This window comes from Watersipora subatra, chromosome 8 (assembly GCF_963576615.1).
Source record: "Watersipora subatra chromosome 8, tzWatSuba1.1, whole genome shotgun sequence".
Classification (NCBI taxonomy): domain Eukaryota; kingdom Metazoa; phylum Bryozoa; class Gymnolaemata; order Cheilostomatida; family Watersiporidae; genus Watersipora; species Watersipora subatra.
In genome coordinates this window covers 20704205-20965950 of record NC_088715.1, presented here as the reverse complement: position 1 = coordinate 20965950, position 261746 = coordinate 20704205, and the positions used below count along the sequence as shown (strand labels likewise).

At 36.3% G+C, this 261746-nt stretch overlaps 8 protein-coding genes and 1 long non-coding RNA gene across 16 annotated transcripts; 3 read left to right on the top strand and 6 right to left on the bottom strand.

Annotated features, from left to right (window-relative positions):
• Positions 1–16026: 16026 nt before the first annotated feature.
• Positions 16027–55988, bottom strand: LOC137401542 (putative choline-phosphate cytidylyltransferase). Of its 4 annotated transcripts, none has more exons than XM_068087953.1 (9): positions 55869–55988; positions 28082–28215; positions 27270–27375; positions 26551–26667; positions 24368–24519; positions 22911–23019; positions 22622–22734; positions 20994–21128; positions 16027–16615 (listed from the first exon to the last, which is right to left on the bottom strand). In XM_068087953.1, exons 1-9 carry the CDS (start codon positions 55897–55899, stop codon positions 16511–16513), a joined length of 1002 nt encoding a protein of 333 aa, XP_067944054.1. In that variant the 5' UTR covers positions 55900–55988; the 3' UTR covers positions 16027–16510. The 4 variants fall into 4 exon arrangements, with proteins under 4 accessions (XP_067944054.1, XP_067944053.1, XP_067944055.1 ...); XM_068087952.1 differs by lacking the exon at positions 55869–55988 and adding an exon at positions 39044–39263; XM_068087954.1 differs by lacking the exon at positions 55869–55988 and adding an exon at positions 36881–36963.
• LOC137402093 (uncharacterized) lies at positions 43439–51006 on the bottom strand. Its single transcript, XR_010979453.1, has 6 exons — positions 50914–51006; positions 50663–50753; positions 50261–50377; positions 47235–47328; positions 44805–44921; positions 43439–43658 (listed from the first exon to the last, which is right to left on the bottom strand). It is a non-coding gene; the product is annotated as an uncharacterized lncRNA (long non-coding RNA).
• A 260-nt stretch (positions 55989–56248) lies between the features above and the next one.
• LOC137401760 (GTP cyclohydrolase 1 feedback regulatory protein-like) lies at positions 56249–100250 on the top strand. The gene is made up of 3 exons (XM_068088239.1): positions 56249–56381; positions 96548–96642; positions 100111–100250. The coding sequence occupies exons 1-3, from the start codon at positions 56346–56348 to the stop codon at positions 100232–100234; spliced, it is 255 nt and encodes an 84-aa protein (XP_067944340.1). The 5' UTR covers positions 56249–56345; the 3' UTR covers positions 100235–100250.
• Positions 100251–104645: 4395 nt separating this feature from the next.
• LOC137401478 (myosin essential light chain, striated adductor muscle-like) lies at positions 104646–119895 on the bottom strand. The gene is made up of 6 exons (XM_068087844.1): positions 119796–119895; positions 118431–118458; positions 113936–114082; positions 110727–110894; positions 106622–106708; positions 104646–105047 (listed from the first exon to the last, which is right to left on the bottom strand). Exons 1-6 carry the CDS (start codon positions 119796–119798, stop codon positions 105010–105012), a joined length of 471 nt encoding a protein of 156 aa, XP_067943945.1. The 5' UTR covers positions 119799–119895; the 3' UTR covers positions 104646–105009.
• Positions 119896–122414: 2519 nt separating this feature from the next.
• LOC137401555 (zinc finger HIT domain-containing protein 1-like) lies at positions 122415–135445 on the bottom strand. Of its 2 annotated transcripts, none has more exons than XM_068087973.1 (6): positions 135420–135445; positions 131634–131682; positions 130021–130194; positions 126542–126621; positions 125212–125381; positions 122415–122860 (listed from the first exon to the last, which is right to left on the bottom strand). In XM_068087973.1, the coding sequence occupies exons 2-6, from the start codon at positions 131659–131661 to the stop codon at positions 122839–122841; spliced, it is 474 nt and encodes a 157-aa protein (XP_067944074.1). In that variant the 5' UTR covers positions 131662–131682; positions 135420–135445; the 3' UTR covers positions 122415–122838. The 2 variants fall into 2 exon arrangements, with proteins under 2 accessions (XP_067944074.1, XP_067944073.1); XM_068087972.1 differs by lacking the exon at positions 135420–135445 and adding an exon at positions 135383–135407.
• A 91-nt stretch (positions 135446–135536) lies between these two features.
• Positions 135537–198913, top strand: LOC137401446 (tetratricopeptide repeat protein 28-like). Of its 3 annotated transcripts, none has more exons than XM_068087788.1 (26): positions 135537–135625; positions 137429–137509; positions 140062–140098; positions 148075–148093; positions 150276–150403; positions 153789–153813; positions 155175–155203; positions 160495–160538; positions 163482–163520; positions 165052–165564; positions 167154–167255; positions 169674–169780; positions 172419–172479; positions 175396–175614; positions 177291–177425; positions 178884–179051; positions 179523–179613; positions 180080–180091; positions 181733–181848; positions 184319–184447; positions 188320–188506; positions 192173–192372; positions 193453–193542; positions 193952–194059; positions 195591–195690; positions 198778–198913. In XM_068087788.1, exons 2-26 carry the CDS (start codon positions 137507–137509, stop codon positions 198909–198911), a joined length of 2796 nt encoding a protein of 931 aa, XP_067943889.1. In that variant the 5' UTR covers positions 135537–135625; positions 137429–137506; the 3' UTR covers positions 198912–198913. The 3 variants fall into 3 exon arrangements, with proteins under 3 accessions (XP_067943889.1, XP_067943888.1, XP_067943890.1); XM_068087787.1 differs by having other exon boundaries at positions 135570–135827; XM_068087789.1 differs by lacking the exon at positions 180080–180091 and having other exon boundaries at positions 135570–135827.
• A 1135-nt stretch (positions 198914–200048) lies between these two features.
• On the bottom strand, positions 200049–235518 carry LOC137401447 (mitochondrial substrate carrier family protein ucpB-like). 2 transcript variants are annotated; one of them, XM_068087790.1, is made up of 8 exons: positions 235340–235518; positions 223111–223252; positions 218087–218234; positions 209537–209676; positions 206204–206341; positions 205973–206040; positions 205674–205839; positions 200049–200238 (listed from the first exon to the last, which is right to left on the bottom strand). In XM_068087790.1, exons 2-8 carry the CDS (start codon positions 223187–223189, stop codon positions 200057–200059), a joined length of 921 nt encoding a protein of 306 aa, XP_067943891.1. In that variant the 5' UTR covers positions 223190–223252; positions 235340–235518; the 3' UTR covers positions 200049–200056. The 2 variants fall into 2 exon arrangements, with proteins under 2 accessions (XP_067943891.1, XP_067943892.1); XM_068087791.1 differs by lacking the exon at positions 235340–235518 and adding an exon at positions 235086–235126.
• LOC137401448 (uncharacterized) lies at positions 210295–211515 on the top strand. The gene is made up of 3 exons (XM_068087792.1): positions 210295–210635; positions 211045–211198; positions 211329–211515. The coding sequence occupies exons 1-3, from the start codon at positions 210490–210492 to the stop codon at positions 211416–211418; spliced, it is 390 nt and encodes a 129-aa protein (XP_067943893.1). The 5' UTR covers positions 210295–210489; the 3' UTR covers positions 211419–211515.
• A 4358-nt stretch (positions 235519–239876) lies between the features above and the next one.
• On the bottom strand, positions 239877–240984 carry LOC137402365 (uncharacterized). The gene is made up of 2 exons (XM_068088865.1): positions 240082–240984; positions 239877–239888 (listed from the first exon to the last, which is right to left on the bottom strand). The coding sequence occupies exons 1-2, from the start codon at positions 240982–240984 to the stop codon at positions 239877–239879; spliced, it is 915 nt and encodes a 304-aa protein (XP_067944966.1).
• Between the last annotated feature and the right edge of the window lie 20762 nt (positions 240985–261746).

Here is a 261746-nt window from a genome sequence, read left to right as displayed (position 1 = left end):
AACAGCAGGTTCTGAGATCAATTCTTCTGTGATACGGATTTATTATTGCTAGATTCTAACCGCTACAGCTGGACAGACCAAACGACTGACAGACAACAAACTTTGCAATTTGAAATTCATATATATATATATATATATATATATATATATATATCATCACTGGCATAGTCAAGTGAATACGAAATCAATTGGTAATATAGTATTGTAAAAGAAACCAGAAAAACTCCTTTACTATGCACTACACCAAATCTTTATTAACAACGAGCTTGAGTTCAAAATAGATATACATCTACATGTGTGTATATTTGCGTATAATGATATAGAGCTGTTACATGTGTATTATTGATCTTAAATGTTAACTGTTGCTTACAAGGTGTGAATATTAAATCACAAATTCAAAGGGTGCACATTATTTCTTAGAGAAGCATTAGTATTTATAGAGAGGCACTTGGGCACTATATTTGTTGAAACCAATGCAAATTGTGTTTAAATTTTAAATCATAACTAGGACTTACCTAAAGTTGTTCACGTCTGCGGTGCCAAGCCTAACCAATAGTCCTGACTCAGGTACACACTCCCCTTCCTCCTGTATAAAATATGTTATAGAACAAAGGCTCAAGATAGTATAAAAGAGTTATTGATTAGCTGCTAGTATAAATATTCTGTAAACAACTCATATTTGTACAATCTATGAATTCTGTTAGAGCTCAGTCTATACAAGTTAGTACATGTAATATTTGTACAATCTATGAATTATGTTAGAGCTCAGTCTATACAAGTTAGTAGTTGCTTGTTTCTGCTAACCTGGACAAAGTGAATATAACCAAAGAGATCTCCATAACAATACACTTTTTATTACGGTCTGTAATCACATGTTAGTGAGGATGCTAAACCTCTAAATTTAATAATCATCTGGTAAAGTATTGACATGTACTGCATGACCTAGATGTCATTGAACTTTTCCTATAATCTCCGATAGTAAAGTGATACTTTTAACTTTGTATGTTATGCTGTGTGTACTTTCCAACAAGCTTCTGTTTTGTACATGTGACTTTCACACCTCATACCGCAAGTTTCTCCTTTGGAGTTTTAAGTACCAACTCAAAGTGATTCAAAGTAGAATTAAACAATTTCCAAAAATTCCCATACAATTTAAATTGATATAGCAAATGACTGACAATATATCGCGATGTTGTTGTTATGCAATAAACTTGTAAAGTTTTATTAATATTTTTTATGTATTTTAACTTTAAAAATCTGCTTTGTGTTTGCAATAATTTAAAACATTTATTTAATAAAAGCCTTTGTGCATGGAAGGCCATGGAATAAGTTTATTATAAAACTAGAAAGTCTGCGTGTTTTAGTTCCAGTATCGCTCACTCTGAAAGTTATCAGGTGTGAGATCAATCGCCATTACACAATTATATCGTTTATAGGATGGGCGATGTCTTTTTAAATAATGGCCATTTTCAATCATTTACCTTCAAAATCACTATCAAACTGTTAAATAGCCATTTCAAAAAGCTCTATTTCAACACTATAAACAATAATGAATTGTAATATAATAATATAAGAATAATATATATAATGAATAGTAATATACCCGAGCAGTAAGCTAGACGAGGCCTAATTTATTTTTATTTTCCATCATATCACCTGTTTGAGGTCATTTGAGGTTCACAGGAATCAGATTGAGTTTGAAACTAAATATTGTAACAACTTGACAGACGGCATGCAGTATATGCAAGTGGAGATTGGACAAAATCGGTCAAAACATGTGGACACGTACACATAAGACATAACTCCACATTTTTCCGTTAATTAGTTATTCCATATAGACGCGTGGTGTTTATTTTGACTAACGGACTCACACACAATGACAAGTTAGGATTTATGAATATAGATGATAAAATCATTATACTAAATTCATTTTATTAAACAGCTATAAGTAATGAACGTTATCATGTAACAGCAAAAGGTTACACTTATAATATTTGCTGTGGAGATAACTCCAGGTAGAATTCTATTTTTGTGTAATTTTAAAACTTTGACTAACTTTTAAAAAGTCGCGTTTAATCAGTAAGTTTGAAGTTTTACTAACTGTACTTGTGGTATTTTACAGCAACAGAGATTAAAGAAGGACTTGCTTTGAGATATCAACAATTAAACTGTTTTATTTTAGCATTTTAAGACCACAATTTTGATTCATTACTTTTTGTTTCATTTCTTAAATAAATCAGCATTTTGAGAATATTCGCCATGACCAATTTTACATTGCAATTTTTAGCCAAAATATAGCTTTGCGATTTTAGCTCAAAATATTGCAAACATAATAATGTGAGTGTTGCAAATCCTAATACTAACATGTAAACCAGCTTTTACGATGGCTCTCAGAATGTGATTAGGGTAATTTAAACTGGTTGAGATTCCTTGACACGCTCCATTGATGCTGGTTTGTCAAATTCTTTTACTAACCAGAAAATCCCTTACCAAAATAGTAACAGTTTAAAATTTATGTTATCAGAAGTGTGTAAGTGCAGTGAATTCACAAACTCACCCTGGGCTCAACCCGTAGAACCTTTCCACATTCTAATGAAAGGTGGTTTGAAGTTGAGTTGGTAATTTGTCTGACAGCTGGAGAAACAACCTTCCATATAAACACATTGTCATGAACACTCACATCAGTTTCATAGAAGGTACTTACTGGCTGAAGCACGAAGTCTGCAATTACCAACAACAAAGAGTTTGACACAAGTTAAAGCATGGAATATGCCAAATTTTGGTGGATGCCGTAAGCCGTATCTATCTATCTGCTTGAAAAGCTCTGAACTTACTTTTCCAGTTGCACTGAAGACATAATATAAGCGGTAAAAATGTGCGTTGTACGGGTCTCAAACTTAGGATACTGATGGCATTCTATCATACATTTAAGTATATACATGTAGATACTGGTGATATTGGTGGTATTCTATCATACTGCTAAGCCCCAAACAATGTTGGGCTGAACTGGCAATTTTAGAACTTTTGTTTTCCACATAAACGTGCCATGATCTGATTAGCGACTCTAGTAGTCTAGAGTGCCTTCTAGTGTGCCTTCTCACGCATTTAGAACAATTGCCTTCAACACACGTGTTCATGAGTTGTTGTCATAAAAGCAGTTTAGCGTACAATAAAATCAATGGAATTGAGCAATGCCAAACTTACTATGAGGGTACACTAAAAATTCACGAAAGTAAAGTTGTTGTTTGCCACTAAAGAGTTCTTCCTTCAACATTGGCTCGTCTCTAAAGGTGAGGTTAACTTTGTCAACTGGTTTTTAAACCACAGCAGTAAAACTCTAGACTTATGATAACAGTCAAAGTTTTTTAAATTTTGCATATTGAATTAACAGGTTTATGCAATGATTTCAAAATTCGGCAAAAAACTGTTTAAAAATTAAATAAAGATATACAATACACATATCTCAAGTTATAAATTGTGTTATGTTACCGGTATCTTGTGTTATACATATGGTATATTATATATTATCTCACTGTTGAGATTTATGTTTTAAAGAAAAATATTCACTTGAGTAAATATTGCATGTAAATGTGTTGTAATGTGCTTATCAGAGTCCAAAGCAGGTGTGAGACTGTTACGTTTTCACATTATTCTAACAGAAGAAACAAAAAATCTCGGAGCTTTCCTAGTTTCCTAACAGAAATTGTTAAAGTACACTCGCTTTTGGGTCACAGTCAACTTTTGATTCACGATTTGGATACTTCCTTTTGATTGGATACTTCCTGCTCTAACTCAGCCAAGATATCTGATCAGAATTTTTGTATTAATAATATTACTAATATCCCTCTATATTACTAAACAACAACAGAATTTACTACTTGCTATACAGTTATTACGTTTATACAATCTATACAATCGTTATGCTCAGTTATTTAATGAATAAGATAACAAAATAAATAAAAAGATAATTATATTATCTTAGTCGTAAAAGCAGCCTATCATTGGCAATAATAGTTAAAGTATACTAACATGGTAGTGTGATGTAATGAGCTGAAATTTTTACCTTCACTGCGAAGAGCTTAACTGGGTATTATTGATTTGAATTCATCCGCAGTGAGCATTTTTGTAACACCGAGTAGTAGTCTCACTGTGGATACCTTTGCACAGATTTGGAGTGGAAAAAACTCTGAGTTCATTTCAAGCATGGAAACCAAAGTTACCCAAAATTTTCAGGAGTTGAACAAAGTCTCTAAATTATTATTGTTTCTGTTTTGTTGTTTACTTATTGGCATCACACCGCTCTAGTACCATTTTTAAAGATGACCATATTCAAAATTGTATTAGATTTTACCAGAATTTGTCAACAAGCATCGCTGTTTTTTATCATTTGAGATTGTATTTGATGTTTGAGGTGATCTGACTGCCAAGATCTTTCAATATTAAAATCGACAAAACTTGATCGGTATTAAAACGCTAAGAATCAAAATACATGCAAAGTGACGTCACTAGTTGATATAGCCTGTTGCATCCAAGTTGCAGCGTTAGACATCATTGTTTTGATTGCACTTTCAGTTGATTTAAACATTTTAATCACGATCAATCTTTTTTATATTTTTATCTTGAAACATTCTGGCAATCAGATCACCTCAAGAATAAAAAACTCACAAATGATGGAAAAATATCGTTACTCTCGAGTTTTTCTTTAACAGGTGTTTCTAAGTAGAATACATGCCCATCTAACTCCTGAAATTTTTTTTAAAGTAAATTTGTGCTCACCATGCAGTGTTCTCCTGCCTTCAGACATTTCTGCAACTTTGATTTCTCCGCTGTCGGTCATGCCAAGATGTTTAAAATCATGGGTAGTTAATCGATAGCATTCATCACTCTCCGTCGATAGGCGGGCTCTTGAGCTGTATTGCGACACCTGACAGTGGATGCCACTTCCAAGAGGTTCTCCATAAGCGATTCTTAGAATAACCTGTAAAAATACATGTTTTGAATGTTCCATGAGAGTCTGACAAAAAACTTTAAACATTCTTGCTTTGAACATATAACATATTTTTTTTGTGTAACTAATATATGATATAAACTAATATATGATATAAACTAATATATGATATAGAAAATTATTTTTGTGTTTAATTAACACAAATAAATGGTTAAAAAAATTAAGGCTATTAAGTGCAACTAAGGCTTCTGTGGCAAAACTTGTTGAAAATTTTATGGCTATATTTATTTTTTATTGGTAATTTTCTTTTTCCAAAGTTATTTTTTTGAAAGCATGAAAGTTTACATTTAATTTATATTAAAATAAAATAGCCATGAAAATTTACACTATTGAAGTTGTCTTATAAAATTAGTATGCTACTCTCTTTATTCTGGTAAAACTGATATTTTACTATGATTTATAATTTTAATTAATTTATAATTTATTGATATTATATGTTCGTAGACAGGCAATTTGAATTTCGGGAGTTTAAATCCTTTGCTAAGTGAATTTTTCACTGCTAGATTTTAATTGCTACAATTAGACACAGGGATAGAAATAAAAAAAACACCAACAAAAAGACAAACAAACAAACACTGAAATTTATATATATATAGATATGCATTACATATCTATAAAGTTGGGAATGTATTGCTTCTATAGTTAACTATATAGCAAGGCAATAACTAAAAAATAGTGTGGAGCTGGCCGCTAATCTTAGTTTTAAAAGTTTCTATTTATTCCAAAATAATTAGTAGTTACATAATTTAAGAAAAAGGCATTCAATTTGGAAAAAATGAAATCAACTTACTCTCAGATTAATGATTTGTTTTTTGAGGTTGATGTAGATTTCTGACAATAAACAAAAAGTATATATTAAATCGTGTTTTGGTGAATAATTATTACAAAACTTTATTATAATATGTGACCAAATGTAAATAAGGTAGTAAAAATATTCAAAATTTAACAGGAGATGAAGAGGAAAGAGGTTATATGTACCAAATAATACTAGTAATTTCTGGTTCATTAAAATCTTGTTGATAGCAAAGTTTTGGATTGATTAAAACATTTTAAATACATATTTTGCAACATCTAAAAAATGATACATTCTCAAAATTTCATGATCATCAGAATGGATGCTAAAATTACACAAAGAAAATGAAAGCTTTTACTTTACCAGAATCATCAAAGTCATCATCCCTATTGTCAAGTGATGTGTCATGGTAATATTTCTTCTACTTAACTGTAACCACACAGTATCAATTGTATCACTGAAGATGTTGATGCTCGTGAGATATCACCACTCTGTGTCTTTCCACTAGGCATCAATGCCCTTATATAGCCTGCTCGGGAATAAACTAATAGTCTCAGCACCTAGTATCTTGCTTACCACCTACCAAGGGAGATAACTGACTGCTATAGCAAAAACTACCTCACCGGAAATTTTCTTTTAAAGCAAAAAAGGGAAATTCCCAAAGTTTAGAGTTATTCCTCACACCTGACCATCAACAGTTGTGTGTTCAGGAAGTGTGTCTTTCTACCCGCAGGCAATCAATCTCCTTGCAGCTGAAAATAAATCACAAATCATGTGTAAAGAGGTTCAGTGGTAACGTAGTCTGTTATATTACTAAACAGGCATGTTTCTCAGTGTCATATCACCTACTAATTTTATCACTGTTCAGTTATTGTTCAATGAAAGGAACCTTTCATCACTCAGCTACACAAATTTGTGGTCAATAGTGTTTTTGCTGGTATTAAATGCTTACTATTTCTAAGCATAAAACAACTTTATGCTTATACTTATAGTACTGTGTTAGAGAATATGTATGTTTTGACAATATGTCATATATATGTTTCTGTAAGTATTCTTTAGTATAATAAGAGCAGTTCTGTTTGTCTGTCCGTTTGTTCGCAGCCATACTAAGAGCATTAGGAAAAAAGATTTCTTCGGTCAGGAATCGAACCCCTAACTCTGTGTGACAGCTGTGTATGTATTATTATATAATCTCAAATAATATTTGAGATTATATAATATTACAAAACACAATATAATGTTGTGTTATTCTTTGCTATATTATATAATGTTGCAGCATACTACATCGTGTTAAACCACAGGGAAGAATTATTTTCTAGTGTAGTATATTATGTTTTATTATTTTCATTTGTTAGATCTTACTAAAAATCCTTTATATTATATTTTACATTTTATGTTATTATGCTAACTTTATTATGTTATATTATAATATAGCAATTTAAATTGCACTATAATGTAGTTCATTATAATATATTACCACATATTAAGTTATGTTGCATTACACTATCTCGTAGTTTTTGCACCGTATTACTACTTATTATATTATTATATTTTGTATTATACCATATTATGTTAAATATATAGCGTTAGCATACATTTCAACGTATTATAAATAATACACTTATATTGTAGTTTACTATACTATATCATTATATACCTTATTTTATATACTACACAACTCAGACAGCATAAACCTACTTTACTTGTAGATTTCTTTTACCTAGCTGTCTAAACTTGCATGGCTATTGTCAGCAACTAAAAAACTTCATTTCAAGTACATAACAGACTTACTGATAAATTTGGAAATGCTTTTTGTTGCAGTTTTATATTTGGGGAAACCATCAGAAGCTTCTATCTTTCGTGTATTATGGCACTTCTCTACAGACACCTGACCTGTAAAATTTTTGTAAAATAAATGAGATTTCAGATTCTTTGAACAGAAGATTAGGCCATCAAGGTACATTTAAGGGCTACCCCATTAGAGTGGACATTAGGGTTACACCATTAGGTGTATATTAGAGCAACACCATTAGGGTAGGAATTAGGGCTACATCATCGGGGTGTATATTAGGGCTACACCATTGGAGTAGAAATTCGGGCTACATCATTGGGGTACACTTTGGGCATATTCCGATATACCCAATATTCATATTCCAATCTATACCCTCACAATTGTGAAAACAGTTGTGGTAGGCATTTGACACGCAGGGCGTAGACATGCTAGAATGGAATTACATTCTGCCAACAGCCGCTCTTGTGTTTATTGAGAAGAGTTCATGATAAATGAGTGATGAAGCAGTTATTTCTATCCAGCAATGTAATATCTAAATAGAAGTGAAAGCTTCACTTCGATTGATTATAGATTGTATATAGAAGATGACTCGATGATTAGATACCATAAGTTGTCTCTGATGCTATTCATAGCTTCATCAATGACTTATTGAGCTGACAGTATTTTTTATTTTGTAGACTGTAGTGGTCTGCCTTTGGCTCCCTTATTATAGCTCAACCTGTACTTCATGGTCAAGTGCTAAAGCTCAATATTCCATCATTTGGTAATTATAAAAGCTGCATATAAATATAGGTTTGCTATCACACGAATAGAATGTGTTATTAAAAAAAACTTGGACAAAAAGGTTAGTAAATTTTATCAAAAAGTATTAGTAGTTTTCTATCATTTGCGATTTTTTTTGATGTTTGTGGTTGATGTGATTGCCAGGATGTTTTAAGATAAAAACTGACAAAACTTATTTGACGAAACTTCTAGTAGGCATCACTGCTTCGAGTGCCAACCACTACAATGACAGGGTAGTAGAAAACGAAGCTTAGACAATCTTATGGATCCGTATGGACATCTGGGTTTATACTGCTAAACTGTGGCCACCATTCCCCGTTAGCCACTAAGAAATTAGCCTAGTGTTACCGATTCTCACCCTTTGCATGTGAAGATATTATCGTTGAAATTGTGTTCTAATTCCAATCGCTTTAAAGCCACCCTCTAAAACCGCCCAGAGGTTACTCATCTGAAAGCCTGGAATAAGCAGCAAAACGCTATCAAAGGCTGTAGCCAGAAATCGAGCCACCAAGATGGTATTCAACAGGTTCACGACTTCCTTAAGCGAGTCTGAGGTTGAAACGCTCAGACAAAGCGAAAGTGCAATTATGACATCTATAGTGGCAAAGGCACCAACGAAATAGAGACTCGTAACGCCGCAACTCGATCGTAATAGTTGATATCAACTATAGCAATAGGAACAACTAATGATGTCATTTTGCACGTATTTTCCTTCTGAGCATTTTAACCGCGATCAAGTTTGGTCGATTGTAGTCATGAAACATCCTGGCAGTAAGATCATCTCAAACATCAAAAATAATCGCAAATGATAGAAAAATACCGATACTTTCTGATAAAATTTGCTAAAATTTTGCAGAACTTCATCCTTAAGGGTTGAAATCTTTCTGCATCAATTATGGATATGGTAAATAACAATGTTAAATAAACTTATATGTAAATATATCGTTTAAAGCCTGCAACACGTGATAATCAAGTTGTGTAGACTCTGTTACAGCAGATAAACACATATCTGTGGACGCGTCATCAAAGTTTCAGTTTGAGATCTTTGCAAAGGATTAACATTTGTTGGCTGCTATAATGAAATCCTCGCTTTATAAAAACTCTTTGATGTACATCAAAAATATTTATTAGATTTTTTTGGAACATTAATAGAGTAAGTACCTCATCAGTTTGATATCACTGAACAAATCTTATAGATTGGGACTAAATCCTAAGTTATAGGTACAGGTGGGAATAAATAAAATTTTATTGCGTACTTCATTTCAGGATAAATATGGTTCAATTATTTACACCTTATTTGACTTTGGTAACCAGTAAGGAATACAAAGATCCTATTCTAATCACATGCCGTTGTGCATAGCATTACATATTGCAATATATGTTGCATTGCATACATCTGCTGCCTTATCACATCGAGTTATCATACTATCTTTCGTGACAGCTTTAAGGATGGTCCGTGACTCAACCACATCCTATTGTGACAGTCTTATGAAACATCTCAGATGTTTTGTTTACTAGGAAATACAGAGATGAACAGCGGAGAAATGAAACTTTCTTTAAAATCTGAGAATCTATTGTTTTTATTTTCTGGCAACCCCTCATCTAACGAATGCTATTACCTTACCACAATGCTATTTGCCACTTACCTACTATAAGCTATTACCTCTTGTCTACATGCTATGTAGTGCCCTCCGCTTTCCTGATAAATCTGTCTTTCCAAAAAAGTGAATTGTTCATAAATAGTGGAAAATAAAATAAATATAAACACATAGTTAATTTTACTGTTATAAGAGCTACTATGTCCATATGTCTGTTGCCACAGTTGATGGTTGGGAAGGAAATATTGCTTTGTAAGAGATTCAAACCCGTGACTTCCGGTTCAGTATCCAGTACTATATGCTCTAATCATTCGTTTGCTAGTGCAGAATATTTGTGCACACACTTATTTTTTGTACTTTATCAACAGACCTGACATTTTCTCATGGCACACTGGATTGTCAGGGTGCTAGTTCAATTGATTCTCATGACATTTCTCTGCTAAAGGATTTTCAGCATCAAGTGAAAATTCATTATGACTAAAAGCCTATGAGGCTACCACAAGTATTATAAAAGCATGCGTTATATTATAGCTATTATGTATTATATGTACACGTGTAATACAATTCTAATATTACTCAGATCTGGCAAACAGAAACAGGGTAATTTTAAAACAGTGGTCAATGTCAAAAGCTTGCCTTTGCCTAAATTCTTTATGACTAAGACTATGATTAGGAACTGACGGCATTTTATAACAATTAAACCTTCACCTTTGTTTTATACAGAGTCGATATCGACAGGATATCTTGGCATAGCTCTGGGCTAAAAAGCAAATGTGGGAACTAAATCTGTCTGTTTTACAAAACTTTGGTGGTCTTCACTGTTCTTCATGTGCGTGTTTTAAATAATTTGTTGCTGATTTTTTTAAATTTTATTCAAGATTTTTTATGGTGAATAAAGATGCAGCCAATATTTTTTTCAAAACAATAATAATCTATACACATAAATTTTAAGTTTCCCACCATCCATTGTTATTTGGTTTCTGCCCATTTATAGCAATTATAATCTAGCAATTAAAAATCCGTATTGCACAAGATTTGATCTTGGAGCCTCAGGTGCACAAAGCGGTAAGCTAACACATTAGGCTACCCAGGATGCAATAGATTCATCGGATGATGTGAGTTATTATCTGGGTTAAAATACGCATAGCACTTTGCGTTACACACAAAGTCACTAAGGCTTGCTCTCACATTTCTTATTAGTAATTCAATACGGATACTAGCTTACTCAAACCAACCAACGACAGCTACAGTACCTGCCACTGTTTATAACCTGTTTTAACAGTCGTGCAACGCTAGGAACTTGGCAAATAAAAACAAAAAGAAAATGTAAAAACATTTTTCAAAACTTTTTTCAAAACAATGGTACTTCTTTTAAAAGCCTATTGTTTATCTTTAATCTCAACTTAGATTTTTGATAGATGTATATTCCATAACCAGAAAAAAGGTTTGTACCACACGGGATTCAAACTCATGACATTCAGCTTTGCCACTCGTCACACCACCACCTTGGCCAATCATCCTTCTTCCACAAGTTCAGGATAGTTGTAGAGATACTTATTCTCTGTGCTTAATATTAGAAAAAGTCAGCAGAAGTCAGATGGAGTTCGTAAAATGGCTATTCAATAACAATTTCCCACGGCGCTCCTGACAATCTTTAACAGATCACTAGACTAGACTGGGTTAATATGAGGTTAAAGTAAAATATAAAGTATAAAACATTTTAGCAATTTAGATAGAAGGTTGAATTTGTGACTCGATGAGTGCATTTTATTAATAAAATTATTTTATTTTATTGAAGTTTTATATAAATATTACTAAATATTATAAATATAAATACACTAAATATATTTATAAACATATTATAAATATCAATTGTAAATAATATATTTATTATATTATTAATTTATGTTTATTTATGTTTATTAATTAATTGTTATGTATTATTTATTATAAATATATGATAGGTATACATGAAATACTATACATTTGATATTTATAAATAGTTTTATTATCACATTAACAAATACTAGTTTTACATTATTAACAATTGGCAAGGGAAAAAATGCTAAGAGGACTTTTATAAAAGGAAAAACTGGTAAAAAGTCTATTTTTAAAGACCAGTTGAGTTTCTTATAAGATTTAATTTGTGTTTTGTATTATTTCCGCAACACAAAAGGATAAACTGATGCAAGGGAGTAGCTGAAGCCTACAGCTCTCTTGCAGCAAATATTTTCTAAATCAGAACTAGTTGGTATCAGACAAGTATGTGTTCCTTTAGGGCAGGTTTGATAATCTACACCACCCCAACAGCAAGAATATAACTAAGTACACTACCATCGTCACCATAATCTCCAGTTGCATTTTTTTGTTTCGTAAAATGCATCGCTTCTGTTTCTCATTTAATGAGTTTGTGAAGCTGGTTCAACTTTGCTTCACAGTTTGAATTTATAAACAATACAAAAAGTAGTGTTAACTTACATGATGTTTTTCTCTTATATATATGAAACTACTACTCTGACAGTACATCGTTCCGTTAGAAATCACCATGTGTGCTGATAATGCTTAAAAAAACAGTATCTTTGCAATTGATCCTCACAACCAGAGCATGAGTTGATTGGTGCAGTTATTAGAGTATTGAGAAGCTGTGCTGGAAGTTGGGAGTTCAAATCTTGGTCGGTGCAATTCTTTTTTCAACTTCCCACCTCTTTATACTAAAGATTAAGAAGCTTTGTAGCTGCATTACATACATACGTATACTAGAGCTTAGTGGTTTGTTTACTAAAACCTTCAACCAACAATTTGGTCAATTTTACATAAAAAAGCCTGAGGCTAGTGGTAATAGGAAGGTGGTATAGAAGGAGAACTAAGAAAAGGAGGCACCCAATTTATAAAATTCAGTCACAAGTACCTTTATGGAATGCATGCAATGTGACTAAAAATAATTTTCTTAGCCTTGTTTCTTACAATGGTACAAAATTGAGAAAATTTAGTAGATGTACATGTAAAACGAATATCAGATGATTTATTGTGTGCTGGATTATTGCTTTGTTCGAAGCAATGTTGTTCAGTCATTGTGTTCAAACAAACTCAATTCACTTTCGCGTTCTTTCAGCTTCTCTCGTGAAGAAGGCCCCACCATAAACAATCTTTCTCGTAGTGTAGTTCTTGTTGTGACTATTTGCTTATGAGATTTGAAACAGAGGAGATTGTAGCTGAATGTCCATCCCACCACCATCATGGTCCTTGTGTGACTCAAATGACCAACCTGTTGATCATAGGCAAGTATCCTAAAGACTGCTTCACACTATATCGCCATATCTCAGTGTTGAAGCCAAAATACTTTGGCGATCGTCGATGATATGTTTGCACAATGTTCGACAATGTTCACACTATCATAAAACTATTTACGTTTGCATCAACAAATACTCCATGATGCAATGTTCTCTTTTTTCTTTTTAGTTTTTCACAAAAATACCTTTTAGTTTTTGATTGCTAGAATCAAATATTAGATTCGCAGCAACTATCGTAAACAGAAATAACTCGGTCACGCCATCCGTTACCGCGAAGTGTTTTTGCCAAAATACTTCAAGCGGTCATCGATGCTCAGCGAATCATCGGGAAAATTTGATGGCTGCATACATTCCAGATGTATCTGCGTTGCTTTATCAATGCCATCGATTTACGTTTCACGTGATCAACGATAAAAATGAAAGGACAACAGCTATTGATATGATGATGATGATATTGTGATGATAGCTGATAGGTGATGATGATGATAGCTAATGATATTGTGTGAACGAGGCTTCAACCACTGAACTACAGATGCTCCCTGACACCTGCTTAATTTAATAATAGTAAGTTATGTAATATAAATGTTTGCCTCAATAAAAGATGAAATTTAAATAAAACTATTAGACTGAATTTTCCCGCTTAGTGAAGATGTCTTCATTAGTTCGACTATATTGATAGCAAACAAGTCGTCGAGATACACTGCTAACCCTTACTTTCTCTCAAGCCGGTTTTCATTTCATTTCCAACCTACTCCCTCGATATGTTCATTCCTATTGGCAGCTTGCTAAAGGGAAATTTTCATAATTTATCGTTAATTCCCCTGCGACGCTGTGCGTATAACGTATTTGGTGATATTGACATTCTCAAAACAAACATAGAGGCGCGCTTTCTTTGAAAAGTATATCTTATCTCCGACCATACCCATCGCTATCTGCCGAAAACACAAACAATAATCTTGGCGCACCAAGAGTTGCTTCATAATAATCCCCATATTTTTAGGGAATTTTTACATTCTCAAGAAGCGTTTCTTGCCACATGCGGAAAAGACATCGGTTCCGTTGTTTTTAAAATGCTGATGACTTCATATAAACTCCAAGTTTTGACATGATAACAACAGTTGTTGTACACAATTATTCACTGTATTATATTTAGAAATTGTACTCAAAATGCTCTCTTCACATATTTCGGTGTCTTTGTTTCAGTGTATCTGTATTTATGTATTCATAGAAGCTACACAAATGAAATTAATTAGCTAGCATTATCAGATGGGGAGTTATCTGCTCAGTTTTGTCAACAACAGTTGACAAAACTGTTGTTGACAAAACAACAGATTTCAAATTTCAGATTTCAGATTTCATTTCAAATGCGATTTTCATCATATATCATTTTGGCTTGAAAAATAGTTTTAGATCTTTGTTGGATAATTGGAGAGTATATTTAAAATGTCTACTGAAATTAATTGAAAAACTCGGCACTATCTGTTGCTAAAATTATGTACTTTTTAGTTTGTATCTAGGAGCTGCAATTGTACGATGTTATAAAGAAAGGCTGCCATGTTTAATATTAAATGTTCATTTCATATTTGGATCAACACTTTTTGACAGGCTGATAAAATATTTTGGCAACAATATTAACAATTGTGATAATATAAAATAACCCAAACACGTAAAAATTATTAAGGCATTAAGGCACGTAAGGCATTATACTGTATATAAACTGAACCCTACACAATTTATTCGCTGTATTAATTTAAAGATTGTACACAAAATGCTCTCTGCACATATTTTGGTGTCTTGTTTCAGTGTATCTGTATTTATGTACCCATAGAAGCTATTCAAAATGAAGGAAGTGAGCTAGCATTATAAGGTGGGAGTTATCTGCTCAGTTTTTTCAAGCAGCATCAACCAAATTCGTCTGCTTGATGACGGTCACAGCATCATTCTCTATTAGCTACTCTGTCATCTAGAGTTTAAATGATTGAACTAAATGGTAGTACAAAAAGGTATCATTGTAAGTGAAAACCATATGACTCTGTTTTTATATGTACACTGTGTCTAATAACCATATGTGAAAACCATATGACTCTGTTTTTATATGTACACTGTGTCTAATAACCATATATGAAAACCATATGACTCTGTTTTTATATGTACACTGTAACTAATAACTTTACTATTGTCTAAGGTACTTGGCAACTTTGATTATATATGTCAGCAATGAAATTGAGCAATCATACAAGACAGTTTTAAAATCTACATGCTTCCTTGCTGACGTATATTAATACATGTAGATAGCTAAATATGAATTTTTTTATCACCGGTCAAGGCCTTTCAAAGAATTAGACCATGGGATAAATTAATAAATAAATATTGTTGAAACGATATACTTTGGTGCAAGAATTCTGGCAATCGGAGAAGATAATTTTAAGTTCTGACAACCATTTACAAGAGACACCACTTAGCAGCAGTCAATTACAGGTAGCTCTGACCTTGTTGTCAATATGATAACAAGGTCAGATTCGACTAGCTTAATGTTAGCTATCAAATAAGATGAAAACCATGTCATTCAACACACGAATTATAACAATATAATAAAAATCTCAGACGATCTCAAAAAGCGTCACTTCAACAATAACCAAACACCGGGTTTATTGGCTAATTACATCGCTGTTTGTCCCGGCACAGCGTAGTTTTGTAGTCAAAAGCAAAATGCTAAAACAGTAAAATCAGGGATATTTTATAAACCTCCATAGCTGATAAAGTGTTGGTAGCTGAATTAATATTTTATTTTGAGATCTGCATAGGATCCATTAAATACATCGTATTGTATTCCAGACTAGATAAGAATATAATATATTAAATTGTAACAAAAATATCTATAGATAATCAGAAATATATCTAGAGCTTCTTTCAAAATGGCAAAAAAATATCTTGTTTATCTGTATTCTCATAACAAAAGCCTTTGTACCAATTTTTCGACATTTCAGCTCAGGAACAAATACTACTGTCTACAGCTATGACAGTGATTACTAAATACATAATTCTCACAGCATAGCCTTAGTAAGCTGTTCATGCAGTGACATGTGTTTCTATGTTAATTCCACCGCAGTGACTCTTTTAATTACTAGCCTTTGTAATGAAATAGTCTATTCATTGTAGTCTGTGCAACATGATGCATCCAGCGATGAGTAAATTATATATGAACTAGCGTAAGGTGAACAGGAACAGAAGCTAATAGTATGTAAACTAGTCAGAGAAGTCATCCTCATTCTCCTCCTCTTCAGGTGTCGGGCTAGTGGAAGGAGAAAATGCATCTCTCACTCTTCGGCCTCCCTCCATTAGCCAGTTGTTCTGAAACAATGCAGAAACTCTAATAGGAATGCAACAAATAGCCAACATATGAACATGGAAAGACAAATCCTCAACTTAAAATGGACTTTTTTGCTGATTGGCTGGTAGCAGATTGTGTGGCCATGCCATATATTGTATGGTATGTCAACAAAATCGGTTATTGGCCAGTCAATTTTAAGTTGTGGAGTTGTCTTTACATGTATTTAAAAATGAACTTGCATAAAATTTTTGAAGATTTTATCAAGAAGTATGGGTATTTTTTATCATTTTCGATTGCTTTTGATGCCTGATGTGATCTGACTGCCAGGAAGTTTCAAGATTAAAATCGACAAAACGTCGTTAAAATGCTCATATCAAGCAAAAGCGCTATTATGGCGTCTATAGTTGCAAAGCGACCGACAGAATAGAGACACGCTGCAGCGCTGTAGTGTTGCAACTTGAACACAATAGCCAATATCAAAGATCACAACTATCGATGACATTTCGGATGTGTTTTTTTTCTGCGCATTTTAACCGCGACAAATTTTGTCGATTTTAATCTTGAAAGATCCTAGAACTCATATCAACTCAAACATCAAAACAATTGCAAATGATAAAAACATACCGATACTTTCTGAAAAAATCTAATAAAATTTTAATTAAGTTTATCTTTAAGTACATGTAAAGACAACTTCGCAACTTAAAATGGACTTGTTGTCAATAACAGATATTGTTGCCATGCCACATATTGTGTGGTATGGCAGCAAAAAACCTAAGCACACTGAAGGCAGCATTAGAAACATTGCAAATAGCTAGAATTTCATTGCAGATTCCCAAATTTCTTGCGTAATTTTGTGTATTTCTTAATCATCTTCCCTCGAAGGTCGATTACGATGTCTGCCAAGCTTACTCAAACCTCTTTTCGGACAACAAAGTTCTTAAAAACATGCGCAGTCTCTGTTTACAATAAGCTACTTAGACATCATATTTAATCTTTGAGGGACGGCTCACAAAAAAACCGATCACAGATGATCAAAACACAAAATACAGTCAAACATGGATAACTCGAACTTCACGGGACCGAGCAAAAGTGTTCGAATTATCAGAGCATTCAAGTTATCAGAGCACTGTCACAAGTCCATGTATTTACTTATTTATTAGTAGATACATGTACATATGCAAACTATAATATAAATCAAAAGCACAAATGGCTTGTTTCAAATTAAATGCTTCTAATGTAAAGTTTAAAACGTTTTTATCAAAAAGTATAGAGATTTTTCTATCACTTGAGATTGGTTTGTTGTTTGAGGTGATGTTATTGCCAGGACGTTTTTTTTAGATTGACATTGGCAAAACTTGATCGTTGTTGAAATGCTCAAAAGAAAAGACATCTTTTTCTTTTGAGCGTTTTACCCACGATCAATTTTGCCGAGTTTTCTTGAAGTTTATGCAACTTCAAGAAAAAGTTACCAAAGAAAAATCCCTTACTTTACCTGGGATTCGTTAAGAGCAACACTCCGAGGCAGTTCAATTAAAAGTTTTACGAGGTTTAACGGTACATTGTATATCACTTACGCTTTTTGAATGGATAGTTATTGAATGTACACACGTATTCTGTGTTTAGGTCAAACGATGAATAGTTTTTTAGCAATGACAACGTATACGTTTAATAAAAACAATGTTAAGACGTTTTAAACATTCAACACTCCGACGTTGATTCAACACGGAATCAACGTCGGAAAACTATTCGTCACGGGCTAGCCGGGTCACGCACTCAAGGATTTTCGCCACGCACATACAAAACAACATGCTGTTTTTGTTTTGTATGTGCGTGGCGAAAATCCTTGCGCGCGTGACCCGGCAAGCCCGTGCTATTAATCGTATAGCAGTATAAATCAAATTTGACCAAACCTTTAGAAAAGTCGTTGACAAAATTATTTTGCCGATGGTGGTAATAACAACGCTTATGAATTACGAAAAGATGAGGTTTACCTCTATGGCTTTGAATAAAGTGATTTTCTAAAGCGATAACAACTGTTTCGGTAGCCGTTGGGCAAAAAAACAGTTCGAATTAACAGTGTTGAGTTCGAGTTATCTATAGCAATTTATCATTACGTGGGAACGGACCAAAGAAACCGTTCGAATTAACCATGTTTTCGAGCTATCCGTGGCCGAGTTATCCATGTTTGACTGTATCACCAATAAAAGTTTCATAACCATATGCCAGCGCCTTATTAATTTGAACCAAGTCAACAAATGCACAGCTGATTTGACGTGCTTGTAACTCCTTTCACCGATTGCAAGACCGTCTTTGTCATTACTGAAATTCACTAATGACAAAGATGAAGAAAGTGTATTTGTGATTAGTGCAAGACCAGCCCAGCCCTCCAATAAGACCTGACAGACAGACTTGTGATGACTTACACTAGTGATAATGCTTTTGTAATTTATGGAAAAGGTACTAAAACATCAAATCCCTGCCGAGGTGGGTTTGGAGCACCAGGCCTGAGCTGACAAGCTTGGCATCTTGGAATTTTAGGTATTATCTTCTTCTGGCAAGCTGAACAAGATTACTCCTATCTAGTTAATGTCTTTGTAATTTCTGCTAAACAAACTCTGCGACACTAGATCATCTTTGTCATGTGATCAGAGTAAATGAAATTAACTACCTCGCTACTATTTATCCTTTGCTCTGAGTATGTCACTCACCCCCGCCAGGGCTACATTTATGCCGATTCTCAACTATGTTGGTGCTGTTTCAACACCAGAATAGTTATAGTACAAGAGGGTTTGTGTCCTAAAAATACTCTTCTTCAATTATAAATACATACATAAATAATTGTTAATTATTTAGCAAAAGTTGAAACTGTTACAACAATGTATAATTTATTAGAAAATATGACTTTAAATATGACTTTATATTAAATTACAACTGACTTTCCAGAACTAATTGTTATTCATAAATATTACGATGAGTTACAATTGATAGTGGCAAGTAGAGAGGTTTATGCTAAGCGACCGACAGTGAGAGCTCATTGAATTACAACTCATTGAAAATTACTGTAAACACTATCGAATTATGTTTGAACAAGTTGTTTCGATTTGCCCTTCATGCAGACGTTTATATTAATAAATCTCACTTTGTCATTGTTTGTCTGTTAGTCTGCGTGAACGCTATCTGTTCACACATTTTTGGCCAATTTTATCCCAGTTTCACATTCATAGATACATTGTATAGCAAGTTTGCAAAATTGAATCGAATTGTGATATATCGCAAATCCTCTATTTATAGACGTTTCGTGATACATGGCAAATCCTCTATTTATAGACGATTCGTGACATATCGCAAATCCTCTATTTATAGACGATTCGTGATATATCGCAAATCCTCTATTTATAGACGATTCGTGATATATCGCAAATCCTCTATTTATAGACGATTCGTGATATATCGCAAATCCTCTATTTATAGACGATTCGTGATATATCGCAAATCCTCTATTTATAGACGATTCGTGATATATCGCAAATCCTCTATTTATAGACGATTCGTGATATATCGCAAATCCTCTATTTATAGACGATTCGTGATATATCGCAAATCCTCTATTTATAGACGATTCGTGATATATCGCAAATCCTCTATTTATAGACGATTCGTGATATATCGCAAATCCTCTATTTATAGACGATTCGTGATATATCGCAAATCCTCTATTTATAGACGATTCGTGATATATCGAAAATCCTCTATTTATAGACGATTCGTGATATATCGCAAATCCTCTATTTATAGACGATTCGTGATATATCGCAAATCCTCTATTTATAGACGATTCGTGATATATCGCAAATCCTCTATTTATAGACGATTCGTGATATATCGCAATTCCTCTATTTATAGACAATTCGTGATATATCGCAAATCCTCTATTTATAGACAATTCGTGATATATCGCAAATCCTCTATTTATAGACAATTCGTGATATATCGCAAATCCTCTATTTATAGACAATTCGTGACATAGGCCTATCGCGATATTATTACAAAAAACTTTTAAACTTTTGTTTATATTTATCTGTTTATTTAATATTAAAAAACTGTTTTGTGTTCATGATAATTAGAAACATGCATTTAATGAATGCCTGTGTGAAGGCCATGAAATGAGTTTATTATAAGACTAGAAAGTCTGTGTGTTTGAGTTCCTGCATCGCTCAGTCTAAAAACCGTCAGATGTGAGAGAATCACTGTCATACAATTATATCGTTTATACGATTGGTGATATTTCTTTTGAATGTTGGCGATTTTCAAATTGTCTACCTTCAAAACCGGCATCAAACAATTAAATTATTATATGCGCAAAGCTCTATGTATAATATAGACAGAGAAGCTACTAACCAGGGGCCCTGTGCCTTGGAAATTAGCCATGAAGTTCTGCACAAACTCCCCGCTCCTCTCTGACCAGTTCTGAATAAAGTCTGTCGTTTTACCCTTCCATGCATCTAACTTACCACCAACTTCAATTCTTTTCGCCTGTAAATTCAGTAAGACTTCGAGTCAAGAAGTTATCTCGCTTTGATAAACATGCAACACTCATTACCTAGTCGTGAAATCAGGTTAACATGGGTAAAATTGGCACTAGTTTGAAAATAACTAGACAAACATCTGAATATTCTCCAAATAATGGTGTGAGAATGATATAGCAATAAAAAATGGTCTAGCATGCTTATCGATGGTAACTGCACTTTCTGATTTGACAGATGAACCGAGCATTCAATTGTTTAAAAACGACATTAGAAGCGGAATAAGAACCAATTCAGAGAGTTGACAAGTCTGCATAAATCTGTGGATAAATAAATATAGAGACAGAGAGAGCACGGAATCAATCTGATTTTAGATAACAAACTCCACCAATTATGCTAGAGAGAAAGAGGGAGAGAGAGGGAGAGAGAGGGAGAGAGAGGGAGAGAGATGGAGAGAGAGGGAGAGAGAGAGGGAGAGAGAGGGAGAGAGAGGGAGAGAGAGAGGGAGAGAGAGGGAGAGAGAGAGACGGAGTGAGAGAGCCACCAGATAGTGTTTTGAACCACCATATAAACATATTCCAAGGTTAAAACATTTAGACTAGTGCCTGCCGAACAAGGGTGCCCACATTCATGAGGGCATGAATGTGGGCATTTTATATGTTGCTGTTGTGTGAAAACTGACTTTTATTAGAATGACCTTGTAATAACATATTGTTTTCATTTTTTCCAAATGGCTGTTTTATAGTAGGTTTTGAGCCTTTCCGTTTCATTCAAAGTAATCGGCCGAGAGATTGCCCTTGTCAGTCGTAGAAGGTTTGGTGATGAAAGCGAATAGGGAAGAAATACCTTAGGGCATTATTCAGATGGTGCAAGAACCATTTCGCATCACTTTCATTTTAGTGCCAAGCTTTCTTAGAGTCAAACTAAATTTTACAGGCTCAACATTGAAAAGAACTGCTGCTGACAATCCATTGACATCCAAAGAGATACAAAACTGTATTATAACACAAAAAAAATTTGTCCATCAAAAAAGTGAGAAATTGTCCCTCATCACATCAATATTATTGATGTAGTACTCAAGGCTATGACCAGTGCTGGAAATGTCGTAACTATCTCGTCCAACGCCATCTACTAAATTACTAAATTACTAAAGTACTAAATTAAAACAGATCAATCGTAGGGAGAGCTTAACTTTTACTCAGGTTGCGCCAATAAAAACTGAAACTTGCTATTCAAGATCAAAGCCAAGGTAATACCGGCTTGCTTATTCTGTGTTGACCACTAGTAATGTTTTCTAGCTCTAAACATTCTATGTATAACTTTAAATTTACTTAGACAACCGTAAAATATGAAAGAAGACATGGTACTTTCAATTTAAATTTAGCTCCACGTGTCTGTTTCAACCACCCATTCATGCATAATAATAGATTTTCACTTAGCTCAAAAATGTGGCTTTATCTTAAAAAATGTCAGTAACTTGTAACATTTGACATGAAAACTCACTCGCAAATATCCCACATTAAGTTCCTCCCTTGAATAACCCCTAGACAGATTTCTCCGTACATAGACGTCATAGTCCTTTATGATACGGGCTATGACATCGGTTGTAGAGATCCCTGAAATCGTTAAATACAAATTATCTGTCAAATCATAAAATCAAAATTCAAAGCTTCATTCAACTGCATAGTTGACATTTTCAAAGGGATAGAATTAAACAGCATACACAGGCTACCAAACTACCATATACATGGAAAAAAAACCTTCGGTAACGGTCTGCGAGATAAACTCATACCTTCTGTCCGCTGCGTAGCGAGAAACATTCCTCGCTCTTTAGCGAAAGCATAGACATCGTCACTGTCTTTTGACACGTATGGTGCATCATCGTGTGCCAGGAAGTCAAACTGTAAACAAAAGATTGGCAAGAAGCACATAGAATACGACTTTCAGTTTATATAATTCATGAACATTACAAGTTAAGTTAAGGGAAGTTACAACTATTTTGCGCCCAGGCCACGATATGGTAGTTCATATTAATTATAAGCTCATTGGCATCGAAGTCAAGATAAAACAAATAACTCCAATCGACCGATAATTTGATGTTTTATCTCGAAAATGGTTATCACAAGAGTAAAATTACAGGGGGAGTTAGCAACTTTACGTTTTATTTATTCTATTAATATATGCGCAATTCTATGGAATTACTTGCAAATATTTAGTTGACAAACATGAGAGGGTAAAACTAACGCACCTCAGCATCCTTTAAAGATCGAACAAAAAAATATATATTATTGTATTATAGCATTATAATACAGCAATAATATATTACTATTGAACTCTTGCAAAAGTCAGCAGAGTTGAACATTGATTAAATCTTAATTCGTTTTTTGTTAAATTTATATAATTACTAGGTGTGCCACCCGGCGTTGCCCGTGTAATAGAAGAGTATTTGGACAGAAAATTGATTTGTTTTCAACATATTACAACATTTGCCATTCTAACTTTCAAACTACATATCATGAGAAAAGTTTTTTGCCTTATAAACAATGAGAAGTAGTGAGAGTTTTGCTATTAGGCAGTTTAATAATGTGAGTGAACAGCTTCTCGTGACATGCTATGACCCGCGTCACACGTAAAGCAGTAAGGTATTGCTCTCTTATAATGCCTTATATTGGCTGACTATCAATTCCACGTCCATAGTCCAGTGGGCTAGGTGTAAGAGTTGTGAACGGCTTGGTCCGAGATCGAATCCTCTTTGGTACGGAATATTTGTTTAAAGATTTTAAGATCTATAGGTGGAAAACCGACATATATACGATACACGATATACTTTGAGAAATATACATATAGATGGTTAACTGGTACATACAGAATCTTTCATGTACAGCTAGACTAAAAATACAAAAAAAAACAGCCCATTTTCTCAACTCTTTCTATTCGAAGGTATTCAGACCTATTGAAAGTGGAAAATAAAAATTGGGCAGCATTTGCGCGCGCTTGGGACAAAGGATCAATCAAGAAAATCAAATATAATATTGACTTAATATAAACTACACAAAATTAAAAAACTCTCACTTGAAGCTAAGTTTTATTATGTATTTTACTAATGTATTTTATTTTTTAGAAGTAGTAAATTATAGTAAGTGGCTCCAAATATTTTTACATGACTGTTATTTAAAGAATTTTTTAGTAAAAAATCTGTCACAAATTGTTTTATTTCCACATTGTATTGTATTACATGAAAACACTGACCTTATTGGCTTTGAGAAATTCATCGGAGCAACACCATGGAGCGTCTCTCTTCACTTCATCAACGTATCGACAGTGTCTGACAGCCTCGTACCTCTCTGTCTCATTCATCACCGTCCTTCCTTTCATGAACTGCGTCAGCTCATCGTTGACCACTAAAAGCCAATGTAGAAGATCAAGTACGATGTCTACTTAGCTTACTGGAAGCAGAGGCTGTGTATGTTTTAAAAGTTTTGGTACATAAACAATGGCTCCGTGATTTTGGTTAGACGTGTCTGAGTCCAGTAGCTAGGGAATCTGAACAACTGGAGACATGCCCAGTTGCAGAGAACAATTCAAGGTTGGATATCACCTAGCGGATTTTTTTGTTAATTTAACCAAACCTGTTGTTTGCAAGTCCATCGTCAAGGCCACTAGGCATCGATACAGAAGTCGGTAAAGAAAAGCCACATAAAAAAATAACTGACCGCATGTTAGAAGGACATTATCAGTGGCGGATCTAGGAAAAAAGTGTGAGGTGCAAAATTTGTGTAATAGATCTAGAGTGAAAGGGGGTGCGCGGGGCCACCTCCTTACCTGGCCCTGCGTTAGCAGAACTTTTTGAAATTTAGGCATCTTACAATGAAGGAGAGGCGTGTTTGAGCCCAAAAAAGTGTAATCATTTATTTGCAGCAAACAGCAAGTTTAGAGGTAAAAATTGACATTAGATAAGATTAATTAAATTGGTGTTTTATAATGTTTCTTATACTATGTATATCAAGATTACATGTAAACAAAAAGTTAACAAACATTTGTGCAATAAAATAAAATCAAGACAAAATCAATCACAACACCTCAACAGCCATTCGGTTTGGCTGTACAGAAATTAGCCATCATTTCTGCAAACTACCACAAAAAATGTTTCGTAGTATTAGCTACATAACGATGCTATTATAAAACAGACATATTAGGGCATACTTTTTTGAATTAATGTTTTGTCGTCGAAAGAAATGATCCAAAGTTCGTTCTTGACCTTCCTTTTGAGACATTTTGCTTTTAAAATTGCTTGTAGTGCTTCTTTCGAAAAAGTTGTGGCTCAATTGGGGATGTTTATTGGGACCGCTCTCATTTGTTTATAAGCTAAACAAATTCAGGTCAATGTTATTAAAACTGGTTCATTATAACGAGCTCTACTAGGCTGTTTTTGTTCATTTCCTCCCAAAGCAAGTTCTCAGTGAAATGAATTGTAATTTACTCAATTCTTGATGGATTTTAAATCTTTTTTTTTTAATTTTTTGCCATATTTATGGTGGTGCATTTGCACCATATGCACCACAGTAAATCCGCCCCTGATTATCATAGTAGAATCATTGATTGTGATTCAATGATTTAAATCATTGATTTGCAATCAATGATTTAGATGTTAGAAAAACAAAAAAGACATTTTTGGAAAAAAACGCAAGCATGCTCCAAACTGTGAAATATGGCGTTAATTATTTTGGCACAACACGAATCTATGAATTACAATGGCAAATCAACAATTAGCAAATGCGTGAATGTGAGACAAAAGTACTTTTGTTGGTAGCCATTCTTAAACATTTTTATCCCGTGTAGTCACCACACGATGTTGTTATGGTTACCCAACATGGCAGATATTTGTAATGCAAAGTTAGAGCAGATAATAATGAAAAGTCTGCATTGTATTCATATGCCCCACATTAACTTTGGAACAGTGATTGTGATTTGAGGTGTAAAATATGCTTTCAAACATTGTTTTCTAGACTTGCAATAGATTAAAATCATTTACGTTAACTATACTGTAAAATTAACTTTGGATTTTGCACAAATCGCTTTTTGAACAGCCTTTGTGGCAGATTAAAGTCATTAACCAAGGTTTGACTTTGTTATTATTATTAATATATTTATATAATAATATATATAATATTATTATATATATATTATTAATAATAATGTATAATATATTATATATATAATATATTATACATTATTATTTTTATTTTATTATTATTGTTTATTATTAGAGATCAGTTTTATTAATGACATTAATAATTTAATGACACTAGTAATGTCATTCAGCAATAACACCCTGAATAACTCTGGCATGCTTGACATCTATATGCCTACAGATCAATTTGCGTTCTACCGGGATGCAAGAATCACTAGTCTAACGAGTCTGAAAAAATTACCTCCGACAATGAGATAAGCGTTAGGAATGAGTTCCTTGACTTGTTTGAGCTGCCGAGCGTGTCCAGAGTGAAACATATCATATATTCCATCAGCATAGACTCTGACCCGTCGAGGTACTGTCGAGTATACAAGCACACAGATTTTAAATTTCGATATATAGATATACTAGTGAACCCCGACATTGCACGACTAATAAAAAGTTTTTGTAGGGAAAATTTATTTTGGTCAACATGTACAACATTAACCATTCTAACTTTTAAATAATAGTGTTTATTTATTTTTGTATGTGCTATAAATTTAATTAATTTTACGCTATACATAAATATATTTATAGTATTTTGGGAAGTATGGGCACATATTTTTCTTCTAGTAGTTCAAGCAGCTTGCTGGATGAAGTATGCGTATTTTAACCAATCGCCATTAAAGATTGGCATGTGTAATAAATATGACCACAATTATTCCATAGTATGGCAAACTAGAAAAACTTTTTCTTTCCTATTCCTAAATTTGAAAAGTTAAAATCATTCTTTAGAATGGCTCTAAAAACATTAAATACCATTTATTAAAAACCGTAAATTGATTCAAAATAATTAAGGTCTGAAAAGCGAAAGGTCTGTCAGTAAACTGAATTGAAAAAACCAATAGGAGATTAAAATAGATATTTGTGGAATTGTCTAATCTTACACACAGTGACTAACTCATAATTTAAATTGCTTACCATTGCCAGCCTTGGCGTCTTTTAATGATATTTTGATGCTATAATCTGTCTGTAAGTTTGCTTGTATACCTTCAGGATCATCTGAGAATGGAGCTGCTCGTGCTTGCTGCAGGAAATATATAGCTGTTGCACAGACACTAAGTAAAGAGAAAATTCTGGAAAATAACTATCCGATAAATAAACAAGAGAGAATCGTTCGTGATAGGTTGGTAAATTCGTTGTCAAGATTGCGATTAGCTACTTCCTGTTTACAAAACTACTGGATAAAATATAGTTTGCTTACATTGGTCAAATCGTTAGCTAGTCCAGAAGACAAGTTGCCACATCAGCTACGCAGGTAAAGAAAAAAGGATGGTTACAATTAGTAAGCGATAAGGTGACATTAATTGAATTTTCATAAGTTCCATATACTCCGTATAATCCGTAAATTGGCGTCCTCCGCAAGAAGAAAGTGACAAAAAGTTAACCAATAGAACAAGTTTTATTACTCAGTTTTTTTCCAAATGTCTCATGTTTGTAAAAAAAATAGAAACGGCAAGAAATGCTGCGCAAACTATTCCATTTTAAACATTTTCCACGCTTCAATCGTTTTTATTTTTATTTGAGCAGTTCCAAATGTGTCACTATGACCTCTAGCTTAGAAATCTTTACCTTTGTCAACAGTACTCGCATTAATCCGCATCACGCATCATGTCCATTGAAACACTTATTGCACAGTAACTCAACGGGTACACAACTCCAAATCAGTATAATCTGCATCATGGAAACAGTGATACACAACCAGAATATCAAGTAGCAAACCCTAACTTTACCTTGTCCACCATAGCTCGGAGCATCTCCAGCTCAGCTAACAGCTCTGGGGTGTTCATATGCTGCCCGTTCATTGTAACCTGAGGACTAGGAACCACTTTTCGTCGTTTAGTGCTCATTGTTCCCTCATCTGAATCTAAGAACAGTAGGTTAAGTATGAGGATAGACTGATGGCTTAGAACTAGGCTGTTATTGGCACTCAAGGTTGTCTTCTCTTGCCAATTATCATGACATTTAATGTATCATAGCTGCAAATTACTTAAAAGTTTATTTGTACTATCTATGTGTATTTTTAATGATTATGTTCAATTCTATGTAAACTGTGTTATTACATGTTTCCACACAATTACCATAGAATGCTCAATGTGTTAATGTGTGCAATGCTTTCTAAAGACTTTTTAGTTGGCCCAGTTTGTTGCTAACGCAGTTAGAGTGTGTTCAGTCTAAATAAAGCCAGTATTCACTTGTTAAAAATTGTCTCTTTTGTTAACTCGATAGAGAAGAAGTTTTGAGTCTCTAACTAATGTTGAGTTTATTTGAATTGCGTAGTTAAGACAACTCTAAATAGGACCATCGCATACTGCATGTCTGGGTGCACATGCACAACTGAACCCATTAATATATATTCTATTAGTTTATATACATATGGTTATATTTTGATAAAGAATTCTAAGAAACGGGGCAGGTTTGAACTAGAGCTCTGGGCATCCATCAGAATGAGATGACGGGAGATAAGATGAGTGCATGACCTCCGGTTTTTCTTAGTCGAGCATTATTTTCCAAAAAGCGTAATTTATCAGAGATTATTAGAGAGAATGATAGAAGGCATGAAGCATATGCATGTAAAGTTTGGATGAAATCGACCAATAAAATGAGGAAGCCCAGAGAGTTTACACGGACTAACAGACAGACAATGACAAAGTGAGATTTATTAATATAGATGCTTGAATGAAAATCCGAACATAATTCGACCGTTTTTACAGAAAATTGCAATGAATTGTCACTCACACTAAAATTAAAAGTAATTTCCTTCGAACAATGGGGTAGAAACTATCTTCACGCACAATGATCATCTACTAAGACTGACTCACAATGCTGCCTTCTCAGGAGACCGACTCAAAGTAGAACAGAACGTAGTTGAAACAATGCCGCTTTCCTGAGAAGGTAGCATTGCTCCTACTACAATCTGTTCTACTTTGAGTCATATTGTCTTCAGCAAATACGCAGAGTGAATAAATAACACAGATACTTTAATAACTAGTAATAAATTGTACAAACAGTGAAATGCAGATGTCATGGTGCCTGGCCAAACCAAATTAAGGGCAGCAAAGCATATTAACATTGATGACAATAGCTCCTTCATGACAAAACGTTAAAAATGTTTCACAGAAATCATAAAAAACAGGCGTCTCTATTTTAAAAAAATAATTTACTACTTCAAACCTTTAGTTCCGAAATTAACAATGCGTTTGCCTCACAAACCAACCTACCATGACAATATCTCATTTATTGAACGGTGGAACAACCTTTAGCATTCCCTATGGACACCTTTGACAAAATGTCAGAGGAATATTCACCATGGAACGAGGTATGCAGTAATCATTTATTTGGTAATATGCTTATTTATTAAATTAGACCTAAGTTCTACATACGGCGGTCAGCTGCTGTCACTTACAGTGGTGTCCGAAATAAACTGGACTCTTTTGTCAGAAAAATAAAATTCTCATTAACAACATTGTTACACAATGTGAATTTAGTAAATAGCCATAATTTATATATTATATAAATCATCATTTTGTACTGATTTCAAAATACGTAAACCAAACAGCTGTAAAAAAAATTTGAATGATTTTCTAGGCTAAATTATCAACATACAATTTTTAATGGTTGAAGGTAACAGTTCACAATTGTTGGTTCAACAATCTGTACAAATATAATCCCCCACATACATTGTTTTTGCTTATTTCATGTCATCTACAGCATGTGGTCTGATCATATCTGTCACAACTATTTGTTAACTGTTATCTTCAACTATTAAAAAATGAAATGTCTAGAATTTAGCCTACCTAATCATTTAAAAACATAATTTTACGGCTGTTTGCTTTACACATTTGAAATCAGGACAAAATGAGGATTAATTTAATATATAATTTATGGTTATTCACTAAATTCACAATGAGTAACAATGTTGGAAATGAGAATTTTAGTTTGTCAACAAAGGGGTCAAGGTTATTGTGGGCCAACAAATGGGTCCAGTTTATTTCGTGCCACATTGTAATAGCTGCTTTCAGCATAAATGTGACCAACACAGTAGGGGGCCTACTTATTGTATTGGAGATCTGTAAACAAATACAATAAAGAATCTTTAACATGCACTAAGCCCATTTGTCATAAGACAGGCATTTGATTATCGTACCCAAAAAAATCAAAATATTAAGAACGAGCTACAATTGTCTCATGATGCGTGGCCAAGTATGGGCTTATTCACTACCAATAAACACAACTTGACTTGGTAATTGCGTATCACCAGGTTCCCAAACCAGTTTGTCCTAAAGTTGGGAAAGATGCGTAAGAAATCTGAACGGCATGAGTGTTTTCCAGACAGCAACCCTTACGCAAGGGGAATCCCAACGTACCCAAAAACCTGAGCAAGTACTGCATGAGAAACTCTAGCTAAATATAATGGTACATGAAATATGTAGATGGTGAATAATTTGTGAAACAGCTTCAACGCTTCTGAATTAAGAAGTTTAAACTCACTGGTTAAACCTCGCAACACGTCCTTCTAGTAGCAAAAAAGACCGAGTGAAGAATTAGCCAATGAGAGGTTTGGTGAGTGCAGAAGTAAAGTTTTTATTTGCTTTCACGCAGAAACCACCAACCTTAAAAATTAGCATGCATCATTAATTTCTGTCCGAACTCACTGATAGTCATCGGATTCTGATTCTGATGTGACTTTCTCTCACAGCAACAGGCCTATCAAGCGTGCCTAAATATTTCCACTCGTTGCGTAGGTGATAATGACGGACTATTGCTTGTCACCTTTGACTTTTGGTGATAGGCCCGATTTCGATCAGATCGTTAACGGATGACAAACTCTAAGCAAACATTGAGCAAATTACCGCAACAGCTGATGCTTTGAGCTAACACACGCATGAATAGATGCCGTAAGCTAGATGCAAACTGCTTCCATAGAGCAAATAAATGCATTATTAGACCCTTAGAAATCATACAAGTCAACTTCTGAGGCTCCTTCCTATGCTTAATACTCAAGCTATCCTCTACAAGTGGGCTGGTTTGGTCTTGTACAAATTTCGATGTTTTAGACCCTCTGTGTGTTGTGGTGATATTTGCTTACCCCTGCTTTACACACTGTCAATAATATCAATGTTTGCTGTATTTTTAACGAATTTTTTCGATTTTTCATCTATAATGAAAATAATTCCTTGCTTAACCTTCCCAAAAACAAAAAAGACCAACAGGATTAGCCAACGAGAATGCTTGCTCATCAACAGGATTAACCAATGAAAACCCTTACAATTAATAAAATCAACCAATGATAATTAACAGGTATGAAAGGGTTCAAACAAAAATAACATCCATGATCTAGCACGAATTTCATCATCAGCAAGTTCCGAACACATAAATGACTTCTAAGTTCTAATAAGTGTTGATCAACTTAAAAAGGTAAAGGGTGCATAAAACAGGAGTTGCGGTATTTTACAAACAGTAAATAGATTGATTGCTAGACACAGCAGTGCTTCAATTCAACCTGTAGTGATTCAACCTATTCAATACCTGAAGTGCTCAAACCAAAAATGTGCAGGCGAGAGAGAAAAGGAGAATCCACTTACTTGAGAAAAGCGCTTACGAAGGATGCGAAGTTGCAACTGAGAGAAAGCCAGCGAGAGAACTAAATATCAAGAGCTAGTGATCCAAAAAGGCAGGTTGAAAGTCTACAAGTGGTGCTATTGGGTGTTACAGAGGAGTCGAGATAAGGGCACGTAAAGGAGTGTATGATAATCGGGGAAAGAAGCTCAACAGCTGCATGTGATACAAAGACTATGGCCTTTTGGTTGAAAGGTGGAAATTAAATTTTACCGTCAGACCAGGATTTCTTGGTGGCAGACAAAAAAAATTTTAAAAATCGGGAAATATTACTTATTATTATGTAGAGTAGGCACTGGCACTTGAATAGTGCAAAGTAAATAAAGCCGCAAGGTCGTAGTACAATATCATCAGCTGATTAGAAGCGACAAGTGCTTGAACAGTTGATGATAGTGAAGGTGAAGTATGATGGTGTATAGGGTCAATAAATCATGTTGGACTTTAGGCGTAAACATGAACTCATGGCCGAGAGTTAGCTTATCCTCAGTTCATTCTAACAGTCGCCATAGAAACAAACAAACAACTGAAAGTAAATTTAGTTCCTATTTGTGGTCGGACAACCACGATAAAGTACGAGTACCACAGTTAGCTGTTAGCGGGATGATGAGAGGTAAACGCTGTTTAAGCCTGGTTCACACTATATCGCCGTATCTTGGCGTTGATGCCACAATACTTCAGTGATCGTCGATGATAACGATGTTCACACTATCACAAACCCATCCGCGTTTGCAACAGGAGATACTTCGTGACATAGTGTTCTCATTTCACATTTTAAATTTTCGCAAAGAAACCTCTTCGTTTTTCCGTGCTGGAATCAAATACTAGTCCCGCAGCGACTATCATAAACGGATATGAATAAATCATGCTATCGGCGACCGCAAATTACCATCGCCGAAATGGTTCACATTTGAAACGCGGACGTCGATGCTCGGCGAAACATCGGGGAAGTTTGAGAGCTGCATACTTTCCCGAGGTATCCGCATCGCTTCGACGATGCCATCGGTTCACAGTTCACATAATCGACAATGAAATCCGAAAGGAAAACGCTGACAAACGGCAATATAGTGTGAACCAGCTTTTAACCTTTGTAAAGGAATCACAAACAAGGCCTTCGCAAAATGCACTGAACATGTGAAAGTCGGCCTGGGAATGCCGTCAGGGTATTGTGGCTGGTATAAGAACCATGCTTAGTAACTTCCGTTTTCTGTGGACAACACCTTGATAACTAGCGATGGCACTTTATGTGACCACAGAGTACTGCCCGAGTTTCATGGACACGGGAGGGGGGAATCCATGCTTTGAAGCTTGTAACAACATCAAGTTTTACAAGAGAGCCACAGAGTCCCGTAGCTCATTTTCTGGAACTTACTATCTATATAAATCTCAAAGTTCGTTGTCTGTCCAGTTTGATCTGTCCAGTCATAGCGAATGAAATCTAGGAATAAAGATTTCGCATCGCAGTTGATTTGATCTCGGACACAGCGACCTAACCCACCTACGTTACGATCGCCAAACAGTCGATCACTACTTTCCATGATGCGCAGTACTCCGATGCAGCCCCCTTCGAAGTCGAGAAGATTGTACATTTACATGCTGCGCAGTGGTTTTCAGCAAATTAGCCAGAGAAGAGAAATTGTATAAATCGAATTGCTTGATGGATACATGGAATCGATCATGCATACCGAACGTCAGAAAAGGTCTTTTTATGCTTTTGTCATCATTATATTTTTATTTACAATACACATTCACAAGGTTTTACAAACCTTAACACAATTTTTACAAAAAAATTTACTTTTAATAAATATTTAGGCCTATTTAAGTAATATATTATTTAAATGTTACTTTAGGACTTGCCACCTATTTTTCAAAAAGTGTTGGTATCGATAACAAAGTCCAAGAAAGTAATCACTTCATCATCCTCGTAGGAGCAGACGATAATTAAATTTAAGGGAAAAATGATCGGAAGAATAGCAAAAATAAGATAAGCAGGATAACTTCTGTACTAGTTTATAGCGCTCGAAGAATCTGTCTCCACGGCGTGAGAGCAACTGCGCAGCCACTGCGCAATTGCTGTTTCCTTGCTGCGAATTTGCACTGGCTTCGCACTGATCAGTGCGCAGTGATTTTCAGGGCGAAGACGTTGTTTCCATGATTCAGAGAGAGCACAACTCCGAAGTACTGCGCATCATGGAAACATAGCGATTCATTGCATCGGTTAGAAGCTAAAATAATAGCGCTTGAAGCTCTTGGAGTCATTAACTAGCATGGTAGACAGTTATGCATAACTGAACGATTATTAAGCTGTCTGCAGACACAGTAATTGTCTTAGTAAACATAAGCTTACCTTTACTGGCTTATCAGGTACGTTACCTAAGTTCATTGGTTGATAGCTTAATTACCTTTGTAAAGTTGGGCATTCATCTAGTTTAACATACCTATATTCACAAACAGTATATGTTTATATGTGAATATATAGAGATCATCAGAAAAAATTGCTTCTCGTCAGCAAGCAGGCAGGAATGTGATGCTACTATTGAGCTATTTACTGTGATGGTTTTAGTTTTAAATCACTTGAAATAAAAATGATAACATAAACAGTAAGTGGTGCAGCAGACCAGCTGATCCATAAATAATCATCAGAAGTTTAATATAGTTATCATTATTAACAGAAGTTTAATAGTTATCATTATTAACAGAAGTTTCATACAGTTATCATTATTAACAGAAGTTTAATAGTTATCATTATTAACAGAAGTTTAATAGTTATCATTATTAACAGAAATTTAATATAGCTATAAATATTAACAAAAGTTTAATACAATTATTACTAACAGAAATTTAATACAGCTATAACCATTTACAGAAATTTAATACAATTATTATTAAATGAAATTTAATACAATTATTACTAACAGAAATTTAATACAGTTATCATTATTAACAGAAATTTAATACAGCTATAACCATTTACAGAAATTTAATATAGCTATAAATATTAACAAAAATTTAATATAATTATTAATAAATGAAATTTAATACAATTATTATTAACTGAAATTTAATACAGTTATGATTATTAACAAAAATTTAATACTTATCATTATTAACTGAAATTTAATACAGTTGTAATTATTAGCAGAAATGTAATACAATTGTAATTATTAACCAAAATTTAATAGTTATAAATATTAACCAAAATTTAATAGTTATAAATATTAACCAAAATTTAATAGTTTTAATTGTTAACAGAAATTTAATACAATTATTATTAACTGAAATTTAATACAATCATCATTATTAAAGGACATTGTTAGTACAGATCACAAGGGTCGTACTAACTACCGGTAAGTCTTCTGAGGCATGCTACAGACAACTCCCCATTTGCTCAGACTAACACAGACTGCACCATATCAGGACAGCAAAAAAGAACAGACATAGCGGTTATTCCGCTCGTTTTATCTGCGTTAAAAACTTTTCGTTTCTATAACTTTATCGCTATAACTAGACATACGGACAACAAACGACAAGCTTTGAGATTTACATCTGTATATATCGAGATATTTGAGATACCGGCTATTGCAATCAGGTGGCATGGTTATACGTCTCTATTATGTCGGTCTCTTTGCAAATATAGACGTTGTAATTGCCGTTGACCTTGACCGTTGACCAATTGACGTTCGCCTAGTGTGAGCGCTTTAACCACGATCAAGTTTTGTCGATTTTAATCTTGAAATATCCTGGCAGTCAGATCACCTCAGGCATAAAAAACAATTGAAAATGATAAAAAATACTGATACTTTCTAATAAAATCTACTAAACTTTTATGCAAGTTTATCTTTAATGGTGAACAAGCTCAAAAATGTTGCTGGCACTGTGAACTAACTGACAGGCATACATTGTGTATGTAAAATACGCTGGGTGTTCATTAGTTCAGGAGCCTATTGCAGTTTTGGCATGACAATCGATTTGAACTTGCAAAATTCGGGTCCATAAGATCTTTTTGACCATGCGAAACTGTCCCCCTCCACCCTCGACCTTATCTAATTCCCACCTCCTCTTCCTCTATCCCACACCCACTCCCCACCCCCACCCGTCTGCAACTACTTCTTTGAAGGATGAACGACTGCTACGAAGAATGTTTTTAATGCACTGAAAGAAAGTGATTGGCTGGCTCAGAATGTACGCATACAATGTATATACATAAGCAAACACAGTTGCTACCTACCAAAGTAGCAAAATCGCACGAAACCATATGGTGCGTCAATACACTAAAGGTCTATAGAAGAGACCAGATCGATATATTCGCTAGAGCAGCACTACCAAAGAGATCACCTTGAGTAAGGCCTTATGGTCAAGAGACGGAGTCTTGACCCAGTCTAGTAGCGGACTGCCAGCTACTAGCAGTCAATCAGCCAGTCTTCAGTGTTTGTACAATCAGGTATTTAACTGGAGTAGCTCCCATACATGATATTGATCGGGAAGTCATTAACCTCTTCACGAGACTTAGTTAGTATTGATTAAAAACCTATGCTTACATGCCTATCAAGGATGCCCAGGCTATGCTATTATAAAACAAAGTTCTCAATACAATGAGAAATGTTAACTTGCCAGCTAGGCAAGTGGAGCTCTGACGTCACTGTTGTACTAGGTGAGCTTTCTTCAATGTACAGTAAGACCTCTACTTATGGCCACCTTAGCTTACAGTGTAACATCCCAGAAAACATTTTTGATGTCAGATGTGGAGAAAACGGCATGGCTATATTTCATGACATCTAGACAGAATTGTACCTTCATATCTAGATGTAAGAAAAACTACGCTTACAAAGTTGCATTCAATGCTAGGACACCAGAGCACGACCAATAATTCGCATGCAGCAGTTTTTTAGCAACAAATATTCTACCATTAATTTTACATTCACTAATGATGTCACACAGTAGATGTGGTGACACCCCGAGTTCTTATATATGACCCCTTGTGCGGGTCTATCAAGAAAAGATTCAAACTTTTCATTAGACGATGTCTTTATTGCAAGTGAATAAAGAATGAATCAAGCAAGCAGCATGTCAGTCCTTATATACTAAAAACATAATTCCAGTATTTTCCAGAAAAACAGGATTATTAGTCAGTTGCTAAAAATAGAATATTGCGTAATAACTGAGTAAGTGAACTGTGTCAATAAAGAAATAGTATGACTCAACCATGGATTGCACAATACTACATCAGCTGTTCAACGATTGCGCAACATGCATGTACAAAGTTAGCAGTCTGATGCAGATTATATTGACAAATGACTTTTCCAGGCTCCACTTTAACTGTGTAATCAGGCATAGTGATTATTCACGTTGCCGGCCAGTTAACAAAAAATACTGCTGAAATCTAACAGCAAGTTATCAGTAATTATTACATAGCTATAAAATGACAGCAGTGCATAAATGCATTGCGACTAATTTGCCTCGAGTGTTTTCTGCCAAACATAATTATAGTGAGTTTAGTTGAAAACCTGATAGAGACAATCCTATGATATCAAAAACTTGTCAGCTCATGTTGATTGCAACATATAATGATAACAAATAAGGCAAAAAGTTGACTCGCTATTATAACTAGGCATTGAATCTATGTACTAGTTTACGTAAAGCAGTGGTTCTTAACCTTGTTGGACATAGTGAACTCGACCAGGTTCATATGCACTTTCACTCAACCGCTCTTTCTGGAGAGATAAGATACGATTTCTTCTTATTCAAGACATAGGTGCACGAAATGAACTTTGCACTAACATGACTGTGTTCAAAGAACAAAAACATCTCTTCATATAGACATGATCCGGCAAATCAGTGTGACTTCTGCTATGGCCTTTGAGACACTACTTATGTGTCTTGACCTCTGTTGAACCACGGAGACTGACTCACTAAACCCCTAAAGGCTGGTTAACACTATATCGCCGTATCTCGGTGTTGATGCCACAATACTTCAGTGATCGTCGATGATAATGATGTTCCCACCATCACCAACCTATCCCGTTTGCATCGGAAAATAGTCCGTGACGTAGTGTTTCCATTTATCTTTTTAAATCTTTGTTTTATTTTAGAATTAAATACTAGTCTCGCAGCGACTACCAAAACAGATATGAATAAATTACGCTAACCGCGACCGCGAGTTATCGCCGAAATGGTTCACATTTGAAAGACGGTCGTCGATGATCGGCGAAATATCGGAAAGGTTTGACAGCTGCAAACTTTCCCGGCGTGTCCTTTGTTGCTTCGTCGATGCCATCGGTTCACGGTTTACATAATCGACGATGATGGTCGAAAGGAGAACGCTGACAAACGGCGATATAGTGTGAACCCCCTTAAGGTTCTATCGACCCCTAGTTAGTAACCTAAGCAACGTACTAGACACTTACACCAGGCCAGATTGCAACACAAATGCAAGATGTGAATAGTACTCAAACTTGGGTATGAGTGGGTAAATAAATCGTTCACAATTCGCATGCTGTTTATGGTTGAAATTAAAATTTTATGGCTTTAATATATAGTGTTAACAAAAATACAATACAAATAACTTAATTTCAGTAATCAGAATAGTGATAATGCCTGATTGTCAATTCTGAAAGAGTACTAGTTCATGAGCTGTAAATAGCATCTGACTATTCTGTACAATGCAGTACTGATGCTTGCAAAGTCAGCAGGGTCAGTTGATCCACTGCATCGACTTCATATTAGAGCGCAGTTGCAGCACAAATTCAGTTTTTAAGTTTTCAAAAATGCTCATTCGCAGTATGCATGACTTGCTGGGTTTTTAGTACTGCATAATGGAGGTGAATACACAGTTGCGGTAGAAGGAAATGGCGCATTAGTAACACCGGTAAAACATATACCTGTCTTGAATGTGAAATAAATCGTACTAAATTTTGCTATGGCCTGCGCATTAGAAAGCTGTAATGCAATGAAAAATAACTGTGTGCTGTAGTGCGGAAGACGCAGTGCAGTTTCAATGCGTCACAACCCTGAATTCAAAGTACCTCCGTCAGAAATACAGTAGTCTAACAACTGAAAACTCAATGAAATTTATGTCTTACCTCCTGGCTGGCAGATGCTGGGTGACACCATTACAGAATCAGCAAGCTAACAGAATGACTGCAGATGACCTGAGAGCTAAGAACACTGAGGTCACAAGGTGGTGCCGCGGGATGGGTTACTCGTCTTTGACAATAGGGAAGATGAGTGGTTAGTGACACGGTGCACTGCCACTGCAGGGCAAACACGCCGCTCCTGCCTTATGCAAGCCAACAAAAGGCGTCACACACAACAATTGATCGATTCTAGACCAAGCTTGCGCGTCGCGTCATCACAAAGAAAATCTGTAGTACAACAGAGCTGCTTACGCAGCCAATCATGCGGAATTTAGTAAACCTCTTCGCATAGGATGAATTGTTTTTTGTAGACATGTTTTATGCGTGATCAGTCAGAAACTTATATCGCTGTCCCTAACTCATGATACAATCATGGCATGTAGATTGTAGACAAACAGCTTTTGAGCAATCTAATGCTTATTTCATAAATGTTACAGAAACTTATTTAGCGAAACATAAAAAGGGACGCATCAATAGAAATGTTTAGGCGGAAGTTGATTGGCCCTTTCACGGCAGCAATCGTCTAAATCTATTTTGTTAAACAATTTTAGAAAAGTTTTCGTTGATTAACTTCTCTTATGAAAGAGACATTTGTGGACTTTAACTGATTTAATATAACGCTGATAATAATTTGGATATAAAAAATGTAGTCAAAGCTATCATAAAACTCAGCTATTTGGTTCACCACAATTTCATGGAAATTGTTCAAAAGTACCTCTGATATGGATCAAACTATCCCATATCAAAAATTCATTTTGCCATATGTATGTGTATAACATATAAACTGCATATATAAAATGGGTCGTGATCACAGAAACCATGGTTAAGTTGGGATTGTAAGATTTGAAGTTATCTACATTAGCAGAAGGAGAAAATTCTCACAGTTACTTTGCAAAAAGAATTTTTATTTTAGCTTAATTACAGTAGATTTTATGGTCAATAAACTGAATGTACATTTACCATTAGTGCGGAAACATAAATCTGAGAAGACTGGTGTTAAAGTTTGAGAAACGAAAACCAATGCACAATTTTGTTTACATTTCAAAACGTCATAGCAACCAATATCAAAAAGTTGTGATATTCATCTAGATATCTGTGTTTATATCCAAAAAATTATGCTGAATTTAAAAATCTAAACAGATTTTAGCTGGTTGTCATAGAAATAGCTGTATATTTATAAGAAAATGTATTACTTAATTTTGCAGATATTAAAAACGGCTTGGCATTATCGGGCACAGCCGCAGTATCATCAACAAAATCTTTAGAGAAATAACAACAGTAACATATTGCACACCATCGTTCACTATATACTTCGATCTTGGAAATTCGAATAATTATTCTGATAATTAAATATTGTAATAATTTTGTAAGAGTCGTTAGGAAAATATCATCGTAATTCCCTTTACTTTCACTGCTTTTGACATCAGTTGGAATACCAAAGTACTCATTATAAGTGTCCAAAATGTCAGAGTTATCTTTAAAATCGGAAAAGAACAAACGATTACATTTATCGGACGCCATTTTTCAGTACTTCCTGTTTAGCATAGCAACGGATTTAAGATTTTTTCCGAGAGTTAAAGACTTCTATTGGCTAAACTGACTTCAGATTCAGAAAGATCACCCTTCGATTGGTCCAGATACAAGTGTTACAAAAATCGTTACCAATATTATAAATTCAGTTGGTGCAACTTCAAAGTCAGATAACTCAACTTCGTCATTTGCGACTTAAAGGTTGATTTGCAACAAAATTCACATTACCGTTACTTGGTATCATAAGATTTACCATGTCTTACTCTGTTGTGTTGTAGGTGCAAAATATGTGGAAAGGTGATTACAAGCTCTTAAAAACTAAAAAAACGAACAGAAAATCGCAGCCACACGAGACCGCCGTAGTTTGGATTCCCTTTGCAAAATGGCTCAAATGTGATGTAGTTGTGAGAGAGGGTTTCTGCTTACACTTTCTTGCAACCTTATTCGTCGAAATATTTTCACAAATATACTTCACGCGTTCAATAAAACTATGTTTATTGTTCTTACGCGTCTGTTTTATCCTCATTGTAATGCTGTCACTTTTAGCACTGATATCTTATAACCTACCATAAAAAATCGTTAAACTTTTTAACCTTAGCTCGAATGAGCACATATCATTGTCTGATAATCATGACGAGCCTGTTGGTCACCTGTGATAATCGAAAAGTGCTGCAAATATTATTTGCGAAGTATTGGGTCACATGATCAGATTACGACTTGACGATTGAATAATGCCGAAACAAAACTGTAAAGTAGCGAGCATCTATATTTGATACGGGGTCTTCAGCGAAACCCGAAGTGTTTGTCATAAACTAGTACTACGATAAGTTTTATATTGAGCTTTGTATTGGCCTTTCGATTCACGTGAGAACATACGTGACAAGACGATAACTAAATTTCGTGGTTACGTCATCGAAATAAAGAGATTCCAATCTACGGCGGCTTTTCGTTTTTGAGCTTTTAAGAGCTTGCAATCACATTTCCACATATTTGGCACTTACAACACAACATAATAAGACATGATGAATCTTTTGATACCAAATAACTGTAATATGAATTTTGTTGCAAGTCAACCTTTAACCATGGTTTCTGTGACCGCGACACATTAATGACAGAGCTCTTGAAAAGCCATTTCTGTTGATACAGAGACCTCAGTTTTACAGGAAGAGTCCATCATATACAGCCTCATAAGCAGCATATATATGTATATACAATATATATATACGGGTGTATATATATATATATATATATATATATGTACCGGTTGACATATACATACGCGTATATATACTGGTATACATACTACATATTTAGAATATGTACGGGTGTATATATTCATATATATCTCGACATATGTCTATATGCATGTATATGTATACATATAATTATATATATGTATGTGCACATATATAAATATGTATACATATATATATATATTGATATATGTACATGTATATATCAACATACACACTACATGTAGAGTGAATTATACTAAACAATAAATAGTACTTATCTGTTAGTCAATTCACTTTAATACACTAAATATGGGTCTGCTCTTATCTGGTGATAACGTGTGAATCAAATTATGAGAGCAGACCTACATCTAGTGTATTGTAGTGAATTGACTAATGGATAAGTACTCTTTATATTTTATACTATAATATACAGTATATATATCTCCTGTATATATAGCCTTCATTGAAAATATTTTTTGACAAAAACCACCTTTTGATTAGCCTCAGCAATTATTCTTCAAAGGCTATTTGACCCTATTTGAGTCAAGAGCGAAACTAAGCTGTTGCAACTGTCATAAAGTATAAAGTTTGTCCAATTTTGCCCTCGTTGAATTCTCTTTTTAATCTCAGGCTACATTATCACTTAGTGATTGATCTAAATATACATATACATAGATAATACATATACAAACATCATATTTTAACCTTAAAGCTTAGCCTTCACCCCTACTCTTTCACCATGAAGTCTAAAGGCTGGTTTACACTATATCGCCGTATCTCGGCGTTGATACCACAATACTTCGGTGATCGTCACTGGTAATGATAACGATGTTCACACTATTACCAACCCATCAGCTTTTGCATCAGTGATGTAGTGTTCTAATTTTTCTTTTTAAATTGTCGCAAAGAAACTTCTTTGTTTTCGCGTAACTGAAATCAAATACTAGGCCTGCAGCGACGGTCACAAATGGAAATAAATAAATCACGCTATCGGCGACCGCGAATTACCATTGCGAAAATGGTTCACATTGAAAGGCGGTCGTCGATGCTCGGCGAAAGATCGGGAAAGTTAGACAGCTGCAAACTTTCCTGACGTGTCCACATAGTTTTGTCGATGCCATCGGTTTACGGTTCGCATATTCGACGATGAACGTCGAAAGGAAAACGCTGACATATGGCGATCTGGTGTGAACCAGCCTTTAGATAGCCTGCAAGTGTAATTCGGTATCAGGTCCTACATTGTTATAGTACTTTGGACTTGGTCATTTACAGGCAGAGATGAAATTGTACCAGAGTTCAAAGTTGATTGAGAATCGTACACAGAATATGGGGTTTTTTTTAACAATGGCTGAATTTTTCAAAGAGGGCACTACTCAGTCTAAAAAGAGACGACAACTCTTTAACAAGAGATAACACGAATTATTTGTAATATCAAAATATAAAAATAGAATTACAGCACCTGAAATAGTTCAACCAAAGAGTGTGACCTTTGAACAATAATATATTCCTAAGAAATGTCAAATCCTCATTCAAGAGGTAAACCCTTGAATGGTTATAACAGGCAAAAGGTGCCGAACAGCTGCACCAAAATGTATGCTTATACCATTCATGTACCACTTCAGACATCCATGGAGGGTTCAACTAAAAAACAGTCATTTATAGAAGCAAAATGATTGGCTGTTTGGTAGCAAGACATTCGCTAGAGGTTGTCATCGTCGTCTCTCAGCTCAGCTATTGGGCTGGTAGTAGGTGACGGTGCTCCTCTTACTATCCTATCTCTCTCTCAGCCAGATGCTCTGCAGAAAGGAAACAGTATGCTGGTTATGGCATTAGTGTGGACAGAGGTTATTAAGATGTGTGTTTAACATTGATTGGTGATCTATGTGTAACCCATTTCAGTAAACCAGGAAGCTGATTTGCAAAGCATAAGAACAAAAAGAGATATTTGATGGTTTGCAAAATTGAGAAAATCTATATTAAAAAAAGTAGTTTTAAAAAAGAAGTAAACTCGGTCATTTCATGAGCATAAAAACATATGATAACAACTTTGGAATACTCAAACAACTTTGGAATATTCTAGAGAGTTGTCTACCCATCAAATAAAAAATAGCAACTCAGGCAAATTGATTTCCAAATAAGATCTCCTTCGTCTGCTGTCAAGTGACCTTGCCCAATTCACTCGTATTTCTAAAACTTTCCACAACAAACTATAAGTTCATCTAATGATTAAGCAATTGCATTACTTTACGATAAAAAACTTCTGAAAACCACAAGCATCCTTACCATATGCAGTAGATGATATTTATAAATTCTACTTTGTCATTGTGTGTCTGTCTGTTAGTCTGCATAACAATAGGAATATTCTCAATTTTTAAATGAATTTCGGCTTTTTGAAATCAAGCACAAAAGTAAGACGACTCCAATTTCTCTCAAATGCATTAAAATGCTGACATTCATGTCACATTAATAGATCCCACTTTCTCATTGTGCATGTGTCTGTCTGTTAGTCTACATAAAAGCTATACATTTCCAAATATTTTGACTGAATTCATCCAAACTTCACGCGCATATGTTGTGCTTTCCACCAGGCTGCCAGAAATATCTGGTTTCAAAACTGTTTTTGTTTCATCGCTCAAACACCTGATTAGTAACTTAAGAATGCGCCTTTTTATGTATTAAGAACAATTTCCCTCAATTAATGTGTTCATGGACTTTTGTCATGAAAATTCTGTAAAGTTCTGCATATTGGGTTGAAGATCTACAGTTGATGAGAGCCATCTGATTAGATAGAGAATAGAATCTCGGACAACACTAGACCTCAATGCTAGTTCATTCACCAATGTTACATTTCTTACTTAATCATGCAGATAATCTTTCTCTGAGTTCCTAGAACCTAAATTAGCGATTCCCACAGTCCTACAATATTATTAATTGCTGCCAACCTGAAAACTAGCCATGAAGTTCTACACTAATCCTCTGCTCCTTTCTGATCAGGTCTGGATGAAGTCTGAGCTCTTGCCTTTACATTCGTACAGCTTTCCACCAGCAATACTCTTCGCCTACCAAAGATTGAGCCATTAAAATTATTACTATTATGTGTGAAAAAGACTAAGAGTTATCATATCTTTGCATAGAAAACAAACAGTATACAACTCCAAGAGGTATCATTTGCTATGTTGTACACACGGGCCTGTAGAGGATTAAACTAGGATGAATATCTTCTTATTCCAAAAACATTAAAAGTGTAAAACAAAGAGTTATAAAGCACACGGATTATTAACTTGTTATTTAGCAAAACATTGTTAAGCTTGAAGCGACATCCTCTCTTCATAGAATATGAGCATCTTCCAGAAAATGTCGCATTCATGGGTTGTAGATTAAAGCAATAAACAAACCTACACAAGGTTTTAAAATGAGATTACAGTAAAACATTTTTCATCACAGTTACAATATAGAACAGTCTTCATCTAGCAGCGTAACAGTAATTCCGAACACACTATTATGATAACCAGAGGATTCAGCCAAAGCAGTGGTCATTGGTTCGCATTACCAACCAAAGTATAGTTAATAGTAGCAGAAATAATACATATTTCTGAGAAATAGCATTTGATAGATTCCTCTATTTCTTTAAAGGATGTCAGACAACAATGAAAATGGCTGCAAGACAGATACCATAAAATCTCTAATTCAACGCGACCTTAATTTGGTTGACAATCTTTGCTCTTTATGAACCCCTAAAATCACGTGATCAGTAGAAAAGTGTCTACAAAATTGTATTAATATTTAATCTTTTACATCAATAACAATTAATACTTTCATTGCCCAACTCCAAAGCTTTTTGTTTTTGTTAAAACTTTGAAAGCAATACCGTAGAAATAATTAATAGCGGTCTCAGGTTAATAGCAGTTCTTTGTTTAACAGTCTTGATACTTCGAAGTACATGTACATAAAACGGTTTACATTTATGATGGGTGATGAACGACTAGTTTTAGGCCAAAGGTTACGTTTAGCGAGGAAAATGTTTATGTGCAGTACTTGTGCTAAATGCCACGCGTAAAAGGTTTGCTCTGCCAAAATATGGTTTGGACGGTGATATCGACTAACTCAGCAGTATAGTAGAAGGGTTGAGGTGAGAAGCCATTGCGGAAGGTATTGAAAAACCAAAAGATGTTCGTTCCATCAAAAGCAACAACTAGAATGCAGCAACCCGAGCAAACAATGCAAATATTTTCATTTTAAAAACCTTAATTTTTGTTTCTGCATGTAATATAGGTATAATTAATTTATGTCACTTGTTCATGAATATATATTTGTAGCGTTTGATCGATTATCATTATATAACTTATAAATTTTCAGATTTATAGCATATTATTTGGTATCATCACTATGGTAATCTGACTTTACAATTTATCGAGGCTCGTAACTTTTCTTCTATAGCACATAAAAAACTAGTTTTGGGTGCAAACTGTAGCAAACATATCAATGAGTGCAATGAGCTTTTATGCAACAATGTTAAATAAAGATCCAAATAAAAATTTGTCTTCAAATTTGAATGAAATAAAAATTGAAAGCCCTAACAAATTTCAAAGCAGGAGAAAGGCTATAATATCATCGCAGGTTAACTCCAAGCAACAGATATCAACAAAAACAGGCGACATTTGCTTCGCCCGTAAAAGGGCTAAATTATCTTCCCAAAGTCCTGACGAGCGATTTGAAAAATACAACGACAGCCTCTATTTGAACGACACCTCCAATAGGCCGCCACTATAGAGGAAGGGTTGAAAAATAGAGTGCCATGGCATTCGATTAGAAGTTTTACGGTAACTCAATTTTAATCATGAAAACATAGTTTTTTGTCGTTGGTTTGTTTGCGAATGTTACTGTGAATTCTTATAAAAAGAGACTTGCATATATTTTACCTTCAATTGATGAACCACTCATACTTTACCATACACATGCGTGCTTTCAAGCCAAAGTGTGGTCAAACTATTAATTTTGTAAGCTGTGGATAGACAAATTTAAAATGTATATAAAACATCCAAACCAAAACAAAAACTAAATAAAAAATATTCACTAGTCTAATCTTACAAGAACGTAGACCACTTTTAATGGGAAAAGTAAATGGTTAGCGACTCAACGGCTACTTGGATGTACCATAAAAAATTGGTTTTTCAAAATAACAAAATAGCTAGCCTACAGAAACGGGTAAAGGTACTGAGAATCAGCCACAAGCACCATTGACCATGTACAGACTTCATAACAAACAGCATGTGTAGGAAACATGACACTTTTTAGCCAGTTGCAAGTAAGTCCCGTATGATTCAAGCCTACATGATGTTGGAGCGATGCCTAATACTGCGGCGAGCACTCACCTACTCACTGTACATTGAGTAGCAAGAAACATTCCTTTCTCTTTAAATGAACCACAATCATCTGTACTCTCTTAGAAGTGTGGGGAAAGTCTATCTAAAAAAAATTAGAGACACATAATAATAAATCTACTCATTTTAAAGTTGATTGAAGCATAGAAAAAACAACTAGATTTTTATATCAAATGCTTAAAGATTGACTTGCAACAAAATTCACATTACAGTTATTTGGTATCATAAGATTCACCATGTCTTACTCTGTTGTGTTGTAGGTGCAAAATATGTGGAAAGGTGAGTACAAGCTCTTAAAAGCTCAAAAACGAACAGAAAATCGCAGCCACACGAGACCGCCGTAGTTTGGATTCCCTTTCCAAAACGGCTCAAATGTGATGTAGTTGTGAGAGATGGTTTCTGTTTACACTTTCTTGCAACCTTATTCGTCGAAATATTTTCACAAATATACTTCACGCATTCAATAAAACTATGTATATTGTTCTTACGCGTCTGTTTTGTCCTCATTGTAATGCTGTCACTTTTAGCACTGATATCTTATAACTTACCGTAAAAAATCGTTAAACTTTTTAACCTTAGCTCGAAGGAGCACATATCATTGTCTGATAATCATGACGAGCCTGTTGGTCACCTGTGATAATCGAAAAGTGCTGCAAAAATTATTTGCAAAGTATTGGGTGACATGATCAGATTACGACTTGACGATTGAATAATGCTGAAAGAAAACTGTAAAGTAGCGAGCATCTACATTTGATACGGGGTCTTCGGTAAAACCCGAAGTGTTTGTCATAAACTAGTACTACGATAAGTTTTATATTGAGGTTTGTATTGGCCTTTCAATTCACGTGAGAACATACGTGACAAAACGATAACCAAATTTCGTGGCTACGTCATCGAAATGAAGAGATTCCAATCTACTGCGGTTTTTCGTTTTTGAGCTTTTAAGAGTTTGTAATCACATTCCCACATATTTGGCACTTACAACACAACAGAGTAAGACATGGTGAATCTTTTGATACCAAATAACTGTAATGTGAATTTTGTTGCAAGTCAACCTTTAAGAAAAAACTAGAGGATCTTTGAACGGCTAGTAGGCATCAAGCAGTTGAAACCAAGTGTCAGAACTGAGTCAACAGCACATCCAGTGAAGTTGAAATAAATGAGTTATCAGTCGGCTAACAGCAAAGTTCTAGATAAAGACAGTCGTTTGATGGTCAGAACAGCTAAACCTCAAGCTAAGCTGTGATATGTTTTGCATGAAGCGATACAATAATGGAAGACTTTCTTTTCGAAAATTTTCCGAAATCCTGGGACTTGACTACAGTAAAGCCATAGTAAAATACCAAGAAACTAAACTGATCAATTTGGGTTTAAAAATGTTGGTCTGGGAAAGTGGGACTGCACCTTGTACAGTTCCAAAGGTTCATCAGCAGGGCTTCATCAACATATCAACAGTGTAACACAGCTTCATACCTCTATGTCTCATTCATCACCATCCTTCCTTTCAATACCAGAGTAAGCTTGTCATTGGCTACTACCGCAGGGGTAAGGTAAGGAGAGTGAGAGATACAAGAAGCTTTACCAATGTAGAACAAATGTGTAGCAGAAATGTTAACAAACAGGACTGCAGATCGAATTTTGCAAGTGATTTGAACTAGTAACATCAATCCTTGACAACTATTGTAGGAGATTGGATGGGGGACCATTGTAAAAGTTACCTTATAACCTATAGTTCTTGAAGCATTTGCAACTAAATCTTCTGTCGCACTTCTGTGTAGACAAAGAGTTGAGTGGAAAGTCTTTTAGAACTCAAATGACTATAGTAACAGTTCATTGAATTAACAAAATGCTTAATCAGTGAGAAACTGATGAGCTCGACATAGGAATTGAGAAGTTAAAAAGAAGAACTGATGAACCAAAGAGAGTAACTAAGAAATCCAAGAGAGGAACTGAGCAACCTGAGAAAGAAATTCTAAAGGGAAACTGAGTGATTCTACAGGCACAATATGAGTAAAGAACTTTCGTAAGCTTTTGATTTATCTTATGAAAAGGAGAGCTAAACAACATGGGAGAAGAACCCGAGAGAAACAGCCCTGAGAGATGAACTGAGGAACCCAAGAGAGGTACTGAGGAATGTAAGAGAAGAACCCAAAAAAGAAACAGCCCTAAAAGATAAACTGAGGAGACGAAAAAAACTGAAAGACAAACTGAAAAACTTGAGAGGGGAACAGTAAAGAACAGAGAAATTCGCGAGAACTGAAGAGTCTGAGATGAATTGAGCAGCCGAATTAGGAACTGCACAACTCAAAAGAGGAACTGAGCAACTCAAGAGAGGAACTAAGAAATGAGAGAGAGGAGATAATAAAAAACATTTATTATCTAGCTCTTTCAATGTCAGAGACCTCCAACGGCAATAAAAAATCATTACCATTTCAATTTGTTTTTCCACACATGCAATGATATATTAGTACTAACAAATAAAAACTAATGCATTAAACAAACCATAATCAATGCCAACCTACTAATTAGAAATTGATGCGTGAACAATGCAAAAGTCAAGTGATAAAAGTCCACCGTTCATTTAATATAAAACGGTGAGTGACTGATGAGTAAAATTCACATGCGATCATGTGGTGACACGCACGATAAACCATTGAGTGTGTGACTGACCTTTATAACATTGCTTGACTTAACATTAACTTCACTTATAACATTAACTTCACTTATAACATTAACTTCACTTATAACATTAACTTCACTTATAACATTAACTTCACTTATAACATCAACTTCACTTATAACATTTAGCTTCACTTAAATTCCACCAGCTATAATGTGTGTACATCTAACAAATGTGCAAACTAAATTTGATGTTATTAGCAGCTTCAGTGAAACCCCAAAAATTCCTACAAAATTTAATTTTAGCCTTGAATTGATCAGTTTGTAAACTAATCCCTGAAATCAGTGTTTAAATTAACCTCAACTTAACACTCATAATGGTAAATCCTGATAATTACCTCTGACTATGAAGTAAGCATTAGGAATGAGTTCTTGGACTTGGCTGAGCTGGGGAGCGTGTTGAGAATGAAACACATCATATATTCCATCACGATAGACCCTCACTTGTCAAAAAGCTGGTGAATCAAATACACTAGTTGACAGATATGATTATTAGTTCAAGTGTATATGCACCAAACAATAAATTGCTTTATTTATAAGGCATTAAAAATCCAATATCTAAACTAAACAATATAAGCAGTGACTCAAATCAAATTAAAATTCTGGAACAAAACTGAAATGAACAACAGAATAAATAAACACAAGTTTATAAAATATATTGACTGATCAAAACTAACTAGAACTATCATTTCATAGAATGGGGAAACAACTCTAAATCTTGGTTACCCACAATTACTAACCTTTTCATTTTAAAGTGATAATCTGATATTATGGTTGCTTCTTATCTTCTATGCACAGACGATCATCTGAGAAAGGAACAGAGGTCTTTTTCTGGACAACAAATAGACTTATAGTAACTTATATAAAAGACAGAGACAAAAAAGTGAAATACAGATTGAAGCTGTTGGTTAGTGAAGATCAGGCTAATGCATATGTTTTCATCAATATTGTGTAGAGAACACATATTCTGAATCACTATATTCTACTGTACCTCGCTTAGGATAGCGTGAAGCGCATCCAACCTGACCTGTTCATTTGTTGCCCATCTATCAAAAAGACAGGAAAATGCTATCTGAGGTCCTGAAGCTACAAACAGATGAGTAGCTTCAGACATTCAATGAAAATATTTGTTGATCATATTTAAAGTGTAACTCCCAAGTACTCCCATAGGCTAATTTATAAGAACTTACATTTCCATCTTTCTATATATCAAATTGGTCCAAGAATGAAATCAGTCAAGGCCGAAGAGATTGGAGACCCAATTTTACCTGAACCAACTAACCTTTGAATCAAACATAATTAGGCGAAGTTGAACTGAGGACGAAGTATGAATAGGCCGAATTGACTTAAGGACAAAGTAGTGTGGAAACTCAATTCTCAAACACTTCGGTTCTCGACCAATTCGGTTTTCGACCAAAAGATTTGAGATTTGTTCGTCTCGGATCTCAAACATAAATTCGGTTCTCAACCAAACCAGAGTATGCGCATTAGAATTGAGCATTCGGAACAGCTCCGGAAATTGCACGAAAACATTCGTTGAAAAGGGAAAATCAACTTATGCTTTATAAATTCTTTACAAAAAGGAAGGAACCATCTCGGACGACATCCCTCTACCAAAGAGATGTGTTAAGGAGAAAACCTCGCCAGTCGAGTTACCCTAAATTGTTTTGGAGGAGGACTCTCCTGCAAAGATGTGAAGTGAACATGCCATTGCTGTCTATATTTTCTTTTTCACATGATTTTTGATGCAACTGATCTGTTGCATTTCTGATGTTTCATTATCAATTTCTGCACTTTTTGGTATTGTATCTTAACCTATGTATTTGATATTTTAGGAACGAAACATACAAAACGTTTACTTTTTATTTTCTTTTTTCATCATCATAAATCGAAAAATATTTTATTAAAATTAAACGATATATATCTACTTGTTTTTATTTATAGTATGTAATATACAGTACAGTTTATGGTGTAAAATATTAAAAAAATACTTTACCGAAGTTGTTTTCTCAAATTGCAACAGAGTAAAATGTACATACATTAATTCTAACAGGAATAATTGTTTCGGATCTCGAACAACTCTGTTTTCGAACAACCTTCTGGAACGGATTATGTTCGAGAACCAAGGTTCCACTGTATAAGTAGGCGGAGTTGACTTAAGGACAAACTATAAGAAGGCCGAATTGAGTTATGGACAAAGTAGGCCTATAAGTAGACCGAATTGACCTAAGGACCAAGTATAAGTAGACCGAATTGATCTAAGGACAAAGTATAAGTCGACTGAGTTGACCGGAGGACAAAGAAAGTATAGGTAGTCTGGGTTAACGTAAGGACAAAGTATAGGTAGGCTGAGTTAACGAAAGAAGAAAGTATAGGTAGGCTGAGTTAACATAAGGGCAAAGTATAGGTAGGCTGGGTTGACCGAAAAACAAGCATAAGTAGACTGAGTTGACCAAAGGACAAAGTAAAGGTAGGCTGAGTTGACCAAAGGACAAAGTAAAGGAAGGCTGAGTTGACCGAAGGACACACATAAGTAGGCTGAGTTGACCAAGGGGCAAGGTATAATCAGGTTGAGTAGGCATAAGGATAATATAGGTAGGCTGAATTGGCATTAGGATCAAGAGTAAGCAAAGTGAGATGACTTTCATACAAAACAAAATTATACCAAGTAAATTGAAGGGCAAAACAGTTCCGCTAAGCTGACCTAAGGAACAACTATATTAATTGGATTAAGTTGGTGAAAGGATAAATTAAAAATGAATTGATTAAATATAAAGAACAAGTCCGCAGAGTCCAGCCAAGGTTAAAATATAAATACATGTATACAGACTATTAACAGTTACATTGTATCTGTTATGTTGGTGTCAGTATAACTCTCCAAATTTCTATCTCCAAATTTGAAAAATCTTGTTAGGGTTGTTTCTATATTCATGCTGGGCTGACCTGTTGAGATGATGAAAGAATATCGATGGGCAGCTGATCTGCATCTGAAAGTACAAATACAAATGTAAGATAAAAGGATACTAGACAAGAAAATTAACCAGAAATACCAATAATATATTCACATAATATATTAATATGTGGTATCACTCGCCTTTATGAGTCATGGTCGACTGCATTTCTCATATTTTTTGTCCTTGCATCCATCCAACTAATAGAACATCCAATCGTGTCTTTGTTTACAATGACAAAAAGGTATGATGATAATGTAAAAAATCAGCAGTAAAAACAGGTATGGCATTTTATTGGTATGTTAACAATCTTAACGATGTTAACAACAATATTAATGATCTGAGATTTGCTTCCGAACTTCTTTTTTCAGAAAAAACTAGGGCAACATACTACTTTGAATATGCATTAACGGTATAATCATGAAAAAGTTTATACCCCATAGTGCCCCTATCAAACTGTCAACTAACAGTACGGAAAGGGAAATCTACAAATCGTAAGGTGGTAATATAATTAAGTTGCTCCAAGAAAATACTTTTCCGATTCCTTTGATACAGGTCAAGGTAAGTAGTTTACAATAAATGTCTATGTAGAAAGTGCCATATTGAGGTTCTGATTTATATGGTTAAACAATATTGGTTAGAATTTCATGAAAGAGACTAATTGACTAGAAGTCAAACTTATTGAGAGCCGAACTCTACCAGCTCACACTGTTAGTATGTTTCTGTGAATGTTGATAAGAGAGATTTTGTTGACAGCGTGGTACTTATCGCATTGAGATGCTGGTTTAATAAAATTAAAAAAGATAGGTTAGAATGTCGCAAAAAAAACTTTTTGAAGGTAATACGGTAACAGGAACTTAAACTCCTGAAAAGTGATGGCCCTGAAATGTCAATAATGGTGGTGCATTTGAATTCACCACGCTTAGAGGTGCACCACTGCAGTACTTCTGAGGCCCTCAAACTTAAAACGCATACTCCTCGCAATCGTAAGAGAACGCGGCAGTTTCAGTCACGCTAGTGGTACATGAGAGAGCGTGATAAGCAAGTAGAGTCAATAGACAGAGCATAAGCAAGCAAGCATTGCAGTGCATCATTAAACTCTATGTTTATGGTTACTCATGGGAATAAAACGTGCTCTTCGTACACTACATTCCAGGATAGATAATTGTTCGATAATTGGACACCCCTCCAGTCCGAAGGCAACTTAAACGGGCCAGAGAGAAACTTTTGATGAACTTGCACCAAAGCCAACAGCACAGTCTGCCTCTGTCATTTATACAAAAAAAATCAATTGTCCTTGAACTCTACAAGCTATCTTTCCTAATTATACATACATAACACTTCCACCAATCACTTCGCCAAATCTTTGAACATAATGCCTTATCCCAAACTAGCCCATTCCTGCATTGGTATTGGAGGTTTCACAATCCTTCATAAACTATTCCCAGAATATTTGTATTTGTCCTTCCCTGTGTATGCCAAACATAATTTTCTATTTCATGACACCAACAAACTACATCCACCATCATGTTTAATTTGATGAACTCTGTGTTACACTATTCAGATTCCTCAGCAATACTAAATTAGATTACTAACTTTTAAAACACTCCTGTTCAACTCACTCAATAATTCAATAATTATTGATTTAAATGATTATTGATTTGTTTTAACATGAAGTGAAAAACATCATTTTGTTGAAGATTACTAATGTTAAAAAGTTGTACATACAAACATACAAAACAAACTGACCAAAAAAGGGAACAAAAATTGACTTCACTCAGAGAATGATGCAATTGGCATGATGAACTGAAGATGCAAACTATCTATCGGTCAACTGATTGATGGGACAAACGAAAATTTAAAACAAATTACATGTATCAGCATGTAAATAACATGTTCCAGTCCATCTACAGTCGTACAAGCATATCGGCTTGTCTCAAGGCGCAAATTTAAGAGTTGAAAGCTCAGTGACCTTTAGTGTACAGCATGATCAGAAATTACGAACAAGATTTTTAAAAAAAGCATACACTTAACATTGAATGGAAACGCAAACAATGTCTGCAGAGCCCCTTCTCCATCATCTGATGAGCCTCTTCTACACTGCTAAGGCTTCTTCTGTTGCAAGTGCTGTGCCTCCTTTACTTATGGACTAGCATGACTCTCTTTTGACTGTACAGAGTCAGTCTTACGGGAGCAAAGTTCCCATAAAAGTGACTCTGGACAGTAAGACTAGGAACACGTAAGACTCGGGAACGAGGTAAGTGGACTCATAGCCCATAGGCCGTACGGGAACAAATGAATAAAGTTCCCGTATGGTCATTGAGTCCACTTACCTCAAAAAGGAAGACCATTCGAGTGAGGGTGTAACATTCATTGGCTATTTTTCATCTGTTGCCATCATTTACGAAAAAAAAGTTATTGTTTTCGAATTTTGTTAGTTGTGTATCTTAATCGATAGACTTACAGAATAGAGAAGCATTTTACTGGTAAATATCAGTATTGCTTGCAATAGCCTAACACCTTCACATTGCCTGAACCAGTAATAACCAAGTTAGTTCACACAAGCTAGTTTGCCTAGCTTGTGTGAACTAACTAAATATAATCAAAATAGAACAAGATGCCCACACAAATCAACACTGATGTATGTGTAGACTCATATAAATTATGTATAACAAAAATTCTCCCTAAACACACGTACTCAGTGGCCTCCAGTCATGAGCCGACCACAACTTAGTTCTAAGATGAAAAGAGAAAGACTATTAGGTGTAGGTAGTTGTTAGCTTTTGAGAATCTTCAAGACTGGGTAATCAGACAGGCCTGGTATCATAATTAATGTCTCGATTTGTTACGCTTGACGACGCAAAAAAAGCTCCTGAGCGCTAATAACCGAGTAGCAAATAAAAAAAATACATATAACAGACTGAAACCACTAAGATAATAACGACAGGTCAGCTAACCGAGAACTGTCTAATTTTGTCACTATTATTACACGCACCTGAGTCTACGAAGCTTTCAGAGGTTGCCATCGTTAGCAACTTATTCCAATGGAAACTTATCCTGCAGTGATAAAGGGTAGTTTGTATCTTATGCTGTTTATCATCGAATTTTGCGAATTGTTTAGCCAAATTCCCGTTACAGATTACACAAAGATAAAACGCGCAGTTGTTGATTATGGCCTGATCCAATCAGACTGGCATTTTGGTTTGTTCAGCAAATTACAACGCGTTTAGTTGCCAGTTATTCACCGGTACACGTGTATAAGATGACGAGCCAGCTTGTGTTTTAAAGCTAATAAATACATGTACTGTATGAGCTTGCTTGGAATGTTTTAAGTTTTTGGTCTACGAAATTCTAGCGAGACTGCTAAATTTCTCACGACAGTTAATTACACGGCGGATCGCCATTTTACACATTTTCAGCGGCCATCATTGTCGACGTTGTTTTAGTAGGCATAAAAACTAACAGCATTAAAATGCCAGTTGTTTTAGTTACATGTCTCATTCGTTTAGTAAGTATTAATTTGTTGAATGTATCATGTTTGCTGTTTTGTTTATAACAAAATTCAATACAGGCTATGATGCAATGTCAGAGAATACCTACATGGGAGACTTAGATATCGAACCCCAGCCATAAGTTTCTTCTGCACGTGCTGCATTTTGTTGATTTGCATTGCTGTTTAATTTTACAGCGAAATACTACATTTAAATGTGTGATATTCTGTAAATCTAGTCATATTATGTGAGTTACTTATCAGTTTATTTTTTCTATGGGACGGATGTGCTAAGCATACCAGTTTTAGATCAATTGTGCGCTTGATCGTGATTGACTAAAGCTTGTAGCACGACAACTCCACGTGACTACTACATTAATGTATGGTTTTTCAATCAAGGTACAGGCATACCGTGTTATATTATAAGGTTCCTTTGGTAGTTGTATCATCATCATGATGATTGATAATGGTTGAATTCCATGCTGTATTGAGCTCCGAAATTGGATGAGATCAGATTCTAATCAGTGGATCCGATACATCAACCCTAGATACAAAAAAGTGTTTGTAAGAACTAAATCTAACATGTTTCCTTTAATGTAGGTAGACTGGTGAACATGTTGTTGCAAATTAAACTCTGCTAATTTATATAAGAATGGGCTACAGAGTGAGAAATTGCTATTACACTTGTAATGATCCCAATCAATTTGAGGAAGGTTAAAGTCTCCGCAAATACAAAGTGGATCTTTCTTGCTACGCATTGCTTTCCCTATTTCTTCGAGTAAACTTGGAATAAGCAATACATCTTTATTATTAGGTGGTCTATAGACAACTGAAAAATAAAAAAAAAACAATTTTGTCTCCTTGCATTTCAACAAAAGAACCTCTGAAAGAGATTCCAAAGGAATAACCTCTACACGCACATCTGATCATACATAAATAGCTACTCCTCCCCCTCTAACATCTCTATCTTTTTGAAACAAATTGAAACCATTAATTCTGACTTCTCCAGAGTTTATTTCAGGTCCCAAAAAATTTTCTGTAACACCAAAAACCAAAACGTTACAATGTTGTCCAATCTCCCATTCAATGTATGGTACCTTGTTCCTAAGTGAATGTATATTGGTATATAGTATCGTAGACCTACCATCTTGCTCATTTAGAAATTGTGGCTGATTAGCCCCATTTGCACACTTGTTTAGTTCCTATTTTTTCCTAATGACCACAGCCCTCTTCTTAATAATAACATCTTCCCCAAGTTGCTTTCTTGCTCTTAACTCTTTCCTAAGTTCGTACTGGTGATCCCTTTCTTGTTTAGTGAGGTCTGGGTTCACATAAATTCCTTTAAGCCCTTCATCGGACATACATATGCCTCTTGCCTTAGCCACTAAATGCCATTTATCACTTGTCGATTCGAAAGTAGCAATGTAAATTTTATTCTCTGGCTTGCCAACTTTCACAATTTTTGAGGGTTGCTCAATACCAGCCTTGTCTACTATGATTTTTATTTGTGCCTCCGACACGTCTCCTGTGAAAACAGCACTAGCAGCCCTTTTCTCTCTCTCCCTTAACTCATTAGTCACAGCATTTAGTGTCTGTGGAGTCATGTAAACCTGCGAACCAGTGCTCTCACCAACAACAGCAGGAGGACTTTGAGCAGAACTCCTGTTGTTCAAAACCAACTGTTCATCTAGTTTAGAGCTTGAGTGTCTCAATTTATCTTCAACAATTGTCAGCCTGACATCAATGGCAGTCATTTGTTCCAACAACTTTTTGCTACTTTCACCACAAATCTTGCAATACCAAGAAATATTTGCACTCTGAGCATCAGCAGATGCAAGAAAACTCACAAGACTATCCTTGACCTCGGCACACTTGGGGGCATGAAACCAGAACTGACAACTATTACATTGGATTCCTTGATCCCTTTCCTTCACCTGCTTCCTGCAAGCACCACATTTACCATCCATTTCCAAAAATCAGAAAAAAATGTTTGCACAGTGGACACTGAAAACCAAAGAAGCTGGCCTTTTCTAGCAATTGTATTACACCAAGTGTCAGTGAGTGATGTCTGAATCGAACGAATCACTGTGTTATTAGTTAGTATTAGTAGTAATATAAATAAAGAGAAAAGAATAGAGAAAATTGAGTTTGTATTGGGAATTGTACATCAAGATTTGAAGAGCAAATTTTTGCACGTTTTGCTTGTTCTCACTGAGAGCCTATAAAGGCAAAAAGAAGTGACAACTCAGTTTCAAGAACCTTTTTTTTATTCTTTATTATATATATATTTATTGACATATATACATGTACATGTACAAATCTCTCCGGCTAAATCAAAGAAACTAAACATCTGCACACTCGACATCCCCTCGAAGATCCCTAGTTGTTTTTGTCCAAAAGGAGTGAAAATATTGCTCTGATTTCATAGATGGCATGTACAATTCCCTATTTAGTCTTGTATCGTGCGGGTTATTGAGAAGAGTAAAAGTGTTTTAAATAACACCAGAACTCAACACTTTGCAATATAGTTTTATTCGGGCATCTTTTCTACGTTCTTGTAAGGATTTTATGTTAGTGCTTTCCCTTAATTGTTAAAAGCTTATTGGTGATCTTATGCGGTAAACAAATTTTAGACATTTATTTTGGATTTTCTCAATCTTCTTGATATCTTTTTTTAAATGTGGGTCCCACACCTGGCAAGCATATTCAAGGCCTGATCATATCAGTCTTGTATGCCACTAATTTTGTCTTAGAGTCAGCTGTTTTAAGAACTCTATGTAACATTCCTACTAGTCTGTTAGCTTTTGATGTAATTTTATCTGTGTTTTCCCATTTTAATTTACTACTCAGCTCAACTCCTAAATATGGATTAGAGTCAACATTTGTTAACTTTACATTATGTAAATAGTAGTCTTGCTGAGATTTCAGTTCACCGATGGAAAGAACTGAACACTTTGAAGGATTAAAAGAAAGTTGCCAGATGCGGGACCATTCCTCGAGAGTCATTAAATCTTCGTTTAAAACTGCACTCGCACTTCTTAAATTGTACACAAGGGCATCATCTGCAAACAGACGACATTCCGATGTTATTTTGCCTGGCAAGTCATTCACGTAAACAAGAAACAGAAGCAGACCCAAAACCGATCCCTGAGGGACCCCAGAGGGAACATCGCAAAAATGTGATTCAACACCCTCCACTGAAACAAATTGCTTCCTACTAATTAAAAAATTTCTAATCCATGATATAAATATAGGGCGGACGCCAAGGCTTTCTAACTTAAATAGCAATTTCCGATGATTTACTGAATCAAAGGCCTTTGAAAAGTTCAGTATCAAAACATATGTTATATGACGTTTCTCTTTATTTAAAGCTAAATCATTGAAAGTATGGATCAGTTGTGTCTCACATAATCTGTCCTTACGGAAACCATGCTGAGTCACACAATATTTTGTTTTTATCAAAAAATTGATGAATGTTAGAAGCTATTATGTGTCCTAGTAACTTGCAAGTAATACAAGTCAATGAGACAGGCCTGTAATTGTTTGGTTGCATTCTATCGCCCTTTTTAAAAATTGGTTTCACCTTTGCAAACTTCCATATAACCGGAAAAGAGCTCGAGGTCAGAGAGTACTTAAATATCTCAACCACTTTTCCCTTACTGATTTTAACTTTTTCCTCTTTACCTCTTCCGTTTTCTCACCTCCTGTTTAAGTTTGAACTGAACCTCACGCTCTGACTTGGTAAGGTCAGGATTGACAAAAACATCTTTCAGTTCGTGATTAGAACCACTTATTCTCCTAGCCTTTCCAATCAGAGCCCACGTTTCACTTTCATTTGTCATTGTTACAATAAAAAGTTGCCGTTTTGTCGGAGTGGTTATTTCAGTTATTTTAGTAGGAGTCTTGAGATTGGCCTTTTCAATAAACTGAGAAACATTGTCTTTATTATCTGTTCCACTGAACACTACATTCATGGAGCGCTTCTCTCTTTCTTTCAGCTCATTTGTAATGTCAGAATCCATAACAGTATTGTTTATAAGAAATTTAATTGGTAAGTTTGGTGCCTGCACACCATCACTACTGTGAAACTCTGGTCTACTAGAAAAAAAAGATTCCAGTTTTGTAGTGAGACATTTGACAGCCTCTCCAACTTCATCCACTTTGTTTTCTATAGCAGTTACTCTGCTGTCAACCACTGATATCAGTTTAAACATTTTTTTAGAACTATTGTCACACGACCTTCAATACCAGTGGACTGAACTTTTCTTCCCAGCAGGTGATGTAAGAAAATTTGTGGTAGCCTCATCAGCTCCTGAGCATTTCATATCAAACCCTTGTTTGCAAATACTACATTTCACAGACAAGCCTTTTATGACCTTGTTACAGCCCCCACAGTTATTTATATTATTAATATGTTGGAAAAAACAAAAAAGAGAAAAAGCAGCAAAGAGGCTCAAAAAGTAGGTATAAGTGTGTAGGCTAACTGCGAAAAAAGCCTGAACCCTAAAAGAAAAACAACACCGAATTATATTTAGCAACACAAAACAGCTCAACTCAACAACTATTAAGACAAAAGGTAAACTAGACAAATGAAACAATCGGCTACAATGCAATTCGGCAATGAGAAAAACAAATACAACTAGGCATATTAAGACTAAAACATCCAAACAACAGAAACAAAACCAGAAAAAATCTCACAAAGTGGTGCCTAAAATGGCCGACCCACTCGAATTTCACACTATTATTATTGTGTTGTTTTTGTTAGTGGTTATATAATGTAGACAGAAAGAAGATACATATAGGAAAGCAAGAGGTAGTAGTAGCAGTATAACAATCACAAGTAAAATCACAAATCTGTAGAAATTAGAGAGAGCAAAAAAATTCACGTCCTACTCGTTCGAAGCGAAACTGGAATATATTCTATTACAAATTAATACAATTAAAAATTTAAGGAGATACAATTAAAAATTTACAAAAGCCACTTCAGTTAGTTACTTAGCTATTCTAATAAGATGCACCACACATAACCCCCATTGGCTTTAGGGAGGCTACTCAGAAATTCAAAACATATCAGTACAATGCAGGATTTAGCGCCACCATCAATAGCATCATTGGTACTACTTGCCACTTGGTACAAAACTATTAGTTAGGGTTACATCACCTTCAAGAAAGATGTTATTAGTGTATACACATATGTGAGTCTGAGACACCCGTTGCTGGCTTGAAAACATTGAACAATAGGTAGTACGCATTGCACACAGAATAAACAATATGATATAAGAGTGACCTAAACCATTGAGGAAGTATTTATGAGTAAAATGATTCAAACTAAATGGGTTTGCGTGCATTTCACACAGTTATACTGGTAGATGTCACCAGTCACAGGGCAGAATGCTGATGCTGGGACGACATGACAACTATGGTGGTACCATTCCTTGCAGTGATGGCATTCAATCATATCTCCGTCCTTTTTACTATAAGGTTGGCGACAGGTGCAGTAAGTCTAAAACCAGTTGAGAAAAATTTTTAATGACATTCTAGAAATGGTAAGACCAATACCGAGGTTGGGTCCAGTCCACCAGTCAATAGTCTACCACTCCAGCCCCTGGACTGGGGACTGGACTGAAGACTGGAATATTCTTATCCTATGAACTGGGACTTGAGTCTGGAATTTTCTGGTTCTAGACTGACATTTTTAGGTGATCGTTACTGGGCTGGAGACTAGAAAATTTAGTTTAAGTTAAGATGAGATTGTGTAAAAACAACAACAGGTAGGCTATCAATAGTGTTACTTAGTAGCTGTAATTTGCTAGAGCTGTAGTTCTCTTATTATTACTATCTTTTTTTGGAAATGGCGTCCAGTCTCCAGAGCTAAAACATTTGAATATATGCTTTCTCATATGAACCTCATCAAAGCTGCACTCAGCAGGGGATGCACCATGGAGAAGCTCCACAAGGAATGCTAAACTGCATACACCGCATGAGGTACTATTCCCTTGCCTCTGGACAGCTTCAGACCTTAGTTTAAAAGTCCTACCCAGTGTCTTCAGGAGACCTATTCACAAATACAACAAACAATGGCTATCAATGTTCGCAATACTCTAGTTTGTGTATGGGTTTTTGGGGGCGGGTATCTCCCCTAGAAAGCTATGCTTAGGCTATCAATGTTCAATTTCATGGTGAGTAAAATCTTCCCATATGCCATGCATCAGTTTATTGTTTTAAAAATGACTTTGTTTCATGCTTCTTGTAGTCACAATCCGTTATAAGGAAGAGTGGTTTATGACTGATATGAACTTTATTGACGTAGTTCACACCGTAAAAACTACAAAATGGTAAAATGCAGTTTATACAATAATATATATGCATTGAGTTTCACATCAGTCGATTTCTTTAAAACATAAGAGCAAGCAAGTAAAACTACAAGTGAATATAAGTAAAAATACAAGCATGATAAAATAAGCCAGGCAGCAGTTCAACACTACTAATTCTTCAATATCAGCATATTGTTCATCCTATGTGACATTTCAGAGGATTGCTAATACAGCCAAAAATAAGCAGTAATAGGTTGCCAACCTTGTGGAGTTCAAAGCCTTGATTAAATACAATTGTAACAGTAAATACAAAACTAAATGTAGCAATAAAAACACAACATACCTTGTGCTCTTTCCATAACAGATCTGACTGGTTTAATACTGTGATTAGTTTGATCTTCAGAATAATTCCTAATACATGTGATATGACTGTAATACTTCAGAAAAATAGTATGTAGGTGAGAGAGAATTCTCAAAGCGTTACTGTCCACTTGTGAAAGTCTGCCTGCTTATATACTATGGCATCTTGTAAACAGGTATAAAATTAGAAATTGTAGTACCTAAATACTTTTGCAATTGGTAAGCAACAGGAAAGTTGATTCATCTTTTGTTACTTAAAATACTTGAAAATCAACAATTTTCGGCTAATGCAACTCGTGACATCATACATTTCTTTGTGCTGACAGCATTGGTGCTGTGACATCAACAAAAAGAACATCCGGATAGGACGGTCACCCACCGGTTCATCAAAACACAAAACCGGATCAGAGCAGCCCGCCCACCCAGTGCAATGAGCTACAACAGCACAGTCATCAGTAAAACAAACAAACAACCGTGCCAAGTTCTACTTCTAACTAAGCGCAGCTACACTCCTGTTACTATTTGCACCCAATGAGCTATCAGCTTGTTCATCTGCCTCAGTGTCTGCAGGATTGCACTGGTCAAGGGTTGTGACCCTTTCATCTGCCCTCCTACCAACTCTTCCAGCAAACCTATAAGATTTCCATGTTGATTTCTTCTTGGGCAACATAACATGTGAGGAACTAAGAACCTTTCTCTTTCTGCATGGAAAAACAGAAAATTCTTTTTTGGTTGCATTGAGTATACTTCTGATTGACCTTCTTTTAATGTACGAAGTTTGTTAGCAGTGTTATCATCAGTAATGTTATATGTCAATGACCTAAGGTTATCTAAAGAAGTCCTGATTGTATCAAGGACATTAGGTAATAGCATTGTAGGGATTGCATCTGGCTCACTTGTAGTCTTCTCCATCGGTCTCTTGGGAGGATCACTCTCTGTATGGTTGGGGTGTAGCGTATTTTCTGGTTCAGCAGGGTTATGGGTAACAGAATCAATAATATTGGTGTCCCTTGTCCACCACTGGTTGCTGTAAATTTCAAGTAGTTGCAGTTCCCCATGGCTATCGGTCCATTTACTTAGGTGTTTGCATGGGTAGTGATGTCTATAAAAACAAATCATCCGTATAAACACTTAGGTCATCTCATGGTTAGGTGGTTTTTCGCATGAGAATCCATTCACATATCGTTTGTGTCTGGAGTTTTAATAAATGCACCAATGATCATCCTGTTAGTGCTGTATGTTTATTCATGGTTAGTAGAACAAAAACCATACCATATTCGATTATGTCTAGGTTTTCCACCGTTTGTTAGCTGGAAGCAACATGTAAATTAATGCGTCATAATGAAGCTATAGATTAGTAAGTGGTATACTACTCGCCTATAAAAGTCCTCACCAGAGCATCGTGGGTCCTTCTCAAGCTCAATGGTATATGTGATCTCAGTACCAACCAACCTTTTAGCATCTTTCAAGTGTGCCATCACATGCATTATCATAGAATGATGCTGCTCTTGTAGACATTTTGGAACTAGTTTATTATACTTTCTGTTTCGGTGTGATAGCTGGCAATTCTCACTCTCATACCTAAAATACATCATATATTGTTAACGGAGCAAAGTTTCTCTTACAATGTAAAGTACATATATCACCAGATTAGTGCTGATGATGAGCACAATGCTTGTATTCAGTTCCTTCAAACAAAGGCAAATAAGATTATTCTTAGCATGAGCTCGTGATTTGGGTCTAAGGTAATGGCAAGACAATATACAAAACAATGTCATGCAGCAAATAATACCATCTACAATGGACATGTATAGTGTGCACTGGATATCATTGTCTGTTTCTCTGCTGGTTGATACGACTGTTTTTACCAAACTCTGATTAATCTAGTTAATCAGAGTTAGTCTAGTTAGTTAATCATCTAGTTAGTTAATTAACCAAACCTGATTAATCTAGTTGAAATTTATACTGAACCATACGTTTTGTAGTGAGAGGAAGGAAATTGAAAGAGCTTCTTTATCATGTTGAGCAAGGTCTGGCGTCGGTTGTTAGGTCCTACATCCAGTGCTTTTTTGACAGCATTGTTTATACTTTCAATCCCATCATTCGTATCAATATCATTTAAGAAACGGTATCTTCTGTAACACTGCACCCATTTCTAAAATATTCAGTTCAATAAAATTCAACTTAAACTAGTGGTACCCTTGTGCATGCATTCCTTGTTATGATGTCGCAAGATGATGTTTATGTTATGATGAGCATGGATTAAAACAGTCGCTATAACTATTGCAAGAATAAATGTAGCCAAAAATTGTGGGCCTGACCGGGCTAATGGAAAATGGTACTTCTACATTATCTGGTAAATCTAGTTGAAAGCCTGACTCTGTCCACAAACCGTTTTAATCATGAATCTTTTGAAATATGAGATTCATTGATATGAAATTATTTATACTTTCGTACTGCAAGTTCTAATGAATTCTTGGTCTCAAAAAATATCCAATCTTTAGTAATGGTAAGCTTTATGGCTGGCTTTTGTTAGTCATACTTGACCACTCCATTTTATGAAGCGTTGATGGTTAATAATTGGCAGGGTGCATTGTCATCCTGGTAGTACCAGGGTTGGTCGTTGCTGGTGAACAGGCTCCGAGCACTTGGAAGCATGACATCTTCCATGGTCTTGATGTATTTGTCTCCATTCATCATGCCTTCACAAATGGAGTCTTCCCACACCAAAAGCTGTCATGCAACCCCATACCATGACTCCAGTAGGGTGCTTGATGGTTGGTAGCGTACAAGCCGGGCTGTACTCCTCTCCAGGTCGTCTCCTCACATAACAATTTCCAGAGTGGTTTTGGATGGTAAATGTTGACTCATCACTGAACAAGACCCTCTGCCATTGGGCTGTTGTCCAGAACCGTTTATCTTTAGCCCACTCTAGACGACGCTTTCGCTGTTTCTCAGAAACTAAGGGCTTGCGCCTTGCCTTGCAGCCTTTCAAACCATTTGCAAGCAGTCTTCGCACTGTACTGGGGTGAATCTCAATATCTCTGTTGTCCTTGATCTCCTTACAAAGTTGAGTACTGTTCAGATGTCTGTCAGCGAGGGATCTTCGTACCAGGTACCGATCTTCACGGATAGTCGTCTTCTTGGGTCGTCCAGCAGAGTAGGTGGGTAAGTCTTCCGCCATGACCATAAAAGCTGAATTACATGTAACAAGTAAAAATGGCCCTCATCAGACATGGCCAAAGAAACCTATGTTTTCTCACCTCATGAATATCTTCAGTAAGCCATACATCAAAGTAGCTGGATACCTTCTTGTGGGTTTGCCATATATCAGAGCTCATTAACTTTTGTTTTCTTTAGAGATATGTATCTACATCAGGACTAGCAGCCAGTGGTCTGAGATTGAGACTTTTCCGTTTAAAAGCATCATCTTTGGGCATTCCATTTTCTTTTTTCACAAGGAAGCGATGCCAAGCCTGCTCTCAATGAAACCAACACAAAAGAACTTTGCTCTCTACAAAAAGAATTAGTGAATATGACTGCAGGTTAATAGTGTAGCAAGTGAATGTATGAGGAGTAGTATGCATGTATCACGCACTGTGATTGAAAGTTTAGCATAGCATATGATATGCCCGTAAAAAACCTCCAGAAGCTGCATGAAGATGGATTATATCAATGATATATTATTGATTAAATCTAGTTAAAAGCCTGACTCTGTCCACAAACCGTTTTAATCATGAATCTTTTGAAATATGAGATTCATTGATATGAAATTATTTATACTTTCGTACTGCAAGTTCTAATGAATTCTTGGTCTCAAAAAATATCCAATCTTTAGTAATGGTAAGCTTTATGGCTGGCTTTTGTTAGTCATACTTGACCACTCCATTTTATGAAGCGTTGATGGTTAATACTAGGCCAGTACCTTTTACCAATCTCTTCATATTCAAGGTGTTCTTCTACTTCTTCTGTATCAATCGTTTTATTATCTATAAGTGTTGTGGTGGAGAACTCCAGCCAGCCTTTTTGTGCTTTCTGACCTGTAAAACAGTTTAGTATGTTTTATGAGATTTTACTGTGAATAGTCAAACTTTGCATGTAACAAGGCTAAGCAACCTCGTTGACTCCTTATCATTTTAAACAGTAATTAGTCCTATGCTATGACCTGTTGAAGGCCAAAACAAATTCTCCCTTTTGTGCTGGAGTGGGTTGTAGTGGTGTTCAATTGTTCCATGTTCAAATACACTCTCCATCACAGCCCACAGGTGCTTACAGAGGTTTTCTGTGTTGCCATAAGTTCAGCTGCACAAACCCAGGTCAGCTTGAACGAGTCTCTTAGTCTTCCCTATGACAACCTCATACTGGTCACCCACCTTCTGCAAAGACCAAGTAAATTATATATACTGTATATACATAAAAACTGTAAGGCCATTATTGCAGCAGAACTTACTATACTTGAGGAACGCTTAATGGAAATATCTGGACTTGAAAATTAAACTCCAGTTATCATGGAATACTTCAATTGTGATCTACTGCCCAGTGCCGCAAACCAGAGCAAGAGAAAAAGATGTTGGAACTTTTAGAACGACAAAATCCAAGACAAAATATCACCAACTCCACGAGGATAACCCTCACTGGCAACACTCTCATTAACTTCATCATCGCACGTAAGAACCTGTCCCCACTGAAGGCAGATGTTATCCCAAACAGCACCAGCGATCACGACATAGTTGTTATAGAGATAAAACTATCCCTGCATTGTAAGCCTCATGAAACAGTAACTTTCTGCTTCACGAAAAACTTCAACCAAGAAAAATTATTGAACGATCTCTAAGCAACTGGACTGCGCATGCCTTCAAGAAATCCAACACAAGACATCTCCCAAGCAAGTCAACTCACCCTACTCTAGAATTATGTCCAATAACAAAAATTGAACTAACCCACCTCATCTACCACTTGCTACTCATGCTTTATTGCTGATGAGGTTGCAGGTCGTTTCCTTCTGTGTCTCAGCTCTGTCCTGCCATGGGCAATATCAAGAAGTCTATTACAAATTGATATCTTAAATTTTGTGATCAGATACTCATACAAATGGACAAAGTTAAATGCTCTAGCTCGATGAAGAACTGTGTCCTTGAGAAGTCTAAATGCTGCCTCCACAAAATTGTTGGTGTTGTTACCTTGATGATCGAACATGGATGTTAAGTTAAGATAAAACAAATGAAAGGCGATGTTAAATTCAAAGTCAAAGACATGTCCATACATATACTCACTAACAGGATCTTTATTTTCTCATTACCCATCCATTCTCTTTAGAGTTTATACATTTTTGCCTTCGATAGTTTAGATTCCAGGTACTCCTTGTTAGTGTCAGCTCTACAGTAATGGGGTGGTATGCGTGGAAAAGAGTTTGTGCTCTGTTACCAGCTCAATATTTTCTTCTGATGTTTTATTTGGTGCTGGAGGGGCTGGTACTTTCTGTGGATTGCCATTCTCGTCTATTTGTTTGGCATGCGTGTTTATCTGTGAGTTTCTAATATTATGAGTCACCTCATAAAACTTTTTACGCAAACGTGTAATCCCTCTTCCGGCATTCACAAAGTAGCTTCTGGCATGCTTTCTTTTATCTGAGTATGACTTCCTGTTTTTTGTGTTTTGATGGTCCTGCTATAATAAGTCCTGCCGTAATAGTGTTGTTGTCCATCTCTCCCAAGCTTCCAAAATGAACTACAAATATTGATCTGTTCTTCTGCAGTTACGATCTGTTGTTATGCAGTTCTTGTGCATTTAAACTTGCAGGTCCCATCACAGTTCTTGGTAAAGTCGACACATTGTGCAGGCTTGTCGATTCCTTTTCTAGTGGTATATTGCTTACTATGCTGGCAGTTGTTTTGGGCTTTTTTCCATTCAGAAAGATTAGGCTTTCGCTTTCTAGTAAGTTTTTTTGCAGTGGATGTGGCATTCGGGTGTATTTCTGAGGTTATTCCAGACTCGTTTGGCAATTGTTCAGCAATGGTAGAGTAGTTGGAGTGTGCAGTAGCTGGAGAGGATGGAGTGTGTAGATGATTTGGTGAACCCAGGTCGATGGCATCTCTGGATAGAGCAGAAACCTCCCAGTCTGCAGTATGCTCCCAAGTCATAGTTTCGTCTGGATTGAAGTCATGGTGAACTTGTGAGAGTTTTGAAAGCTCCTCATCAACTATCAATTGGTGTGTTATTTCACCTGAGTCATTGAAATCTGGATTTCTCGAAGTAAACAAGATGGCAGCTTGTCTAGTGAACATGTTTTCTTAGAAATCAAACATCAAATGGCTCACTAGTAAAGCAAATTAGGTGCCTACTAGGTACATCATAACTCAAACGGTGAGTTTAGTATCAGGTTAACATTTAAAAAATGTGCCTGACCTATTCTGTTGTATTTCTAAATTTTGTTTGGTTCTTTTTGGGATCAAAAGGAAATAATCGTATAGATAATTTGTTAGGTCCAGCAATCTGGTGAAATCATTGACAATTGGATAAACAGAGGAATTAGCTTCATGGTGACATGGATAATTTTACTTGAAGTCAGAGATGTTTGAGGAATCAAACAAAATCCTTCTCGAGCTTCCCTCCATTTTTCTTTGTTTACTCAGGAAGCACTTACTGATTGGCCTTTTGACAGCAGCAATGCAATAACGCAACCAATCACTAATATTGTTTAATGTGATGTCATCAAACACAACAGTCTTGTTTGATTCGGAGAGAACCCAAAATGCCAGATAAACCATTTGTGCACTGACTTAATTATCAATGCTCTTCCAGATACAACAAATGTCTTTTTGATAACAGTCAACTTGTGAATAGCGAAGAGTCCCATACTCTTATACTCTTCCCATGTTTAAATGTAAACTGAAATATCGTCAATGTAATTCTCTACATTCTTGAGCCCGTATAACAGCTTTCTCATTGCCCTTACAAATGTCGCACCTGAGATCATGATGCCAAATGGCATTTTGAGGAACTCGTACACTCCAGAATGGGTAGTGAATGCTGTTTTTGACACATCTTGTTTCCGCACCGGAATCTGCCAATAACCTTTTGAGAGATCAATTTTGCTTTCCCTAGTTTTGAAATTGACTCTCTGCTCTTGCCATCGGCTCAGGATCAAACACTTACTTTATTTGATCTTCAATAATCAACACAGATGCGTTTAGATTCATCAGGCTTAGGAACGAGTACGATCAGCGGGAATACGGGGACCGATTTCTAGATGTCTAGAGTTTCCATTTGATCAAGGTTTTTTTGTAATTGCTCCCTTATGGCATATGGTACGGGATATGGTTTCTGTTTAATTGGTGCCTCACTCGTAAGATATATTTTATGCTCCATGGTACTTGTACTTTCGGGTATGTCATTGAAGATTTCTTTAAATTGGCTCACAATTTTCCATGCTTCTTCTTTCTCAGATGTGTTGAGTTGGTCCCCATAATTGACTGCGTTTGCACATTCGCGATTTAAAGTAGGAATGATGTCTTCATACTCGTCTTGCGAGGTATTCTTGCTAGAAAGGTTGGCACTTGTAATCCTGGCGCACAACGCATAATCCGCCTTACCCTCAGCCCGATCATAGTATTTTTTCAGCAGGTTAGCGTGAAAGGTTTCCTCTTTTCCTCCATAATACGGATCAAATAGTTTGAACCGTGATTAGATTTTATGATGGAATAGGGTCCTTTCCACTGCATCAACAGCTTGCTAGAGCGAGTAGGTAACAAAACGAGGACCTTATCTCCATTTTGGAATTTTTTGTCCTTTGCATGTTTGTCAAAATATGACTTAATTCGTCGCTGAGACTTTTTAACGAGCATTGTGCTAAATTCATCGTGTAATCTAGCTTCTGTCTTAGCTCCAACACAAATTTGTGTGTAGTCATAGTTTCTTCGTCTTGATTTTCTCCCGACCGTAGCTGTTTCAGGATTGACATGGGTCCCTTCACAGTTCGTCCATATAAAAGTTCAAATAGTAAAAAGCCTGTTGCTTCTTGAGGAACATCCCTATATGCAAACAATGCTGCATTGATAAAACCATTCCATTGTTTAGGATTGTTGGCACACAGCCTCTTCAGCATAGTCTTCAGTCCCATTGAACCGTTCCACAAGTCCATTGCTCATTGGATGAAAGGGTGTTGTTGTCCGTTGCTGAACTTGAAAAAGATGAGATACATCTTTCATGAGATCTGAGGTGAACTATGTGCCCATGTCACTTAGGATTTCTTCGGGTATTCTCAGTCTGCTGAACATGTCAAGGAGTACTTCGGCGACAGCTTCTGTTGAAATGTTTTTCAATGGTATAGCCTCTGGGTATCAGGTTGCATAATCGACTGAGGTTATTATATATCTGTGTCCGGATTCACTTGCTGGAATGATGGGTCCGACCGAATCGACAGCAACTCTTTTAAAGGGTGTATCAATGAGCAGCGTCGGGATTAGCTTAGATCGAGAAATGTTTACTTTTTTGATAGTTCGTTGGCAAATATCACAAAATTGCGTCATGTCGCCATGCATTCCTGGTCGGTAAAACTGTCTGTATTCTGTTAATTGCTTTCTTTACTCCAAGATGTCCAGCTGATGGTCCTTCATGCGCCAACTGTAAAACTTTCTCCTCAAGCATTATTTGAGCTACCTCTTCCCCGTTGTTGTAACTTGGATGCCGATAGATTCGGTATAAAAGTCCACTCCTGGTAGCAAATAAGACGACCTGGTCACCTTTGTTGATGGAATCCATTGTCCAGTATTTGTTCATCTCTGCATCTTCCTTTTGCATTTAATAAGTTCTTTGCAAGTTATGTCAACCTCCTTGATAGGTTTACCAACGTTTAGTGGAGACACGGTTTTCCAATCACCTTTTCTGTGATCTAGTGGTGACAGCTGCTTGTTCTGACCAGTTTTCATCAAGATTGTAACATCGAGCTCCCGGAATGTTACCAAATAGAAGTGGGTAGAGTGGATCTTTAAGTGCGAGTGCTTTAGTTTTTTCATTGTAATAAGGAGAATTGATTTCGATCACTACTTCAGGTGCTTTGATAACACTTCTGTCTCACATCTCTATCCATTGATGTCGCCCAGTTTGTTGGTTTTTTCAATCAATGCTTCATTAATAATTATTGTTGAGCAACTAGTGTTTCACAGTACTTTTACTAGTTTCCCATTGACGATCTTTTTGACGGGTTGAACGCCTCCTTGCTCTGTGAAGCTCTGGTCCGAACAGCATGCTACGGGTGCATATCTTTTCCCATCTAAAGTGATAACATTATCCTCTTCTTGCTGGTCGTCTTCTTCCTGGATTGCTGCTGCCCACTGCTTATATCTAGACTCGAAGGGTTTTCCTTTACACTCTTCTAAACTATGCCCCCTCTTACCAAAAGTACACCAATATTCAGTCATTTTTTTTCTGGTTACGGCAATTGCTAGGTAAATGTGTAGTTGATTGGCGGCGGAAACATTTCTTCTCTGTTGTCAGTGTTTCCTTTTCTCATTTCTCCTAATAGAATTTTATTTTAGGCGCATGTAAAAAATGCTCTGCTTTTTTGCTAGTTTGGCAAAATCATAGTTGAGGTCTTTTTCCTGCTCACTGAGGTGACAAATTAGCTCTTTTGGGCAGGCTCAGATTAACTGTTCTCTTACCGCAAGATTTCTAGCATTCTTCCAATCTTTTGCCATTTCTGTCATTTCGAACCACTTGTCATAGTAGGTAGTGATCTTTACCAATAGTTGGCTAGGACTTTTATCTTGTGGGGGCCGAACTGTGCGAAATTTTATTCTGTATTCATCTTCTGTGAGGTCGTATCTCTTCATCAGTTGTTTTTTCAAAGTGTCATAATCTTGAGCATCCGTTTCATTCAACCATCAGTATACTTCCAATGCAGCTTTAGATAGCAAAGCACTGAGATACGTTGCCCAGTCCTTTTTATCCCAGGCTTGACTTGTTGCAACTCTCAAACTGCTGTAAGTAGCTATCAATAGTGTATTTTCCGTCTACAAACACTGGCAGCTTCGGGAGCCTTCTGGTAGATTTTGTTGATGCGGTCGAAATGAGTCCTGCTGAGTGTGAACGTAATTGCTCGATAAACTCAAATTCGTGATCTAACTTTCCATAGCTCAATTTGTCTATTGTTCTTTCTTCTGCTTCTCGCTGTTCCTCTCTTTCTTCTGCTTCTATCTTCAATTTTCCCAGTTTTCTATTTTTTCCCGCTCTATTTGTTGGAGCTCTTGCTGTTCTTTAATGAAGTTCTGCAGTGGCTCTGCTTTATATCTCGTGTCTTTTCCAAGTTTGGTGAGTTCTGATAAGCTCGCCATCTTGAGTTCAGCTCAGTTCTAGTAATTTTTAATTTCTTCAGAATAGCTCTGACAAAGGTAAAATGATTCCAATTGCAATGATTTGCAGATTATTGGACGTAATATCCACCAATGAGATCACCTAATAGACCCCTGGTCCTCAGAATAATTTTGGCTATGGTAGGTGATCCCGGACAAGCCCCAAATATGTCACACAGTAGATGTGGTGACATCCAGAGTTCTTATATACGACCCCTTGTGCAGACCTATCAAGAGAAGGTTCAAACTTCTCATTAGATGTTATCTTTATTGCAAGTGAATAACAAATTAATCAAGCCAGCAGCATGTCTGCCCTTATGTACTAAAAACATTATTCCAGTAATTTCCAGAAAAAGCATTATTAGTCAGTTGCTAAAAATAGAATATTGTGTTATAACTAAGTGAACTGTGTTAATAAAGAAATAGTATGACTCAACCATAGATTGCGCAATACTACATCAGCTATTTAACTATTGTGCAACATGCATGTACAAAGTTAGCAGTCTGATGCAGATTATATTGACATATCCTTTCTTCCTCTAGTTGACGACCTTCTCCATCTTGGTTTTCTATAGCAGCTTCAACGCTCCTTTCCTCTGAATTTCCATCTCTATCTAATCTCTCGTAACTCCTGTATTATTTCTTGCTATGTTATCCCTTTCTCTTCTCGGAGGCCGAACCAGACACTCCCTCAGGTCCATCTTCTTGTAGTTATGAATCTAGACAGAGTTTCCGACAATACTCTCGCCCAGTGTTCATTAGGGTGGACTTCAGCCCTTGGGTGTCCTTCATTGAAAAAGAACAGGCCATCCGTCCCTCTACCAAAAAGGCGAGTGCACAAATTAGGTATGCCCCCTCCCTCTTTTTAGTGTTAAGGGTACAAATAAGTCTATTAAGACGATTTATGACCCCCATACTCCGTCGCTGGCACCCTGGTAAAGGAATAAAAAGAGCAGAGGACCATCATCGGCATGTTGGATGCCCTTATCTTAGTCTCCTTATATCTAGAAACTTGCCATCCACGGCGTTATCATGTCGGCCCATGATATCGGGAACTCCGGATATGATGATTTTAATCACAGGAATCCCACTCTTGACACTATTGTAATGTACCTGGCTATGTCTTATTTTCAGGTCTCTTAGTTTTAGCTTTCTCCTTCGATTACTCGTATCCAAGATGGCCTTCACCTCACCCTCGTGGCCATAATCCTCCCGATGTCGTAAACCGAACATCCGGTTTTTCACATCACAGTATAGAGGTGTATAGAAACCCATAGTAATTATCTACTGCAAACACCCCGTGGTAAAAACATCAATATTTTATGTACATATTATTAAAAATGAGTAACAAAATTGTATATTACCTTTTTAACTATGGGTACATACAGTAACTTTCATGCATTCAGTGGTTATTATCTGCAATAGAATTTGACATTACAATGTTGTGCGTGCAGTACTAGCAGTACATACCGCAGGGAGTTCTTACCTTCGAGACATCCCTATAATATCAACATTGAATTCAACTTAAATGAATTTAGCTTACTAAACGTATACTTGAAGCTAAAGTTAAGTATTATATTTGCTAAACTAAGCGTATATATATGCATGTGTATACATGTATATATATATATAAATGGTTGGTAAAACGGATCATTACTTCAAAGAAAACGTTTTATTGCTACTAGTTTTATGTTTGCCGAAAGCAATTTTCAGATAAAATATTTTTACCAGTTTTGGTTATATAAATTGCTAAAACTATTAAAACTTTGTAGCTAGGTGATTATGATCATTTAAGGCTCTGAGAAACATCAGGTTTCCAAACTTGACAATTGCACAAGATGCTAGGTTTGGTCTGTATATGCTGTAAAACTTTTGTTAGGCTCAAAGTACAGTTTTTAGAGTTTTTACCGAGTAAGATGGCCTGTTGTTGTATTCTCCAGTTGATAGAATAGTTGGTGTTGGAGTCTTTCGATCACCATTATATGTTTGACGAGTTTGGTGGCAGCCCTTTTGTTTCATTGTGTCAACGACACTATGAATGTTATAGCACCTTAGGTGGAAGGTTATACCATGTAGTGTTACGTGCGTAGTTTTTCCTTCCAGTTTGAGGTGATTTTCTTGCTATGGTGGAGTACTACAGTTTGTGGTTGTACCTGCTGCTTGTTAAGGCTTTCTGGTAAATTCTGGTTGATGATTCAAATGTATTGCTGTCAGAGGAGATCGTTCAGTTGTTGTTTAAAGCTGTTGGTAGGTTTTTAATGTTTTATGGGGGGTTGGATTTTGAGTTAACGTAGATGGACAAGTTGTGTGGCTTGTTGTGAGGCTTGTAATTGTCATTGTTCAAGTCCATGTTATCAAGTCCAAGGTAATGTCAAGATAACTGACTTTCTATTTGCTTCAACTGTGAGTCGTGGTCCATGGTTTTTGAATATCGCAGAGGTTTGACTTAAATTTTTTCTGTTTTTTTAAAAGATTTTTTGGTTACGTCCATAAACCTTAACCTGCTCAGACTTTATCATTGAGCACTCTGCTTGGGTCTTACACTGTTATTCATTTATTCATATATATATATATATATATATTGAATAATTGTATTCATTCATTTTCCAGGCTGATATTTCTCTCTGAGGTCTTGACAAGTTTTTTTCGTGCTTCTGCACTCGTCATGTGGCTTGTATTATGTCTATATATATAATATATATAATGTTATATATGTATATATTTATGTATGTATATATATATATAACAATTGGACTTTGAATGTAATTAGTATTTTGCTTTTAAAAAATCTGAAGCGATTATATTGGTTTCTTGCAGCTCATTATCTATTACCTCTGGTGCATGAGATTTACGTTTACACCATACAAGAGCAAACAAACCCTAGGTTTAACCACAATCTGACGCATTAGCAGCTACAGAAGAGGTAGCCGATTGCTTAAAAAGCAATTTATGCAGAGCTGACCTAATAACAGAAACAGTCCTACCATCCTATAAATTTTTGAAAATACGCCTCAATGTAGTCCTGAGAAATTATCAAGTTATTCAAATAAATCAGCCCTTTGAAAAGATCATCTCAAAGCATCAATACAGTTTTAAAGGTGCATATAAATCCTACCATCTTAGGTCTGGATGAATGAACTCACTGGCTAGTGTCAAAGTATTGCCTCCACATTCAATTCCTAGCACAATGAGATTGTGGCTGAAGACAAGCGCACACACGCTCAGTCTCTCTCGTCTAACAACTTTGGGCATACTGATCTACCAATGTTTTGCGTGAGGTGTTTGAAGTTGATCAAGAGCAATGATATGAGTTTGAAAACTTGAAGGATTCACTCAAGCCAGTTCTCAATATGCCAAAAATCCGGAAAAGGATTGGATGCCGATTTGCCACTACTATTATTAGTCAATTAAATGGCTGTTTTCTGGATCGAGTTGAAACGTTTGATAAGCTTCATGAAACCTTAAAATCTTTAAGACTCAGGAGGTAGTTAAAGAATTCATCATTAAGTTGTAGGTAACTCTCAAGTTGTAACTCTCATGGTTGTTGGGTGTCGCTGTTCTTTTGAATCCTGTCCCAAACTTGGTTTTAGAATTGAGTACTTTGAAGGCTCGATCTAAAATTGGAAATTCAATATTGTGTCAATGTGCGATGCATAATACACTATAAGCGGCACAGTTTACTATGTAAATGTACTGTACCAGCCAAAATGGCCACTGTATTCGTGGACACTAATTATAGGAAGTGACCACTGTATAGCGAGTCTACTGCCATAGAAGATCATTCCGTTAGCCATGCTAATTGAGTTTCTGAGACAATAGTATGTAGAGACACGCCTAGCAAAATTCTTATTGGATGTATCAGATTAGTGTCTGCAGATCTTTATCATTTGCAGTGACAGCCTTTTTATTTACTCGTGATTTCCAAACTGTAAATCACGGCAGAACAAACAGTCAATCTAAGCCTAATTCCTCACAGAGATCGGTACCCTCGGGGGGCTAGATTGAGGCAGTTTGTCAGCTGAGACCATCTCTTAACTCCTTCACTGCTAACCATGTACAAATTTAGCTATCGGCCTAGTGCCAACCATTTTACCGAAAATGGCTGATATTTCTTCATGACATGTATACAGTATTTTTTCAAGTTCAATCTCTATCTAGAACATTTTTGTTACATATTTTATTCTGCCGACATTTTAGCCAACATTGCTATGCAAAAATTCAATGGATTTGTACTGTGTGCGATGATAAAGCTACAACTCTGTCAATTTCATAAGTCTTAAAGACCGGGGTTTATGTGGTCAACAAATAATAAAATCAGGTTTCTGAGCAATTGCTTGGAAAGTCGCAAAAGTGCGTCTATGGTAGTGGCCCCTAGAAAACGCATAAATGCGTTTATGGCAGCGAAAGGGTTAATCTGACTTATACATCATCTCGATAAGTTACTCGCGCAGGTATTAGGTTAGGTTATTTTAGTACGTTTATCTATCATATATTATACTTTCATTATAGTATTTAGTCCTTTTAGAGCAGTTAAAGGCTTAAGTAAACAATAAACAAATTCCAGTGCATTTAAACCAAATTTTTCCCTTTTATATTTTCGCTCTGCATTTCTTCCTGTCGGGTTTTGTACTGGGATTTTCACAAGTGGTAATAATGCAAAGCTGGAACTCCGAACAACTTCGTTTAATCGGAGGTAAATTCACATTTCTTTTTTCATGGCATAGTATTATTTGGAAAAAAGCTGAATATGATTTTTTCTGGCTCAGCTGATTGTCTGTAAGAGATTTTATGTAAGTTTTTGATCTGGCTGCATATCTTCAAGAGGTCCTTTGCTTTTATCCTAGTATTGTCTTTGAGTGTGTTGTCTCAGTTCGAACTCGGTCTTGGCATCATGTCTTACAGGCTCAAAGGTTGTGGCTTTCTGGTTTTGTTGAACATGGCTGTGCTAGATGTAATTACGTTCATTGACTAATTATCTGATACACCATCAGTGACTAGCATACATATCCTTCCGACTATCACAATTGTGTTAACTGTTTGATCGGTTTTAACATATTGTTCCGTCACCCAATAATGGTTATTCTTTTGTTCACAAAATTATCGCGCAGCGCATTAGCCCATTCGGGGTTGTTAGTAATAATCACATGGGACTAGCATGATACAGCAGTGCAATGCTAAAAGCTAAAAACCATGATTTTCTTTGTTTGATTAGATCTATTATTTTAGCACCTTTCGGATTTTTACCACCAAGTAATGGACACTTTATTTTCAAACATTTCGCCACTGTCTGTAAAATAAACCATCAACACTAGCATATAACCACTTGTGAACACCGTGTTCTATCAAACCACACTCCTCATCCTTGAAGCGGCTCAATGATTCACGGTACGATATTGCTGACTTCTCGTGTGTTTTACCATGTTTTATAGCTGTTATGGGTTGTAAATCTTATGTTCTGTTGCATTATGGTGTCTATAGTGGGTTGTCCTGATGTCTCTTCATGCAAAGATTTGTCCAACCAAACTTGCTGTAATCATGCCTCTTCTTGCCTCCGTCCACAACTTGTTGTCTCTCTGTCCTCTGGTCTGTATCTCTAATTCAAATCTGTTGCTACAACAATAATTCCATCCCGAACACGCAAGGATGACACTACAGCAAAACAGAAAGCAACTATTATTTGGTGGATCTGATCTTTTCCATCTGTAACTTTGTATGTAAGTAAATTTAAGACCTACTGTTCAATCATCACTTTTTCTGTGAAATGCTCTTCTGGCTCTGTCTTTATGTTGTGCGGGAGAATGTTTCTCACGGTTTGAACATGTTGTTCTTTCATGCCATTTAGATCTTAAATTTTGGTGTTTGAAGTTTGCACATTGAAGCCATTTTCTTGATGGTGAAGGATATGTCGTAGGATAGAATGAATGATGTATCCGATGAAGGATAGGTCATGACAACAGAATAATCTCCGTAAATATAGATTTCAGTGGTAGATTGATACTTAAAATGAAGTCTAAAAAATGGCAGAAACAATGCCACTTGACTTTAGTATACAATGTTGCAAAAAAAATTGTTTGTTAGGGTTAGAGCAACATGTTAGTATCCGTGTTTATACTTCACGAATAATGTAGTTTGTTATGCCAGAAAACCTCAGTCATGTTTAAAATAGGAGGTATCCTGTTATATTCCTTCCTGACTGAAAAATTTTAATCCTTCAGGTCTGAATAAATTTGAACCCATAACGGTTTTTCCATTCACTTGATTTTAGTATGCTCGTCAACTTCCTCAATAATACAAGATATTTGTTTAATCTAGTTCAATTTTCACGTGCGACATCTATCTTGTCTACTTAAAAAAGGTCGAGACCATTACTTGGCAATTCCGTAAAAAGTGCCAATCTATTCACTTGCCTCCAAGAGAAAAATAGCTGGCAGATCCTGATTATTGCATTCAAAACAATACAATTCACTTTGCTTTTATGTTTTCATAGTTTAATGGGGCTAGCAGTCTATCTCATATCTATGGTCTCCTTGTAGCTTTGCATTCATACATTGTAGCTCATTTTGGTATAAAGAAAGTACTCCCAGAGCAATGACATTTGTTTTAGAACCTGCGTCATTTTTGGAATTCTCATGCTTTGCCTTCTTAGTAGACTTAACCACAAAACGCCTAAGTTGAAAGCTTGCATGAATAGAGCCTATGAACGGCTGTTGATATTTGTACTAAATTTATTGGTGCTCACAGGTTGTTTTGTCTTTTGTTTTATGCTTTATATGTCAAGCAGGATGAAAATATCTAACTGGTGACATGATTCACCATACGCGGAGCACCTAAACAGTGCTAACATTCTTTTACTATTTGTCAATTTTAACATTTTGTCTCAGTCATCCATTTTCATTTATATGTTGCTGTTTTGTCATATCATTGCGTGAACAGCATCCATTGCTTAAAGAGTAAAAGTTGCATGACCATTTAACATCATCTAAAAGAGGAGCATGCAATTTGTGATCGTATCAAATTAGTATTTGGTAGGCTCAAATCTGTGTCAATAAGTACTTCATTCAGTCAACTCAAACTAAGACACATTAAAGTCTCACATCAAACACTGTCTGATGCTGTCGTATGCTTTAAATCTTTCTAGTATTTCTGTGAGAATACCTTTGAATTTGTCCATGTGGAACACAAACTGTAAAAAATCCATTCGCCTCCTCACTACCTTGCCTCTTAAATTTAAGCATCTGTATTAATTAATTAGTTATATAATTAATAGGTTTCATCATTTTTAGTAGCAGACTTATGGCCCGAAGGAAATTTTGATGCCTTTCATAACTTTCAACTTTTACATACATAGCTTTCAAATGATAAATTTCAATGTGTGGAGAGATGGGGCGTACTGGGGTACTGTCCTAATATTATGACTTGATAGAAGAAGATTGTTGCTTTGGCTGGATTTGGTACAGCTATAGGTTATAATAACATGTGCCTAATCTTGCATACAATTAGAAACCTTTTTGTATAAGCATAGAATGTTCAACACACATTTGAAAAAATTAACAAATGTCATATTTGTTGCATATGCCGCTTAAGTTGACATAGGGCTGCCACCATGTTATATTTCAGTAGTCCTGGCTAACCTTACTAAAAACTGGGCCATGGCAATGTTTGATCATCATCAAAAGCACCATCACGCAGCTTCAAGTGCTCTTTACAGAATTTTCTAGTACAATCTGTACAATAAGATTTTGCTTGGCGGTTGTTTTCCCTCCTGTTGATGCAAGTGTCACACAGTCTTGGGGCATCAAAATCAATACTTGGCAGGGATTTAGGTGTCGTCTTATTAACTTTTCCACAACTTTGAAGGCTACACCAAAAAAATGTCACCTTCATAATTAGATGTAAAGCAAGGTATACTTTGTATGTGACCACAAGACAGCTTTTTGGATGCACTACTTTTTCATTCTTCAGTCCGCAGAACTCACATTCAATATCTTCTGATGCAAAAGACATTCTTCGGCTTTGACACTTGTGAGCAACTGTCTATATTCAAGTGGGTTGATGACACAAGTCATTCCATTTTTGATGCGTTGTATGTTTTCAAAAGTGTCGGATATCTCACGGAAAAGCATATTTTTTTAATAATGTAAAACCTGTAATCCATCCTCTGCAAAAAAAAATATCTTTCAGCATTATAGAGAAGGTGAGGGTGAACTGGATCATATGTAGACTGTAGGATTAATATCCAAATTTGATAAACCCACCAGATGGGTGAACAGCATGCTACGTATTGAAAAGACCGATGGTTCACCTCGCACCTGCTTGGATCCCAAGGACCTTTACAGTGTTATATTTTAACTTGAACTGTTAAACTTTATATCATGATAAAACTGTTTTTGTGCAGTTCAAATAAATTAAGGGAAAAAATAAAACTTGAGGTATTTAAATGTGAAATAATTAGCAAGTAATGGCTAGATAAAGTCAGTTTCGCTGCAATTACAATAAAAAATGGTTTGATACTGATACAATTAATGCAAATTGAGAAAACAAAATAAAGATCATGAATACGTTGAATTAATAATAGCCATGAGTACATAAAAGTCTGTGTAAAAAGCTTACCGTTGCAGCAAAAGCTTATATCACAACTTTGAATACACCGATGCTGGCCCCTCTCGATACTACATATACAGAGTACAAACATATAGCAGGGAAGCGTATGAGTGTGCTTTGTCTTGCCGAGCGAAGAGAGAATGAGGAGGCAATTCCTACTCATGAGAACACAACATACAACTGTCCATGTGTAGAGTTTTAACGTAGTTCAGTTTTTAGTGATCGCCCTTAATAAGAACCAGGAATTGAAGGCATGTAACAGCACATTTGAAATTGAAACCGCTCATTTGAAAAAGACAAATTAAAAAAATAAGTGACGGATATAAGTTTAAAAGAAAAAGAACCGCAAAAATTAATATTTAATAATCATAACAAGTCTATACTTAACTTGTATCCAGCGATCGGAGGGAGGATAGTTTAGATAGTTAAGAATTATAAAGACAGCTTTTCCTAGTGATTAGGAAAAGCCTGTCTGTAGGTTTGCTAGTAGAAGGTTGAGAGGTTCAAATCCATTACAATGTAGCTTTTTCATTCCCAGATTTTAATCGTTACAACTGAACATATCAACACCAAATTTCCAGAAGACATACACTGAGACATACACGTATATATAGATGTTTCTACTTTGATTATATTGTTTTTACTTTGATGCATCTGCAACCTGCACATGATTTAATATATAGGTTGAGTTGATGCAATGTTTTCGTATATATGTTTGTAGTTTAGTGGTTCGCATGTATGTATGTTGATTTTTTGTCTATTCGTAATAGTGGAGGCAGAGGCCTAATTTGTATCCACCAAAGAGGCAATCTAAACATTTTTTATGAATGATAAGATTCTGCTGATAGCTATGCTTTATAAACGTAACACTATCATCCATCTACTACAACTGTCATAATTCTTTTTTAAAACCTCTTATACGCTCCTATCTAAAGGCTGTTTTTGTGGCTGCAGTGAGGCGAGAAAGTTAACAAAATCACCCGTCATCTTTAGCATAGTTGATCACAGCGATGGATATATCTCATGTGGTTATGTCTCAGCTTGGAGGCGAGTTTATTAAGTGAACCAGTCACTGTAGGAAAATTTGTTGATTCATCCAGCCAGTCTAGTGGGCTGTACTGGCAGGCCCAGGAGGTGTCCCATTAAACTTTTTAAAGGTCACCTGTGGGTGACTCATAAGCGGAGAAATCAACCTACTTTGTTATTTGACGCTGCCTAGTAGTCACCAGAGTTTCCCTCTCTGCTCATGTTGGAAGTCCTACTTGCTTGATATTTTTTGTGTAATTCTCTTTTGTCACTTTTGTACAACTGTGAGAGCTGTTTTGTCTATGTTATAAATATTTCTTGGTAACAATTCATATCGTTTTATAACCTTTTCCAGATTTTTAGAGAACGCTTAGACATAGCTTTATTAAAGCTGCTCACACAACTCAAACTAAGCACCCCAAGTGTCTTCACTGAGATTGTAGGATGTGGGTTTAAAATTCCATGTCCAGTTAGCACCTGCCTTGTTATCTCATTTCCGATTCTTTGGTCGCTTTCTATTTAAATAGCATGCATGTTCGTAGACAAATTCTATAATCGAATGATTTGTCAGTCCGGCATGCAACTTTGGAGCTTTGATAACGTAGTCTATTAGTAGGGTTTCTTCCTTGTTTTTGGAAATGCAAGGCTGTCCGTGTCTAGGTTGAAACGTAGATAGTGTCACTTCTTTCAGCTTTTTTTTGCCTTGTCAACAGCTAGAGTGGCCTAACGTGAATTTAATCATACTCACAGACTCTACAACCATTCTCAGGGTTAGTATTTTATTCATAACTGATTGGATAGCATTATAGATTTGAGCAACATCTGGTCTGTTTTTAAGATGCTCTGTTGCGAGCTATAGTTTTTAAAAACAAGCAATACGTTTGCTTATTAACAGTGTATGGGACATATTGGGATGTGTTTTAGTATGTTCTACCTATGTTGTCACTCTATGGCCCATTGACCTATTACAAAATTACTGTGACAAAAAATTTGTCAACTCTTAACATTTTCTAATGAGAGTTGTTTAGACCTTAACCCATTCAGTACTAATCAGCTATCGGCTGACTGCCCCCAAGCCTAATTAGTTTTTCAGTAGCCTTATAATTAAAATGGAGCTGCATGAAATTGAGTATAATTGGAGTACTTTTTAGAATAATCTAGATTTGTTTTTTTGCAGCTTGAAGGAAACATTCCAGGCTACAATTTGATATAAATATATGTGTACCTTTACAAATTCTACTAACCACAATTTATAGTACTTCTGGGAAAAATGTTTTTAATCAAAGTGAATGTCTGTTTCAATGGAGGTCACAAGCAGATTTTGGGTACTGACATTGTTGGATTATGTTAAATTGATAGGAAGCTTTATAAGCAACAAATCAAAAAAAAGATTTCTCAATTCCAAGCAACAGAACGGGTGTTCCGAGCTTCTAACCAACACTACGTCACAACACTACCAAACACCATGTGCTTATTCTTGTTCCAATACAGCCTTTGCCTAAGGCCTTTGGAGGACAACATGACGGTAAAATATAGATGTGGCACTCTGAGAAAACATTCAGAAAGCCGAAACAAAAACAGAAACAAGCTACAAACAAAATTCTCAGCTTTATCTAGATACATTTTTATTTCGGATTTTTTGTTCGATAAGTATTGCAAAAACGATCGTTTTCATTTCTCAAAATGGCTGACTTTTTTGTTGCCAACAGAAAGCAATTTATTTTAGTTTGCTGTTGGTATAAAAATTAAACAAAAAAGGCATAAATATAACCAAAAAGCGAGTTATAAAAACGTTCGTGTGGTGACATAATAGTCGCTCTGCCCATTAGCGTCAGTATCACAAAACGAAAATTATGTTGCTAAGCCTGCAAAAGGGTTAATTAAAATGTTATAATCATGTGTAGCATAAAAAATCCATATCTTACACTGTTAGTTTTTATAGTTTGTTTGAGATTCACAACAAAAATTTCGATCTTTTTTTCGTTTTACCGGTTTAATTCTATGCAGTGCCACATAAAACTTACCATCTTCCATGAGAAAGTTCTAATTTTCTTCTTGAACATTACTTTTGTTGCTATTTTCTTCACCTGAGCTGGTTACCACATCTAATTCATTTACGAAATTTGCCAACGTCCAGATCAACTTGTTCCAAAACGGGAATCAACAAATTTTCAGAACAGTTCATATCTATCGCGTAATTTGTTAGTCAAAAATCTATTGTCCAATTAAATATTCAGTATCAAAATGATGCCCAGGCTCTTAAATTTCGTTTGGTGAATTAATAAAACCGATGTAGCTAAAAGGCTAAGCAATAAAGCGACTTAAAGTTTATCCTGAAACATTCAGTATCAGGCCCCAAGAGAACAGAACTCATCCCGAAATATTCGGGATCAGGCCTGAAAGGGTTAACCATCAATTTATTTTCTGTTGAAAAATCCAAGTTTCGTTGACCAGTCTCTAGTATAAGGCTATAATTTGCTTTGATATCTCAAAATAAGTTTCTACTCCGAAATTGTAGCACATGGTCTCCGGTTCTTAATTTCAATATGGCAGTCCAGCGATGTCATTTCTTGTAACCTTACTGAAAATCACTGCTACTCAGAAAAGGCAACTAGCAAATTAGTCACCCAATATGCCCCATGTCCCAATATACTCTTATCTCCCCTGCCCTGATTTGCTTGCATTTATTGTGGCAGCAAGGTTGAAAGACAAGAAAAGACAGCAAGTTCAATATGTAATTGGTAACCAACCCTCCTGACTTCACTCAATTAAATCAGTGATAACACTCAAAACCAATAGATTTTCAAGTGAAGCCAAGTAACATACAGTTTAGTATCCAAATGGATAGACAGTCGCAACGCCAAGAAGCTGAATTATTGACCACTAGCAAGTCTAAGACAGGGTTTGTCGAATTGATGCCACCAAGTCGAGTAGTGAGATATTAATAATTTACGTGTTTTTGATTTTTCTTGATGAGTCTATGATTAGATGGACTTGTTTGGAAGTTGCAGTTGGCCTGCCAGTTATGTTAAGGTATGATTCTAATGGTTTAACTTTTTTCAACCGAACCATACTTTTTACCCATCTGGTACATTGCATTTCAGGTAATCTCAGTTACAGTTGTCAGGCAATTATGAGAGAGTTACCCATGGCTGCGTGTGTTGTTTTCACAGTGATAACATAATTGAATTGTAATCAATAGAATAAGCGCTTTCTATTATCAGATGGTTAAGCACCAAAGATCTGCTCAGTATCAGACTTCGGGTGGTGGTACACTGAAGTAACGCAAAAAATACTTGTTTGCTACAGACTTGGATTAGAAGCCCTGTAAAGAAAAAGACGCAATCATGTGAACTCTTTTAACCCTGGCTGTCCTTGTCAATGTGTCAGGATCCCTGGGAAATTTGTCCAACGATGCGAAGTTTTAAAACTCTTATTAAATATATTTGAATATATCATAATACAATGATATTTGGTGAAACACTGATAAAAGAGTATGGTTACACATAGCAAATGCCACCAAGTATAAAAAAGTGTTTCACAGTTCTTCGGGCTAAAACCATGAAAATTTGTGCGACTTTTAAAATTTGTAAAACTTTTTACAGTCGCGTCAAGCAGACGTTCATCATCATTTCATGACTCAAAGTAATCTGAAAAATTATAGTTAGAATCATATAATTCTTCATTTGCATTACAGTCATCCATGACCTACCAACAAAGAAGCCATATCAATTTTTTTGCGATTTCGTTCCAATAAAAATTGCTTATTGGAACGATAAAGCATATTGTCCAATAAAGCAGTTTCCACTTGTCGCACATTGGTTTGGTGGCGTGGGTTGGGATTGGGTTGGTACCGCTTGCGAGATTGAGGTGGGCGCTGTCGTTGTAGGTTGCAGGTGCTAGCCATGTGGCCATATTCTTTGCAGTTAAAGCAAAGTGGCTCCATCTTGGTTATATGCTGATCGTCTGCCATTCTTCCAATTTTGGTTTAGTCTGGGGCCTCTATTTTTCCATCTTCGCGGCTGCTAATATCTTGGGTGGGCTGCTGCTGAGAATCTCGGCTGGCGATATTCTGGTAGGTGGTGCTGTGGGTTTGGCCATTTCTGCTGTCCTTAAAAATCAGGAGCTTTCAGTTGGGAAAAAGCTCTCTCCAACTGCAAGTTATTCACCTTCGCAGTGAGCTCCTCCATCTTTTTTAACAGTGCCGCCTGCTGTGAGCTGGTGGCTACTGCATGCATAGCAGCTGTTCCTTCTCGTTGCAAGAACTTTCTCTGAGCTTTTGTTTTCACTGCCAACTTCAATACTTCGTTCGCTTTTTCTGGGTTTTTCGGAATTATTGTCTCCTGGAGGTATCTGGGCAAGCCTATAAACTTCACCATTATCTGGTCATCTGTCATCGGCTGCTGCTCATCTGGACAAATTTCTCCTACGAGACATTGCGAGTCATTTAAGTACTGCACTACACTTTTGCCTGGCATTGAGGTGCGGAGCGGAGAATATATATTTTCTTAATATATATTTCTTATATTAAGAAACATAACACCAGTGTTATATTTCTTTCCATCGGTGAGGGGTTGAAAGTAGTCATTTAAGGCTTTAGTGGGGGTCGTAGTTCTCTTTCAGGTCAGCATTTTCTCTTGCTTTTTCTTTGTAGATTTTCAGTGCGTGCCCCTTACAGCAAACAAAAGGTTTAGGGTCTTGACAAGTAAAGCTACTGTCTCATAGTCGGTAACAGTTGCGTCTCCTCGACTCACTGAGGTTCACTCAACTGCGCAGCCCAAGCAAAACTTGTACTAACACAGCCTTAGGCTGGTGGTGTAGTTAGCAAGCAGACTTTAATTCACTACAGTGAAAATTTTCTGTGATTCTCTCAGATTTTTTTTTCTCAGCTCAAGTTATTCTCTCAAACAGTGTATGTCGCATAACTGCTGATTTGTTAGTCTCATTAATCCCTAAACTCTCTTAGGAATTGAATCTCACGTTGTTTAAGGAGAATACTGGAATACAGAGATCTCACAGCTGTTGTAAATGAAAATTTCTGGTTCTCTTTCGTGTATGCATACATAATTTCTCATAGACCTGTAAGCTCACATCTCAAAATTTCGTTCTCATTAAAATCTCTTCTTCAGCTCTGCATTATTTTAATACGCCTTTGCTTGCTTCTACAACCATGCTTGAGTTGGTTATGTGCAGAATTGCTATCCCACAATAATGCACACCATGCATGCCACAGCTCTGTTTCTAGCTTAGCATGCAATTTTTCCAGTGTTAGGATTTTCACTCAAAAGAGTTTGAACAAACGTTCTACTCATGCTCTAGCAACTCTGAAGGATATTCGAGTCACGCTCCACCTGCTAGAATAGTTTATGAATTACACCTATTGGCTATGCTTGCGCCAACAGCTTACTCTACAGAGCAAAAGCTTCAACGCTGCCAAACAAGCATATTTGTATGCCTCGGTCATTGACCACCAAATCTGTAATACGTTTCACTTCAGATTTGTCTCTACCAACCAATAAAATTAATTTGCTCAATTGTCGGGCGCCCAATTCATTACGTTTTGACCATGGTGTGCTGAAGAGCAAATCTGGGCTCTAGGTGTAACGTCTAGACTTAAATTACCAGCAAACTGAGTTCAAGTCATGCAGGTTAGTTTGTGAGGCAACGCTGAGCCCTGTGATATTTCCTCTTTAGAATTAGTTAATCATTTTGGCCAAGTATGCTAAGCTATCCTGTGATAAATTCTAACAAATGGAGTTGCTTCTACAGCGACGGCTTTTAACTGTTCACTATACCTCAGCTCTTTACATTTGAACTATTTCTATGAATCTCTCCTCGATCATTTATTGCTCCTGGGTATTTACGCAGTTGTTTGCTTCCATTTGTATTTGCCTTTTTAATTTTGCTCGAAGGAATCTCAGTGTTGTCTTGAATCGAATACTAGTCCCGCAACAACTATCATAAACAAAAATAATTAAATCACGCTATCCCGACCGTGAATTATTATCGTTAAAAATGCTTTTCCTACCGGAGCCTGATGCTGGTTTATGTTTATTGAAATATCCACTCAGTTTTGCTCTGAGCGCTCCATATCTAGCTGAAGCTACTTGCAGTTCTAAACCGGTCTTTCGTGATATTTCTTTCAATACCTTTTTTCAAGTTTCTGCAGCCACTATCGCACACAGCTCTGTGCAGTCTTACTCTACCCATGAATGTTTCATCATTCATTTGCTGTTCGATCCATGTATTTCGCTGTTGTTTGCTTCAACCTTTACATCTTTTTTGAATTTTGCTCGGAAGAATCTCCGTGCTGCAGCATGCTCATATCAAATGTTAGTCCCACAGCAATTATTATAAACAGAAATATGTATGTAGATCAAGCTATCAGCAACAATGAATCATCATCGCCAAAGGGTGCACATTGCATAGGCTGTCGTCGATGTTCGGCGAACTTCTGGGAAAGTTTGATAGCTGCAAGAGTTTCCGATGTATGTGTCGCTTCGTTTTTGCCTTCGGTTTACAGTGCACATAGTCGAAGATGAATGTCGAAAAAACAACATGGCGTTATAGTGGACACACGGCGTTATAGTGGTAACTAGCATTTGATTGCTTTTCAGAGTAACATGCTTGCACCTTACTCTGACAACAAATGTAAGTGTGTAAAACCATGCAACATGGTCTCAGACACTTGTCAGCTGAATAGCACTGTCTTATGAGTTTAAATAACATTTCAGAAATAAATTTTGGTCTATTATTAGACGCAACTGTATGTAGAGGTCCTAGTTCGCAGATGATTCTGTGTACCTGTTGACATATCTCAGCAGCTGAGACGGGTTTGCAGGTTGCACCTACCATATACCTACTGAAGTACTCCGAGACAACCAGATACTGTAAAATAACATCTCCTTCATTGGTACTACAGTAGTCCACCACCAGTCGGACGTTAGTCCATCTCTAGATTACCAGTCCATCGCCAGTTTCTGGAAGTTGTGTTGAACTAAACGGTTTGTGGGAACTGTTCAAAAAAAACTTGCAACAACTTTCACTTCCAAGTCTCTGTCTCCAAATCGATGCATCCAAAAACAAGAATTTTGCAAATTTTCTCTTTTTCGTTTTGAAATTTTGTTTCTGTTTACTGAATCCAGTCATTATTTTTATCGATAAGTCCAGTCAAAAGATATCTTAAATTGGCACTACCATTTTGCAAGGTTGAAAAAAACTTTCGTGAGTATTTGGCCATACCAAATATTTTGTCAAGCTTTTGACACATAAGTCTATGATAGCCTTCATTTTCTCTAGATCAGGATGGATGCCCTCTGCTTCCACACTGTGTTCGCAATGTTATTCGTATCTTTAAAAGTCGTGTTATTAAGAGTAAAGCGAGCTGCTACTAGCCAAATATTCACCTCTTATTTTCTCAATATGGTTTTTAATGTCAAAGCTGCGGATCAAAGTATCGTCCATTTGGCAGATGACTCATACTAGTTTTTCCGATTCTCTTTGCATTTTTTCACAAAAGGAAGTCTTTTGCATATGTACCTTTCAAAAGGTGTTATATATTTTGTCAATTTGTGAGTCTCAAGGTAAAGCTTGAGCATTTAGCTTTAAAAAATTATCAAGTTTTCCAGAGCTGCTAAAGTTGCATCTGTCACTAGAAATCGTTTGTAGACTTTTAAAAAGTCTTTGAAAAGGTCTGCTTTTCGAAGTCAATACACACTGTAGTGCTGAAATTTTTAAGAACGATAATGCAGGATGAACACCTCTGTTGGTTTATCTATTATCTCTATAACTTTTTCCTTTTCCATGCTTGGTAACTCGTCCTGCAGACGCTGTCGTCTCACTTCTGCTACTGTGTGCTGAGCTGTCTGAGTGAATGGAATGAAGCCATTTTTAACTCAATTTTAACTTTTGATCTCATACGTAATTTCTCAAATACAGAAATTGCTGGTAGATGTTCTGCAGGAGGCACAAAATAAAACAAGTGATCCACTCTTCAAAAATGAGCCGTAAAGATCAGCAAAGACAGAAGGAAAAGGTATCCACTAGTGGGATCAAAGATGAAATGGCCAGCCTTTATTTCAGTTCATTATGACTAGGATTGACAAACATTGACAAAGGAACACTTCAAAGGTTGGTTTGTGGAACTGAAAATGAACAACGAAGCAAGATCATTTAAAGTTGACTCAAGAATCGTAGTATCAGCTATTTCAGATGAAATGTGTATGAGCCTGCATTTAGAAAACGCGGATCAAGTGCTTTTTGCAGTCAGTAATATTCAACGAGTAAACAAAGCTATAGTTACCATGCCAATGCAGTACAGGTCTCCAATTGTAAGGAAGGCTATGTTATCGAAACTCTGAGTAGGGCACTCACTGAAAAACCAGGAATAAAGAACCGGAATGTCTTACCAGTAGTCGTTGTTTCAGTTTTGTACATCAAAAGCAGTTTAGTCAGCGATAGTTTGGTAAGTTTTCAAAAAAAAATTTCATCGATCGAAGGCACTGACTTTCTCACTGCAAAGCTGATGTCAGTCTTTTCTTTTGCTGCATTTCAGAATAGTACAAACATAATCCATATTCGATGGATCGTAAAGTTATCTCGAGCCCTTGAATCCATTGAGATTACCTGTTTTTGTTAGACATCTATCACTTTGCCTTCTGTATACATATACACGATACCAACTCAAGTACTTCAACAAAATACTTTCTCAGTTCTTTATCGCAAACTGACTACTAAGCAGATCAGGATCCATGATCACTTTCTTCATGGTCTCATATTCACAATGCTTACTTTGTACTTGTAGTTTGACAATGAACTGGTAGAGTAATTTGCTTGGATCTTGAATAATTTTGTTGAGCTGCGACATCTCATAAATAACAAGTTTGACTGATTCCAAATATGCGTCAAAAATTTTTAGTGTTCTTTGGTGTTTTCTTAGTTTCTGCACCGCATTATTGACTTCATCATAATGAAATTGATTGTAAACTGAAGGTGCTTCACTTCACTGCCCTTCGCAATCAGTAGCTGGGCTATTTGCTCCTCATCAGATTATTCGTTTAGTTTTTTTAAATAACATAAATATTGAGCTGGTATTTAAAAACCTTCCAAACAATGGGCAAATTAATATCAGAAAAGTAAAAAGGTTTTCTAAATTCTTTATAATTGTTATCAGAAGAATCCATTTTGCTCTATCAGAAACAGATGAAGGCAAATCTGTCCCTTTTTCAGCTTGCTCCTCCATAGGAAAAGCCGAAATAACTGCTCCCCTGGATTTGGCTGTGTATGATACACTACTGTATGGATGTATATATGTAGCTTTATTTATACACACCACACAACACCGTGAAACTACAAAGATATATACATTTGGCTAACATAATGTTGCTACATAAAATGATATAAGTAATGAAACATTGCAAGCAAGGTACAAGGTACAAGTACAGTTGCAGTAATGTTGGGTTTTCAGTAGCAACAAAAATAAAGTTGATTATAGTTAAGATGCAATTACAACAAATTCAAAAGATAAAATTGTATAACCATACCTTATTGCACCTTTCCAGAGGAGAGTTAGTTAGGTACTTGTAGAAACTCTGTATACTTGCATATAACAATACTTGCAGAATATATAATATGCTTGAATAATACAAGTAAGATATAATCGAATGTCACTGTCAGATATAACATATATCTAAAATACGTAAAACCAGAGAACTCACATCTTAACAGTTGACGCTCTGGTGCAAAAGTGATGAAGACAAACACTCGCTGACAAAATACAGTGTTGAAAATTCCAGAAATATTGTGATTCATTGAGTAAAAAATAGCCAAAGTAACATGATTGTGGCAGTGATATCGCAAAGGTAGCAGCGTGTCCTAACAGGAACTTTGTTCATTGAAATAATATTGCCTGTATTCTGAAACCCTTGTGAATCATTGCACTTCTTTGTGCTGTGGTTATTTCTAATTCTGGTTCTGGCAGCCTTTTGTAGGATAAACAACAAGACCGATTAACAAGTGTGATAGAAATGTTATGAGAAGTTTCTTGAAACATTACAATAATTATACAGCTAAAGTCAATCATGTCAATTTTCTCAGCCGATTTCTCATCTGTAGTGTGTAGATACATAAATTATCTGACATCACATTAAATCTAACAGCATGTTGATAATTAAGGATGGTTGATGGTATCTTCAGGCATCACTGAGATAGCAGATACCTTGGATTCAGTCGGTGTAGACCAGACTGCCCTTCTCAGCTTGCATAGTGTAACTCAGGATCTGGATATCACATTGCCTCGCTTCAACCCCTTTCAGTCGTCGTAAATCTCTCAGTGTCGTAACAACAATAATAAAAAAAATTTTAAATAATATGAAGTTATATAAAAGAATGTAAATCTTGGTTAAATCGGTATTTTTAAGTATCATATGTTAGTCTTGCCGTCACCTTTCTACTTGGGCCATGTGATTTGTGTCTGTTAGTTTGACTTTCTACTTGGGCCATGTGATTTGTGTTTGTTAGTTTGACATTCTACTTGGGCCATGTGATTTGTGTCTGTTAGTTTGACATTCTACTTGGGCCATGTGATTTGTGTTTGTTAGTTTGACATTCTACTTGGGCCATGTGATTTGTGTCTGTTAGTTTGACTTTCTACTTGGGCCATGTGATTTGTGTTTGTTAGTTTGACATTCTACTTGGGCCATGTGATTTGTGTCTGTTAGTTTGACATTCTACTTGGGCCATGTGATTTGTGTTTGTTAGTTTGACATTCTACTTGGGCCATGTGATTTGTGTCTGTTAGTTTGACTTTCTACTTGGGCCATGTGATTTGTGTTTGTTAGTTTGACATTCTACTTGGGCCATGTGATTTGTGTCTGTTAGTTTGACATTCTACTTGGGCCATGTGATTTGTGTTTGTTAGTTTGACATTCTACTTGGGCCATGTGATTTGTGTCTATTAGTTTGACTTTCTACTTGGGCCATGTGATTTGTGTTTGTTAGTTTGACATTCTACTTGGGCCATGTGATTTGTGTCTGTTAGTTTGACATTCTACTTGGGCCATGTGATTTGTGTTTGTTAGTTTGACATTCTACTTGGGCCATGTGATTTGTGTTTGTTAGTTTGACATTCTACTTGGGCCATGTGATTTGTGTCTGTTAGTTTGACATTCTACTTGGGCCATGTGATTTGTGTTTGTTAGTTTGACATTCTACTTGGGCCATGTGATTTGTGTCTGTTAGTTTGACTTTCTACTTGGGCCATGTGATTTGTGTCTGTTAGTTTGACATTCTACTTGGGCCATGTGATTTGTGTCTGTTAGTTTGACTTTCTACTTGGGCCATGTGATTTGTGTTTGTTAGTTTGACTTTCTACTTGGGCCATGTGATTTGTGTCTGTTAGTTTGACATTCTACTTGGGCCATGTGATTTGTGTCTGTTAGTTTGACATTCTACTTGGGCCATGTGATTTGTTTGTTAGTTTGACTTTCTACTTGGGCCATGTGATTTGTGTCTGTTAGTTTGACTTTCTACTTGGGCCATGTGATTTGTGTTTGTTAGTTTGACTTTCTACTTGGGACATGTGATTTGTGTCTGTTAGTTTGACTTTCTACTTGGGCCATGTGATTTGTGTTTGTTAGTTTGACTTTCTACTTGGGCCATGTGATTTGTGTTTGTTAGTTTGACTTTCTACTTGGGCCATGTGATTTGTGTCTGTTAGTTTGACTTTCTACTTGGGCCATGTGATTTGTGTTTGTTAGTTTGACTTTCTACTTGGGCCATGTGATTTGTGTCTGTAAGTTTGACTTTCTACTTGGGCCATGTGATTTGTGTTTGTTAGTTTGACTTTCTACTTGGGACATGTGATTTGTGTCTGTTAGTTTGACTTTCTACTTGGGACATGTGATTTGTGTCTGTTAGTTTGACATTCTACTTGGGCCATGTGATTTGTGTCTGTTAGTTTGACATTCTACTTGGGCCATGTGATTTGTGTTTGTTAGTTTGACTTTCTACTTGGGCCATGTGATTTGTGTTTGTTAGTTTGACTTTCTACTTGGGCCATGTGATTTGTGTTTGTTAGTTTGACATTCTACTTGGGCCATGTGATTTGTGTTTGTTAGTTTGACTTTCTACTTGGGCCATGTGATTTGTGTTTGTTAGTTTGACTTTCTACTTGGGCCATGTGATTTGTGTTTGTTAGTTTGACATTCTACTTGGGCCATGTGATTTGTGTTTGTTAGTTTGACATTCTACTTGGGCCATGTGATTTGTGTCTGTTAGTTTGACTTTCTACTTGGGCCATGTGATTTGTGTTTGTTAGTTTGACATTCTACTTGGGCCATGGGATTTGTGTCTGTTAGTTTGACTTTCTACTTGGGCCATGTGATTTGTGTCTGTTAGTTTGACATTCTACTTGGGCCATGTGATTTGTGTCTGTTAGTTTGACATTCTACTTGGGCCATGTGATTTGTGTCTATTAGTTTGACATTCTACTTGGGCCATGTGATTTGTGTCTGTTAGTTTGACATTTTCAAGAGGTCAATGTTTGGAATGCCCATTCACTAAAAAACTCCTAGGATTTTTTACCTCTATATGCTTGAAATCGTGGGACTGCTTTATCTTTCTTCCAGACAACCTACCGTACAAGATGAAATTGTTCGATGGATTTAATAATTTGCGAGATCGCGTACAGTCAATTCCACGAGTTATTAAAATTCGTGAATAATCAATTTCATTTTTAACAAAAGGGAGGATAACTACTACCTCAAATTAAAAACTAGCCGTTAGGCAGAGTTAGTAAATGTAGCTGAGTTCCACGCTTTTTAAAAATCATAGCTGGGGCTTTGAGTTAAGCCCATTGCCAATGCATCACACTTCTTCACAAAACTATTCAAGGTTGTCACAAATTATTCGGCACAGTATCATCATCGAACAAATCTTTCGTTTTCACGGATTAATTTATTCGCGAATAATTTAGTCCGCGAATATGCATGAAAAGACAATTTTTGCGAAATGTAACTCCACGAATAATTTCATCCTGTAGGTTATGTAAAGATTCAGCTACGTAATATATGTAATCTAGCACGCTTGTGGTTTATGTGGTTAATGGTAGGTAAGCATCGTTGGTCAATACTGCTAAACCTGATCATAGCATCATGTCGCTGTTCAGCAGTAGACTTTGTGGTATGTGAAGCTTTGGCTACGCTTTAACTGCCGACTTAGTCCATACATGGTATATCTGATTCTATTATCTGCGTATATTATGCAAGTTATCTGCATATTAAACAACTCATCCTGTTCCACTACCAAACGCATAGTTGTCTTTTCAGTTTTTACAAATATTGGTATTTTGTTTACAATTCAACTTGTTTATCTCGTGAATTGTAACGCAGTTACACTATTCCATAGATGACGGGGTCATGTTATGTTGGTAGATGACGGGGTCATGTTATGTTGGTTGATGACAGGGTCATGTTATGTTGGTAGATGACAGGGTCATGTTATGTTGGTAGATGACAGGGTCATGTTATGTTGGTAGATGACAGGGCCGTGTTATGTTGGTGATGAACAAAGTGATGAAGATTTAATGAAAGCTCTCGGTGCTACACTGGGGCAGCAGCCAGGCAATCATTTGTAAGTTCCATTGTTTCTACTATATATTATAGTTGCGGTAAATTTGTATCATATCTTCAATCGAGTACACTTATACATAATATTATGTTAAAGAGTACATTTTAGCTATAAAGTTCAAAATTTAGTCATATTAAAAATTAAATTTAATGTGGTTTGAATTTAGCTTTACTAAGTAAAGTGGCATGATCTCTTTTTAAGTACACTAGTACCTTGGTAGTCTCGTGTACCTTGAGAGATGGTCAGGTGAGGCCCTAAAGTGCATACAATAACTGAGCAAAATAATATAGCAATGTCCAATGTGGCCGACTGGTGCAGTTGATAAGCGTAGTGTCGGTAAGTTGAATAGTAAACTCAAAGTCATGAGTTTGAATTCGGTTGAAACCAATTTTTTACCCCATCCTTTAACCATGACTTTGGACTGGCAAATGGATGGTCACGACTTTTATTAAAGTGAAGATTTCAAAGAACACTTGAGGCAAGCTTGCTGTATCAGTTTTCTAGCATCACTATTTGTGCTCCATGAAACTGTTGTTCACTTTGGAAAGTCAGTTTTCCTGCTTCATGACGTTGACTTTCATTTTACTTTTTTTTGTAAAATTTTCGAAAAATTGGTAGATTCAACGATTTAATCTAAGCTTTTCAAGTTTTTACTTATAATTTTGAATTCTTCCAGCATGTTAAGACTAGGTCACCCAATCTGTAGTATATAAAAGAAAATCAAGGTACAGGCTTTGAATGAATAGTTGCTATGAGTGAACAACTCCTCATTGGTTCACCATTGTCGGTGAATATCCACACAATTTTCATAAGCACCTCAAAGACAGCAAAATAAAATGATAGAGATGATGTACATGTAGATATGGCATTTTAAAATGACTAGCAGTTTATGAATCCTAAGCAAAACCATGACTAATTTGTACAGAGTAGTGTTGGGCCGGTATATAATTTAGTGCCGGATAGGATATCCTTGCACTTTTTTCTCGGTTTTCTCGGTGTCGGTATCCTCGGTATTTACCACTTTCGGTATCCTTTGCCAACTAAGAAAGTTCGGTATTGTCGGTATTGTAATTCGGTATATGGTTTTCAGCGTGTGTTTAACTTCAGCTTACCTACAGCCTATTTTTATATAACACAGGTGGGAATAAATGAAATATAAAACGTATAAATATATCAAACCTATCAAATATCAAACGGAGGGTTTTATCAAATATAAAACGTAATATACGTTTTACATTTGATGAAATAAAAACGTAAATTACGTTTTACATTCTATCAATGTAAGACGTAATATAATACTAGATACTTATAGGTAAGCGTGGAAATGTTCGTTGAAGAGTTATACTATAATTCGCATGTGTTGTGTTTTCAGAATGTCTGAGAAAAAGGTTGTGATTGCCAATGTGCGCTGGAGAGACTCTTTTTGATTAGCGTGTTCGTCAAATAGGCGTTTTTGCAATTACAGTAAATCATAACATCAATTGACACGCGATTGTAATCTCATTCGGTTACATGGCGATTGTGCGCGGACGTCAAAAGAGCTCTTTCATAAGCAGTTCATTGTGCCGAAGATTCTCCCGCGCAGTGCGTCACTGGTAATGCTGTAGCCTGTCAAATACAACAATCTTTCCGGATAACCATTTACAGATAGGCTTTTACGGATAAATACCAATCATATCAAGCCGGCCGCGGATAACTAGCTGTCACTGAAAATGATTGGTTTCCTCGGATACCGAGAATCCCTCGGTGTCGGTAAGAGCGGATAACCAAATACCGGCCCAACACTAGTACAGAGTCATGTACACTAGCGCACAGAGACCTCATCATCACCTTCCCTGGAGTGACATTTTTTTTCTATTTCTCTTGTCTTTTTATACTGTTAGAAACACTCTTCATATTATTTTTGTGTGGTTATATTATAGATGAAAATAAACAAACAAACTTGTGGTCATGTGGTCACTCACTTGTTAAACTGCTTGTCCCTTATAGGTTGACTTGCAACAAAATTCACATTACAGTTGTTTGATATCAAAAGATTCACCATGTCTTACTCTGTTGTGTTGTAGGTGCAAAATATGTGGAAATGTGATTACAAGCTCCTAAAAGCTCAAAAACAAACTGTTAATCGTAGCCATCATGAAACCGCCGTATATCGAAATCAGTTTATTTCTCTGACATAGTCAATCCCTTTGGTTATTGTTTTGTCACGTGATATTCTCTCGTGAATTGAAAGGCCAATAAAAGAATCAATGTAAAATTTATCGTAGCACTATTTTATGACAAGCACTTCGGTAAAACCCGAAGTGTTTGTCATAAACTAGTCATACGAGAAGTTTTATATTGATTCTTTTAGAATCAATATAAAACTCATATAAGAAGAGATTCTAATCTTCGGCAGTTTCATGATGGCTGCGATTAACTGTTCGTTTTTGAGCTTTTAAGAGCTGGTAATCACATTTCCACACATTTTGCACCTACAACACGGCAGAGTAAGACATGGTGAATCTTTTGATACCAAATAACAGTAATGGGAATTTTGTTGCAAGTCAATCTTTAAGGTGCAAATACATGTACATTGAGCGATTTTATCACGTGCGTTGTGACAAGTGCGGAGATATCGCTGGTGTGTGCCTAAACACACTTGAGCGATTCACCAGCAAACGATACCATGAGTGTGCTGACAATTTGCCAATAAAGTTTCGTATTATCTATTTCTTCGGAGTTGTTAATAAATTTAAGTCAATATGGCGTCTTTTAGACAAAGACATAAACAACTTTTGTTTTTGTTATTAGACCTACCTCACTTTCACGAATTGTCCACTACAAGAAGACAAGAAAAAAATGATTCTTGTATTCTTAATAGTATTATTTTACTATTTCTTATATAGTGTACTTTATAGTAGTTTTTCATTTTTAATATAATAAATATTTACTATTTTCAAGATGGTCAATCTGCGCAATGATTGGCTCCAAATGTTGGTTTTCGACTGGGTTTTTTTGTAACTTGTGTGTTATATCATACAGGACTGGGTGTGTTCATATTAAATCTATGAACCTTTCAGTGCTCATCTTGATGATGTTTTAGTCGTAACAAAATAGCAAAATATTGTTGCTGTACGATGGTGAACATTGACACAAAAAAATCAGCAACTACAAAATTGCATTCTGGGGAAAATCAACCAATCGAAATCCATCTCGTACTCCATAAAGTTTTGATAGAGAAAGTCTATCGTTATCGCTCTGTATGAGCTTGCTGAGCGAGTTCTAGCGCAGCTTGGATAGTGATTGGATTAGATGCCGCCCTAAATATCGCCTAGTGTGTTTGCACTTTTATTCATTGGTAATCATAGTTCAATAGTGACTGTACGACCAGCCAATTCTGCTTACTATGGTAGTTTTTAACCCGTGTTTCACCTGGAACAACTTCTATTGAAGTTTGTTACAACTTCTAATAAGCATTTTTTCTTGCAGCAAAGAGTGGAGATCGGAGGAACCCCCACGTGTGGTGCTGAACAAATTGGATGCTTTAGGCTACAAAGTGATTAGCTCCACAGGCATAGGCCAAACTTGTATCTGGACCTGTTACAAGCCCTGATTTTTCATGTACATTTTTTTAAGTGAAACATTTTTATGTGTTTGTAGCACTAGTTGCGAATGTTATATTACATATCATGGTACACATATTAACATCCTTGTCAGAAGCTGACTGTTTTACTAGCACAGCTGTATGTTTACAAGTTCTGCATTGTTTACAGAATCAGCAGTTTCTTTCTGGTCAGAGAAGAGTACTAACACTATCTCATTTGAATATTGTCAATGATATTCCTCAACATTTCATTAAGATTTTTTGTGTGGTTCTGATTTGATGCTCTGAAGACTGTATCAAGTACATCCTTTTGTGATGTATCATGTATTTCAATATACATGTTTATCTATTTTATGATTTTTAATAATTTAAAGATTAAAATTATGACAATTAATATTATGAATTCTTATGACAACCTGACAACCGTGAGACGGTGTTTTGATCATTTTTGGTAGCTTGTGAGTTTGCTGTTCTTATCAAATCTCTGATTTTACCATTCCATTTTCTAACACAAATAATTTAGTATTTCATGATAAAATAAAATATGTCTTAAGTTGTTCATTTGATGGTTAATAGAACAAAGAGCTCTTAAAATTTAAATAGGATATAGACACAAGTTAAAAACTCAACTTGATTAGCTCTATAACCAGTAAATTCAGATGTCTGTGAGCCGCTGAGCATGCAATGTCATTAGAAAGCTTTTCCCAAACATTCCTAGAGTAAAGCGGCTCTAGTGTTGCACATGAATATAGACGCACTGCAAGTCGACATGAAAAATGTAGTGTGTCCTGTTGCTTTTAGTTCATAAGGCAGTTTCACCGATGATCGGATACGATTTTGTACGTAATGGTTATCAAAGGATTGATTTTTTGCCAACAGAAAGAAATAATCAAGAATTAGGACGCTAGATTACTGTGATAGAGAGCAAGTAATGGTGTATTCTTTACTAGCCTAATAAATAACGAAAATGCTACGTCATTCATTCATGTCGCTTAGAGGTTACGTGTTCTACTCCGTGTAAGATTTACTTACATATCGCACATCCAGGTAGCTGCTTGTTGGGCAGCCTTTTAAAGTTGGCATCTTCATTTCTCATTCACAACCTTTATTAGAATGCAGTTATTTGTCAACAAACTTTGGTCTGGCATTTTTAAATTTTAAAGCACATCGACATTTTTTGAAGAGATTTTTTTACAACTAGAGCCTATAGTATCAGTAAGGCTTTTCGAAGTTTTTGATGAAAGCAAGCATCTGTCGTGAAGTACATGTATGTACTTCGTAAGTATTAGTATGCACATTGTATATCCACAACTGAAATCCATAAAAGATCAGGGAGAAGTGAGCGGCGATGTATGGCTGGGATGTAAATCAAATAGGTCGAGTCACTTCTAAATGTTCTTGAGCCAATCAGCATCAACAAAGCAAAATGATGGAACATGCTTATCGGTAAATTTCTGTAGATGGAGTGATGGTCAAATTCCATTCATCAGTTGGAAGCGGCTCATGCTAATCTTGGTAAAGATTCTATCTCGTCACTGACGGCAACCAGCTCGTTGCTAGGGAATTTCTTATCAACGGAATGTGCACTCTCATTCAAGCCTTATCTGCATGACTGGCCGTGTATTGTTATACGCATACAAGTGAAGGACGCTAAACACAAGTAATACCCTAGGACATTTATGTATTCGCCTCATCTAACTTTCGCGTTTTCGCGGTGTCATCCTTTCGCGAAAATTTCATGAGCGAAACTAAACTATCATAACGAACGAGCGAAAACGCGAAATTAAATAGCTTTGGTCATTAATATTCACAATAAAATCGTCATACATATTAGAAATGCAGACATTTTTCGTGTGTGGTTGGTTCATTGGGCAATTTCTGCTAAACTCATTATAGCTGATACACGGATTGAGCAGCATGGCAAAGCAAATTACAATAACAGGTTTTTTTGGAAAAGCCAAGACAAATGAGGAAGATGATGATATTAGTTTAGTCAGTGAATTTGTAACTGATGATGAAAGTCTGGTAGGGAAAGTCATAAAATTGAATAATAATTATTGTAGTGATGAAATTTATTACCAACCAAAAACAATAACAACCTTGAGCCATGGCCACCGTGTGCTATAAATACTTGAGATCTCATATTGGTACAGCATCAGTCACGGCGGGAAGGACCTTGACGTCATTGATAGTCCAAAAAACAAATGGCAGCAAGCGATCAAATTGCATTATCGATCTCGTCAACACATTTCTACCTGCAGTTTACAAATACAAAATAGTCGAAAATTGAAAACAATTTCGTAACAGTGAACTGGACCTGATGAATCTAATTATGTTTGTTCCACTGCATTTATTTTTACATCACTATATTTTCGCACTCATCAGAGCTGCAGCGAAACTTTACTCTGTATGCTACTCACGAAACTAAATACTAGAGAAATATAAGTGTCCTAGGGTATATCGAAATAGCTATAGTAAAGTAAATGAACTTATGAATGCTACGAATAATTATCTAGAACTCATAGCTTGGCAGTCTTGTGCACTGTGAGAGATCGTCATGAGTAATTAGTGTGATTATCTTGTATTAGGTTGAGTGGTGTAGTGGAAACATGCTTGTCTTTGAATCTGATGCTGCAGGTTTGATTCCTATGTGAGGCAATCTTTTTCCTAACGCTCTTAGCGTGGTTTCAGACAGGCTGAAGGACGGATCGACACGGCTTTCATTGTAGTAAAGAGTACATTGACCTAAATGCCATATTTTTAACATTCTGAAAAAGCTTTTAAAAGCTGTAACAAAAATAAGCTTTCAATTGCCATTAAGAAATATGGTGGTGTCCAAAATAAACTGCACCCCTTGTTGGAAAACTAAAATTCTCATTTACAACATTGTTACTGATTGTGAATTTAGTGAATAGCCATAAACTACATATTAAATTAACCCTCATTTTGTCCTGATTTTAAAATGTAAACCAAACAGCCGTAAAATTATATTTTAAATGATTACGTAGGCTAAATTCTGAATTGTATTTCCTTTTTCAATGGTTGAAGATAACATTCTGTACAAATATTATAACGTGAGGACATTTTTAATTGATTATTCAAGTCATTTAGTTAGAAGAATTCCTTGAAAAGCCTTAGTTATGAGTTTTAGAACCAATACCAAGACTTTACAGAATAAGGCAAAAAGGAGAAATAGAATAAGAATTCGCTTTAACAACTAAATTCTTTCTGAGTAGACATCTATCATACTACAGTGATGATAATTCTGTATCATTTCTTCAATAAATTATACTGATACATAACCAGTTACATCTCAAGGTATAAAGTGTATAAGATCTGGTCAGGTCATAAATTCTTAGAAAAATAATTAACTTAGTGTATATGTCAAAGTGTCTTGTATATGATTTATTTAAGCTTTGTAAACTTCCCGCTAGTTTTTCGGTTCTGCATTAAGCTTGAAGCTACTATAGCTTGGTAGCTACCTAGCAGCAACATGTTTGTCATGCTGAAGGTCAGTGTGAGAGAAGAATTGGCTAAAGTTATGTGTGTCAAACCAACCTAAGTTACATTTGAAGTGGTTTTACTAGCTTTACTTACTAAATGACTTGATCTAATTTTAACTATAAATGTACTAGTACCCTGGCAGTCTAATGTGCTGTGAGAGACGATCATACATGTATGTAACAGCTATGCATACAATTGTTTCATTGCCACTAGACTCAGAACTGTCCAGCCAAGATCACAGAGCCATTGTTTGTGTAACAAAACTTTTAAAATCACACACAGCCTCTGCTTTCAGTAAACTGTGCATACATACTCGATCTTCGAGGAATGGCTCACGCAAAAGCGGGTTGTACGCTTTTGGGTTGTAGGGTAAGATAACTCTAACATTGTTAACTCTTAAGACCGCTACTTTTATAAGTGATGTCATGTTCTAGATTTTCTAAAATTCACTTGGTCTACACCAGTTCATTCTATTAAATGCTTGGAATTGTCGCCAGGATGTGGATCAAAAGCCTTCTCAGCGAGACGAGTCAGTTTCCTCTACTCTACCTCAATCTTCCAGTATTCTGGTTGGCGGTAGTTTGATGCAAGTTGTATATCTCATGCATTCACAAGAACATGAGGATTGTACATTTTTTCTCTTTTTTTTCTAATTCCCTTTTGATTGACCCCAGCTACTGCACTGCCTCTCTCAATGTATGTCTGGGTCAGATATTGCTCATATTTGTACCTTTCTAAATCTTTGCAGTGTTTTACAAAGGTACAAATATGATCTACAGTTGATGGATTGTATGATTGACTTGAGCTTGAATTGCGTCGGAAGCCCCCTCTGAGAAAAATAGATGTTTCCTCCAGCACACAACAATATTCCAATCAGGTGCTGGTTGATCTGTGTTCAACTCAATAGTCCAACGTGTTATTGAGTAAATATATTACTTGTATCAGAATACAGTTTATTTCAACTTGAGTATCTCTACTCAATCAAGTAATAGTTTTATTAATCTATGAGATTAATAGTATAATGAAGTTAATAAATCTGTTCTGATGTCAAAACAAATATGCTAGACACTCATATCATCTTTTAGAAGTAACTGTAAGCACACTCTATCATTATTTACCGCGATTAGCAAATCTTATTATTACGTGTAAAATAAATACAGTATATTGAAAATACAGAGCTAGCTCTAGCTATAATCTTATCAACATTCACATAAACTCAAGCACTCTACTAGATCTGTTGATTATTGACCTCTTGACCTGTGGAAAGGGCTTTGATTGGTTTACTTCTGTGGACCATCCATAACTTTTTTGATGAAATCTGGAAATAGAAGAAAGAAGCAATCAGATTTTGACACGACTAAATTGGAATAACTACACGTATTAACCGCTGTGATTTTAGCTTAACATAAAGGGCTATTAAAATTTTATATTAATGCAAGATTCTCTTTGTGATAAAATAAACAATATATGCACCAACTGTTATCACTGTGTGGATGGTTATCGCCGATTCATTATTTGTAAATTATATACCACAAATCTATCACTTTAGATATATATAATATTATATATTATATATATAATATTATATATTATATATATAATATTATATATTACATATATAATATATATTATATACAATATGTAATATAATATATAATATATATTAGATAATATATTATAAATATTATATATATAATACATATATTATACATATATATTATATACATATGTACATGTATATATATATTATATACAATATGTAATATAATATATATATTAGATAATATATTATAAACATTATATATATAATATATATATTATACATATATATTATTATATATATAATATATAATATTATATATATATAATATCTTCACCTTACACATTCGTAGTTTGTACATGTAGTTATACTAATTAAAAAATGTTGACCATTTTAATTTGTTCCCGAGTGATTCAGAGGAGTTTGAATCGATTGCAACAGCTTTTTTTAAACTTTTGTTTACCATGAACAATATTACCTGACATTGTTTTAAAATTATTAATATTTATAATAATATAATTATGCTATATCATTTTTCAGATGTTAAAAGAACAAAAGATCAGTTTTGAAGACAAACACACTCACAATCTGCGATGTAAGGAAGTCATATTGTTTGGCGAAGCATGAACATATAGGATAGATATCTTTTTCATCTATCAAATATGTATACATGGATATATGATGCCAATTCCAACGATTAGCAAAGTATGAATACAAAACAAAAGTATTGCTGTTGGCTGCCATTCTAATGAATTTTTACAATCTAATCGTCACATTTTGGTTGATAATTATAAAGCCAGGTCCAGCAGATTCCTCAAATACCAAAAGGGTCTGGAGTTTTTTGTACGCCCGCCCGTATTACGTTTTGACCAGTGTTTATAGAATTACACTAATCAGTTTATGCGAACATCTTGTGGAGTGCCCATAAATATGAAATTTAAAAGTTTGTCTGTGAAGATCAGCTATTCCCAAAAGTCATTTTTTAAGTTTTTAAGCTTAAAACACATGCTCTGCTTTCACCAATAAGAGTTTTTTAAACATTTATTAGGTAATTGACACAGCAGTTCAGAAAAGGAGCAAGTTTAATGTAATTATATAGTGTAACAGCTGTTGACAGCCGATATTCAGCAAGGGCTTACATTTTTCTATACATTCTCACAACTTGAAAATTGTTACTATATCTTTACTATAATAATAGTCGTGTCTGTCTGTCAGTCTGTATTAGAACATAAGGAAAAAATAGCACCACAAAAGTATCAAACCCAGATATTTGGTACCCCAGCGTAAGGCTAGTAACACCTTCTCTGTAATTAGTTATTATAAGATAGAGCATCATAGATTAGATTAACGACCTTCAAATTTAATGTTGCCATCGAGGTCTTCCTGAGTTCCAGTTGACTTCATTATTTCATCAACCTCTTCATCTGATAGTCTGTCCCCTACAGCAAACAGTAAAGTATATGTTTAACGCATATTTATAACAATATATACAATGCACGCACATATAATCATATATTTGTAACACTATCTATTGTACACTGTGAAGCTCTTCAAAGTATAGCAAATGGCTTCCTCTTGCTAGAAGAAGTGGCAAGGAAAGACATGCAACATAGCCTAGGAGTTTTAGACATACAAACTTGTCGATATTTTGTAATTATAACAGACTAATAAGGATTATAATTGATAAAAAAAGAAAAGTTGAACAATAGAACTTCAAGCATTCATTGACATTGGAGCTACTATATAGTCGAACAATTACAAAACCAGCAAAGCAGCTGCCTAAGTAACTAGCTATGTAACTATTAGCTACATAACCATTCAGTTACGAACCTAGATATGATATTTAACTAGTTGAATAACTAGTTAGCTATAGCTAACGCTATTAGCTATAGCTAATAGCTAACTATAGCTATATAATGAATGAACTACATAATAGCAAGCAATGTGATAAGTTAGATGCATAATTATTTAGGAATCTAGTAGTCGGCTACATACCTAAGTAGCTGTATAGCCAGTAAGTAGCTCAATAGCTACATGTACCTTATAATATATATAATATAGTATAATATAGTTTGTATAATTAGTCAGATACATACTGTACCTAATAACTATACAGCCAAGTATTTACATGGCTACTTGAACATATAGCTAAGCAGCTAAAAGTCAGTTGAATATACAGCAAGTTAGCTATATAGCTAGTCAATTATGTAGCTATTTGGCTATGTAGCCAGTCAGTTCTATGCACACAAGTAGTCACTTGGCTAGTTATCTATAGTTCTAGACAGATATATAGCAAGTAAGGTATGTTTTCAGTCAAGTGAATAGTTTGCTAGCTATATAGCTTTTAACTATGTAGTCAGATAGTTCATGATAATAATACTAATATTTTGATTAAAATACCAGTTTATTATTTTAGATTGCTATTATTTATTAGCACTTTCGCTTGATCTGAGCTTTTCATTGCAAACAAGTTTTGTCAAAAGTTGTAATCGTGATGAAATTTTAATTAAATTGAATCTGAAGTCTTTTTCGTCTGAGCCTTTTGACTGCAATTAAGTTTTGCCTATTTTAATCTTAAAACATCCTGGCAGTCAAATCATCTCAGACATCACAAACAATCACAAATGATAGGAAAATCTTGATACTTTCTGATAAAATATACTAAAATTTTGCGCAACTTCATCCTTAAGATAGATTGCCGAATAATAATAATAATAGCCATGACATTTTTTTGTTTATTTTTAGTAGCTCAAGACTATTGAATGTCGCTGTCAATCAATACGAGTAAAGTTATATTATTATTGCAGTAGTTTTAAAGTCGGAAAAGAATATTTCTCGAATCCTTTGTTTTCATCAGAAATGTGATAAAATTTGAAGACAAAGAATAGTTAAAACTAACAACATTCTTTATATATATATATATACTTCTCAGTGTTGGTGTGTAGGTGCGTCTAGCTATAGATATAGCTATGCGCACGCTGATTATTTTACCAATGCTGCCAAGCTTTACGATGCCCCTGTTAAGAAGTATTTTTCGTAAAGTTCAATTATTATATTTGGGGTCAAGGCCAATTCTTCTCACGCGGACAATTATATTGTCTCCATGGGACGAGCCTCGAGATTCTCTCGCCATTCTGTCAGACAAAGACAGTACGATATCTCATTTTTAAATTTGTACCGGTATCGGGAGTTTTCAGTATCATCGTATTCAAAGTTTTGATGGGTAGCTTCTGGTGGAACAGTAACCTTTTTTATACACACGCACTTTTATGCAAGAATTTTTATTAATTCAACAAATTCACGATTCTTATTTTGTTTTCTCAGTTCGTATTAATTGTATTAGTACCGAATCATCTTTTATTGTACTTGTAGCAAAACAGACTTAACTTAGCTATTACTTGCTAATTATTTCACATTTACATCTAAACCTTTTTATAGTCGTTTTACTTTTCTTAATTCATTTGAACTGCGCGAAACATTTTCCTCATGATAGGAAGTTTAAAAGTTGCTTGACAGAATTTGAAACCCTTTACAGCTGTTTTTATTTTCTCTCTCAATTTATTTTAATTACACAAAACACTTTTCTCATGATATGCAGTTTGAAAGTTAGAATGGCAAATGTTGTTATATGTTAAATACAAATCAATTTTTTGGGCAAAGATTTTTTTATTCCCTGGACAACGCCGGTTAGCACTGCTAGTAAATTATATAAGTAAGATCATATATTCATATCTTAGTTCCTATTTACAGACTGCTGTTGACACGCCTTCATTAACACAAGATTCTAGATTCTCAACCACTATTCCTAGAAGAAATGAGCCTTCTACCTAGACAGCACTATAAGTAGGGCAGCGTATATGTGCAAGCTTTGTAACCAAACTAAATGCCAAGTACCACCTAGACCTATTATTTGCAATTAACGAGGCTGTACCAGCACTAATTAGGGTTAGATAGGCTATTTTAACTCTCGAGGCAGGCTGTCTAGAGAATACCTGCTGCCTGGCTGACTAGCAAGAGCTGCTGCACAATTTTTCTGTTTGAAATAGTGGAATTAACCTTCACCTTAGCAGAATATTAAAAAATCCTGCCAAGCTATTTGAAACTGGAAAGTTTTTTTTGTGTCTGAAATGTTTATTAAAATTGAGCTTGCACAAAAGTTCAGTAGATTTTATCACAAAGTATCAGTATTTTTTGTCATTTTTGATTGTTTTTAATGTTTTATGTGATGCGATTGGCAGAATGTTTCTGACCGTTTAAAATGCTCAGATCAAGCAAAAGTGCAATTATGACGCCTGCGGAATAGAGGCATGTGAAGCTGACTTGAATGCAATAGCCGATATCAGCCATGGCCAGGATAGCAACTAGTGATGTCATTTGCAAGTATTTTTCTTTTGAGCTTTTTAACCGCTAAAGTTCTGTTGATTTTAATGTTGAAACATCCTGGCATTCAGATCACCTCAAAAATCAAAATGACAAAAAAATACCGACCCTTTCTGATAAAATCTACAAAGGTTTTATGCAAGTTCATTTTAACAGCAAATAGAAAGATGCCTTGACTTTCCATACAGTAATAACCAACAATCCATCAGTTCTTGGTGACGGTACTTGCCACAGCCCATTATCAAGTAGGATTTTGAACTACTCCATTTTTACGCATGTAATTCACTTTGCCTAGAATTATTTGTTTTAAGGTAAGGAAAACGGCTACCATTCCATAGCTTTAGTTCTCTCATAATGAATCTGAAGCTAAGTTAGCAAAGGGCAGATACACTTGTAATAAATACCTTGGAGAGCTTCCCTAGTTCTGTTTACATTACATGTATCTGCGTTGGAACATAAACAATGTTAGCAGATGTTCCTCGAAGTAACAAATGGTGCCACTACGATTGTTTATCAACGTAATATCTTAACTGGGTTTAAAAATAGAAACATTGCAGATTTATTCGCCACAAAGGAAATCTGTCAAAACAAATATATTTATTGGATATATTGAGTTAATTTCTGATCGATTCTTTTAGCCTTCCTAAAATGTTAAAAATGCTAAATGTTTTTTTATGTTAAACCTGAGACAACTTTTTAAATATGCTTTTTACTAGATGATTTAGAGTTGCAGTTAAAAGACTGGGAATGGTCATGAAATTATTTGGGATCATCACAGTAATTATAGAGGTGTATAATTTGCCTACTAACTCGAGCAAACCAAAACATATGATTGGATTACTTTTTGCCAATATATATAATAGTCTTTTATAATTGTCCTTTCAACTTTTTAAATAAATTTTTAACAAATTGGATTAGGCCCCAAGAATTGTTTAAGTAGTAGCAGTAAGCAATAAAAATGTGCAATTTTAATGTGTAAAAAAGCGCAGCCCCTCGCACCCCATACATACGTATTTGGTCTGAACCAGCCTTAAATATAGGCTAACCAGTATAAACAGAGATATCTTTATAACCTACCCATTGCTGAAAGAACATGTCGGACTTCTGCGGAAGACACATAACCTTGACCTTCCCTGTCGAACGTCTTAAAAGCTTCCATGAAATCAGCAAAAGTTCCGGCATCTTTTGCAGCGAGTACATCTTGATATATCGGCATAAGTTGATCGAGTTTGTACTGTTTCTCTCCTGGAATGCGATGGAGAAGTTAACAGAACCTTCACTAGTCAAGTTATGCATATTCTGAAGAAAAGAGAAACTCAGCTTCGTTTTTAGAACGACGTCTACTGGTAACACACAATACTCACAGGCAAAATTCTATTGTTCACCAGTCATTCTGCCAACCTAACATCCAGTTTTAAGGGTTCTTAAACACAGGTATGTAAGCGAAAGCATTAGGGTGAAGCAGAAAAATATGGTTGATATGCTGCCGATTTTATTGCATGACTCGAGCTACAATGGGTGAAAAAGTTTTTATCCCTAGAATACTACTAATTCCGACAAATGTGCCGTTTCAATTTAAAAGTATTCACTTTCCTGTTCGACTGCCATTTGCTTTGACTATCAACAAATCCCAAGGTCAATCATATTTCAACATATCAAAAATATATTTGAAATTTATCTTTAGAATATTATACTAGGACGATATTTGGCATGCTATGGTTTGATTAAAATCAAACAGTATTACCTTGTTCAGCATCGCTGACCAGTCAACTCTTTTAATTCAAACAATATTTTAATGAAAACAATAATAATAAACAATAATAATTAATAACAATTTCATTAGAGTTTGTTAAATTTTAATTAAATCTTCAAATAAATTGTTTTGTCAAAATTTTAAACAGAAGCAGATCTAAAAGCATTTCAAATGCGTAAGTAACACCTCATAATCAGATGATTGGAGTGAATCGATGAGATTGAGATCTTGATGAGAATACAATCGTAAACAGATATGGATTTAGCTACGAATACAATATATATAATAATACATATATCTAATAATACTATATATCTAATAATACTGTATATCTAATTACAGTATATTATATATGTAATAATACTATAATTATATCTAATAACACTATATATCTAATAATACTGTATATCTAATAATACTTTATATCTAATAATACTATATATCTAATAATACTGTATATCTAATTATATTATATATGTAGTAATACTATAATTATATCTAATAATACTATATATCTAATAATACTGTATATCTAATAATACTGTATATCTAATAATACTATATATCTAATAATACTGTATATCTAATAATACTATATATATAATAATACTATATATATAATAATACTATATATATAATAATACTATATATATAATAATACTATATATAATAATACAATATATCTAATAATCCATATATCTAATAATACTGTATATCTATTAATACTGTATATCTAATTATATTATATACCTAATAATACTATATATCTAATAGTACTGTATATTTAATAATACTATATATGTAATAATACAATATATGTAATAATACAATATATCTAATAATACTATATAGTTAATAATACAATATATCTAATAATACTATATAGTTAATAATACTATATGTCTAATAATACTATATGTAGTTATTAAGGTCAAGGAAAGTCAGAAGATGCTGAAGAGAAGAGTTAATGCAAGTGAGATGAGGCTTTGCTAACGGATTAGTTGAGAGTTTGATTAGATTAGATATTTCAAGAGTTTTCTTTGGGTGAATTCCCATTGCCCGCCTCAGGTTTTCTGTGAGCACATGGGCAATTTAAAATCCTGTAGTGGAGCTTAAACCACAGACATATTTCAAGTTTTGGATTAGTTGAGAGGTAGGTTCCTCATGTCATGAGTTTCTCCATTTACATTTCAAGAGTTTTCTTAGGGTGGTTTCCCACTGCCCACCTCAGGTTTTCTGTGAGCACAAGGGCAATTTAAGATCCTGTAGTGGAGCTCAAACCACAGACCATGCCGATTGGTGTACTAATCACTACATCACAGCCGCTAGGCAGAGAGGGTTAAGCTGGGTTAAGCGTTGCAGGCAGGTTGAGATACAGGTTAAACAAAGAACTCATTACCGGCTGTTCATCTGCATCAAACCGCTATAAAATAACGTAATCACATTTGTAGCCGCTGGCATTTCCACAGCCATTATGATGTAGTATACAAGCTAGTCGAGTTATGATCAGATTAATACGGCTGTCTTGATTGTCAATAAATCTCTGACTTCAGTAATGAGGTGAGAAAAGTTTGCATCTACTTGACCTACCACAGTCCTTCAAGAGTTTGCTACAAATAATAGTAGAGTCTGTATTGGGACCTGCAAGGGCGTATCACTATCTCTTATCTTGAAAAAGGCATCCTTGTCAACAGTAAAACCTACTGAGAACGTTAAAGGAGTTATTTTTAAAACTTTTATAAAAAGAATGTAGGTAGTTTTATATAAGTTGAGACTTTGTTTGTCGCTTTAGGCGATCTGACAGTCCGGATGTTTCAAGATTAAAATCGGCAGAACTTGATCGCCGCTAAAACTCTCAAAAGAAAAATATTTCTCGAAAAATAACATCAGGTGTTGCACTTCCTGTTTGTCCATTCTGTTATGACGTCGGCTATTGATTTCAAGTTGCTGTATTATGTGTCTCTATTGACATATATTTTATTTTGAATTTGCTCATGATTAGCAGAATGAAACTTTAAATATAGCCTCAGATATTGCGCCAAAGATGTTCCAAATGGTTTAAAGATAGGTTGGTTAAAATATGTTCCATTGTTGTACATGTACTTCTAAATGCTGTGTAAACATGTGGTGTACCCGATGCTGATGAGACCGTATATTTATCAATTATGAGCAAGAAGTGTTATTGGCCTTTCTTGGAACGTCTGGGCATGTTCTTTTTTCTGATTCTTCGGAACTGCGATTAAGTTAGCAAAATACAATTAGTTGGAGTTTGAAATATTTTTGACAAAAAGAACTTAACACACTTATTTTAAGAAAAGCTTATTTTTAAAGCAACTATACAGAATAGCATTGCATGTATTCCACCATCTGCTTTTACCGGCTTCTCATTTATAACAGCTATCTAATCAATATTTGCATCGCATAAATAAAGTTGTCAAAATCTTGATACATAAAATGATGAAACTGGTTTTCTTCGTTCCGATTTCAAATCAAGTACACTGACATGCTCTTCATGCACCTTAAACATCCTCACCCATCTTTTTGCAGCCTCCACTCTTAAGAATCTGTTCCTCTGTTGGGTTGAGTCCGAGAGACCTCAAGAAGTCGCCTACCTTGGCAGCGTCTACCAGACTGTCTCTTCCATCCCAGAAATCAAATAAGTCGAACACTTCCTTGCAGTCTGTTAACATGAAATTTAATAAATTTGGTAACATGGAACACTGCCTTGCTAACTTGCACTAACTTGCACTAACTTGCTAACTATGTTGAACTTTCCTTGTCTTCGTGCTTGTTGGCTATAGATGATCGCGGCTTGATGCAATAAACTAAACAACCTACAACTTTATTTGGCTGTTTGCCAAAACATAATTATTAAAGTATTATAAAAAAAACTCTTTCCGACAATATCACTAATTTTTGGAATAGTGGTAGGCGCTAATTATTCAACTTTTCAATTTTCTCATAGGCTTTTCGTAAACTTATAAACTTTGTCAGGTCAAAGCAGTAACTAGATTTTTAAATAGCCTATAACAAAAATTAGTTACACATATCAATAGCTATATTTCTATAAACATCTCACAAGAATATGTAAATATACTACGATAAAAATTGAATTAACTCGGGTAAGCCTGCACCATTAATGAACTTCTTGTCAGCACAAAAAATTAGAGAGCTGAAGGCTGGTTCACACTATATCGCTGTATCTCGGCGTTGATGCCACAGTACTTCTGTGATCGTTGATGATAACGATGTCCACACTATCACAGAGCTATCCCGTTTGCATCAGAAAATACTCCTTGACGTAGTGTTCCCATTTCGCTTTTAAATTTTCGCGAAGAAACCTCTTTGTTTACGCGTGTTTGAATCAAATACTAGTTTTGCAGTGATGACCATAAAAGGATATGAATAAATCACGCTATCCGGGACCACGAATTACCATCGGTAGAATGGTTCACATTTGAAAGGCCGTCGCCACGTCAAGAAAGTTTGACAGCTGCAAACTTTCCCGACGTGTCCGCAATGTTTCGTCGATGCCATCGGTTCACGGTTCACATAATCAGCGACGAACACCGAAAGAAAAACGCTGACATACGGCAATATAGTTTGAACCAGCCTTTAGTGTCCATCTACACCAAATCCTTCCGGTTGAAAAGGCCGTAAGGTGTGTCTTCAGTATTAAATTTTAGACTTGAAACATGCTTTAACCTTCAATCTTGTATAAAAAAGCAGATATGTACAAGCAGATATATACATGTATATATAAGCAGATATATACAAGCGGATATGTACAAGCGGGTATATACAAGCAGGTATATACAAGCAGGTATATACAAGCAGGTATATACATGCAGATATATACAAGCAGATATATACAAGCAGGTACATGTATATATAAGCAGATATATACAAGCAGGTACACACAAGCAGATATATACAAGCGGATATGTACAAGCGGGTATATACAAGCAGGTATATACAAGCAGGTATATACAAGCAGGTATATACATGCAGATATATACAAGCAGATATATACAAGCAGGTACATGTACATATAAGCAGATATATACAAGCAGGTACACACAAGCAGATATATACAAGCGGATATATACAAGCAGGTATATACAAGCAGGTATATACAAGCAGGTACATACAAGCAGGTATATACAAGCAGGTATATACATGCAGATATATGCAAGCAGATATATACAAGCAGGTACATGTATATATAAGCAGATATATACAAGCAGATATATACATGCAGATATATACAAGCAGATATATACATGCAGATATATACAAGCGGATATATACAAGCAGATATATACAAGCAGGTATATACAAGCAGGTATATACATAAGCAGATATATACAAGCAGATATATACATGCAGATATAAGCAAGCAGATATATACATGCAGATATATACAAGCGGATATATACAAGCAGATATATACAAGCAGGTACATACAAGCAGATATATACAAGCGGATATATACAAGCAGATATATACAAGCAGATATATACAAGCAGGTACATGTATATATAAGCAAATATATACAAGCAGGTACATACAAGCAGGGCTGTCCTACTGCTAGTCTCAAACTATCACACAGTTCCTTTTGCTCTATGTTTGTAGTTTTGTTATTTTTGCTTCACCTATGAATGACATGCAATAAAATGTCGCCGTACACACACAGGCTTCTCTTCCTAAACCATATTTACAAACTTGCCATCAATTGTGAAAAAACTTAGAATAGCATAATTTCTTGAACTGAGTATCATATTGAAGCTGCAAGCTTGTAGAAATCAATGAAAGAAATAGAAATCAAATAGTTTTTTTCACCTTCTTTTTAATAAGTGATGTTTGACATATAACTGAAGAAACATAATGGTAGCGGTACACAGAGTCTAATAGAGTGTGTACATTTGTTATGAATAAAAATATCATTAGTGTTAGTGTGAAGCTTTTATTGCTGAGGAGAAGAAGCTTTTGAGCTTTGTCTATTTTCGATATTTCTTTTGTATGAGTATAAATCAGTGTGTCACTAGAACTAAGGCTTGGTCAGCAGACATTAATTATTTGTTCATCTGTTAGAAATACCCTTCGTATTTGACGATATCTCAAAAACTAATAATTCAATCTTGAAACTCAGCATTTGAAAATCTACTGACAACGTATTACGCACAAAGTGATCAAAATTTTTGAATTATCTTGAACTGAGGCTTCAGAGAGTTATCTTTATGCCCTTCGACTCTAATGCTATTTTCCTAAATGAAACAGTACAAAACCCATTTGCCTGCATAGCAATGTTTTTCACAATCTCATACGAGTATAGCTTGTTTGAATACCCTGATGGCTATTGTCTTGCCTACCAGACTATGATACTGTGTACGTAACAGATAGTTGGGGGTGCCCAAACACCCCCTCATTTGCATGAATTATATGAGTAGGAAAGAGCTAGAAACGTGTTACTGCAATAAAGAAATTCCTTTGTGAAGAAGCGACCATAAACGAGAGGAAGTTTTATTGTTGACCTCCATATTTGGTCATCCGTAATGGCTGCCACAATTATAGCGTATAATTAACCGCCCACTCCATAATACTCCGAATGTATTTAGGCCTTCCTAACATTCATATTGGACAAAAAGAGTGACTTCTACCACCAAATACTCCAAAGTATAAAAACACAATGTAATAGATGCGACACTCTTAGCCTGAAGCAAAAGGATAGAGTGCGGAAATCAATAGAGTGTTATTCTGTTCTCTGATTTGGTTCTGTTAAGCTTCATGTTGCGAATATCGAATATCGTTAGACTTTGTATTACACCAGTGCAAGTTAACAAGAATGTCTTTTCTTCACAACCAGGTTTTCGGTCCAGTTATATATGTATAAATATGTATAATACTTATTATATAAAATATATGTAATATATATATATATACTTTACATATAAATATACAGTATATATATTTTGCAAACAAATGTATTTTACAAGCAAATATACCGTATATATACTGTATATACTGTATATACACTTATATAGAAACATTTGTTTGAAACAAATATAAATGCGTGTATACATCCTCATTTTAAACTCTTGCCCTCATTGCCATATAACGCATCAAGTGTTGCACTTTAAAACAATATAATATAATTTTATTATAGGTTTTTACTAACAAGGTTTGTAGGCCTCAATTGTAAAGGAGCGGTTAGGTAACCTATTTAGTTAGACTGGCATGCGTTGAAGATGGTATCAGTAGACTGGAAATGGTATCAGTATAATTTGGAGAGGGTACAGCTTAAGGATGCCAATTACAAATTTACTAATTACAATATGTCCGCACGGGACCGTTCAAGGGATTAACAAGGGATTAACAAGGGATTAACACTAATACCGACAGCAATTAAAGTATCTCAAATATGTGTGTGTGTGTGTGTGTGTGTGTGTTTTATTTCACCTTTAAAGATTACACAATTGAATTAATACTCGAGACAAAAAATAATTAACCAATGCGTGAAAAATAACAATAAGTAAGAAATGATGATGGGGCCCATTGCGAAATGGCAAAGCCAGTGGTACGCGAGCCCGAGTCAGCAGCACAAAAACCAGACCGTAACACTCACTCTCCAGACTGGAGATGGTGCCTCAGCTCCACCTTATATTTACCGAGACATTTTATTGATCTTATTGAATTAGGTAGTCGATTCCACAGCGCAGGTGTTGCAAAGTTTGAGGATCGTTGACCGGCTAAAGTTAGATGATTAGGTACGGGAAGAGAAAGTAATTGATGACGAGTATTATAAAATGGTAGTGCTGGATCACATTTTGAGTAAAATAATTTATGGGCTTGAATAAGCAACTTATATTTATGCAATTTATCAATAGTTAAAATATCAGAGGTTTTAAATAAATCGTTTGTTGGAAATCCAAATGGCTTACGGTTAATGATTCTGACAATTTTCTTTTGAAACTGTATTATTTTGCTAAGATGAAAATGTCAGCAACAACAGGAGCTTTACTCCTTACCTTCAATTTCATCAGGTGATAACTTTGCCTGCAATAGAAAAATATAATAGTATTGACAAGCAGCAGCAAGTGGCTCTATATGCAATAAAATGTAATATCTTACTGACTAGCACCGACAAGTACCTCTCCATACAATAGAAATATACCATCCTATTGACAAGCCCCAGCAAGTGACTCTCCATGCAATTGAAATATATTATCTCACTGACTAATACCAACAGGTGGCTCACTATGCAATAGAAATATACTATCTTATTGAAAAGCACCAGCAAGTGACTCTCCATGCAATTGAAATATATTATCTCACTGACTAATACCAACAGGTGGCTCACTATGCAATAGAAATATACTATCTTATTGAAAAGCACCAGCAAGTGACTCTCCATGCAATTGAAATATATTATCTCACTGACTAATACCAACAGGTGGCTCACTATGCAATAGAAATATACTATCTTATTGAAAAGCACCAGCAAGTGGCTCCTGGCAATTTGTCGCTCACTATGCAAGTGGCTCACTATGCATTAAAATACATGTAATATCTTACTGACTAGCACCAGCAAGCGGCTCTCAATACAATGGAAATATACCATCTTAGCGACTAGAGCCAGAAAGTGGCTATCTACGCAATAAGGGTGTCATCTTAGTGACTAGTATCAGCAAGTGGCTCACAAAGCAATAGCATATTTCTAATGCAAAGAAAGCCATATCTGGCACTTGGCAGTAAGATAATATATAACTATCATTTTGACTAGTGCCAGCAAGTGGCCCATCATGCAATATCTAGCAATTTGTTCAAAGGAAGGCAATACAACTAGCGTGTTTCATTTTTAATAAGCAATACAAAGTCAAGCTTTTGGTATCTATTGCATGTTAGTGAAAAGCTACGCGCTAAAAAATTTTCATTAACAGATAATCAGTATTTTTACTTAAAATGTCATTTAGCTCTTTCAATAATTTTCCATTCTGTTTATTATTACACATATCCCCAGCTAAAATTTGTGACTAGTTTTCAGCTATTTTGAATAAGTTGAAGTTAATCTGCAAAGAAATATAAATGCGTGCTGCATTTACTGAAAGGGCTATACAGAGTAAGAGAGTTGTTTATAGTACGATACAAGCATGGGTACTACATGCGCTGCCTTTCACAACACAAGTAGTACCAGTGAATTATATGAATATATTTATATATTCATACAGAATGAATAATATGAATATAATATGAAGAATATATTTACAAACAACTTTCATATACTAATATTTTTAACTGTTGACTTCGTGAGGCTGAAATAAGGTGCCTGAAACCTGAAGTATTTCATGTATAAGTGCTGAAACAGTTTTAACATAGCGAACAAGTCTACCCACCATGTTGATCCGTGAATATCCAAGGAAAGAGCTGGAAGCTGTCTAGGAAGGCTGACACTACACTGTTGCTATAAATAATTGATGCACTGCCTTCCTTTACGAGTGTTAAGCACTCATTATGTTTGCAGCTGATCGCTGTCAGCAAGAGTGGATATAGAAACATATCGAGGGGAATGCTAAACTTATGTAAAAGCATCAACACTTGGCTGATAAACCAAATTTCAAGGATTTCAACCCTCACTATAATAAGAGCACTGTCTGTCCATCTGCAACCATGCTAAGGACGTTAGAAAAAACACTACACTGCACAGGAATCAAACCAATATATTTGCGTTTTCAGCCAAGTGCATTACCATCTGCACTACTCGACCACTTTGCTATAATAGGGATTAATTATGCACACAGTTATTGCACCTGATGATCTGTCACTGTGGAAGGAACTGACAGAGTACTAGTACTAATAATTTCGATCACATGACTTTAGCTACTGACCCACCACACAGGCAATAGGAACCACGGCTACGCAGGTATATGAACATTCAAAAGAAAAGGCACTGCAATTTTTTAGCCTCTGCTTAGGGCATGCGATCAAGCAATGTGGATGTCGGAATACTTAAACACTATAATAATTGAGTCGTCTGCTGTTTTATAAAGATGCGTGAATGTTTTAAGTTTAGTTAAACCCATAGACCTATTAACTAGACAGTATAGTTAATAGGTCTATGGTTAAACCTGTCCTAAGTTAATGAAAATATTGCCAAAGGTTGTGTAATGTTATTCGAATCAACAGCTGTGGCTGCCTAATGGTCTAAAATGCTGACCTACAAATCACAGGTTGGGGTTCAGTCCCCCCCTCCCAAATAAAGTCTACTGGTGGTTACAAGAATGACATCCAACCTTAAATTACTCTCTGCAACTGGGCATGTCTCCAGTCATCAAGGTGGACGGTTGACTCAGACATGTCCAGTCAAAATCACAGAGCAATTGCTTGTGCAACCATGCTCTCAAAAAACCCCTGCTTGCCGCAAGCGCCGAGGCATCATACTTGAACCGTTAGGTACTGCTCACACAATCGAAAAATTTGGACAGAACTGCAAAAACATATTTACACTGGATGTTAAATTTACCTAGCCTAGCGAGCTTACTCTAGTCCCTTAGAATTAATATTTTTATAGCTGATGCATAGTCAATAGGAACATACAAGAGTTAAATTGGACTTTATATGCTGCCGCTGAAAGATCTGTAACTACATGTATTAGATGTTAACAAGGTAGAATGAACAGCCCCTGTCTTCTATGGTCACTATCCACTCCCAGAAACAGCAGCGAGCATATTTATGTTTGCCTAAAGGTTAGTGATCTATAGAATAGACCTGAATAGCGCTCCTTATGATGGCAGCAATGCTGTCGGCATGTATTTAATGCTCTTTAGTGGTGAATTCGGTAATGAAGCTCCTGCCATATGCCATGAGTATGTATATTGCCTCAATACAATGGAACTTGACCGAGAAATCACTCTAAGGTATGCGTAACCGTGTTAAGACCAGATGGTGGAAATACTCATTCTCCTCTCGCGTAACAAATCAATGTTTCAGTGAGAAATCTGACAAATCAATGAGAAATATACCAGTAAAATATGATTGAAGCTGGTGATTTTTGTAAATGCAATTCATACTAGCCTGTCTGAACATGTGTGTCTTTTTACCTTCCATAAAACTCTACTATAATAAGAACCGTGTTTGTCCGTCTGTCCAAAGATGGTTAGGAAAAAATGTTGCACCGCACAGGAATCGAACCCTGTTATTGTGGTTAAAGCCAGGCGCACTACCCTCTGCATCACTCGATCACCTTTTTACATGTAAGAATCTACAAAAAATCTACATACAAATAATCTTTACAGAATTTATCCCAACCAGCCATAGCGAATACGAGGAAGGCAATTCCTGACTGTCATAGTCGGCTAATGAATTTACTTCCCAATAACTCGTCTAGAGATGTGATGTTTGTCTCTCTAGACCCTGTGAAGTGGAAATATTTCTGTATAACTATCAACCTTTTAAAGACTGTTATGCCTGGTTAGGATAACAGTGTACTGTAACATCAATACATGTTTACTCTACACAACTGTTCGAATACATACACAAAATTAATATATTCTAAAGGTTTTGTTATATAAATACATGTAGTAGTACCCTGGCAGCCAAGTGGGCTATGAGAAATCTTAAGGTGTGCGGATAAAGCACAGAAAATAGCTAAATATGCACACAATTATTTGATAAGTTGGAGCATGGTTAATTGGTGCAGTTGTTAGAGTGCTAGTCTACCATGCTGAAAGTTAGTTCAAATCTTGGAAGATGAAATGTTTTTTTCAACCTCGAGTGAAAGCTTCGTGCAGATGTACAGAGCTCTTATTCTAGTAGATAATGATTGTTCGTAAAATAAGTGTGTACTGTATAAGTCCAACAGCATTGAGTATAACTGCTCTTCGATTGTGAACTTGTATGCTATAAAGCTCACAGAACACAATGTTTCATTCTTGTACCTTAAAAGTATACAAGTGAGATGGAAATGCAAATCTGTAAATTTCTTTGGGTTATTTGGGTGTATTTAATTATTTGGGTTATAAGTTGTTTATTGTGACAGTCAACTCTTCTCAATAGCAAAAACCACATGATTCAGATTGTAATAAAAACAAGAAATAAATTAAACCTTTAAACAAGGAATTATATGAAATGACAGGGTATAAAATTACATAACAATAGCTAGCTGCTTTTCCAAATGAAAAATGGTGATCAAACACCGACTCTATAAAAACTAACAAAATTAGTTGGATTGTTTCACGAGGAGACAAGTCATGATACAAGTCACACATGTTTATACACGCGTATGAACTATTTGACAAGACATCAGTTTCATACACTTGTGAAAACCTCTCTTAGACTGTGGCGATGGCAAGATGTCAGTGACATCACTAAGAGGCCTTCCAACCTGTGAGGCTTTCTATCCTCCCTCAGACTAAGCCATCTCTTACTTTACCCAGCCTCTCATGCGGTCCACTTCAAACACCTGCAAAGTAGGACAAATGCCAATACAAATAGAGAAACCTATCTTCAGTTTTAGATTATGTTCATATGAGATATGATTCTGAGATTTATAAATAACAGTTGCATATGCAAAAGCTAGCGGAATATACAAATAACATTGTCTTAACGGATATTTTCAAAGTTACTGCTCCAATATACAAATGTGCAAGCAAGGTTCTTTCCAGTTGGGGCGGAGGGGCGCATCCCCACCTCAATCTTTACTCCCCTGATCACAATTCCTGGGAAGAACCCTGCATGCAAGGTTCCTATTATGAACATGGCTTCATTACTCTTGACTGGCAATGGTGTTAGTTATCAGGACATCCCAATAGAGGATAACTCCCGACTACTACCATAATGCTTTGCCACAAATGTTGTTTATCATAAAAGACATGTTTTATCTAACCTTGAAGTGCTGATAAATCAAATTTATAATCTATTCAAATGGCCTCCAGGTTGCCTATTAATTACCCCTTTAATGGATTTTCACAACAGGGCCAATATGTTCCTAGATCTACGGACAGTAGATGTTCTTAGATCTATGTATAGTATATGTTCGTAGATCTATGTACAGTAGATGTTCCTGGATCTATGTACAGTAGATGTTCTTGGATCTATGTACAGTAGATGCTCCTAGATCTATGCATAGTAGATGTTCCTAGATCTATTGACAGTAGATGTTCCTAGATCTATGTACAGTAGATGTTCCTAGATCTATGTACAGTAGATGTTCCTAGATCTATGGACAGTAGATGTTCCTAGATCTATGTACAGTAGATGTTCCTAGATCTATGCATAGTAGATGTTCCTAGATCTATAGACAGTAGATGTTCCTAGATCTATGCATAGTAGATATTCCTAGATCTATAGACAGTAGATGTTCCTAGATATATAGACGGTAGATGTTCCTAGATCTATGTACAGTAGATGTTTCTACATCTAGGCATAGTAGATGTTCCTAGATCTATGCATAGTAGATGTTCCTAGATCTATGTACAGTAGATGTTCCTAGATCTATGCATAGTACATGTTCCAAGATCTATGCATAGTACATGTTCCTAGATCTATGCATAGTACATGTAGATGTTCCTACAACGTAAATTCCACTTGATGCAAAAAATTTACGTAACTGTTGCTTCAGATTACATGAAAATTCCATAAAATGTGTCAAGTCAGTGCAAGTTCTTAAATTTGAGTTGAATAACGAGAGTCCCATAATTAGCTTTAAAATATCGTATTCTTTCTGGTCAGATTTGAAAGGAAAGACGCTATATTGGAGTATCTCTATTATATATAGTACAATCCTGGCTATAGACAGTATCCCTGGAAAGACAGCTGAAGATTTTTTTCGGTACACAATGCGAAAGGGTCTGGAGAGCTTGACGGTAACAGGGAGTATGGCAGCGAAACAGAGCAAGAGCATACAACAGCTGACCTGCTTAAGAAGCCCAAGTAAATGGGTGGCGGCTCAGCTACCGGGAAGAGAAAGAGTGCACAAGTATCAGAGCAAGCATTGTTGTAAAGAACAAGTGATAGGAAGCGGTGGAGAACCATGATCGTCCATGTCTTCACAGAATATGGTACATATTCTGAGAGAGAGAGCGAGAGAGAGTATGCTGGTAGTCTAGTGTGCTGTGAGAGAGATTGTCGTGAGTGCTGATAAAGCACAGAGAATAAGTAGCAGCACAGATATTCAGAAGTACTTAAAGGTGGTTGATAGGTGCAGGTGTTAGAGTGTCGGTCTGTTATATCATGGATTGGAGTCTCTTCGAAATCAATCTTTTATCCCAACTTCTTATCACGGCTTCGGAAAAACAGACGAACAGACACCGCTTTTACAATAGTAAATATATATTTTTCCTTTACTTTTTTTCGACATATGCAATAATTGTTTTTGTAGCATAGACCTAACGGTCGAAAAAAAATTAAAATTGGCATTGGTGCAAATGTTTTTATAGATTAACGCAAAATTTTCATAATCATAAACACTAAACTTAGTAAAAGCGATAAAGACGAGGAAAACGTTGTCGGCACAAACCAATAATACTACAATTACTATGCATTCATTAAATTGACAAGTTATTTTCAGTTTTTCCTATGTGAAGGACGATTTAGGAATCTTGGAAGCTTTCCGATCTTAGAAGGGATTACGCAATTTACATGTAATTTACTGTCTGCATAACATAAAATCCCTATAACATAAACTGTCTAAAGACCCGATTATTGATGTTGTAGGAGCATTAACTCTTGCAATCCAAAATTCTATGACCCAAGAAGCCCATAATAGGCCGAAAAAGGTGTACATGAACAAGGGAAACAACTGCAAGGTCTCACCTCGTATCCTGATGGGTGCCGAGGCATCTGACTGAGCAGTAGCGAGTACCGCAAGCTACGCATGTATAGTTGGAGAAGTATCCACAGACAGCGCAGAAGTGTCGGGCAGGGTAGGTAGGTGAAGGGACGAGAGCATTCAAAAAATTAGGTCCATCTTTTTTAGAGATTTGCTGCAATGAAAATAATCGGACTGAGTCAGTGCTCGACCAGTTGAATAAATTCATTAATTAGAACGAAAGGATATCTTGAATTTCTGAACCTTTTTTAAAATTTGGTGAAAAAATCAAATGGGATAAGTAGAAAGATTAGAAACCTGTTTGGATGTACATTCTGATTTCACTATTAGGATATTGATAATTATAGAGCAGCGATGAAAACACTTAATTTCAGATCGCATGGCATGAGGTTGCAGTTTGAGGGGTAAAGGTGAGACCATTGAGATCCACTGAGAAAACAGAGATGTGAAAGTCTTTAATATAGTTAACTAATATTATATCCTTTTGTTGTGTTCATAGAACTAACAGCCAGTTGTATCTGGGTAATCAGCATCACTTCACTAGTCATTTATATAATTATAGATTATTTTATTTAAACTATGTAAAAATATACAGGCAAAACTTTACTGTTATTTGTATTACTAGTGCAGTGGTTCTTAATATTGTAAGATGTACTAAACCATGAGTTTCATATCCGCTTTTACCGAGCCCGTTTTTATTAAAAGTAAAATAAGATCTTTTTGTTTACATTCAAAATATGTATGCGTTTTACTGGTGCACAAAATGAACTTTACATTAAAATCGCTGATCCAAAAAACAAAACTAATACAATGCATGAACTTACAACAAATTACATACATTTTCATAAAAACATGACCTTGGAAATCAGTGTGACTGCTGCTGATGCCTTTGAGACACCACTTAATGTATGTGTCTTGACTTCTTCCTAACCTCTAAGATTCGATATCTAACCCAGGTTAAGAACTACTGTACTAATGTTTACAATATAATAGCTTCAGGTTGAGAAACCAGCCAATGATTGAACTCCCTTAGCTAGTCAAATGATAATGAACGATTAGCCAATGAGATTTGATCCTTTACCTTGTTGCCTAGCGCGTGGTCAGCTCTGTAAACTCTGGGCAAAAATAGAGGAAAACTGGAGCATAAATTGACTATGCCGTTTGGAATTTTAACAGAATGTTCGAATATCGAAACGATCTGGCAAGACTAATATAATTGGTGAAAAGATAAAAGTAACAATGAAAAAAGAATGAAAATCTGTTATTATCACACATTACGCTTGAGAACAAGAGAATAATTGAATAGAATCTTACCTCTTCCTCAACGAGAGCTGCAAAATTCTTTTTCAGTCTGTACCTGAAGCTTTCTGACCGACTTTTCCTCTTTTTCTTAGCTGTAAACATGCATATATCCATCTGTACAATGAGACATAGCCAGATGCTCCATCTATAGAGAAATATATATGCGTAAAGCGTCCAGTGAAAGTATTGGTGACATAAGCCGAACTGTTCTCTTAGCAACACTCCCTAACGCTGTTGTAAAAAACTGGTAGCAATATGTGCTTCGGAGTAATGCGTTCCCACAGAGGAATATCTATTTGGACTCGTGTAAACTTTCCAGTAGGTATACATGGGTGTTCTGCACAAATACATTGTCCTTGAATCCTTTACCAAGTCAAAATACAAAGGTATTGTAGACAATAGAGAAAAGGCAAAGAAACTCAAGCTATGCATATGATATAATTAGCACTGGTTTGCTATAATAATGATGTATACAATTACAGTGCAACCTCGGTTCTCGAACACAATCCGTTCCAGAAGGTTGGTCGAAAACCGAGTTGTTCGATATCCGAAACAGGTTTTCCCATTAGAATTAATATATATAAGTTTTAATCCGTTTCAACACCCTGAATGTTTACCTTTTTAGTATTTTATACATTGTTTTATGCATGAAATTGCACATTAAAATGCTGACCAACACATAAAAAGCGATGTATATCTCAAAAAATGTTAAGCAAAATGGCAAAGACACAAATAACATAAACATAAATGTAACCCAGGCTAATCGTACATTCGCATTGTCGTAATCTTCCATACGAAAAATTACGCTAACATGAACATGTAAAAATAAAAAAAGGATAAAGAAAAGAATTATGAATAGGATTTTTTACTCGGCTACAGGATGTTCTTTTCTCTTAAAATATCTATCCAATGACACTTGCTTCTGCCTTCTTTTTAGCACTTTTCGGAAGTGGTTCATGATAGTGTCGTCAAAGTCATTGATGACTCTGGTGGCTGCAGCTTTATCGGGGTGGCGGAGTTCGACGAAATTTTGTAACTCGGCCCATTTGCTACACATTTGTTTAATCTCGGACAATGCGACAACAATTGGTCAAGGAGAGACCAATCTACACCCGTACGCCGCTTAGCATCCCACCCTCACGTACACACTCACGCGTCGTACCGGCGTTCGAACTCTGATTTTTGTTCGAACTACGAAGCAAGAATTTCTTGAATTTTTTATTCGGACTCTGATTTGTTCGAACAGCGAGTCGTTCGAAAACCGAGGTTCCACTGTAGTAGATAAAGGAGAGTCAGAGAGCAGCAAGTAAGCTGAAAAACAGTGTGACTTTAGTAAATTGTGAAGTCGAACTACTAGAATGTTGGCAACCCTGTACGCCGTGAGAGATCATCACGTGTAATAGCTATTTAAACAATTATTCCTCGTGTAGCAAGGTGGATGGGTGGTGCGGTTGGTAGGGCGGCTGGGGATTTGAATATCCAAGACCTATTCGGGTGTGGTACAATCTTTTTTAATAACACAGTGGCTTGGAAATGACAACCACGGTTCCCGCAGTTTACTATTGAAAACTATTTGCGCTATTATTCTGCTCTTAGTATAGTTTACTATAATAAGAGCCGTGTCCGTTTGTCTGAAGCTACGAGAAGTTGTTGGGAAAAAAGATTGCAACACACCGGAATAGAACCTAAATATTCAGATCAGTATTTTATATTAATGTACATTGTAGACTGTATAATGTAAATTTTCTGTTACAAGCAGTAAAAGATAGAGTTGCCCCGATTTCAATATCGGAATCGGTATCGGTGCCGATATGGGTGTTAAGTATCTGAATCGGTATCGGCCGATATTTTCTTAAAAAATCGGAAACTTCAGATACTTTTTGCAGATCAACTATTTAGCAGAAAACCGTATTTTGGCCTGATGCTCTAATCAAAAATCATCAGCTGCAAGTTCCTTACTTTCACCTAATGAATTCCAAGCCTGTCACACAATCTATTTCATGTCTATAGCCTGATAAACGTCAACACAGCCGAGGAATCTTTTGGCTTTAGACAGGACGTAATCAACAAGTATTTCCCAATTACAGCGATATGATTTATTGCAGCCAATCACGAACAAGAGACCCATGATGGAAACAAGAATGCGTGCGTGCGGTGTAACATTTCTATGTATTAGCATTACGAAAGTAATTTGAGCAGTCAATGCATAAAGTTATTTACGTATCTCTCTTGATCCTGATGATATGATGTATCGTTTGCATCGCATAAAATAACCTGAGTGGCTTATCGGTATTTAGCCTGTCCTCCATCATCTGTTGCAAGTGAATCCTTCTTCAGTACGACTGGCTACATCGCTAGTGATGGAAGATAAGGACGTCTCACTGAGATAATTGAATCACTAACGGTAATTTAGATAAACGTTTATTTGCTCTAAACTTGTACCAGTGCATCAGTTCGTTCAGCAGTAAAAGACAGACTTCATTATCACAGAGAAAGATGTACCGCTAACAGTAATTACCATTATTAATAGCAGATTACAAGAAACATGGACTGTTTTGTTACTAGATGCACGTAATACTATACTAATACTAGATGCATGTAATATATATACATGTATATATATTACTTTAGTAATATGTATACATGTATCTATATATACATACACTACTTTAGTAATATATATATATATATTACTAAAGTAATGCTAAAATAAAAGAGCTCTCCAACAAATTGGAGCAAATAGTACTAGTTATAAAAATAGTTGTAATTATCTTTGCAGCTGCTGTCAGTTTCATGTCTGTCTACCAATAAGAATGTCAAGGTTTGTAGTATTGTAAAAAGTATCTTTTATTCCAACCTCCTAACCCTAGCAATAACCCTAGACATACCACTCATAATATAGTGCGTGTGTGTGTTTTATTTCATCAGTTAGTAGAAATACAACATTAAACCAAAATAAAGATATAGTTATAATATTGATTAAATTAAACAAAATAAATGAAATCTTAGTTCCTATTGTTAAGACGTGATGAGGTCTACATGCGCAGTAGCACTGGAGCTAGCTGAGGCGCTGGGCCCACAGGAATTGGCAAAATTAGTGAAGATATATTTTGTTTTAATTTATTTTAGACATATACAATATTTTTTATTATTTTCCTTTGCAGAACAGAGCTCGCTGTCTAAAAAAATCAATGTAAATTGACATTCACGGTGTGCATTCCCTTTAATTACTTATTGTAAAATTACCGTAATCATGGAACATAACCTAATGAGTGGATGAAAAAGGAGAAAAGTTGTCAAAACGAACCAATAATACTAGTCATTAAATTAAAAAGTCAAATCCAGTTTTCATACTTAAAGGACCAAAGGGGTAAGTTTGGGAAGATCTTAGAACGAATTAAACAATTTACATGTATTTTACTGTACGTATAATGTAGAAACCCCAAAACATAAACATTCCCGTAAAGTCTAATGTATTACTAATATTTTACCGGCGGAAAAATCCATAGACTCATCAAACTTTGGTGCTTTTTTGTTCATCTTAAGGTCAGCGTGTGGATCATCCTGGTAGTTGTCTTGCTCCAGAGCTTCGATGGCTTTCCGAAGCCTTCGCTGCCGGGATGCATTGTCTAAAACTCTTCGACCTGCCATCTCTTTTTGCCTCCCTACCAAACATACAATAGAGTGAAAAGCGACAAAAGCCAGTGCTAAGATTTCTTTCATCCAAAGGAGATAAAAAAGCAGGTTTACTAAGCTAGAGTAGTGTGCGAAATGAACTGGACCCTTTTGTTGGAAAAAATGAAACGCACAGAATTGTTAATCATTTAGAATTTAGTCAATAGCCATAAATTGTATATTAAACTAATATTCATTTTGCCCTGATTTCAAATATGTAAACCAAACAGCAGTAGAATTATGTTTTTGAATGATTATGTAAGCTAAATTATGAACATTTAATTTTTTAATGGCTGATATAATAATCTTCACAGATACACTCATACCGCACACCTTTTTATATATCGTTTTTTTACGTCATCACCGTTTGCACATGCGCTCGTCCACAAAAAAGCCGCCATCTTTGTAGAATACGATCGTCATTCTCCTGATTAATAGTATTTTTCGGTATTGTTTTGATACTAAAATAAAAAATTTGCAAACAAAAGCATTGTTTGCAATAATTAATTGCAGAAGCTTTGTGTTTTTAACAATAAAAGTTGTCCATAAAGATGGCAGACAACGATAGAATGACGTCATGAAAAAATGAAGGATACCCATTCAAAAATATAATTTTACCGTTGTTTGGTTTACATATTTGAAATCAGGACAAAATGATGATTAAGTTAATATACAAATTACAGCCACTGATTAAATTTGCAATCAATAAAAAGCGATGTTGTAAATGATAAGGTCAGTTTTTCGACTAAGGGTCCAGTTTATTTCGCACACGCAGAAGAGTACCGATCAGACAACTGAAAATAAAACCGCTCAGCTAAAACACCTAGAAGAATTTAAAGAGCAAGAAACTAAGTGAACACAAATAACTTTATTTCATCACTTCGACAGCTCTAATTAACCATTTTGTTTTAGGCATTTATGAAGTCTAAATCAGCATTATAAAAACGACGAATTAAACGATCAACAGATACACAAAGAAGTGTTATACTTTATGGAAAACTAAAGATCAGATGAAGGTTGACTTTGACCCAATTAGAACTAGTGCTGCATGATATCTTTGCATGCACATTTGATTATTTGGTCTCTAAATATATATCGAATGTCAAAAAATATCGAACATTGGAGTTGCCTTCTTGCGATATATAGTGTTAGACTTTAACATCAACGATAATGGTTAATATCAGTTGAAAAACAGGAGTTGTCCCTCTTTTACCATAAGAGTAATAGACAACTCAAGTTTTGCAAAATAAAATAAGCCGATATTTCGATAAAATATCGGTTGATATTTCGATAAAACATCGTCTTCGATATTCATATCGATTTGCAAACTAACCAAATATAAAATCATCCACTGAAATATATCGTCACTTCAAATTATATCGTTTTATCGCGCAGCACTAATTATAACTAAGCAAAAGAGAGAGCTCACCCGATTCACGATCTCTCTTGTCTCCCATTTTAAAACCAGATGAGGTTTCCTACAAAGAACCATCATTATTTAACAGAAATTATGTACATTTAATATAATATGCTATTTTAAAAGAAACTCTAACTCTTAACTTGAAATGTTGAATTATTAGAGTGATATGAGATGCTGAAGCAGTGTAATGTACTTATTCAGTGTCACATTTGGCCTGACATTTCAAGCTATCATGAAGTATTAGTGACATACATGTAGCTGCTACAACAGCCCGAAGGACTACATAAAGGGGGCTCACAAGACAGTCCTTTGATTGTTGGCTATCTATACAGTTAAGGTGAGTAACGAGTAGTAGAACTGTTTACAGATTATCACAGATACTTTTGGGTACACTTGTTAAAAAAATTTAACAATACAGTTATACCTCGGCATATAAGTGTCCTAACATACAAAACATTTGAGATACGATAAAGATTTCAAACAATTCAATGCTTTGAAATACGAGCCAAATTTGAGATATGAACAAATGAGATGGTTCTTGAGGCGCTCGCTGGGTGGTTGTGTACGCGATAGGCCACTACTTTTCTAAATGCATCGTGAACTACGTCAAATCAGTTTGAGAACGTTTCAAAAAAGCCGGCAAAATGGTAAGCCAAAAGCGAGTCTAAATGCCAAACCACAAAAAGATAATGAAAATGAAGAGAAAATCATAATGAAGACAAGGGTAAGATTAAAAATTATTTGTAAGCGCATGTTTAGTAAGCTAAATTTATTTAAGTTAAATTTGAAGTTCATGTTATGTTGTGCAGCGCCACAAAAGTGTAGCGTACTGTATGTGTTGCTGTCACTATGTGTTAGCCCAGCGGTCGGCAACCGTTTCCACTCAAAGAGCCATATGGACCCGTTTTCTGCAGGGAAGAATGCAGTGGGCGCCACAAACCCTCTTAAATTAAAAAATAAATACTACATGTAACGTTTTTGTTTAGCTTTTAATGCTTTTATTTCATGTTTACACCATAAAACGAAATGGTTTGGCATGTATAATGATTTAACTGCTAAGAAAACTAAATTACACTTTTGCAAGCAATAAAATAATTTGTTAAATTGTTATGAAGTGTACTACCTGTATTAGTGTTGGTGTTTGTCAGTAGTGTTGTTGACGATATTGCGGACCTAAGCGGCTGGCTCGCCTTACTAGATTTCTAATTGCTTAACCCAGTTCGTTGACATATCAGAAAGTATGTCGTAGCGATTTGGTTCTCCACATGAATGCGGTAGTACGCTTTTCTGTATTTTTATGTTTAAGTTAAAGCCATGAGACGACCATATAATAAGGTTCTAATAATATTAAAACATAAATAATGACGCATAACAAGCGACAATGTTTGATTTATCACCATAATTACAATTTTTAAAATTATATTACCAAATACAGCCAAACTCGGATAATTCGCCCTCAGATAGCTCGAACACTTGGTTAACTCGAACGAATTTGTTTGGTCCGTTCCCATGCAATGATAAACTGCTTTAGATAACTCGACCTCAACTTCGTTAACTAGAACAGTTTTTTGCCTAATGGCTCCCGACACGGTTGTTATCGCTTTAGAAAATCACTATTCCAAGCCATAGAGATAAACCTCAACTTTTAGCAGTTCTCAGGTGTCATTATTACCATCATCGGCAAAATATTTTCATTAACGACTTTTCTAAAGGTTGGCAAAAAATCAAATTTTACCAAACATCCACTTAGCGATGGCCCTTTGAAACCAAGGAAAAGCGAGATAACCTTCGGATAAACAAATAAAAAGCGGCAAAAATGATCTTGGTTAAAATGCTCAAAAGAAAAAGATGTCTTTTTTCTGAGCATTTCAACAGCAATTAAGTTTTGACTATTCTAATCTGAAACTGTCCTGGCAGTCCCATCACCTAAACAACAAACTAATTAAAGGTTGACTTGCAACAAAATTCACATTACAGTTATTTGATATTAAAAGATTCACCATGTCTTACTCTGCTGTGTTGTAGGTGAACATATGTGGAAATGTGATTACAAGCTCTTAAAAGCTCAAAAACGAACAGTTCATCGCAGCCATCACAAAACCGCCGTAGAGTAGAATCTCTTTCCAAAACGGCTCAAATGGGACGTAGTTGTACAAGATGGCTTCGGTTTACACTTTCATGCAACCTCATTCGTCAAAATATTTTCACAAATATACTTCATGCATCCACTAAAACCATGTCTATTGTTCTTACGCGCCTATTTTATCATCATTGTAAGGCTGTCACTTTGAGCACTGATATCTTATAACCTACCGTGAAAATTCGTTTAATTTTTTAACCTTAGCTGGATTGAGTACATATCATTGTCTGATAAACATGACGAGCCTGTTGGTCACCTGTGATCATCGAAAAATGCTGCAGAAATTATTCACGAAGTATGGGTCACATGATCAGATTACGACTAGACGATTAGACCAAGCTGAAACAAAACTGTAAAGTAGCGAGCATTTATATTTGATACGGGGTCTTCGGTAAAACACGAAGTGTTTGTCATAAACTAGTGCTACGAGAAATTTTATATTGAGCCTTTTATTGGCCTTTCAATTCACGTGAGAACATCACGTGACAAAGCAATATCCAAATGTAATGACTACGTCAAAGAAATAAGCTGATTCCGATCTACGGCGGTTTCGTGATGGCGGCGATCGACTGTTTGTTTTTGAGCTTTTAAGAGCTTGTAATACCATTTCCACATATTTGGCACCTACAACACAGCAGAGTAAGACATGGTGAATCTTTTGATACCAAATAACTGTAATGAGAATTTTGTTGCAAATCAACCTTTAAAAATGTTAGTGCTGTTTATGCCGAAAACTGAATAGCAGAATTTTTTTTACAATTATCCAATACGAAAAATACAAACTCGTACCAATCTAACAGCTCGGTAGTTCATTCTTAAACCCAAGCTATACTGGGTGTTGTGAAAGAAAAATATATCTTGTAGCACATTTTCAGGAAAAAAATGATTTACTAGTTCGTGACGTATAACAATTATGAGCAACAACATTAAACTGGCCAATCAGACTTGATATCTTTTTAGATGTATCGCAATCTTTCATTTCAGTTCATAATGTTTGCAAGTAACCTCACTACGCAGAGACATTTTGGGATTGTATATCTTTGGTTTCTCCAAAGAAGATTTAACCTCATAGCACAGGAGTTCATAAAATTTCTCTTTAACAAGACTATCCCATTACTTATTAAACTCTAAATGAAATTAATTGTTGACAAACAATGTTTCAAATGAGAATATAATTGAGGTCTTTAGTGAGTAAAGCCCACAACTCATGGACATTTTCTTAACTAGGGGTCACAGACAGTCAAACTACTGCATAATTTAGTTGCTATAGGATAAACCAGGGTTGGGTGAATTGTGGGCTTGGTGAAATGCTATTAAAACCAAACATTAAATTTAATTTAGAGTTTTCTTCCCCTCATACTAAATAGGTGTCAAGGTTATTTATCCAGCGCTTATTTAAACAGGGCCGTTCACAGCAATACTTATCACAATTCAATCAAAATCAAGCTAAGCAAGAGAACGTTATAATATGAAGTAAAATTCTTGCGGCTAATATAAAAATAATCGAAACAGAAAGCAGCGACAACCGACAATAGAAATAAAAAGTGGCTCTGCAAATGAAAAAAAAGATTACTGCAATATCGGAAGCATGCAGCAGTCACTTTCAAATTGCACACACCGAAGTATCCGCCAGTAACCGAAACAAATTTATCTACCTGAATGAAGGAAGGAAATGCTGCGCTGCGGAAGAGCGGCGGCCGGTGTCGCAAAATTAAAAGCCGCTGACCTATTGGTTGATGGACGCCATAGTCCGCCTATTGTACAACGGCAAGGCGGAAAGGATTTTCCAACTGCGATTTCGTTTTGCTCCTATGCTGATGCTGATATGATAGAATAATTTTTCAAGGAAGCTTCTATATTGGTGACTGTCAAACCCAATTGATGTATCACGTGATTTATTGAAGAACTATTCAAGACGGCAACAGTTGCCGTATAGTAAAAAAAACTTATTTTTGGCTCGAAATCAAATAAGTAGCTAACTACTTGAAATATTGGATTGGATTATTCATAATCAGTTATTTTAGATAGACACAGGATGTAAAAGATTTCCTTGTTTCACCAAGGTGGGTTATTCTTGTGAATATTACATACAAGCTCTGGATTTTTCAAAGTTTCCTTTAAAATGACACATTTGTCGTTGCCATTGCATATTATGTTTCTCTTCTCAGGAACGGCCTCGAGTCGTATTGTTAACGTGTATGTTAGTATGTATTTGAGATCGACATTTTTTCATTGTGTAGCCATATTATTTACTATTTACTGACTTAAGTTTTAATCAATCGTGAAAGGGCTTAGACCATATCAACTTAATAATTTAGATTAACAACAACTATAAAAGCTCATTTTACCGAGTTAGGGGAAAGTGGGGCAAATTTCTTGCTCGTTTACATCATTTTAATTTCTTATCTCACTAACTAAAGAGCTTTCTAAGTCATCTTATGAGATCTCTCGATTGCATGAAATGAAAAGAACAGCAATTTAAATGAGCCATTATTTTGTGAAATTTATTGGTAAATTTTTGCTCTTTTAGTTTTATATCCAACTTGAGAGAATTGCATATCCTCTTTGTACATTACCCCATGTTAAGAAAAGTCTATGGAGGCAGCTATAGACATGTTCTCTTCACAATGCACCCTCCAACTTCATAATGTTACATCATCCTGAGTTAGGATGAACATTTTGGTTACTCAAATTAATTTGGGGCATGTTGAAACACAAAGGGTATGAGGCAAGTTGCAACATGTTTTAATGATAAAAATAGAGGGCAAGTTCCAACATGTCTCAAACTTGTCTCTATTTTTATGAAGGGGAACAGCTCAAGTAGCTTTGAACCCTTAAATTCTGGATAATATTCATATCACGATCGCAAATTTATGTTAACATATGGAAAGAAAAGTTTGACCTTTTGATCAACATGTACATATGTTTTATTGTACAGTAGAAGTTGTTTGTCGTGATTATTGTATAGAGCATTCTAAAGTTCATATTCATAGCCAACTCTTTTTATGTTTTTCTTTCTCAAATAGTTAGTGGAAATTTGAATCGTTTGGCTGAAAATAAATTTCAGGAAAACACAATTTGAAAAAAACTCAAATTTACTATGAAAGTCAAGGACATTTTTACGTTCCCCATAGGGTGTCTTAACGTACTCCCTACTGGAGCACGTTGACACACCAATTGTACAATTCGTACTTTTGGGATATTTTCCAAAGATACAACCAGCAGAATTGGTATTTGGCATACATATATGTAAAACATATTTCTGCATTCTGTGTGATAATTTAAATTACATTCCAATATTTTAGTAAAAAATTATAGCAAACCTCCCCTATAGCATAACACGAAACAATTAGGTATCTCACGATAAATGATTAAATAGTTATCAAATAATAGAACACTAGGCATAGAATACTATATGTGTAGGCCTACTTTATTTACTTTATGTACTTCATTTAAATCAACAAAATTCATGTAATAAATGATTTTTTGTTTTTCAAATGCAATCGAAATAGTCTGTTTTAAAACCAGATCTTATCAAAAATTGCTTTAAAAACTAAACTATTTTAATTTTAGAAGATACATTGAATCTTTGTCACATTCAATCTGTCACTCATTGTTGTATAACCTACAGTATATAAGATGAATTAATATACCTTTTCTATAGTTGTAGGACCTATGTAACTACAGCACAGCATTGTGAGAAAAGTCTCCTATGTAATATATCAAATTCAATTGCTCAAAAATGGTAAGTTTGCATATTTTCTTGACAGTCATAGGATTGTTGGATAGATTAGAGAAAAAAGATAAGAGAATAATGCATGCTGCCTGCTGCCATGCTGCCTTGTTGTGGGTTAAAAAATAAGGTGGGTATATATCTTTTAAGTCTTAAGATTTAAGCCAACAAATTCTATAGGCTACATCTGTATCTTACGGCTTGAGAGACATTTGAGTTTCATGTTGACATATGAACAACTGCAGATAGTATTTTTGATGTCTTTCAGATCATATAAATAGTCAAATAAATATTATTTGAGATTGTGGTTGTCACACTATCAGACAAATACTACATTACAATAATATGGATATTTCCTTTGTATTTGTAATACACATGCATAACTTTGTATTGGCAATAGTAGTCATCTACAAAATTATGTTTTATGTTACACGCCAACAGGAAAATGAGAAGACAGAACTTAGGAATATATATATTGTGGAGAACTCAGGATAATCAGTTAAAAGTTGTAGTAATAGTAAGGATGTAATGGATGTAGTATGTTGGTGTCATGATATAGAAATCGATGTTTGTCATATGTGTGGAAGGTCGTGTGAAAGGTCGTTTGAAGGGGTTTTGAAACCCTTGACGCAAAGGCAGAGACGAGCAAGTTTGGGATAAGGTGATTTGTTCAAAGATTTTGTGATGTGACTGGTTGAAGTTTGATCAGATGGAATAGGCCCTATGTGATCTGGAACATGAAATATGGCACACAAGTCTTAACATAGATTTCTGACTTGATGAAAGAACATTTTAACTTCCTAAATGTTTCAAATGTTCAAGAACCTGTAAGTTTTGGTCAGAGCCAGTGACACTGTGTTTGCAAACAAGCAAACACCATGAACATAACCATTACATAAACCGTATTTTATTCGCAATGGTTGCTCATATTTACTAGTTTAGTTCATTGCTCTCTGAGGACCCCAATAGTTTTTACTACTAAAACACATCAGTTTCATGAGTATCCATACAAAGTTATTTGGTCATCATTTTTGAATAAAGGTGTTTTTAGATTCCCATCATGTTCTCTAAAAAAACTACATGCGATAAATATCTATCCTCAACCCATGCTACCATAAGCATTAGTTTGGGTTTGTGAGTATTCATAACCATAGAGTTATTCATTGCATGCCACTTCCGATTATATACAGTGGTGTGTCAAATAAACTGGACCCATTTGTTAGAAAACTAAAGTTCTTATAATTCCATCCCTCTAAGATATGTGAGCAATTCAATAAGAAACTTAGCCAATCAAATTGCTCTATTAAAATCGTTATGAATTTGACATTCCCACAACAAGTACTTTTTACTGAGGCTTTCTAAAATAGATTTTAAATTTAGATTTTAGATAAATATGAAATTGTTACTGATAATGCACAGTGGTGTGCAAAATAAACTGGACCTCTTTGTTAGAAACTAAAGTTCTCATTTACAATATTGTTACTGATTGTGAATTTAATCAATAGTCATAAATTATATATTAAATTAATCCTCATTTTGCTCCGAGCTCAAATATGTAAACCAAACAGATGTAAAAGTATGATTTACAATCTGGGTTGACTATATTGATTATCTATAATCATTAAATGAATGTAGCCATTAATTTAAAAAGTTAAGTCTAGTTTTTTCTTACTGAAAAAAGAAAGGGTTTGGGAAGATCTTGGAATGGATTGGGCAATTTACATGCATTGTAATGTTTGTACAACCTAAGCGTTCCCGGAATGGACTGTTTACATTTTAGGAGGGTCTACTGCATATACAATCTGTGATAACTCTATAATTAGAGGATAAATCTAATAAAAAAGGTCTTTAGAATCTTTAGCTGAAAAGGATTTTCCATGAATATGTGAATCCAAATCAAAGCATCAATCGCTACATTTCCATGACGCCGTTCATCGGCAAGTTTTTGTCATCCACAAGATGAAAACAGCAGAAACTTGCAAATTCTTTCTGAATGTTTTATTCTTGCAAAAAATAAAAAAGGCACTTGCGAATGATGCGAAAAAAATGCCGCCCAACTTATTACATTTTAAACATTTTACACACTTCAGTCATTCATATTTCGATGTAAGCGGTCCCAAGTGTGCCGCTTTGAACTCTGGCGTAGAAATCCTTATTGTTTTAATCAAGCGCCCACGTTTTTCTGCAACATGTGAATGTCTATTGAAAACCTTATCGCCAGGTAACTCAAAGTGCGCACAACTCCACATCACGGAAACAGTAAATATTTTATTCCATCCAGTTTTGATCTTATATAGAAATATCTGTTTTCATTAAAGAACACAGATCAAATATTCTTTTTGATAGTTGTCTATTTTTCATCATATTATGTGCATTTGCCTTTAAAGAGCATCAGTGTCTATTTACACACAGAACTCTTTTATTATCTCACTATTTTCTAGTTTCTATCTATTAGGTCATGTGACACACAATGTGTTCCTCATTCATCATACATGCCTAGCCTTCTGTACATAGCTTGTAAGTTGGCAGAGAAAAGAAAACAACAACTTCAATCTATTTTACAGGCTGACCAACGAAACCAGTATCAACCTACGAGTGCAAGTGAGTCTATTTGTATTACCATGTTATTGTCTTAATGGGCTTCTGTTTTCTAGTTTCATCTTATATTTTTTAACAGATTAGATGTTGTCTGCTGATGGATTACCTCGAATTAAGAAGACATTTAAAGATGAACATACAAACAATTGCACTTGGCTTTAACAGAAAGTATCGATGTTCTTTATCAGTAGCGATTGTTTTTTATGTTTGAGGTGATCTGGCTGTCAGGATCTTTTTGGGTTAAAATCGACAAAACTTGATCCTTATTTAAACTCTCAGATTCAAGTAAAAGTGCGCGAGTAGCTATTGCATTGGAACATTTGTCTGGTAGAGTAGCTACTGCATTGATACGTTTGACTGGCAGAGTAGCTACTGCGTTGGAACATTTGAATGGTAGAGTAGCTACTGCATTGACACGTTTGGCTGGTAGAGTAGCTACTGCATTGACACGTTTGAATTGTAGAGTAGCTACTCCATTGGAACATTTGGCTGGTAGAGTAGCTACTGCATTGACTCATTTGACTGGTAAAGTAGCTACTGCATTGACACATTTGACTGGTAGAGTAGCTACTGCATTGACACGTTTGAATTGTAGAGTAGCTACTGCATTGACACGTTTGAATTGTAGAGTAGCTACTGCATTGACACGTTTGAATTGTAGAGTAGCTACTCCATTGGAACATTTGGCTGGTAGAGTAGCTACTGCATTGATTCATTTGACTGGTAAAGTAGCTACTGCATTGACACATTTGACTGGTAGAGTAGCTACTGCATTGACACGTTTGAATTGTAGAGTAGCTACTGCATTGACACGTTTGAATTGTAGAGTAGCTACTGCATTGACACGTTTGAATTGTAGACTAGCTACTCCATTGGAACATTTGGCTGGTAGAGTAGCTACTGCATTGACTCATTTGACTGGTAAAGTAGCTACTGCATTGACACATTTAGCTGGTAGAGTAGCTACTGCATTGACACATTTGACTGGTAGACTTGGAAGGATAGCTCTAAGCTTATGTGTATCACATATATTTGCATTAGATATTTCACATATATTCTCTCACCTTTTCCCTTTTGGAACTTTTTGTATCGTAGTGCAGACAGTCGTGTAGCTCATAAAAATGCCACTGAAAGAATATGCTTCACTCTGATGCACCATACAGATAAACAGCAAGTCATATGCTGCTAGGGCAGTACTGTCCGTTTTGCTAATTTTGCTCATAAATATTTATCTTTAATAATTTAAAGTTGAAAGGAAATCATCACACGTGGACATTATGATTACCATCAGCTGTTATATAACACATTTTATTGTTCAATTTTTTATGGGTAAACAAATGGCTGGTTTATCTAATTTGCGTAGCGCTGTTCTCTGCAGGTTTGTCCGCAAACGTCACAATTCATTTGAATTGTAAAGCGATCTTGGAAGCTGAAGGCTGGTTTACATTATATCGCCGTAGACAAATATATACATGTATATATGTGTCGGCGAACGATATATAGGTAGAACAGCAAATACAATAAAGCCTGGTTCCCATATCGGCCGCAAGACCCTGGTGGTAATCTCGCACAGCAAAACGCTTGCGGCGCTAGACTCGGCTGAAACTGCGTCGCTGATTATCTCATAAAATGGCCGCTCACCATGCCATTTTGAAAGCGCTGGCCTTCACCTGTACAGGGCATTTTGGGAATGCTTTGCCTGCGACTCCTTGCAAAAGTTGAACAGGCTGAACTCTTGCGTTGACCGCTGGCAACTAACGGCGGTAGTTGCCGCATAGTAACTACCGCATAGGTTCCCATTTTCCCGCCGATAGCCCTACGACGCTGTCGCCGCTGTTCGCGGCGTATATGAGAACCAGGCTTGAGGTAACGCGAGCAATTGTCTGTTTGCACCTTCCAGCACAGGGAAGCAACTGGCCTTTACACACACAGCTGGTAGTTTGCTCCTCCCATTATTTTTAGGTTGTAGTGGGGGGCAGCTTCCGTTGTGCTGGGCATGCCTAGCGCCGGCTCATCTCATGAGTTCCATCACATTTGTTTGTACAGTTGTATGTAAACAGTTGACTCCCGAAGCCCTGTTGTCATAGTCGTTCAAACGGGAATCTCGGATGAAACTAACTAGCATTGAATATGAATCAAATTGCCTTGAGATTTTTTGAAACCCGCCATGGCGCAGATGAGTCGGTTTCATCTCTACTGATACAAACCGACTGGTTTGTTTTGCACAATGCGCAAAAAGTTATTTTTCGTTGCGGTGTGTAGCCAGTCCTTTAGATTATTCATTTTGTAGTAGCGACTTAGCTCTACTACTATTAAGCCTGGTTCACACTGTATCGTCGTGTGTCTGGATCGTCCTTTGCGTAAATCGCCAAGGCAAAGCTTACATACGAGAAACATTGAAGCTGTCAAATTTTCCTAATATTTCACCAAGCATCCATAACAGTCTGTGTATTGCGTACCACTTTGGCGATGGTGATTGGCTGTCGATGTTGGCTTAATCTATATTTTCCTTCACGGTAGTTGCTGCGGGACTAGTATTTTATCATTTCACAATTGCATCGTGTAATAAGAATACTATGTTGTGGACTATTTCCGATGTGAACACGGATAGGCTTGTGGTAGTAGGAACAATGTTATCACAAATGATCACCGATGGATTAACCTCGACATACTGTGATATACACTATGTTTCCACTATGTTTGCATGATACACGTTTGGGGCTTGTGGTAGTAGGAACAATGTTATCACAAATGATCACAGATGCATTAACCTCGACATACTGTGATATACACTATGTTTCCACTATGTTTGCATGATACACGTTTGGTGCTTGTGGTAGTAGGAACAATGTTATCACAAACAATTAGATGCATTAACCTCGACATACTATGATATACACTATGTTTCCACTATGTTTGCATGATACGCATTTGGGGCAATTCGAGAGTTCAGTTACTTTGCAATCTGTTACTTGAGCGTTTCAACGAACATTGGCAGGATGTGATAGCATTTCATGGATAGTGCTTGACCCCATAGGTCAAGTATTAGCCAAATTAATGACTATAAATAGCTACGCAGGCTTGTCAAGCTCAGTTTAGCATCAATGGTTCGGAACATTAGCATTGGCGCATTGAGACTGCTGAAATTGAAATAGAAGCGACTTAAGTGTAAACATGTTTAACATGGAATAGCCACGATATTTTAATGTGCATGATTCACAAGTGCTGTTTCCATCATTCGCAAGCGTGATGGATTTGATAAAGATTTGCCAATCGCAAACCTGCTTAGCTTGCGGATTTATGCCAGTTCATGATGCGGTTAACTTGCGAATTCATGGAAACACAGCGATAGTGTGAACCAGTCTTCAGTCTGCTTGTAGCACATAGCCAAAGGTTATGAAATGAACAAACAAAGAACAGCGAGTAGAGAAAGATAAAAATATTGGCACACTATCAAATTGTTTCAGTTTGCAGAGTTGATAAATGGTGACTCCAGTCCTTTTTGTTTGTCAGTGATACTCGCTATTGCCTAGCCGCAAGCGTGTAAAAGGAGATTTTTGATTGCCACGAGAGCATTACTCCAAAATAGAATAAACCTGACTGTCATGTGACGGGTCTTGCATAATGAGTAGATTCGCTGTCACAACTTCTAAGGTTTTCCTTACCACCAGCTCTTCTGCAATACCCTACTATAAGATGGTTTACACTACATGTATATCGCCTTATGTTCCAGCATTAATCCCCAAACCTTTTGGTGATTATCTGTGATAACAATGTTCACACTATCACAAACCCATTCGCATTTACTTTGGAAATAGTTCCTGGCATAGCGTTCTCATCATACAATGCACCCACGAAAGAGACGAAATACTTGTCCCACAGCAAATTTCATAAAAGAAAAGAAAAATCAAGCTACCCTAGGACACTTATGTATTCGCCTCATCTAACTTTCGCGTTTTCACGGAGTCATCCCCTCGCGAAAACTTCATGAGCGAAACTAAACTATCATAACGAACGAGCACGCGGAATCAAATAGCTTTGTTCATTGCTAGTCCAAGAAACAAATGGCGGCAAGCGATCAAATTACATTATCAATCTCGCCCATACAATTCTACCTGCGGTTCACAATTACAAACTAGTACCAAATTGAAAATATTTTTATTACCGGTGAACCGATTCTGAGGAATCTAATTATGTTTGCTCCACTGCATTTATTTTTACATCACTATATTTTCGCACTCATCAGAGCTGCGAAATTAAGTTGCAGCGAAATTTTACTTTATATGCTACTCACGAAACTAAATATTAGTGAAATATAAGTGTCCTAGGGTATCCACGACCGCCAAACACCATCTCCGAAGTGATACAAATTGCACACACTGTCGTGGATGCTCACCGAACTATGGACAAAGTTTGACAGCTGCAAACTTTCTTGATGTATCTGCGCTGCTTCGACGATGCTATCGGGTTACAGTGCACATAGTTGCCGAATAATCCGATAGATGGCAATGGTAACACGCATCCAATTAAGCCTGGTTCAATCTATATCACCGTATTTCGGCGTTGATTCCACAATACTTTGCTGATCGTCGATGATAACAATGTTCACAATATCAAAAACCCATACGTGTTTGCATCAGGAAATGCTCCGGGACATTATCTTTTTAAATTTTCACAAAGAAACCTCTACGTTTTCGCATGCGGGAATCAAAAATTAGTCTCGCAGCGACTATCATGAACGGATATGAATTTAATCACGCTCTTCACAATTGCGAATTTACCATCACCGAAATGGTTCACAGTTAAGAGGCGGTCATCGATGCTCGGCGAAGCATCGGGAAAGTCCGACAGCTGCAAACTTTCCCGATCTGTCCGTGATGTTTCGTCGATGTCATCGGTTGACGGTTCACATAATCGACGATGAACACCGAAAGGAAAACGCTGACAAACAGCGATATAGTGTGAACCAGGCTTTACTAGCTGTACATTGATATGCAATTGAGTCATGCAGTCAGTATATAAGGCCTGAAATAATAAGCTGTTTGCGCAATCTTGTCTTATAACTTTATTAAAAGAGTCATGATATCGCAGGCAGCGTGATATTCTCAGTTAGTGTAAGGAACAAAGTGGCATTCATTTTCATTGTTTTTCGTCTTTTTAAGTCTATCGTATCATTCAAAAGAAACCACTATGTTAGTCTTGATGGATAATTTAATAAATGGCGTAAATAATAGGCGTTTAATAATCGGCGCTGCGTCATCGCATTGTTGCTGAACCATCTCTTAGGAGTAATCCTGTTTGTGTTTTAGCAGTAATGCTGCGCTTGTTCTTACCCTCTGCTAGCATTCAGCACTGATTTGTTTGGGCTTCCTTTCAACTTCAGGCTACAGTGCTTTCACAATAGCAATCCTTGAAGGTGTTCATTGAGAGAAATTGTCCTTATTTCAAGCAAGGGCGTATTGTGAAGTTTCTTATCAGATAGATCATGACTGGCGCATTTATAGGGAAAACGATAGCTCTAAGATGGCCAATTGTGCACCACGTAGTTTGGAGTGGACCTGATTTCGCACATTAGATACTCCGTAGATAATGCGTGGAGCTCTGGCAGTCTTTCATAATTTCTCCTTCACGGAAGAGGTTTTTCATGCCACGAAACACCGCTCCTATTATAGTACAGACTATACCGCTATATGGATAGTGGTCAGATTGGTGCAGTGGGTAGGGTGCGGATTTTATCGGCCGACTGTCACGAGTTCGACCGCTGTAATAAACCTGACTGCCACGTAATTGGTTGTGCATAATGAGTAGATTCGCTGTCACAATTTCCAAGGTTTTCCTTGCCACCAGCTCTTTTGTTATATCCCTAATATATGATGGTTTACATTATATCGTCGTATGTTGACAGTAATCCCAAAATCTTCCGGTGATCACGTCTGTGATAACAGTTAACACTATTTCAATTTCATCCGCGTTTACATTGGAAATAGTTCCTTGCATAGCATCCTCATTATACAATACAGAAAGATGATATACTAGTCTTTTATGAAGGAATCGAGAGAAAGTGCGATTATTTTATCTATAGTTGTGAAGGGATGGACAGATTAGAGGCTTGTAACACTGCAACTTGAGCACAACTAGCCGATATCAACTATGGCCACTAGTGATGTATTTTACTTCAGAATGTTTGAGCTTTGGTCAAGTTTTATCAATTTTAAACTTGAAATATCCTGGCAATCAGATCATCTCAAACATCAAAAGCAATCTTAAATAATAGAAAAATATCCATAATTTCTGATAAAATCAACTAAAATTTTGTGTAAGATAATTTTAACACCGATTGTATATACCACACACACACACACGCACGCACACACGCACACACACACACACACACATATATATATATATATATATATATATATATAAATATATATATATATATATATATATATATATGGTATATATATATATATATGGTATATATATATATATATATATATGGTATATATATGGTATATATATGGTATATATACCATATATATATATAACACCGATATATTACCGTACGGCAATATAGTGTGAACCAGCCTTTATGGAGGTCTATTTTTGCCGGAGTCATGTTATTTCTAGTTAACTGAACAGCATTCAATTACATTGTATTTCTGACTCATTGATACAGGTTGTAAGTCTTGGCATTAAGTCAGCGCACTGTACTGCTGCCAGTGGAGCCAGGATTATAAAGAAATAATCATTTAGATTCCGTACAACACTCATTGAGCTACTATATAAGGTGTTTTCTGATTTCCACAAGTGGACGCTTTACAAAGCAGCCAAAATATGTATATTTGAATGTGTATTCATAAACCTGGAGGCATGAATTGCACAGCACACAGAAATAAACAAACACTTTCATGTAAAAGATAGAATGATAAATGTTGTACCTATTATATGTTGATTAAAAAAATTTACCTGTTAATAATATATAACAATAATACAATAACAATACAATAACAACAATAACAATAATATATAACATAATAATATGTTGATTAAAGAAAGATTACCTGTGCAACACCGGGCATTCAGTTAGTCAATTAATATAGCTTGCAATGAACCCAATGAAAGCGTACAAGCTTGACCTATTTGGTATACGAAAAGCTTTTTGTTATCTCATTTTTTAAACATTACTATTTATAAACGTCTTGGGTCATGACTTTTACTTTATATACTCATGTATAAGTCGATAGGTATTTTAAGACAACAAATTGCATTATTATTGGTATTAGTCATGTATAAATCATCTTCACTATTCCAGAATATTCCAGAATAATTAGGCTTACATCAAATCTTAATTGAATTTTGCTATGCTGGAATAAAAACATTTCAACATTTGAAGTTTTTTTACTCAATGCAATGAATAAAGTTCTTCGACATGTTTTAAACGAGGTTTGCCATGACACGTTTATGCATTATTTGTACAATAACTACACACGTAGTTATTGTACAAATAATATAATAACTATGTACGTGTGTAGCCACAACCACTTTTTATCGATTTTAATCTTGAAATATCCTGGCAGTCAGATCACCTCAAACATAAAAAACAATTGCAAATAATAAAAAATATTGATACTTTTTATTAAAAATCTGCTAAAATTTGATGTACGCTCATCTTTAACATATGAGAATTCTTTAGTTTCTGGGATGTAGAAATGTGTTACATTTTGCCAAAACTTAAAATAATCTAACATGCAACATCTATTAAGGAATTGATGTATGTCATCGACAATACTTGGTAAATTCGTAGTTATTTCATACCCATTGCTTTGATTGTTATTTTATCACCGGCTGCTGTAGCATTCGCGACCAGTTTTGCTTCAATGTGACATAATTTTTATGGATTACAGAGGATGAAGATGAAATGAAACTAAGATATATTTTGTATTATAAATTTGAATATGTGCTATTTTGTTTTGTAGGTCTTGGTAACCAGCCTAGGTGAGTTCTGCCCGCTCCGGCTTCGATTTTGTAAAAACTTTCCATATAGTGACATCAGCTGGAATGACCTGTGATAGCGTCAAGTAAAAATGCTTTGTTGCCACATCGCGATGTCAGCGCCATATTTGGCACCACCGTGATCGTGCGAGGTCGCTACCGCGATGTCACTGCATGGAAGTGTATAATATTAATTATTTTATTATGTTATTTATATATATTATAATATATATTCGTATTAACTATTCTAACTAGCTTTTAACTAACCTTTAACTAGCTGACATCTGAGCCTTTAAATAACACACACCTTGCAGTTGTCTTCTCACACTAACAATTTTGTAGTTTTCTTCTCGTGGCAGTGGTGCTTGTTAGTTTTAGAAAATACATGTCAGGCTAGTCATATCAGATGTAGTGATTGCTTGACAGGCACTGCACACAGCCTTTTACACATCTATTTAAACTATGCCTCTCTAAAATTAAGATAAAAGTTGTGCTGTGCCTGCAATTTGTTTTCACATACTATGCAAAGGGTTTCATATTACTATCCGTTAGTTTTTATTCACTCAATAATTTTATATTAGTCATTGATTACAAGTTAGTACAGTATTTCACTGTTAAATTTCTTTTGATGTACCAATAAGCCTTTTTTGTTGATTCCCTGGACATCATGGAAACAGTTCAATTCATTTACGGCTTATAGATGTTTTGTTCAATTTTATTTAATAGAATTTTATGAAATTGATTTTTTCAGTGCTTTTGGTTTCACTAGTTGTATTGCTTTTCGGTAAAAATAGCCTCTATGTACTGAGATAGGGATGAGCTAGCCTGTCTTGACAACCTAGTTTTTGCGGAGTTGTCCCCTGTTGAGCGGGGCGAGCAAAACAACAGCTTGTCACAAAGCACACTGCACCTGATGCATCAACTGCACTGAAAGGGAGTTGTTCTCTTCCGTCTATGCGGCTTGGCTGCTTTGCTTAAAATAACATACAGAAGACAACTCCAAGTTTATGAATATGTGCATGACTAAACGAATACTTTTTGGGTACCTCATTCCACATTAAATACTTTTTTGGTATGTTATCGGGTCTACTTTCATTTTTCTATTTGATTTGTTACTTCCTGTTTAGCTCCTACTGCTGGATGAGAGTATGGTTTAATTTCTTGTTCTTATACATCCAAGAATAAGACTTTGGAAAACCGTTAAAGGACAGACAACTTTGATTTATTGTGAAGTAACGCACTTGTTGTGTAGTTTTTAAACTTGGAATATCTGTGCCACTCTTTCATAGTGGATCTTTTCATAGAACTTAGTCTATGATTATGATATTTTCCTCTCCCCGAATGTCTAATTTCTTTAATTGTTATGTTTATTGTTTGATAATTCGGGTCTATTGAAAGGTTTAGCTATTGTCACAGAATATTTTTTAAAGTTCGACAAGTTGGGGCAGAATTGAACTTACACATGGCTTATTATTGTATTATTATATATCATGTTATATTTTTAAATATGAACATGCACAAAATTGTAGTCGATTGTATCAGAAAGTGTTGGTGTTTTTTATCACTTGCAATTGTTTTATATATTTAAAGCGATCTGCCTGTCAGGATGTTTCAAGATTAAAATTAACAAAACTTGATTGTGGTTCAAATGCTCAAAAGAAAAATACATGCAAAATGAATTCCCTAGCTGTTATCATTACAATAGTTGATATCAGCTACTGTGGTCAAGTTGCAGCCTTATGCGTCTCTATTCTGTCAGTCTCTTTGCAACTCTAGATGTCATAATCGCACTTGTGCATGATCTGAGCATTTTAACCATTACCAAGTTTTGTCGATTTTAATCTTGAAGCATTCTGGAAGTCAGATCACCTCAAACATCAAAAACAATCACAAATGATGGAAAAATACCGATACGTTCTGATAAAATCTACAAAAATGTTGTTCATGTTAAAGTTTTAAAATTATGTTTAGACCTATGCGCATAGAGCTAAGCTCAGATGAGACAGATATAAGATGGAAAGATCTTTCAGTCAACTACCAACTTTGGTGCTGCCAGCATTTTGCACACCGCTGAGAATGCAAAATCTGTCCCTTCTCCAGCGACACTTACCATGGTTGATTGGTGTGATTGAGGCTGAAGCCTAGAGTTGTAGCCTGTGGATTAGATCTTAAACTTATATTCTAGTTGCAGTGCTCAGTCGGCGCGTGACTCTGGGCCCCTCACTCCATTACCATCAGAAATGAGGAGAGCACCGCCGACACCAAGTCCTAGAAATTTTTATCTCTCTGGTCCTGTCCAAAATGTATCACAAGGTGAGCGTTCTTTACTTTTATTTTAGGAACACTTTGGAAGTATTTAATGGCGTTATCACCACCTAGCGGCAAGGCTGCATTAAGGTCAACAAGCCAAAGCTTTTGATGGCTCAAGCATCGAAGGCTAACGCTAAATGACCTTGATTCAGACATGCGCAGCTCTAGCGCAACACGGTCAATAGTGTTCTGTAAAATGTCCTATAACTTGGCTTATAGCTTAACTCTTGTCAAAGGAAACCCAGCACCAACAGACTAAGGGCGGTAAAGCGGCCACCCTCATTCTTTCTGTATTCGTTCGCATTAGCCTTTGGTAATCATGCGTTTTCGTAGCGAATTTTTTAGCTGAGCAGTTATTTACATTTCCATTATTTAAGTTTTAACCCTTTGGCAGGCATAGCGACATTATTGTCGTTTCGCGATACTGACGCCAATGGGCAGAGCCACTATTATGTCGCCACGCAAACGTTTTTTATAAAATGATTTCTGGTTAGCTTATTGTGTTTTTTTATTTAATTTTTTTTACTAATAGTGAGCTAAAATATATTGGCCTCTGTTAGCAACAAAAAATTAGCCGTTTTGAGTAAAAAAACGATTGTTTTTGCAATACTAAACGAACAAAAAATCTGAAATAAAAACGTATTTGAATAAAATGGAGATTTTTGTTTGTAGCCTGTTTATGCTTCTGTTATTGCTTTCTGAATATTTTCCCAGAGTGCAACAATTTCTTTTACTGTCATGGCGTCCTCCAAAGGCTATAGGCAAAGGAAAAGCTATAGAGGAACAATAATAAGCACATGATGTCAAGATTGTCGTGTAGGCCTATGCAAGAGCAAATGCTTCCAAAATTACTATAGCTAGAGAAACACTTATATAAGAATTTGACTTATAAATGTTTATTTGTATTTAACTGTATAATAAAACATAATACGCATATACAATATCATAAATAAAAGTGTAGGCTATCAATGATTTAAAAAAAATCAATTTGTAAAAAATTAATCTGCCCAGAGAGTCTCAAATGGCCCAAAAAACTTGCCTGCGAAAGGGTTAATAACTATAATTTTTCAGCTGTTATCGAGTGAAAAAAACGGAATTGTTTTCATTATCAGTCTGTTGATATCTCTCATGTTTTTGATATATGGTGAAACGTGTTGAATGTGTTATAGTACAGTCAACACTCATTTTACCATCACCTCCAGGTATGAATTTACTAGTTGGACGCTCTGCGTTGCACTAGTAATACAAACGGCTTATAAACATTGCCTTACCCGCCACATTACCTGCAACTGTATATAAGCTGTTTTTATTACTGTCCTATAACTTGGCTTATAGCTTAACTCTTGGCTCTATGTGAATTACCGTGAATTTCGTAACCGGCTAATCGTTACTTATGACACAATAGTGCTATGCGTATTTTAACCGATGTAATGAATATCTTCACCATTGTTGATCACTATGCCCAATTGTATGCCAGTATAATGAATAAGCTAGATGCTTCCAAAACCAGAAGTTGTGAGATTAAATCACATCAGCCGAGTTTTCATTACTATAACTGGACAGACGGAGACTGAGATTTATAGTTCTCAAAGTTTGTGGCTGTGCTTGTCCAGCTATAGCTAATAAAATCTTGGAATAAAGAATCCGTTGCATGGAGGATTTAATCTCAGACCCTCCCGCTCACCAATCCATTGTCTTACCAATTCAACCACAAGAGCTTGATGGAGTCATTAGGCGATATATGTCGCTATATGGGAGTAAATACGCTACCGCTCTCCGTTACGACGCAACGTAATGTCACAGCGTCATGGAGGGTAGCGTAATTTAACGCATGTTCAATCGCTAGAGCAAGTAGATAGCTCTTATTAGTAAGCTTACTCAAATTATCCATTGGCAATGTGCCAGGCTAATAGCAAGTGGCAGGCAACTACATTATCCCTCAATGTTTATAAGCTGTTTTTTAATTCTCGGGCAACACCGGGCCTCCAACTAGCAATGGCAAATGTTGTTATATATTAAATACAAATAAATTTTCTGTTCAAAGACTTTTTTTATTACCCGGGCAATGCCGGGTAGTACAGCTAGTATATATGTATAAATAGATAGATTAACTTGTATTGAAAAGTTTTAGCAAAAAATATTTTCAACACACAAAGTTAATTTTATTATATGATGTTCGAAATTTCTTGAAACTACAGTATTTGCCAGTTTCAACATGCAAAGTTTTGCAAAGTTGATTTATTTTGATATTGGAACAACGTAACTTAATATCAAGGTTTTATTGTATACACAATCATGTTTTTCCTTAACATCTAGTGTACAGTAGATGCTCCTATAGTGGGAACCTTTTACATAAATTCTACCTAGCAAATAATTTTTGTAAAATTAATACTTTGTATTTTGTGAAAAATTCTATATAACGCAAAGCGTCAAGTCGGTGCAAGTTGTTCAATTCGGTGTGAATAATGAGAGTCCGATGGTTTGCCTTAAAATGTTGTTTTCTCCCTTCCCTCACTTGAGACCTGAGAGAGAAAACGACATACAGATTCTACAACGTATCTCTATTCTATATACTAGTACCTGGCAGTCTAGTCTGAGAGATCGTCAGCTGTTCGTATAACGTAAAGTCCCCATAACATAAACATTTTCAGAGCGTATTATTTACGATGTACTCTGGACGATGGAGCGTCTACTGTACTGTACACATAGGATTTATTTTAAACTACTAGTTATGCATATGACTAGAAATGGTTATCGCTGCTACATATGAACAAAATCTAGCAAGAATAATTATCTCTGCTACATGGGAACAAAATCTAGCTAAAAATGATTTTGTAAACCAACAGAGCATTAATGCCAGTTTTAAATTAATTTAGAAACATTCATTTTATTTATTTAAAAAAGTTTTTTGGTAATATAAGGAGTTATCTGCTCAGACAAAGGAGTGGTTAGGATAGTTTTATTCTTGCATTTGCTTAGATAACAGTTTAGCAAAGATGCTAGTCTTTTTAGAACAGAATATTTTATAATGCCACCAACCACTGGATATCATATGTCTGTAGTAGGCCACTTAATATGGCTATTTTTGTTATCAAAAGTTGAGGAAATCGAACAGTTCATAAAATATTTGACCGAGGGCAAAACGGAGAGTAAGATATGAGTTGCCTTCTCATCATTCAGCAAAGGGAACCTTGTCTTTTTTCTTTTTCACTTGTTAGTCGAACACATGTGAACTTGTCACAGTCGAACGGTGGTTTTCGTTATGTCCCATGGGCTAGCTCGCTGCAACTAAGGTTTTAGTCTGATTTTAAACTGTAACGAATAAAGTTGATTGAGTTTTAAAATATGTTTTTGTTTTTTTGTTTAACTAGGGCTTTTTGTTTTGTAGGAACACAAGACGTTCGATCTATGAGGTGAGTTTAACATATTACATTTTACAGATTTCCAATTTTCCAAACACATTATGTAACTCTTTCTAAGTAGAAGTTGTCCTCACTTGACGACGGCGATTTGGAGTTATAAGGACATGTTAAAAATCGTGAAAATAGTCAAAAATATGCTTAAAGAAGCTAGATGAAAGTGAGATGAAAATATATTTCTTATGTACGGATGCTGCAGCTGTAAGTTAGCCATGACATTGTTTTCATGCATGTGCACTATGAGCCATCAGGCTAACATCTGCCGTAGTTGAAACATTATAAAAAGTACCTATGGTACATACAATTTCTAAATAAAAAGAGAAGATCCAAGAAAGTAAGTGTAAGGAATAGGCAAAAATACCTAACAATACAACAATGTACTCTAAGGTAACCTAACATTTGTTTACATGTTCATGCGCACCCAAAAGATAAATGAGAAACAAGTTAAAGGCACTAGCAAGTAGAGAAAAGAAAAGGGAGGGGGAGAAAGAGAGAGAAGAAAGGGAGAATGGAAGGGAGGAGGAAGGGAGAGAGAGAGAGGAAGAAAGAGATGGGGAGAAAGGGAGGGGAGAGAGGGAGGGGGAGGAGGGAGAGAGGGAGAGAGGGAGAGAACAGGAGAGGGAGAAGGAGAGAGAGGAAGGGGAGAGGGAGAAAGGGAGTGAGGAGAGAGCGAGAGAGGTGGAGAGAGGGAGAGGAGAGAGAGGGAGAAAGAGGAGGGAGAGAGAAAAGGTGAAGTCATACAGTAATCTGTAAATAATCTATATGTATGAAACGGAGGCTCAAATTGGGAGGGTTTATTTACTGGGTATATTTAAGGGTCTTCATAAGGTAACCTCATTGTCGAGCGAGGTCTACCTGTACATCACCTTTGTCAGATTTGCATGGTTGCCAAAATGCAACCGAATCAAAGATTTAGTCAACAGAAAATAGAAAATAACCTCTGCTACTAATGTAGAGTATTGTGAAGCTATGAGTGAGCGCTATTCGGCTCTGTTTAGTTTGGCACAATCCGACTTTGAGTTCACTTGGCTGGTTTTAACTTCTGAGCGATTAAAACGTGATCAAGTTTTGTGGATTTTAATCTTGAAACATCCTGCTAGATGGTAGATCACATAAAACTACAAACAAAATCTCAAATGATAGAAAAATATCTATGCTTTCTGATAAAATCTCTAAAAGTTGGATGTGTATAGCTTTTACACATCAAATGAGCATTGCTGAAAACCATCATTTTAAAGCTTCAGTGTGACAGATGAAATGATGGCAAGTAAGCTCGTGAAGTTAGTTTTCAAGTTAGTTTCTAGTTACTACTGAAGATATGGCATAAATATAAAGTTATATATAATATATTTTAGGGTCAGTCAGCAGTATCAACCCAATGAAGGTGAGCTTTCTATACTGTCACTTTACTAGACATTGTCTCATTTGCTACAACCCAGTAAACCATTTCTAGGTTTAGTTTGGTAGGAATGTTATGCATGTAATAGCTAACATTCATACTGTTGATAGAAAGATTTCTGTTATCTCAAACGCATTTCGATTTACAGTAGAAGCTCCTACAACGTAAATAATCCATTCTAAGGTTTAAGTTAGAATGCTTTTATATTATATGAAGCGTAAAACACCTGAAATAGACTAACCTGTTCCAAGATCTTCCTGAACTCACCCCTTTGGCCGTTCAAAAGGAAAAACCTAAACTTATGTTTTTAATATAATGGTTATACAGTAGCGGTTGTATTATTAGTTTGTTGTCAACAATTCTATTTTTTCTTGTCACACTCACTTGGTTTAGAGTCCATTATTACTTTAATTTTACATGAAGTTAATAGGAGTGCACATATTCAATGTCAATTTGAAATTGATTTTTTCACTTTTTTCTAAACAGCAAGGTCTACGCTGCAAAGAGAAAAAGAAAAAATATTGTATGTCTTAAACAAAGGAAAAAAATTACCGTGAAATCTCTAGTTGGACGCCATGGTACTCTACTTGACAGTACTTGGTGGTACTACTACTCTAGGTGACGTTAGAATATAGTGTGGCGTTGTATTTTTTAAACAACTTGTCAGAGTTTTTGGAAGATCAATTTAACTATTTTACAGGCGAAGCGAATGTCGCCTATATTTTGCACCCTCCTTTGGACGGAGCGAAATTAACCCTTTGGATGCTATAAGTCTGCTAACTTACCTCCAAATTGTTGTAGATCTCTAAATAAGTATGCATTGAGAAGCTGAGAAATATCTCTACTAGTCGATATCTATTGCTTGCAATTAACCTACGATGCTCTTATAGCCTGCGCTGCAATTTGTCGGAGCTTTAAATCTTTTCTTTCATTTTAATTTGAAGGTATATTTTTGTTTTATAACTAAACTAGCTGTGCTACCCGGCGTTGCCCGGGTAGCATAACTATACTACTGCCACCCGGCGTTGCCCGGGTAGTAAAAAAAGTCTTTGCACAGAAAATTGATTTGTATTTAACATGTAACAACATTTGCCATTCTAACTTTCAAACTACATATCATGAGAGAGGTGTTTTTCTGTGGTTGAAATAAATAAAGAGAGAAAATAAAACAACTGTAAAGGTTTTTAAACCAATGCAAATTTAAAATTTCATAACTTTCAGCGACGTATATCTTTTAATGACGTACAGCGGAACCTCGGTTCTCGAACATAATCTGTTTCAGAAAGTTTTTCGAAAACTGAGTTGTTCGAGATCTGAAACAATTTTCCCCATTAAAATAAAATGATGTAAATTTTAATCCACTCCAAGGCGAGAAAACAACTTCGGTAAAGTATTCTTTCAACATTTTAGACCATAAGCTGTACTTGTTAAGCTTTTAGTTGCTATTTTACACCATAAGCTGTACTTGTACCCAGGCGTTGCCCAGGTAATAAAAGAGTCTATGCAGAGAAAAATGATTTGTATTTAATATATATAACAACATTTGCCATTCTAACCTTCAAACTACATATCATGAGAGAAGTGTTTTGTGTAGTTGAAATGTTGAGAGAAAATAAAACAACTGTAAAGGTTTTCAAGCAACTATAACTTTCAAACTTCATATCATGAGGAAAAGGTTTTGTGCCGGTCAAATAAATTAAAAAAAATGAAAACAATTGTAAAAGAGATTAGATGTAAATGTGAAATGATTAGCAAGTAATAGCTAAATTAAGTCGGTTTTGCTACAATTACTATAAAAAAGATGCTTCGTAATGATACAATTAATACAAACTGAGAAAACAAATAAAATTTGTGAATATGTAGAATTAATAATAGCAATTCCTGCATAAAAGTGTGTGAGTATAAACAGGTTACTGTTCCACCAGAAGCTACCCATCAATTCTTTGAATACGACGATACTAAAAAATATGACAGAGTATGGTAGTATTTTGTAGTTGAAATTTTATTAGAACAAATTCTGCCAAAAATGGTTGAATAAAAGAATAATATTAATAATAAAGATTGGAAACTAATCAAGTAATAATAACAGTAATAGGAAAATGAATAATGTTTAAACTTCAAACGCGATACTCAATTTATGTTTCAAAGAATGCAAGTTGAAATAATAACGACGATGAAACGAACTTTAAAAAACTTATATTACAAACTTCAAAAGTTATAAGAAGTTTATATATGTAATAAGAGAATGTAAATTTATATATCTATATATATATTTTTCAAAGTATGTAAATGTATGTAAATATAAGAGAGTGGGGAATAACTCATACTCGCAATCATACACGATAAATCTTACAGTAATCTTACAAATGTTTGTTGTAAAATGTGAAATTAATCACGAAAAACTAATTGGTTAGGTTTAAAAGGAAAGATGTGTAAGCTAATACATCTAGCTGTACAACCCAGTGTTGCTCGGGTAATAAAAAAGTCTGTGAACAGAAAATTGATTTGTGTTTAACAACATTTGCCATTTTACCTAAAAATAACTAAAGGTTTTCAAACTTTGTCAAACAACTTTTAAACTTCATCTCATGACAAAAATGTTTTGTGCTGGTCAAATAAATTAAAAAAATAAAACAACTATAAAAGGGTTTAGATGTAAAAGTGAAATAATTAGCAAGTAATAGCTAAATTGAGTCTGTCTTGCTACGATTACAATAAAAGATGATTCGGTAATGATATAATTAATACGAACTGAGAAAACAAAATAAAAATTCTGAATATGGGGAATTAAGAATATCAATCCTTGCATAGAAGTGTGTGTATAAAAAAGGTTACTGTTCCACCAACAGCTATCCATCAAAACTCTGAATACGACGATACTGGTACGATGATATGTAATGTAAAAATAAAATATTGTAGTGTCTTTGTCTGATCGAAGGTGAGAGAATCTAGATTCTAGAGGCTATTACTACTCGAGATACTACAATTGTCCGTGTGAAAAGTATTAACCTTAAAGGCGATTTAGCAATTGAGCTTTAAGAAAAGCCGGAAATAGAGGTTCACAAAAACGCAAAAAAGGCATCGTGTTTTATAGAGTTAATAGAATTTAATTGCCAAATTCTAATATCGAGAGAGTCTATTGTCGATATTGTTTTGCCGAAAACAATTTAGCCCTAATACGTTGAGGACAAAAAAGCATCGTGTGTCATGAAACTAAAAGAAACTCATAGAGTTGTAATTATTACGTCATTTTTGTGTGAAAACGGAAAACAATGAATAGGTTATGTATAGAGGTGAACTAACCGGAGATTCCGGTTAATGCGCCCTAGTGGTGAAAGAAAAAACCGCAGAATAGCCGCACCTTTATATAAGCCGCATGGCTCAAACCCTCAGAAAAAAAGTATCGGCTAATAGTCCAAAAAGTATGGTACTCTAAGGTGGACACACACACACAACGATTGCCATATATAGTACATATATAGTACATTTAACAATGTTGCATAAAAGCTCATTGCACGCAATGATATGTTTGCTACACCTTGCAGCCCAAACTGGCTTTCTATCTGCAATATAAGAGGAGTTATGAGTGTCAATCCATTTTAAACTTTATATAACCGCTGTGATGCTCTGTTGTATTATATCGCGTAAGGAATTCCATATAACATGAAGCCTCGAGTCAGTGTAAGTTCTCAAATTCGATTTGAATAACGAGTCTCAAAGTTAGCCCTCAAAGCATTGTTTTCTCGCTTGTTGCACTATTTATTGCCGAGCTATATATTACTGTAAACCTCTATTTGAACGCCACCTTTATTTGAAGGCCACGTCTATTTGGCTGCCATTATAGAAGGATTCAAAAATAGAGCGCCACCTTTTACTTGAACGCCATCTCCATTTTACCACCACTTTGACATCTTTGATCTTGACAAACCCGGAATAGCAAGTGATCAATAGTATCATACTAATAATGACATCAATTGCAATTAATTCTTTCATTGTTTCTGTTCGCATCGAAGTCCGTTTTTCAACTTTAAAGCTTTTCGGTTTTTTTTGTTTAAACTTTGAAAGCAATTCCATAAAAATAATTAATATCTGTAACAGGCTAATAGTAGTTTCTTGTTTTATGATAGTTAATGGTCATGATACTTCAGCTTATGTGAACAACGGTTTAAATTTACAAGGCTATATGTACGATCACTTTAGGCTAGAAGTTGTGCTTACCATGCATGCGGCTAACAGTTTATCATTCATTGTGTGAAATGCAACGCGTGAAGATTTTGCTCTACCAAAAAATTCTTTGGATTCTAATATCGATTAGTCAAGCTGTGCGAACACAGAGTTAAGGTCAGCAGACATTGGTGGAAGGTATGGAACAGCCAAAAGAAGATGTTCATTCCATCGAAAGCAACAATCAGAACGCAAATATTTTTGTTTTATAAATGTTACTTTTTGTTTTTGCACATATTATAAGTATGGTTCATTTATGTTACTTGTTCTTGAATATATATTTATAGAATTTGATAGATTATTTTTATATAATTTATCAAGATGCATATTTATAGCATAATATTTGATAGCATCATTGCGGTAATCTGATCTTAATATGATGGACGCTCAAAATCCTCTTCTATTGCACCGTAAAAATAATCAGTTTTTGGCTGCAAATTGTAGCAAACATATCATTGAGTGCAATGATCTTTTGTGCAACATTACTAAATATAGATATAAAATAAAAATATGTGTTCAAATTTAGAATGAAATAAAAAATTGAAAGCTCCAACAAATTGCAAAGCAGGGCACTGGCTGTAATATCATCACACGTTAATTGCAAGCAATGGACATCAAGATATGAGATTTCTTTTGGCTTCTCAATGCATATTTATTTAGAGATCTATGACGAGTTGGAGGTAAGTTAGCAGATTTATTGTATCCAAAAAAGTTAATGTCTTTCCGCCCGAAGGACAAAGCAAAATATAGGCGAAATTCGCCTAAGGGTAAAAATTAACCTTCGTAGAATTCTGACGAGCTATTTGAAAAATACAAAGCCAGCCTCTATTCGAACACCGCCTCTATTTACCGCCACTATAGGGGATGGCTTGAAAATAGAGTGCCATGGCATTCAAATAGAGGTTTTATGAGACGTATTGGTGGCTTTTTGGCATCTAGAAGATCTATATAGTGCGACTTGGAATCGTTAAAACAGGATTCGATATCGTTGTCAGCTGGCACCTCCAAACCAATTCAAAGCAGCACAGTGTAAGTCTCAATATATTTTGTAGACCTAAGCCTCCTCGCAGAACTGAATCAAAGTCTAGTGTCAATGGTTTGTATATATACATGTAAATACATCATTTAGAATTTGAATTTTGTATTTCATTGCATTTGCATTGTGATTTTTCCACAGTTTATTCTCTACCAGTTACGTCTTAATGGTCTAGAATCTGGACCATCTAGACAATCTAGACTCTAGATTGACCTGTGAACAGCAGGTTAGGTTCAAAGGTCATTAACAATATTGAGAAAGGCAAATTATTCTGCACTTCGAAATTGTAGACAGTAGATGTATCTAATCTCAGGTGATGTATATGTAGTGCTTACGCACTACATATACATCACCTGCTGTATATGTAGTGCGTGGTGTATATGATGTATATGTAGTGCTTACGCACTACATATATATCATATCACGTGAAAAAGTAATGCAAAAGTAGTTCATATGCACTACTTTTTCATGCTTTAAATTTTTTTGTTATTTTAAATCATATAAATACGCAAAACTTTAATAAATTTATTTTTGAAAAAACTTTTACGGTGAAAGACGGTTACTATTAAGAATAGAGCTGATAATTCTCTACTGCGACCAGTCATCTTTAGATTGTAAAGGATTGTGACTATTTATTACTCCTCAAGGAATGATACCACTTGAGTGTAATAGGCAAATAGGTATGTATTTTTCAATACATACCTTTTTGCCTAATATATATATGTATATAGATCCATAAATTTATTTATATAAATCTGAAAGTTTGTAGTCTATATGTGTATGTCCTTCGGTATGTCCGGCTATAACTATTAAAATAGTTGGAATTAAAATCTCACATCGTGCTGGATTTGAACTCATAAACATTTCAACCGCAGGTCTAGTAGTCCAATTGTCTAACCACGGGTCTACGAAGGCTCTTACTGTATACAGTATGCCCTTTTCCCAATTTCATGCGCTAAATGACGTATTAATTGATACATTGCGTCTACGGGTTACGATGCCCCTGTTATAAAATATTTTTCGCCCAACTTTAATTTTTCGCTTACGATGCTTTTTCGTCCTCGCCATGCTAGGACGAATTTGTTTTTTCCGCCATAAATATCAACAAAAATTTCTCTGGAAATTAAAATTTGATGATTTTTGTACTGATTATATACGCTATTAAGAGTTGTTCGCCATGGCGAGTTCAGCGTTATCCGTTATGGTCAAAACGGATTTGCAAACAAATAAGTGATAAAATTTTAGTTACAAGTTCGAAGTTTACTAAAATATGTGTTTCGTGAGCTAAGTTCATTTTAGTAAGATTCAGCGTTTATGCTACGCGTCTGTCTAGAAGGTACAACCTCTTCACCGGTACCTTCTAGGCATGGTACATTGCAATGTTACATTTTCTTGCAGATCATAACCACAAAATACACTAAAGTTACTGTAGATAATTATAGTTACTCAAGTTAACATATTGTTTTATTACTATTTTTTAATAATGATGATTTTTATCAGGTATTTGCGTTAGATAATAATTATTACTATGGGTTTCTGTACCACTCTATGCGATATTTTCACCTCATGATGCCAACAGTGAAATGAACTAAAATAATATAATCGTATACCAAATAATTCTTCATTGTAATCGTAGCAAAACGGACTATATTTAGCCATTACTTGCTAATGATTTTACTCACATTTACATTCAAATACCTTTACAGTTTTATTTTTCCTCCTAATTTATTTCACCAAAACACTTCTTTCATTATATAAAATTTACAAAGTTACAAAAAGTTACAGTTGTTTGAAAAAGTTTGAAAACCTTTACAGTTGTTTTATTTTTTTCTCAATTCATTTGAACTGCACTAAAACACTTTTCTCTCGATATGAAGTTTAAAATTTAGAATGGTAAATGTTGTTCATGTTAATTAAAAATAAATTTTCTGTCCGAAGACTCTTTTATTACCCGGGCAACGCCGGGTATTCAATTAGTATATACGGTACATATATATGTGTATGTATATACAACAAATACAATCAACTGTGCACATATAATTGAACTGGATTGGTTGAGATTTCCAGGTGCTCTGGATTGCTTGTCTCTTCGACGCTCCTTTTATATTATCTCTGTTATAAGCTCCGCCCCTTTTCCCGGGAAGGCAGACTCGGCTACATGATTTTATAAGATTCACATAAAATTTTCATCCAGGAAAATAGTCAGCGATGAGACTGCACACTTGTTATCAAGCACCTAAAATAGCCCAATTCCTTTTGAGCCGAATATTATATTGAAGATAGAAGGATTCCAAAACACAATAAAAAAGCAGATATCAAAAGCAGTATAGTCATACCTCTACATACGAGTGCCCCAACATACGAGAAACTCGAGATATGAGCTGACTTTCTAGCGGGTTTCTTCCTTGAGATACGAGTAATCTTTGAGATACGAGCGACTCCCCATGGCCACCACACTGAGTGGCCAAGTATGCGAAATTTCGCTTTCGAGAACAGCATCGCTCAGTTTTTGTTCTCGAATCAGTTTGAAAAATGCTTTTGAAAGGTTGGCTAAAAGTTATAGTAAATGTGAGGCAAAAGGCACCAAATCGGAATAATTTTATAGAATGTAAACACCAGCTTTATTTATGGCCAAGTTAGTCATCCATAGAATTGTTCATGCAATAAGTGCTCAACTCTATGAAGTACTTCTAATACATAATAGTCATGTTAAAAGTTAAATCGATCATAGTGAAATTTATGTTTACATTTATGACTGGACTTTTTCACAAAACATTTTTTCATTGGCTTCTGCAAATGCGCCTTCCAAGGAAGTCTTTAAGCATGGAAACTCGGGAAGACCGAGTCCTGGCATATATGATTATAAGCTACTTAGTTGTACAAAGATTTTACATAGAGTGACAAATGCTTTTGGATCAAGTATGTTTTCTCCCATTCTAATGTCACTCATACATGCTGGAAACACGCAGAACTCTTTGATGTCTTTAAATTGTATGCTTTTAGGAGGAGTCTAAGAGACAGCCGCCCTCAATGCTTGATGAGGTAAGTGTTAATCTATGTATAAGGCTCTATATCATGGTGTAGCTACTGGTAGAGTCAGCAGCTCATCAATATCTTACAGCTAAATGCTATACGGTATAGCTCTATGTTATATCTAAATGTTTTATGATATTGCTATTTGTTATAGGGAGTAGCTATAAGTTACAGTTAAATGTTTTATGCTATAGCTATGTTATAGCTAATTGAATATGGTATGGTATGTGTTACATGTTATAGCTATGTCTTATGTTATTATTAAATATTATATGTTATAGCTAGATGTCATAACTACATGTTATATGGTTATAGCTAACTTTCATGTTATAACTAAATTTCATGTTGTAACTCAATTTCATTTGCTATAGCTAGATGCTTTATGACATAGCTAAATGGTATATGGTATAGTTAAATGTTATATGCCAGTGCTAATTGTTGTATGATACATGTAAAAATAATATGATATAGCTGAATGTCATATGGAATAGCTAAATGTTATCGGATATCGCTATATAATTATATGCTTAATACATGGTGTGAAAAAATTTAAATATATCCAACTTATTTTGTGTGCTGTTCTAACATATTTTGCTGTAACATGTATTTCTAAATTCAACGAATGCTGGCTATTTCAATTTTTGATTAAAATCTTGGGAATTGTCTCATGATAAAAGATCTGATCCATATAGCTGTTACTAAATACTATATTTATTAAGGCTACATGTACATGGCTTGTAGCAACAGAGTGACTCTCTTTTGCAGTTTAAGCTCATTGGCGGTCAAATTGGAATGGATATCGATGATGTTTTCATGGACTAGAAATGAGAAAACATTTTTATAATCGACGTCTGAGTTGGTTTGGTATATACGTAGTAGCCTTCAGGAATGTACCGTACTTTTTGGAATATTAGCCGCTACTTTTTCTGATGATTTGAGCCATGCGGCTTATATAAGGATGCGGCTATTCTGTGGCTTTTTCTTTCACCGCTAGGGCGCATTAACCATAATCTCCAAAATTTCCGCCTCTAGCGGTGCAAGAAAATACGAAACAATGCCTAACGGTACTGTTCCGTTAGGCATTAGGTTGAAAAGCGTCGGTTAATACAAAACAGTGCCATTAGGCACTGTTCCGTTTTAAACAGCAAAGTTGCTGCCGCGTTAAAAAGCACCATCCTGAGTTCTGTGGCCTATACAAAGGTGCGGCTTGTATTGTTATATTATCGTTTTTTTGAAAAATGAAGCAGATGCGGCTTATATAGGGGTGCGGTTTATAGTCCGAAAAGTACGGTATTTCAAATCGTAAACAGAGTAGAAGCCATTCCAACTCTCTCAGCGGTAACACAACTCCAACATATTGCTTCAATATTTTCAATAGAGTTTTACAATTTCCATATTCAAGATGACTTGCTTGATGCGCCACAAACTCATTCAATGCATCAAAACTTTATTGAAAATGGAGTTGTGTATTCTTAGGTCATAAAGTTTTAGATATGCATGAGGCTCAGTTAGACTCAGTCCTGTCTCTTTTATTTTTTAGAATGGAGAAGGGCTGTTTGGTCGGGGGGAATCGCAAGTTAGTTTGGGAACGGTCGGTATGCTTGCGGAAATGAGTTTATCAGGTCAAAAACCAGCCAAGCTACGTTTGTCTGATATAAGCAGCTCGAGGACGAGCACTGATACAGCGATAGGTACTGAGGACACTTTGACGGAAGGCTCAGCTTTGCACCGTACACATCCCCCGCAACCTAAGCCTCGCATTACCAGACGGTCAGATTCTGACTACTCTACGGCTGGTGCCAAGCCAGTGCCCGGGTTCAAAGCTAAGCCATCCGTATCAGCTCCAGTTACACCCATTGTTGAAAACAAGACGCCAGCTGCCCTGCCTCCGTATAGGCAATCACAGTCGGAAAATCTAACGACAAAAAATGATGGAGGAATTACGGAAGGTCTGGTGAGAGAACTGCAGCGAAACTCACCAGCAGTGGAGGGCGGAAACCAGTATGCTGGGCCATTCACTCCGCCTACAGGGAGAGACACGGGTGCGAGACAGGTTGGTTTGCCAGCGTTCCGCTGTGTAGGGGGTTTGGGCACTGGATAAGCGCGGGACACCCAAGTTTCAATTTTACCTCACACAACTGTTGAAGAAATAGACGTTTTTGCAGTGATCAACACTTCGAAGTATGGGCCTATGTATTCCTATTTTATTTAAGCCGAGTAAGCTTTGCTGCGTAGTTTTTTTTTTCGGCTTTCTTTCTGGTTTGCGTAGGATTACGGAGTGTTGGTCATTTTATGCGTTATTCCTAAACTTCAAATCGATTGGCCTTCTGGTTTTTGAGATACCACCAAAATAATGATGGCACTTTTTGCCGACTGAAAAATGAAAAATGGCTGCTGGCAGAACATTACCTTCTAATGATGCACTGGATGAAATTCTTGATAATAAACGATCAAAAATAGACAACACTAGAGAGCTTCTTTTCGTCAGAAAAAGAAACTTTAAACTACACTTTTTATTCATAGCAAATATACACAATAAAAATATACACAATAAAAATATACACAGTCTATGAGACTCGGTGTACTGCAATCTTTGTTTCTTCAATTATCCTTAAAACATCACTTCTTTAAAAGAGTGTGTAAACAAACAGTCTACCCATTTGATTTCTGTTTTTCTCATTAAGTTTTGCAAGCTTGCAGCTTTTAATGATATTCATAACAAAAGGAGTTGTGTTATCCTAAAAGTTATCACAATTGATGGTAAGTTGTTAATAGGATCAGGTGCCCTACTTGTATATACAAAATTAGGCGTTGAAGTGTTAAAACGCACACAATACGTGTCAATTGAGTCAGATAAGCCTCACTAGCAGTGAAGCGGATGACTGTCAATCAAATGATAAAAAAATGTTGGCCTAAGGTCATTATAAATAGTTGAGGTTTGTAGGTCATGGTGACTGACGGCTTGTCACATAGCAGATGTGCTTGGGGATGGACATGGGAAGACCTTATGAGATTTGTCCATCTTGCATTTTCTAATTTATTACCATGTAGATTGCATGTCGTTGGAAGTGGCCGGTAGAGGATAACTTCCAAGTTTATAGACTTCAGTGACTACTCAGTGTTTCCTGTTGTTGGTATATATTTTACGCGTAGCCCAAAGGGGCACTCGTAGAAAATCCAAAGCTTAATCATTTTACAACAACCTTGAAATAAATTTTTTAAAACTCTATTGAGTTTTCAATGCTTAACAATGATAACTTTATAACAAGCCTGTGTTTATAATAATTTCATTTGAAGAGAATTTTTAGAGAATTTTTTCAAGTTTCATTCAGTTGAAAAAAATTTTAATCTTGCAATTATCACAACCTTTTAAAGGTTGTGATAATTGCAAGATTAAAATTTTTTTCTTCAAATTTTGCAAATGTCAACATCAATTTAAATTCGTTTACTGTCACCAACTTGTATTACAGTAGCAGTAGTCTGTTATCACATTCTAGTAGTTAGGAGTTGTGCTCTCTGAGCACTACTTCTAACTACTCTACTACATGTAGTATTTGTTAAATTATTAGATTCACACAGGTTTTGTGACAAATTCTCTTATTTTTTAAGCACTTCTCACCACCACTCAATATTCATTTGTAGAAAACTAGGCCTAATAAAACTAGTTCCCACGCGCCTGTCGTACCAATGAACCAGTTGCACCAAATTCGCTCCGACCCTTCCATCTATCAGAGAGAAGAGGAGGTTAGTTCTATTGTCTTTACTCAGTCATCTTCAGCTCGTACTTTTTAGTCTTCAATTGTGTGGTCTTTCTTCTTTAGTTGCTAATGACAACAGTTGCTAATAACAACAGTTGTTAATGACAACAGTTTTCATTAGCAATGAGCTTTTATGCCGCATAAAATGGTAAATAAGGTGGTAAATAAAGATACAAAATAAATATTCTCTTGAAATGTAGAATGAAATAAAAATTGAAAGCTCCAACGAATTGCAAAGCAGGACACAGGCTATAAAATCGTCGCAGACTAATTGCAAGCAATAGATATCAACTGGGAGAGATATTTCTGTGGAACTAATTTGTGTGTGAGTGAACCTGTGTTTGCTAGTGACTGAAGCCTTCGATGGCATTTTCATCTAAGAATTTTGCAAATCTGATGAGAAAATATAGGAAAGGAATAATCTATGGTTTGAGACAATAAACATTAGATACATATTTCAATCTTGTTTTCTGAATCTAAAGTTTTTGTACAAATCTGTGATCAAGTTTGCTTAGATGCTCTAGTCTTGATTTACATTTAGTTTTCTCACTTCTTGACAGCTTCCAGACCCTTTAGCTGTCAGTGCTGTCAAAGATTATGAGACCGCCTCACAGTTTAGAAGGCATTTGCTGTTAGTGATGAATTACTGCTTTAAACTATAACTGTCACATACAACTTTTATCGTATATTCTAGGTAAATCAGACACGCTGATTCTGATTTTGTACTCAAAATAAAGATTGATCCACTAACTTTCAAAAAAATGAAAGCTTTTTTACAGCGTTTTAATATCGGTCTCGAAAACAACACAATCGGCACAACAGGCTCTGCCCATAAATATTTGACGTAGCCTAGCTTTTTAGGAACGGAAGTTAGGGATGTTTAGTCCGATTTAGAATGATAGAGGTGGGTGTCTTAAAACCCATTATTATCTAAATTCAGCCTGCAAAATCTTTTCAGTCTTTTATGAAAGGTAGATACTTGAGACTTAGAGCATGTTGAATTTAGACTTGGAGCATGTTTGAGGAAGCTCTGTACAGCTTGTAGCATAAGATAGTTATAAAGTTATATGTTCACATTTTTAGCATATTTTTAACATAACGAATTAGAGTAAACTGGCAGTCCGGTCAACCATGGGAGATCATCATGAGTAATTATGTTTGCAACTATTCTGTGACGCTACAAGGTGGTCTGGTGGTGCAATTGGTAGTGCTCTTGGCTGCAGTATGTGGATACCCGAGTTCAATTCCTATGTGATGCGTTTTTCCTTGGAGGTCTAAGCGTGGCTCCAGCTGGATGGACTTCAGCTCTTATTATAGTAAAAATTGAAGCATGTAGTTGTAATGTTACGCTCCTTAAAGGTTGACTTGCAACAAAATTCACATTACAGTTATTTGGTATCAAAAGACTCACCATGTCTTACTCTGTTGTGTTGTAGGTGCCAAATATGTGGAAATGTGATTACAAGCTCTTAAAAGCTTAAAAACGAAAAGCTGCCGTAGATTGGAATCTCTTTATTTCTCTGACGTAGCCATGGAATTTGGTTATTGTCTTGTCATGTGAATTGAAAGGCCAATAAAAAGCTCAATATAAAACTTATCATAACACTAGTTTACGACAAACACTTCGGGTTTTACCCCCGTAGTAACCCCGTAGCAAATATAGATGCTCGCTACTTTACAGTTTTGTTTCAATTTGGTCTAATCGGCAAGTCGTAATCTGATCATGTGACCCAATACTTCGCAAATAATTTTTGCAACACTTTTCGATTATCCCAAGTGACCAACACGCTCGTCATGATTATCAGACAATGATATGTACTCCTTTAAGCTAAGGCTAAAAAATTAAACGAATTTTTACGGTAAGTTATAAGATATCACTGCTAAAAGGGACAGCATTACAATGACGATAAAACAGACGCTTAAGAACAATAGACATGGTTTTATTGAATGCGTGAAGTATATTTGTGAAAATATTTCGACGAATAAGGTTGCATGAAAGTGTAAACAGAAACCATCTAACACAGCTACGTCACATTTGAGCCGTTTTGGAAAGGGAATCCAAACTATGGCGGTCTCATGTGGCTCTATTAACTGTTGGTTTTTAAGCTTTTAAGAGCTTGTAATCATATTTCCACATATTTGGTACTTACAACACAACATAGTAAGACATGGAGAATCTTATGATATCAAATAACTGTAATGTGAATTTTGTTGCAAGTCAACCTTTAAAGATTTTTCTCTGTAGTTAGTATGTCTATGGTCATAAAAGTATTAATTCAGAGCTGGTATTTTGCCACTGTTAAGTGTTCTTGTCGATAGTTATGTTGTGAGTGAAAGGTTGAGTTCTTTACATCAAGTTGTAGCAAGTTGTCGAGAGTTACTAGGGATACGCATATTTGTTTAGAAACACAAACAGAACTACCAGATCCTCTTTCGAAGGGCAGAGCTTAAGGAAAAGCAGGACAAGCTTTCAGAGGCTCTCGATGATTATCAAATGGCTCTCATATACGAGTGAGTACTCTTGTTGGTGGTTGTCCTCTTCTGTATAGCGGTACAGTCATACATCGACATACGAGCTTAATGCTTGTAGGACAGTTTTCTCGTATCTCAAAGCAATATGTCTTATATGAATTAACTAAATACAAAACAATCTGTTCATGGGCTCTGAAAAAATACTTAAAACAGGATATTACGACGGAAAAACGTGTTTTTAACTGTTGTAGTTCACTACCTATAAGTGAACAAAGACCTATCTAGTAGTTACGGAATGTTACATTATTATGTACAGTGCAGCGTGAAGTTCTTATCTTCGTCACAGATATAGCGGCTAATGGCGGTGTGAGAGATTTGACAGTAAAACATTCGGTACACTAGACTTTTGTGATGCTACGTAACATAACATATTATGCAACATTACGTAACATAACATTGATACTTTAAATTTAAGCTAAATAAATTAAGTTTACTTAACACGCACGTGAAGATAATTTTAATCTTACACCAAAGTTAATTCTAATTTTGACTTCATTTTTTTTATTATTCTGGCACTTGCCCTATAATTTTTAGCTGTCCTTTTTAAAACTTTTTCAAACTGATTTGACGAGAAAGACTGAGCGGTGTTGTTCCCGTAAGTTGCTTTTCACAAACTCATCCATTTAGCAGCTGCGTCGATAACCAGCTCATGAGCTCCTATCACAAATTTATTTCGATTTCAAGATAGAAACTTGCTCGAATTTTGGCTCATATCCAAAATTTCTCTTATGTTGAGGTATGATTATGTTGAGGTATGACTATGGTAAAACTGCAACAGATTATATATTATAGTGCTTTATGTGATGATATGGAACATATTAGGTTTTAACAGGTGCTTTTAATGCTTCGTGTGTGGAACCCAAAGTTTGAAGTTGCTAGTGCTGTTTTACTGCCTTTACACGCTGACACTAGATTTGACCAATGGCCAGATAAGTAGTTCGGTGCAGGCTGCCAAAGGGCTGTTCTAGTATTGAAGAGGTCTTTCTTGAGTATGGTTGCAAACATCAGTTGTGTCAAATAAAACTACAGTTGACACCCTTATACATTCTAGAGTCGTCTACTTACTCTGGTTTATGAATTTCTGTATTCTACTAGCCGATATGAAGCTAATAAAGTAGGGTTTTAGCAACTCAAATAGGCTATAGCCAATGAGGTTCTAACCATTAGATGTGATAATTGTAACTACAGTAGACGCCCTTATGCATTTTAGAGTCGTTTACTGTAACCGAAATGGTATTTCCACTTAATTTTTTTTCAATAATCAAGTCTATCTGCTTTGGTTCTCTAAAATTACTTTTGTAGCATGGCTTCTGTATTCCAATGGTTCCCACGAAGATGATGAAAAACAGTTGGCTTGATGCCAATTGTCTTTTCATCATCATGTTTCCCAGTGCGTGTTTATATTGGTGTTTTAGCAGCTCAAATAGGCCTTAGACAATGGCAGTTCGCACAGGCTACTTATTCAGGGCCGCAGAGCAAAGGTTGTTTCAACTGGTCTCCTGGTGGTGTAAATATTTTATAGTCTAATTGCTCCAAGATTCTTGGTGACGAATCAACATCTTCGACACATCATTTCTTGTGTTTTTAGCAACTTATTGTATTCTGACTGTATTGTATACATTTAGAATAAATATCTATATTTGTCTGTTTGTCTATCATTTGTCTGTCCAGTTATAGCAACGAAAAATAACCTTTGCAGTGGATTTGAACTCGCAGTATTCAAATCACAAATCTGCTAATATGCGTACGTAACCACAGGGCTAAGCTGTTCTTGTCATTCCCTTTGCTCTTATCATATCCTGTATATCCTTTTCTTAATTCCACATGCCAAGTGTGCACTTGTATTATTAATTAATTGCAAATTAATTTGCAATTAGTTTGCGATTAATTAATAATTAAATTTGCAAATTTAATTCTTGCAAATTGTTTTGCAAATTGTTATTCTTTTGAATTTTTCTAAAAGCTGATTTTTTTCTACCATAACTTATTTTTTAATGTGTTATTTTCAAATGTGCTGTTTCAATTTTAAATGTGCCATTACATTCATATTTTCAGTTTCGATAAATCTGTAAAAGCTAAATACTTTTCACGGGACAATCTGTATTATTTGGAGTGATCGCCTCTACATTCGCTCTCTATTCGGACAAAGTATCAGACAAAGAAAGTCTATCTCATTTTTATGTTTGTACCTGTATCGAGAGGTAATGGTATCAGCCATCAAAACTTTCAATACAACGAGCTCCTGCTGCAACAGTAATCTTTTTTTACACACACACAGTTCTATGCATGAATTGTTATTATTAATTCAACATATTCAGGATTTTTATTTTGTTTTCTCAGCTCATAATAATTGTATAATTACCGAATCATCTTTTATTGTGATCATAGCAGACAGACTTAATTTAGCTATTACTTGCTAATTATTTCACATTTACATCTAAACACTTTTATAGTTGTTTTGTTTCTTAGTTTATTTGAACTGCACAAAAACACTTTTCTCATGATATGAAGTTTGTAGAGTCTCTGCAAAGACTTTTTTAAGACTTGGGCAAAGCTGAATATTCAGCTAGTATATATATATAACTGTATGTATCAACTGTATTGTATTGTTATTCAGAAAAGAAGATAGAGGAGATAACCACATAGAGGTGGCAAAGACCTTCAGGATTATAGGAAGGGTAAGTTGTTCTTCCTTGTGTGCGGTGAGACATTGATAGAGTTGTTCTTCCTTGTGTGCGGTGAGAGATTGATAGAGTTTTTCTTCCTTGTGTGCGGTGAGAGATTGATAGAGTTGTTCTTCCTTGTGTGCGGTGAGAGATTGATAGAGTTTTTCTTCCTTGTGTGCGGTGACACATTGATAGAGTTGTTCTTCCTTGTGTGCGGTGAGACATTGATAGAGTTTTTCTTCCTTGTGTGCGGTGACACATTGATAGAGTTGTTCTTCCTTGTGTGCGGTGACACATTGATAGAGTTGTTCTTCCTTGTGTGCGGTGACACATTGATAGAGTTGTTCTTCCTTGTGTGCGGTGAGACATTGATAGAGTTGTTCTTCCTTGTGTGCGGTGAGACATTGATAGAGTTGTTCTTCCTTGTGTGCGGTGAGACATTGATAGAGTTGTTCTTCCTTGTGTGCGGTGACACATTGATAGAGTTGTTCTTCCTTGTGTGCGGTGACACATTGATAGAGTTGTTCTTCCTTGTGTGCGGTGAGACATTGATAGAGTTGTTCTTCCTTGTGTGCGGTGAGACATTGATAGTTTCATTTGATCATTGCTGTTTACTTTGTATGCTGTCTACTGACCTTTGAAGACGAACTTAAACAAAATTTTAGTAGATTTTATCAGAAACTATCAGTATTTTTCTATCATTTGTGATTGTTTTCGATGTTTGAGGTGATACGAATGCGAGGATGTTTACAGGTTGAAATCTATGAAACAGGGTCATGGTTAAAACGCTTATATGCAAGCAAAAGTACGATTCTGATGTCTACAGTTGCAAAGAGGCTGACAGAATAGCAGATGTCAACAATAGCAGTGATAGCAACTACTGATGTCATTCACACATTTTTTTTCTTCTGTGCATTTTAACGCGAATCACATCTTGTTAATTTTAATCTTAAAACATCCGGGCAGTCAGATGACCTCAAACATCAAAAACAATCGCGAATGATGGAAAAATACCGATACTTTCTAATAAAATCTACTAAACCTTTGTGCAGGTTCATTTTTAAAAGGAATGAGTTGGTCTATTCTAGTCACCTTGAGTTTTGAATAAACGATGGCGCAGTTTTATTTTAGGTTTTAGAGAAATTTTCATTTTGTGCATTTCAACAGGTTTTGATACGGTTTTTGTTTTATCGTTAAAAATCATGTTTTGATCATTTGCTCTTGTATTTTAATTTGTTTCTGTTTCGCATTTACAAGCTGTTTAGTAAATTTGTTTGTTTCTAGCAGTAAGTACATATTTATTTCATATTCAGATTGAGTGTGTTAGAGGTCGGTTGTTTGGACCTAATTATATACATGTATATACACTATACATGAAGTACATATACAGAACTACATATGTATATGAGTGTTTCCTCACCCCGGATATCCCGTATGGGTGGTAAATTCTGCTCTAACTCGGGTCTCCTACCAGAGACCTGGGAGTTTGAGCACTCGCCTCAAGATCTTAGCTGTTCCCAATAGCGTACTTTTCTGCAACTCACCTGAGTTGATTATTGTCGGTATTTGGGCAAGCCACATTTTATGCGCCGGTGTTATTGCGCCCAGTGCCCCAATGACTACTCTCTTCTCCAAGAGGGAGATATTTCTCTACCTATTATTTTTCTTTGCTGGCTATATTGTAGTCATTGGGTACTGCTATATCTATTATAGTAGCCCTCTTGTTCTCCTTGTCTACCACCACTATATCTGGTTGGTTTGCTAGGACATGCTTGTCAGTTCGGATGTAGAAGTCCCAAAGAATCTTGGCGCGGTCATTTTCATTGACCTTACCAGGAGCTTCCCACCAGTGTTGTGGTTTATTAAGGCCATACTCATCACATAGACTTCTATACACAACACCTGTGACATGATTATGCCGCTCAGTGTATGCGTTTCCTGCTAGCTGCTTGCATCCACTGATGATGTGTTGGATGTTCTCAGGTGCATCTTTGCACAGTCTGCATCTAGGATCGTCTCTAGTGTGATAGATTTTCGTTTGGAGTTGCCTTGTTGGGAGCACTTGCTCCTGGGCTGCCATGATTAGCGACTCTGTATTGGCCGTTAGGTTTCCTTTGTTCAGCCACATATATGTCTGGTGAAGATCGCGAACCTTAGATATTTGTTGGTGGTAAGCACCATGAAGAGGTTTCGTGTGCCAGTCAATTTCCTCATCATCAGGGCGTAGGTCTGTTGTAAGAGCAGCCGATGGAAATTCAGCTAGCAACTTATCTGAAGTGGTCATGGAGGCTGCATATGCTTTGATGCTTTGCTCCTCCTCTCTCACTGTCTGCTGTACACTTTTGAGTCCCCTACCACCATCCTTCCTTGATATATATATATATATTATATATATAATCATATTATATATATTATATATCATATAATTGATATATAATTATAGTGTAATATTATGTTATTTATATTATATTTGTATATAAATATATATATATATATATATATATATATATGATACTTATATATAAATATATATGTGTATATATATGTGTTTGTATACTGTGTATATGTGTGTTTGTGCCCGTGTGTACATGTATATATATATATATATATATATATATATATATATATATATATATATACATAAAATATATGTACACCTGTAGAGAATGCAGACAGAAAAATCAACCTGAAAAAGATAAGTAGCATTAACCTATTCCAACACTCTAGTTAGTTATTATATATATACTTTTATTACTTGGTATATATTATTATATAACTATAGGTTTGTTATAATAATTATACTTAATAATAGTTATTAAATATACTTATATTATATCTGTAATATTATTATAACTATATTATAATAGATAAAATTATATTATATAACTATATTATTATATGTATTTATATATATATATATTTTAACAGTTGTGTCGGAAGTTATCAAAGAATCAGGAAGCTGTAGAATACATACAACAGGCTTTACAGATTTGTAAAGTCTGTCATCAGAGTGTGGATAGCGACCTTTTGTGGAATATGCATGATGAACTCGCTCAAGCCTATGCTTCCATAGACATAAATAAAGAGATAGAAAACTATGAGAGAGCCATAGAGATACTATACATGTCTACTGATGTACCACCAGAGGTCAGTTTTTCAATTGTGTAATGTTTAAGTACAGTGGGACCACGGTTTTTTTTTAAATTTTATGCTGATTAATGTGGTATCAAAATTTTTTTATAGACTACAGAGTTCAAAGGTTATGGCAGTTTATATGTGCTCTTGTCCAATATTAGGTTTTAAAGAATATGTAATTACTAGTGGAATACCCCGCGTTGCACGGGTATTGAAAACCAGCTTCTAAACAGTGGGAAGTAATGTAGTGCTGTGCGATATGACACCACATGCCAAAACGATATATTGGTCTGTGAGCTATCGATATCGGTCAGTATCGAAACTTTGGAGTTATGCTCTCTTGATATAAATTATTGTGACGTTTCACCAAAAAACAAAAATACAAGGGTGATAATTGTGTCCAAATACAAAAAAATTAGGGGTTTTTTTCTCTTCAACTTTATTTAAGAAACTTTTATGAAACTTTATTTCTACCTCACCAGTTCATTTCTAGAGGATTCTCAAAGATAAAAAAAATCGCGGGCGCGCAAATAAGTTTTCAGGAACTAGTGCTGTGCCGATATTGAGTCACAAAAGCCGGCGATAATCGATGTTGGTTTTGCCAATTATATTTATCGTCTTGACATGATATCGAAAACGTCGATATACTCGATTACAGAATCGACCTACCAAACGCCTCAAAATGATATCGTCCCACACAAAGTTGACACCTATTGTGTAATATCGTTTTATTGTGCAGCACTAAAGTAATGTAGTTGCTTGCCACTTGAAATTAGTCTGGCACATTGCCATCGGCTAGTTTGAGTAGCTTACTGATAAGAGCCATGAGAGCAAGCATAAAATTACGTTGCGTCATAACGGAGAGCGGTAGCTTATTTTCACCAACAGTGACGTATATCGCCCAATGAATTCATCAATCTTGCGTAGCTCAACTGGTAAGGTATATGCCTGGTCTGTAAGGGAGGTTCCGAGATCAAATCTTCTGCTATACAGATTTTTCATTCCAATATTTTAATAGCTATAGCTGGACAAGCTGAAGGACACACAAACTTTGAGAAATATATATATAAATTGCTATGTATAAAAATTAATTTGGTAGCGAAACAGTTAAGCGAGGTGATTTTTGATTTACAGCGCGCGTGTGAAACATTTTTAAAAGGAATCTATTGATGCATGGGATCGGCAGCAAGCATTCGTGTAGCCTGATTTATATCCATAATCTTGGGTTAACTTCTATCAGCTTTCGAGCAAATTTAATACAACATTTTTAGCATACTCCGAGTGAATTTTTTTTAAAGCAAGAACATTAATGTTCTTACATTGATTAATGTCGCCTAAAAAGGTGGCAGACCACGGCTTTCACTGATGCATGTGCGTGTCAACTATCAAACCGAACTATTTGTACCTATTGCGTACTATTGTAGCTATTGTGTACTATTGTAGCTATTGTATACCCGTGCTATTGAATATCTAAATTGAAGCAAAAACTTTCATAATTCTCCCACAATTCTGTGGGATACATGACTGAAATTTGAATTCCTCACACAAATCTCAATCACATAACTCTAAAGGGTAGATAGTTGGAAAGCAACAAAGGTCTCTGTTTATTTTCCTATTATTGACTTGTATTGTGACCTTTGGAGTTATCTTCTATCTTCTTGTATATTAACCTATGTTCTTACCTTCAGAGACTCGCTCACATGCACAACAACGTTGGAGTCAGCTATCATAAAGTGGGAAAGTTTGAAGAATCCAAAAGGCATTTGCTACGTGCTAAAGAGATGATGGGCCTCGTTGTTGCTGATCGACTAGAGACAGCAAAGGTTAGTGAAGGTCATTGAAGGTCATTGCTCCTGAATGTAGAGGCCATTTCTCCACAGGATTAAAACCACAAATGTTGTGAATGCTTGTACGTGATAGATACGTACAAGCATGGACACATAAGGTATATATCGAAGGTAGATAAGGAAGGTAGATACAGAAGGTAAACTTGAAATGTACATACAGAAGGTAAGTACACAAGGTAGATACACAAGGTACTTGTATATGCAGGAGATGGATATAAAAAGTAGATGAAAAAGGTAGATACAAAAGGTTTATACAAAAGGTCGATACAGAAAGTAGATACGGAAGGTAGGCCTGGAAGGTAGATACAGAAAAGCCAGATATCCATCATTAACAGGTCTCTGTCTTCAAGTCATTTTATTCCAATCCTATCACTCTGTAGGTCTATTAGGAATCTTACATGCAAAATTAAGATTAATATTATTGTGGGAGGATAACTCCTAGCATTTACAGCTATGCCGTTTACATCAAAAATCTTAAAAACGCTTAAGGATGTCCTTAAAAATATCGAATATCATAAAGCTAACAATAATATATTGATAAAAATATCTCAAAGGAACTATTTGAAGGTTTTTATCATTACTCCATCATAGATACATGTGAACAGACATGTGAAAAGGTTCAATGCACGGGGTCAAAGAGAGAGTAAAGGATAAAAAGGGGCATGTAACTTGCACGAGGTACAGTCTAAATTAAATTAGTTTATGTGTTTTCATTATTCTATTTCGCCAATATTTTTACATTGACTTACAAAGCAACGAGGGTTTAAGACATTTTTGATGCATATGTTGGAAATTACTCTATACTTCGAAACAAATATTTTAATTTTACGTTGTGCACTCAAATATTTGTATTTTGAGGTATTCGTGTGTCGAGGTTTGACTGTAGAGTATAAACTCAGTCTTTATCTTCAACTTATAATCTATAAACTGCAATATTACTGTCATTGAAGTGTGTGCAAGAGCCTGTCTGCGATCAACTGCTTTTACATGAATGGCCTATAAGTGAGAACAGTGACATACGCTCCCTTAACATCAAAGTTACTCATGCTATTATAATCTGCCATACTTTTAACTTTAGTACGTATCAAACTTCGACCTACATCACCTCTACATACTGTAAAACCTCTAATTATGATCACCCCAACATACAGTAAAACTTCTATTTATGTAGCAATACACTGCAATCTACAAAGTTCTAAGTTGGGAGTTGTCTTTCTTTTGTGGTTGTAACCTACGATAAAAAGAAAACAACTCATTGTATAGCAAGGCTTGTTTCATCGTTTTTCAAAAGCTTATGTAAACGATTATCTAAATTAGCTTGCTAACAAATCAATAATTTTTACTATAACTCAATCTTGATGATATTGGAAGATATTGTGCGCTTAGTGAGAGGTGATAGCAATGCAGGAGCCGTAAACATAACTATCTATTCAGGTGCATATCAGTTTGGGAGACTTGTACAAGGATACGGGTGAGCACGATCTAGCCATCCGTGAGTACAAGGAATGCCTTAGGATTGATGGCATCAACAAAAACGAGTCAAGTGCTTCACTATCTGCATCTGTGAACAACTCGTTAGCGAGTATCTATGAAGCTAAAGGGGTGAGTATGTTTACCCCCTACTCGATATTTGATTCTCAGACTTGCAGGGTTTGGAATGGCGTTCTGCTAACTTTCTTGCTGTACAAGCTCTTTGGTATGTTATTGCGAAAACATGTTAATATGAGATTTTTTCTGCTCTTGGCTGTTAGTTTGCATGTTAATATTTATTTTTTTTTGGTAAAAAGCAACTGCCTGTCATATGCTGCATTGGAGCAACACCACTTTCACTTGTAGCGATTTTATGCTTTCACAACATTTCACTGCCCCATGATCTTACCCACAGCTGCACTTAGAATAATCATTACTGACAAAACTGTTTGTCAGTCATGAATAGTTATTATTTTCTCCTAGGGCCTGTAATATTTCGTGTTACTATTACTAAAAATAGAAAATTGCTTTAGGCACAAGAAAAGGCTAATTGTAGCCTAGGAGTCAAAGAGTTTTTATATTTGTAACACTGGTGTTTGTCAGGACTCGGAACAGGCTAGAATTCATCGCCAGGCTGCCCAGCAAACAATGAAAGAACTAAAAGGAGACGGAGAGGAGGAGCAGACGTCTGCTGGTATGGCTAGCGATTTGCTTGACGTCTTCAATTTTGCTCGGAAAAATCCCTCTGTTGTGATTGACGCCTTGCTCGACTGATACATTTTTTTCTACTTTTCCTACTGCCTTGTTTTTCTTCACTTCATTTAGAGTGTTCAAAAGGAAGTTGTCTTTTTTAAGAAAAAAAGTATTTTTAATCAGGCATTTTTCAGTAGAGAAGAATAGTCCAAGCCCGAATGCTGCATGACTCAACGCTGATAATATCATAGCTAGAAACTTGCATTTTCCTAAAAAATTGACATCTCTTATACTTTGCTTTTGCCTGGTTTCATACTGAGTTAATCCAACTTGTTACCTAGTATGGTACAAATTGATGGCATTCGACAAACAACATATTATGAAGTTATTATTATTATCATTAACTATATTACTTAGGTTTATGTGTGAATGCTATATTTAACTTTTCACTGTAAATCTTATTACAGAACTCACTGGTGGTAAGGTTGATTTGTCTTTGTAATTGTGTTATTGTGAGTTGCTCTCTCTTACACAAAATAACTTCCTTATTAGTAGCAGTCAACTTTATGTTACCTTCACTTATCTTCTTTATTCTTTGCTCAATAGAGGGAGTATAATATGGTTGGTTGAGCTTGCAATTTATTATTTGTGTTTTGTGAACCCTTTCGTGTCGCTTAACTTAACCAAAATGCAACGTTATTGGCAAATTCGTCATAAGTTTACGGAATGAAATTGTACTTTGGCTGATGGCATGTTTCTGCTTGGTTTGCATAATTCTAATTGGATCAATCTATTTTCAAATGAATGATCATTCTAGTATGTTTTTAATTGTGAGGAATTTTTTCTAAACAAATAAAATATTTTAATAAAAGTTGAGCATGGCTTCCTACTGCCTCACATTTGCTTGCAGCGGTCAGCTTATGATTGCACTTCGGGCTTTTTGCGATATGTAAGCGTTATGAATTTTTTAACTTTTTACTCCTATTAGATATGGGATTTCCCAAATATCATTTTTCAAATTGGTGATAAGTTCAACCTTGCTTTGTGATCACTTTAACGTATATATAACATAAAACTTGATCAAACATGACTACTTCTGGAGCAGTTTTTAATACATTACAGCTTTTTTAAACTCTGTACTTTGAGCACAGTTATCTGTCCCATAGTTTAATTTTATGATATTTAATTATTATAAAACAGTATTTCATGTAGTTTTTTGCAGTTTTTGTATTTTTTTGCAATGTGATTTAACAAGAATAGTGTGGGTAGTAATTAGGATGGAAAAACGGAGACAATGCTTTTTACTTACAACAAAAATTATAAAAAACAAACATTTTTAGATTAATTATTTTAAAATATTTGAGACTATCTGGTACTTATCATGTGGAAGAAATTAAAAAGCATGCAAAGGAACGAACGCATGGAACGAGTAGAAATGGAGAAGCTCAAATAAATTTTTTTTTTAACGTAAAACAAAAATTTTGAGTTCTATTCATTTACATTTCACATTGTCTAAGTTGGACTAACTTCATATCTTTTTTCACACTCTTTACCTCCGCACCATTTATTTTTTTGTTACCAAGGCTACACCTCCATCGCTTGTCTAAAATTTAAAGGCTACAGTGTCAATAAAAATCTATTTTTACTGATTATTACAGTTTGATAAAATATATTTGTCCTAATGTCATATATAATTAATTATGTGAAATATTAATTTTAAAGTTATTGAGCTATGGGACAAATTAAAAAAAATACGGTGTATTCTTACAAGGTTGTTTTCTTCAACATCTGACAGTGTTGACACGCGAGGAAACGGATTAATTTTGTGTGCCAAGAATCTTTCGTCTACTTCTGCTTTGCATGTGGTGTACTTGTGCTTTCGATGTTAATTTCTGGTTATACTAATAACCATAACCATGAAACTACTCATAACCTGCTCTGCTTGTCGAATCTGTTGTACATTTGGTTCGCCTGTTTTCACCATCAAAGATTCTTCAGTGATATAGTGAGCAAGGTAAACCGGCACTAAAGCTCGGTGAGTGAGTGTGACTTATTCATGTCTATGATGTAATCTTTTGGCCTGTGATGGTGACACGAAAAACTTCATTTCTTCTTTTTAGGACCAGTAGGAACAGCGGCAGTAAAAGCTGTATCCGCTTCACAAAAGGAAGTAGATATGGCGCAGAAGTTTCATAGTGAACAAGAATACTTACAGTGCATTGAACACTATCAGAAGGTGGGTGTTTCTTTCCATCCTCTCTTAGACTTTCGCTAGCCGAACTGTAATAAAGCAGACGTTCCTATAATGTATACCTACTATAACATAAATTCCGGATAGTTTAAAGAATTTATGTGAAGTTTTTGCTTCGTACTACGTAAAACCTTTTTCATATAACGTAAAGTGTTAAGTCTGGCGGGTTCTCAAGTTCGACTTGAATGGTAACCTATCTTGCCGCACGTGCTAGAGAAAAACGATTTGCGCACAGCTTTATATCTACTATATAGCCTACAACTTCCGCGACATTCTAGTTCATTTTGATAGATCATCAGATGTGGCGACAAAACAGAGAATAGGGTAGCTGCACAATTGTTCATAAATACTTGAAGGGGATCGATTGGTGCAGGTGTCACTGCATCAGTCAACCAATTCGATTGCCACGAGTTTGGGTATCATCAAAAGTTATCTTTTATCTTACCCTTGACCCATTGATGCAATAGATGATGAACAGGTGGTTCCACTATTTTTATATTATAAATATTTTTGTTTTGCTTTCTTGTAGATGTATAAAACATATGTTGTTAATTTTATTTTGCAAAAATACACTTTGTTGCATAGAGAAAATAAGCAGGTCGTTGTAAATGAACGTTGAAGATGTTCCGATCAACTTATTGTAAAATTATCACAATCTTGGTCTGTAAAACCGGTGAAATTGATCAGAAAAAGAGAAAAGTTGTCAATGCAAATCATAACTATTGCAGTTACGGTACCGCCCACACATTAAAAAGTTATGTGTAGTTTTTCTTTTTTGTATGGTCAAAGGGGTGAGTTTGGAAAGACCTTGGAACAGATTAGGCAAGTTACATGTATTTGACTGTTCATATAATGTAAAATCCCTATAACGTAAAAGTTCCTGGAATGAATTATTTACGCCGTACGAGCACCTGCTGTACTAAGTTGAATTTTGCGGGGATTTAGTGACCTTGACCCTTGACCTTCAGTATCCCTCAACTCACACCCTAACTACTGATTTTTCATATTACTCATCATACGACATGCCTGAATTATGGAGATGGGATGTGCTTGACCTAAAACCGCATGATGTGTGTGGCTTACATAGGACAGGCTGTGCTTAACCTACCTAAGACAGGATGTACTTGACCTATGAAAGCCCATAAGTTCTTGACCTACATCCACAGGAAATGTGTGACCTACATGAGACATGTTATGACTGACCCACATTAGATAGGATGTATTTGATCTCTATAGCAATAGTTATGACTGATGTACAGTCATACCTCCACATACAAGCTTAATGCGTTTTAGGACTTTGCAGTAAGTCAATGTTTTCATATTTCAAAGCAATATTTTCTATATAAAATAACTGAATACAAATTAATCCATTCTTATACAATGAAAAACCACCTAAAACCGGATATTTCGATGGAGAAACGTGTTTTTTAATTTTGTTTTTTAATTATTATTGTTGGTTAAATAGTTATTTTTGTAATGTATTTCCTATCTAGTAACAAATACCTATCTAGTGGTTATAATCCACAATAAAGTGTAACATTATTATATACAGTACTGCATGGAGCGCTTACCTTTGAGACAGACGTAGTGGACAACGGTGGTGTGAGAGAGACTTTACAGCAACACGTTCGGTACACTAGACTTTTATGACTCTACGCAACATAACTAAACTTTGAATTTAATTCAAATGAATTGAGCTTACTAAACACACACTTAAAACTAAGTTTTAATCTTTTACTCAACTTGACTTTATTTTTTTAATTGTTTCTTATCTGTTTCTGGCTTGGCACTTTTTGCCTCTCTTTCACTATAACTTTTAGCCTACCTTTTTACAAACTTTTTCAAACGGATTTCACAAGAAAGACCGAGCGATGCGGTTATCGAAACGGCCTTTTGCATATTTGGCTATTTAGTAACCATCGAGAACCAGTCCTTATGCTCATATCTCAAATGTTTCCTGCGTGTCAAGGCAGATACTTGCTCAAACTTTTACCCGCATCTCGATTCTGTCGTATGCCGAGATATGACTGTATATACACAGGGTGTATTTGTCCGACATGACTCAGAATCTGCCTGACCTCCATTAGACAGGACATGGCTGACCTATATATAGACAGGATATGTCTGACCTATATTTAGATAGGATGTGTTTGATCTACATTAGACAGGACATGACTGACCTATATTTAGACAGGATATGTCTGACCTATATTTAGACAGGATATGTCTGATCTACATTAGACAGGACATGACTGACCTATATTCAGACAGAATATCTCTGACCTATATTTAGACAGGATATGTCCAACCTACAGTGTATATTTAGACAAGATATGTCTGACCTATATTTAGACAGGACATGATTGACATATATTTAGACAGGATATGTCTGACCTATATTTAAACAGGATATGTCTGTTGTACGCTGACCACTGGTTTGACACATTACCTGTAGGCCTTGGAAGTGCTCACCTCTCTTGAGGATAGCTCGAGAGACTCTGAGTCTGTCATGCAACAACAAGCTTTGATTCATAATAATATTGGAAACGCTTATAGAACCATCCGCCGACTACCTGAGGCTAAGGTGAGGAATCCAAGCTATTCAATAGAAATGACTGAAATGCTATTGTTTAGGTCATGGGTCTATGGGGCCATGGGGGCCATGGGCCATGGGTCCCCTACTGATTCGTTACATGGATTGGGTTATCAACTAAATCTGATCATTAATAAATGAGTCAATCAGATGTAAACTAAACAGTTCCGAGTAGAACTAGTTAAGTAAGTTATCCATGTCTCTTTACGCCAGGGGTGTCAAAATCTTTTGCAAAGGGGGCCAGATTTGGTGTCTTAAAAATTTAGGGGCCAACCTTGTCGGACATTTTTTACATATAACAGCAATTAATTTAAATAAATTTTACCGAGCCAATCTGTGTTTCATATTTGCTTTTTTATTTTAATTTCAGCTATCTTAAGCATATGCTTTGATTCGTTTGAAACATGTATATCAAAATTGCATTGACATTATAATTGAAATTTAATAATCACTTAACTTCATCTTTTTAGCACTAACTTTTTTGTAACATTTGAACAGAAGTAATTGTACTCTTGGGTACAAATTACATTTGAAACAAAAAATAATCTCACCATGGCAGTTTAATATTTATAGAATTTTTAAACACAATTACAGAAAAGTTAACAAGTAATAGGCATATCAACAAGTGCATGGCTCATTTAAAATATGACACTAACTATGAATGTTGATTGGATTTTTAAATGTTTAATACGCAGGTAATAGTGCTTCTGCCCAATTTATTAACCCTTTGAACCCTGGTCGTTTTTGTCAGTGCGTGTCAGTAACCCCAAGCAATCTGTCCAACGATCCGAAGTTTTTAAACTTATATTAAATGTAACTAAACATGCTCATAATACAATGATATTTGGTAAAACATTAGTAAAAAGGTCGGGCAACCCACAACAAATGTCATCAAACAAATATAACAATGCGTCACCATCATTCGGGCCAAAACTATAAAATTTTGTACGATTTTAAAAATTTCGTAAAAACATTTACAGTAGTATCATATCCATTGAGCACATGTTCATCATCATTTCATGACTCAAAATATATTGGAAAGTTATAGTTAGTATCATAAAATTCTTTATTTGTATCACAATCGTTTATGACCTACCAACAAACGAGTTGTATTAGTTTTTTCCTGATACCTTTCTAATAAAATTTGTTATTAAATCGAAGGAAGTAGAGATATTTGAAAACTGTTACAAATGGATGAGATATTTCTGGTCAAACATCCCGGGCAAGAATTAATCTGATTGGTTTACGCTGTTACTTAAAAACTGCTTTTGTAAATAAAGCCATGTGAATGGCAGAATTCAGGCCGTCAGGGATTTTGACACGCCCTACGCAATGCTGGAAAATCGGCCGTTAGGCCACTCATTTTTTATTTTTAGGTTCACGGATTTTTTCAACACATTTTAGAGTATGTCGGTCGAAATAAAAATAAAAGTGTCAATGCCTGTTTTTTCCTTTTTTTAATGGCAAATTTTCAATGTCGAAATTAGAAAATAAAATAGACATACATTCACGCACACGCGCACACATACATACATAATATATATATATACAAAAAACTATACAAATAAATATTTCCATGCAAATATAGATAATAACATAGCTTAATAAACAAACAAATTATAGACATATACTACGTGACTAGAGCTTGTCAAGCAGATATTAAAAAAGAAACACACAAAATTTCAAAAAGTTTAAATCAGCTGTTACATGTATGCAGCCCCAGAAAATCTTGAGTTGATTTCCTTGCAATGAAGTAGATGTTTTCACGTAAAGATAGTGTGAAGAAATTAGCAAGCATACTCGATAAATGAGCAATAAGAAGAAAGCTGCGAACAAATTTCTTTTTTTCTTGAAAGTTTCAAGATAGTTCTAAACACGGCTGCTTCGCGCAGCGTCGATATAACAATAATAGTAATGATAAAGAAAACATTTCAAATACAATTTGTAAATTGTAATCAGTCAAGTGACTATCGCCAGAATAATTCGTCAAACTGCAATAAGGCTAGTAAAGCCAACCAAGAATTATTCTACATCATCCCGTAATTGGCTTCCCATAACTATCAAAATATTCATCTTAAGTGGAAGTAAATGTTTTAAAAGTCCAGAATTTATGGCAGTCGTCAAAATCAAAACTCTTCGTCAGTTCAACAGCGTCTAGCACATTTCAACTTAACCATTATCACTAAATATATGAATCCAGAACAGACAAAACCGAAAAGTCCGTTTTCCATTCCTTTCTTAGCAGTAAAAATGGTGTCGAAATGGATTCGCTAGGTTTGCAACCACTAGTAATATCATGAAAACGGGCTCTGCACGATACGTTTGCACCTTTCGTTCGAGCATTGTCGACACTAAACAACAAGAAAATCACCGTTTGGCCGTTCTGGGTGCTGAAATTTTGCTGCCTCATTGAACAATAGAACGCACTCAGAGAATTTTGCTGCCTCGTATTGTTCTATAAGGCAGCCAGAGGCTGCCTTATAGAACAATACGGCCCTGGTTACAAGAAAGCTAACGTTACGTTTTCAAAAAAAAACATTAATCAGCAAATTACAAGTTTTGGCAATTCAAATAAAAATAAAAGTACACATAAACTTTTTATTTTTTCAGCGGTAGTTTTTATTTCGCGACGGCGGATCTGTGAACCTAATAATCAAAAATGAGTGGCCTTAGGGTTTAAAGGGTTAATTCTACAAGCAGGCCAAACATTATTGATTTTAGGACAGAGGCTGGGGCCGGATGAAAATTGACCCCAGGCCGGACATTAGACATATCTGCTTTACGCTGTCAGTTTTATTAATTCTGTAATATGTGATGATTTCATTTAATCTTTCTTTATTTTATTTCTCCCTTTTGTGTTATTAATATTTTGTAAGGTCAAAAAATTGTTAGATGATTTATCATACAGTGGTGGAGAATAAACTGGATCCTTCTTTGTTCGGTGAACAAATTTCTCAAACTTATTTATATTTGTTACTAGTAAACAAGTATAAATTATATACCACTAGATTAGAAATCTTGTCAATATTCAGAATATCCATCAAATAATCTGTAGCATGCACCCTAATCGTATTAGATGTAGTTTCTGGAATCAATGAAAAGCCGAACGAACAGAATGACTGAACAGACCGAATATTTTTTGGGAGTTGCCCTCCCGTATGGAAGGCTGGTCAAAGAGCAGAAAATTATTATATTAAGTTTAATTTAAATTAAAATTAACACATAATATAATTTAATTATGATAACTATTATTTTAGTATTAAATTATTATCATTATTGTGACAACTGCATGTATTATCTATAAATAATATTGATTGCATGTTTCATATAATTATAATAAATATCACCATATATAGAAATAGATATATTCATTTCTAATTGTATAAAGAAACATTTTTGGCTAGTTATTAGCTACTAGTTCACCAATGGTTAACGATACTACTGAACAATTGAAAGACTTACCTTTTGCTTCTACCAGGCATTTCCCTGTTATCTGTCAAAGGTAAGGCAAGTACTGACTGGACTAGTGACAGCAAAAATACTTTGATTGAATATGTAATATGTTTATTCACAGCATGCTTCACTTGCGCGAAAAAAACAACAGCCTCTAAAATGTTTTTACGGAATTCATTGAGTTCTTTTATTTACAGAAGTTTGAGTTGCGTACTCTTACCCCTAAATATTCACACGAGAGGGGAACTCCCAAAAATATTCGGTCTGTTCAGTCATTCAATGCGTTCGGCTTTTCGTATTTACCGCAGAGGAACTTGACTCCTAGGAACTTTATGTCACTCAAGTACCTTTGGCCAGTGCCAGAATATTATGAGACTACTTAGGCTGATACCTGAACTCTATTCTCACAGGAGCACCTGCAGGAGGCTCTCAGGCTCCGGCGCTTCCTTTACTCGAATCTACCGAATGAGCAGACAGCATCGACTCTCTTTAACCTCGGCTACACTTTTAGTCAGACGAGAGACGTCGCAAACTATGTTGAGGCCATCTGTCATCATAAGGACGCCTTGGAGATGTACCACAAACTCAATGATCTCGGTGAGGTCGCTGTCTGTTGTGGCTTGTTGTAGTTTTTATCAAAATTTGTTGAGAAAAAATTGTCTTTTTGATTGGAGACATATTTTTACGCTCTAAAATATTTAAAGGCCAACATACACAAGGCGTTTTTATGGTCTGATAAACCAGCCATTTAAAGATGAACTTACAAAACATTTTAGTAGATTTTATCAGAAAGTATCAGTATTTTTTTATCATTTGTGTTTGTTTTTGATGTTTGAGGTTGCCTGACTTCCAGGATATTTCAAGATTAAAATCGACAAAACTTAATTGTGGTTAAAAAGCTAAGTTGGGCTGACACAGTTCTCATTATAGTATAGACTACTGAATGCTCGGCATTGCCCGGGTAATAAAGAGTTAACGAAGGGATAATGGAACAGTCTTTAACGGAAAATTTCTTTTTATTCAACATATTGATTTGTATTTAACATATGACAACATTTACCATGCTAACTTTTAAACTTCATATCCCGAGAGAAGTGTTTTATGTAGTTGAAATAAATTAAGAGAGAAAATAAAAAAAACTGTAAAGGTTTTCAAACTTTGTCAAGCAGCTGTAACTTTCAAACTTCATATCATGAGGAAAGTGTTTTGTGCAGTTCAAATATATTAAATATATGTTCAAATGATTGGGAGAGTAAATAAAATGACTGTGAAGGTGTTTAAATGTGAAAAATGGCTAGATAAAGTCTGTTTTGCTAAGATAATAATGAAAAATACTGATACTTGATGCTGATACAAATGAGAAACAAAATAAAAATCAATGAAACAGAATAAAAATCATGAATATGTTGAATTAATGATAAGAAAGAGTACATAGAAGTATGTGTCTAAAAAAGGTTGCTGTTGCAGCAGAAGCTATCCATCAAAACTTTAAATATGCCGATACCGATACCTCTCGATACTCGTACAAACGTAAAAATGAGATATTGGACTGTTTTTGTCTGATACTTTGTCTGACCGAACGGAGAGAGAATGTAGAAGCAATTCCTACTTGAGACAATACACTTGTTTACGTCAAAAGTATTTAGCTTTTACAAAGTTAGTGACCTACATTAGGAAAAACTAGAAATGAAAGTGCAATGGCAACTTTGAAATTAAAACGGCACATATGAAAATTACAAATTAAAAAAATGGGTAATGGTAACAAATAAGCGTTTAAACAAATTTCTATAAAAAAACAATCGTAAAGGGTAATATTATTACATTTAACGTGTGAAGTCGTGATAAGGTTTGATAAGAGCATTGAGAATGATAAGAATGACCTAGCCTAGTGGTTAGGCGTGATTGTTTGTAGACTTGAATATCGTGAGTTCAAATCCAGTGTGGAACGATTTTATGTGGAAAGATTTTAATCACTATAACTGGACACACGGAAGACGGACAAACAAAAGACAAACTTTGAGATTCACATATATAGATTGTGGTTTGTCTTTTGGCTTGCAAACTCGTAATACGAGATAATCTGTGATTCCATGTTTGTACCCCCCATTAGGAATTTGAATTTGGCATTTATGCTCTGACTAGCTGTGCCACCCGGCGTTGCCCGGGTAATACAAAAATCTTTGGACAGAAAAATTGATTTGTATTTAACATATAACAACATTTGCCATTCTAACTTTCAAACTTCATATTATGAGAAAAATGTTTTGTGCAGGACAACTAAATTAAAAATAAATAAAACAGCTGTAAAGGTTTTTAAACAACTATAAGTTTAAAATTTCATAACTTGAAAGAAGTGTTTCGTTGAAATAAATTAGAAGGACAAATAATAATGTAAAGGTGTTCAAGTGTGAATGTGAAATCCTTAGAGAGTACTGGCTAAATATAGTCCATTTCGCTACGACTACAATCAAAAATTATTTTGTATACAATTATATGATTTCAGTTCGTTTTAATGTTGGCATGTGAAAATTGACATGCGAAAATATCGTAGGCTATAGAGTAGTATAGAAACCCATAGTAATTATCTGATGCAATCACCTCCTGGTGAAAATCATCATTAAAAATAGTACCAAAATACTATGTTAACTTTGGTAACTATAGGTAACTACAATGACTAGTGCATTTTGTGGTTATGATCTGCAAGATATAAAATTACAATGTACTACATGGAGAGCTTTTACCTTTGAGACAGACGTGCAACCTAAACGTTGAACTTAACTGAAATGAATTTAATTGACTAAACACATACTTGAAGGAAGTTGTAGTATGTATTTTAGTGAAATTTAAACTTTCAACTGGAATTTTATCATTTACGTTAGCGAATCATGTTTATTATGACGGATACCGGATATACCGGATACCTCGCCATGGCGATTTCAGTGATGTGCATCTTTTAATAACATATTAAATCGGTACACTAATCACCAAGCTTCAAATTCGAGATATATTATTGTTGATTTCGTGGGCCGAACAAATTTGCCCTAACGGAAAAAAGACGAAGAAGCATCGTGTTGCTTATACTTAGGTCCCAAAATATTTCAATATAATTGTGCGCATGAGAAAAATAGGCTTTGACTCCAGATATAGTAATTGAACCTTATGAAAAATATTTCTTAACAGGGGCATCGTAACGCGTATCCGCATTGGTAAAATAATCAGCATACGCTATAGCTATAGCCGGAATGACAGATCTACAGACTTTGAGAAATATGTAGCCTACATAAAAGTGTAATATGGAACTGCTAGAATGAGGAAAAGGTTATGTTTAGCATAATATTTCCACACAAAAGCTCTATAAATTCTAAATGGACCTAAATAACATCCCTCAAAAGCAATCATGATCTGCTATTGGTCAGTTTTATAAGCTTTTGCGACCAACCACAATTGGATAATCGCAAGTGCAGTTGGTGTGCATCTAGCTCAGGATTCAACATTTAAGCAAGAAATTGAGGTCATAGGTCACTTGATTTGTCATATTTGATTTGTTAGATATTAGGTGGAGAATTAAAACAATTAAAAACATGTATTTCCATTGCTTCATCCTGTTACAGGTTGTCTTTTAGAGACTGAAAGCGGATTAAGTTGTATTTACCGTACTTGTCAGACTATTAGCCGCTACTTTTTTCTGATGATTTGAGCCATACAGCTTATATAAGGGTGCGGCTAATCTGTGGCTTTTTCCTTCACCGCTAGGGCGCATTAACGGGAATCTCCAATTCGTGCGCTTCTAGCGGTGAAAGAAAATACGAAACAATGCCTCACAGTACTGTTCCGTTAGGCACTAAGTAAAAAAGCGTCGGATAATACGAAACTGTGCCATTCGGCACTGTTCCATTTTAAACAGCAAAGTTGCTGCCGCGTTAAAATGCACAGTGCTGAGTTCGGCGGCCTATACAAAGGTGCGGCTTATGTATTGTTTTATTATAATTTTTGGAAAATAAAGCAGATGCGGCATATATAGGGGTGCGGTTTATAGTCCGAAAAGTACGGTATGACTGCAAGATTTTTATTATTAAAAAATTAAATACTTTTGGTGACCATCTTCTAATGCTTTTAGTTATATGCAAGTAATCTTTTTATATCCCTAACTTTGTTCTGTGCTCGTTCATCTGATTTTCCTCCACACTTAGGTTTTATTGCCCATCTTTATATGAGATTTTAAAACAAACAATATCTCGTAAGGTCTTACTTGATATGCTGTAGATAACCATCTCAAGTGGATTGTGAGCCTTCAACGATCCATAGCCTCGAATCACTACAATCTCGGAGAGTATGGTGAGTCTGTGAAACACTATGAAGAGGTCAAGACCCTGCTAGCCGAACATTCCGGGAAGATAGAGAAAGAGCTAGAGCAGATGCAGGCCATATGCAATAATCTGGGCAACTCTTATAAGAAGATGAAGGTAGGTTTGTGATTGGCCAGCATTTGAACGGCAACAATTTTTAGGAATTGTCAGTACGTGAACGAGTAGATTAAAAATAATAAATCACAAACAAAGTCAAAGTAGTTTTGCTCAAAAACGGTTATACGATAAAAATGATTGTAACCGAATTCATCTCAAACACAGCATTCCTTTGCTATGTCTTCAGTAATTGTACCATGGAGCATTGCTAATTCAGGATCCTATGTAAAGCGTGTCAACACAAAATTTCTTATAAAAAGGTTTTTCATATCTCCAAAGCTGCACCATTACCATACATGGATTGAAGAATTTTATAGAATAGCTGAAGAAGTTTTTCCAAAGGGTAATAATCATTCTGTGAAATGTGTCAAATATCAAGATCTTCTAATTAGCTATTAATAGCAAGAGGCAGTCACTATGTTTCCATGATACGATTCGTCTACCAGTTCTAACATTTTCCACCCTTCAGTCGTTCTTATTTTGATTTTCACTGGTCCGAATGACCTCTGATGACCTCCAGCATAGAAATCCTTATATTTTTAACAAAGCACTCGTGTTAATCCGCAATGTTCATTGGAACATTTATCATACGGTAACTCAATGTGTGCACAACTCCAAATTTGTGTCATGGAAACCTGGTGAATAGCACCAAGAGTTGGCCGAGTGTTTATAACTCACTGGCGGAGCTTGGGCTGTCTGGTTGACGGGGTAAACCATAATTCAGTTCTTATATTTGCCACACAAAAGATAACACATAAAGTACTTCAAACAGTATTTTTAAAATCGCTGTCTGATGATTGGGAGTTGTCTACTTACCTGCATCTAAACCTCCCCTATTCTCTATCAATTCCTCATGATAATGCATCGAACTAAAATAGAAATACTAATCACGCCCAACGAGTCCTTACAATTCCAAACCTCTTTATTCTATTCTGAGAACTACAACTTTCTGTTTTGTTTCAACTGTAGTAAATTTGTCATCATTCTTTCATCTTTCACTTTGTCAATGTCGCGTATCCACATCTGATATTCAACTACTTTTGGACACAAACTCATCCACCCATACATCAACCCTTACAGAATTATCCTAAGGCTAAGGAGAACTTGGAAATGGCGCTGGGATTAGCTGAGATGCTGAGGGATGCCGAACCAGGCAATTTATCTTTGGAGGTGGGTTACACTACGCTGCTTCAAAATTGACCAAATTATTTTTTCTTTGAATTCTAGTATTCAGCTGTTATGAATGTAAAATCATTACAGTTTTCATAATGCTCTAATTTTTGAATAACTGCTTTTAGGTGCTAATGCATTTTAGTTGTCCAATGTTGATCTTTTTCAAAGTCAAAAAGTCGATGATAACTACTAAGCAGTCTAAAATAATACTACAATTCATGTATTCAGCTATCGTCTGCTAGCCTGTCCTGTCTAGCTTTTGGAATTGGCATCTTCTAGTCATTTTCTCCTGTTCGGCTGTTGTATGTATAGAGTTGCTATGCATCAAATTAATGTAAGGAAAAGCCGATGCAAGGCGTACCATCTGAAAATTACCTGCCCAGTACAGGTATGTGCTCTTCTTTAGAGTGATGTGGCCACGTCGGAGAACAACATCGGATGCATGTTCCAGGAGACTGATGAATTTGAAAAAGCCGTAAAACATCATGAGCAAGCCCTAAGGATTAGAGAGAGGGTAAGTCTGTACTGATAATCTCTATTAATTTTACTGTAGTTTCATTTTACCCCTCTCGTTGTGAGTTGGTTTCCGTTTGAAAATATCGACTAACATTTATTTTTAGTTTAGCTTGAGAACTTTGTAACTGTGGTAAAACTCAGTTCATAAAATAATACCAGGTGATACCCTTCAATGGTAGGTCTTTATACGGTTTCTGTATAAGACATTAGGAGTTGTATTCTCATTTCCGTTAACAGATTTTTCTTATGAATGGCAAGTTTTGAAATAAATCCTATAAAAACAGGTTTTGGGCAAAAGTCACATAAGTCAAGGTTGTCATAATTTTTTTATATCAATGGTTTTTAAAACAACACCAGAACCCTTTTTTATGACATAAAAAACTTGGTTGTGGCAAAATCTTTTTATATTAATGGTTTTCTTAGATTTGATTTGCGGAGATATTGGATACATTTTTAACATTAAATAGACAGCTGTACGTCTGGTATTAATCAATATAGCTAGCCGTGACACTCATCTACCTCTAGACTAGTTTAGGTATACTGTAAAACCTCTATTTGAGTGCCACCTCTAATAGGACTCCACTATAATAGGGTAAGGATTGAAAAAGTGTTGTTCCTCAAGACTTTAAAAGCAACACCACTGAAATAAGTAAGAATTATATCCGTCTATTATGTTAAGCGCCGCCCTCTGTTTGAACTGTCACCTCTATTTGAATGCCACCTCTGTTTGAACCGTCACCTCTATTTGAAGGACACCTCAAGGAAAGAGTTGAAAAATACAGCGCCATGGCATTCAAATGGAGGTTTAACAGTAATTTAGACATCAATATGAATATTAATTTATCCGAAACGCTCATTTATGGAGAGCGCTTTATTTTTAAATTGTATGCATTAAATATAGGAATAATTGACTAGCTAAAATAGTGGTAACTTTTTAGAAATAGTTTACGAATGTCCTAAAAGCATAATATTCATTTTCACTTAGCAAGGACAAAGTAACTTGCCACAATGTAACCTTGTTTCAGTCGGCGCTGTTGACTGATAAAGTTCCACTTATCTTTTTCTTTTTTATATAGTGTTTCGAGCTTTTCACATTGACCCACATTTGATATGTTTTCTCTTGCAGATTTATACACGATATACTGTATACATGTACAATTGAAAATTGCCTTCTCAAGAATGAGGCTACAATTAGTTTTCTCATGGCTGTCTACAGTATATCATTTCAAGTTGCTCTAACATGGATATTTTTGACATTTCAATAATGTTTTACTAATAATTTTTTTCTAATTTATAATTTATATGAATACTTTAGTAGTGCGAGTTGTCTTCTCTTTCAATGTTTTTCTATTTTAAGTTCAAGATGCATTAAGATTTGTAATACGCTAGTTATTCTCTCTTGACTAGTTATTTCATTGTAAGTTGTGCTTTCTCCCAATTTCGTTATATCATGCTGTATTATGTTTTTGTACTGTATCTATATTTTTTTACAATTTACTTCATATTTATGAATATTGTTATAATTGCAGATTTGCGGAGAGCATGTAGAGGCTGTTACAGACATCCCTAGCAGCCTGCATAATCTGGGCAATACCCACTTCTCTGCTGGCAGCTACAATGATGCTGTCGGTGAGCATTTCATAATTTCAAAATGTGTGGATAGCTTGTGTTTTGAGATGACATTTATGGGTCACACAAGCAAGCGTGGCTATGTGAGACTGGGTGCTAAAGCATGTCTCAATATTTCTAGGCAGTAATTGTTTACCATACAGTATGGGCTCCTACAACGTAAATAATTCGTTCCAGGACCGTTTACGTTATAGGGAATTTACGTTATATAAGAACAGTAAAATGCATGTAAATTGCCTAATCCGTTCCAAGATCTTTCCAAACTCACCCCTTTGTCTAAACAAAAGGAAAAACTTGACTTAACTCTTTTAATTTGTGTGCTGTACCGTAGCTGCAGCACTATTGGTTTGCATCGACAACTTCTCTCCTTTTTATGATCGATCAATCTCACTGGTTTATAGACCATGATTGCGATAAGTAGACAAGTAGACGGGGACTGCACACTTTCGACGTCATTTACAACGATTTTCTTATTTTTTCTAAACAGCAAAGTCTATTCCGCAAAGTAAAACTAATAACAAATATTTTGTACGCGAACAATAAGGCAAAACAACAAAATATTTCTATTATAAAAAGCGGTTCTACCCAGGGGTCAAGGTTAGGATATAAGATAACTTTCAACGATACTCCAACTTGTGACAATCAGAGACCGACGCTGTAACACCTGCATCAATCGATTGCCTTTGTATTCATGAATAATTGCGCAGCTATCCTATTTTCCTTTTTGCCGACATATTTAACGATCTGTTACGACGAACTAGAATGTCGCGAATGCTATATATAACGCTATACGCACGGCAGCTTTTCTTCCGCAAGCGCAGCGACATAAACTAACATTGAAATTGAATTTGAAAACTCGCCCGACTTGACATTACGATGTACGGAATTTTTGCATAGTAAGAAGCAAAAACATCACATAAATCTTTTCCTTATCCGGACTTTACATTACAGGAAACATAGGTTATAGGAATGTCTACTGTACTATCATCTAAGTGTACATAGTACAAGTATATCCTCTCGTAATATCACAGACGGGTGTGAACATTACCGCAAATGTGTATCAATTTGAAAGCGTTGAATTTACTATAATCAGTAGATCATTAGCTGATTCCAGCCAAGTATTAGTCTCGGGTTCTAGTGAGGCCATTCTGGTGCCATTCAGTAATCTACATTGCTAAACATGACACATATTGGTTACCTATTGTTTGCATGTTTGACTCTGCTAGATTTGCAATCTTTCGTTTTTCCGTGACGTCATTTTATCGTTGTCAGCCATCTTTATAGACAACTTTTATTGTTAAAAACACGAAGCTTTTGCAATGAGTTTTTGAAAACAATGCTTTTGTTTACAACTTTTTTATCATAGTATAAAAACAACATCAAAAAATACTATTAAATAAAAGAATAACGATCGTTTTCTACAAATATAACGGGTTTTTCGTGAACGAGCGCATATGCAAACGGCTTGATGACGTCAAAAATAACGATGGATAGATATACATGTTACGGTATGTAATGTTTCGAAGTCATTCAAGTGTCTTGGTACAAAGTAATGCAAAACTTTTACTCGCTCATTGCATGTCATTTCAGCTCTTGGTATAAATTTAAATCTCGGAAAAAACCGCTCCGCACTGGATTTGAACTCCGAGCCTTCGAGTCTGCAAGCAGGCTTTCCATCCACTACACCATATGTGGATACTCCACATATCTATATATTTTGTCTATCCTTATCTAAAATCTATCGGTTCGGCATTGTTTTCCCCGCATTACATCAGTTCGACATATCAGAGTTGTATTACCACTTTTACATCTAGCCTTGATTGCATGATACAAGCTAAGTATGTAGTTTTTATTATTAATTAATATCACATTTCGCGCAAGTTTTTTAAAAGGTTTATATTCATTACCTTTTTTTGATTTACCATTTTCAAATGCTGTGTTTCAACTTACAGTGTTTCAACTTACAGTTTGATTTCGGTTTTACTAGCAACTATTCCTAAGGTTCCTTAATCGCTAAAAACTAAAAACTAAAAACTTTTCACATGGATAGTTTCATGTTGCAATATCTCAAATAGGTAGGAATTGCCTCTACATTCTCTCTCCAGTCAGTCAAACAAGGTACCCTTGTGCGCTTCACTGTATCAGCGATGTATTTAATTCCGATATCTCATTTTTACATTTGTACCAGTAATCAAAATTTGAATGGATAGCTTCTGCTGCAACAGTAACCTTTTTTATACAAGCACTTCTATGTACCCATTGTTACTATTGATTCAACATATTCATGCTTTCATTTTGTTTTCTCAAGTCGTATCGTTTAAATAGTAAATCATTTTCCATTGTAGTAGAACAGACTTTATCTAGCCATCAGTTGCTAATTATTTCACACTTAACCACCTTCACAGTTGTTTTATTTGTTCTCTTAAATTATTTGAACAGCACAAAACACTTCTCATGATATGAAGTTTAAAAGTTACAATAGTAAATGTTTTACACGTTAAATGCTTTTTATTACCCGGGCAACGCCGGCATTCAACTAGTAAAAATATGTTTCCACTTTAATACGAGCGGTGTCTGTCTGTCTATTTAACTAAAACCCATGACATTCAAATTGATAGAACGCCACTAACAACTGCCCTAATCAAACCATCTTTGGGTATTTCTAAATAATCATGCAGCTATTTATCCTCTCCTATGGCGCATTGGACTGCGAGAGGTACCAGGGTATGTAGTAGAGATACCCCTATGTGTCATTTTCTCTTCTCTTGTGGCAAGAGAGAAAATGATATAAGGCTAACTATGACACTCATTCTTGAATGAATTTGAGAACTTGCACCGATTTTATATGCACGTTATATATATGGAATTTTTCACATAATACGATGCAAAAACTTCACATAAGTTTTTTACGCCAAACGCAATTTACATAAAGGGAGGTCTATCGGGCGTCTACTGCAACCCCTCTTAGGCAAAATTCAAGAATTCGCATAGGTGATTCACCATTGTGTAGTGATTGTACGTTGAGTTGAAATGCACTTTTTCATACTAGGCATATGAAGCTAATTGATGAGTGGATCTCTGTTTCAGCATATTACAAGAAGGAAATACAAGCCTTGCAAAATTTGCATGAGAATACAAGGGAAGCCAAAGTTTCTCTTTCAAGAGTGTACGAGAAGATGGGGCGCTTGGACGATGCTACCGATTGTCTTAATGAGGACTGAGTTTGTACAAAAGCTATTTTTTCACTTGAGATCTATTTTACAAGAAATAGGTACCTTCCTTTTCTCACTGATTAACTTCAGAGAAATGCTCAAATCTGACGCTCAGTATAACAACACTGTATTGTGATAGGATTTTATGAAGAAATTTTCTATGTGGAAATCAATGATTTAACTGATATTAATTTGTGGGCCTACATGTTACCAGCATTACGTGACTGCAATATTAGTTGTTTCTGCGCAGAAGGAGCCAAAATACGCAACATTGGTATACACCAAGTGGTATCCAAGACATCGTTCACTGACAAATGTCATTTGAAGGTTTAGATGTTAATTTTACCTATATTACTATACGAATGAGCAACAGTTATACTCGTTAGAACAAGATGGGGTTCCTAAACTAAAGCGCCCTCTATTGACACATTCAGTGGGTATTTACTGAGCATTATATGAGTTTATGTTTTCATACATAGTAAAAGATGCTACGCAATGTTCTGTTAACATTACAATAAATTGAATTTTTATCCATAATGGAATCTTACATTATATACTATACTTGTCAAGGAATGGACAAATTGTTATTGAAGATGTTTTTAATGACCAAGAATTTCATACAACAAAAATATAAACATTTATCCAGCAAGTTGTATCATTAATCTTTATTGTATTGTATTTACATGGTGATAATATGGTCCATAAAGATTCGTACTATGAGCATAAACTATGTAGGTTTTATAACAAAATATGGTTATAATACACTCGGAATGAAGTGTTACACCAAGATCTTCAAACGAGATTCCTCTGACGAAATATGAAAATATTTGAGTGAAACTCATTAGCTATGCTATGTGATATGCGTGAGCATCCTATTAAATGTTGTGACAGCAAATTTCAGTAAAAATTGTGCAACAGTTAGGGGAGAAAAATCCCAGATTAATAAATTTGAGCTTTTTTCTAAAATGGTTATCGTTTATAAAGTTACATATTGGAGTCTTATGAACCCTTAGTAAAACCATCGAAATGATTGGCTTGCTTAGATTAAAATAATTCATGATTAAGGTACCTGCAATACAGAAGTGCAGTGTGAGACAACTCCAGTAAAATACGTTGGTCTTCATTAAAACAATTTGGTGTCAACCATACCAGACCTAAACAGGACGAATGCCAGCAAGCGAACGAAGTCGTTCAAATATGAAGAATGTGATGATCGTGTGTGGTCCAAGTCGCAACCAGTTAGGAAAGAAACCCTTATAGAGGCCGAATAAGCCTTCCGCTCGTATACACTGGAAGAAAGCATCAACAGGTGATCTGTACTTGGCACCGACACCATCTGAAAGTTAGAACGTTACAATAAATCTCAGCCACAGTCGGAACAGAGCATGTCTTATGCAACAGGCTTGGTACAGTACTGGTCTAATTCGCTCCATGACTAACATCAGCCACAGTCAAAACAGTGTGCCGTATACATTAATATTGGGCCTAGTACGATCAGGGCCTAGTACGATCAGGGCCTAGTACGATTAGGGCCTAGTACGATCAGGGCCTAGTACAATCAGGGCCTAATACGATCAGGGGTTTATGATTTATCATTGATATGTTCCTCTTCTGAATATTATTAAACCTTTATCCAGTTCTAGCTTTGATTTTTAATAGACTCCAAATTACCAGTTACATAGCCATGGTGAAACAGGTTGGCAGCGCCACCGGGCATGTAGTTTAATAATGTACATTAAGTAATTTAATAAGTACATTTAATAATTTAACAAGAAAAACTCCCGGAGCAACTGGCTATCTTCATTATCCCAAGCAGGTGCACCCCTACTAGTGGACAGCTCCATGTGAAAAAACAACGTGATACTTTTGTAATTTTTGCGATCAACATAAATAGATCAAATTGCTGGTAGTTAAAATAAACAATAAGTGTTAAGTTGTTTCGATAAAAAAATGTAAGGGATATTAATTGCAATGCCTAAAAATTTACAAGTGGAACAGTTGTACATCCGTTAAGCGCCTTGTAAAATTTTCTCAACTAGTTTACGGACAAGAGATCAGCTAGTTGATATGACCTTGTGTCAGCTGGAATTATGAGAGCAGCAGGAAGGAGAAGCGGCAGAATCAAGTAACTACTACTCTGTGATTAGCAAGTTCAACCAATCAGAATGTGCTCTATGATAACCCTATCACAAGAATGGTAAATCAGTTAGAGTTTGGGCCCCTAGTAGATCTCTGCTAAGGGGTGATTTAGTTAATTTAACTCACTGAATTGATGACTTGACTCAAATCGATTTAGTACCCATCTCAACAACTTAACGCCTTAACACTCTAACACTCATTTTCCAACAACGTAAAACACCAGCATGAATTGGACCCTCCATCTGGGATAATTTCCAATAATTATACGACTTTCGACATGTTTTAAAACATTGCGGATTTGCAAGCAAAAGGGAAAAGATTATTAAAAGTACAAACGCGCAATAAAATATAAAAATAATCAAGCATGTACAAACAAGTGGTTAGTTCCAACTTCACCTGGTCAAGTTAGAGCAAGTTACGCTTTCACATTGGGCATGAGACTCAGGCGATTGCCCCATGCCTCACGCATCTCACGCCCGTGTCACGCAATTGTCCCTTTTACCCAAGCAAACCTATTTTTTGCCCCAATCTTCAAGTAGTAATCATATAGTTACTACTAATAAACAACAATGTATAAACCTATTTGTGGCATTCTCATCTATCAATGACCTCCACGACATGTGGTTTCCACATGGAGTTATAGGTATTATCACAAGTTACGCTATCACATCAATGGATCTACACTTGGGTTCAAATAGTTAGAGAATAGAATTATGTAATACAAATCTATTTTATAAATTAATTGTTATTATGATATGATTATTACCATATTTAGGTTTTTCAGAAACAATATAATTTTTTAGTGTTTTAAATGATACATTTAGTTCATAACCATATGTAAATATCTGCAACATTTATTTAGAAATTACCACGTGATGAAAGCTGTGGAATGAAGTAGACAAAACATGATGTGTTCTTATAGAAATATCTTCTCCATCATACAAGTCTCAACATAAGATTTCTTAGGACATGAGAAGTAGAGGTTTGGCCTTGAAAGGTTTAGAATTTGTTCTGGTTAAGAGAAACCTTGACCCCTAGCTTGTGCACCATATCACTATCACTATGTTTCCATGGTGCGCAGTACTGCGAAGCAGCCCCCTCCGAAGTCGAGGGGATTGTACGTTTCCATGCTGCGCAGTGGTTTTCAGCAAATACCGCAAATTAGCCAGAGAAGAGAAATTGTATAAATCGAATTGCCTGATGGAGAAATAGAATCGATCACGGATACCGAACGTCATAAACGGTCTTTTTATGATTCTGTCGTCATTCTACTTTTATTTACAATACACATTCACAAGGTTTTACAAATCTTAACACACTTTTTACATAGTATTATATTTTTAATAAGTATTTTTAAGTAATATATTATTTAAACGTTAATTTAGGACTTGCCACCTATTTTTGGTATTTTTCGAAAAGTGTTGGCATCGATAACAAAGTCCAGGAAAGTAATCACCTCATCATCCTCGTGAATGCAGACCATAATTAAATTTAGGTGAAAGAAGATCGGAAGAATAGTAAAAAACAAGATTAGCAGGACAACCTTTGTACTAGTTTATGGCCCTCGAAGAGTCCGTCTCCACGGCATGAGAGCTATGCGCAGCCACTGCGCAGTCGCTGTTTCCTTGCTGCGAATTTGCACTGGCTTCGCACTGATCAGTGCGCAGTGATTTCAGTGCGAAGACGCCGTTTCCATGATTCGGAGATAGCGCAACTCCGAAGCACTGCGCATCATGGAAACACAGTGTATGTGAGTATCTTTAAAGTGATAATTGCTAGACACAAATCTACAGTTTCATCAATAAGGTACAAGAAAAGGCCAGTGAAAGCGCGAGTTACCATCCAGTGAAAGCACTGTAAATATATCACATCAATAAGTTTCACAATAGTAGAATGACCATCATATCTGACATAATTTAACTTGACTCACTAGCTTCCCCTAAGTACAACTTAGCTTCTCCTAAGTACAACTTAGCTTACCTTAAGTACGACTTAGCTTACCTTAAGTACGACTTAGCTTCCCCTAAGTCATACTTAGGGGAAGCTAGCAAGCCATTGGATGAAACTAACAAAAGGGTCAAAGTACAAAAGGTTTTTATATCTAGAAATATCTTTCGCAATTCGAAGCAAAAATTCTATCAAAATACCTTCCGTAACTTGATAATTTTGTATATCGTCATTTATAAGTTGAGGTTCCACCAGATATTGCAATGTAATACACCTGCCATGCGCAAGCAATGCAACAGACCTGTCATGCGCAAGCACTGTAACAGACCTGTCATACGAAAGCACTGTAACAGACCTATGTCATGCCTAAATATTATACAGTGTTTCTCAATTTGCTAAGCTGTGACTTGAAAACTAGAGCTACTAAAATTTATTACATTTTGCACATTCAAATGCATGAAACTAGTTAACATAGGAGACCGCATAGAAACAAGACTTGAAACACCAAAATACTAAAAATCACCTACAATGACAAAGGTATATTTCAAATTCCTATGTGTAAGGGGTTGTTAATAAAGTGAAGAAATATGGCAAGTCTGATGTGTGCTGAAAATTGATGGTATTGGCAAGTCTGATGCATTTAACAAAGTGAAGAGACATGGCAAGTCTGTTGGGTGACAATAAAAGGAAAATGGTCTGACACGTCTGATGGTTGTGTATGCAGAGTCAGAGAATATCATAAATATGTTTATCATTTTGTACATTATGAAGGGATAAGACACTTTTACTTGTAACTACATGTATACGCGTAGCTACGTGAGGCGCTAAATTTTTAAGTTAGGCGTGAAATTTACATGAGGCGTTACATACGCGAGGAGTTACGTACGTGAGGCGTAGGCGAGAGGCATTACGTATGTGACACGTTACAATTTTAAACATAGATTCCTCACAAATCTGAAGAAAAATAAGGCATCATCTGCCTCAACTAGATACACGATAACGAGCTAGTTAAGGCCTCCCGGACAGTAGATAAGCGCATGTGAGGCGCTGCATCAGCCAAGGATGACCTTCATGTTTATGATGTTTTTAGGTTAGGCTAACCCAAGGCTTGTCTTATAATGAACAAACTTGATGAGTGCAAAAATTGATTTTATTCAATTCGTCTGATGATCGTCAATAGAGTGATAAATAGCAGTTACACAGTGGTGTGCAAAATAAACCAGACCATTTTATTGAAAAAGCAAAATTCTCATTAACAACATTCTTACTCATTTAGAATTTAGTAAATAGTCATAAATTATATGTTAAATTAATCATTATTTTGTCCTGATTTCAAATATGTAAACCAAACAGCCGTAAAATTATGTTTTTGAATGATTATGTAGGCAAAATTCTGAACATTTATTTTCGAATAGCGGAAGATAACAATCTGTAAAGATGTGATCACATCACATGTCGTATATGACTTGAAATAAACAAATACAAATGTATGTAGTGTGATCACATGTGTAGTGTGATACAGATTATTATCGTCAACCATTAAAAAATTAAATGTTCGTAATTTAGCACTAATAATTTTAAAAAAGCTAGAAAACTAGAAATTATTAGAATTCAGCCTACCTAATCATCTACAACTATAATCTTACACTTATTTGGTTTAGATACTTGAAATAAGGACCAAATTAGAATCAATTTAATATATAATTTATGGCAATATACTAAATTCATATTGAGTACCATTGTTGTAAATGCGAATTTTAGTTTTCCAACAAATGGGTCGAGTTTATGTTTGCATATCACTGTGCATCTATAAAACAACACAATTAGCTTCTTGCCACTGAGAAACACTGAAGAAAACAAGCGATGAACAAATTACCATTTACGGGTAAGTACAGGTAAGTACCCTACGAACTAGACAAATATTTGTCACGTACTCCATTCGACAATAGAAATTTTTTGACAACTTGTTACCCCTCCAGAGTATCTGTAGGAAGCCTGAAGGCACACTTAATTTACCGTTTTGCAAGCAATTGACTGTCAGACCATATCTAGTCATTCTAACTAGTCGCCATCATACAAACCATATTAACCGCTCTATGCAGCAGCAACTACCATCAGACATGTCAGACCATTTCTTTTTATTAGCATCCAACAGACCTGCCATATCTTTTCACTTTAGTAACTTTTATCAGACTTGCCATATCTCTTTACTTTAGTAACAATTATCAGACCTGCCATATCTCTTTACTTTAGTAACAATTATCAGACCTGCCATATCTCTTTACTTTATTAACAATTATCAGACCTGCCATATCTCTTTACTTTAGTAACAATCATCAGACCTGCCATATCTCTTTACTTTAGTAACAATCATCAGACTTGTCATATCTCTTTACTTTAGTAAAAATTATCAGACCTGCCATATTTTTTCCCTTTAGTAGCATTTATCAGACTTGCCATATCTCTTTACTTTAGTAAAAATTATCAGACCTGCCATATCTCTTTACTTAAGTAACATTTATCAGACTTGCCATATTTCTTCTTTTTATGGAGTGATCAACAAAGACCTGTTAGCCCATCTTTTACATAATAATTCGTTGTTGTATGTCACAATTCAAGCAGACCACATCCTCATACCAAATACAAGCCACACAATCATTGTCCAGGCTATATCTTATTCCATACCAATCATATGTTGGTTCATAATTCTAGTCTTGATCGTGTCGACTGGAGAAGTTGTTATTGCGCACATGAGTCCTGCAGCCATTGATGAGACGATATGAAGTGGCACGCCCTCCTCCATGATGGCATGGTTAAGCAGTGTGTGTTTCACATGATCATATGTCGGGATCTAATACAATAAATATTAATAATATTATGTTATGTTCAAACTTTCACGTGTTTACCATCTTAGACTAAAATTGAAAGTGAGTTTTTAAAGGGCACACTAAGTGCGACCCATAGTTTAGAGAGAGATTATTTACCTGAGTGGCAGTCAGGATCATGGCTCTGCATACTGTTGGTCCACAGCCAGTCCACAGACCTCTAACACCTATTTTAATATAAAACCAGCATGGCACAATTACTTATTCAATATGTATCAATGTTGGGTATTTATTTCCTTTCTATAAAAATATATATATATATACATGTATATATACAGCAAATATATATATACATGTATATATATTATCAATAAATAAATAAAGGATTACCTTGATGTTTGATGATGTCACTAAATGCTGAGAAAACTCCGGAATGTCGCAACTCCGTGCCAGGCTCCAGCTTGCCCTGCGCCTGCAGACGTACTTTGACCAGATCAGTCGGATTTGCAATAACTGAACCAACAGCACCTGCAAAGAGTAATAATAATAATCCGTTGAGTACAATCTTTACTTTTCTAAGACTAATCAGTGAAAATATCATCAAACTTCGCTATCTATTGGGTTAAGTTGTTTGCGTGATTTATTTAATGATGAAGTTGCACAAAGTTTGTGTAGATTTTATTAGAAAGTATCAATATTTTTCTACCATTTGCTATTGTTTTTGATGTTCGAGGTGATCTGACTGCCAGAATGTTTAAGATTAAAATTGACAAAACCTGAACGCGGTAACAATGCTAAAAGAAAAAGATATTGAAATTGTTAGAATTGTGCTGCAATATTTTTTATAAAGTTAAGCTAGTAATTTTTGGTAATTGTTTCCCTTTATTATTCAATACTGCTTTTTTCCAGGTAAAACTCATTAAATATAAACAGACACATTACAAAGAACTTTTTTCATCCAATAATCAGTTCAGCGGACACCTCTGATATAAGTGGTTACATTTTCCATCCACTAAGATACAAAACAGTCCTGTAGCATGGGCACCATGATCAAGCTGAGTGCATATACAGTTGTGGCCAAAAGTATCAACCCCCTGCCTTTGTTGCCACGGCCATTCAGCAAAACATGGACTAGCTTTGAAACGACTTGACTGACTGCATAATCTATTTAAGCCATGTATATTGCACATCATTAGAAAGCTGAGAATCAGATCTTTCTAATGAGATTAAAACCTCTAATAATAAGACCATTTGCAGTAAGAAATTGGCCTCAAAAATTTGCTTACAAAAAACCCCGGTTTTACATGCACGTAGAGACTGCTGCGATGGTTTTTGTTTTAGCTAAATGTTTTCAAAGGATATAAAGTCTTCTGATGAATCATTTAATATGTCTATTGTGTGGTTTTGGTAGCCCAGAGCGGCGATAAAAGAGCGAAAACCTAATTGATCACATAATGAATAAGAGTGTTAATACTTTTGGCCATGACTGTATCTTAAAAACACACATCTTATGAGATAGAGTGAAAGATAGACACATAGAGATGCTATGGAGGATAGAGAGAGAATCAGTCCAAGACCAAACTCACCCGAGTACCGACAATTGTTTCAGCAGGACTAGAAATAATGCAAAGTTTCCTTAGATACAATAAATCAAAGATACAATCAATCAAATGAAATTTACATCAAGAAAAAAATCTCTCAACAACTCATTTCTCTGCTGAAGGATTGTCCCAAGTAGATGAAACTTTGATTAAGGCGGGTAACAAACAGCTTTATGACTGGTAGAATGTTAAAGGTTGACTTGCAACAAAATTTACATTATAGGTATTTGATATCATAAGATTCACCATGTCTTACTTTGTTGTGTTGTAGGTGCAAAATATATGGGAATATGATTCCAAGCTCTTAAAAGCTAAAAAAATGAGCAGGTAATCACAGCCACACGAGATCGCCGTAGTTTGGATTCGCTTTCCAGAACGGCTCAAATGTGACGCAGCTGTGAGAGATGGTTTCTGTTTACACTTTCATGCAGCCTTATTCGTCGAAATATTTTCACAAATATACTACACGCATTCAATAAAACCATGTCTATTGTTCTTACGCGTCTGTTTTATCGTCATTGTAATGCTGTCACTTTTAGCACTGATATCTTATAACTTACCTTAACAAATCGTTAAACTTTTTAACCTTAGATCGAAGGAGTACATATCATTGTCTGAGAATCATGACGAGCCTGTTGGTTACCTGTGATAATCGAAAAGCGCTGCAAAAATTATTTGCGAAGTATTGGGTCACGTGATCATATTACGACTTGACGATTGAATAATGCCAAAACAAAACTGTAAAGTAGCGAGCATCTATATTTAATACAGGGACTTCGCTAAAACCCGAAGTGTTTGTCATAAACTAGTGCTATGATATGTTTTATATTGAGCTTTTTATTGGTCTTCCAATACACGTGAGAACATCACGTGACAAGACGATAACCGGAGTAATGACTACGTCAAATAAATAAACAGATTCCGATCTGCGGCAGCTTTTCGTTTTTGAGCTTTTAAGAGCTTTTAATCACATTCCCACATATTTTGCACCTACAACACAGCAGAGTAAGACATGATGAATCTTTTGATACCAAATAACTGTAATGTGAATTTTGTTGCAAGTCAACCTTTAAATCCATCATAAATAATTTTCAATGCATCCAACAAACACGCATCAAAAAACTCAAAATGAAATATAAATATAAAAAGTAACACCTAAGACGAAGTCATGCAAAAATATTTGCATGGCCTAAAACATTCACTATCATTCAAACAAATAGTTTTTAATTGTTTGTTCAATCCAAATAAGTAGATTCAAAATATTTATATTTCATAGAGGTACTACATAGAGCTACTCACAACAAAAATATAAAGCATACTTCATGGCCTAAATAAAAGTGATAGGTTTTTTGTATATTACCGAGTCAGTAGTCGCGCTAACTTTTTTAAACACTTCCTGAAGCGGAAATAAAGCTTGTCAATATAAACCAAGTTGACCCGATGCGCTCTGCATGGCACGATGAAAACGAGAAATCAGATTTGCTGTTATATGGGTCAAACAAGCTCTGAATGGCGAAAAAAGATCAACACAGGCGAGTTTCCAACTACGAAAATCAATCAAGTGGCAAACTTCATTAGGAGAAACAATTACGGCTTTGGGACATGGCTATGCGGTCAACTGGATCATGTCACCCGATCAACTGGTAACTTACGATTAACAGATTGGTTGGCCCCTTCCCCTGGGAGTATTAGCTGCACTATGATTCATAAAAACCAGGACAGCAAAAACATAAAAACATCACATAGTTTGTATTACGTACCACATAAACATATAAAACGTCACATAGTTTGTATTGTGTACTGATGGCCAGATATGGTTTAGCTTATTTGTCCGATGAAGAAAAAATTCTTTTACGACAACTTTCATATTGTCTAGCTAGCATCAGTGACAACTGAGCTTTGACCCACAGCACATCAGACCTCACATTACCTTTCAATGACCTCTGACCCAGATCAATAAAAAGGCTCACACTACATCTCAAAGGCCTTTATCTCACATCACACCTGGCTTCATAGTACATATCACTTCACAATGACCTTTCACCCACATCACACCAAAGCCTAACACTACCTCTCAATGACCAGCAGGAACTGTTACAATGCACTACAGAATATCATCTACCTGATGTTGCCCCTGCAGTTATCTTCTTCCATAAAGGAGTGTGGGAGGGATCCGTGGCTCCCAGCTTTGATTTCAGAGGCTCATAAGCACCTAGTCTAATAGTGCTGTAACTCCCCTCTCGCAACATGGAAGCTCCCCATCTATACAGATGTAAATGAACACTATATCCACCTCAGCCAAAAGAGCTGTGCCTGTAGCAGGCCATAAGATATGTATTTGAAAGCACTAAAATTATCATCTTAGATTTAATGTAGTATGCTTAATAGAATTGATCTCTGAAAATAGAAATCACCTACTGGCACAGTAGCAATGGTTTGGTTAAGCAATAGCTATCTTTTAGAGAATTGATGAAAACTCAGTCATTGATGAAAAAACTTTACAGAATTTGGAGCCTTGGAAATCAATAAGGTATTTGATGGCAATGAGTATTATCATTTTCATGAATTGATGTCGCTCATGGTGATATGTATGTATAACTATTGCGGCAGGCGATAGCTGGGCCCCGGAAGGTTATCGGAAAGAAGGAAGAGGGCACCTCTGAGCTGCTAGGGACTAGGATAGGCCTCACCGAGTTGAGCCAAGGAAAGAGTGAGCCAGCTCTAAAATCGGTGAGAAATACATCTAGTCTGCCGTTAGCATAGCCTGGCCAATAACGACCGAGACTTGTTTGGTCGTTATTGGCCAGGTTTGGTCGTTATTGACCAAACATCTATCACTTGTGTGATAGATGTTTGGTCTCTTCTAATTGTGAAGAGACCAAACATCTATTTGCTTGGCCTCGGGGAAGGACATCAACAGATGTACAGCGAGCCAAATGGACAGCATTTGTGAAGAAACATGTAGCAAATTTTCGATATAAAACCATATCTAGAATTTGCTTCCGGCATTTTACTGAGGAATGCTTCAGCAACTACCACCAATACAGGTACCAACAAGGAGAAGATATCCGGCTCATGTTAAAGAAGCACTCGGATATAATTCCCACACGAAACCTGCACATTAAAGCTGATTCTGCTGCTACCCCAAGGAAGCAGAAGCCAATTACCCTTTTGCCTACAAGAGAGCGCAGAGCAGTGGTGCGAGGCTTACTTGCTGATGCGTAAGTGGTGTAAGATGTGATAATGCACAGTACTAGGAATCTTTGAATTTCACAAGTTATGTTATGAGCTTCCAATTTGAAAATATAAAACAACTCGTGTTTTACGGAAAAAAAATTCTTGTCTATATATTACAGTGTTCCTGCAGTGCCTAGGACAGCAACCTTTTTTTCTCATTCACGATCGAAAATACCAGTTCGTAATCCTCAGCCTGCCGAGTCCTTTGGACCTGGAAAGTCCTCTAAGGTTGACAAAGGGGTACAGCTACGGAAATGTCTTCACCGTCCTAAGTATCGGTCGATTTCAACCCAGACCGATGCTAAACAGTGAGTACAGTTAACTTGTTTCATATGGTTGGACGGGATTCTTTTTTACAATATATATTGATAGTCTATAAACATTTATTCACAGGCCTGATCTTCCAGCCTCACCTCCATCTAAAAGAAAAATGCCAGTAGTCGATGAAGCAAGCTCCATTCCTTCTACATCTAAGCAGTTACAACGTTATTCTCTAATTATGGAGAGTGATACTAGTGATGAGATGCAGGAACGAGAGGAAGATCTGGTAAGTTACAAATACTTTGATAAAATGTCATAGCAATTTTTCCTTTTCTCATGCTTCTTTTACGTTAAAGACTTAGATGAGTTTCCTAAAATGCCATAGCACTTTTCTTCATTTTCTATGCTTCTTTTAGGGTAAAGCCTTGGATGAAGAAGAATGGGTGCCAGATTCAGATAACAGTGAGACGGAAGACGAGGTTTCAGAAGAAAGCTTTGAGGGGTAAGAAATATAGTAACTGCTAGTTCGTATTTGATAATGCGTATTATTTCATCGATTATATGTACTCACTGTCTTTACAACAATATTTATTTTAGCCTGCTTGCAGTAAGTATGTGAGTGCTTCCTGAAGAAGCTAAACATAGGCTTGCCTTGTCATACGCTTGCTGCTTTCTCATGCCTGCCTAACAACGCTATTTTACATTCAAGTGTTTCACTTAATTGCCGCAAATCAAACTGTAGAACTCTGCTAGATATTTTGTAGTTGCTAGCTGCTGTTAAATTTTTTACTATTTATTAACTGTAAAAAATGATTGATTTTTTAAATATTTCTAAATTTTAAATATTTACAATATTTCAATCTTACAATATAAATATTGTAAGGTTTCAATTTTTCTTCCTTATACACTAATGAAGGCTTAATCCAGTGCTTGATTTTATATTACTAAAGTATTGTCTGATCTTCACTAAAAATGTTTTGTTGGCGTTCACAGGGAGCGACCTTGGCAGAAACAGCCAAAATATATTGTGGAGCATAGCCAGCTTCAAAAACTCCTTGAAGTATGCCCTATGTGTGCGGGTCCCAGTGCTGTGGAATTGGTGGATAGATGTGGGGCGTATATTCGCTACATTACTCGTTGCTCCACCTGTAACCACACGAGAACTTGGTCAAACTCTGACAAGGTTTCCAGATTTCCAGTCATCAACATTCTTATTTGTGCCGCCATATGCTTCACAGCATCACTGCCAAAAAAAGTATTTGACTTTTTCTCTGCGATAAACATCGCAATGCCGACATTAAATACTTACCACAGGCATCAAAAGGCATATCTACATGGGGTAAGCTTTATCTTAAATCTAGTTCAAAATTGTATCAACTTTATTGTATTCTATGATGTGAGGTTTACATGTTTTGGGATGCGATTTACAACAGGCTGTTAGAAGTGTGACAGCTGAAATGCTGGAAGAGGTTCATCAAGAGCACAGGGAAAAATCCATCGGAGTGAGTGGCGATGCCTGTTTTCACAGCATTGGACATTCAGGTACCGTATTTGTTGTGTAACTTTTTATGCTTTGCAAACTTGATCTGTGGACCGCATGTTTCAATATTGGGGTCTCCTTGTAGCTACATACAGTTTCTACACTTTGATGGATAACTCTTCCAGCAAGATTGTGGCATGTGAGCTCCTAAAATGTACAGAAACATCATCGTCACCTGCTATGGAACTTGAGGGGCTAAAAAGGTGTCGAGCTTACCTAGAGGAGAAAAATCTACACGTAGCCGAGTTGACGACTGACAGACACTCCTCTGTCATGAAGTACATGTCCACTCAGTGGAGCACCGTTTCTCACACTTTTGACTCATGGCACTTGACCAAAAATTTGAGGAAGCGATTAACAACTCTTGCCAACTCCAAGGTTGCTTACAGAATTCTTCTTGACTGGATACCCGCCGTTATAAATCACATGTACCATGTGATTTCACATACTCAAAGTGGCCAGCTCAGGAAAGAATGGTGGTGCTCCACTGTCAATCACATTTGTGATATACATGTTCACACCTATGAAACTTTTCCAGAGTGCCAACACGAACAAGCAGAAGACGTGTTTGATGAAGAAGGCAACAAGCTTGAGGTTGCCTATCTAGATCGCCAGCTTCATGCCGACCTTATCCAGCTGTTCTCGGATATCATCTTCGATTTTAGCTCAGCTATAAACCGAGCAAGCACCGTCTCTACTAGTGAACTGGAAAGTTTCCACAGCTCTTTAAACCGAAATGCTCCAAAGAGGGAAGGCTTCTCCTTTGCTGGAATGCTCAGCCGAGGACAGCTAACTCTCCTCCATCACAACGAAAACTGCCAAAGACCAGTCATGCTAGATAAGACCAGCAACCCTGTCAAGGTTGTCGCTAGGTCTAAAGCAACCAAGCTCCGTCCCAGTATGCGGTATATAAGATCCAGGCCTACATATGGTAAGTTGCCATTACATTACCACATGCTGCTCAAACTTCTGATGTTTAGGTTTGAAATTTTTTGTTTTTATTCACAACAGATTATCTCAACAAGCTATTCCATCAGCTGAGACTTTCTATTGTGGATGCCGAAGGTATACCGCATGATGTAGAACCTCCAAGTCTAGCGTCAACTGGTCCTAGCTACAGGTCCATTGATGAAGTAGAGGAAGCAGCCAGACAGAGGAAACGAGGAGTGTATGTCAAGCCACATTACCTTTCGTTGGCAGAGTTGGAGCTAGCCAAGCGGAGAGCTATTCGTGGCAAGAAGAAGGCAACTACGTAGAACCCCATGTAGGTAGGTGCTTGGCTGTTTGTTCTGTGATATGTTCCTACTGCATAATTATTGGTGTGATTTAGTCTGTGCATTGCAGGCTGCAGCATGTGTTTGTAATAACATGGCTGGTTCAGGCCAAGGATCTGTATCCCATTTAATTCCTGTGATTTTTCGCTGTTCCTATTGCGACTCTGTTTGTTACATTTCTTTTATTTTGTTATTTGCTGAAGATATACCATGAGATGTACAATCTCTAAGTGGTCCTAGCTACAGATCCATTTATGAAGTAGAGGAAGCAGCCAGACAGGAGTTTGTCAAGCCTCGTTCCCTCCGATGTCTGTCTGTATCCCATTTACTTTCGGTGATCTTTCTCTATTCGTATTGTAACTCTGCTACATTTCTTTTGTTGTTCGCCGTTTGCATTCATTTTCTTTTATTTTGTCGGCTATATATATTATGCCTACAAAATTAGAATATATAAATATATTATAATATGTATAGTATATATAGTATATATATTATGTATATTATAATTATATATTTATATATATTATTTATATCATATAATATTTATAAAAAGATCGACGTAGTGCCGAGCGCTGGGATTTGCCAAGGTAGATGCCAGCCGCGGTACTAAGTTGGACGCCTTCTGATGTGCCTTGTGTGTTTCGTTGAGCCTCAAATATAGTAGGATACCTCAGTCAACGGCTCAAGGCACTGATGGAGGAACCTTAGCAAGATGCAGACAATGACATCGTGCTAAGGCTGAGTAGCCGCATGTTCAAAAAGAACTATTCGAATGTGGTGAAACTAACTGCATCGTGTATTCATCATAATCTAGACATTGTTAGTGTGAATTTGTGGAAATTTTTCTGCTGATCATTTATATGATTAGTTGATAATAGACAAGCAATTGTTTTGTGAGTTGACCAAATTAGTGAACGTAAGACGTAATAAAAAATTTTGTTGAAGTCAATTCACCCGCATTAGAAACTAAAATTTAATTTGACCTGGCAAGGGGTTTCCCTTTTTTCCATTCGCGGGAAAGCAACCTTTCCACTCTGCGATTGATGGTGTGGCTCAGAATGGTTTGGTTATGCAAGGCTTGTACGAGAGTGCATATAACAATGGCTTTGTTCATGGGGAGCCAGCAAGACAAGATTTCATGACCATGGTGATTCTAACTTTGTGCGATGAATAGAGCTTTCCACGAATCTCTCAGTAATAGCTAATCATACTGCTGATTATAATTCATAAGCCAGTCTGCCAGACAATACTTTGGCAGATGTGGCAAGACAATGAAGTGTTTAATTTTTTTTGTCATTTATCTTTTGTTGATGATTATAGCTGCAGGTTCGTTGATGAGGTAGAGGAAGCAGCCAGACAGGAGACGAGAAGTTTGTCAAGCCACATTTTTTCCATTGTCTGTCTGTATTCCTGTGAATTTTCTCTGTTCGTAGTTCAACTCTATTTGCTACATTTATTTTGCTGTTCGCCGTTTGCATTCATTGTCTTTTACTTTTTTATTTTTGTATATATTATACATTGCCTACAAAGTTTAAGTGTATAAATATATTAATTTATATTAAATAGAAATTATATCTTTATAGTATATTTGTAAAATAAAGTATATAAAAATCACTCCACTGCAGTAAATTCAAATTCTGTATGCGCCATATCTGCGTATTCATCCTCATCTTCAGTGCCAGGGTATGCAGCTCGCACCATGTTATACACGCAGGCTGGTAGTGGTCGTCGCTCTCCCCTCCTAAGTCCTGTTGGATATGTCCAGAATACCAGAGATCTATACGCGCATAATCTCCTCTGCCTACACACCATGTTGTAGATGTCGCAGTCTTTCAGATGGTACCAGGCTCTCCGCATCTGGATACTTGGGCACTAACAAAATATCATACTTTTACAGTATCTTGATAACTTACTTGAAGCAGTAAAAATAGCAGCTACAAACCTCATAAGCTTACCATGGTAGTGACAGTAGTTATAATAAGCCACTCTCAATGGACCTGGCTTTATTAGATCTTTTATTTCGTCAGCTTCGGTAACGCATTTGATACCATTTTGCGGAATGGAATGCCACATGTCGTGATTTGTGCAGCATATGTTCATTTCTTTTTTACTCCACGCATGGCAATTCTCACACTTGCACCACTGCTGAACTGGTGGTGCCACGTAAACATCCTGTAATCAATAAAACAAACATAATGATTACACGCATTCATTGATGTCGTTCTAAGGTGTATTTACGGTAAGGTTTCAATTTGGGAGTCAATTAGATTGCTAATCTAAAATCACGATATGAGTAAACGTTTAACAAAAATATAAGTATGTAAAATATATAAATACAAAACCAGCAATTCGAAGCTTTGTTTTTGGTAGTTAATGATGAGCAATGATCAATCGATTTTACCCACTTCCTACAAGTGAAAATAATTTGTAATCATGACTAATTTACCAAAGATTCGAAAAAAAATATTAAAGCTAGGTAAAACGGCAGATGAGCTATGAAACGATGATTGGAGATAGCAAAGAATTATCATTTTATTAATTAGTATATGTATTTATGACTATAAAAATTACATTTACTTAGGTATAGAAGACTCTAAGTTAATTTACCTCCATTCTGTCTTTCTCTACAGCAAAACGCTGCTGACGCCTGTCAGCTTTCACCATAGGCTGCCTGCTCCAATCTTTGACTAAAGGTTGCTCAGATAACTCTGAGTCGCAGTCGCTCGAACATGAAGCCGTTTTAAAACTATAACTTGTATGTAGTAATTGGTGAAAAGCGCTGAACCAGTAACGGTGAGAATTCTCTATCGAATGAGAATCTTCGAGATCACAGACAACCCGTTTTACGAGTGATAACATTTATTACGGCCTATATAAAAATTTCGCGCTCGTGATTGGCTAACGAAGCGACCTCATATTTATCGCTCGTGGTTTCGTTTCAGAAAACAAACTTGTTACGTCACGAAATTGGCACCCGCTGGAACGTGAGCTTTTTAAAAGAGGGCCTCATTCAAACGCATATATCTCTGGACAGGGTTGGTCTACAAAGACAAAAATGGCATCAAATTGTAGCTGATGTTTTAGCCTTTTATGGGTCCTAATTTCATTTTTGGCGCAACTACATCTTTAAGGTAATGACAGAAATTAACAATTCAGAAGTCAACTCTTAACAGTTAACACTGCTGAGCATGAAATGAGATCGTACTCTACTCTACTGTACTCTACTCTACCGTACTCTACTCTACCGTACTCTACTCTACCGTACACTACTCTACCGTACACTACTCTACCGTACACTATTCTACCGTACACTACTCTACCGTACACTACTCTACCGTACACTACTCTATCGTACACTACTCTACCGTACACTACTCTACCGTACACTACTCTACCGTACACTACTCTACCGTACACTACTCTACCGTACACTACTCTACCGTATTCTACGCAGGTGTATACAGCTTTTTTAATTGGTATAATTTTTTGCACAGAATATCATATCTAATTTGTTATTACCAAAGAACATTTCTCCGGAAATGAAAATGTGCAATTTTTAAAGCTGAGCAAGTTTTTCACTGACCAATCATCAATCGTTTGACTGAACGACCAACTGATCAGGTTTTTGGCATCATCTGGCGGATGAATGTATTTAAGGAATAATTTATCTAAGTCAAACAGCTACGAAAATGCAAACATAAAAGGACGAACACCAGAAAACTCAGAGAGTTATGAGACAGTATTCTACACACGTCGACAAAGGTTACTCTAATATGAAACTGCAGAGGATCTCATTCACCGCTTTCCATGCTTCGAATGGGTTCCAAATTTTCTCCCCTCTGAATCATAGAAACGGTCAACTCTAAACGCATTCCACGCTTATTTGCTTTTTGAAATTAGTGCGAAGGCATTCGCTGTGAGAGTACTTCGACATTATAGAAGCGGTCATTACATATGGAATCGAATCGGTAATATTCAGTTAAGCTCACCCCACAGGAAGTAAAAAATTTCAGAAAACTTCAGCATGCAACCACTATGAAAATCTACTGCTACTCACTGGTGTTTCTGCTTGACTATTGCCCTTCTATGAACATTTACGTGCTTGGGATGAGTTGTTCATAGAGGATGACAAAGTAATTACTTTTTAATGCAACTAGTTGACTAAACATGAATTGAAGGTGACCATGAACAAAAAACAAGCCTACAAGTTTTGTTTTGAGGGATACATCGTGAATCTTGAAAAGATCTATAGCGTAACTCCGTATCCTTGAAACGGTAGGATGCGAATTCATCGGCAGCAGGCAACTCTGAACCCATTCAAAGCATGGAAATGCAGCGATTAGTAATGCTGGTGACGTACCCTTTGTAGAGGCCTAGGAAGCCTTCCTCTGCGACGATTCGAGCAGTCCCTCTGAAAAGGCCTTGGTACTTCTTGGCGGCACCACTCTTTGCCGTAAGTTCATTATCCAGCTGGAGACGAGTCTTTATAACATCTATTGGGTTGGTAACTAGAGTGGAATCAGTCACGATCAGAAAAGGACAACGAAGAGCAGCAAAACAACAGTTTTAGTATGCGTATGGCGAATCTTGTTGTTTAGTGAGACTTAGAGCCAGCTGTTCATCTTCAAAAAATTAAAATACAGAGAAGACATGATAATGAATCGATAAAAGATGTAGCTTGATTTATTCTTTATTTCATAAGAGAACCTAAGAGTAATTATTGGTGGTACTTCAATACACTGTCTTAGTATAACCATACATGAGAGAATACATCCAATGGTAGCATGTAAATTACCAGAGTACTATCAAGCCTCAACTTACCTAATTCGTTCCACGAATTGCTTCACATGTTAAACTATCGTGTTGTAGAAAATATGACCATCAAAATACACTGTATTTTGTTTAATTAGTTCAAAGGAATAACCTAACGATCAGTGTCCGAGGTGACTACACACAACATTAAAACAAATGCATGATATAAAGGCTAAATATTAAACTGTAAAAAACTATAACTATAATCAATTCAGAGAGGTCGTGGTGGAAGCCAGCTGGGCTGTCTGCTTGAATGGGTGACATGGCTGATAAACAAACCAGTTTCAGACAGGATAACAAAGGGATCGACCAGGTAAAATGGGGCGGAACTTAGTCTGCCGACAACATAATGACAGACTTCTATCGCAGTCAATAAATATATACACATTTGTATATATCTATACAGTCATACTTCGACTTACGAGGTTAATGCGTTCCGAGACTGAGCTCGTATGTTAATTTACTCGCATGTTGGTGCAATTTATTTATATATAGAACCATTAAATATATATTGATTGGTTTCCATACTCTAAAAATGCAAATACAACACTCAAAACAATATATTGTAACAGAAAGAACATGTTGGTTATTGCCCTAATTTACCAAATGCTTTCAAAAAGCACAATTAAAAAATAATGCAAGGAAATGTGATTAATTAAAATGTAAAATTAAATACATACAATAGCAGCTAACGCTAGCATTTGCCAGAGAGGGAGATATAAGTTATCCTTCATTACAACAGTTGACTTTGATAAATTTGAATTTTATCAATGTCTTAAAAGACAAACGTAGAAGCAAACCTAAAGGCAAACTTTCATTTTTAACTTAACGTAATTAAAATTTCTTCGGCGTGCGTAGTTTGAAGTTTCTCGCTGGTTAGCTAATTTTTTCCTTTGTTTCGCTTTCACGACCAGCCGGCCATTTGAAGATATTCCTATCTAAAGACGTTTGCCTTTGTCGCCCTTTCAACATGTTGCCATTAGGACGAACGCAGGTGTCGTCACAAAGGTTAATGCACGGCCACTAGCCAACTTGGCCGAATGTCTATTTTTATAGTTTTTCATATAGCATCGTTTCAGTTACGCTGTCACCGGCCAATTGTTTATCCAATGCCTGAGCAGTCTCTCCATCAGCGGTCGTGAAGATCGCTGCGCCGTTTAGAAACTATGGCCAGTCCTTTTGCGAACTAGATGCCCTGAATATAATCCTTCGATTTGATAATTGTGGATGTATTTCTGTCAAATTGCTGAGCTAGCTCAATCACGCATACACATTTTGCATATTTTTCAATAATTTTCCGTTTAATATCAACTGTTATCGTTCGCTTTTTCTTTGCATTATCTTTCATTTTACTGGCAAACTTTCGGTCAACGCAGAGTACTTTTAATTCACATAATTCTGCACTGAAAAACGCACAAAAAACACTGTACAAAAGTATAACTTGAACAGTTGAAAACTACAGAGTGATGCTGTTCTCATAAAACATCTCCGGCAAACTTGGCAACTGACTCACGTGCTCGTATCTCAAACATGGCTCGTATGTTAGTGCTAAAACTTGTTTAAAAGCTGGCTCGTATCTCAAGTTTCTCATACGTTGGAGCACTCGTAAGTTGAAGTATTACTGTATATATATTTGTCAAAGTATGTCGTGTATATGTCGGTTTTCCGGCTATAGATCTTAAAATCTTGAAACAAATACGTATTCCGTTCCGAAGAGGAATCGATCCCGGACCAAGCCGTTCGCAATTCTTACGCCTAGACCACTGGACTATAGAAGTTGAATTGCTAGCCCGCCGATATAAGGCATTATAACAGAGCAATGCCCTTAGATATATATATATATAGGTATATATATCTATGGCAATACCTAACTGCTTTACGTGTGACGCGGGTCATAGCGTAACGTCACGAGAAGCTGTTCGCTCACATTATTAAAGAATAGAGAAAGCATAATATTATTATGCTTTATTAGTTATCTTGAGGTGTTGACTGATGTTCTAAAAAAAGAATCAAGGAGATTGACCCCCTAGAAGCTGAGATATAGACGGCCAAACACAGGTCTACCTAATAAAGAATCAGAGGAAAACCCTTCGAAAATCCCGAAAACTATGACGTATAAAATCGACTTAATGGTCAGGTGTCGGAGTTGCGCACCCTTACCGCCGTTACTTATAATGATTGTTTTGGCTACGAGATGTGAAACGCTTCTCGCGATAGTAAATAATTTACATACTAGCTCTGGTTTCTCAGGAAAATCATCCAAACATTGTGTGGTAAAGGCATTTGCCCACAACCCCTCGCCATGATTTTTTAAAGCAGAAGAGCAGATTTTGACTATTGTGCTTCAAATTTTAACTCGATCTCCACGGATATGCTCCGAAGATCATCTGTTCAACGAACGGCGCGTGTATAGTCTATACGCGATATCCGCGATTGCAGTTTGTTTAGAATACGAAATAGGAATGGGACTTTTTGTTGCTTCATCATTTTTCTACTGTGTATCTACTGCAGCATTCAGTTGATTTTCATGATTATCGTCACTATTAACAGACTGAAAGTTCACTACAGCCATAATCTTAAAAAGACTAACTTGACCGTGCTGCTCTTGCTATAAGAAAAGAAAACGATAACTTTTGCTTTGATTTTGCTATTGATCCATTATCTTATCTATGATTATTTTTTATGATTTATATAATATTCATAATGCATATTATACAAAATAATAATATAACTGCGTATAGAATAAATGATGTAACTAATATAATTTGTAGAAAATTCCAAATGATAACCGATATTGATGATTGATTTAATTGATTCTATTTATTAGCTGTAGTTAAAAAATCTGAACAACGCTAAAGATGAGTCTGAATAGGGAAGCTAAGTAGGAGAACAACAAAACTGAGCTGAACTAGCAAGATAGCGAAATGTTGCGAAATAATAGATGCGTGTAATTATTTTATGCTAAAACTAATCTACACGTCAGAGGGACTGGTTCGGAATTCTAGGAGCGATGATTGTTAGGCCCAATTTGATTGTTCTATACTTCCAGGGATTAAACCAATTAGAACGCCGTGATTGTTATAGGAGAGCGCATTAGTTGGCTTAATTGACCAATGACACACAAGTCGATTTCATACGTCATATATTGATGATTACCAAAACACTTTTGTTTTTTGGTAGACCTGTGTTTGGCTGGCTATATCTCAGCTTCTGGTTGGTCAATCTCCTTGATTCTTTTTTTAGAACATCAGTCAACACCTCAAGATGAATAATAAAGCATAATAATATTATGCTTTCTCTATTCTTTAAACTGCCTTATAGCAAAACTCTCCTCCCTACTTCTTATTGTTTATAAGACAAAAAGCTTTTCTCATGACATGTAGTTTGAAAGTTAGAATGGCAAATGTTGTAATATGTTAAATACAAATCAATTTTCTGTCCAAATACTCTTCTATTACACGGGCAACGCCGGGTGGCACAGCTAGTATATATATATATATACAATAAAGTATAGGCTAAAAGTCAGCATATAGTGCTCGATACTAAAGTAGAGCTTAATATAAATTTGGTAAGAAATATATTAAAATTTGACGAAGCATAAAAATTACAGACGGTTTCATATTACACAAATAGGTGTGTAACACTCATAAGATAAAATGCTTAGTGAGGACTATACATGAAATTCTGCATTAGCTGGTAAACCGAAATAAAAGCTCAGGTATTAAAAGCTAGATAGATGGGATCTATTATGTAACGCTGTTTCGTAAAAGATGTTTCTTAGAATGTCTACACAAAGATATTAGTTCACTATGTTTGTTTAGAGTTGCCTTCTCAGGTCTGTAAAGGATGAAATATTTTTCCAAAGTACATAATTTGCAATTTCCGCTGTTTTCAGAGTAAGGCTTGGCGTGTGATAAAATCTGCCAGGTTATCTGGTAGTCAGTGTTGCTTTTTTGAGGTCCCATATGTACTCGGTAAAGTACCCTTAGCTCGGTAAAGTGGCGTTTAGAAATGTCCTTGAATGTCGATCTCGCATAACATGAACTTTTGTTAGTAACGACCATATAAAGCTTAAAGGTGAAATTACACAAAACTTTTGTGGATTTTATTAATAGATATTGGTATTTTTTATCATTAGTGATTGTTTTTGATATTTGAGGTGATCTGACTGCCAAGATGGTTTAAGATTTAAATCGAAAAAACTTGATATCGGTTAAAATGCTCAGAAGCAAAATACGTGCGAAACCACATCACTAGTTATCGTTGCTATAGTTGATATCGGCCAATAACATTGCATCATTACGCGTCTTTATTCTGTGGGTCTCTTTGCAGCTATAAACATTATAACACTTTCACTTGATCTGAGTATGTTAACCGCGATCAAATTTTGTCAATGTTGATCATTCAACATCCTGGCAGTCAGATTACTTCAAAAACAATCACAAATGATAGACAAATACCAAAACTTTCTGACAAAATCTAAACTTTGTGCATGTTTATCATTAAAGGATCTATCTATAGCAAAGGACTGTCACTGTTGTGCTTCAAATACAAAAGAGCTGCAAAGTTTACCTGTAGCGCCAGACATGTTGGAGCAACCGGCAAGAGCAAAGAGTAGCGGGTTAAAGGATGAAGTGCTTGAACTAGGCATGTTTCTTAGCACCAAGATCGGACCTGAAGATCGGACCGACAGCTCAACTGTTCCTTGTTACAACTAAAAGTACACAATAAGGCAACATGAGAAATATGTTTAAACACAATCAATAGTATGTACATGAACGATGTGAAACTTCCACAGGCAGCTTTGAGGCAAGTTTATTATGACTTATAAATTTATTTTCACCTAAAATAGTAACTGATGGACAATCAAATTAAAGTTCATCGCAAAGAGGTCATCTAGTGAACCTAATGAGGTCACTGTGTGATAGCAATTCGCTGAGTAAACACCTGAGGAAAGCAGCATGCAACTAGTTTAGTTATCGAAAAGCATAGAGAACATTTACAAAAAATAACTCCCTGGAATAAAAGCATTAAATTTAATGTTTTATTATCATCGTAGATTTAATGTAGTATGTTCAATATAATTCATCTATGAAGATAGAAATCACTTATTAGCAGAGCGGCATGGTTTGGTTGAGTAACTGGTGTCGTTCAGAGACTTGTTGAAAACTCGGGTCGTTGAAAAAACCTTTCAAAAGAAAAGATTTTTTTAACGACCCGAGTTTTTAGCAAGTATTGTTTATGAAGGATTTCCAAAACTCCACATAACATTATGTGGAGTTTTGGAAATCCTTTATTTATTTGATACCATTGGGCATTATTATTTTTATGATCTAATGCTGCTCAGAGTGGTCATTATAAATAATGTGTAATATCTTGTTAAGCCTCAGTGCCAATGAATGCTGTTAATATATGATTCAATTGATGATTGAATGTTTTGATTACTAATGCTGCTCAGAGTATTCATTGCTTCAGTCTTGGCAATTATTGGTTATGTCAACTATATTTAGTGTCAACTATATCTTTTAGTGTTTTACCACGCTTTTTGGGCTTTCTGCTAGCAACCACTTCAATCAATCAATAAGATCTTCTAGCAAGGATTAAGCTCTTGCCATGCTACTTCAACAACCATTCCACTCTTAGCGTTCTTTGGAGAATGGCTGTTTGAGCAATTATCAATTAGCGGTTTTAAAAATTTAAACAAATGATTAAAACTAGCTTAAATTAAAAGCTAAGTACTTATTTTATTTTTAACAAAGAAATGAAGTGAGATTGAGCATTGCCAAAGTCAACACTATCTGTGTTTCAACAACTCTAAATTTGGTAATAACAGTATGCATGTACAATAAATTGGTAGCTTGCATATTTATCTATTTAAACGGTTTCGTAGCACAACAAAAACTATTGACAGAAAGAATACAAATAAGCTGCATAAACCATTTTTAAACAAAGAAAAGAAAGGCAATATTGTCATAACAAAAGTAATTGTTATAACCAAAGGTATATGAAATAAACATACTTCCACTAGCTTAGCCAATTCTTCTTGCAATATTCCAAGAAGTTTCATTGAGATTTCTATCAGTAAAATTAATATCTACAGATATTCCATCGAATATATCGTGCAGGCCTCAATAAAATGGTTAAAATGAAATGAATAATTGAAATCAAAATAACCAATTATTACTCATAGGAATTATTTATAAAAAGAATAGTGAGATTTATCACAAACAGTTCACATCATCAAGTTTTATATGACAGATGGTTCCATGGAAGACACTATCATGATATGCGCTACATTTAGCAGAGACATTCATTGGCATGGAAGCTTGTCAGGTACGAGTAGTGGTGCTGCTTTGGTCCAAAAAATTAAAAAGTCTCAAAAATTTGTGTGATAAAGCTCCTGGAGATCCAGAATGTAAATCACTGATAATTTTATGTAGCAAGGCTATACGCATGTTTTTCCAAGATCTTTTGAGGTTGCCAGGCCTGAAGTCCTTCACCTTAAATCTTAGCATCCGGCTTGCTTTCTTAACTTTTTTATCCATGTGATATGGCTAAAACAAATCACTAAAAATGCATACACCTAAATATCAAGAAAATGCTTCAAATTGAAGTTTGCTCCCATTTAAAAAATTGGTGACATATCGCGACATGTCTATGGCGTGACATAGCTATGTTAAAAACTTCCAATGGGCCTAATCTTTGCCATCCCCAGTCCCTTAGCAATGTAGGCTGTTGGGGCCTTAATGCAAAGAACTTCCTTATGCGATAACCTCCTACGCACTATGCCAAGAGAAGCACACTAGATTGAGGTGATAATCAGTTCTTGCGATCATGTCTGGAAGTAGCCGGTACATGTAATCGAATCGTCTCCAATCTCCTCAGGTGGATTTATGGCAAATAAATTGATGCCTCTTTTTCATGGATTATTACTTCCAATGAACGTTTCCAATTATTACTTTCTAATCTGCTTGTGGATGGATATATGACTTTTTTCCTTCCACTTCAAGACTTTATGCTACTGACATCCAAGTTTGCTCCCGTTTCCTTACAACACTGGGTCAGATTGCAATGCACAAATCATAATGGTAATTTCTTTAAAAATTGTTACCATATCTTTGAAGATAAAAAAATAAAAAAGGCTAAATAACCCTGCAAAAATACTTCGCTAAAGGAAGAGGCCAAGCCTCCTACATTCTCCACTCGTTTTGGCCACGACTATTTACCTTATATTAAAACAGATCAGCTTAACTACTATTTATGGCCTCGTAATATATGAGAGCTGCATATTGAAATTCAGCAGATATTTAAAACGATTTCAGCTGTGATAGTCTGGTTGCCACACACCGTTATTGTGTCAGAAGGTAACAGAGATTGGGGTCTATGGTAGCATATCGATTTTAACATCTTTTTGGCCTAGTAATTAGTAATTCAGTGCTCTCCAGCTCATTTAGTTGATAAGCTTGTAAAAATTAGCTATAAAAAGGTGAGTAGAATTGCAAAAACATTTTTTCTTAAACCATGAGCAATTCACTAAATCAGCCAATCATGTCTGTAGATTTAAATCTGGGTCATTTTTAATATGGTGGGTATTTGTTTGTATGGATAGCAGTTACATATTTGATCTATTCTCGGTATCGCTCAGTTAGCGGCTGTCGTTAATAGTAGTAGTAACAGTAAATAATTTATATCTCTACCTAAAATGATTCTAACCGATAGTTATACAGCACTTTAACCAACATTTCTCGGTATATAATACGACAGAAGATGACCAAACACATGTATGTTTGCTGTAATAGGTAGAACCAACAACTTATGAGCTACTAAAGAATCTATTTGGTTCAGAAAACATCGCTACTAAATCATATGATGAACTAACAGGCACATTCACAAGCCATTTCAAAGATATCACTCATGTTCAGGCTGCTCGATATACATTTTATCAATGCAAAATGAAACCAGCACAAACCTACGCAGACTGGGCCGCTGAACTTTTGGGTTGGCTCGTGATTGCCACTTTACATGCAAGAGTGGCAGCTGTAAGCAAAGTTACATTGATGAAATGATACGTGACATGATAATCAAAGAAACTGTGCATCCAGATGTTTGACGACAATGTCTTCTTGAACCTGACCCTACGCTAGAAGATGTTCTTAAGAAAGCCTCAATGTATGTGAGAACCACAGAAACTGAGAAAATATTTCAGGTGAGCCTAATGAGGTTCCTCTAGCTTCTGTAAACGAGATGACAGGCGAGTATCAGCAGAAGCGAATCTAACACAAAGGTCAAGGACAACCGATTCAAAACAAACAGCAAGTCATGTCCAGACTGCTATGTAAAACATAATAAAAAACTATGTTCTAAAAGAGACCTTGTATGCAGAAACTGCCAACACCCTTGGCACATAAGCTCCATCTGCCAAACTGAAAAACAAGTAGATCTTCCCACAGAGCAACCACCGACCAATGCTGTGAGTGAGTCTGTGTTTAGTGTGTTTGAGCGAGTTGGTAAGCAGATTTGGATAGAAACAGAAGTCAATGGCCGGACAATTAGATTTCATTGGTACACGGGTGCTACATGCTCCATGGTTGGCCTAGAAGGTTACAGACAATTTGGTTCACTTCCACTCACTGCTGTGCCTACACACTTGACAGGCTATGGAAACCACCAACTTCCAGTTAAAGATGTCCGCACAGTTAATGTGAAGGTAGGGAAACAACATAAAACTGATCTTCGGTTACTTGTTGTTGACACCAATAATAGCATCAATCTTTTTGGACTAGATTGGAGTGACACATTTGACTTATCTGAACAGGGTTTAGCAGCACTAAATCAAGATCATCACATGCGAGCTGTTACCGACCAATCGCTAGGACACAGAAGAGTTTCTGAGCTTTCCACTAAATATCCTGACGTTTTCAAGGATGGATTAGGCTTGTGCACTACAACCAAAAAAACGTATTCACCTAAGGCCTTATGCAAAACCTGCATTCTTAAAGCTTACAGTATACTTTTTTCTCGTCGAGAAGCTGTAAAGCAAGAATTAGAACGCTTAGTTACGATTGATGTCTTGAAACATATCGACTAGTGACTATGCAGCGCCTATAGTTGTGGCATCTAAGCCCAACGGCAAAGTACGCATATGTGGCGACTTCAAAGCCCTAAACCAACAGATATCAGTGGACCAGCGTTTTTTGCCGAAGCTGGATGAACTTCTTGAAAAACTCACTGGAGGTTAACATTTATCAAAGATCGACTCGGCAGATGCATACCATCAGCTTGAACTTGGTGGTAGTGCGGAGAAGCTGTGTGTCATAAATATACCCATAGGTCTATTTCAATACAATAGAATGTGTTGTGTTGCTTCTAGTCCGGCACAATTCCAGCGCTGCTTGGATGCTATGATTGATGGCCAGCCAGACGTTGCAGCATATCTTGATGCTCTAATTGCAACAGACGAAAATGAGGCAGTTCATTTGGCTAATCTTGAGAAGCTGCTTACACGCCTTCATGAGTAAGGTTTCCGCATTAGCCCCGATAAGTATGATTTTTTCAAAGATTTTGTTGAGTATTTGGGTTGTCATTGACAAAAATGGCAAGCGCCCCTCGGAGCCTGCAATCAAACAATTGCCTTGCCCTACTAATTTACAAGAACTGCAGGCATTTTTTGGTAAAATAAACTACTATGGGAGGTTCATAGCTAACTTACATGAAAAGGCTGCTCCACTCTATGAGTGGCTACACAGAGACACTAAGTTCATGTGGGGGCCTGAACATGACATAGCGTTTCACACACTTGAGCAAGACATTGTCGATGCTACACAGCTTACTCATTACGATGACAGCAAACCTCTGATTCTTGCCACCGATGCTTCTCAATATGGAATCAGTGCTGTACTTCTGCAAGTAAAAGATGGAGTAGAGAGGCCTTTGTGCCATGCCTTTAAAACCCTAAGCATTCATCAAAGGAAGTACTCACAGATTGAAAAAGAGGCCGTAACTATAATATATGGGATAACAAAGTACCGCCAATTTCTCTATGGATGCAAGTTCACACTTGTGACTGATCATCAGCCTCTTTTAGCCATTTTCTCTTCAGACAAGAATATCCCAGTGCTGACAGAACAACGTCTACATCCTTGGGCTTTTACTCTCATGGCATACCAGTATAACATTGGCTATAAGCCAACAAAACAACATAGTAATGCTGATGGGTTGTCAAGGCTTCCTATTGGTCCAGATCACGCTTTTGACAAGATAGAACTACAGGATAGTGTGGAGGTATCTCATGTTGTAAGACAGGAATTAGAATCTTGCCTGATGGATATTGCAAAAATTTAAGCAGAAACCGCTACAGATGCCAAGCTGCAAGAGGTCATTCAATTGGTGGCCACCAGCACCTGGCCTTGTAAACTCCATAAAAATCAGGAAAGGATGCGCCCATTCTGGAGTGTACATGATTCATTGTTTGTTGACAATGTCATTTTACTACTACAACGTGACGAGGTAACCGGAGCGGTAGTTCCTAGTATATTAGTCAGCAGGACACGAGACTTGCTATATACCTATCATTGGGAGTTGTAAAAATGAAGGAACTATCTCATCGTTATGTTTGGTGGCCAACAGTCAATGTGGATTGAGACAACAGGACAGGCATGTGCACCATGTCAAATGTCTGCTAATGATCCAGCTCATCAATACAGCGTGTGGCCAGAAACTAAAAAACCATGGCAGCTCATCCATCTAAACTATACTGGCCTATTCAAAGGAAAAATGTGGCTGGTTTGTGTTGACTTACATTCACGGTATCCATATGTCACTATGCTTGAGGTCGGCAAGACAACTTCTCTAGATACAATTGCAGTTTTACCTCACTTCAGTTTTACCCCTGGTAGGTCTTCACTAACGAAGGCCTACCACAGACTATCATAACAGATAATGGACTCAAATCATTGCCCAAGAGTTCCAGAACTTCTGAACAGCACATGGGATCAAGCATTTGACTTCTCCACCATTTCATCCAGCATCTAATGGTGAAGCAGAACGGTTTGTTTAGTCTTTCAAGAGAAGCTGAGACAAGAATTGCACTGGAGGAGAGGAAATAAAGACTGCACTACAGTTGTTCTTTGCCACCTATCGCTGCTTACCTCACCCAAGTTTAAATTGTAAGTCTCCAGCTGAAATCTTACAGGTAAGACAGCCTCGTAATCTGCTTTCTCGCAAGCCAAAACAGAAGCAGTCGTTTACTTCAACTCCAGACAAATCGTGCAGATATTTCACTCAAGGAACATTGGTTTATGCTAGAATTACAGTGGACAACCGAAATGGTTAGCAGGGAATATTGTTGGGAAATTGGGTGTTATGCTATCTGCAGTAAAAACTGACCGAGATATCTGGAAGCGTCACACTAACCAATTACAAATTAGAATAAATACACCTGATGTTGTATCTTCACCAACTCCGATTCAATCAGACAATCTATCAACTAGAAATTCCCCTGTCATACAGCTCACGACCAAAGTAATAATGGAAAAAAAGAAAGGGTACTGCTGGTTGTTAAAAAAGTAGTTACAAAAGGTCAGAATTCTTTAGTTAGATGTTGGTTGTATGGTTAACTGTGGGGGCTGTAACAAGGTTATAAAAGGCTTGTCGGTAGAATGTAGTTTTTGCAAACAATGGTTTGATATGAAATGTTCAGGAGCTGATGAGACTACCACAAATTTTCTTACATCACCTGATGGGAAGAAAAGTTCAGGCCACTGGTATTGCAGGTCGTGTGAAAATAGTTCTAAGAAAATGTTTGAACTGATATCAGTGGTTGACAGCAGAGTCACTGCTATAGCAAACAGAGTGGATGAGGTAGGGAAGGCTGTCAAATGTCTCACTGCAAATCTGGAATATTTTGTTTCTAATAGACCAGAGTTTCACGGTAGCGATGGTATGCAGGCAACCAAACTTACTAATTAAACTTCCTATAAACAATGTTGTTATGGTTTCTGACATTGCAAATGAGCTGAAAGAAAGAGAGAGGCGCTCCATGAATGTAGTGTTCAGTGGAACGGATAATAAAGATGTTTATCAGTTTATTGAAAAGGTCAATCTCAAGACTCCAACTAAAATAACCACTCCGACAAAACGACAACTTTTTATTGTAACAATGATAAATGAAAGTGAAAGATGGGCTCTGATTGGAAAAGCTAGGAGAATAAGTGGTTCTAATCACGAACTGAAAAATGTTTTTGTCAATCCTGACCTTACCAAGTCAGAGTGTGAGGTTCAGTTTAAAGTTAGACAGGTGGTGAGAGAACGAAGAGGTAAAGGGGAAAAAGTCAAAATCAGTAAGGGAAGAGTGGTTGAGATAATGAATAACATAAACAAAATGGGGAGCCATCAGAAAAAAAAGTTAGGGGAATTGATGATATTAGCATGCATGTTCTGTACACAAATATTTGTTCACTCTGCAACAAGGTTCATTTTCTAGAATGGGAGCTCCAACTGTCACCAAATACCTTTGCAATTTGCCCAACTGAAACCCATTTGGGATCAGATACTCATACTGGCGAGCTAGAAATTAAAAACTTTCAGTTGCATAAAAATTATAGAAATCAACATGGATCTATACATGGACAACAGTTGCTGCATATATTCGTAATGACTATCATTCAGATATTATTCCACTTCAGTCTTCTTCTTAATCCTTGTTGATAAAATTATCTTTGTCAAACATATTCTCTATATTTTTGTTCATAGTATACAGACCACCAAGCAATCAAGATCCAATGCTTATTCCATCACTTCTTTCTGAAGTTGATGGTGTGGTTAGAAATCAAACTCTTTTGATTAGTGGTGACTTTAACATGCCAACTATTGATTGGGTAGATTTTGTTGCAGATGGAGACTATAATATCAATAATCCTTTTCTATCAAAAATAGCTGAGCTCTCCTATGAACAACATGTCTTCCAAACTACCTATAATAAAGGGAATACGTTGGATCTAGTGTTTGCTATTAAGTCTTTTGTTCAGGATGTGATTATCTCTACCCCTATATATAGTGACAACAGTTTGATAAATATTAAGCTTGATCTCACACAACAAAATCAAGAGGTTTTCAGGGAAACTCAAGTATTTTCCTACAAGGCTGATCTTGTAAAAGGCTTTGAGGTCTTTGCTGAGCATGAGACAAATACACTTAGTTGTATTAAAACTGGTGAGTCCATCAACAAGATTTGCAATATAGTTTGTACAGGTATGCAGGCATTAAAACAAACATGTGTGCCAGTTAGAACAAGAAAAACTACACAACACCCACCATGGTTTACAAAACGCTTGTCAAATGCTATAAAAAAACAGAAACTTTGCTATCGATTAATGAAAACTCATGAAACTAACTATAATGTTACAAGGTACAGCAACACATGGAAATATAACAAAAGGCGCGTGTTGCAAGCTAAAAAGACATCTATCTAAAACCCTTTATAAACCGTTCCTGTCAGGGGATTAGCAAAGCGTTTTACAGACACCTTAAAAAAGCAAAGAGCCACAGTTGTGATGTTATACCCAACCTAACTCTAAATGGATCTACATCAAAGCCTTCAACAGAAAAAAACTAATATGCTTAACTGCTTTTCTCAGTGTTTGTTGTTGACGACGATAAACCTTTGCCAACCGACTGAGAAATATGATTTGAAAATTCTGGTTTTGAAATAAAAAATGAAGGTGTTCTGAAAGTTCTCAATGACATAAAAGTTGCTAAATCATGTGGTCCAGACAACCTAATCGGCATACTTCTAAAGTTTTTTTCTGATTGTATTGTTCACACATTAAATGAAATATTTAAGTACTCTCTGGCCTCGAGCTCTTTTCCAGGTATATGGAAGCTTGCCAAGGTGAAACAAATTTTTAAAAAGAGCGATAGAAAGCAATCAAACAATTACAGGCCTGTCTCATTGACTTGTATTACTTGCAAGCTACTGGAACACATAATAGCTTCCAACATTCATGAACAACCTAGTATGCACAACCTAGTAACTGTTAAACAGCTATCTGGAGAGAGATCGCTCAAGGAGGAGACTCCAGAATGTCTACTAATCCATTCCTGCCGATCAGTAACCCATTCTTGGACACAGCTAATCCATTTGCTGATACTGCGGAGAAACAGCCAAAGCAGGTCATGCACTCTGATACATCAGTACACATCGATGGGGCAACCTTCATTGACGATATGTACCAGAAGTATGTGTTGGAACTGTAGGACAGGCAGGCTGCCAGCAATCACATATCGTCTCCAGCAAAAGATAAATTAGCTGGGCGTCAACCAGTGCGACCACCAAGAGATCTTCCTAAAGTTACCCAAATAGACAGTTTGAACAGTGTTAGCTGCGGGACTGCAGAAAACTACACTGACTGCAATGAGACAAACCTAGCTGATGTGCTACGTTTAATTTCACTAGAAATGGCTAAACAGGCCAAGCTGATGAAATATCAGTCTGCCAGAATTGCTGCTCTGGAGCAAAAGAGACAAAGCGATAACAAAACCAATGAAAAATCTTGAAGAGGGAAACGCTGTTTCAGATGTGGAGACTACTCACATCTAATAAGGAGTTGTACGGTACCAAAGAAAAGGTCACAGCCATCCATAAGCTCTAATCAAGAAAAACTACAAAGGTTCGCTCCTAAGATTATGAGTAAATTGGTTGAACCTGTGCCCTATACCGGTTAGAACAAATCGGAAAACCATGCAAAAGAACAAGAACAAGGGTGAGCCATGCGGACAGGACTGCCACTACCTCAATGCTCGATGTTCAAGGAATGGAGGAGCAGCTGCATGGCGGTTCAGATAAACAGCTTCAACTTGCATCAGCAAAGAATGTTGGGGCTAAACAAGAGCAATGCCAGTCACGTCTCAGGCATTGCAAAAGACATCCACGAAATCATGCTGGGCATAACTCTTACGGCAACAGTAGTCTTTACACAGGAAAGGTACAGCATTGTGGAGCAACCAGTAACTCTCGCAAGGATTGGACTGCTAGCACAGCTGGTAGCAGCAGATTGTATTCGAGTAGCAAAGCTACTCATGCACCTGCAACAGCCTATCAGCTGCATGCTAAAAAATATGCAAAGCAACATCATGACTACAAAAACACACCGGAATCTTGCCTTGATGAAGTTATCCAAGAAAAGAATGAAATTCAACGCCGCTACGTGAAGTTGCTTCTCAAATATGATACCCTTAAAGGTTGACTTGCAACAAAATTCACATTACAGTTATTTGGTATCAAAAGATTCACCATGTCTTACTCTGTTGCGTTGTAAGTGCCAAATATGAGAAAATGTGATTACAAGCTCTTGAAAGCTCAAAAACGAAAAGCCGCCATAGATTGGAATCTCTTTATTTCGATGACGTAGCCACGAAATTTGGTTATCGTCTTGTCACGTATGTTCTCACGTGAATTAAAAAGCCAATACAAAGCTCAATATAAAACTTACCGTAGCACTAGTTTATGACAAACACTTCGGGTTTTACCAAAGACCCCGTATCAAATATAGATGCTCGCTACTTTACAGTTTTGTTTCGGCCTGGTCTAATTGGCAAGTCGTAATTTGATCATGTGACCCAATACTTTGCAAATAATTTTTGCAGCACTTTTCGATTATCACAGGTGACCAACAGGCTCGTCATGATTATCAGACAATGATATGCCCTTTTTCGAGGTAAGGTTAAAAAGTTAAATGAATTTTTACGGTAAGTTATAAGATATCAGTGCTAAAAGTGACAGCATTACAATGGCGATAAAACAGACGCGTAAGAACAATAGACATGGTTTTATTGAATGCGTGGAGTATATTTGTGAAAATATTTCGACGAATAAGGTTGCATGAAAGTGTAAACAGAAACCATCTCTCACAAATGCGTCACATTTTGAGCCGTTCTGGAAAGAGAATCCAAACTACGGTGGGCTCGCGTGGCTGCGATTAATTGTTCATTTTTGAGCTTTTAAGAGCTTGTAATCACATTTCCACATATTTGGCACTTACAACACAACAGAGTAAGACATGGTGAATCTTATGATACCAAATAACTGTAATGTGAATCTTGTTGCAAGTCAACCTTGAAGTATCACTCCGGCCAAAAGAACACTCTAAGTTCTGCTACTTAAATCTATAATTGCCTTATCGACGCTGGTAAGCCAATATTTAAATACTGGCACCGCATCTAGGGGTGGAGTATGTTATGTATTTGCTAAACTCAGCTATTTCTAATAGCCACATGCATTAAGCTATCCTGGCATTAGAGTAGTAATATGCAAGCCAGCTTTCATGGAAAGCCAATGGAACACTGTATACAAGAACATACAAGCAAGTGTAGAACAGGATGGGTAAGAATAAGTAACGAAGGAAGATACACTAGTGAGACAGAAGAACAAAGAGCTCGAGATATTGTATACAAGCAACACAACTATACATATGGATATTTGTGGATTATTTGAACATTAACTCATCTCTGTGCAGCTTTAGCTTGCGTAATAAAGAGCCATACTCACTCACCAGTCATTGTTTGCAACAATTATAGTTGTGCATGAGAGCTAATACACATTCGGTATAAGACAACTTGTAACCAGAACCCACTTGCAAGTGGATAGTCAGCGCTGACTTCCACAAGAGTATTACCGTTGGGATAAGAAAGGTAAGGGACGCCCCGGTCTACCCATTAAATCTACAACCCATTATACCACATGGCCCTGTTTCCTTAGTAAAAAAGTCACACAAAAATGCCTGGGCAACCAGGCTATAATTTCTACCTCCTCGGAGGGTCTTTCGCAGAAATCTTTAAAATGAGCTAGTACGTATTCGTAAATCGTGAACGTCACACGTGATTTACGAAATATTTTTGTGCAAGTTATTATTGTAAACTAATCTTAATTTCATGTTTAGTGATGCAAACGTGTTAATAGAAAAGTTGGCGAGTAACAAGAGCGGTTTAAGCCGGAGCCATTATGATACTACATTAGATATGTTCCGTACGCCCTATGTTCCGCAAGGCCCTATTAACGTTCTATATGTTCGGCGTTTGTTCGCAAAATCGAATGCAAATTCTAAAAAGGACACACAACTACTAAAACAATGATTTATTGCTGTTTGAATAAAAAACGGTCGTTGCAAAATCACGCCGTTGGAAAAATGCAAACCGCTCTGCTGAACTTAAATAAAAAGATCTGACGAATGAACGTTCACTAAAAATTAGTACTGTAGTGATAATACAGGAATTATGAAATTAGAATATGCCAAAAAACCATATTTTTCAGTCATATCTTTATCTTAAAGTAATATATATAAATTCAAAGGCTACTTCATTTTTCTATTTAATTAAATACAAGTGTTCATGTAAGCCCACATTTCTAATCATAAAAAGCAGATATGTTTCCGCACCGAAATTGGCTTACAGACTTTTTAACAGACTTTTGTATGATCTCTATTTATATTAGTATATTTTGCTATTTTTAAATATTTAATGGCTAAATAAGTCAATTTCGAATAGCTGAGATAAGTATTTATTGAAAAATAATGACGTTTTTGGTTGTTTTCTGATCACTATCTCACTCATGCGAAACTGCGGATCTCATTCAGAGATCATATAGCATTCGCGAAAAGGATTTCCCAAAGTTTTCCATGGCGTTACGGTGGTTTTGACTGAGTGAGATAGTGATCAGAAAACAACCAAAAACGTCATTATTTTTCAATAAATACTTATCTCAGCTATTCACAATTGACTTATCTAATCAATAAATATTTAAAAAGAGCAAAATATACTAATATAAATAGAGATCATACAAAAGTCTGTTAAAAAGTCTGTTAGCCATATTTGGTGCGTAAAAATACCTCTAAAAAGCCATAAACTCTGTTTTTCTCAATCCATAACAATATTAACATAATCATTTACGCCTATGTTACGTACTCTGTAACATTATACAATTTTTTTCTAGGCGTAATGTTTTCACCACATGATATTGTATGCCAAGAAAACCGGTGCTCTGCACTAAATGATATAGTAAATAAACATAATCATGAGGGTCTATGTTCTGTAGTAAAATTACATAGTTCATGTTGTATCTTATTAGGATCTGAATTAGCTTTATGGTTTACACATGTTTATTGTTCCCTTCATGGACGAACACTGATCACACTAAATCTCGTGATTAATGAGAACCAAACATTGAACAGATAGGGAAGATAACTCTAATATACAACAACTCTTCCCCATCTCAATAAAAATCTAGATACAGCTGATTACTTGATTGTCGAATTCGCAAAGAAAAAATAATACTCTATAATAATGAATATCGGGGTAATAGTAATATTAAACTTCTTCAATCAGTCTCTTAGGTGGCTGCCGCTCTCGGTTAGATTGTCGGATATCTGTAGGCGTAGGTAGGGATATGCGAGGAGTGGTAGGAGAAATCGCGGACGCCGCGCCACCAACACCAGGCAGCGCCCCTCTAGGCGGGCCGGGCGCAGCCGGACATCCCACAGACTCGCCTCGATCCGACACACTTTCCGGATCTACAACAAGCGGCGGATTTGGGTCAATCACATTCAAAGGTGCCTAGAACTCTTCAAACTGAGTATCAACCAGCCTTGGTTTAAGCTGGTCAAAGTGTCTTTTCCATATTTTATTATTGACCTCTATACTATGTAGTAATTGCCCTTCTCTTGACCTAACCCTGCCTTCTAGCCACTTTGTACTACCTACATAGCTACGTGCCCAGACTAATTCCCCGGTTTGAAACCTGATAGGTTTTCTACCTCCACCCCTTGTAACGTAATGATCTTCAAAGGTTGGTCTAATCATATTTAACTTGGTAGTGAGCTCCCTTCCCATGAATCGTAGAGCGGGCGACTCCCCGGTGCCTATGTGCGGACAATTTCTATAAGCTAGTAAGAATCTATCTAAACACAATTGTATACTATCAGTTGGATTCTCTTCCATACACAACTGTAAGCCATGTTTGATTGTTTTTACGAAACGCTCTGCCTGCCCATTCGTAGCGGGATGATAAGGAGCAGATCTAGTATGCTTGACCCCATTCGATTGTAAAAACTGTTGAAACTCATAAGACACAAACTGCGGCCCATTATCGGATACCAACTCTTGGATCAAACCGTATCTCGACATATAGTTAGCAAGCATTCCGATCGTACTAGTAGACGTAGTGCTAGTGGTTAAATATACTTCTGGCCATTTAGAGTACGCGTCTACTATTATCAGCAGCATTGTTCCTTTGATTGGTCCCGCATAGTCAATGTGAACTCTTTGCATAGCTTTTTTAGCTGGTAACCACGAGTGAACTTCAACTTTTGGCGGATCTCCCCCCAGTGACTGACAAAGTGGGCATGCTTTGCAACATAACTCTATGTCTCGATCAAAACCAGGCCACCATATAAACGAGCGTCCTAAAGCCTTCATTTTACTCATGCCTAAATGACCCTGATGGAGCTCCTCTAATAGTTTAGCCCTGAGCTTCTCTGGAACTATTACTCGTAACCCCCACATTAACACTCCTCCTACTAGAGACATTTCGCTTTTCTTAGCTATGAAAGGTTTCATTGATTCAGATGATGCTTTTTCTAAACCACCCTCCCGTAACCTACCTACTACTTCTGACAATACCACATCTGTACGAGTGGCTACTGCAACTTGTTCAGAATTAACTGGTAAACTTGCTGCTCGGAATACATAAGCTACTTCCTCATTTTCAGACTGATCATTATCACCTTTCTCAGCTGGATATCTAGACAGAAAATCTGCTGGATTTTGTTCACTTCGACAACACTCAATCTGATAGTTAAACCCAGATAATTTTAAGGCCCATCGTTGTAATCTCTCTGCTGCCATGACTGGTATGCCAGCTTTGGATCCAAATATTATGCTTAATGGCTGGTTGTCAGTGACTAGTGTAAATGTACGCCCAAAGATAAAATAATAAAAGCGCTCAACTCCAAAAACTATGGCCAAAGCTTCCCTTTCTAGCTGAGGGTAGTTTCGCTCAGCTTTCGACAAAACTCTACTAGCAAACTGAATCGGCTGACACTGACCATCAGCTGACCTATGGGACAAAACCGCGGCTACTCCATCTCTAGAGGCATCACAAGTAAGTACAACCGGTTTGTTTGGATCAAAATGAATCAGAAACTCACTAGTAATCAACAACTTCTTAGACGTCTCAAACGCTTTCTGCGCTTCTAAACCCCAGACTGGCGAATCAACAGCGACCTTCAATAACTCTGTTAGTGGCTTCACCACTTCTGAAAATCTCGGAATGAATTTTCTATAGAAACCCAGCATGCCTAGATACGACCTCAACTTTTTGTCATCCTTAGGTACACTGGTATCAACGATACTTTCTACCTTACTAGGGACAGGCTTTACACTTTTCTCATCAATTATATGACCTAGGTATTGCACCGAAAGCTGCATGAACTTACACTTACGCTTGTTCAGTCTCAACCCAAACTGTTCTAGTCTATCCATTACGGCATCAAGGTTTATATTATGCTCAAGCTTAGAAGTACCGGAAACTAAAATGTCATCATAGTAGACTTGAACCCCTGGTAATCCATTTAAAACTTGCTCCATCGCATGCTGCCAGATAGCAGGAGCCGTCTTGATACCGAAGGCCAAACGTTTAAATCTAAACAAACCTTTGCATGTAGCTATAGTTAACAAGTCCCTGTACTGCTCATCTACTACCATCTGGTTGTAGGCAGCTGATAAATCTAGTGTTGTAAACAGCTTACTACCCGACAGTTTGGACAGAATGTCATCCATGTGTATCTGGGGAGGGGACAACTCTTGTAAACATGAGTTAATAGTGGGTTTAAAATTACCGCATAGCCTAAGACTACCATTTTCTTTCACTACTGGTACTACCCCTGACGCCCACTCACTAAATTCTACAGGCTCGACTATTCCTTCTTTTACTAGCCGGTCTAACTCGACTTCAACCGATTCTTTTAGTGCAAGTGGTATCCTATATGCTTTCTCCCTAACTGGCTTACTACCCTCTTTCAAATACAACTTAGCTGTTATGTTTTTCAGGGTCCCTAAACCAGGCTGGAATAACTCAGTGTGACGAGCCAACACCTCATCCAATGACAGACCGTCTCCACCACCTACCTTGCCAATCCCTCCAGCGTGCAAAACCGATGACCAGTCTATAGGAAGCCGTCGCATCCAGTCCCGCCCCAGAAGAACACATCTAGCACCAGTGACCACATACAACCACAGATTCCCCGACCATCCGGCATAGCGCACCTCTGCCCACAGCCTTCCTTTGCAGGCTACCGATTCACCTGTAAAACTATAAAAGTTCTTATTAGATGGTTGTAAAACTAAATGTTGAAATTTAGTGTCATACACATAATCAGGGATTAGAGTGGTAGAGCATCCGGTATCAACTTCCATGTTTAGCTCTACTTGATTTATTTCACAGGTAACAGTTATTGGATGGCCATGTTTAGGTAAACTTTCAGTTGCGTGTACTACCTCCGAAGTAAGATATACAGGATTCTCTTCATCTTCATCATCTCCGGATTCTCCGCTTCGAGGGTTGGACGGGCCAGTACTGTCTACGGTTTTTACACTGCTGCCGTTCTCCTGGTTAGGTTTCTTCTTCTGGTCATTCTGGCGGCATACGGGTTTTATATGACCTTTCTTTTGGCATTGATGACATTCCGCGTCCTTAAAAGGGCAGTTATTGGCCAGATGGGTCCTTCGGCCACATCGGTAGCAGGACTTGTTACTTTGTGGTGAAAAGTTTCGTTGGACTACCTGCGCAATGACCTCTTTATTGGCAACCAGTTCGCGATGCTTTTCATTAGACCGAGTTTGGCTGGCCTGATTGAATATCATCATTTGTTCACGTGCCGCTTCGTGAGCTCTAGCATCAGCTTTGGCTTGATCAAATGTCAGCGCTGCATTTCGAAACAATTTCTCTCGCAACCGTTCATCATAACATCCATAGACCAGCTGATCTCTAAGATGTTCATTGCGTGTATTGTCAGCAAAACCGCAATCTTGAATTAGTCCAGTGATTCGTACTAGATATGCATCAACAGACTCTTCCATTTCCTGTTTGGCTGATCGAAATTTGAAACGTTCTATAAGCACATTTGCTCGTGGTTGAAAGTGATTATCAAATCTCACTAAGATTTGATTAAGTGTTTCTCTGTGGTCCTCCGCCAAATCAAATGTATTATATATGCGAAGCAATTCAGGACCTCCCAGTGTCAGAAGGATTGCTTGCTTTCTAGCTTCAGCATCATCAGGAATACCTGATGCAATGAGGTACAGCTTCAGTTGCTGTTTAAAAGTTCTCCAGTTTTCCAGAGTGGGAGGTTTTCCCATTACACACAGTAGTGTAGGAGCTTTAATTCCCATCTCTGCCATTGTGCTATTACTGCTAATCCCATCCAATCGTCGCCAATTTGTTGTATCTTATTAGGATCTGAATTAGCTTTATGGTTTACACATGTTTATTGTTCCCTTCATGGACGAACACTGATCACACTAAATCTCATGATTAATGAGAACCAAACATTGAACAGATAGGGAAGATAACTCTAATATATAACAGTTCAAGTTGTTATAGCTGAAAATCATGTTTTTGAAATAGCTGTATATTAGCGATGTTCCCACACATGTAAATGTCAAGAGATTAGTTGATAGGTAGGAAACTTAGCAATTACAATACTGCTGTGGAAGTCAGCGCTGACTAGCCACCTGCAAGTGGGTTCTGCGTACAAGTTGTCTTACACCGAATGAGTAATGTACTATACCTGGTAGTGCATAGCAGTATAGCTGAGTGTAGCCAGAACGTCAGTCAAGGCACGTCTTTCTCAGTCGCTAGCAGATCAGAGAGCGCGAGCTGGTGCGTCTTGAATCGTCTTCCCGCTGCGTCACACTTCCGGGACTACCACACCGCCCTCTTAAGCTCTTTTTCAATCCAGTGTTAATGAAGGTGCAACCACACCTAAAACCGACAATCCAAACACGGGTGCAGTATCACGAGTTGAGTAGTGCATGGAGTTACGTTATTAGTGTTTTTTTTCATCATTTATGAACTGTCACTCTCAGGGATTTGAAGGAAAAACGAAAGGTCTTTCTTGGTACACTTAACTAATTGGCTGTCCTATCAGCAATATAATTAAAATCTAATGGAGACCACGCCATTTAGCATTATTCAGCATCACGACTTCCCTTCTATCCAGGACATAGTCAATGACTTCCTGCCAACTTACCCCCGGCAGCAAATGGCCCCCGGCTGACAACGTCTCTGACGATTGAGCTGCCAATTAGCAAATTTATCATGCTATACCACACACAAAAGTTAAATATTTAGTCTCTTAGGTGCCCTATTTACCCGGCCACTTCTGGTTGTCACCCTCCTGGTCACTGTTGGTGAGGCACGACGGTCACAGGGTTGAACCTCAAATCTTCGTTGACTCTCTTCTGACCATCTCTCCGTTGTACCACTGTCATGACCCGTCAATGGCTCCGGTTCAGCAATTGTCGGCACCTGTCTAAAGTCGGGTACCACTGGTACCTCTACATCTACCCCTGTGCTGAACTCAGCTTGAACTGCTGGTGCAACCACACCTGACTCTGACTGTAGACTTGAGTTTTCACCATGAGGTGCTACCACACTTGGAACCGATGCTTCTGAATCCCTACAAGGTCTGGTTAAGTGCCGATTTCGCCTCAACAGCCTTTGTGTTTGTCTTATGGCTACAACCTCACACCCCTGTGCCGCTACAACTCTTGCCCTCACTGGCTCTTTACCTGGGTCTTGTATGGCTACCTCTTGTCCAATTGGGACTGATTTTTGTGCCTTAGTCCTGTACCTTCGATTATACTGATACATTTGGTTGTTCCGTTGCAACTTTTCGGTCTCCCGTAGCCTCACATAGTCGATCTTGCGGCCATTCAAAAATCCCATCGAATTTAGCCCTCTTCCGAACAACAGTTGTGCAGGGGAGTAGCCATTGGCTAATGGTGTGTCTCGATATGAACAGAGTGCCGCATCAAGACTGACATTCTTGTTCATCAGAGATTTTACAGTTTGTACCGCCCTCTCAGCCTCACCGTTACTTTGAGGGTACCTAGGTGAACTTGTGACATGCTGTATGTCCCACTTTCTCATAAACCTTTTGAAACTCTCAGAGCTAAACTGTGGACCGTTGTCACTCATAACTGAATTTGGTCTTCCAATCAGACAGAACAACTTCTGGAGAATTTTAACGACGACTTCTGACGAGGTTGAGTCAACCAACTCATGCACTGTAATAAATCTACTGAAGTAGTCCACTACTACCAAGTATAACCGAGACTCTTTCTCCATTATGTCCACAGCCAACCTCCACCATGGTCTCTCAGGCAGTTCTGCGCACATCAGCGGTTCTCTGGGCCGTCTACGAAACTCGGCACACTCAGGACACGTTTTAACCAGTTCCCGGATCTCAGTGGTCATTCCTGGCCACCAGACTAGTTCCACAGCCCGACGTATACACTTCGTTTCCCCCTGATGGCCCTTGTGCACTGAGGCTAGTACTGACTGTCTTTCCAGCTCCGAGATGAACACCCTGCTGTTGTAGAACACAACCCCCTGTACTGAGAGGAAATCCTTGAAAGTGTAAAAGCTGCGCGCAGTCGGGTCTACATTCTTGTATTGCGGCCAGCCTTCTGCAATGTATTTCAACAATCTCATCCCCGCAACATCCTCCAGAAAAGATGCCTTGATTCTTTCAAGTCAATTAGGAGATATAGCCAGTGAGTCAACCAACTCACACACAACAAGAGATTCAACCAAATCTGCGTCTCCCACCAACTTCAGCTACACTCAATGGAGACCTAGACAGTGCATCTGCCAAAACTAGCTTTGCTCCTGGTGTATACATAATTTTGTAGCTGTAAGCCATCATTCGGAGTCTAAACCTCTGAACACATAATGGCTGCTTGGATAGTTCCTTGTCTCCGAGGATTGATATGAGCGGCTTGTGATCTGTTTCTACCTCAAACTCACGACCCGCCAAATAGTAATGGAACTTCTCACATCGCCAACAGATTGCGAGTGCTTCCTTTTCTATTTGAGCATACCTTTGCTCTGCTGCAGTGAGACTGCGCAATGCATATGCCACCGGTCGCCACTCCCCATTGACCAGCTGTAGGACAGCGGCTCCAAGCCCATATGAAGAAGCATCTGTACTCAGTCTTGTCGGTGCCTCCAAACAGAAAGGTGTTAACGTGGGTGCCTTGGAGATCGTCTGTCTCAACTGATCAAACTCATTAGCTTGCACACTGTCCCAGACCCATTCCTTGTCTTTCTGTAGCAACTGCCGTAGATTGTGCGTTCCTCGAGACAATGTAGGAAAAGATTTTCCGAGGTAATTTAGGGCTCAGAAAACCGCCTTAACTCTTTCTTGTTGGTAGGTGCCTTAAAACTTCGCACTGCTTCAGATTTCTCCAGGTTTGCTTTAATGCCCTCTTTAGAAATGACATGGCCCAGAAAGACCACCTCTGGTGTGTTAAATTGGCATTTGTCAATGTTTAAGGTAATTCCAGCTAGTTTCAGTTTCTGCAAGACGGCTTCTACTCTTTTGTCATGCTCTTGTTGGCTAGCACCATAAACCAGAATATCATCCATTTGACAGATTACGCCTTCGCTGTCCACCAATGCTTTCTGCATTTCCCGTTGGAAGATCTCTGGTGCAGAACTAATCCCAAACGGTAAGCGATTGCATTTGTATCAGCCGAATGGCGTTATAAACGTGGTAAGCTTTTGACTCTCTGGGCTGAGCTTCATTTGCCAGTATCCACAGTTTGCATCCAACTTTGAAAATTTTACTGCTGACCCAAGCTCACTCAGCGTCTCCTCTGTTTTTGGTAATGGGGGAAGCTCCCTTTTTACCGCCTCATTCAATCGGGTGAAATCGATGCATACCCTGATCTTCCCATTCTTTTTTGGCACAACAATACACGGTGCACACCAATCTGTCGGCTCCTCTGTAAGCTGTATTACCCCGAGTTTCTCCATTCACAGCAACTTTTGCTTGAGAGGTTTTTCCTTGCAGCTGCCACTCTTCGGGGAACTGTTTGAGCAAAAGGCTTGACATCGTCTTTAAGTGTGACCACCACTTCATTTTGCATTGTGCCTAGTCCTGTGAACACCTCCGGAAATTTCTCAACCCAGGACCTGTCTTCCTGTATTTCATGCAGAAACTTTATCAGACCTAGTTTAGAGATAGCTGGCTTCCCAAACAACGGTGTAACCAACCCTTCTACTATATAGATTGTCTCCATCACCTGCTTATCTCGTAGGTGAAGCTCGGCAGTTGTTTTTCCGGCTATGCTCAACTTGTAGTTGCCTGCTCCCCTTAAAGTTTTGGACGACTCCTCCATTTCTGGGAACATACTAGACAATGAACTTGGGACTGCGGTCACTGCTGCTCCAGTATCTACCTTAAATCTAATCGGCTGTTTGTTGACTAATATCTCAATAAGCCACGCCTTATTAGTTTCTGTCATGGGGCTCGTGTTTATCACCTCTAGTCAATCTGATTCTGATCCGAGATATAAGCCATCTACATCAATGTCTTCAACTTCACGAGCTGCTCTTTGCTTTCCCTGCTTACTTCTGCATGCCTGTGAATCGGCCCAATGTCCCTTTTGTTTGCATACCCTACAAACTGGTTTACGTGCAGGGCAAAACTCTGCCTTGTGGTTTCCTCTCGGGCAGTAAAAACATTTTGCAGCTTCTCTTTGATGCTTTCTTTGCTGTTGTTGTTGACTCCTAGGCTGATATTCAGACTTCCCTTTGCCTATCATATCTAGGTTGACCTCAGTCTGTCTACTCATCTTAGCTGATTGCTCATGATGACTGACATATTGTTTAGTTTTACTGATACATTTTTGCAGGTCATTATTTTCAAGGTCGATCAAGTATTCTCTCAAAAGGTTGTCACTGACACCCACTATGATGCGGTCACGAATTAATTCTTCCCGCATGGTGCCGTATTCACATACATCAGCTTAATATTGAATCGTAGTAATAAATTTGTGTATTGATAAGTCTCCTTGAACCAGACTGTTAAACTTGACCCGTTCATATATAATGTTTTTTACAGGGTCGAAATGCGCATCAAAGTAACGTAACACATTCGTCAAGGTCTTCTTCTGTGCCTCTTGTTCCTCATTAAACACAAACTGATCATAAACAGGAACGCTCTCCGGACCCATCAACAACAATACAATGGCAATTTTCTCATCTTCGTCCATTGTACTGAATTTCTTTGCAATCATGTAAATTGACAGTTGTCCCTTAAAAACCTTCCAACTTGCTGCTAAATTTCCATCAGCCCATCTCAATCTCTGCACAAACCGGTCATCGTTTGAGTGATTGTCTTCGGCCATTATTGTGGATGTTCAATGCTCACCAGTGACCAGGGAGTTCAACCAAACTCAACCCAACAGATGGACACTGATGTACCACAGAAAAAAATGCAGATCAACAATGGATTATAAGTATTAGAACAATCAAACTTGTTGATATTACAACAATGTTTTTTTTGCCAGTTACTCAAACCCAGTGCTGCGTAAATAAACAGTGCGCTCTCTGAATTGAGAAAGGACCACACTAGCTAGTGTATATTATTGTTTAATCCTTAACTTAAATGCTAATACTATTGTTCGAAAACACAGGTTCAACCAAATCTGGGCTCCCTCTTTTTTTACACGCGTAAGTATTGAAGTCCGCCGTCTGACACCATGTACTATACCTGGTAGTGCGTAGCAGTATAGCTGAGTGTAGCCAGAACGTCGGTCAAGGCACATCCTTCTCGGTCGCTAGCAGATCAGAGAGCGCGAGCTGGAGCGTCTTGAATCGTCTTCCCGCTGCGTCACACTTCCGGGACTACCACAAGTAATAGCTCTCATGCACAACCGTAATTGTTGCAAACAAAGTGTCTGGTGAATAATGGATTTTATTCACACAAGCTCTATAAACATGAAAGATAGAACAATTAGATTCAATTCACTACAATCAAGCGTAATGCTGAAATGAGTTACAAATAATAAATACTCAAAACAGTTACACTTGTAAATGTAAAAATGTTAAGCAATATTATATATGTTACCAAAGAAAATACAAAGCTGCACAAACGTAGGTTAATGTTACCGCACTGTTCTTAATGCAGTTAAGAACGTAACTCTCAGTCTTTAGCTCTGTCGTTTGTAGTCGGTATCGCTAGCTCTGTGCTCTTTGTTTTCTGTCTTAACACTGAAGCACCTTTGCTTATATAGTAAGGGCTGAGCGTTAATCCATGGGCTTTCCATGCAAGCTGGTCTTTTTGAATTACAGGCTAATCTGAGAATAGCTAACACTCATGGCAATTGGAGAGCTCAGCTTGGTAAATCCATCACATTCTCCACCCCTAGATGCGGTTTCAGTATTCAAATACTGGCCTACAAGCGTCAATAAAGGATGGATTAAAGAACCAGCTACAATTTTGACAACCCTGTTGCAACCTTAGGTTACAATACTTAGTTGTCCTGAGAATGCAGCATTTTCCTTTTGTTTTGTTTGCTCAATTCCGATGTTGGTTGAGGGTTCCTTTAGCCCGAGCTAGTATGTGTTCTAGGTTATCGTATTTTATAAGAGGCTTTGTGTATCGGCCTTGAATTTCCTTCTATTTCTCTACCACTTCTGAGAGGCGAGACTCTAATGCGAGCTCATACCGGGATGGTACTCGTGGTCATTTCACTTTATTTTCTTGCAGCTGGCAGGCTGTTGCAGGCGCAGGAGTAGCTTTGCTACTCAAATACGATCTGCTGCTACCAGCTGCTTTGGTGGTAGGATTTTCTCGAGCCGCGGCTGTTGACTTATCTTGCAGTACTCTCCTCATAGATACATGATTACTTCTATATGTATTATGCCTGGTGTGGCTTTGCGGATGTTCCTCGCAGTACGTGTAGCCCAACTTGAATTTCTTTTGTCCCTTTCCTCCTGCCTAGTTTGTGCTAGTTTGTTTAGAGTGATCTCGTTTTCTCTGTCGTTCATTCAACAGCTCTCGCGCATCCTGCTGGATTCGGCTGCTCGTTTGAGTGAGTTGAATGTCCTGACAAATAGAAGATGACTTTGTAGCAAACTCTGAGACCGCAGATAGGGGCACCTGAGACTCCGCAAGTAAGTCCCCAAACTTGGTGCCATCAGGTATACCAATATCTTCTTTAAAGTCCTCAAAGCTTCTTGGATCAACCTCATAAATCGTCATAACAGCCAAGTGCTGCACATCACCTCCTTTTCTGAGTCTTAGCACATGAGTGATGGCTTCACTCTTCTCTACTGTCGATTGGCCGCAAGGGCAGAAATATTGAGTGAAGTGTTGGTGAATGTGTGCCTTTAGTGTTCTGCCTTCTCCTTGAAAGTTGCAGAGTTTACACAGGTTTTTGCCCTGTGTCAGATAAATCTGTCGGCCTGTTCTTATTAACTTAACTTATTCGTCGATTGATGCCAATCCTCGTAGCCTGCCTAGAAGACGAGGACTCAGTATCAACTTCCGTTGCTGATTCTGTGAAAACAGACTGAGACTCCTCTAAATGGAGAGGCTCCTCCAGCAGTAGCATATTGGCTTCCTCTTCTGATATCGTCAACTTGAGTTCATCACTGGCCATCTACAGCAAGCGAGAAAACATATTTATAGTTACAACTTACTCAATGTAATAACAGGCACACACATTAAGTACTACATGCAACTTAATACAGCACATGATCTTTTAACCAAGGAGGTTTTCTCAAGGCACGCCTTGGCCATTCAGGAGGCAGAATTTGTTCCTCCCAGGACATGTTGAGGTCATCAAAATGCTGATTGAGTGCAGCATCTGGTGATGCTGCAATCTCTTCAGACCTGACATGCTCTTGTATATCCCTGGAGGAATCATTTCTTGACTGGTCAACATCCGAGCTGGTCCTTGGGCTTCTCAGTCGTCCAGCTAGATCAGATGCCGGCGTGAACAGCTTGAGACGGCATTCATTGATGGTTCCTTGACCAGCAACTTTATAAGTGCCGTTGTCAAAGACCTTCTTTACAATGAATGGCCCATTAAACTTTGGTAGTAATTTTGGGTGAATCCCTTTACGTCTCCGTTTGTTTTGCACTAACACTAGATCTCCTTCTTTGAAGATTGCATTCTCCTGTTCAAGTAATCTAGGAGGTAGCATTTGTTGAGTGTGAATCAACTGGTAAGCAGTATCTAACTGGTCTTGCATATGGAAGGCATATTCACTTCGTGCAGTTTCATCGACATCATGTGTACCACCTATTAACTGGTCAGGTAGCCTACATTCCCGTCCTAGCATCAAATAGTTCGCAGTTTCCTCTGTTGCTGCATGTGGGGTTGCTCTAAAGGCCCTCATGATCTGTGGTAGCACAATGTCTCAGTTTTCTTGAGCTTCCATCTGACTAAGTAGAGGACAGCGAAGGGAATTGCCCAAGGTTCTATTTCCACGTTTCACCACCCCATTGGATTGGGGATGATAGGCAGTTGTCCGAGTTTTAGTGATTTTTCACATGGCGCAAAGTTCTGCCATAAGGTCACCTTCAAACTGTGTTCCTCGGTCACTATGGAGCTCTTCGGGTAATCCGAAGTAGCAAAAGATGCGGCTACCTAAAGCCTCAGTAATAATAGGAGCTGTAGCATCAGGTAGAGGTACAACGTCCTGCCAACGGGTGAAATGATCTGTCAACACTAAAATCCATCTGTTTCCTTGAGGAATCAAAGGCAGCGGTACAACTATGTCAATTGCAACCTTTTGCCAAGGACAGCCAACCTAGAGAGAGCATGAGAAAGAGTATGCGTGTTCCACACCACCTGCTTCCGCATGTTCATAGGACAAAGTATCACCTCCCGAGATCTTTTCCCAACAAGTATACGAGTTACCAGCACTTGATCCTCTCTTATTCGCATTAAGGAGAGCATGGTGCTAAGCTTTCGTAATTCTGTACTGCCAAGGTTGACTATATCTGGATCCAGAGATTGTTGATTCTTGACAGCATTGTAGATAGTCGCAATATCACTTGGGAGCAACTGAGCCTGACACAGTTCAGAGCTGGGTGTGTCCGACTGTGGTGTTGGTGAAGGTTGGTTGCGACCCCCTTGTTGATCAGAAGAGTAATCTAAAGTTGTCTGCCCTTCATCATTCTGGCAGTTATCACTAGTGCTGGAATCTTCTACCACGCAACAACCATCACCATTAGCTACGATGAAGCTGGCAGCTTGTGAGGACTCTGGTCCACTCCTAGCTGATACTTTACAGTCTGTACCGACAACTTCATGAATGCGGTTTTCATCCAATAAGTCATCGGCACACTCTTATCCAATCAACTTCTCTCCAGCAATCCTAGTACACACAGGGTTTTCATTTTGTGCCCTCTTTGATGGTTCATGTCAAATTTGGCCCATGCTTGGTCCTCCACATTGTTTGGTTACTCTGTCGCGTTTGGTGCAGTCGTGGCATGGCCTCCTTGATAACCCATCAGCGTTCCCATGTTTGCTTTCTGGTTAATGCTCTATGGCAAAAGTGAATTTGCTCGAGATCTCTAACCATCTTGCAACTTGGGCAGAAGGCATAGTCCTCCTGCATAACCATAAAAGTGAAACATGATCAATACGAATTTTAAATTCTTTACCATACAAATATGGATGAAAATGAGCAACAGCTTTAACAACAGCTAACAGTTATCTTCTAGTCACACATTAGTTTTGTTGAGCAGGTGACAAAGCACGACTATAATAGGATATTACCCGTTCCTGGCTATCTTGGATTTGAGATAAAACTGCACCAACCTCATTAAGAGAAGCATCTGTGTCCAGGATATAATCAAGAGCCGAGTTTGGATAACCCAGAACTGGGGTCGTCAGTAGCGACTGCTTCAGTATGTTAAAATCTGCATGGCACTCCTCAGTCCATTCGAACTTGGCTGTTTTACTGGTTAGCTTTGTCAGTGGTCGGGCTTTGTCTCAAAGTCTTGGACATACTGACGATAGTAACCAACAGTCCCAAGAAAAGATTGTAGCTCGGTCACATTCTTCAGAGATGGCCAAGTAGCAACAGCAGATATTTTCTTTGGATCAGTTGCTACACCATTACTACTAACTATATGTCCCAAATATGCCACTTCTTCTTGAAAGAGATGGCATTTGGATGGCTTAAGCTTGAGCTTGGCCGATCGAAGCCAAGATAGGACCTCTTCAAGGTTGAGGTAATGTTCTTCGAAGCTGTTACCCATGACTATAAGGTCTAGATATAGCAGCAAAGTCTTCCAATGCAGTCTATGTAACACTTGCTCCATCATTCGTTGAAATAACGCCGGAGCTGCCGTCAAATCAAATGGAAAGACTTTCCATCTCCAGTGCAAAATGCCGACTTATCTTTAGCATCTTCATCTAATGGAATTTGCCAATAGCCGCTCATCACATTCAGTGTGGAGAAGAGTTTGCTGCCAGCCAAGGCCTCCAGACTTTCATCTATACGAGGCAGGGGGTGAGCATCATGGACTGTAATAGCATTTAATCTGTGATAGTCAATGCAAACCCTCCAGCTGCCATCTTTCTTTTTCGCGAGTACAACAGGAGCACTCCATGCTCCATATGCAGGCTCAATAAGACCTTGCTATGACAACTCGTGAACTTGCTTGCTGACCTCGGCTTCTTTCTCCACCCCTAAACGTCTTGGAACCCGTTTAATTGGCTTTGACATCGCCTTTACAAGGATAGAATGTTTCATTAAAGAAGTCAGTCATTGATCAGAGTCACTTTTCGAAAAGACATCACTGAAGCTATGCAACAACTTGGCAATCGCTTTGCGTTGCGAAAGCTGAGAGCATGCCTCAGTTGCCTCTTCATATAGGCTCTCCAAGTGAGATGGAATAGCAGAGATATTTTCACCTGAGACACGCTTCCTGTGGTTCCCATCCATCATATGAACAGATGAATTGACAATCTGTCCCTTCTCCAAGCTGACACACTGCCCTATAATAGATCCAGCATTAAGGTGACATACTTGTATTGCAGGATTAATACATCTAACAAGAAACTTCCTTTCCTCACTCCATGTACTCACGCTAGCAGCAAAGCCAAGCTTAGCTGAAACCTCGATGTCTTCTACTATGCCAACAGGGGTACAAATGTTATTTAACAACTGACACCGGACCAACTGTTCAGATCTGGTGAGAATAGATTCATTAGCAATTACCTGCACTCTACTAACAAAATCTATACCACGCTGGTTGGTGCATCTAAGGTGTTTACCATTCATCACAACGGTAAAGTCTAAACAACTAACTAAGCAATTATGGCTTACTAAGAAAGGCATTCCAAGTATAGCATCTGGCTCAATATCTGCAACAACAAAGTCTAATTCGATTGGTTCTGATCTTAATCTGCCAGCTAATTTTATCTGTCCATAAAATTTCAAACCAGATCCATCTGCCAGAGTGCCTGTAGTGTGTTCAAATGCCAGCAATCCACCAAGAAACTTCCGTGGCAGCCTATCAAGCATTCTCCTTGCCAGCAATTTGAGGGTACATCTACTGTTTACGAAATAGTGTACAGAACAGCCCTAAACTTTTCCTGGAATATAGAGTGCAGAAGCAGCTTCTGCAAAATTTATACGAGGATGCTCTGCATCAACGCTAGTACTGCAATTAGATTGACCTACCGGAGGGTTCGCAGCATCTCCAAAGCAATGAAGAGGCAAAGGAAGCAAATCAGGTTTCCTAATGATTGGTTTTATTTGTGACAACTCACCAGGACTGTCTGCTGGGCTCATCTTTGTTTTTCTCCTGCCCTGCTTATTTGGCTTTCCGTAACGGGTATCTGACACTGGTCCACCCACTTTACCCGTAATCTTAGGAGTGAACCTTGCTAGTTTTCCTGATTAGGGTTTGTGGTTGGTGGTAGCCTTTTCTTCCGTACTGAACAACTCCGCATCCGATGGGAAGAATCTCCACATATGAAGCAACGTCTGACTCTATGAGACTTGACATTGGTTGTGTCAACACTTCTTGGCTCTAGAGCAGCAATACGGGCAGACTGATCTTTCATCAGCTTAGTCTGTTTTTCCAGTTCTAATGACATGGAAAATAGAGCCTCAGCCAGATCCATTTCAGAGTTGTCTTCTGCAGCTTTGCCACTAATACCGCTGGGATTATATATTTGGGTAACTCTTGAAGGATCTCTAGTTCCTGAGGGTTGTACTGGTTGAAGCCCAGCTATTTCATAATGTTTTGCTGCAGTGATGGCTTCCTCCAGTTTTGAAGCCTTGACTAGCAGCAGGTGCCGCCGAAGTGCAGGGTCATCCACGGCTCGCTGGAAGTGTTCTAAGGCCATCTCATTCTCGACAGCACACACAAGACCACCATAGGCTAATTTTGACAGCCTCTCTACTCTGTTACCCAATGATAGATAATTTTCTCTTGCTCGTCGGTGTAAATAGTGCAGCTGTTCTCTTGCTTCGGATGCAGACAGTCCGAACATCTGTAACAGCTTCCTATTTACTTCAGCAACCGTTTCAGCTCTTCCACAGTCATTGGCTGTTTGCCCTAAGCAGGATCTTAGTTGTATTAGTGTGACTCGGTCATCCCATCGGCTTACGTCACAAATTTAAGTAAACTGTTGTATAAATAAGTTTACATCTCTATGCCCATCAAAGTGTGGTAACCGGAGATCCACTCGACCACTGAGTGTAGAGTTTGGAACCTCAGCCTTCTTATTACCGACTTGGTCTACTTGTCTTTTGAGTGTGCGCAACAGCTCTTGGGTAGACCAACAACTATCACCCTTCTCTGAAGTAGGCTCGACCAACCTGGTTGACTGTAGCTGCTCTCTTGGTCGGGGAGGGGAAACAGTAGGATGTGCCAAATTGTGGAGTTCTTCTGTTTTGAAGAAAATATGCGACTGCTGGCAGCCTGTCTGTCCTGCAGTTCCAACACATATTTCCGGTATATATCGTCAATGAAGGTCGCCCCATCAACGTGTACTGATGTATCTGAGTGCATGACTTGCTTTGGCTGTTTCTCATCAGCATCAGTAAATGGATTAGTCGCGTCCAAGAATGGCTTACTTCTCGGCAGAAATGGATTAGTAGATATTCTGGAGTCTCTGCCTTGAGCCATCTCTTTTTTTTGGAGAGCTGTTTAACAATTACTAATTTGTGCGTACAGCTAAACTTTCAGTAGCAACAGGATTACAGATATCCCACTGCTGCCACCAATGTTGTGGAAGTCAGCGCCGACTAGCCACCTGCAAGTGGGTTCTGCGTACAAGTTGTCTTACACCGAATGAGTAATAGCTCTCATGCACAACTGTAATTGTTGCAAACAAAGGGTCTGGTGAGTAATGGGTTTTATTCACACAAGCTCTATAAACATGAAAGATAGAACAACTAGATTCAATTCACTACAATCAAGCGTAATGCTGAAATGAGTTACAAATAATAAATACTCAAAACAGTTACACTTGTAAATGTAAGAATGGTAGGCAATATTGTATATGTTACCAAAGAAAGACAAAGATGCACAAACGTAGGTTAATGTTACCGCACTGTTCTCAATGCAGGTTAAGAACGTAACTCTCAGTCTTTATTTCTGTCGTTTGTAGTCGGTATCGCTAGCTCTGTGCTCTTTGTTTTCCCGTCTTCACACTGACGCACCTTTGCTTATATAGCAAGGGCTGAGCGTTAATCCATGGGCTTTCCATGCAAGCTGGTCTTTTTGAATTACACGCTAATCTGAGAATAGCTAACACTTATGGCAATTGGAGAGCTCAGCTTGGTAAATCCATCACAATACGTTCCTACAGCATATATTATCTCTCACTACAAAAACAAGTATGCATTAACTACCATTGCTTACGTGCTGCATACGTGTATTCTATATACAATATTCTTATCATTTGATTGTGGAGTTGGGATTATCTACTCAATCCATAGCAGCACTATTAGTAGGAACATAACTCCTATTCAGTCCATTCATTTATATAGAAGTAGTTTAATAGTTAGATTCATTCTATGTCTAGCAACTAAGGAAGCAACATCATTTAATTGTATACTAATAGTTGATCGATCGACATGTATATTGTATCATAATATCTTATATCTAGACTGCTATTCTAACCCCAACCCAGACTTTAGAGGGTTGGTTGGAGGTGTACATACAGTAGCGTGTATATATGAGGCATCGTTACGTGAACTATAGCATTAGATTAGCCTTGTTGTAGAACCGTAACCTGACCATCACTAGACTACCACCCACCTATCGGCATCGACACTCAGATAGACAGTGAATAACACTATAGCACCAGCTAACCAGAGTCCTCTGCACTTAATGACAAACACAACTGAAGTGAAGACTATCCAATTATAAGGGGATTTGGACTCATACAAATACTGAAGGTAGATAGCTCATTTAGAACAAAATATGCTACAACAAAGTCTATAGTTTATTCATCACATTTATCAAGTTATTGTTCATTTTTGTTTTTGTTTTATAGCATTTATTTGGGACTATACGGTAGTTAGGAGACTGCAATACTTTATAAGAAATATGCTAATGAGAAGTGGGCGGAGCCTATCATATATAAGTTGGTGCATCACGTTTTATGGATCAGTATTGCTTACCTACTCACTAAAGAAAGAATCAAGAATAAAAGTTATAAACTGAAGACTCCAAAGCTTGTTAATTATTATAGTATTGTACAGAAAGTAAAGATACAAGGAATATACAAAGTGTACAGAATACGCTGGTAGTCTTGGTTGATACAAACCCATAAAATGTACAGAATCATTTAGTACATTTTGGTGGCCGCGGTGGGATATTGTCACAGAGTAAAAATTACGGAGTACAGATTACAGAGTACAGATTGCAGAGTACAGATTCAGGGTTAATTCATAAGCACCGTTAATCATGTCCAGACGGCGTACAAGAAGAAATAACCAGGACAGAGAATTAGAAAACTTGCATGAAACAGTTTTAGCAGTTGGTACCCCAACAAGACAAGATGGTACAGTTAATATGGATAATCTTGTACATGCACTACACAGAACACAGCACACAGATTGCAAAGAAATAAAAGCACCTACATTTGATGGTGAAGGAAATGTAGAGCTTTTTATTCAACAATTTACAGATGTGGCTAACTTGAATCAATGGTCAGACCAAAAATCACTGCTTTATCTACGGCTCAATCTAGGAAATTTCAGGAAGTCTGCAAACATGAACACTTATGAACTAGGTTCTGAAATCTTCAGACTGGTGAAACTGAGTTATCCTAATATGCCAGATACAGATCAAGAAGATCTTGCCATGGATAAATTTACAGCAGTCATGAATGACAAAGGTTTCAAGAGGCATCTTATCGCTATACAAAAAGAGAGCATAAAAGAAGCTGTACAGATGACTGGAGAATATTTTTAGGTAGATCACAAGTCAATAAAGTTGACTGCTATTACAGAAGAGTCAAGTGCGGTTTTAGTTGCAATACAGGCATTAGAACATACTGTGAAACAACAGGCAGACATTACAAAAATGATCCAGGAAAGACAAGGACAAGTTACAAGTTGGCCAAACCAATTAATTGATCAGGCTACACATTTTGCAGGGACACAGCCCATACGGTCTCCTGTCTATACAGCACCTGGCTTCACCAGAAAGCCTGATGTATCCAGATGTAGGTGCTCTCAGTGCAATGGACCGCACATGAAGAAAGACTGCCCTAAGCTCAAAACTCAAGAACCACAAAACCAGAGAAATGCAAGCGGTCCAGCTCAGTAACTGGCTCATCTCAGCGTAGACGTTAAATAAAACACAAACAGCCTAAGAGCAAGAAAGCTTGCCCTAAGGCTAAACTAGAGAATACTGAAGTACAAGACATGGCAAACTCATGGTTGCCTATACATTCCAAGCAAAGTAGAAAATCACTCACTCCTAAACCCTCTTGATACAGGCAGCACAGAAAATATTTTATCTTGAAACCTATTCAACAAACTCTTTGGTAGGCTGAATGCAAGTCTAGACGCTGATGAAACCACTGCAAGCATGGCTGATGGAAGCGGACTTCTTATTTATGGCACCATAACATTGCCTTGTCATGTGAGAACGATGTAAATGCGTGTCACATTCAAAGTAGCTAACATCACAGATGATGCCATACTTGGTATTCAATTCTTCAAAGAACACAGATGTTCGATAAACCCGGATAAGGGAGTGTTAAATATACAAGATCAGTTGCTTCTACTCCAGTAGACCATGATCAAATCTTCACAGAAATAGAGAAGGACAACTCTGTACAAAAACCACAGCCCACAAACTTACAAGTACCTGAACACGTAATTCCTTTATATGAGCAGGCAGTTAACAACTGTAATTCCTCTGCTCAAGTACAGGCACTGGCTAGAATTCTAGTGAATTACGCAGATGTGTTCAGTAGAGATGACGCAGATGTAGGTCTAACCAATCTATTATTGCACAGTATACCAGTAGAACCAGGTGCAAGCCCAATCAGACAGCTACCTAGGCAATTGGGTGTTGAGAAAGACCTGGAAGTCGAAAGACAGGTAGCTGATCTTGTAAAGAAAGGAATGGTTGAGTCTACAGATAGTTCATGGAGCTTCCCTGTAGTACTAGTAAAAAAAAAGACAACAGTTGGAGGCTCTGTATGGATTACAGAAGATTAAATGCTGTGACACGCAAGGATGTGTACCCACTGCCCAGGATCGATGGTAGTCTCAATTCCTTGGCGGGTAGTGTATTGTTTAGTACACTAGATTTCTTGAGTGTTTATTGGCAGGTGCCATTGGACCAGGATGCTCAAGAGAAGGCAGCATTTGTTACCAGAGCGGGACTCTGGAAATGGAAGGTGCTTCCGTTTGAATTAACGTCGGCACCAGCAAGCTTTGAAAGACTTATGGAACAAGTACTCAAAGGGTTACATTAGAAAGTCTACTTTTATATCTGGATAATATAATTGTGTTCTCTACAGATTTCAACATTCAATTAGAAAGACTTGAGGCAGTATTACACGGATTCCGCACAGCTAACTTGAAACTGAAACCATCGAAGTGTGAATTGCTACAAAAAAAGTCAAGTTCTTGGGATATGTAGTCAGCTCACAACGAGTGTCTACAGATCAAGACAAAGTTAGAGTTGTCAAGGAGTGGGAGACACCAAAATGCCAGACAGAAGTCAAAACATTTTTGGGTTTTGTTGGTTATTACAGAAAATTCTGTCCTGATTTTGCAACTACAGCGAAACCTCTCAAAAGATTAACAGCTAAAGGAACTCTATTTGTATGGAGTAAAGATGAAGAAATAGCATTTTGTAAGCTAAAAAGGTTTATCATAGAGGCACCTGTATTACTCTACTACTTACCCTGACTACACCAAAGAATTCATACTGGATACGAATGCTAGCCTAAAAGGTGCTGGGGCTGTGTTATCACAGGTATAGAATGGCAAGGAAAGACCTATAGCATATTACAATAAAACTTTCAATCCAGCAGAGAAAAATTATTGTGTAACAAGAAGAGATCTTCTAGCAATAATCCTAGCAACAAAACACTTTCGACCGTACATATATGGGAAGAAATTCCACCTGCGGACAGATCATGCATCACTAATCTGGCTTTACAAAAGAAGAGACCCTTCCCATCAAGTAGCCAGATGGCTGGAGTTACTAGCAGAGTTTCAATTCACACTTAGCCATCGTGCCGGAGCAAAGCATGGAAATGCTGATGGGCTAAGCAGAGTTTGCTGTAAATGTAAACAATGTAGTAACATAGAGCGCAGAGATGGTGGACCAAGTAAAAAAGATATCACGATAACAGATCATGTACAAGTAGCAGGCGGTAAAATCTTGGAAGGAAGTGAGTCAGTACCAGATCGCTATGTATTGGAAGGAAGAGAGGACACAAAGATTTGTGGTATATCTACAGAATCTGAACTAAGAAAAGAGATAATCCCTTTTCAGAAGCGTGCTGGAAGTGCAACAGAGATTATAAGACAACTAATAACAGATGGAAAAAACCTTCACAAGAACGAATTGAGCAGGGAAGCACAGAGATCAAAAAACTATGTGCTCTATTCAAAGTCATGAAGATAGAAGATGATCTGCTCAAAGTTAGATTAAGTGTGAACAATCGGTACATCTGGGTGATAGTCCCACAGAGCTCAGAGCATCTGTAATAAGACAACACTACAGTCAACATTATGCAGGGGTCAACAACACATACAAGAAAATCAGGCTCAATTGGTATTAGTCAGGCATGGTATCACGATAAGGCGTACAGTCAAGAAATGTGAAGTTTGTCAAGCAGCCAAGCATAGTAATACAAACAAAAGATCAAGTCAGCAAAGATTGTTCTGTGGCCGCCCATGGCAAGTACTGTCTGTGGATTTAGTGGGCCCATTCACTAAGACGCCAAGAAACAATACCATGATTTTGGTATTAGCTGATCATTTCACACGGTGGCGTGCCGCTATAGCCATACGAGATGGTACCACTAAAGGCATAGCAGAGGTTTTAGAGACCCAAGCCTTTTGTTATTTTGGAATTCCAGAGAGGATTCATTCAGACAAGGGAGCTGCATTGGAGTCCCAATTGATGCAAGAGTTATGTAAAATCTAAGTCACAGATAAAAGTAGAACCACACCTTACCATCCACAAGAAAATGGTGTTGTCGAAAGAGGTAACAAAGACTTGGGAAATGCACCGCGGTCCTTTCTATTAGACCGTGATGAGAAATATTGGGACTTGTTTTTACCTCAGTTAACCAGATCTATCAGAGGCACACCACACAGTTTCACTGGTGAAACTCCTAACTTCATGATGTTTGGATGAGAAATCACAATGCCAGATAGCCTCATTTCAGGATCGAGTCTAGAGAAACAGTCCAGAGGAAATTATGCCGCTGAGCTGGAAAACAGATTGATAGTAGCATATGAATTCACAAAGAATAAGCAAGCCGAAATCAGAGTAACTGACCCCAGACAATCTTTGTTGTTTCAAAATTGTGACTATTTGTGGCTGAAATCTAAAATATACAGAAAGGGATGCACACCGAAACTACAGGCAAAACGGCAAGGGCCATATATAGTCAAAGAATCATTCAAAAATCATACTTAATTGATTTACATAGTAAAACCTCGATTGAGCACGAATCTAGGTTAAAACTATATACTCCAGCTGATACCAGCTGCGGGAAAGCCTCAGTTATACAAAAGCCAAATCGCCAACCTGCACAGCCAGGTTTTGCAAAAGAGCTGATTGATAGAAAAGTCGGTGATTAGCGTGAAGTACCGGTCATACCACGAGATAAAGAATTTCAGGCTACGAGAAAATACGATCACGGAGTCGCTTAAAAAGAACCAAATGACAATAATACAGATGGAGTCACTAGCGACACACATGAGGAACCTGACACAACAGAAAGAGAAGATAACTATGAAATAGCAAAACAAACCAGGAAACTCCCGATTCGATACAGAGATTTTGTGCTCTATAAGATATCCTGCAGCTGATCATAAACTATAGACAATATCACTATGCTGAAAGGAGGAGTGTAGTAAAATTACATAGTTCAAGTCTAAAGTTTATTAATCACATTTATCAAGTTATTGTTCTTTTTTTTCGTTTTATAGCATTTATTCGGGACAATACAGTAGTTAAGAAACTGCAATGCCTTATAAGGAATATGCTAAGGAGAAGTGGGTAGAGCCTATCATATATAAGTTGATGCATCACATTTTATGGATCAGTATTGCTTACATACTCACTACAGAAAGAATCAAGAATAAAAGTTATAAACTGAAGACTCCCAAGCTTGTTGATTATCATAGCATTGTACAGAAAATAAAGATACAAGGAATATACAAAGTGTTCAGAATACGCTGGCAGTCTTGGTTGATACAAACCCATGAAATGTACAGAATCATTTAGTACAGTTCCTCACTCAATTATAATACTGTATAAATATAATCATGAGGCTTATATTCCTCCCTCAACTATATTATAAATATAATCATAAGGGCCAAAGTTCCTCATTTGATTATATTATAAATATAGCTTATATATAAATATATTATAAAATTGGCCTGTATTCCTCACTTCATAACAAGCATAATATGCTCGTTATGAAGTGAGGAATAAAGGCCCTACGAACTAAAGCGTTTTTAGTACGCGTATAGTGTACGTATAATTTCCCCTGTACCGTATAATGGAACCGAAAAAGAAATCGTATAAAAATGATTAATAGGGTCGCTAAGACGTTCGCTTAGTTACGGCCAAGCTATAAACGTTGGAAGGTATTAGCAATAAGAAGTTAATAAAGATAGACACAGCATGCAAAAAACATATTGTAACAGTGATTATATGCAGATACATAAAGATAAAATGTCACAAATAGGCTTGTGGCTTGGCGTCCGCTACAACAGACATTACGATGTAAACAGGATTTTCGAGGGCATCACGCAAGCAAAGAAAAGCATGGAAACCTCTTGACAAATTTAAAGTACTTGAGGAAATCGAAGCAGGACAAAAGCTATCAGCATTATCAAGAAGAGAAAATCTTCCAAAAAGTGCAGGGTCAACATGGATTAAACAAAAAGAAAGAATAAGATCGTTATGTGCCCAAAATTCATCAAGGCTAAGAGATCGTTCAACGTCGCACGATGATTTGGATGGTGTATTATTGACATGGTTTAGACAAGTGTGTAGTGAAGGCGTATCTATCGATGGGCCAATTTTATTACAAAAGGCTAACAAGTTTTTAAGGACTATAATAACTGTTTAAAATCTATTTCTACAATAAGTCACACTGTTGATCTTTGTCAAAAAATACCTTGTCACAGACTACACTCGATAAGTTTTTTAAATGAAACAACTGATCAGATGTAAAGCATGCTTTTTTGCATTGGTCATAAATGTTTACTTATGTCAAGTTTTAAAAATTATCAGAAAGAATAGATATTTTTCTATTGGGTTGAGATTTGTTTGCAGTTTTAGGTGATGTGACTGACAAGACGTTTTAAGATTTTTAAATTTTAATCCTAAAAAGTTCTGGCAGTCACATCCCCTAAAACAACACACAAATCTCAAGTGTATAAA

Coding starts and splice junctions, on each gene's coding strand:
- LOC137401448 (XM_068087792.1), top strand. CDS start 210,490: ATGTTAAAGAAGCACTCGGATATAATTCCCACACGAAACCTGCACATT. Junction 210,636..211,044: donor CGAGGCTTACTTGCTGATGC/GTAAGTGGTGTA, acceptor ATTTATTCACAG/GCCTGATCTTCCAGCCTCAC. Junction 211,199..211,328: donor AGGAACGAGAGGAAGATCTG/GTAAGTTACAAA, acceptor TGCTTCTTTTAG/GGTAAAGCCTTGGATGAAGA.
- LOC137402365 (XM_068088865.1), bottom strand. CDS start 240,984: ATGGCAGAGATGGGAATTAAAGCTCCTACACTACTGTGTGTAATGGGA.
- LOC137401760 (XM_068088239.1), top strand. CDS start 56,346: ATGCCAGTTGTTTTAGTTACATGTCTCATTCGTTTA. Junction 56,382..96,547: donor TTACATGTCTCATTCGTTTA/GTAAGTATTAAT, acceptor TTATGTTGGTAG/ATGACAGGGCCGTGTTATGT. Junction 96,643..100,110: donor CAGCAGCCAGGCAATCATTT/GTAAGTTCCATT, acceptor TTTTTCTTGCAG/CAAAGAGTGGAGATCGGAGG.
- LOC137401542 (XM_068087953.1), bottom strand. CDS start 55,899: ATGGCAACCTCTGAAAGCTTCGTAGACTCAG. Junction 28,216..55,868: donor TGAAAGCTTCGTAGACTCAG/GTGCGTGTAATA, acceptor TACTGTTCTTAG/ATTCAGATGAGGGAACAATG. Junction 16,616..20,993: donor TCCAAGGCACAGGGCCCCTG/GTTAGTAGCTTC, acceptor GCATTGTTTCAG/AACAACTGGCTAATGGAGGG.
- LOC137401478 (XM_068087844.1), bottom strand. Junction 110,895..113,935: donor TGGAGGCTGCAAAAAGATGG/GTGAGGATGTTT, acceptor ATCGCATTCCAG/GAGAGAAACAGTACAAACTC. Junction 105,048..106,621: donor TGGCAACATTAAATTTGAAG/GTCGTTAATCTA, acceptor TTCTATTTCCAG/ATTTCATCAAAAAAGTTATG.
- LOC137401446 (XM_068087788.1), top strand. Junction 153,814..155,174: donor CAAGACGTTCGATCTATGAG/GTGAGTTTAACA, acceptor AATATATTTTAG/GGTCAGTCAGCAGTATCAAC. Junction 195,691..198,777: donor CAGCTACAATGATGCTGTCG/GTGAGCATTTCA, acceptor TCTCTGTTTCAG/CATATTACAAGAAGGAAATA.
- LOC137401555 (XM_068087973.1), bottom strand. CDS start 131,661: ATGGGAGACAAGAGAGATCGTGAATCGG. Junction 130,195..131,633: donor CAAGAGAGATCGTGAATCGG/GTGAGCTCTCTC, acceptor TATGTTTGGTAG/GGAGGCAAAAAGAGATGGCA. Junction 126,622..130,020: donor GTCTATGGATTTTTCCGCCG/GTAAAATATTAG, acceptor GCATGTTTACAG/CTAAGAAAAAGAGGAAAAGT.
- LOC137401447 (XM_068087790.1), bottom strand. CDS start 223,189: ATGCCTAGTTCAAGCACTTCATCCTTTAACCCGCTACTCTTTGCTCTT. Junction 218,235..223,110: donor CAACATGTCTGGCGCTACAG/GTAAACTTTGCA, acceptor ATTCCACTCTAG/TTACCAACCCAATAGATGTT. Junction 205,840..205,972: donor TGATCCTGACTGCCACTCAG/GTAAATAATCTC, acceptor TTATTGTATTAG/ATCCCGACATATGATCATGT.